This window comes from Melopsittacus undulatus, chromosome 3 (assembly GCF_012275295.1).
Source record: "Melopsittacus undulatus isolate bMelUnd1 chromosome 3, bMelUnd1.mat.Z, whole genome shotgun sequence".
NCBI classification, from domain to species: Eukaryota; Metazoa; Chordata; class Aves; order Psittaciformes; family Psittaculidae; genus Melopsittacus; species Melopsittacus undulatus.
The window spans coordinates 47,095,944-47,384,301 of NC_047529.1; the positions used below are offsets into that span (position 1 = coordinate 47,095,944).

General features: G+C 38.7%; 1 protein-coding gene across 1 annotated transcript; it reads left to right on the forward strand.

The window, feature by feature from the left end:
• Positions 1 to 17,455: 17,455 nt before the first annotated feature.
• Positions 17,456 to 137,544, forward strand: BCKDHB (branched chain keto acid dehydrogenase E1 subunit beta). The gene is made up of 11 exons (XM_034061240.1): positions 17,456 to 17,552; positions 20,197 to 20,274; positions 22,492 to 22,560; positions 43,391 to 43,524; positions 44,163 to 44,318; positions 48,473 to 48,581; positions 57,932 to 58,029; positions 61,470 to 61,580; positions 89,440 to 89,526; positions 132,491 to 132,643; positions 137,207 to 137,544. Exons 2-10 carry the CDS (start codon positions 20,211 to 20,213, stop codon positions 132,629 to 132,631), a joined length of 969 nt encoding a protein of 322 aa, XP_033917131.1. The 5' UTR covers positions 17,456 to 17,552; positions 20,197 to 20,210; the 3' UTR covers positions 132,632 to 132,643; positions 137,207 to 137,544.
• Positions 137,545 to 288,358: the final 150,814 nt, after the last annotated feature.

Genomic DNA, 288,358 nt, shown 5'->3' on the forward strand with positions numbered 1-288,358 from the left:
CACTTGTACAAGTAACAGTGGAGCACAGGCCAGGGCTGCAAAAGCAGGACCCAGCTGGCATGCAGCAGCTTCTGCAATAAGAATGGGTGGAAGATCCATGCTCTGATCTCAGTGCTCCCACTGCTGGTGTGGAGCGAGCAGGGAGGGGAATAAACACCTCCAGTGTAGTGGGAACAGTGAGGAATTCTGGATAGAGGTAAAAAGTACAGAACATATAAAATGAGAACTTGTCATGGGTGGTTAGAGAGAGGAGCAAAAAGGGAGGTCAAAAAAATGGCAGGAAAAGGGGAGAGAAGCAGCTTATTAATAGAGCTAATTTCTGTGTAGTGTCCAGCTTACCTTCATAAGCCAAAGGCTTGCCCAGTGATTCACTAACAACCCGAACCCAGGATGAGGTCTGTGACTCCATAGCCTGAATTTCAAGCTACTGAGAGCACATCAGTCTATGCTCAAAGCTTTACTTCTTATCAAAATCTGCTTCAAGGTCTTTGGCTTTATCTTCAAGATATACAATGGCTTCAATTCAACTTTGAATTGGAAGGCACAGTGCCAACAAGTTCCCATGGCTTGGCTCACCTGGAAGACAATGCTTCATTTGCTGACTACTCTGTGCCTATGCAACCAGCTGTCTGGAAAGAACGCCTAGTGCTCCACAGTGAAGATCATGGTCAGCATGAGTTTTCAAGATGGTGTTATCTTTTACCACAAAGGCAAATACTAGGTTTCAAAGGCAACTCTCCCAAGATCTGATACTCATGGACTTCACCTCATTGTGCTCTGAATGCAAAATTCAGTCCTTCAACAGGCATTTAACAAAACACATCTTTAGTACTTATGGAATTAGAAAAAAAAACAACCACCTTGAGTAAAGCGCTATGTAATCAAACATTCTCTATCTCATAGACATCACAAAGAAAGCATAAATATTAGCAATAATTTGCTTGATATACTGTTTAAAGAGGCTGACATATCATTGCTTTGCTTAGGACAGAGTAAGAATCTGTACCTAATGTAACTAAGCTGCTGCATATGAAGGTGGATGCTGTGAAGATACAAGAGGCAGGCATGAATAGGAGAAGTGAGGGATCATGAGCAGAGGTTAGGAGCAAAAGCAGGAGCTCTCTCTGGAAGGAGGAAAGGTACAGAACAGGACAGCCTTTAGAAGTGGAGGGGAATAATGCATAAGAATGGAGAGGCAGAGAGAAATTAACAGGCAAGAGCAAGATAAGGGAAAATTCTACCGAAAGAACAAGCAAGATTAAAAAACAAGCAGGAGAGAAAGGTTTGTCACCACATAAGGAACTATTACTTTTGCTTCTGGAATGTAAACCACTTTTTCTCCTGCTGTGAAATCCACCAGCAAATCACGTGCATTCACCTCCCCTAGTGCCCAGAAATGACAGTATTGCCACTACATAGAATGGAAGCTTAGCTGATGGAGACCTGCCAAATAAATTACCTAGCACTGCTGATGACCCAGGCAGAGCTTTCACTCAGAGGCAACTCTCTCAGCTGGTGACTGCTGTATGGCAGCATTTTTAAGTTGTCAGAAGAAACTTGCATTTGCAAAATCAAGAATGAAAAAGTAAATTTATTTTGCTTGTGAGACCTTTCTCTAGCCTCCTTTTGAATACTATCGTAAGCTCTTTTAACGATCTGATTACAAACTCCTGTGGTTTCCTCTCAGGACTCCCTATGTTACAGGCGGCAAACAATTGCCTCTGCTGTGGGGTTTTGTTATGACTGTGCAATGGAGGAGGCTGCTGTCTGCTAAGACTCAGCTGCTTTTGTTGCAGCATCAACATTGCAGAACCTGGATTAAAATGCGTCTGCAGTGATAGAAACAATGTCTTTTAAAGTTAAATTGGCTGAATGACACCCTACAGAGCATGGGGCAGCCATTTAAAGTCAAGAGGCATTATTCCAGGCATTCCAGAGTGGTATGTGTTCGAGAATAAATCTGCTACTAACAGTGTTGACTGGAATACAAGCTTTATGTTTTCATCATGGCCAACATGGGGCTGAGGGAAGCATGGTTTGTAGAACTCACAGCTGCAGTCCAGGTTACAGCAAGCTGTGTCTCCCACTTCCAAAATGATACATAGTGCTGCAAGCACTGAAGTCAGTCTGTACACATCCAAAGTGCAGGAAAGCTTTCAATGGTTCTAGTCTTGCTGCTTTGCATTCATTTGTTGTCAAAAGAAATCATAATATTATTGTGATATTCATTTTGTGACACATCTCTGAAGATATTAACCAGTTTTTAAAGAGCTAAAAAATTCTATCTATACCTGAGTACCTAAGAAAATGCCACTTGAAAATGAGTATTTCTGTGTTCTATGCTATATTCAGTATCACACAGTAAAATAATGTGGAAGCCTACACATTACAGGGAAAGGATAAAAAGAGAAGACACTGAAGAAGCACTAAGGCAGCAATCCTCTGGCAAACACAACATACCATTTGCTATGGAGGGATCTACCTTGAAAGTAAGTCGTTCTCTCTGTACAGAATTGACATGAGCATGCTCTGAGGGAGAAAAACCTCCCTTCTCTTAGACACTTGCCTTAGGTTTGGATGGAAGCACTATGACAAAAAAAAGGATCTCATTGAAGCCAGTGTTACTAATTGTACAGATATCCTCAGTCTTTTCCAGTCGATCAGGAGAAGGAGGGTGAGTCAATTCAGTTTTGCTTGGGCTTGTTATCAGTTGTTGTCCTAGGTGAGGTTGTGATTTTGAAAGTACAAGTTGTCATTCTTCCTGTGGGCTTGCTCTGTCTCTGCCTGGGGGGGGTAGCAGAAATGTTGCAAGATGACGCACTCCACATCTCACCTAAGATAAGAACTCCTTCATCAAAGGAAGACATAGCCACAGCTATCTCTATCAGGTAGTCCCAGGAGCCAAGAATACAAAGTTTCCAGTAGCGTGAGAATGGTGTGATTTCAGTCACAGGAGAAACAGTGCAAGCCACACACACTCACTTAAGTCATAGATGTTTACTAGGAGCGTAGAATGGAATTTTAGTGTGGTAGTGACAGTAGTCAGGATGTCAGAAGAGGAATTTGCAAAATAAAGGTCTTGCTTATGGAGGTGACCATGCAGTGAAGGGTCTAACGATCTATCCCCACCAGATCTTATTAGCAAGTAAAAATAACCTGTCATATGCCTAATATATACAAACATTTGTTTCCAAATACCCAAATACCAGTCAGTGCACTGGAGTGTGACCTGATGCAGTAGATGGCTGTGGCCACTGCAGCATGAGCAGTGGGTTGTACATTTGTTGAGGAGTCACATAACTTCTGGGAACATGACAGACAAGGAAGGGATGCTCTAACTAGGAGGAACAGTGGCATCACCTCTGCTGCATAGTGTTGTCTAGGAACTCAGCACAACTGGGAGAGCAATCAAAGATGTAAGTCATCATTACTGGTGACATGTCGTACACAGCGCTGGTGAATCAGACTCACCAATAAATCAAACACCACACTGTCGTACAGACAAGACCAGAAAGATGTTGCATGCACTCCTGAGCATGCCTGTGTGGTACCCTGGATTAGTAGATTTTACTACTATGTCTCTTCTGGGATCTCAAGTCACTTTAGCCCTGATATATCAGCTTGTACAGTCCCTGCACCCTTAATCTAAGTAGATTTCACACTTCTCTGAGGCGCTGAACATAAGCACCCAGCACAGCCCTCTGAGGGTGTATGTATAGGTGTGGACTCCCTCGCCCACACTTCAAGTTAGGCAAAAGTAAGCCAGTTCAGATCTGAAAGTTATGCATTTGCACAGATTTAACAACTTGGATACACCCCTGGGCCACTGCAGCTACACAGATTCCAGATGTGGGTGGCATTCAGTTGGCTTGGAAAGTGAGGCAGATATGTGTCTGTCTGCACCTGTCATGGTCAATAAGTATTAGTCAACAGCATCATTATTAGGAAAATAAGATTAGGGCAGGGACTAGGAAGGTCCTCCTACAACATCCAATCTGGTCTCTCTCACAATGGATATCAATCTTGTATGTAATTACATCCCGAATTTATCAAGCTCCACCTGAAGATAATCTAGGATGTGTCTGCATGCTCTGCTCCTAATGGGATAGTATATAGAGCCTCCTGATCTAATTGTTAGGAACTTTCTAATTCCAATTTAAGATTATTAAAAACTAATATATGCACATCCTTTCTTGTACCAACACTGACATTCAATTCATTCAATTCAAATATCAATTAATTCAGTTCATTCAATTAAAATATCATCACCAAGGTGTTCATCCAAGATACATCACAAATAAAAGACAGACTAGGGACAACATGGGCCCTCTCTGGCAGCTATCAGGAGAACTGGCTACCCTAGATTTGGAAAAGGCTGAGGTTCTGAATGACTTCTTTGTTTTGGTCTTCACTGGCAAAGGCTCTGACCACAACACCCAGATCTTGGAAGGCAGATGCAGGGAATGTGAGAATGATGACCTCAGGCCCACTGTAGGAGAGGATCTGGTTCAAGATCATCATAAGAACCTGGATGTACACAGGTCTATGGGACCTGATGAAATCCATCCGCGGGTCCTGAAGGAGCTGGCGAATGAAGTTGCTAAACCACTGTCCATCATATTTGAAAAATCATGGCAGACAGGTGAAGTTCCTGACAACTGGAAAAAGGGAAATATAACCCCCATTTTCAAGAAGGGGAAAATGGATGACCCAGGGAACTACAGACCAGCCAGTCTCACATCTGTGCTGGGCAAAATCTGGGAGCAGATTCTCCTGGAAGGCATGCTAGGGCACATGAAAAACAACAAGGTGATTGGTGACAGCCAGCATAGCTTTACTAGGGGGGAATCCTGCCTGACCAATTTGGTGGCCTTCTATGAGGGGGTTATGGAAATGATGGATGGGGTAGAGCAGTTGATGTCATCTACCTGGACTTGTGCAAAGCATCTGACACTGTCCCACATGACATCCTTGTCTCTAAATTGGAGAGACATCAGTTTGATAGGTGGAGCACTCGGTGGATAAAGAACTGGCTGGATGGCGGCACACAAAGAGTTGTGGTCAACGGTTCAATGTCCGTCTGGAGACCAGTAACAAGCGGTGTCCCTCAGGGATCGGTGTTGGGACCAGTCTTGTTCAACATCTTTGTTGCTGACATTGACAGTGGGATTGAGTGTGCCCTCAGCAAGTTTGCTGATGACACCAAGCTGTGCGGTTTGGTTGATATGCTAGAGGGAAGGAATGCCATTCAGAGGGACCTTGACACACCTGTGAGGTGGGCTGATGCCAACCTCATGAAGTTTAACCACGACAAGTGCAAGGTCCTACACCTGGGTCAGAGCAATCCCAGGCACAGCTACAGGTTGGGCAAAAAGGAAATTCACGGTAGTCCTGTGGAGAAGGACTTGGGGGTGTTGGTCAATGAGAAAATGAACATGGGCCGGCTTCAGTGTGTGCTCGCAGCTCAGAAAGCCAATCGTATTCTGGGCTGCATCAAAAGGAGCGTGGCCAGCAGGCGAAGGAGGTGATCCTGCCCCTCTACTCTGCTCTCATGAGACCTCACTTGGAGTATTGTGTGCAGTTCTGGTGTCCTCAACATAAAAAGGACATGGAACTGTTAGAACAAGTCCAGAGGAGGGCCACGAGGATGATCAGGAGACTGGAGCACCTCCGGGGTGAAGACAGGCTGAGAAAGTTGGGTCTGTTCAGCCTGGAGAAGAGAAGGCTGCTTGGAGACCTCATAGCAGCCTTCCAGTATCTGAAGGGGGCCTACAGGGATGCTGGAGAGGGGCTATTCATTAGGGACTGTAGTGATAGGACAAGGGGTAATGGGTTCAAATTTAAACAGGGGAAGTTTAGGTTGGATCTAAGGAAGAAATTCTTTACTGTGAGGGTGGTGAGGTACTGGAATGGATTGCCGAGGGAGGTTGTGAATGCTCCATCCCTAGCAGTGTTCAAGGCCAGGTTGAATGAAGCCTTGGATGACATGGTTTAGTGTGAGGTGTCCCTGCCCATGGCAGGGGGTTTGGAACTAGATGATCTTAAGGTCCTTTCCAACCCTATTCTATGGTTCTATGATTCTATGATATTTATAGACAATGATTGTTCCCTATCCATCTGCCTCTGTTAGCCCCTCCTGTAATGCTTACTCTGATATTTTTCAACTTTTGGTCCATATCTCATTCTCTTGGTTTTGGCCTAACATTACGTTCACTTGATCTGCTTGAGTCAGAGGATGAATCTCTGGTAAAGAGGTGAATCTCATCTTTGCTCCCATCTGTTCTGTCCTACACCTGGAGGTTTCTCTGTTTCCTGGTTTATGTCAGTCTAATGTATGTCTTCATTGCTCTCTCTTAGGCTCCACCTCTTTGTTATCTCAATCATAGCTTCCTCTCCTCTGTTGCAACTGTCTTCCCTAATCTTCTCTTTTGCGATTCCATCATCTGCTTGCTTTTTCATATCCTTTTCCTTTATAGGAGATTCATTTCTCACCTGATTCTTCTGTACCAGCGAGTATTTTGTATTTTTGTTTTGCAACTGCATCCTTTTTCTTCTCTTTAGGTTCTCTTCCTAGCCTTAAAGGATGAAAATCCCCAGACCTCCTCCTACAAGTTACTACATAAACCACTCTTTCTTGTTGTTTGTTTTGGGCAGGCAGAACATTGCTTGCAAGAATAGTTTTTCCTTCAGTGTTGTCTGTAACAGCCTTTCACAAGAAGTTGAATGTGTGCAGCTGTATGTAGGCAGTTGCTTTGACAGTATATATGAAACCACCAGTAAGTCTTGTACCACCTCCTGGCACACTTGAAGGAAAACAACCCCAGGCATTCATCTACTGCAATGTAAATCATCCCCGTATCCTGCACAACTGAACAAAACCACCCCTATTTTCTGTCTCGTCCCATTTCAACAGCATGCTAAGAAAAGTGTACTAAGAAAGCATACTTCTCTCTTTCCAGTAATCTCATTTCTGGGTGATGTGAGAAGTCTAGCTGGGAAGGCAGAGTAAGATGGCATAGAGCATGAGTCTTCACAGAGTAATCACATGCCTAGGAAATACACACTGCCCTGCTGCTCTCCAGAATTTTTTGACTTCTCCAGCTTCTGCCGTTGTGCCTGAGAACCCCCTTTCAAAGGAAACTCATTCATTAACTGGAATTAGTTCAGATGAATGGTTTTCCTCCCATCTTATGGTGAAATGTTATCCCTTCTTTGCATTCTGAAATCTGTTTTAGTTTACTGGGGACTTCTCCAAAAAAAAGCACTGGAAAGTACAAATTTACAGTTTATTACTTAGCTCAAGAAAAACAAAACCAACGTTTTGTTTGATGCTCTCTACAAAAGGAGATGAGGCAGAATGGCAACAAAAATTAACATTGGGGTTTGGGTTTTTTTCATTGCTGAAGCAGATAATTTTTCATGTTCTTGTCTTTATTACATTTACCTCAGAAAGCAGATGGAAGATACCAAATCCTGCAAAGGGGGCTGACCTTAGTCCCCTTGGACACAGGTCAGGAGAAATCAAGGAGGTTTGTGGCCATAACTCCTAAGGAGAATGCAGTGAGAATGAACCTTGTTTAGGTCTTTGCATTCTCAAAATATGACAGTATCTCAGAACATGTTTATCCTTTTCTGGGGCAGACTTTCATATCTGATTGTAAAACAATGTAAAAAGACCTTTCCTTTCTGGAAATCAAAGTATTTCATACAACTTCCATGTTTTAAAAATGTAAGGCACAATAAGTGATCACCTTGATCTTTATGATTGTTCCTCCCTTTTCCACAAAGGTAAGTAAATCACCTCTTTCCCAGACCCAGTCAACATCATTAACCAAGGGGCTGTTAGGCACCAAGCTGCTGAGAGCACAGCAGCATCATTAGTATTTACAAGTGGAGATCACTTCATGTGAAAACCAAGACAGAGGCCATAGTTTTGCTGTGGGCTCCAGGGGCAAATTATAAAGTGTACAGAGCTTGCACTATGTATTGTGTTGCATGACACTTAGAAATTCCCAGCAGCCTGTCCTTCCTAGAGCATGACCAGCCCTACTGAACACAGCCCCCACGACAAACACACTTGCCTAGTGACTCCCATTTTTCATCAGATCTTTCAAAGACAGTGATTTTTGGCTGTTGAATGGCTCACTGCACAGTAGAAAAAATATCGCTTGTCTGGTTTCACACAGGGTCCAAGTTCATCCTCCTTACACACTGCAGCTCCTCTCCTATGGGCTACACTGCATCTTTCCTAGACTAGGACAACCCCAATCTAGAGAGTTACTAGGTAGAAAGTAGAAATAGGACAGGGTGATCTATGGATCAACTGTAACACTAATCCACTTGGACTAAGACTACTGTCAGATGCTAAGGCTGACAGCACACTGAATTAGCTTCAATCCATTTGACAGCTTTCTGAAATCTGTGATTTATTTGTGAAGGAAAAAATGGCTGTTGAAGATGACTCCTGTTTTATGCAAACAGCCATGGTGGCCATGGCACTAGGATGTGTAACTATATTCAAGTTAATAGAATTTGTTGCTTAAATTATCTTGTGGTACCAGCATTATTACTGGGCTTGGGATTTTTAATTATTAAAGACTCCTGTTTGTATACACAGTTATCCACAGGATTGTCCCTGTCCAGACTGGGCAGATAAAACACACTGACTGAAACTCAGTGACTGAGATGAAAAATACTGAATCCAAATCCAAGTAGACATGTAGACCTCACAAATACTAAGAGTACAGCTTGTGTGCTTACTGTCAGTGTTCTCAGGGAACACTGGGGGGAACAAAGGACTCCTTTCTTCCAAACCCAATTGCCTGGGACAAAACAGACACACTGTGAGTTGCTGTAACACATTTTTCTGTGAATGATAGATTTCAGTCACTCTACTGCCACTCACTCAGACACATTAAAATTGCATTGAGCTGAATTTCTCTGCATATCAGACTAGTTGACAACAAATCAACAAAATGTCCCTCCTGTGCTTTTCCTCCTCTCAAGTGTTGGCTTAACAAACAGGTATGGTGAACTGCAGCTGTAACATATTTTGTGGAATTGCTACTTCTTTCTTTGGCATGAGTTTGTTACGTAAGCATACCGAGAAATCTGCACTGTGACTTTCCAGTTAAGCACATGTGATAATGTCTGTGGCATGGTTCCTACCACTAGCACTAGAAGATTTTAGGGAATAAGAACAACTCTCTTATGAGAGACTCCTGCCAGGGACTTGATTCTACATCTCTGGGAGATGCTAAGCATAAGCATCCCTAACTCCTACAAAGCCACTAGCTGCAGAATTAACTTTCCATTCATCAGTCATCGAGTGAGTTATCAAGGGACAAGACTTGCTCTGTAATTCTTGCTATCTACCCTCTCACCCTGCAATTCTAAAATCAGCAGAGAAACAAATGGTGCTGGCAGTATAAGTTTGCTGTGTTTTTACACCTACCTGTCTGTCAGCCTACCCCTTAAAACCAGTTTAGAATCAAGATTCCCCCCAAAATAATACAGTTTCTTGCCTCCCACTAATGCCTTCTTGAGTTAGCCTGGCCTAGGAGCTACTTCCAGCAGTCAGATTTAGCCTGACCAGAAGCAGAAGTAGCAGTTAGAAGTGAAGATACAACTGTGGTGAGATTTAATTTTTGCACATCTCCCAGGAGTATGAATTGTCTTTTTCTCTTCTGACAAAAGGATTGCATAGAAATGAAACCTGAAACAGTCTTGCTGTAAGTTGTGAGCCCTGTTGGTAAGTCATTTAATAATTAACTACACAAAGCTCTTGACAGTTCACAGCTGGAAATAATTCTGATTCAAAAAGGGTGGAGAGAACAATCTGACAGATGTGTATTTCAACATACCTATGACATTTCAAGTAAACCTTTATTGTTCCCTGCCACCTAATGGTGTATGTGGAAAATTACAAATCAGTAAGACACTTCTCAAGTTACACTACATTCTAATAGACTGATATTTAAAGAAAGATCAAGGTTATGGATAAAAATGTGAATTACTATCATTATTACTATTACTGGCTTTCAGTGGGATCCTAATTAGTGAGTGTCTTATTTAGTTTAAATTATGGGTGTTAGTGAAGCTGTATTTCTACATTAAATGCCTGTGCTGCCAATGGGTGCCTCTGAAAACCCACTACAAGATATTCTTTTTATCTAAATTACACTTATGCAGAATTTTGTCATATACCTACTTGAAACAATTATTTATATAAAAAGCAGAAAGTATAAATGTACAGCATTGCCACAACTTAGTTGCTCTTTTTTTTGAATGAGGCACAAAAGTGTTGAACTAATCTTAGGTTTCTCCAGAGCCATAAAAATTGCATGAGTGTTAAGCATTCCTGCTTTGAATGGAAAAAAACCCAGAATTAGTAGGGACACTGTAGTGATGAAAACCTGTAGTCATAGCATATAAAAAGATCCACTCTTTTAATGTTTAATTAAAAATACACCTACAAATTTCTTTTTATTGGCATGAAGAAAATGGTAATAATGATAATGGTAATAATGATGATAAATACCACAATCAGCTACTTTATTTAAAGATGGCTGCAGGTGGGTGACTGCATTGGATTCAGACACCAGTGCAGCACTGACTTCAGCATTAGAATCTGAGTATGATCCAATATGTGAAACCTTTGTAATACAATTAGCTTAGGAGAAAAAAAAATACCCAGAACATCCTCTAACTGCAGAGGTGGTCAAACTAAAAGGGTGAGGTACGGAGAAGGAAAAGAATATGCCATTTGGATTAAATTTAGGAGATCTGATAGCTGAGTAAGGGGTTTTGCCTTTATAAAATTAGTAGCACAGGTGTTCCTAGCGTATGATCTAGTTTTGGGGAGTTTTGATTATTCACACCTTGAATACAGTTCTTTTTCAATCTCCTCATGTTTGAGAGAAAGGAAATGTGGGCCTGGATACTGCACTGACTTGTGCAATATTGCCACACTGGCTATTCAACAAATGGGCAACCGATGCATTGAAATTGATGTACTTGATCACTTTAACATTATGGGGTGAGATTTACTATTTTCATAACTGATTACAACTCCCACTCTGATCAGCAGCACAATGTCAGTCTGGCAAGGCAAATGGAATCTCATACACTTATTTAAACCTGTGGAATGTGTTTCTTGGTACATGGTTATCCCTAGAGCAGCACCTGCCAGCAGCAGGCAGAACACTGTGGAAACCTGTAGAGAACCCACGTGATCCCAAAAGTGACTTCTTTAGATCATATGACCATTATTTAAAGCCAACTAAACTGAACAAAACTGTATCTTCTGATAAAAGATAATTCATGGACAGTGGATTTTCCTTTCTTTCTCCTTTAACACACTTCTACCTGCATGTGGTAAGGTTTACAGTTGATTGTTATTTAACTCAGACCCAATGTTATTGGTCTGAATAAAAAAAGCAGATAGTCCTCTTATAAAAATAACAGCAGCAAAAATACAGAATTATGCTTTAGACTTAGGTACAGAAGACAAAATGCTTTATAAAGGTGGCTCAATTGAACAGAGATGTGAATTTCACTGTGCTCTAGGGGAATGACTAACTATGGGAAAACAGCGAGGCTTTGGCTCACTGGGTTCCTGGGACTTACTGATCCATCATACTTTTTTATTCTCCCTTTTTTAACTCCTACTGAACACAACTATACTACAAGCTGGCCAGTATACTGTAGTATATTGCCAAAACATCGGAGAGGCATTCCAGCATGTTTTCTATCCGATCTGTTGCACGGATATATTTTATCACAAGAATTCTGAATATGGGTGTCCTGGGTTCAGCAGTAGCATTAATTTTTTTTTTCTCCTTCTAGTAGGTGGTGCAGTGCTGTGTTTTTTACTTTCACCCTGGGAGCAGCACTGATGTCCTGGGTTCAGCAGTAGCAGTCATGTTTTCTTCTTCTTGGTAGCTGGTGCAGTGCTGTGTTTTGACTTTCGGGCTGGGAATGGTGCTGATAGCAGCGATGTTTTGAGTTACTGCTCAAATGTTTGGTTTGTCCAAGGACTGTCTGAGCCTCATGCTCTGCCAGGGAGGAGGGAGGCCAGGAGGAAGCAGAGACAGGACACCTGACCCAGGCTAGCCAAAGAGGTATTCCATACCATAACATGTCATAGCCAGGATGTAACTTCGAGTTACCCAGAAGGGCCGGGACTCTGGGTTTTGGAGGAGGTATTGGTCAGTGTTTGGTCGGGCAGGGTTGGGTGAGTTATGGGTCGGTGGCTGGTGAGGTGTTGTATTCTCTTCACTTATTTCCTTTATCATTATTATTATTATTATTAGTAGCAGTAGTGATTTGTGTTATACCTTAGTTATTAAACTGTTCTTATCTCAACCCGTGGGGACTACATTCTTTGGATTCTCCTTCCCAACTCTCTGGGAGTTGGGGGAGCGAGGGGGGGGGGGGAGTGAGTGAAAGAGCTGAGTGTGTGGGTTTAAACCACAACAGCTGATAACACCAATGTTTTTAGTTGCTGCTCAGTAATGTTTACTCTGACCAAGGACTTTCTGAGTGTCATGTTCTGCCAGGGAGGAGGGGAAGCCGGGAGGAAGCAGAGACAGGACACCTGACCCAAACTAACCAAAGAGCTATTCCATACCATAGCACGTCATGCCCACTATATAAGCTGGGGGCAGTTACCTGGAAGGTAAGGCAGATCATTTCTCAGTTGGGCTGGGTATTGGTGATGAGTGATTGTATTCTCTTCCCTTGTTATTTTCCTTATCATCATTATTATTGGTGGCAACAGCAGTGGTTTTTGTTATACCTTTGTTACTGGACTGTTTTTACCTCAACCCGTGGGAGTTACATGCTTTCGATTCTTTTCCCCATCCCTCTGGGAGTGGGGGGGAGGAGAGTGAGACAGGGACTGCGTGGCAGACTGAGTTTAAACCATGACAATTGGACTTCTGTGTATTTGCTTTTTGACTACTGTTTATAACATCAGTTGTAAATATATATACACATATGTATATATCTGTGAAGAATTCATCTCACTGCTCATTTCTGAATCTGAGATTTTTTTGCATACTTTCCTAATCAATAAAATGGCAGTTCTTGCTTATTAATGAACAACAACAGATATTTTAGAATTGGAGGTGTTAATATGATTATTTCAGCATGATGTCACCCAGTAGTTTCAGTATCAAGATCATAATTTTGTCCGAGCTACAGTACTTCTTCTACAAAGAAATCTAGCTACTATTTTAAGAACAGAAGTGATGAGAATCCAGCATGTTCTCAGGTAAATTGTTCCTACCTTTAATAATTCTCAAGATAAAAAATATGGTCCTTACTCCATGTACAAACTGGATTTCATTCTGACATTTTTTATTTTTTTTTTATTTTTGTGTTCTAATGATGAACTGTCAGCATTAGAAAGTATTTCCCTGTACAGATATTTCTAGACTGAGTCACAGTCTAGAATATGCTCTGTGGTTTTTCAAAGCAATTAAAACTAATTGAATTAAACTGTGGAGAGTGGGATTCTCTTTCTGTAATTATGAAACACCAAAATGCCTTATAAAAACCAGCTTCATAATGTCTTCGTGGATAGACACCGCTGTTTCTAGCACTGCTTCCCTTAAGTTTAGGAATAACTCATATCATTTAAAAATAGGATTGTCTTTAACTCAAGTGTGATCATTCCGGTGACGCGTTTAAAAATCTAAGAAGCAACTGGGGATGACAGCCACAGTTACTATTCTAGACTGACAGGGAAGCACCGTGGGTGATATGGCAGAAGTAAGTGGATGATTTCTGGTGCTATGTGCAAATGCATACAAAATCACTCTATTAAAGATCCTTTCCCTTTTTTTCTCCTGCTCTCTGCCAGACTACAACTTGGATGGCTCCAGATGCAGTGTCCCTGTTCTGAACTGCTTTTTATCAACAATATCTAAAATAATCATTTCTCTGTTAAACTGCAGAACTGTCCCAGGCATTTATGCTACCTAAGATGAAACCATTCACTTCTAAGTCCCTTTGGTCAAAATCACTGCTGCTCTGCTTTTGTTCAGTTTGTCTTCCTTGTTCCTAGGGGTAAGACTATCCTTTCCCTTAACATGTCTAATCTGTACAGGACTGACAATAAAAGCAGCCAGACCAAAAGCGGCATCTCCTCATTTCCATAGTGTACTTTAGAAAACAGCTCCTCAGTTATACATACCAAAGAAAGAGATGACAGTCTCTAACCAGCAAAATAACCTATTTGCATGAGTGAGGAAGGAGGGACGGGAGAAAACAGATCCAAATTATCGACAAATTACAGAAAATGAAGGATGAAGCAGATCATAATTAGGGTAGGAGAATGACAAAAGATAGCAAACAAAGCAAGAAAACAGCTGCAGCACCAAGACACAGTATCATGACAGAAGTGCTTACTAGGAGATCCTCTAAGAGGGGATGAATCAGCTAATTGACTGTTGGCATGGAGAACATGCTACAGAATTCCTTCAATAAAACACAGAGAGATGAGGAAAACTTACAGCAACACTACAGCATGACAAACAGAATTGATAAGAAAGCAACAGTGAAACTACACTTGAAGAAATGCAGCAGAAATCACCTGGATGCCTTCTCATCTAGAGATGGAATCTAAATAGAGCAACACCTACTGGGAAATGTGGCAAGCTCAGAAGGAGTCTAAGTTTCAGTTGCAAGCTATGTCCAAATTTTGAGAGATTTTGGAGTAGAACAGTAGGCATGGAGCCATATGCTCATGTCAGATTCCAATACTTGCAATTTGCTCTCAATTAGGTTCATGTCAATCAGAGGTAACAGCATGGACTTCAAAGGAGTTACATCTGATTAATGCTGGCATAAACTTGTCAGTAGGGTCTGCAATCATCATCAAATCCTCATTAATTGCTGTGCATGATTATTCAGAAATAATAGTAATGACTGCCAGGGTTTTTTAATGATTGTCAGCAACACTAAGGATGCACATAATGACTAATACACACAGATGGGGAATGTAGCTGATTTCGGCTCTTCAAAGTCTGCTGTATAGAAGTGGCCCTAAGTGACTGAACAATTTCTAAATAAGAAAACTGTCTTGAAAATGTAACTGAAGTTGCTGGAATATGGTAATGTACACCAGGAACAACATGGATATAATTATGACCCCATCAGAGCAGGAAGACATGAATGCTAGGACTCATCCTCACTAACATACTAGTCAGCCAAAATACATCTGGATAAACCTTTCTGATTACCCATTTGTCCTGGGTTCCATTTTTAGTATCAGTGCAAACTCCCAAGGCCATGTGGACAAACTCCTTTTTATGTTCAAAAGTTAATAATAATTTACGTGGCAAGTCTCATCTCCAGACACTTTTTCTCTTTCACCTAGGTTTGATTAGCAACTGAATGGGTGTTACTGAAGGTATTTCTTCTTTCCACCCTTCCACCATGAATGCCATAATGTCTTCTGTAGGATACTGGGCTCCACAACCATTTGTTTGCTTTTCAAGTTTCATGTATCACCAAATGTAGGAGACAGCAGTCACTGAATGAAGACAGCAATGAGAATCCTTTTTCTGCCCATGTTGAAAACTGAAGCGTCTCCTGGAATATCTGACAAAGGTTATGCCCAGATTTTATAAGTAATACAGCATGACAAAACTAACCGTACATAAACCGTACATATTGCATAGTTTACAGTTGGAGTTTAACAATGCTCTTCCTTCATCAGAGAGGCTGCTTTTCTATTGCTTGTATTAATATTCTCATCTCCTTTAGATAGTCATCAGTATTTTGCTTCCATGGAATATACTGAGGCATGTCAGAAAAACTTGTTTGATCCTATCATCTTCGGTGCTTTGTCAGCAGTCTCTAAAGATAAAGGACATGTTAAAGAGCAAGTGACTAGTCTTCCCAGCCAGTAGTAAGATAAAGGCTTTTATCTTGCATAAATCCCAATAATGAATAAATTAAACATTTTCACATAATACATAATGAAACAATGGTCTTCACTGGTCCTGTGGTCATTAAGAGGGATATTCCACAATGCCTTGGAAGTCAGACAGAAAAAAGAATATCTAATCATAATAGTGATATGTATTTCATGCTATATACGAAACCTTATATTCCAGTGTTTAAAACATGATCTTTTGCAGACTGGGTTACACATGAGCCGCCTCATTTGAAAGAGGTGATGCCATGTATACATCATTCTAGTTTCTAGTCTTTTTCTCTCAGGCAAAGTTTTGGAATTAGAGTTCTTGGAGCAGGGTAAAAATGCTATTCAGTATGGTCAGTCCTAGAGATGATATCAAGACAGACAAGAACTGAAAGGGGATTGTCACAATGTGTTGGAGGCTGCATGAAAGGTGTTGATGGAGAAGCATGTGTATGGACAAGATATGAAGCACTGGTAAAAGTGGAAGGATTGATGTAGAGGTGCCTTTCAATAGAGGCAACTGAAAGGTATCAGTGATGGACATATGGAGGAAGAAAGGCTGCAAAGGTAGAGCAAGAACCTTCACCTGGGCAATGGGAGCATCTGGGGAAGGAGTCTGAGGTGGTCACTTTGCTAAGAACGTTAGACAGAATGTTTTATAAAACCTTACAAGGAAAATACACAGGAAACTGTCATTTAAGTTGCTTTAAAAAAATAATGTAATTTTGGTATGAGCAAGAGTGTTTGGGAAAAAAATAAAGACCTTGGACAGGATGAATAATTAAATATGAGGCAGAAGTTGGATGTGCAGTTGAGAGGCGATTTCAGGCCACCTGCTCGGGTAGAATTTAAGGATTCCAGGCATTTGTTCAGTATTTCTCTCTGCTGGGATAGCAATATGAAAATCCCAGTGGAAGAAAAGCATGTTTAAGGGAAAAGTTGAAGCCTCTTGTTTCACCCACGCTTGTGACAGTACTGAGAGGCGATGCCCAGTTTCGCACTGCCCAATGCGCCCAGTGCATGTCACACCGTTACCCTCAACACCATCGGGCCAGGAAAAGCACCCGCTACTCCGCTCTGCGCCTTCTGCTGGGCCGTCCCTCACACAGACCCAAAGGCAACGGCAACGGCAACGGCAACGGCAACGGCAACGGCAACGGCAACGGCAACGCACGCGCGCACAGTTCCCCCCCCTAGCGCGTGCGTCACTCCCCACGTGCCTCAGCCGCGTGCCCAGCACGTAGCCTCACCTCCCTCACCCGCCGCGGCCCTGCCCCGCGGCGCGCCTCCCGCGCAGGCGCACTCAAACCTTCCCCTGCCCTCCCACCCCTCCACCCACCGCAGGACGGCTTCTGATTGGCCCGTCCTCCACCCGCCGCTGGCCAGTGAGGAAGCTCTCCCAGGACCCCGCCTCTGTACAACGCGCGGCGGCTTCTGACAAGGGTGGCGATGGCGGCGGCGGGGCTGGCGCTGGCGCTGCGAGGGGCGCTCCCCTCCGGAGCGGCGGCCGTGACGGTGCGCTGCCGCGGCGGGCTCTGGAGCCGCCTGCCCCCGCCCGCCCCCCGCCGGTCCGCGGCGCACTTCTCTTTCCAGCCGGACCCGGCGCCCACCGAGTACGGTGAGAGCGGGGCTGGGCCGGGGTCCAACCCGAGGCCGGGCTCGCACTCAGAGTGCTGCCGGGTCCGCCCGACCGCCGTCTTCCTGGGGAGGTGCCCGGCCCGGCTGTGGCGGAGGGGAGGGAGAAGGGTGGGCGCTTCCAGCCTCCGCCCCCTCAGGCGGCACTGACCCGGCCGGGAGAGGGGTTGTCACACTCGTCAGCCTTAAAGCTGGGGGAGAGACCCCGGGCGGCGGCGGCGGCGGCCTTGGCCTGGGTGTGTGTCCTTCGCTGTGTCCCCCGCTCTTCTACCTGCGGGTTTCGCGTGAAAAACCCTGGTTTGTAGTGAGAAGGCCCCGGATTACGGCTGGCGGGGGTGCTCCAGGCCTCTTCGGCGGCTCACGGCCCTGATGGAGTGTTTTTGGGCAGGCAGTGCAATAGCTGCAATAAGCCTACCCATCATGAGCTCAGACCTGCAAGCGCCTTCCCTGCCCCTCTTCTGTTTCATTGGTGAAGCTTCTAGTAGTAACTTAATTACTTAATCCCTCCCAGTGTTTTTTTGCATGGTTATCAATGAGGTGATAAACTTGTCGTTAAAAAAGTCTGCTGTATAGTGAAAACTTCGAGGTAATTGCCATGATCGTGTGACTGGGAGTAAACACAGATCAGTTGGAAACTGCCAGTTTAGGATGAAAGTTGGTGTTTTTGTGTCTGAGATGCAACCCTGAAAATGCTTTGTGCTGAGTTCTGGAAGAAGCCTGCCAGCTGCAGAGTAGTGGTTTCTCTCACATGAACCACACAGTCACAGGTACTACTTGACTGGATGCCTTTGGTGTCCCAGCTTGATCATTAGGTCTGACAAAACTCTTGTCAATTTCTGTTAGTCACTGAAGGCTGGAGGAATCCAAGGTGTCAAGGAGTAAAGGACTGTGTCCTGCAGGTCCCTGCTTGAGATCACAGTAAAAGAGCTCCAGTGTGTCAGGCCAGTTTTGTTGCCATATATCAATGGAAAACTATTTATTTCCTTTGAAATTCTGTGAAAAACAGTGAAGGTGAAATAAAGTTAAGTCACTACTCATCCTGATTTGCTAAGATAATGCTTCTCTAACTCCATAGTTGAAATCTGAAGGACACAATTAATTTCTCCTTTCCCAGGAGGCCTTTATTTGTAAGGAAGAACAGCAGATCAGGACAGTCAGTTTGAAGACTTTGTGACAGTTGCTTAAGCATTTATTTATAACAAACAAGCACTTATTTATAACAAATACTGGAAGATTTGTATATTATGGAAAAGATAACATAAATACTAATGTGGATAACTTGGAAAAAAGAAACAACTGCTGTTCCCCAGCTTTCTGTCGCTTGAATTTATAAATGTTGATTATTCGTAACTTTCATATAATTTGAATAGTTTCCCCATAACATGTTATTTTTTACAGTTTCCCCTTCTTAAAGGGCAGTGTAAAGTGTAACAGGTGAAGCTATCAAGTACAGAAACATATAGGAATGCAGCTACTCAGCCCTGGTGTGGCGTGACATAAGTCTTGAAGAAAATTTGCTAATGTTAATTAGCAATATAGGAAGAAGGAAAGCTTGAGAGATAATGTCACTACTGGGAAAAGAATGTTGTTTGCCTGTCTGATTTCTAACACCTGTTCTCATGTTTGTCTGGGATCATCACCTAACTGTTATTGTTTGTTTGTGTGTGGGTTCTTTTTTAATGTTTGTTTGTTTGTTTGTTTGGGATTTTTTTTAAAGTGTTGTGTGTGCTGGTAGGTAGGATTCTCCTGGGCTGCGGCTTCTAGTAATGGCTTAGATAGAGGTTTTTTTGCCAGTTAAAGAGCTACCAAATATCAGCCAGGCAATTTCTTACTCAGTTTCTGGTAAGGTGTTATTTTATTTCCTTGGAGAATCTGAGTTGGTCACAGTAGTGGGAACAGGACTATTGTTTTATTCCATCCTTGCATTCAGCCCTGTTTGTTTTTCCTTGCAGTGCTTGAGTGAAGAAGGGCATTTGGGTCTTGAAGGCTTTCTTTCAATTTGCACTCTGGAAGACTTTAATACGGCAGTCTGGTGCATTTTTTTAACTCTTTTGAGTATAGCTGTTCAGCATCAAGTTGTCTTTCTTTCCAATGTGGATTTGATACTTCTGACACTTTCTGACTGCAGTCCAGAGAGAAGGCTGATCAGAAAACTTCTGATAAGAGTCTGTAAACAGGAAAGGCTGGAACTTAAAAAAAAAAAAAGAAGTAATGAAAGAATGATAAATTAAGCTTAATAAGATCTGGTGAATCTTAGTAGAAGGGATCCTAGTCCTCAAAACAATTAAGCTTTACTATGGTTTCTTCCTTTGAAAGACTGTTTAACAGTCATTGTTCCTAGTGTTTGACTAAGCATTGCAAAGCTGCGTTTGCTCTAGCTAAGAGCATGGTTTTTGCAAAAAGGTTGAATGCAGGGCAGTAGAATTATAGTTCTTGGTATTGCAAAGTATACCATGCTCAATCCCATCCATACCGTAATTTAAATTTACTCAGCAAATGCCTCTTGGGTACTCCTAACAGGGCTCTTGTTTATGACTGTTAATGAAGTTTTTAGCTGTGCTTTGTGTTTTCTAATATACATTGTATTTTGAACCAAATTAAATTGTTAACTAATCACTTTCACACAGGTGAGACGCAGAAGATGAATCTCTTTCAGTCCATAACAAGTGCCTTGGACAATGCTCTAGCCAAAGATCCTACTGCAGGTATACTATACTTGTTAATGTCTTTTGCTTTGTGCAAATTTCCTTTTGTTTTCCCTGTTTATTAAACGTGTTTCTTGTGGCTTTAAAGTTTTCTAGCAAGTTATTTCTACACTTTGATTTCAAAGTGTTGTATTAACAGATTATTAAGGGACAGATGCTGTTGTGTGACATTTTTGGGTGACATGGTTTAGTGGGAGGTGTTCCTGCCCATGGGAGGGGGGTTGGAACTTGATGATCTTATGGTCCTTTCCAGCCCTAACTATTCTATGATTCTATGTGTCTTCTGTGGTAGCTGGGTTAATTTCACTTAAAAGTCGGGACAGAAAGATACATTGCTTAACATGCTTCTGGTATTACTGATGTGAACTGTAGTTAAGGGCAGTTTAGTTAGCTTAGTTAAGGGCACTAGCAGGTAAAGGAGTTCTAAAAATGTAAATCTTAGTTTTTAATTCCTTCAACTCTCTATGCTCAAAGAGGTTTTTAGAGACTATGTCTTCCTCACTCTGTCCATTCTTCCTTCTCTCCTTCCTGCCCTTCCTCTCCCCTACTCCAAAATTCTTTTCCAGGTTTACTGGTTTCTGTTCATCATAGTGCATAGGCAATGTAAGGTTTTTCTAGGCTTTTGCAGTCTGGATAACCTATGACTTTGAAGATGCTGGTTCATCATAGCTTGATTTGAAAGGTTTATTCTGAACTGTTTTGCGCAAAGCTTAAATTTTAATTCTTAAAAGCTCCACTTTTAATTCTTATATGTAACAGGTCTCTTGCTTCTTCTGTTGTAACAAAGTCATGATGATGGCCAGATATCTGAAAGATATGTTTATTGTTTTTTTAGTGTGCTAGTAATACTTTTTGGCACTGCTTGAACCACTGCTCAACCTGAAGTTTGACTAATTATCTCATCTGTTAGGTCAAATTCTGTGTTATCTGTCCAGTACTATGCCTGTATACATTTCCTCTCAGTCTACAGCTGTGTTATTATCACCTTTATTAAATTAAGCTTATATAAGTGTGGGTGTGCCCTTGTTTAAGTGCAGAGAACAGATTTTAGTGCAATTTCTGTAGAATCAGCCATATAAAAATAAGTAGACTGTTAGTCCAGCAGGAATCTAAACTCACGTATAATCTTTAGCCTTTTAGTCACTCTGAGTTTCTGGTCTTGCTCCTCAGCTTTCCTGCGTTAGATCTTTGCAAAGCTCTTTGCAAGACCATGTTGGAGTTCTACAGTCCAGCCTTGTCTTTTGTCAGTATCATGCTGCTTAATGAGTTAATGAGTATTTCATGCAATAGAAAGAATGTTCTTCATATGTTTTTAGTTGCATGGGAATTGAGCAACTGTTGTTTAAGTAGTGGAAATCCTCATATTTGTGTTGATGAGAATGAGAATCTGTCCAGGAAAATATTTTCAGTGGCTGACCAGAATAACTAAATCCAGGCAAATTTGCTGATATCAGCATTAAATGGGATTTTACTTTTTATGTCAGCTGGCTCAAAAGTGAGTAGTCATATGGTCATGGAAAGGTCTTGCAAAGATTTTAAATACATAAACCCTGAAACAAATTAATATTAAAAATTAATTAGATGACCTAGGGGTACACTTCAGTCATATACTCCATGACTGCATTGGTTTTACATCATTATACAAGTTGTTTTTCTTTAAGTGGTGTCATTTACATGATTTTCAGAAATGTGTTTTAGTTCCTTTTAGTGCCTCCAACCAGAAATGTATTTAAACAAAAATACTATTTGAAAGATAAGGAGTCTAACTTACTCTTTTTTTGCTCTTTAGAATATCTAGGGTATCAAGAGATCTGGGGATTATCAGAACTGATCCCAGTTCATGCAAGCTGCTATTTGTAATACTGCTTCTTAAGAGCTTTTAAGCTTACATGCTTAAAAAAATTGAAATGGACAATACTTATTTCCGTGAATCAAATAACAGCACCATATTAAGAAAAATTAAACATCATTATTCCATAAATTCAAAGGAAAAATAAACAAACACAAGATTAGTTGATTTGAAGCTAAATTTTAAGGGCAATTACTTTTAGAGATAATTCTTTACTGGCTACATCACTTGCGCTATAAGGTTAGTGGTTTGAATACTGAGAGTTACCCTGGTCTTATGTTAGTGTCTCAAAAACCTTTGAAAGGAGTTCATTAAAAGTAAGATGCATTGGAGTAACATTAGCCTCCTCTACTGTTCTTATTTTTCAGTAATATTTGGTGAAGATGTGGCCTTTGGTGGAGTCTTCAGGTGTACAGTTGGCTTGCGAGACAAATATGGTAAGTTAACTTTTAAATCTGACATTTTGATATTAGCTTCTCTGTTCTTTTGTACCCCTCTGTGGTTTGTGGGAGAAGAGCATGTGGGAGAGAAGCCCTGTAAATGAACTTACGTTTTCCTTTTTGTCCTTGGAAAGAGAAAATTTTTGAATGTATTGCCAGTTATGTAAGCTTTCAAAGCTTTCAAAACTTGCTGACATAATTTCTGGAGTCTTCTCTTTATTCAACTAACTTTATCAATGTAACTTTGTATTTTTTTTTAACTGCAGTTGGACTGGATATTCATAATGTGGCCCCATTTAATTACTGTAATCAAATTAAAGCCTCTTAGCAATGATACATGGTGATGTTTTTTTGTCCCATCTGTCAAGAAGTGAAAGAATTACATTAAAACAGGTTTTAACTCTGGAGGACATGAGTTACTGTCAGCTTGGAGATCACCATGATCCACATCTTTCTTTTGGAGTGAACCATAAAAGGGAGAGGAGAAAGGCTATACTTTTAAGATGTTTTAAAAACATAGTGTCGTGGTTTAAACCAAGTCCGCACACAGCTCGTTCACTCACTCCCCCCCCTTGCTCCCGCAACTCCCGGAGAGTTAGGAAGGAGAATCCAAAGAATGTAGCCCCCATGGGTTGAGATAAGATCAGTTTAATAACTAAGGTATAACACAAATCACTACTGCTACTACTACTACAAATAATAACGATAAAGCCAATAACAGGTGAAGAGAATACAACACCTCACCAGCCACCGACCCATAACGCACCCCACCCTGCCCGACCGAGCACCAATCGATACCTCATTCATCCCCCCAGAGCTCCAGCCCTTCTGGGTCTCTCCTGGTTACCTCCTGGGTATGACATGCTATGGTACGGAATACCTCTTTGGCTAGCCTGGGTCAGGTGTCCTGTCTCTGCTTCCTCCTGGCCTCCCTCCTCCCTGGCAGAGCATGAGCTCAGAAAAGGCCTTGGACAAACCAAACATTTGAGCAGTAACTCAAAACATGCTTGTTATCAGCAACCGTTCCCAGCCCGAAAGTCAAAACACAGCAATGCACCAGCTACCAAGAAGGAGAAAAATGACTGCTATTGCTCAAACCAGGATACATAGCCACATTGTTGTCTTGTTTTTCTCTCTCAGTTATTATGTGGATGTTTTCTCACACTCTGTTTTATATGCTAATATTCAAATAGTTTAGTTGTGCCTTTTATTAGCAACAATCATTAGTGCTGCATGTTGAGGTTAAGAGTTCTGTAACTCTACTTTAAAAGACAAAAGGAATGAATTTTATGTTGTTAGGCTGTTGGTTTTCTTTGATGTAAGAAAGTAATATAATGGAATGAAGGAAAGACATTATTTAATTCCTTTATATCATTTTATTGGTGGTGTATTCAAAAGTGCTGTTCAAAATCTGTGATAGCCTATGTCCATGCCCCAGTTTGCAGAGGCTACTGTTGGGATAGGCACTGTTGAGGGAGTGCAAAGAGTTATTTACATTGAGTTAGTCAGTATGACAAGCAACAGTTACAGCATATCAGCAGCTTAGCTAGGATCAGGTTTATTTTGTGGGTGTAACAACAAAGGATTTTTATAAGATCTTTTAATAAGATAAGTCATTCATAAAATGACTTTGGGAATATTTGGAAAGAGCTCCTTTAAACTATAAGAGGTAACATAAGAAATTGTGGAAGTACTCAGATGAACACTGAACAATGACTAATGAAAGCTAGTATTGCTATTTGTTCAAAAGGGGTACTGATCTCTTTATTGTAAATAAGAGGATAGATTTGATAAGCAAAAATTAAGAAATGCTGTTGTTTCATGTAACTGTAAAACACAGTGGGTGGGTACATGAAGTGCTGGTAAGATCAAATTAACAAGGTACAGAACTGTCTCTTCATATTCATTCAGAGCATTGCAAAGATTGTATTTGATAGAGGAAAGTGTGTTAACTTTTGATAGAGGAAAGTGTGTTAGCTAGATGAGGAGAAATTTGAAAAGGTTTTGCTGGTTTCTTCCTCAAATAAAAATAAGTTTCTCTTACAGATTCATTACAGAAAGATCCTCCTAAGATCCATTTGTCCTGCAAATTCTGAGATTTAGGTCTGGATGAGAAGTGAACTGAAGATGCTGATAGCGTTTGAGAGAGAAGGGCATGGAGAAGGCATGAAAGAAAATATGGGTTCTTATGCTGCTAATTAGATGGCCAGAAGTAAATGAAAGCAGTTATTTGAAATACAAGTTTTGACAGAAAGAGAACCCTGAAGGTAACCTCAGTTTAAGGGTTATTTATATAACAGTAATTCAGCTTTAAGGTAGGTTAGATGACACAGGTAACTTGGCTTCTTCATGAACAGCAAAATCCCATAGAAAGCTGCAGTGGCTGAAGAGGGGATGGTAAAGCTGAACTAGAGGATGTACTGAAAGTGCAGTTACAATGCTGAAAAGAATCAGGAAAGACAAAATGCAAAAACTGAAGGAATGCAAAGTTTTGAGAGAGGAGTGGCTATCTATCTAAGTGTTGTCCTAGAGATTAAATAAGGTTTGAATGCAACACTTGTTTTATGCAAAAGCTAAGAGTCCATGTAAAATGAGGAGGAATTCCAGAAGGTATAGATTAACAAGCAACATTGTAGATCTTACCTGTATGAGGAAGATAACATATACTTACTGACTCTTCTTTCCTTGTTCCCCTTCTGCATTTACCATCAAAATAATAATAACAGGAGATATAAGTGATATGGAATTGTTTCTGTATGTTCATGTAAAATATGAAGGAATTAATTTTTTTTCGCTTTTCTCCTGGAAGAGGAAGGTTGGTGTTCTGGTCTTTTTTTTCTACTCCCCCCAGGTAATAAATATCACTAGGTGGCAGTCTATGCTTACAAATAAGTTATTTTGATGCAAACGGATAGTTCCTTTTCAAACACTTTTATAGAGGTCAAGGTCTAAATATCACCTAATATTATAGAAGGGAGAATTTAGTAGATTAATACTCAGTAGTAGTAGTAGTACTATACAGATGTTGGTAGCTATCCATACTGTTACTGGGGAGATAGAGAAGAAATTTGCTTTTAGGATACATCTGTCATCACATCTAAACCCTTTTTTTAATTTTTTTTATTATTTTTGTTTTATTTTTTTTTGCCAGGAAGGCAATTTAAGCCCTAGTATAGAGTAATGTTGTAATATAAACACAGGTAGAGGCCTATACTACGAAGTGAAAAAAGTCAGGCACATTGACCTTGTAAGGAAATAATACCTAATATTTGATTGGATTAATTTTTGACATGCTGACTGGATTTTGTTTGAAAATGTTTAATTGAGGATTCATATGTAAACAAGTCAGTATGTGGAAGCTTATTTTGCACAATAGCCATGACTTAGGTTAGTATGTTTCTTCCTATACATCTGGTGTATAGGAAATGGGCAATTCCATTTTCTTCTGGCATTACTTTGCTGCTCATGATCCCTTTGCATTAACTGAATGCTTAGAAATCCATTGCTGTATAATTCTCCATCCTGAAAATGACTAGAGTCCCTGAAGTTTTTATGTGGAGAGTTACTTTTGGATAAGGGATGAAAAATAAGTCTTGTACAGTTTTTTTTCCTTTGTCCCCTCTCTCTGCTCTTGCAAACTGGAAAGCATATTCTTATTTTATTTCTTGTCTCCTTTCCAATACCCCCAGCCACTTTTTTGATTGTCACCATTTTGCAGAGGTTGCATACTCTAACCTGTAAAGTATCCTTATTGAAGTAATGAATGTCTGCCATTCCATAGTCCTGCTGTCTGGAGATGTGTCCTGTGTCTGTAGCAAACATGTAAACTGCAGGATTGATAGACTGCTTCCTTGTCTACTGTACTTTGTAACCTAGTTAATGTGTGCAAACATGTTTTCATGTCTGTGTTTTTTTTTTGTGTTTTTCTCGCCTTTTATTTTTTTTTTTTTTTTTTTTTTTTTAACCACAGGGAAGTACATTATTATTTTTGTCTTTTGAAGAAAATTCTATCTGCATGAAATAGCTTGTACCTTTATCTTTGAGTCTGCAAATGTATTTGAAACAATGATGTTGGAGTGTGAATACATGTCCTATCGCTCTGCCAGAAGTGTGAAATAAAGTTGCAGCATGTAAAGATCAGTATTATCCACATGACAAAAACAGAGAGGAAATTGGCGTTAGGGATTAGATGACAGGTGGTAAAGAAATGGGAGAAAAAACCCAGAGGGTAAGGTAAAAATGGAGAAAGTAGGCAGAAGGAAAGACTGAGAAACAAGAATAGCAGAAATAGTGATTGACAATAAAGGCTACTTGAAAGAACGCCAGGGAAAGTGTGTTTTTTTTTTTTGTTTTGTTTTTTTTTTTGAATGATCTCTCTGACATTCTCCAAACACTTAGACCTTGAGGACTTCCTTACCTATAAGTGCCTCTGTGTAGTCATCTGCCTCAGTCAAGATGTATCTTTAATACTATTCTGGTATATTTTTGAAGGGAGGCTCTAACGTGCACTTACTGCAATGTCAAAAACCTTTTCTTAGTGAACATAAAGATCAAGAGCTTTATGACTATTTCAAAGCTTAATATTCTGAGAATGTGGAATAGGAGCAGTCTTTTCTCAGGACTCTCAGAATCCAACAGGCAGGTCTTTCCCTATAACAGTGTTTTGGGAGACTGAGTTTATCTGTTTGTGCTCACTTTTATAGATGAGATTTGGGTAGGTGATAGAAAACAAACTCAGAATAATTGGAGTAATTGAACGAATTTTAAAAATTGGAATCTTAGATTGTGTTACTGCCCATGCTTGTTATCATGTCAAAAAGTAATACACATCTTTAGTAATTCATGTCTCTGTGCTAACAGTTATTTATGTATAGGCTTTCCAATACTACAGCTGTTTGTAGCTCTTACCAATTACATGCAGATAATATTATAGGTGCACAAATGTGTATGTATGTGTTTGGATAGTGTGTTTCAGTCAAGCTACATTTTACTCAGATGCTGGAAAGTTATTATTCTTGCCAAAACGTTTGCACTATAGAGAGGAAAGTTGACCTAGTAAAGAAACGTGAAGGACTAAAACTTAGTTTTTTATGTTGCTAAGATTCAAGCAAGTTTGAATAGCCAGGGAACCATCAGTTTCCCCTTACAACAGGAATAGTGTTTGAGCCTTATATCTCTTTATATAGGCAGATTGCAGTTTATTTTAGGAACTGTTTTTGTTGGTATATGTGATGTCTAATTAGAGTTCATTAGAGCTTTTCATGTTTCTTACTCCAGTCACTTCTGTAGTCCTGCTGGCTACACTATCTGACACAAGCCAGGATGCCTTTGGCCTTGTCCACCTGGGCACAAGCTGGCTTCTGTTGAACTGGCTGTCAGTCTGCACCCCCAGGTCCTTTGCCACCAGGCAGCTCTCCAGCCACTCTTCCCCAAGCCTGTAGCATTGTACGGGGTTGCTGTGAGCCAAGTGCAGGAATCAACACTTTGTCCTTTTGAACAGGCCCATTGGTCCAGCCTCTCTATATCTCTCTGTAAAGACTTCCTACCCTCAAGGAGATCAACGCTCCCACCCAACTTGGTGTTGCCTGCAAACTTACTGAGTGTGGACTTGATCTCCCACCACATAGCAGCCTGCATTTCTCTTTCATGGCGTGTCTTTCTGTTTGAGACCAAGGGAGTCTAGGTGTCTGCTTAAATTAGATTCCTAGTATTTGGGTGCCTGATTAGATTACTGGGTAAGTTTTTTGAGCTATTGGATTTATTTTTTTTAAATGAGATTTTTGTTTTTTACTTTTCAGTAGAGATGTCTTGGATAATGCCATTTTAGTTCATTTGCAGCTATTTGAAAATATGGCTAGAATGTGAATGCTTTCAATGGAATTCTTTATTTCAAAGATTCTCTCAGTTCCTGGAAGATGCCACTGTGGTGTTTCCCACCAGAAGTAAGTGCTTGCCCAGTGTAGAAGACACTTGTCTTCAGTTCTGTCACTGGGGAGTTTTGAACTTATTCCCAAAAGAGCTGGCTAAGATATCAAAGCTGATCTCTGTAAAGATGCAGCAGAAATAATTTTGACAGCAGTTGGTCTTTTGAAACGTTTTGGAAGGGATTTGTCTTATGCTCATGTGATTCATTTGTCACTGTTTGCAATCTTCTGTGTGATAGCAGAGTGAACAAGAGGAAGATAGCTTTCCTCTTTTCTGCATTAATGTTCCATTACTGGTTGGCCTTTCACTCGTGCTTTTATTTTTGTCTGTTCTGGTTTCTTTCAGCTATCTGTTTGGTCTCTTTTATTGCTGTCCTCCTCTGTTTGTCAGTGCGTACAGACACATACTGCCCACAGCAGCTTATGCTACTCTCATACGAAGTCAATTAGAACAAAATGGTTTTTATAAGGTTTCTGTATAACATTGCTAATATGTTCTGCAGTGATACTTGCTGCCTATATTAGCAGTATGGTGTTAACTGTCCGTTTGTGGCATGCTTTAGTCCCCAAGTCCTTTTCTGTTAACTTCCGTGCAGGCAGTAATTGCCTCTTTTCCAGGTGGACAATTCATAAAGTGAAACTCAGTAAGAGCAAGTGTGTGTCACTCTTATATGTAGGATAAAACAAAATAAATCTCAGTTCATTTCCTTTCAGGTAATTCTGAATGGTTAGAAACATTCATACTTGTGGATAGTAGTAAATGAGGAATAAGCATCTAAAATAGGTGTCCTTTTATGGAGTAGAAAGGGTGCAATAAGTACAAACAAGTAACCTGAAGTTTTATTACTTTCTTGCCCTGTTCTGTTCAAGCATATAGGCTTGTTTTATAAATAATCTTCCTATGCTGTATTATTTTGATGCAGCTAGAAGTGTAGATAAAGTTGGTAGGATTTTTTTGTTTCTTTCAACCCATCTTTTAAACCTCCCCAAAAAAGTGTAAAATAGATGGGGAGCAGATTGTAAACAGTAATTAGTGTCTGTTCACTTTGTCTGGGATATCTTTCAAATTGGAAAATCACAGGGAAAAAAATAAAAAAGAAAATTAAGAAAAGAAATAACACTTGTTTTGGATCCCATGAGGGTGGGAGAAGTTGAGTCTAAGATCCCCCATGTAGAAAATTTCCAACACATCAAAAAGCAAGTGATTGAACTGCAAATGAAACCAAGAAAATAATACCTAATGTCAGAATGACTTAGTCACGTTAGCAATCAGCAATCAGCTGGATGCTTTAAAAATGATTGTATTTATCACTTCCATATTTGTTTTCCTCTACTTTCTGCCTGCCTTAGAGATTAGAGCTCTGAAGCACAGGGCATGGTTTTGAACAGCTGGCAAAGGCTGTTTCTTAGCCTTCAGAGATCAAGATTCTCTGGCTTCCCTACACACACAGTACCACTGGATGATTATTATTATGGTTTGAAGATTTTTTATTACTGGTTAGTTTTCTCTGGACTCTGCTTGCTGCAACTGCAGGATATGGACCATCCAAAACTGGATACTTTGTGTCTTACTGAGTAAATCCCTGTTATTTACAGCTTTCTATTGATACTTCTCACAATAATGCTAGCTTGTTTTGTAGCAGTAATGCTTATTTACAATGTCTAATCCACTATAATCCCTAGTTGTTATTCTGCAGACTTTGTGCCTGAGGTGTAAACACCTGCGTGTTTTCAGGAAACACTTCATTCTCAGTAAATGAGTTATTTGTTTATAGTAAACTAATTCGGGTTTTTTACTTTATTTGGCCAGAAGATGGCTGTACCTAGCCATGCCCAAGAGACATCAGCGTTTCTAAAGTTGCAGTAGTCATTCTTTGAAGAGAAGTACTTACCTGAACACAGTGTTATTTTATGAGCTTCAACTGTAGAAAACTCCTGAAGGCAAGTTTTGTGTTTAAGTGAAAGTGGCTATGGAGGAAAACATGGGTGAGAACATAAGGTTGTCCTCAGGTTGTTATGGCAGTTATTGAAATTTATTGGCTAAGGATTGGATATACTTACAAAAACTGCTTAATGTCCTGATGGCTTTTAGTAGCATGAAATAGTGGGAGAACCAACCTTTTGAAACTCAGCTAATATTGGTAGAAATAATGTGGGTTTTTTTTAGGATTTATTTTTTTTTTTAATTCTAATAATTTGCATCCAAAATCTCTAAAATACTTTAAAATGTTTATATTATAAATCCCTTCTGTTAACAATTCCAGGAAATTGTTTATTGTGGAGACTTCACAGCATGTTACTGTCAAGGGAGCAGAGATCTGTCAGTGGAGGTTCTGGGTCTGTTCTTGTGGTGCCAACATTATAGTGCAAGAAGTATAGGAGCATATTTTGGATGGGTCCTGAAATGCAATGTATTAAGGCAGCGTGTTCTGCCTCCCAGGAGCTATTAGTGGGTTGGCATTAACTTCAACAGGTGGGGAGACACACCATTTTTTTTCTTTGAGATTTTTATCAATAATCGTGGAGTCTTTTGCATGCTTTAGGAACATAGGAATATACTATTATAGGGAGAAGAAACTCAGCCCAAAGCAGCATCAGGAATAAGTGTTAGGGGTTTATTGAATAAAGAGAAAACATTAGCGTAGTGCTTCAGAAGCAGACTGAAAGCTTGTTGGAGAAGCACTGTGCTTCCTCTTCTATGCAGATGCTGGTCCATCATAACATATTGCACATGGTAGAATAAAGTAGCTCAGAATTTTTGACACAGTGGACTTAAGCCGAGGGTGGAACATTTTATTCAGAGTTAAAAATGACTAGTTCTTGTGTGCAGATCGAGGAAAATGTAAGTAGTCTGGAGTTGGATTATCCTTGTTTCTTTGTGGATGGATTTAAGACGGAGAGTTCTGCAGCTTGCTTGCCTGGTTCTTCCAGAGCAATTGGCACGATCTGGATTTTGTTCTGATTTATATGAATGTCTTTGAACATTAACATCTGTAAAACATGTTCCAGACTCATTCCATGATAGAACATTTTGTTCATTTTGATCTTAAATAGCCAATTCTTAAGATTACAGCTAGGAAAAAAAAAGTGAATTTGAGAACTTCATGCAATGTCCTGTTACACTGTTTGTATCTGTGGCATACTGATATAAACCAGTTGGTGTCAAAACTAGATAGATTTTTATTTTTATTTTGGTTTTATTCTTTTATTGTTCTGATAGTGTGCCTAGTATGACAACATTTTGTTTGGGACTAACATTTAGTATGTTTCTTTTTATGTATTGTAAACCTGCTTGAGAGAAAGGGATGTAAGTTTCAATATAGAACTTGATACTCAGTACAGGGCTTGTTCTAACACATTTTTAAGGTATTTCAAGATGCATTGCTGGGCAAAAAAGTATGTGCCACTGAACTTTATAAATGAAATTTTTAACTTCAGAAAATACTTTCAGTGAAACATGTAAAAGTAATATTTTGTAACACAGTGTCAAGGAGGATGAAACTTTATGTATTAAAGGCACAAGATGGAATCGATGAATGTAAACATATTTGCAGTCTGTGTTAATACCAGGTTTGCAAGCACAGGTTGTTTACCTTGTTTTAGATATTAGTCTTTAGGCCTTTACTATTCCTTAGGTAGAATTTAGTGATTCTCAATTTCTTTGGATAGTCCTGTGATCAGTATGCTCTGTTTCATTTGTGCCCATCGTGTCGCACTAATTTAGCATGTCTGCTGCTTTTTCTACCTCTGAGTGTAGTGATACGAGTGTGTTATCATCACTTTGGTTTAAAAAGGTGCTGCAGACTTGATTATAGGGAGTAGAACTCTCAGTTTTCTTTGAAGTAATTTTCTAGAAATATAGAAGGGTCAAAAAAGGCAAGTCTAAGACTACTATCCAAGTCCAGTCAGTTGCCTAAGCAGGTTTGCATCAGAAGCACCCTGAGGAGCTGGTTAAACTTCATTAAACGTGGTTCAGAACCATCTTCCAGTGGCCGTGTTAACATTACATGCTAGTCATTTATCATAAAAAATCTTTTTATTTATTTTTTTCTGATTTGTAGAAACATTAAATCCTCAAAGCTTGGTAAGGTGTTTTCACACTTTATAGAGCACCACGTGTAGATCAATTGATTGATTTTTCTCTTACATGTGCTTTGCATTATTAAGGGATTGGCATGGCTACAAGTGAGATACTTGAAATGCTTTTAATTTCTGCAGATTGCTGCTCATTCAGCACTTTGTTCCTAAGTACTTCTTTAGCACCATTATATCTTTGCTATTGTACTCAGAACAGTTGCTTCACAACTCAGGATAGATCCAGCACGCTTTCAAATTTCCTAGAAAGTATTTCTACACTGCTGATACTGAGTAGTGTGGGAGAGGCTGCCTTGTATTTGACACAGTTTTGCTCATTCCTCGGTTTGTCATCCGAATAGTGTACCCAGCCTATTACAGCAGGGTTTTCATTAACACGTTGTATTATTTAGCTTTGGTAACTGTTACACATATTTTCCTGTTGGATATCTTGTCATGTGTAATGTTGCAAATAGTGTGAAAATACATAGAACTGACCTAAGGCTCTTAACTAAGGCACGATATATCAGCTTTATTTATACCCTTTATATTAGTCTTATTTATCAGCTTTATTTATACTTATAAATATACAAGAGTTTGGTAGATGTTGATTTTAAGGCATATCTTTGCAAGTAAGCATTCTGTCATCTGGTACAGCTTCACATGTCTATAGTCATGCTTTTCTGTAAGTATGCTTCTCACACAGCAGGTTTTTTTTTGTGGTTGAACAAGGAATGTTATTAATCATAGCTGAAGTAACACTTGAATGCCTTGGTGTGGTTAGGCACTGGGATTTTTTTCTTTAGGCTGATACAAGTGGATATATGAGCCAGATGATCAGAAGGAATTCAGTGTGGAGTGAGCTACCTGCATAGTCATCAGTAAAAAGATTCTGGTGAGCAAATCTGCCACTTTGATGTAAGCTGCTTATTGAATACTTTTCTAGCAGTGTGGAGCTGAATCAGCTCTATTTTATCAATGTCATGAAATGCTTCCATCAACAGGACAGGCACAGACATAAAAAAATTTGGGCAGTCAGCATGTAACCCTGCTTAGGACTGTTAATGAGTCATAGAATCATAAGGGTTGGAAGGAAAAGACCTTGAAGGTCATCTGGTCCAAATCAATACCCAACATAGAGCCGGTTCAGGTTGTTTGTGGTCTTGTCCAGATGAGTTATGAGTATGTCCAAAGAAGGAGCATTTGCAACCTCACTGGGCAGCTTGTTCCAGCATTTGACTACTGTCATAATTAGTTTTTTTTTCCTCTTATACATCCTCAGTTTCCCTTTCTGCATCATTCTTTCACTGTGTACCTGAACGGAATCTGATCTTCCCTTGGTTATACTACTGCTTGGCTGCTTTTCATCATGGAAGGATTAAATGACATGCAAGGTTATCAGCATTTGAAGTTATGCCAAAGCTTTGCATCAGCCTTACCTGACCCTTACTGTTCTCACTTCTTTTCTGAGAAAGGGAGATAGTTAAATAATACATTTTAATATTTCTGTTTTTTTTTCTTTACCTTTCAATGGGATGCTAGGTTTTTTACAAATGTCAGGAAATCTGAAGTGGAGGAGAGGGTCAAAAAGCAAGTTTCCCCTATTTGCTTTAGGAAGGTAGAGCTCTTTATAAATAAATTCATGGGTCTTCCCTCATCTAGGAAGTCATAAGCTGGACAGTTGAGTAAATGCTTAATGTTATGTTCATGCTGTGAGCAGCCTTAAGAATTTACTAAGTTTTGCTAGAAAGCAAGTTTCCTTTCTTTCCAAATGCACAATTCAGTAACTGTGCAGATTATATGAACTTGTAGATAGTTGAGGACATTGCTCCCTGGCCATGCTAACGTGTTCTTTATACGTAGCAGTTCTCCTGCCTCTGATATTGTTTAGGGTCTTTGAGAATGGGGATTAAATGAAAGTGCAATAAACATGCTTTTCACCTAAGGCAGTCTTGGAGAAGAGGAGGTGAAAGTGGAGTTTGGATCTGTGGAGTTCTCGGGGAAAAAAATGCACTCTCTTGAGTAAAAGAATGATGTGGTGAGAACACTGTGAGCTAGAACTGTTAGTTCAAGTATGTGTGTCTATTCAAATGTATGAATGCTTTGGAATTAGTAACTGGAGGAGACTTGAAAGGAACAATTGCCCTTCAGCTGTTCTTAATTTCCAATTTACTTGAAGTACTCATCAGAAGTATGGGTTATGTCAGTGGAATAAATTAGAAACCTGTGAGGAATTCTTGTTCTTACCAGTTACCTGTCAGAACAGGTGTCCTTTTTTCAGGGCAATACTGTGGTGATTAGTGCTTCAGAAGGGTGCTTTCTTCTGTGCAAGTGATTTTATTTTTATTTTTTCTTCCCCAAATAAAGCTTTATTAAGACTCCTTTTAGCAAGTGAAACTGAGTAAGAAAGCTTTATCAGTGATTTGACCTTTATAAAACTTCTAGCTAGAAGAAGTTGGGTCATTGATTGCAGAGTAGAGTATGATAGCAAATTTAGCAGCCGCAGCATAGGAAGCAGCTAATTTGGTTTAGTGCATGCAAATCTCTGTGCTGGTCCCATGCTCAGTTGCTCACAGATTTCTGATTAATTAACTAATTTATGTATCTTAATTGCCATAACGTGACTTTCTAGAATATTTAAGGAAAATGTAATGGCAGTCTGCCATAGAATTAGTGGCCAATTAATCAAAATTTGAATGGATTTTTTATTCAAAGTAACTGAATATTGTCATTCTTTTCAAAACATCCACACAATGAATTTTGTGTGTGTGTATATGTGTTTGTCCTACAATCAACACTACTCATTGCACTTGGCTTGAAACTTTTTACATTGACTTCAGTGGGAGTTGAGACCTGCCTGCTTAGCCGTATAGGCTGTTCTGATCTACACCAGAGGAATGGCTGACTCCTTGAAGTCTGCTGTGAGTGTATGGGCATATACAAATGTTCTCAGCTCAGTCTGTACATCTCTTGTAGGGTACAGAATTGGGAAAGAACTGGAAGGGAGTAAAGCTTAATTCTGTAAACTGTGTTATTTTCACACAGTAGGTAAAATTCATCATAAGTTTTAAGCTACTTACAGATGAAATCCTTTTCATTTCATACAATTTTTATCTGTTATGTAGGTGAAATGATCTATTTTAACATTGGGCAGCTCTGGAAAAAGCAGCTTTTTAAATGACATGGGGTGTTAGTGTGCAAGGATTTGAGATTAAGACGTAAACCATCTCTGCGTCTGTGAAACAGAAGCCCTGCTTTGGACTTGTAGGTTTGAAATTTATGTATTAATTTGGAAAGCTAATGTGTTTTTACAGATGCTCACTACAGAGGAACAGTGCCTGTTCCACACCCTTTTTTTTAAAGCTGAAGAACTGCGACTATGTTATCAATTGAAGTGGCAAAACAAGTTGATTAAAATGAATAAGAAATTACTAGAACATTTTAGTGTTCAGCCAGGAGCTGTACAAGAGCTGAGTAGTAGCCAGACTACTTCCTCTGATGCCTGCCCTCTCATATAGTGTTAGAAAAATGAAAGATACTAAGTGTCACCAATTGTGAAACAGGGCTTAAAAGGGATTGTGGGACCAAGGATGTATGAATGCTGGATAGATTGTGTTATGTTAAATGTATTGAATTAGTAGACTGGTGTAGATCACAGAATTATTAGGGTTGGAAGGGACCTCTGGAGATTATCTAATCCAACTCCCCTGCCAACTCAGGGTCACCTACAGCAAGTTACACAGGAACATGTCCAGGTGGGTTTTGAATGCCTTCAGAAAGGGAGACTATGCACATGTGGGAAAGAATCCTAGAGATTCTAGGATTAGAGCAGGTTTTTAAGGTAGGACTGATTCAAAATCAGTGATTTCTGTTTGAATTTTCACAAAGTACTCTGGTGAGTAACAAAGAATGCAGTCTGCTGGGACTTCTGTTTCTTTCCAGTCCTCTGTTTCCTCCACATGCATCCACGTTGTTGCAGTTGAGGACAGAATGTGTTTAGCTTCTTGGACTTTTCTATTGACTTCTTGTGGATGCTTTAAATAGAAATTACAGAAATTATGGGGACAAATAAAATGCTGCCCAGGAATATTGTTAATACAACTCAGTACTGACATCTTCTAAAATGTCTTTTTTAATACAAATGATGTAGAAATGTATAAAAAACAAACTGAAAACCACCTTCCTTTGGCTAAGTCACCACCAGTACTCCTTAAACTACTCAAATTGTTCAATGTGTACTCAAAGTGATGCACAGTTACCCAGAGCTGGAGCCTTGGGTGGTGTGCTAATGTTATAGGTGGTTTGATATTGTTTGGATGTCTCATTTTTGAAGTTAAATTAAGACAGGAACATGATTCATTGCAGATACCAAACTCTGAAATACTTTTTTCCTGATGGCTTGGAACAAGTAAAGATGAAGCAGGCCAAAACCTTAATGCACAATAATCGACTACGTATGTCTGTAAACATGTTCTGTTAGGTTGCTATGAAACTTTTTATTGCTGGCAGGCAAGAAGATGCCTGTAAGGCTGCCTTAAAGCTGTTGCCCCTTAGGCAAAGGGTTAGTGGTGACTTGAATCTTCGTAGGGTACTTAACTCATTGTTCCAAAAGTTGGAGAGATAATTTTTTCTTTTTTTTTTTGTTTAATTAAAAATAGATCAGAGGAGGATGAAGTAATTGTTTAAAAATTGTTTTTAATCAAAACCTGCATTTTTCTTTTAATCTTGTCAGGTTTACCTTATTCAGTAACACCTCTAGTGTATTTACTCTCCTGCTTAATGTGCACGTAATCTTCTCCCTGAGTTACTGGGATGGAAAGATGAGAAGAATCATATTTTTTTGTTTTTTTCACATAGCCCTGTTTGCCACATTGCTTCCCTCGCTGCTTGGAAAAGGGCACCAACCTGTTCAGATGGCTGAAGCTAGGGATGTTGATAAAGCTGGGCAGGTTAATTGAAATGGATACCAGCATAACGTCTTTCTTCAGAGACTGACGCACCTGGTTTCAGATAATGTGGAGGTACTGCTGTCACTTGGAGTGACAAGTCAGCTTGTGGAGTTTGCATTAGCTTGTTTTGAGCTGCTGATGCAAGTAATTGTTTTGGCTGATGCACGTAATAAGAGTACATTTTAGGAAATGTTTCTTCATTGCTACAGAAATATGGAAAGACAATGTATCTCTGGGTTATTTGTCTGCTGCAGTCAGATTTCAGCTGAAATCTGATTCAGATGCTTTGCAAGGGATGATGTGAATGGCTGTTTATCAAAATTGACTTCCTTTTCAGATTTTGAAAAAATGTGAAAAATAAAAACTGTGAAATAAAATAGAAATATATAGGCTTAATGCCTTTAAATGTTCAGTGATTACTGAAACCAAACAAAATATTTAATGTTTTTTCATACTGTATCAATAAAAATAAGATGTTAAAGGCATGCTGTACAATTTTTAATGTTCAGGGGAGTCAATAGATTTGTTTTATCCCAATGATCTATGTATCTTTTTGTCTTAAAGGTCTAGATTTTATGTAGACAACAATATGTCTTGAAACTATCCAAGGCTTGTTTTCCCATCTAGTGAATACTAAAGTGCTTTATGTTTTGCTTTTAAGGGATCAGCATTATTGTTTTAAATGTGCAATCAAGACCATTTATCACTAATAAATCTCATTCAGTCACAATTACTTGGCTCTTCCTTTTACTATTTTAAGCCATAGTACATCAGGATTATGCCTTTAGTTCTGAAAAGTCAAATTAGGTGCTTCAAGCTGATCCTGTTATAGGTGTCATATTGTAATTTATGTTTGCTTTTATTGATTCTCACTTCATTTGCTTCATCGTAGTCCATTGGTAGCAGCATGATGCCTTTAATACCACAATAGTATTTCAGCAGTTTTAGTAGGGTATATTTTATGTTTTGAACCTGAGTGGCACACTACTATGCTTTTAAATTCATTTATCTACCTCAAATTGATACTGAAGAATTGATTTTGGAGTTTTTATTAATTATTAGATAAAATTGGTCATTTTACAGGACTGTTCTAATACATTTAATTTTTTTGTGATGAAGTGAAATTATTTATGGAACCAATCTGTTATGCTATTTCAGTGGACTCTGAAAAACCTTGTTAATAAGGAATAAGGTTAGGTATGCTTAGTATGCTCTGACTTCAGGACACTTCTCAAAAGTCTGAGTTTTTTCTCTGCTAATACAGTAAATTTTGTAGGCTATTCGGTAGAGTCTTAAAGCAGACTTATCTGTATTCAGTAAAGAAGTATGTGTTAAAAATAGAAAACCACATGGATGGAAAAATGGGCCCATTTAGTATTGTTATTTCAATACAAATACTTGACATCATCTACCTGGACTTGTGTAAAGCGTTCGACACTGTCCCACATGACATCTTTGTCCCTAAATTGGAGTGTCATCAATTTGATAGGTGGATAAAGAACTGGCGGGATGGCTGCAAACAAAGAGTTGTGGTCAATGGTTCAATGTCTGGCTGGAGATCAGTAACGAGTGATGTTCCTCAATGATCGGTGTTGGGACCGGTCTTGTTCAATATCTTTGTCGGTGACACGGACAGTGGGATTGAGTGTGCCCTCAGCAAGTTTGCCGATGACACCAAGCTGTGTGCCTCTGTTGATACGCTGGAGGGAAGGAATGCCATTCAGAGGGACCTTGACACACCTGTGAGGTGGGCTGATGCCAACCTCATGAAGTTTAACCATGCCAAGTGAAAAGTCCTACACCTGGGTGGGAGCAATCCCAGGCACAGCTACAGGTTGGGCAAAAAGGAAATTCATGGTAGTCCTGTGGAGAAGGACTTGGGGGTGTTAGTCAATGGGAAAATGAACATGAGCCGGCTTCAGTGTGCACTCGCAGCCCAGAAAGCCAACCGTATCCTGGGCCGCATCAAAAGGAGCGTGACCAGCAGGTCAAAGGAGGTGATCCTGCCCCTCTACTCTGCTCTTGTGAGACCTCACTTGGAGTACTGTGTTCAGTTCTGGTGTCCTCAACATAAAAAGGACATGGAACTGTTAGAACAAGTCCAGAGGAGGGCCACGAGGATGACCAGGGGACTGGAGCACCTCCTGTATGAAGACAGGCTGAGAAAGTTGGGTCTGTTTAGCCTGGAGAAGAGAAGGCTGCATGGAGACCTCATAGCAGCCTTGCAGTATCTGAAGGGGGCCTACAGGGATGCTGGGGATGGACTATTCATTAGGGACTGTAGTGATAGGACAAGGGGTAACGGGTTGAAACTTAAACAGCAGAGGTTTAGATTGGATATAAGGAGGAAATTCTTTACTGTGATGGTGGTGAGGTACTGGAATGGGTTGCCCAGGGAGGTAGTGAATGCTCCATCCCTGGCAGTGTTCAAGACCAGGTTGGATGAAGCCTTGGGTGATATGGTTTAGTGTGAGGTGTCCCTGCCCATGGCAGGGGGGTTGGAACTGGATGATCTTGAGGTCCTTTCCAGTCCTAACTATTCTATGATTCCATGATTCTATCTTTTAAAATTTACTGTGAATTTAAGAGTGGGGGTTTTTTTGTTTGTTTGGTTTGTTTTTTTTTTTAATTCTGTCTCTTCTGTAGTCTTACTTTTTCTCAGCATTTTCTTTGCCGTTTATGTCCTATATAAAAATGTAAGCAAATGAAATGGAATATATTGATCTGCCAATAGACTTTTAAGAAGTAGGAAAGAGCAATGTGTCTTGGTAAGGTTTATACATTTTTAGTTTATTAAAATCTGAGATGTTTTAATTTAAAAAATGCATCAGTGAAAGAGATGAAAAACAAGATGTCTAATTCATGGTACCCTAAATTAAATAAAAAAGAGGGAAGGAGATGTTTGGCAAGTGATCATAGTCTTACAGATGGATACAAGTACAGGGACAGCTCTTGTGGTTGCTTCCTCTTGTGGTTGCAGGGCTTCCTCACCTTCACAGATGCTAAAAAAGCATGGAGCAACTATACATTTGCATAGGCAGTTTATGTTCCTCTTTCCTTAACCATTGTGCCTGTCAATGGAGGGAACGCACCAGAGGACACTGTATAGCTTGGGAACTGAGATTACAGCCATCATTCAAGAATGAAAACAATTTACACAGTATGTATGCTCTCCAGGTTCAAAAATATTGATGTGTTCTCATTGTTACAGAAGTTCTTTCATCTTTGTATGGCATAATTTTCCTTATCCATCCTATGGATTAGTTTACTGGTCTATTTATTCTGTAGAAATGGGACTAAATAGCCCTGAAAGCCAAAGTTTCTTGTTCTGTGTGGAAGACGCATGATACTGATGTGACTGAAATCCCCTTTTGTCTGCTCTTAAGGGAAAAGATGATTCTGTGTGACCCTTTCTGAACCCATTTTTTTTGTGCCTTGGGCTTTAATTAATTGATATCTGTCAGAAGTGATTATAACTTAAGTATAGGATATGAAAACAAGCTCCATCTTCAATAAATATCTTCCCCAGTTCTAGGTTTCCCAGAGCATCCTTTTTCTGCTGCTTTCAATGAAAACCTGTCAGGACTGGGCTGTTTTTATGTAATGACATTTGCAGACGCATTGATAGTACTAGTAAAGAAAGAATAGAAATATGCAAACTAATACTGTTACTGCAGCATCCTGGTAAAGTAAATGCCTAGCAAGAGTAAATGTCAGCACTATGAAGTTACTGGCATTCTTACTTCCTATGCCATCTTCAGTCTGAATAACTTTTGAGTGCGCTATGTGTAGAGATTATTATTTCTCTTCCAAGAGATGGGAAAACAAAGTACAGATCGCCCACATCTAGAAGTTACTGAGATCAGCTTGCTCCTTTACCTGGGAAATGAGAGCTAGCAGATTTTTCTACTTGTAAAATATTCTGTGATCTTCAAGGTGTTTTGCTGTGTTTCAGAGTTGATAGGGGTGTGTTTGACATCCAGACAACAAAATCCTACTTTCTTTCAAAAGCTATTCAATAATTTTATTAATCTGGAACTCAGTTTTAATTACTGAGCTAGCTGTGGTAACGATTCTGTCTTCAGCAGCAATAACAGGACTTCTGTCACGAGAACTTAAAGTTTCTTGAACATTTATTTCTAAACATAAACCAGCCCAGTGTGTGTGTATCTTAAAAATATTGTCTCAGGGATTTTTTCAAACACAGACTTGTAAGAAATGAGTAGAAGTCATAGAAGTTTGGAATGACTGATTTGAGAAAATGGTACTTACCCTCTAAAAGATGATGTTTAAGGTGCTTGAAAAACATTTCCTCTGTCTTGTATGCAAAATCGTAGAGTGTCCTACAGTTATGGACTTGGCTTGGTTTGTGTAGCCTCACTGACACCACCAAGACCGTAGTATCATGTGTTAGCATGTTGTTTTTTTTTTTACTTGCCATAAATGAATGATGTCTTTGTCATGTTCCTGGTGGAGGAGAAAGAGAGTAAGGCAGAAGGAGAATCAAAGACTAATTACTGATGACATCTCAAAAAAAGAAAATCCCCTCCAAACTGAGCAACCAAACAAAACCCCTAAACAAACCCCCCCAAAAAAACCCAAAAAATCCCCAAACCAAAAACCCCAACCTCTCCCAAAACCCCAACCCAAAGCAAAGTAACCCTTGAAACAGGAATCTCAAAACACCGTGTAAAGCCTGTGAACAGGGTACAAACAGTGACAATGCTGTGCTAGGTGATGTGTGAAGATGAAAGAGGTGTACTTCAAAGATTTGTAAAACATGTCCAAGGCCAGGTTGGACGAAGCCTTGGGTAATATGGTTTAGTGTGAGGTGTCCCTGTCCATGGCAGGGGGGTTGGAACTTGATGATCTTAAGGTCCTTTCCACCCTAACTATTCTATGATTCTATGTCTCCCTTAGTGTATTGTAAATACAGCTGTGGGCAGTGGTTCTGCTCTTATCATCCCTTTCTAAAAGCTTTTGTTATCTTCCTTTTCTCTAGTTCGTTAACTTGCAGCTATTGAAAGTAGGAATCTTTATAGTAACAACTTGTATAATTATAAATTAATTAGTTTTTCTTTTTAGTTATTTATTTGGTGGTTATTTAGTTATTATTTAATTTATTTCATAGCCACTGGTGTGCACTGTGATCACTTTTTTCCCATCTGGTTTGAAGTCTTAGTATATTCATGCATAGTGGACTACAAAAGAAACCTCCGGTCTATTTCCCAATATTCTAAATAGAAAATTTAATAGCATAAACTAGGTTCCCCTGTTTATCTGCTGAGGGAGAATGCTGGCAAATATTGTAAACATGTCTTATAGAGGATATTGTAGTTGTGTTTCAGATGGTATTGTTTATGTGGAGTGTGGGGAAGAGACAGTGTACTTTCATACAGATGCTCTTGTAGTTCCATCTGCTTTGAGTATGGACAGTTCATTTTGACTGCCTGAAAAAAGTTGAAGTAATGGTACTGCTTTTTGTTCTAAGCTTATTTTAAATGCTTGTAAGTAGTCTTTATTCCTCCCATATAAGCATGAAGGGTATGCATGCTTATCTCTATATTCATCAGAACAAATTACTTTCCTTGACGTGTTCAGAGCATTTCAAGTTACAGAAGCTGTTCTTATTTTGTTTCTCTTTGTCTTCCTCTGAGCTGTTACTATTAAAATGAAAGTACATTTACCTGTAATGAATGTGTATTGTTCCTACATTCATCTAAAGAGCCGGTCTAAAGAGCCATATGCTTAACTACAGATGACTTGTTTATAACTTGAATATTTCTGGGCTGTGTTTTCAACTTGCTGGCTGAGCTTAAACCCTGACAGTGTGTTAAAGCAATGCTTTTTATTTATTTATTCATTTATTTATTCTAATAGGTAAAGATAGAGTTTTCAACACCCCGTTGTGTGAACAAGGAATTGTTGGCTTCGGTATTGGAATTGCTGTTACGGGTGCTACCGCCATTGCAGAGATTCAGTTTGCAGATTACATTTTTCCAGCATTTGATCAGGTTAGTACTAATAAATTTGAGAGAAGTAAAAAGAGCTCTTGTGACTGTTTAAATTACTTTTCTGTTGGCATTAATACTTGGTTTGAATATGTAACATTTGCAAATATATCCACAGCTGTATTACTAATATTTATGCATGCTTTAAGTAAACAGGAAGGTACCCAAGCCAGTTTGAAGGCTCATTAAATAATGGAAATTAAAAGTGTGGTTTGAAGCAAATGTCTCTTTGTTTTCATTTTTGGTTTTCTGGGTATGTTGGCTTCAACAACCTTAAATTCATCAGCTGTGTCTTCCCAACACCACCTCTTGCTTCTCTATGCTGCTGCAGCTGGCTATGTGTCCACAAAACAAACTACAGTTTTGAAGGAGGCTGATTGACATTGTGGGAATGGGGAAACAACTGGGTTATATGGCAACTCCCGAGGCCTAGGCATCTAACTTGCACACACTGCATTATTGCTTCCTTTGCCTTGGAAATTGTTTGCCTTCCTGTTGTCTTACAGGATTCCTTTGCTTGTAATTTGGTCCTTTGAATCACATGCATGGTGCAAATGGTATAGTTGCATCTCATGTATTGTAGAGGCTTAATAACTAAAGGTATTGGACTGAATATTACATTTGTATATAAATCTTCCCAGATTGTTAATGAAGCAGCAAAATATCGTTACCGCTCTGGAGATCTGTTTAACTGTGGGACCCTCACCATCAGAGCTCCCTGGGGCTGCGTGGGTCATGGTGCACTATATCATTCTCAGAGTCCAGAAGCTTTTTTTGCTCATTGTCCTGGAATAAAGGTACAGTAACTCATATTTTATGAAGACTAACTTTGTTAGTTTTTTAATGGACCTGGCTAACAATGAGTCTGGGTGAAGGCAGGAAGAGTGGAAGTCAGTCCACACCAAAATATCTAAATATGTTAATTAAAAACTCTTTGAGAAGTTTTCAAGTTATAAAATTTAAACTGTGTTGTGTTTGAGAATGTATAGCCATTATTGAAGCAATTTGTAGTAGATTTTAGTAGATGTAGTAGCATTTTGTATTTGTGTGCTTTTTGCTATAAAAGCATGCATTTTTAATCTGTGCCTAGTATAGCACAGAAACTAAAATATAACATTAATAAATAGGACTTTCCTTTTTTTTTCATTTCTACATCTTTCATGTTAAGTGCATTAATAAGTGAATAATCAAATTCATTTATAGGAATGACAGTGACTGGCAGTGGGCACAAACTGAAACACAAGAGATTCTGTCTGAACAATAAGGAAGCACGTTGCGTAGGTTGCTCAGAGAGGTTGTGGTATCTCCGTCTGTGGAGGTATTCAGAAGTTTTCTGGGCAGCTGGCTCTGGGTGACCCTGCTTGAGCAGAAACATTGGACTAGATGACCTCTGGGAGTCCCTGCCAGCATCAACTGTTCTGTGATTCTCTTATAATAAATTTAGGGAGGCTTTCTGTGTGAGATGGTGGCATCCCTTGAAGCTAAGATTCCTGGGAATTAGATGGGTAACTTCGCTAGAGAAGAGGGAGGGGTGGGATCTTATAGTTTCAGATTGAGAGCACTGTTTGCCAGCTCTCCATTTTTCTGGGTAAAATTTTGCCTATGGACTTGAACTTCTGGATTAACTGGCATCCAGTCCATTGAGAAATGACTCACAGATTGATCAAAGTGGAAGTCTTAAGCAAACCCAGTATTTGTATGCTGAAGACACATGTTAATTGTTTATCTGTTTAGACTATTATTTATATATGATTTTGGTACTCTAAAACTCCAGATACTATTAATTTATAGGAAGGCTTATCTTGGCTTATTCATGTTTCATGATATTAGAGAAACGATGATTTTTTGTCTTTGGGTGTTCTTTAGGGTCTCTGAGGTGTTCCTATTTTCATCTTGAAAATATTTCCCGATAGAGACAAAAGCAGTCTAGAATGTCTTTTGCCAGGTATTTGCATCAAATGGTTTCTTGAGCTTATTTAAAAACTAGAGTAGTTTACCATCATATGGAAGCACAATATAACTTATATGATTAAGACACTGATGCCAGGTCTAGCTAAATTACCGTGATCTTGTTGGTCAATCTCAAAGCTTTATGTACTGAGCCAAGTGCTGACATTTAGTGGTACACTCTGGTAAGTTAATTATTTAATCATTTAATTTATCTAATTCATACGAGCTAGTACTACTGTGCTTATTCTTCTAATAAGTTAACAAGCCAGAATTTTATTTAATCACTTAAGGTGATTTAATTTTTTTTTCTCTCATGTCTGATCTTTTGTCTTGTTGATTTTTCACTTTCACTTTTCCTTGGGTGAAGTGCTGAAATAGGTTGCTACCCATAACATCTCATTTAAAGGTAAAGAGTACATTAAATTCTCTGGAACTGATGGAATAATATAGAATCATAGAATAGTTAGGGTTGGAAAGAGCCTTAAGATCATCTAGTTCCAACCCCCCTGCCATGGGTAGGGATGCCTCACACTAGACTGTGTTGCCCAAGGCTCTGTCCAAGCTGGCCTTGAACACTGCCAGGGATGGAGCATTTATATGCTAGTTTTTGATGCACAGAGAAGTATTTCAGACTCTTATCTTTTGAATTTTGTATCTTTGTGGAAATAATGTTGTTGCTTTAATATTTTTTGCCCAGCTGTTCCTTAATACAGTTAATGTTTAAGGCTTTATCTTCAAAGTTGCAGGTCATTTTCTGAATGAATTCAAACCCAGCCCTTTATGTATGAATCCAAAAGTGCAAATGGACTTGTGGTTCAGATGCATTTGCAAAAGTCTCAATCTGTGCATGTTTTCTCTGAACTACAGTAGGAAAGGTCATGTGTTACAAACTGGGAAAGGTAGGATTGACCTTTGGGGAGAGAGGTTTTCAAAAGTGCCCACTTTATTAAACTCTGACCTAAGTATTTTATTTTTTTGCCTTTCCTAAGGTAAAGTTTGGGTATTCCAAGCAAAAGGGAGTTTGTATAACTTTGTGTGCTCAGGGGAAGGACTGTAATCATTAGTACTTAGGACAAGGCTTATCAGGGTGACAAGGACATTGCTAGGTGGTTGTATCTTTTGTTGTGAGGATGTATGTCTTCATGAATCTGACTTCCGGAATCAGTGTATTCACTCTCATCATTCTATTGTTCCAGAATATTTGCTGTCGTGGCTGGAAGCTTTCTTTTAGTTTCCAGCCTAAATTTGTCCCTGACTAACTTGTATATTTAACTTCACTGTCTTTCATCTTCCCGTTTATATACTAAGAGAACGATTGTTTTCCCTTTAGTCTTTGTTTTATTAGACTGAGCAAATCAAAATATCAGAGAGATATTAGCAATTTCTGAAGCTTTATTGGCACGTTTTTCAAATTTTCTTTCAAAACAGTTGATACAGTCATCAAGTATTCCAGCTGAGTTTCTAGTAGTAATTTTTGCAATGGTACTAACAATTCCTTGGCTTTATTATTATGCTTTTTTTAGGGCTGCATGGCATAGCGTCCCAGTCATCCTTTGAGCAGATAATAAATTCAGATATGAATTTTTACTGCTGTGTTCTACATTTATCAGAAAAATGTGGTCCTTGACTGTGTGACTTTTCAGTATGTGTTGTTTATTTTCCCTGTGCTTTCATCAGTCATGTCTTCAGTGTGAACTAGGTCGTTTTGTTACCATCCTCTGTAGTGGCTGTAGTGGTAGTGACTCTCAGCTTTTGAACAGTTTATTTTTTTTGCCGTGCTCTGACTTAATGTCATGAGTGAATACGGTAAATAAAGTCTGTCCTAAAACTGATGCCTAAGGATCTGCACTAGTAACATCCATGGGTAAATTCTCATGTGTCTTGTTACCAAATACTTTGGTGAAATATTAATAGACTGCTTCTATCCCTTGTTTACAAAAATCATGTATCAAGTTAATTTAATGTGATAGCAGATTTAAGTTGTATTTTGACTCTTTTCTATTACTTTCCTGTAATTAAGTGTTCTTACTCTCAAAAAATATTTTGAAGCCTTGGCAACTCCTGGAGGCAGTAAGTTACCGTGTCTAGTTACATGGGTTTATTTACTTTTTTTGCTTTAAACACATGCTACAACTAATGCTTTTAGTCAGAGGGGGTCACTTCTAACTTTGCAGCTATAAAAAAATGTTTGCTAGTAGCCTTTATGCTGTATGTCCCAGCTCTTGAAGATCTCTGAGATGTAAATTAGGTGGACCTTCTGATCTGAGGGAATAGAGCTCTTGGGCTCTATTTTCAGTTAAACTGTGATAATTTGGTAATTTTCTGTTCATAAGCAACATTCTCTTAAATCATTCAACATTAACTCTTCTGTTGGCAAATAAATTGTCATACTTGTCCTTCCAAGTATTCAGATTACATATGGAGGCCTTGCTTAGTTTTCACTTAGTTTGATAATAGTTTAAGGCATTTTTTGGTATTTGTTCATTTCTGAAAATGAACATATTTCAGGCTTCCATCATAAGCAAAGGAAGTCAACTTTAAATAGCTATTTATTTTTTAGTCTTAAAAACTTACTGGACTAAGTCTGAATACTTTTGAGGTCTGTTTTGATGAATCTTTACCCAAGCAACTGAGGATCACTCAGCTGTCTTTATTTTACTAAACTAACAATAATATATATATGTATTTTTAATCTGACCTACTTTCTTCTGTTTCTTCTACCTCAAAATGTGGTGGTTGAGATCCTAGTTCTACCTTATTGGAGGGGAGTCTGTTAGTATTTAAATCATGATGTAGAGGGAACTATTCAAGCCTGATGAATGAATAAAGTAAAATTCAAAATTTTGAGTGTATGTCAGTAACATAGCACTGATGTTACTTCACTTTGCAAGAATTGCTCAATCTATATGTAGGTTTACATAAAGCTTGTTTTTAAATATTAATTAAATGAGCTTGTAGCAGGTTTTCAGTTTAAATAAGCTATTTAAAAATATTTTTGCAGATTGTTATTCCAAGGAGTCCTCTTCAGGCCAAAGGACTGCTTCTGTCATGCATAGAGGACAAAAATCCATGCATATTCTTTGAACCTAAAATACTTTACAGAGCTGCAGGTAAAGATTTATGTGTGTATTTTCCCATAAGCAACACTTTTTCTTATTTTTTGTTTTTCTCACAGCTATATGTTGATAGTCACAGTTAAACCAATACTGTAGCAGAGGTCTTAACTTCCTTTGTTTATAACTATGTTCAGGTGTTGTTTTTTTAAGAGGAATTATGAAAACTGATAAAGATCTCTGCCTCGACAGGTTCCTGTGTGATATACTCTTAAGTTACCCTGCTCTTTTGAGGCCCCTTTCTAAGTTACCCCTGGTCTTTTGAGGCCCCTTCCAACCCTTGGGATTCTGTGATTCTGTAATTTGGCCACAAGGATATATTAATAGTGTGATTCATACTCAGTTAACTTTGGAAGTAGAACACTCTGTCCAGTCTTGGGTTAAAAATAAAAAGAAATAGAACTAAAAGTCATTATTCCTTATGAAACTAATATAAATTTGACAGAAGTTAAACTGCCTTATTTTTTTTAACTTTAGATACTAAAATAAGTTTCTAGATCGGTTTTTAGTTTTCCGAAAGAATTGAACATCTGCATCACCATTTTTGAGAAGTTAAAATTTCTTTAAATGCTTTCTAAAAGTCTTCAAAATCTGCTCTGTTACATTTTAATCTTATGTGGAAGGAAGTGTGATTGCCATTATTTTTTTTCATTTATTTTAGTCATAGTGAACTTTATGGTTCAGAGAAGCTTTAACATCTATGATTACGCATCGTATAAGAATAGAGTAATTTGATGATAATGCTTTAGTTGGTTGTAACAATCGGCTTGTTACTTCTTCGGACTAGAGAAATTGGACTGAGAACAGATAATGGATGAAAACAAGTTTTGCATGTGGAGATAGGCAGAGTGATCTACAGAGCAACTGATAGAATAGAACTTAAACCATCACTTACCTTCAGTGTTTCTATGCCTATACCTCTATATGCCAACTATGCTTGAATCTCTCAATTCAGTTTATAAATTGAGTGAAGCTGAGGAAGGAAAAATGCCTGTATCTTACTTTGAACCTTTTAAGAGTGCTTTTCCATCAATGCATCCATTTTCTTAGTAAATTTATCCTCTTCCTAGAGAAGAGTTCCAGAGAATAGCAAGGGAAAGAAAGCAGACATCAGTTACCTAAAAATAGCAGAATAACTTGGGAGCAAATTGGATACGTACTGGAGAAATTGCTAATTTGCTTTTATATTTTCAAACAAGACCCAGAATTTGTGTTAGCAGTGTATTTTTAAAAGTGCAACTATTTTTAGTGTGGGGTGGTGTGATGTACCCAAAGAGTATTGCATTCCTTAAGTTTTCAGTATGTTTTGAGAGCTTACTGAAATTTAGCAATAAACACATCTGACCCTTCATTTAGATGAGGTACTTGAGAAAATGAACTTGAGTCTTTGAGTCATGTTAAACAAATAAAAAAAATTCAAAATTCTTGTCTTCAAAACAACCCTTTTCCTTTTCCTTTTCCTTTTCCTTTTCCTTTTCCTTTTCCTTTTCCTTTTCCTCCTCCTTCCTCCTCCTTCCTCCTCCTTCCCCCTCCTTCCCCCTCCTTCCCCCTCCTTCCCCCTCCTTCCCCCTCCTTCCCCCTCCTTCCCCCTCCTTCCCCCTCTTTCCCCCTCCTTCCCCCTCCTTCCCCCTCCTTCCCCCTTCTTCCCCCTCCTTTCCCCTCCTTCCCCCTCCTTCCCCCTCCTTCCCCCTCCTTCCCCCTCCTTCCCCCTCCTTCCCCCTCCTTCCCCCTCCTTCCCCCTCCTTCCCCCTCCTTCCCCCTCCTTCCCCCTCCTTCCCCCTCCTTCCCCCTCCTTCCCCCTCCTTCCCCCTCCTTCCCCCTCCTTCCCCCTCCTTCCCTCTCCTTCCCTCTCCTTCCTCCTTCTTTTTTCCTTTAATTTTCTTCTCCCCCTCCCAGCATTTGCAAGTCACAAAACCAGACTGTGGAGTTAATAGAATGCTTGCTTTCATAGTGAAATGAATGACTGTGCATCAGTGTCACACAGCTTTTGAGAATTTTAGGGAGGTTTTTGTGTCTGAAGAAATGACTTGTAAAGCAATTGCTGAAACATCTAGTGAACATGGATATGTCTTATAATTGAAATCTGGAGTAAAGACGTGCTGAAATAGTGGCTAATGTGGTTATGTGCTGGTCAATAACCAACTGCAGCATTGATGTGAGATGATGTTGGTAGTTTCTGAAAGACTGTAATTTCCTCCTGTGTTCCAATGGCCTGATTGTCAGAGACATTATCTGCATTTTTGTCTTAAAATTTCTAAGAACATTAGTTTAGTGATGTAGGCTGAAATTTTTCCTACGTTTGTAGCAACATGTGATAAGGGTTATCATGACAGGTAACTTCTTTTTTGGATATTAATAATATGACATAAAACCCTACCCAAGATCTGGGACCTCATTGTTCCAGGGGAAAAAAAAATAAAAATCATTATTTCCATAATGATGGCTAAGGCACTGAATAATGGAATTATGTTGACCCTACCATAAACTTTCTTATTCTAGCTTCAAGGGAATAGACACATTTGTTACAGAGAACTTTATGACTGATGCTACAGTGGGTGTGTAGGAACTTCATTGAAAAATTAAGGTGTCAGAGATGATAATGGGAAGTAGTTTTTTCTATCTGTAAAATTAATGTAGGCATTTGAGCTTCATCATTCTCCTCTAATGGAATTTTCTTTCTCCCTGTGAGGCCTCTAAATAGCTATCAATGATATTTTGTTCACAGTTGTTAATATCTTTGGAAGTTTAGCTGAAAATAGGCTAAAGCTGGGATAGTCTTAAAAACACAGGATAAGTGTCTTTGTTCATGTGGGTTGAAGTTACTAATGCTCTGTTTAAAACAAATAAAACAAAACAAAACCAAATCAAAACTGACATCGCCCCTCACCACACCCCAGCGAAACAAAAAATGATACCTTCAATTTCTGCCACTAAGTATTGCTGTTATTGTTGAAAGCAGATGCTGGATGCTGGTGATGGAGGACAATATGTGTCTAGCTTAGGAAGTAAGTAACCTGAAGTTACTTTTTGAGAACGTTAAGCAGGGTGCCAGGTCAGGAGCTATGTAGGCTTATCAATTGCTCTCATGTTAAAGTGGGGTTTTTTTGGTGGTAGATTTTTTTCTTGTGGGGTGGTTTTTGTTAAAAATATTTCAGTGTGACTATCACATGGATGTTCTGATAGCTTGCTGTTTTTATTGAATGATGAATTTAGCTGGATATCTTCCAAAATGCATACAGATCTGCTTATTCAGATATGTTATATGCTTATTCAGACATGATGTAAAACTAGCCATGTTATTAAATGAACATTAACTTCTATATGAATATTTGTTATCCAAATGTTCCTTTGCCCCCAGAAGATACAAGAATAAAATTAGGCCTTATACGTTCACCCTAGTCATCCTTGGAAGAAAAGTGGATATCGAAGTAGCATTGCCTCAAGTTCACTGCATTGGCACTGTGATGAATAGAAGAGTAAAGGCAGCTTCTGAAGTGAAAAACAGCTGTGCAAGAACATTTTGAAGGCATTTTCCAGTTCATTCAAAAGTCACTCGTACGTTAAATATGGGAGCTGTGGTAACACCAAAAGGAGGGGGTGGACTTAAAGCTAAAATCTGAAACACTGCCTAGGTGTATGTTAATAGTAACTTTTAAAAGTTACAGAAAAGAACTGTCTATTTTGTTTGAATTAAATGCAGTTGATAAGTTTCATATTCTGCGTTAGCTCTGATGTGCAGCCAGTTTGAAATAGTCCCTATATACAGATATACATGTTTATATGTAGGTATAGGTAGCATGTTATTTATGTGCATATATATGTATATACAGATATATATGTATGCAAGATATACCAGAAAGCAATGGTTAGATTGGAAAGAAAAAAGTATATTTAGCATGTGTAGTTGTAGCTAGTAATTGCAGATTTCTTCTACCTATGCTCTTAAGCAGCACAGTGCTACATCTGTGGCTAAGATACCCAGTGGCAGGACAGCATATTTTTCTTGCACAGTCACCCCCTTTACTGGCAGTTTGTTTAGCAGAGGACTTGCTCTTCCTCAGTGTGCGTGGGCTCTTCGGTGTGCTCATCTGCTCTTTGATTATTTGCTCAGACAGTTATGGCAATGCCACTGCTAGCTTAGTTGTATGTATGTGGATGGGAATGACAGTGTTTCTTCTCCTGGACAGCTCTTGAGTGGAGGATCTTAGCCAGTCTAGCAGTACTGCATGGCTCCCACAGGAGACAAAACAGCCTTTCACTATTCTCATTCCAGTCATTGGTGGTAGCTGTTGTGTGGGATACATGTTATTACTGCCCCTGCAGCTGATGGCCAAGACCCCCACTTGCTCCTGTAGCTCACACCACAGACCCACGTTATCTGCAATCTGCTTTGACTCCTGTTGCTGGCCCAGTGTCTTGTCTTCTCATGCTGGTCTCACCAGCAGCTGGCCTTTAGTCCTTGCAGCACACACCCCTGCACAGGATGGGATTTCAAAAGCAGCTAGTACTGACCACCATGACAAGGCACAGGTCTCAGCCAGACATGCTGACTGGCCCTGTTTTATGTACAACTGGCTCCTTCTACAACCCTTTATTTCCCACCTTTCTCTTCCGTGACCCTCTTCACCTTCATGTTCCTTCATCTGCTGGTATAGTTCCACACAATCCCTTCCAACACCCTGTGCCCTCAAGTTTGTGTGCTTATCAGTTGCAAAGTCCTGGTTTGCTCACAGTTACCTGATAGCTCTTCACTCACTGTTCCTGACCCGTTTGTTTCTTGGTTTTGTCTCTTCATGTTTATCTTCAGATTTGTGTCTCTCAATATTTTGTTTATAGCTTTTCGTTTTTCTTTATTATGACATTTGACAAAGACTTCCATCAGATAATCTTACTGAAAGAAACACTCCCACATTCCCCATACCCTTATCAATAAGTGAGACTGAGCAGGTTTGGTTCTTCTTACTGCCTCCCTCATCGTTTGTTGGCTCAGTTTGTGTCCCTGTGTATTCTTCCTTATGGCTTCTCCCTCCTGCCATTATCCTCTTTTGCACTGAAAAAATCCTTGTCCAGACATGCTTAAAGGAGCAGATGTTCTCTCCTTCCACATAACCTTACAGTCATCATCAGAAGTTTTGTGTATGTTGATTTGCCTTGTATAAAATTAGAAAGGAGAAAAGAAATACAAGTCTTTTCTGGTTAAAAGTCCAGAGGTAAATATACAAGTACTCATATACAGAGAGAATTCTGTTGCTGGTTAACTTATGAGATTATAATGATATTGAAAGTGCTGTGGTGACATCCCCCTAAATGTCAGGGATACTAAGAAAATAGCTGAATTAAAAAGGAAAAGGAGGCTTTGATTTATAAAAAGTAGTTAACAGTGTGCAGTGTCGAGAACACATAATGATTATAAATCAAAGGAGAAGATGAGTCACCTTGACATTATCAGGTTCAGACATCTTGTGGAGAACCTACTCTGATGTTTTTTGACCTTTTCAGTTTCATTTAATTGTACTATATATGACATTGGTGGTGTAGAAATAAATACGGCTTGCATCAGTGGTTGTTATAGAGACAAGACAGGTAAGATGAGAAAATGTGTTTTCTTTCTGCTGTTCAGACCGATCTTTTAGAAAATGCAACAGATGGTGCAGCCTCTTCACTTGTGATGGTCCTTTCTTCTCTGATGATTACAAGGTTTTGTTAATTGCTTTTTTTGAAATCTGTATTTGAAGTGTTTTATTTTAAATATTTTGTTTATATCTTTGCTAATAAATTAGTAGGCTGCTTTGTATATTAACATAGTTCTGGTTTGGTTAATTACAGTAGAAGAATATGCATAGAATAATATTCTACTTTCCATCATTATTATTGGGTTTCGTAAAGTATTTGAATAAAATTCTGCCAAATCTGGATTAAATCAGTGTAATTTTTTTTTAATTTTGCTATTAAAATTATTAGGAATCCTAGGTTAGCTTATCCAGTGGCCATCTTGTTGCAGAATATTTTAGCTATAGTAAGAAATCAGTTAATTGATGTAATTCTATGTTGTATTTAATTTCCATGTGTGGATAAAGCCATGACACAGGGAGGAGCTCTTCTTGTATCATGTACACCTTCCAGTTTTTCCTCTGGAGCATCCCATTGTCACTTCAAAACTTTCCTAGTCATGACAGTTGCCTGTGCTCCCACTCAAATGTCCTTTTTCTCTAGGGTTCAGGTAGATGACCATGAAAAAGACAATTATCCAAGGCCAGTTATTATAGTTGTGGGTTTCATTACTTTCAGAATCACTGCTTTCTTTTGTCTGAGGGTTTTTTGATCTGCAGAAAACCTTAGAAGTCTGGCTTGCTTTGCTGCCAACTAGTAATATGCAGAGAGCAAAGGCTAGATGTACCTTTCCACTCTTTCATTCTCTGACCTATATTTCTTTAGCCACTTGTTATTCAAATAAATTATTACAGGAAGACACTGATATTTTCATAGATAAAAATGCTAGCTTGCAAAGAGATGTGATTTTATGCTATGCTTAAAAGCACCTTGAGTTTAATTTTTTTTTTCTTTTCTTGACATGTGTTGGATTATGCTGGAAAAAAAAAAAGGTTCCTGCTTTGTTTTTAGGAAGGATGATTTAGTTAATATGTACATGTCTGCTGTGTCTGTGCAGGTGAAGTGAGATATCTCTAACAGGCAAAACCTTTTTTACTGTGAGGGTGGTCACACAGGAACAGGTTGTCCAGAGTGGTTGTGGAGCCTCTAGCTGTGGAAGTACTCAAAACCCAACTGGACATGGGCCTGAATGGCCATCTCTAGGTGACCTAAGGAGAGGGCTTATACTAGCTCATTGCCAGAAGTTGCTTCTTAACCTCAGCTATTCTGTGAAATTTGTGGTACTTACGCATCATTGCTGGCAAAAACCAAGCCAACCAACCAAAACTAAATATCTGTAATTACAATTAAAATAAATAAATAAATAGATAAATATCATTACTTGAGTTGTTAGAAAGTTATGTTTGTAATTTGTAAACCAGGAAAAAAACTAGGTCATTTTACTAGTATTGGAACATTCATACCAGTGAACAAAAAATACAAAACACTTAATTTTTCCAGATGGTATCATTCAGTAGGATTTTTTACCATAACTTCAAGAAGCAATTTTGTTCAACAGGAAATCAATAGCTATTTTATGAACTATGAAATATGTTAACAAAAAAAACCCTAAAACAAAACTAAATCCTGCCTTCTTTATAAATTCGTGTTGTGTATTTAGGGAGTTGAGTAAGATTCACATACACTTATCTTTACAACTTAATTTAAAAACTATTGTTTGACTTTCTGGTGCAGAGACAAGTTCACCTTTAGATCAAAATAAGGTTTATTCTAAAATATTATACATGGATGCCTTTTATCACAATTTTAATCATTACATCTGTCCATGTATAGTGCATTGGAGCATTGATTCAAAACTAGCACAACTGGCCTAATGTGTTTCCATCTGAAAACTGATAAATGAGTCTTAAGTTGAGTGGAACCACCTTACTGTCTTTTTAAATACTCTCTCTTGTTGTGATGTTTTTTTGGTGAATACATAGCCTTTTTTTTTCCCCAAAAAACTAAAGTATTCAGAAAAGTTAAAACTGTAATCACAAGTTTTTGATGCCACTTTCTGTGTAGGCACTGAAAACTTTTTCCCTCTATTGAGACGTCAAACCGTGAAGCATCATTCTTTGCAGGTATCAGGAGGGTGCTGGCACAACTTTTTCTTCTCATCTGATTAGTGAAGTACACTTTCTCAAGTCTCTCTTGATGCTTATTAGAATTTGTTGCAGTGATTACCTGAGATTTTTTGATCAATTGTAGTGTTGTCCATCTCCAAATCTGATGCTCATGTTTTGGCTTGGGGCACACCAGGACTTCTATCATTTTGGCTTCACTAAGGGGAAATCCTGCCTGATCAATTTGGTGGCCTTCTGTGGTGGGGCTGCTGAACTGATGGACAGGGGTAGAGTAGTTATCGTCTACCTGGACTTGTGCAAAGCATACGACACTGTCCCACATGACATCCTTGTCTCTGAATTGGAGAGACATCAGTTTGATACGTGGACCACTCAGTGGATAAAGAACTGGCTGGATGGGCGCATGCAAAGAGTTGTGATCAATGGCTCAATGTCCAGCTGGAGACCAGTAATGAGTGGTGTTCCTCAATGTTCGGTGTTGGGACTGGTCTTGTTTAATATCTTTGTCGGTGACATGGACAGTGGGATTGAGTGCGCCCTCAGCAAGTTTGCTGATGACACCAAACTCTGTGGTTCGGTTGATATGCTGGAGGGAAGGAATGCCATCCAGAGGGACCTTGACACACTTGTGAGGTGGGCTGATGCCAACCTCATGAAGTTTAACCATGCCAAGTGCAAGGTCCTACACCTGGGTCGGAGCAATCCCAGGCACAGCTACAGGTTGGGAAGAGAAGAGATTCAGAGCAGCCCTGCAGAGAAGGACTTGGGGGTGTTGGTCGATGAGAAAATGAACATGAACTGGCTTCAGTGTGCACTCGCAGCCCAGAAAGTGAACTGTATCCTGGTGCGTCAAAAGAAGCATGACCAGCAGGTTGAAGGAGATGATCCTGCCCCTCTACTCTGCTTTTGTGAGACCTCACTTGGAGTATTATGTGCAGTTCTGGTGTCCTCAACATAAAAAGGACATGGAACTGTTAGAACAAGTCCAGAGGAGGACCACGAGGGTGATCAGGGGACTGGAGCACATCCTGTATGAAGACAGGCTGAGAAAGTTGGGGCTGTTCAGCCTGGAGAAGAGAAGGCTGCATGGAGACCTCATAGCAGCCTTGCAGTATCTGAAGGGGGCCTACAGGGATGCTGGGGAGGGACTATTCGTTAGGGACTGTAGTGATAGGACAAGGGGTAATGGGTTAAAACTTAAACAGCAGAGGTTTAGATTGGGAATAAGGAGAAAGTTCTTCACTGTAAGGTGATGAGACACTGGAATGGGTTGCCTGGGGAGGTTGTGTATGCTCTATCCTTGGTGGTGTTCAAGGCCAGGTTGGATGAAGCCTTGGGTGACATGGTTTAGTGTGAGGTGTCCCTGCCCATGGCAGGGGTTTTGGAACTAAATGATCTTAAGGTCCTTTGCAGCCCTAACTGTTCTATGACTCTCAATACTTTTAATTACAGCAAAACCTTTGATGTAAAGGCTTATACCCAATGTGATTTTGGCCTACTGTTTAGATGGCATTAACATTGAAGATTTTTTTTATTGTATATTTTTAGGGGATAATATGGAGTAGTGAAATAATCTAATTCTTATTTCTCCCCTTGTTTTATTTTACTCAGTGGAACAAGTTCCTGTGGATCCCTACTACATTCCCCTCTCTCAAGCTGAGGTCCTGCAGACAGGCAGTGACGTGACACTGGTTGCTTGGGGCACTCAGGTCAGTAAGGATCTTAACAAGCTATTTGTCATCCAGCAAAGCCTAGGTTAAGTGTTAGGTGATGTTTGTATAATGTTGTATTTGGTCTCAGGTGCCAGGTAATAAACTGTGTTCATCTTCAATCACTGTATGCTTGAATAAATGATTACCGGTGCTTATATTTATATGAAACCTGCTTTTTATGATGTAAGATTTGACTTGATTTTGGTTGAAGCTGACTCTGGAAATGTGAAAGAGGTACCTGTCCATGAGGTTAATGATTTATCCATGATTCTGAAATTGGTATGTTTAAAATGGGGCAGAGATATGACTCTGCGGAAGGCAGTGGGAGAGTTCAAAGTAGCACGCTGAAAGAAGAGTACAGATTTTTACCATATGATTTAAAACAGTGCAGTCTGGGGTTCCCTTTATATAAAGAGTTAAAATCCACTGAATATTTAATACAAGTAAGGATTGATATAGTTCTGATTCAAACAGTTATATTTGAAAGCCGTTTAAGAAGGACTGGACAGCCCTTGTTCCCCCTTGCCCCCAAATTAAGATGTGGAAATACTGAAAAATCTAGTAAAAAAAAATGCTCTTTTTCAAGAACTGTAGAAAAGAAATTTGGGTCTAGTTTGCAATTAGCAATTTTTTATTGCCTTTAACCAGTAACTAAGAAATTGCTGTTTTTTCTGGCCTAATTATATCTGAGAAGCTTTTAGAGGGGGGAGTATTATAACTTTTCATCATTACAAGGGCATTGAATTGATCACTGGGTTGTGCCTTTTGTTTGTTTTTTTTTCTTCTTGTAATCTATAATTTTCAGTGCTTTTTTGATGACATTTTCCTTGTTCTCACACTACTTGATCTGCTTTGTAATCTTTCATATCTATGATTGTTGCTACTAGTCTTTAGTATTAAATTATGGAGTACCTCAGTATCTTTACTTGTACTCATTTCTCCAGCAGAAAGCAGTTTCTATAGTTCTCTGTGTTCCCTTTTGAAAGTGCGAATTTCTCTACATACAGGTGAATTCTTAATGTTCATAATATTCCCAAAAATTTAATTGGTAAAGTAATGGCTTGAAAGCTGGCTATGGAGATTTAATAATAACCTGAGTTAACCCAGTAGGCAGTAGTGCAGAGAGAACTTGGAGTGACATCCTTCAAAAAGATGGTGTGCTTTGGAGCTTGGAAAATACAGGGCAAATGTTCAAAGAGGCGGTTCTTTTGCTGTGAATAGTAATAGAACAGATGTGCAGCCCTAATCCAAATCTGGGAGCTGACCAAACTGTGGGTGTGGCTGTATAATACAACACAGGGACAGATACTTAGTGCACTTAGTAAACCAGCATATTCTGGATGTGTTGGGCTTCTGCAGATAAAATATGCTCAGTGAGTTTGTGCTGAGGGTGTTCACAGGCTGCGTACCTAAACTTGGAACTATTGCTAAATGTGCAGCCAATCCCCAATCCAGAGTTTATTGTCAATGGTCTTAGTGATTGCAGGTACTCACTGATTACTTCTTGTGTGATTTCAGATGTTAGGTAGTTGCTTGGCAGCTGCTGCTCTGGTGGAGTTGCCTGATGCTTGCTTTTCTGGGTGGTACTAATGAGGGAAGGACAGTAAAGGCTTTTAGTTCTTCTCCAGTTGTGCTCAGTCTTTTATTGTCATTAACTAAACCTTATCCCTGTGAAGTAAGTAAACATTCTCACTTATACATCCAGAGAAAAAGAAAAAATATCTATCCTGTGTGTCATGTTAAAAATTCTCGAATCCTTTTATTACAGCTGCAGAAGTATTAGAAATTTAAACAAAACCACTACTGCAAGCAATATGTCCTTTTATTTTTGCAATGCTTGTATTGATTTACCTTTTAAAATGGCCCTTTGGTGTTTAGTTATTCGTATTTGTGTTTTGTGGATGCATATTTAGATACTTAATCATAGAATGGTTTGGGTTGGAAGGAACCTTAAAGATCATCTGGTTCCAGACCCCTGCCACAGGCAGGGACACCTTCCACTAGATCAGGTTACTCAAAGCCCCAAGCAGCCTGGCCTTGAACAATGCCAGGGATGGGGCAGCCACAACTTCTTTGGGCAACCTGTGCCAGTGCCTCGCCACCCTCACAGTGAAGATTTCTTTGCTAATGACTAATCTAAATCTATCATTTTGCAGCATAAAACTATTCTCCCTTGTCCTAATAATCCTGTTCTAGCATAGATTTTTGCTCTGTGTAGAAATTAACTATGTTCTCTAACCATCAGACACCTGCCACTGACTGTGTCCGTTCTGTTAAAATCTGTTCCCTTTCAGACCAAGATGACCTCCATCCAAACTGCTTTTTGGGGATGGTCTTTGGCCTCCTCGGCCTTATGTATGCATAGAAGTTACTCAATGTAGGTCATCTACCTCAGTCCAAACCTGTATTATTAAATGTTCTAACGCTGAGGAAAATATCAGTTTATTTACAGTATCATCTGGAAAAGTTCTTTTTTACCTCTCTATCTAATGAGCAAATACTTTTTGCAGATATTTTGTTATTTTCCTTGTTACATCATTTGCTTGCTGATGTTTGTTTTAGGGAAGCCAATGTTTACAATATGTTTTGCTTTAAAGTGTATAACATAATGTCAGGATACAATTTTAAATGTAGTTAGTATTGCTTTCTCTTCATATCATCACGTCTTATGAAAAGGGTGTTGATAGATGTGGGTTGTTTTACATCTACATTGATGTGCTTACATATGCTGCTAAATACATTCCTTGACTGACGAATAGTAAACAGCATATATTCTAATTCAGTACAAGCCTCTTGCTAGAGAATACTTTTTTGTTTTAGTAAAATGTTAATTATAATAGATAATGTAGCATTTGTAATGTTGTTGGCCAATAAATTGCCAATATGTTATGATTGTAGAGGTTGTGTCTGGATGTTTACAGCTAATTTTTTTTATGTGGTACTTCCTATCTTTCCTGACTCTTAATAAGATAATGCTTTAGAGATGTTCACTTGGTAATCTATTGCATTTTCAGTAGATTCTAGTAAGCATAGAATGCTTCCTGCAGGATTCCATGCTACTGCTACATAAAAATATGTCGATATATCTGATATAGCTGGGTCTTAGCTTAATTGCAGTCTTAAAAACCCCTTATCCTAAACCCCAGACTGACTAGAAATATAGTGATACTGATGACTGCAATATACTTTTCTAGACAGCAAGTTTTGTTTTCAGTGATTCTTCATTGAAGTTAGTTCTTGAAGTGCTCCAAAAATACTAGAAATAAGGAGTTAATAAGAATGAACTGAATTATAAATGCTTATTAGATTACCAAATAAAAGCAATTGTGCTAAACATGGAGGTATTATGTTAAGTCATTGCTTGTATTCAGTATGCATAACTGAAAAATCTTAAGCAAATTATATGTTTACTTGGTGATAATACATTGCCTTTTCAGGTACATGTGATCAAAGAGGTGGCAGCAATGGCTCAAGAAAAGCTTGGTGTGTCCTGTGAAGTTATTGATCTGAGGACCATCTTACCCTGGGATACAGAGACCATTTGCAAGGTAAGGAAATGATGCATGTTAATTTAAAAACACAACAAACCAAAAGTCCCCATGAATAACAACAATTTAAATGTAAATAATGATGACCCTGTTCTTTAATTTTTTTAAAGGCCTACATTTTGTTCTCTTGTGTATATTGGTGTGTATTTTCTGTTCTGAAGAGTAAGTACACATTACATGGACCAAACATTTGCTTTAGCATTGTGTTTCAGGGTTCAAAATAGTGTTAGAACACATATTCTTTGCATTGAAACAAAAGGTGGGATTTAATCAGTCTTGTGCTTGAAAACTGCATTTCCATGATTTCTGGTTCTTTCTGAAATCTTTGATGTTTTGAATCTGAAGAGATCAAGTGAGATCTTTATCTTTTATTCCCTGATGTTTTATACCAGACCTTTTTCTAGTTTTAGGTCTGTGCTTTAGTTTTGTGTATCCGTATTTCACAAAACCCAACAACAGCAAAACCAGAGTGGAGATCATTAAAGCAAAACCCTGTATTGGGAAAGCTTGATTTCCCCCTTCCTGATTATTGTCTAACTTTTTTTTTTTTCTGTTTTCTTGAATTAGAATTAGATTTTTTTTTTTGGTGCATTTACAAGCCCTATAATCTTCCTCCCCCCCTTAATTTTTCACTTACCCATGTGATGAAGTACTTTTAGCATTATAGATATATGAATAAACTTAGATTTCGGAAAATAAATGTTAGTATTGCTGCTTTGTGACCACTCTTATAGCCAGGTCTTTTCCACAGCTACCTCATGAAAATTAGTTTGAAGTCTCTTCCATGAAAAGACTTTTTACCAAACTGTAGGAGAAAAGAAGCTACCTGTCTGCCATGCAGCAATACAAATGCTAGTGAACGTGCTTTTGGACTGCAGTGCTCCAAAAGGTTCTGCAGGAGTTGTCTCTGATCATCTACAGCAGTAACAATTAGAGATGAGAGCATAGCCAAAGTTTTACTCCTTACTTTGTTAATGGCTCCCTTGCTTTAAGCTTGGACAAGTTGTGTGGGTTAGCAGAATGCTTGCTGCTTCTGATGGAGCTGCAAATTTCCTTAAGCTGGCAAATCCACAATCCTACGGGAGTGCAGCTAACAACTCGTTGTGTCCTAAATCAGTCTCTGTACATGAGCTCATTTTATGCTGCCGATCAAGTCACTTTGAAACTTGAGAGATGTCTGCAGCTTAGTTAATTCAGGCCTAGTAACTTTAGCATACTGAGGAAAAATAACATAGAGAATGGGAAGACCAATGGGCTTGAAAAAGATGTGTGGTTTCATCAAGCACCTTCTGTGCTTGCAGTTTATAATTTAAGACAAAAAGCTATAATACCTACAGCTAAATCGGTTTCTACATATGTTTAAATAGGCCAGACTAGACACACCTTACTGACACTCTCTATGTCGAACATCTTAATCATGTGTTTTGTCATTCTGTAGTTGCTCAGTAAGGGGCTTACTCTTCGTAAGGTAAAGTATAAACAGATTAAGTGTGATAAAGGGAAAGATAAACCATTGGTTTGCTACTCTGTGGTAAGGCTTGTACTTCTCCATGGTATTAGTTTTACTGTTATATTTGTCGGAGGGGCTGCCAGTGGGGCTGGATGGAGCAGGTTATAGGAGGAAAGATCCATGTTGGGCATCCGCTATTGGCAATGTCCTATTGTCCGGTTACGGATGTGTAACAAATTGTGTACTTGCACACATAGCTATGTGTTGCCTCATATAAATCTGATCTTTTCAACTGAAGTGTTTTCAATGTTTGTTTGCAGTGTATTTCACATTACTTGGATGTACTGTCTGTAAAAAATGAAATGTGTTGAGTTGTCATCAATAAGAAGAGAATCTTTGGCAGTATTAAATCCTTTATAATCTGTTATGAAGAAGTAAAGTTATTCCTTTGTTTTTTCCCACTCTCTAAAAATTTGAGTTGACATTCTAGGAAAACAAAATATCTCTTTGAAAGAGCCATTAAGTCTGTTTTGTTGGACTGGACCTGCATTGAAACGCTGTCAGGAAAAAACACAGCTGTGCTTAGGTATTGCAGAGCTTTAGTTATACAATGTTTCGCAAATCTGTGCATAAAAAATAGATACTCTGTAAAGACTTTCAGCTTATGTTCCATCCTGAACCTCTTTTAAGGTAACTGTGGCATAAATAGAATGATGGAACAGGTAGATCTGTTGCCTTAAATCTGCTACTGAGTTTACTATTAAGAATTATAAGAGTTATTTCAAGAGAAATATAGTGCACATGGCTAGGCAGCTGTTCAATAATACCAGATAATGAATGTTTTTAGCATTGTTCTTATGTTAGTATTTCTGCAGGCTGCTCAGTCTGATGGGAAAAAATGTTAAACTATCTGCTTCTGTAGATCTTGTATATTTTCATCAGTTGAAAATAATTGGTGTTTTCCATTTGGTACTATGCAACACTTTTTAACTTAATCTGTCTCCTAGACATTCAGCATAAATAGAAGGATGGAAACTATAGTTATAACTACTTGCTGTAGCCTCATCCCCAGAGGAACCGCTTGGTGTAGCTGTTGCAGGTGACAGTGGCTTACAGGGTCAGCTCTGGTGATGGAACTTGTTATTTTCTTTCTGAGATGCCAGTGTCAAAGACCAAGAGAGCCAAAAGCTGGCCGTGCCAAAGAAAGTCCTCTGCTGTCCATTGGTTTACTTAAGTTCTTTTGGGGCCTCTTAAATGATAATGGGATTGCTTTTACTTTTGTCAAACCAATAAGCAAATCATCAGCTGTTACAGGCTGTCCTTTGCCTTAGATGATTACTTATGTCAGCCATCATAAATCTGAGGACAAGTGTTTATGTTTTTCTTTGTCTTATATATATGTTTGTGATGTATCTATCATCTCTTTATCCTCTGAATGCAGAGGAAAAGGATGGTGTGTGTGATACACTGCAGCCTTATTGCTGTTCTGCTGGTGCTGGGGTGCATGATCCTCTGCTGGTGGGATTCTGTCCTGTGATCTTATCAGAGAGCAGGACTTTGGGTTTTGACCTAAAGATATGTCCCTCAGCTTTGACAACTGTGTTGTAAGCAAGAAGGAGGGTGGGCTGAAATGTTTAGGCCTTTGGAGGTGAGCAGTAACGTCCAAATTTCACTGCAAATCTAACTGCTAAGTCTGCTGTCTGTAGGTGTTGCTATATAGAAAATTATGTCATCAAAATAGGTATTTAGTAAATTTGAGAAGTTATTATTCACAACTGCCACCAGAGGCCTCTTTAGCCAAGTTAAGCAGCTGCTTTGTCTTTGCATTGCTCGTGTGTTTATTAATGTACAGCTTTGAATGAAACATAAATAATAACTATAGTGAATAAAAATTGCTGCCTAATTTTAATAGTATTTTCTTTGCATTTTTTAAGATTTTTGATATTATGTTTAGTTTTGAAATAGCTTAGCATTTGTCATCTGTGAGAGAAGTAGATGAGGGTGCACCTGCTTGTAGCAGACTGCCATGGGCTTTAAATGGATCCCAGGATTAATTGAAAACTTCTCACTGGTACAATTCCTGGGATGGCTAAATGTGCAAACAGGGGCTAGATTTTTCTTTTGTCAGTTTTCAGATATTTAAGAATGAGTACTGAAGTCTGACCTGGTTACAGTAGCTCATAGACTGTCACCTGGGGGTCATTTATCCCTGCTGTTTCAGGAGCCTGTTCTGGGGTGAGATAAATTTGCCTCTGGAAATGCCTTAATTTAAAAAAAAAAAAAAAAAAAAAGAAAAGAAAAAATAGAAAAGAAAAAGTTAAGGGAGTCCTGATTGAGTGCAGTGTAAAGTCAGGTGTGATAAATCACACCTTCATTAAAGGTGACACCTCCTGCTGACAGAAAGGACGTAAGTAGCTGGCCTGCTAAAAATATCTGACACCTCTTTGCTAGAATAAAAAGAAAGAATCTCTATGTGTGTACATTTGTATACTTTTATGTAAGGCTTTATTACTATTTAACTTGGGAAAGCTTGTTGTAAAAAAAAAGACATTGTTCCCTGTTAAAGGCAATAGATACAAACAGTTATTTGCCTCAGAAAATTGATCTAGTCTGTTTCAGGATTCTCTAGCTTCTTTAAAAATTAGCCTGGCTTCCTGGATCAAGATAAATCCCTGATTTCACAGGCTGACAGCTTAAGAAGACATACAGGAAATATTTTAAGCCATTTAAATTAGTTTAGACCTGTATTTTGTGCATTGTTGCTTTTCACAGAAATCCAGCCAGGTAAAAAGGTTGAACTACATAAAGTGTACCATATTTCTTAGTTGTCTATATTCAATCTAAATTTGTCATTTTGAACATATTTCAAACTGCTGAAACTATGACTTCTGTGCATGTTATTTTATAGGCTTGATGTGAAAGCTTGGTATGTGGTGTCTCTTCTGAGATTTAGATTAGAGTTTTCATGTACTTAGAAAAATATCTTCTGAAGTGATTATTTTTCTGAATTTTGTGAAGTGTTTATACCATAGAATTAAATATATATATATATATATATATTTTTTTTTAATCCGTGTTTTTTTGTTATGCTGATGGCAAGGACTGGTTTAGGTTTGAGCTAGGGTGCTTGTATGTCATGATCGCTTAAGCTTGGACTGTTCTTCTCAAAAGATTCAGATCACACTGAAAGTGTCACTAGTTGAATCTGCCAGAATTTGACACCTTTTGAGCTGTAAAGCCTTTTAATAAAACACAGCATTCTGAAGACAAAGATGGGAAGCTAAGACCTTTTGGAGAGTAACCTTAAAGGGGTGATCACATTCCCATTTGTTTTCTCTCTTACTGTGGTTTGGTGCTTATTCTATGTGATTTAGTGTAATAGCAGCAATAGGATATGAGCAGGCTGATCTTCCAATTTATCCTATAATTTGATAACAAGGTCACACCCCTGGGAGATGGAAGATTGGAGTGGAGAGCCCTTGTGCTGACAAGGGATTGAATCCAAGTCTTGCTCCTCTTCAACATGTGCCCTTACTACCATCTCTAATTGAAGAGTTGAGTACCTGATGAGCTTTTGTCCCCAGGGCCATGACACTTTGCTGTCAGGTCAATGGTGGCAGGTTATCAGCATGCTGAAAGCACACTTCAGTCTCTGAAGGATATAATTTATTGTGGTTGCTTAAGCAGTAGGTCCTAAAGGGCTGTGTGTATGAACTGTGTGTTTAGGTTCTTAAGTAAGCCTTAGTTGAGAACCACGGATCTACTTCACACTTGGTGCAATGAGTGTCACATCTTCCTGTCTCTGTGATCTGCTTTCAAGTTGCTTTTTGCTCTCTTCATATAATATTATAATGTAATTTGATGTACTGTGAGATACCTGGGTGGTTACATGTAATTATTTTAGGTTAAATGTAGTTATTTTGACTTCAGCAAGTTTTTTAAACTTTTTTCAGTACATAGTTGCTCAGTCACCATAGCCACTTAGTTCAGCCAAACGGAAGAAATGCAAGATCTTAGTAGTGTAATGCAGATTTCCTTATTTGTAGATCTGTTCCTAAAAGGAAGAAAAATAGTTGTATTTATAATTCCCTTTTCATGATGGATGCTGGAGATTTCCCTTATGGAGGTGGGAGCTAGCCTTTTGCAAGGAAAGTCTATCAGCAGTTTATTTTTACTGAGTGTAGAAATAATTTTATGCACAGACTGATCTGTAATCTTTCTAAAGGCTTTCACAAGAAAAGTGGAATGGGTTGTACAGGTTGTCTGTGCATAGAGCTCTGGTATAGTGTTTCTGAATCACATAATGTGATTCTTTGTGCTTTAACTCTAGAGGATTGAATATAAACCCAACATCAACTCCTAAAATGTAGCTAAATAGATCAGCATAAAAATTGTGTCTTAGGGAAGTGCCATGAGGCTCTTCAAAAACTATGTGTTGCCTCTACTCTCTTCTTAATAAATGTAACAGTGAAGGCTGTCTTTAGATTACTGAGCCTCTTGTTTATATGTACATTCTCAAAGCACTATGTTGTTTCATGGACAAGTGAAAAATTTAGTAACACCCTGGTTTACTTTGACTATGCTGATTTCTGACTAAAGCTCTTTATTCCCTAGGGCTGGAGTATGAGTGATACAGTGGTTGTGATTCAGAGGAGTTAGCTGTCCACAGAGTGGGTTACTTTCTTTTGAGGGAGAGCATGCATGCCCTGTGCTTATTGTAACATCAGCATCCTGCATCTTTGTGTTTTATTCATGTATGAGGGAGCTGAGATCATGAGTGATTTCTCCCCTTTATAACCTTCAGCTGTAATATGTACAGACAACCTGTACACTGAATATGTGAAACTTGTGCTTCTCAGCATATGCTGCTCATAAAGAAACCTCTGCCTTAACCATGCTCTGCTGACTCCTCAGCTGTTGCATGTGGATTCAGATGTCTGCATTTAGTGCAGGCACAGCAAAGGTGTTACCCAGGCAGGTAACATTTTGCTACTATTTGATTGATCAGCTGTGTTTTTACTGGAAGGCTAAGCCAGCAGGAAAGATGCTGCTCAAGAAACTGAAACATGAGATGTACATGAAATATCTATAAAACATTTTACTTTACAACCTACAAAATTGTTTAAAGATGTTTTTTCTCCCCTTGAGAAATCAAGTTTTCAGGCAAAACTTTCTTCCCTTCAACATGCTCAACAGATTTGCTTGGAAGCTTTGGGGAGTTTAGTCTGTGTGGATTTTTCTGGCTATGAACTGTTGGGTGGTGTGGTATTGATTAAAAGCCAATGGAACACTTCCCAGTGCTTCAGTGGTCATATTCAGAGTAAAATTATGTGGTTGTAGTGGTTTTTTATGTTGAAATGCATGTATTACTGGAAGTAGGAAATCTACCTCAGGAATAAGCACTCTTAAAGGATTGTGCAAATTACTGTATTTTATTCACTGTGAATTGAGTTGGGCATGTTATTAAACTTTAAATTGATTAGTATCAATTTGCCATTTTCACTTTTGCAAGGGAAAACTTGCAAATGCACATTTTTGTGCTGTTGTATTATTTAAAAGGCAAGTATTTGCCACCTATAATGATAAAGATTTGCATTTATTACCTAATTAGTCATCTTAACTTTCTGTGATCTGTTGCTACTGTAAGTTTAAAGGAATGCTGAGAACTATTCCTTTGTGACTTCATAATAAAAGCACTGTAAAGTGAACTGCAGCATTAGGGGCTTATGGGTTACTGTGAGTCTGGATAACAGAATTTTGCAGAAAAAGAAAAGAAAAAATATATAGATAGTGGTGTCTCTGCAGAAACATATAATGGGTTGATGTTATCACCAATAGTAATTCTGAGGCTGCTTTGTCAGGAGGCTGTAGCACAGCCCATTGAAGGGGTGTATGTTCTGGGCTCTTGGTGTTGCTTTACTCTTCTGTAGGAAAGGTTCTACAGAGGTCAGAGTAAATGCTCAACAGGCTGAAAAAAATGTCTGCTTTCTCACTGGGAAGAGCAACTGAGCAAAAGAGAAAGCAGCTGCAGTGAGAACTGGTGGGTACTACAGCACTGGGAAGCAGATTAGGGCAAACTCTCTGCCTGTTTTCTATTAACCCTATTTGCAGGGAGCCATTACACACTGTAGAAATTACAGTGTATATTAGAGCTTTCTCCTTAATATACAGGTAGCATTGTTGCCAACTTTTGTCATCAGAGAGGTAGAATAATTGTCAGTAGTAGATCTTTGGTGTCCTATACTTAATTGGCAGCGTGCTTTAGGAGATCAATTGGTCTACCAGCTTGCTGTTCCCATTCTTTTAGGTTTACTTCATCTAATTGGACTGTGAATAAAGGAAAATCAAGATCAGTGAGTCTGATGTGGGTTTTTGTGTATTAACTGCCCTCACCAGACATTGAACTGTACAATTGTAGCGTAGGTATCTTGGAACCATATTTGTGTTTCTTGGCTATCTGTTCTTGATCTTTTGCCATTTTACATATTGCTCCTTGGATTTCTTAGTGAATGGATCACATACCTCTAAAACGTGATTAAAGTTGTACTGCTTGCATGATGACATTTGACTTTGTCACTGTTTCCATAAGAAACTCCTGTCTTTTGGTCTTGTAGTTTCATGTTGCTAGAGCATGCTGTGGACTGTTGCTCGGCTTCCAGAAGCAGAACACTGGAACCGTGCTTGCAGGCAGTAATGTTAAAGTTATGGGAATATATATAACAATTTTAGAAAGCAATTATTCACATCTTTTGCTCTTCTATATTTCAGGAAAGCTTTGAATGGAAGCCTTTTTGTTTGTTCCCATGCATCTTGTTTTAAGGAAGTATTTCAGCACTGAGGCATTTATGTATGTGTAGTTCTTTTTTTTTTCTCCCTCCCTGTATAAAAATAGTTGTCAATCTTTAAATTCCTGTGTCAGGTTTTCACGTGTATATTGGTAAGTGGTACGTGAAAAAGATGCTGACTATTGACAGCCTTGATTAAATAAAAAAGGCATTTCTGTGTAGTTTAACTATGTGTATAGGCCTGATACAGTCTGTGAATTCCTCATAAAACCTTTTCCCCTTTGCCCGCAACCATATTACAAGCTTCAAATTGAAAGACACTTATTCACATAAATGAGTAGTGACATGTAGACTATGGTTACAAGTTATTTTATAGCTCTATAAATATATGATAATAAAAATATGATAAATATATTTTATGGCTCCAATGCATGGGTTGTTTTGTTTCTTTTTTTTCATTGCAAGTGATGTTGATTTAATTCTTATGGTACTTGGGGTAAAGTTTCACAGTGGTGTAATAGTGTAAAGCATTGTATTTATCATATTGTAAGTATTTTTCTTTTCATGGTGAGCTTTCTGTGAAGGCAATCTGAAATTCTTGGAATGTAAACATGGGCTGCAGAGACTGACAAATGGTGGTGTTTGATTTTTTTTTATTTTTTTTTTTAATAATGAGAGCTTTTTTTTTCTTTAGTTTTTGTTGTTGTTGTTCAATTTTTGTGTGTGTGTATATGTGTGTGTGGTGTTTTTTTTTCCTTTTTTAAGATACTTACCAAAGGTCTTAGAGCTGTACCTGGTAGGATGACAGGCTAAGTGCTGACCTAATAGATATATTGATGAGGCTTAGTTTTCATTATGCTTTTACCTTTTCCAGTGCTACTAATATAGAACTGGACAAACCATTTACCTTCCCTCCTATCTTTTTTCTGTGCTAAAGAACCTGGATTTATTGACTGCTTTAATTTCTGGTCTGCCACACAACGTTGCTCACCAAAATTGAAGGGTGATCAATATATTCTATGATAACTTTTTCTGTTAAGCTAATATGGAGTACTCCTAAAATCCCCACAATCTTGAAACTTTTTTTAGCCTGTTTGCCTGTTTCTCTGTGCAAATCTGGTGAGTTGAATTAATGCATGAAATCAACATTGTAGCTTGTGAACTAGAGGTGCTGATGTAATATGGTTGTTTTGCAAGCTTATTTAATTAAAAAAAGTGTAAGATTTTATTTATAAAATTTAGTTACAACAAAGAAGTCTTTTAGAGTGATTAGTTTGGGCTGTTTTCAATGATAGAATATGAAAGATAACATATAAGAAGAAAAGCAGCCAGAAATTGAATTAGTAAAGTATTGAAAAGTTTTCATCTTTAGCAATCTAAAATAACCTTTTTAAGCATTAGAATAATCTTTATCACTTTTTAAAATCAGGTGATGTGAGGGGAATTGATCATTCACCAAGAGACTGCCAGTATTATAAATACTTACAATGATATAATTTTCAGATCATGAAATTCATTCTTTGTTCTGTTTGAACTCTATGTGAGGTATTTATCCACTTGTCTGAGCAATGGTCTGTTTCAACTGTAGTCACATTACTTATATTAGTAGTGCAGTCTGCTGGAAGTTGGGACTGTACTTGAGTTTATGTCTTGTAGCTGAAGACTTGCAATTGTTTACAGACAATGCTAATCAAACTTTCCAGATGAGAAAAACACTAAGTGGTAATTTAAAACCACTTGGTTAGAGTATAATGCTTGTGCTGTAAGTGTGCATGATTTTACCATCCAGCTGTGAAAAAAAGCATATTGCCAGTTTTGTTAAGTTACTTGGTCTGCAAATGACAAAACTGCAAAACCAGTGTTTCGGTGTGTGTTAAAATATTGCCACTATGCACTAATATATATACTACATTATCTCTGGCATTTGTGATGCATTGAGAGACTCAATGCTTTTATAACTGAACATTAGAAATGCAGGAGTATAGAGGAAGAGATTGTGATTTTCATTAGTCTAGTGCCTTACAAGTACTTTTTGGCATGTGCTACTTAGGATATTTGGTTAGATATTTAATCTCTTTGTGCCATGGTCTTACAATTTATAAAATATTTATAAATTTCTCCTTTTTCCTATGTTGTGTAATGCAGATACATAGTTTCATTGTTTTGGGCTTCCAGTATCTTTTAAAGATTTAGATGATTTGTCTAATTTTCTTGAACACACTACAATACAGTCACTTAGTCCCTTTTCCAGTTTTCTGAATTCTGCATGCCAGCTGTTTAATATCTGCTTTACCAATTCCCCTTTGAGGAAAATAAGTGACATCAAAGGCTAGGCAGGAATCTCTCTCTAAAATTATATTTTATTCTAAACAATTTTACCTGAGAAATCTAGATACTGTGATGAGCCGGCTCATGAAAAGCTTTCTGCAAAAACAGAGCTCTAAAGAATATCAAAGAACACGGATTTTGTTACTAAACAGTAAATAGATGAGCTTCTGTGAGTGGGAGTGTATAGTGGTTTTCTGTAAGCAAATGCAAATGTTGCTCAGAGTAGGAAAATGGTAAGAACAGTAATCACATTTTGCTTACCACCTACAATGCTGTATAACTGGTCTTCCCTCTAGACCTTCCACTGCCAAACTAAGCTTTATGAAGATCTGTAACAGTTCGATAGCTCTGCTAAATATTTTTCTTCCGAGTATGTATTGTCACTCTTGTCAATACACTTGACAAGTTTGTGCTTTTTTATTGTTGTGCTCTGAGGTGTACAAGGCTTCTTGGTATTTCAAGGGATCCGTGTGTAGTATTTTTTCTCTCTGCTCCTTGCATATGTAGGGGATTTAAATGGAGAGATCTCTACAGGCATTTCAATGATTACAGTGATACAGAATTAATTTCTGACTCAGTGCTCAAGGCCAGTGTGGATGAGGCATTGAGCAACCTGGTCTGGTGCGAGGTGTCCCCACCCATGGCAAGGGGGTTGGAACTAGATGATCTCAAGATCTTTCCTAACCATTCTATGTTTCTATTCATTAGCACTGTATTAGGAAATCAAAGCTTCAGACAAGAAAGGCTCATGTGCACCATGTATGGTTCTTACACCAACTTCATGGTTTTCTGTTTGCATCATATCTACCATAGAACATAAAGATTTCCTTAGGGATTGGGAGAAAAATCTTCCTGCGACAATTTAATGCTATCTTGTTTCAAAGTGTTTAGAGTAAACACTGTATCTCAGATATGTTAATAATGCATAATGAGCAGAAAGAGGGAACAAAGACTTTATTCAGCAGTATTCAGAACTTCGAAAGAAATGTTTTGCTAGCTTTGACTGTTCTGTCACATACAAATATGACTTCTGTCTTTTAGTTATCAGGCATGTAAAGGGGTCAACATATCTTTTAAGTTGTGTTAAGTGGAAAATTCTATTTTCTGTGTATCGTTGAATACAAGAAATGAGAGTTGGTTCTTTGAGGAGCAGATGTTAAATAGATATGGAATATTATAAACTCTTAATGCTGATAATTTGTTCATACTGCTGGCTTTTTGATGTATGGTGATCAGTAAACTGGAAAAAATGTATATCCGTTAATGGAAGCAGGCTGTTTTTTCTCAGGTTACTTTCACAATTTTTTTCAGCTCGTCGAGAAAGGCTATATAAAAGTAAAATGTTTCCTGATTTATAGATAGACTTTCTTTTGTGTACGTTTTAAAATCACTATAAGTAATGATTCGTGGGCTAGCACTTTAATCTGTTAAAAGACTTAGTGGAGCAATTAAATGTAGCTTTATTGTATGTCAAGGTCTGTCTCAGACATGAGGCTTGATTTGGTGTTTGTCATTGAAGAGGCTTCCATTGACGTCAATAAAAAATGCATACATTTTGTGGCAGCTTCTAAGTCACTTTGTATGTTACTACTTATTGTTCTGTGCTAATTCATCAAATGTCATTGGCTTACTGAAGCTCTTAAGTAGCGTGTTACTTGTGCACAAAGACCATAAAACTTAATGGAAATGGAGAATGGATTTGGTTGAGTATAAATAGAACCAAAAGGCACATGATTAACCTTTTAAATGTCTTTGGCATTGGGAGGAGTTCGTAATGTAATGTAATGTTTTTATTAGTTTTAGCTTGAATATCAAAGTATGTTGATGGGACAGGCTGGATGATTGTAATACTAGCATTTGCCAGAAAACAGATTAATAGGCTATGAAACTCAAGGTTATTTTAAAGGAAATATTGCTGAATCTCAACCTTTGTTTATATCATGAATCAGTCTATATAAATTTGTAGTTTTTACTGAATTGAATGAGATGCTTCAGAAAGATCGAAGTGAAGTTATTGTAGCAGAAGCAACAGTGATGTTACTTAAATAGAAAACAATTATTGTTTCTGTTTCATGGTATTTTAATGGAAATTTAAATTAAATGTTACAGGCATATTACTGAGTGATAGATCTGTGTTAATGATTTAAAAATCGCAACAACATAGTAGAAATGTTCTGTGAAATGGTGTCATGGTTTAAACCAAGTCCCCCAACTCCCAGAGAGTTAGGAAGGAGAATCCAAGGAATGTATCCCTCACAGATTGAGATAAGAACGGTTTAATAGCTAAGGCATAACACAATAATAATGATACAGCCAATAACAAGCGAAAAGAATACAACACCCCACCAGCCACCGACCCATAACTGACTCCACCCTGCCCGGCCGAGCACTGCGTGCTCCCTCCTCCATTTTCCTCTCTCGCTCCCCCCCTCCATCTCTCTCTCTCCCAGTTGCATCCTGGGCATCACGGGCTATGGTATGGAATACCTCATTGGCTAGCCTGGGTCAGGTGTCCTGTCTCTCCTTCCTTCCAGCCTCCCCTCCTCCACCTGGCTGGAAAAAACCTTGAACAAAAACAACCTCAAAACATGCTCGCTATCAAGCAACTGTTTCCAGCCCAGAAGCCAAAACACAGCACTGCACCAGCTACAAGAAGGAGAAAAATGACTGCTACGGCTGAACCCATGACAAATAGAAACCTGAAAAAAACCCCACCAACCAGAGAATTCTCAGATGCAGGTTCCATGGAACAAAAAAATTGAAGGGATTGTAAGACAAAATATAGCACTGAAAGAATGAAAAGGGGAGTTGGTTGTTGCTTTAGAAAAAAATAATTTAAATGGGAAGTAGTGTTCAGAAGAACATTAACAAGGGATACAGTAATTTTAAAAATATAGGTTTATAAGATATTTGCCACAATGTGCTGTAAAACATCTGTATTATTGAAATATTCCTCACATCCATCAGAGACCTGCTAATGCTTATTTTTGAAAGGAGTCAAAAAATGGCACAGGTCTTCTTTTCAGACATCTACTTGACCGTCTTGGTCTACTTCATATTTTTCTTAGATTATGTCATGATTATTTTGTTCAGATTTTTCCATTGTATTGCCTCATGCTTTCCCGTATAATCCATGTTGGTAATTCAGATGCTATATCCAAGGAATCCTCAGCTTCAGTGGGTTCAACAGCTGCAGTGAAACAGATTTATCCGTCGTGTCCTGAGCTGTATGAATTTGTGCTACCAGAGTTGGAGTTAAGTACAGTAAATAAAAAAGACGCGACTGCTGGATGCATAAATGCTGAAGCTCCTGCTTTCTATGGAATTTTAGTGCTTATTCAGATTATAAAATGCACTAGCTTTCCCACTGAACATACATACATGGTCTTCCTTGGTGTGATTCTCTAAGTATTACTTGAAAAAGACAGCTGCTGATATGAAAAGTGTCAACAAAATGGTTCTCCCCCCACACTTGAAAGACATTTTCACAGATGTTTGTTGGTGTCTAGAAGCTTATTGATGTTCCCTTCTTCTATGTTTAAAATATGTAGTGGACATATGGCAACTAGAAAACACTGTGTTAGGTCTGAGTTCATTGTTTTTGCCAAACTCTAGATAAATGAAAGTTTGAAGATCTAGAACAACCTTTTTAAACATCTATGTCTCCTTTTGGTTGAGAAATCTTCTTTTAATCAGGCTAATGGTGGACTTCTGTGGCCTGAACAAGTCTCACTGCTGTCCTGGTCATCTTAGAACTCCAGCATGAACCAGAGTGAAGAACAGACAAGTGCTATGCCACTTTTCTCTGTTCTTTTTACATACCTTCCAGAATCCAGATCTTTTCTGCATCTTGGCATCTCTCTTGCCTTGGCCTTTTCTTTTTTCTTGCTGTTCATTTCTTCATCTACATTTCTGCCCTTCACATTTTCCAGAATTCAGGCTTTTCTTCTGTCTGCTCTGCCTTTAAGGTCTCATATTTTTGTTACAGTTTTTATCTTCATTTACAGCTTTTAAGAAACATCAGTTTCATTTTAATCTTTCTATTTGGAAAACAGAAAGAGTGCCCAGGTGGTAAATGACAGGTTAATTGCAGTAATTTGCAGGTTATCTTGTGTCTGTCTCCTGTTCTAACTGCTGGCTTTCAATCACATCAATCAAACTTGCCATATACTTTTTTCATTACAGTTTTAACGTAATTGCACCTATGACTATTCATAAACACTATGCCCATAATTTCTGAAAGGCGAAAGGAGGGCTAATTAATCTGAGATTTAAATATTAATTTATTAGTAGAATTATAACTTCTGAGAACTACAATAAATGTTAGTTTTGAGCATGAGTATAGAAAAACTGAAGAAGCAAGATAACTTATGAAGAGTATTTTGTATGTTTAATTGGGTAATTAAAAGGGTAAGGGAATAAAAAGCCTCAGAAGAGGACTTAATGGAATGTCAACTGAATGTTGTAATGCCACACAAACTTGAAGGTGGTCTTATATGACCATGATGATTTCTTGGATGAAAAGGATCTCTTTAGTGAAAAGGATCCATTTAGTGCAGCATTGTCTTGCTGTATTTGCCAAGACTTGCTACTTTTGCTTCCATTAACAGGGAATTAAAAAGTAGTTTGGGGGGAAGGGAAGGACAAATTTGTCCATGGTGTATTATTAACTACTGGTCAGAATGGTGAAGTTTGGAAGCTGCTGCTGAAGCTCTTGGTTTCTGAAATCTTTACTATTAACTTTTATGTTTTAGGCTACGCACTCAGAAATTGTTTATATAGATGTATTTAATTGTGGTTAACTAGGCAAATATGGTTCAAAATACTGAGGAATTATGAGTCACCAGTCTAGCAGATTCATGAATATTTTGCATCAATACCGTTGCCTTTATACTTAAAAAGATCATTTAAGGAATCTGGTCGTAATTATTACAGACAACGACTGTGAGATTTAGAGGCATTTGGTCAAAAGAAGCTATTTTTCCTATTCATGTTACACATTTCAGTAGTGTTACCCAGGTTGCATGTGGTGTCCTCAGAAATAAACAGGGAGTCCTTACACCAAATTAAATATTCTCACTGTTAACAAGAGTTTCTGGTGTCAGAAAACAACAGATGTGAAAAAGTGGAGGACAAGAATGCAATAAAAATCATCATAGTTTAATGAAGTGATAAGAAGAGCCAGGTGAGTTTTCTTTTCAAATTTACTATTGACTTCTGAATCAGTTTTCTTTCCCAAACAATTGATTCCAGTGCATATGGAGCAATTTATTGTAAGGCTATTAAGGGGTCATGCTATAAAATTCCAGAAGTAATTTTTCTTTGCCTATATCTTACTGAAGTTGTTTAGTATATTCCTAAATATTTCTAGGTTAAGTAGGAGTATCTATCTGCACAAAACAAAACTTTTCTCTATTGTCTCCACATTCTCTGACCATTATTAGCAGCTAATGTTTCTTACCAATTTACTGCTTTAGAATATGTAGAACGGTGTTATGAAAGTATTACAAATGGTTTTGTAGCAGCTAACCGGGGAAAAGTTCCATCCTGATGTGGAATTCAAATTGGCAAGGTTTAACCAGCATGTTATACAACATCAGCATAATAGCATAAACTATGCAGTCCTGTCCCTTGGCACCACTGAAAGGAGCCTGTCTCTGTCTTGTTTGCACCCTTCCTTTGGGTATGTATGTACACTGGTGAGATCTCTTAATCCCAGTCACTTACAAAAGTAAGTTTACTGCATGACATTAGGAAGTTAGTTACTGGCTAATATCAGTTTAACACTTTTCTATGAAACACTATAACAAACAGTGTTGAGATGCACCCTGCTGTGTGTCATGTCTCTTTTATCTTTCCACAGTCTCAGCTATTTAAATTGAAAGTTGTTCTGGAGAGGAATCTTCTGCTACTCTGTATTTTTATGATGTCTAACACACTGATAATCTGTTCTTGGTTCTTGGCTTTTCAGGAAGCTTATAAATCTCTGTTGAACATCTCCACTATACCCTCACAATGCTGTGTAGGACATAAATGCCATAACTGTTTTATTACCTACTCTCTTCATTGCTTCTTAGGATGTTCTGCCTAGCTCTGTAGCCAACCCTTTTGGCTTTGACTGTAATGTTTTAAACTTTTCAGGCTCGTTTGTATTACTTGTGTGTTTGTTTTCATTTCTTATTATCTCTGCTCCACTATCTTCACACTACAGCATTATGCTTTCAGTGCTATGCAGGAAGAAGCCACGTTAGTATTTCAGAATTATTTTTGGCATTTATAGTGTAAAACGATACATATTGGAATAATAAAATCCTGGTGTGTTGAGGCAGTAAATTTTATGATTGAGCTAACATTTTTCTGCAAGATGTTTTATATGTGCATCCCAGCTGTGGTCAAATTAGTTCTATATGAACTCTTTCTGCCATATGTACATTCTAAACTGGGGAAAAGATCCATCCTGATGTGGGTTTCAAAGTGGTGAGGTTTAACCAGTATGTTATGCAACATTAGCATAAGAGCTGATCTAGAGTACAGCTCTGCTGTATTGAGATAGCTTGGATGCTTTTTACACCAGGTCTTCTCAGTGACAGCACTCAGACTGCTTAAAGATGCATATCTCTTGCTTCAGTGAGCACTCGGTGGCCTTTTTGTGATCAAATTTAGGAAAATTATATAAATTCATAAAATAAATAATACATTTCATAAATGATAATTCATAAAAGAATTACCAGTAAATTCTTTTATGCTGTTTTTCATTGCTAAAACTAGTGTTCTTCATCGAGACTGAAAGTTTCCCATAATTTCTGAACATATCGAGGAGAAGAAAAGGAAAAGTATGATCATACTGAGACTAACTCATGCTCATCCAGTTGATTGCCTTCTGTGATAAAAGTATCTGGATTTGTGATCGGGGGGTGAGCAATGGATAATAGGTACCTTGACTTCAGCAAAGCTTTTGATACTCTCAGAATACTCCTGTATCCAAGTTAGAATGTGCAGCTATCTGGGGAAAATCCTATTTGCATGATTGGGCTTAGAGGGTCATGGTTAATGAAGAGAGTATGGTATACTGCCTGGAGGTCAGTGACAGGCAAATGCTGCAGGAGTCTGTACTAGGACCTCTACTGTTCAAGCATCATTATCAGTCATGTGAAGAGGTGATGGAGCGCACCCTCATCAAGCTTAACAGATGAAATGAAACTCTGGGGACTGATATGCTTGAGGACGAGGCTGCTGTTTGGAGAAATGTAGACAAGCTGGAGAAATGGGTTGATGAGGAATGGGCTGACAGTGACTTTATGAAATCCAACAAGGTCAAATGTCAGGTCCTTCACCTGGGATGGAAAAGCTTGTGACAGCAGAGACTGGGAGTGCCTGGCTGGGGAGCAAGTCAGTGGGCAAAGCCCTTGGGGGCCCTGGTGGACAGTGAGCTCAGCATGAGCCTGCAGTGTCCTTGGCAGTATGAGGGCTGACAGCATCCTGGGCTGTGTTAGCAGGAGCATGGCCTGGTGTTTGAAAGCAGAAATTGTCTCCTTCTGCTCAATGCAAGTCTTAGGGACCCAATTAAAGAAAAATATTGATAAAGTGACAAGGGCCATTGGGATGGCTGGGGGCTGGAGCCATTGCCCTTAGGTAGATGGGCACAGTCTAAAGGATACAAACACTGACGTAAATAAATGGAGCAGGCAGACTGTTACACCAATGCTGTTGTTTTTATTTATAATCCTTCTTATTAACAGGAGTTGTTTGGTCAGATGTGTTGCTTGGAAAATGTGCTCCCATATAGGAGGAAATTGGGATGAAAACCTAACCTGTTGCATGGACCTCCCTTGTGATTAGAAATGGTAAAGGCTCATCTGCTTAATAAAGGACTATATTTCTTCCTGGGAACTGTTTTTATTCTGACATAAGAGGCTGTGTAGGTTTGAACAATAGCACGCTAGTAAATTGCTTAAGGGGAGGTGATAGGAGAACTGGGAATTAGTTGTTGGATGTCTATTTTTAAACAATGCACAAGCTATTTATACTGAGTCTCAGAACACTTGTGAATCATGACACCTGAGCAAAATACTTTTATTGCTTTGGCACACTGAATTTGAGCTATATTTTTTTTTCAGAGGTTTTTATTTGTTTTGTTCTTAAACTTCTGAGACATTGGTGTAATATATACATTTCAGTTGGTAACAAAAGAAATAAATATATAGATATATGCATTTGCATATGGATAATTAGGTAAAAATATTTGTCCTGGGTTCAGCAGTAACAGTCAATTTTTCTCCTTCTTAGTAGCTGGTGCAGTGCTGTGTTTTGGCTTTCAGCCTGGGAACAGAGCTGATAACACCGATGTTTACAATGACCAAGGACTTTGTGAGTCTCATAATCCACCAGGGGGTAGGGGAGGCCGGGAGGAAGCAGAGACAGGACACCTGACCCAAGCTAGCTAAAGATGTATTCCATACCACAGCACGTCATGCCTGGGGAGGTAACTGGGAGTTACCCGGAAGGGCACTCTCTTCTCGGTCGGGCTTGTTTTGGCAGGTGGTATCGTATTCCCTCCCCTTGTTATTTCTCTTATCACTATTATTATTGGTGGTAGCACCAGTGGTTTGTGTTATATCTAGGTTACCGAACTGTTCTTATCTCAACCCATGGGAGTTGGAGAAAGAACCATTCTCCTCCCCATTCCTCTGGGAATGGGGGGGTGGGGGGACAGAAGGAAAGAAAGAGGTGGGGGGAGTAGAAATTGTGTGGCTGACTGGGTTTAAACCATGACAATATTAAAGCAGAAAAAGTGCAGAGAAGTCTCTAAGTAATTTTTTTGAAAGCTTGGTTGGCACTCTAACAATTTATCAACTGAAATGCTTTTGAACTCCCTGTTCATTGTTCACTGTAAGAAAATGAAGCATAAAAAAGAAGAGCAATTCTACCTATTATGCTGATTTTCTCTCTTTCCTGCTTGGTCAGAGTTCTCAGAATATTGTCTGAAAATATTTTTTGAGATTTATTGCAAGCCTATTAACTTGCTTTCTCACTCCATCTAGTAGAAATACAAAGTTATTCTGCAGAATATGCAGGTCGATTTCTTGACCACCAGCTCAAATGTAGCTGAAAACCCTGGAAGTGATTTTTTTCACAGCCTTTCTGACAACAGAACCAAGGCTCACCAACTCCAGCAATAGGTGATGTACATGTATGGGCTTAAGAATGTTTACTGCCTTTGGGTCAGGTGAGTTATGAACATGTATGCACAATGTATACCTATCTATATATACCTAGAATTCTATCAAAGGGTAAACCTTACAAATTTATTATGAATTTCTGCCTTGTTTAACATATCAGTGTGATTTCATTTGAAATCTTAAAGTCTTAAAATTCCTTGGGACACAGAAGCATTCTTATTACGTTGCCTTTACTGTATCATCAATTTTTTTTTCTACAGAGAACATTATTTATAATATGAAATTTTTCTTGATACTTTAAGCTTATTCTTAAACATAATTTTAAAGACATGTCAAAGGTCAGAGCTGTGACAGCTGGCTATAAATGAAAGTATGCCTAATTTTTCTTTTTTTTTTCCTTCCCATCATTCTGTTAGCATCCCCTCTTGCCAGCGTCAAAAACGTGGTCCAGCTTTTCTCTATGTTCCAGATTGTTTGCTCCTTCTCCTTCCTTTGAGCTACCATTGGGATTTTCATCCATCTATATTGCACTTATGCTATAGAGTTGATAAAAGTAATAGCCAGGTGGAAATACAGCAAGACCGACCTATTAGGGAGAACAAATTTGAAGTGGCCATGTAAAATTAAGTCTTTTTTTGATCTTTACTCCTTATTAGAAATTAATATTTGAATGCACAGTAATAACTTTAAAAGAGCTCAATGGGCAGTATGACAGCTGTATCCAACATGCTACACCTTAGTACATGTTTTGATAATTATTTCATGTTTTTTTCAATTTATTGTTTGGTTTCAGGTAAGCAGCTCATTCGGCAGCAAATGCATCTCTAAGATTTAATTTTCCTATGGTTTTCTTCATTACTATGATACTTGGAGTTGTAACGCGTTATACTTTCGTATCTTTATTTTCTCTAATAGCTGGTTTTCTACTCTGATTTCAAATTAGTTGGGTTTTGTTTGTTTGATAAGCTTTGTTTTTGTTTTTAGCTTTTCTGTCAGAGATGGGTTGTGCAGCAGGATGGCCTCTCATCACCCTGATGTGCTAAGGTCATATGCTGTGTTGAGCACTAGTGGAGGGCTGGTCTCTGTTCTTTCCCTTGTCCCTGTTTCTTGTTAGTGTTGTCTCCTTCTATGAACTGCGTTTTGCTTCTCTGTTAGAAACCAGAATCAGTGCCTCTTCATTTCTGTGCTCTTTGCAGCCTGTGAGCCCTAGTGGATCTGCCTATCCTTGCTATAAAATTGGTTATCACAGATCTTTTTGCTTTGGGGAAGGTCATTCTGTGCTTCTGAAGCTGTCAGTAGGTCTAAGCTCTGTCCTGGGCCACAGCCTCCAATAGAAGCTTCAGATGTGCCATCTGCAATCAATGAATTCCAGGCTTGTAGGTCAGAAAGCACAAACCCCAGCTATATCAGCTGAACAAGCAGACAGGGGTGGATTAGAACCTCAAAAGACAAAGATTTGTGCTCTGCTAATATGGATCAGTTAAAATGATTGGCAACTTTTTAGCTATTTGTGTTAAGCTAAAAAGAAATCGGATTTCTTTTTCATTCTCTGCTGTTAATCAGCATACTCATCTACTATAGACTGCCCATGCTTTTTCATTTTATTGTTTGAAAAAATTCTGTTAAAGACTTTTCTCCAATGGACTTCCAAAGTGATGGAATAAGAATGATGTGGTTTCCTTTCCAAGTAGTTTTCTCTTTGATCTACATACATTGTTGCCAACATACTGCTAGGATTCTCTGCTACATTATTGTAGTACTGTGATATACTTACAGTAGCCTTACCAATCTTAGCAGAATGCATGTAATGTCTTATTACCAGCAGTTGTGAAATCATTCATACTTTGAGCTGTTGAGCTGTGTGTGATGAAATAATGGTTTTTCTTGTAATTTGTCTTCGCATCTTGAGTTGACTGATAAATGAGTTTCAACTTTTGGAAGTGTAGTGTAGACATCACAATGTAGTAGATTTTAAGACTAATTCTTCTTCTCTGGGAATTTAGTAGTGTTGAAAACCACGCCAAATGATGTTATTTTATTTTCTTTTAATTCAGATTAATCATTCAATATTTTTTTCTTCAATAGTAAGGGTTATTTTGTTGCTAGATTGGAGCTTTAAAGAGTGCATACTATTCCCAGCTTTTACTGCTTCTAGGAAAAGGTAGTTCATCCGGGCAACTGTGACAGTTGTAATTTGCAAACTAGATCATGATCCTTAGGAAGTTACAGGGCTTTCTCATGTTCCAGTTATTAGGACACTTCCTATTTCTCTTCTATTCCTTCTTTTGGCACCCTAGTAAAAAATATTCTTGAGAATCTATTTGGTTTTCCAGAGATCCCATAACCCCAGTAAGGATCTGGGAAGTCTGGAAACTGGGGATGCAATAACTGCATTTAAGATTGTTAGTATATCACATGCTCAAACAATTCACTGTATCTGGGATGCATCATCCTATGGACCTGTACGCACTACATAAATGTAAACCACAGTGATTCATCTGTCAGGTTATGTTATGTATTTCTCTAGGGAAATTGTTGAGTAGAAATCTGGGATCTTCTATCCCTATGCTTATGGTGTTCAGTACCAAAAATGCTGCTAGGCAATTTCATTTGTTATTGAAACTTTAAAAGGAGAGTAGCCTCCCTAAGGTTTTACAGTTTCCAAGCACAGATTCATCAAAGCTGATTTAAAAATGAAAAAGAAAGAAAAAAGAAAAAGTTTTTTGAGGCATTTGTTGAAACTTTACCAAGTTTTGGTGGGTTTTTTTAAAGCTGCCGTATTCTGATTTGTTTTCAGGAAAGGCACATATCAGTGCTCATTTTTATATAATATTATAGTTGTTTTATACATGCTTAGTGCAAAATGGATATAATACAGAGAGAATTTCAGTGGTTTGCCAGCTTTACAATTATTTTAGAAAGCAAGTTTTTCAGTTATGCAGGATACTTTTACACTCACCAAAAGATACAATGAAAAGTACACAAAAATTTAAATGTGACTGTAAGCATCAAAATATTTCCTTTTCTGTGAGAGATGGAAATCTTTTCTTTCTGAGAAGACTTTCTTCTTAAAACAGGCAATTTGCCATTTTGACACAATGATAGCCATTAATAATAAAATGCTGACTTTGATAATGTCTTTAAAGGCTGTTGCTATGTTAGTGAAGCAGCTGGTTAAGCTGGAAGTGGTGCTGTTGCTACGTGTGGAGAATAATAGTGTAAAATGCAGTTTACCGTCAAACTAATTTTGGTTTACATCTGCTTTCTTCTAAGTTAGGGCATAGTATGTTATTGGTAGTGTCAGCACCTAGATTTCAAAGTGCCTGGAAGTGCCAGACTTGTGTTGTTTTCTTCTGTCATCAGTGCCTGTAGGAGGGGAGAAAGCGGCCAACATGTGAATTGAGAGTTGAACAGAGAAATGGTTATAGAAACTCTTGGATAAAAAGTGTCACCAGGGAGGTTGAAAATAATTTGCTCAGCTGCTTCACTGCAAAAATCCTGGGCTGCAGTTCAGAAAGCCTTCAAAGTGCACTCCGAAAGCACTAGTCTGGCAAAGGCACTAGGTTTTCTTTTACATTTCATTATCGGGGTGATCATGCCACTAGCCTTTTGCTCTGACACAAAATCAGTGGTCGTCCTTGTGGATGACACTGACGTAAAACAGTCCTGACAATGAAACTGAGGTGGAATAGTGCATCCAGTATTGGTTTCTGGTTTTAGGGTTAATTTAGTAGTTGAAAGCCCTAGAGTCTTTTCTCTTAGTGACTTGATATAGCACTGTATATAGCACAGGTGACAGTAGTATACCATGACCTGTGTGTCAGCTGCCTTCTGAAGAGAGGGAGAACTGCTGAAGTTTTTGTGAGCAAATTCTGATTTGCCTTTGATCTCTTAATCTGTCTCTGGGGTAGTGTTTGCTGCTTTGTGCTAACTGTCCACTGCTGCAGGATAAATCCAATTATCTCCTTCAGCTGGCTTACTCCATGGCCCCTTTATTGCTTGAGAAGATGTCAGGGATGAGCTGGGAACAGGAGGTTCTGGGTAGGGTAGGACCTCTGTCTTATGGGAGCAGCCAAAGTTGCATTAGCTGAACTTAGCTGTGAAACTGCAGTGGCAGTGACACAAAGAGGAGCTATGCTCTCTAAATGCCTGGGTGTTACTTTTCACTTTTCTCTATGGTCTGTTATTAAAGATGGCAAAAAAGTTTCCATTTTGATTTAATTTGAAGTAGGTTATACATACAGAATGACTTAGTACCCCCAAAAATATCTCTGGACTTTAAAGATCAGCAAGCAACAACTTCTGATCGTGCATGTAAAGAAGGAACATTTTTATTGATGCCAGTCTCCTAAGCCATACCATATTTTTTTCAGATGCATTTAAAAAAGTATTCTACATGAGCTGCAGAATGTGCATACCAACATTTTAGTCTTTTATTGAGGTAAGAAGAGTGTAAAGACTGGGGTTTTAGTAGAAAGAGTGGGGATATTTGGGAAATGGAGGAGTATCAAGCACTTACAAGAAATGCAACAAGTTGTGAGGGGACAAAATATGCCATTCTTTAAAAAGCCATCCTTTTCTCTAATTAATCCAAATGGAAAAGAAACCCACTCCAACTATCCACCTTTTTAAAAGGTGATAAAATGGTAAGATTCCATGCTGGCGAATTTGTTACACTGATTTACTGTTTTCTCCAGTTTTATGCCACTGCTATTTCCCATAAACTTTGAAGGTTGAGAATACCATTACATAATGTTATTGTGCTGCATTTATTTGGACTGTAAATGCTCTTCTGAATATTGGGCTTCAGTTGGGCTGACTTTAACTGTACGGCACAGAAAGACAGTGTTGGTGAATAGAAATAGTAAAAGTCACAAGGTCCTGCAGAGTTGGACTTTTAACCTGTTTTTTAATATTTCTGTCCAAGATACAAAAACTTTTAAAACCATTACTGATAAAACCACAGAGGTAACAAACAGCTGGAGAAACAGATAAAATAGACAGTTACTGATACACAGGAGATACACTCTTTAACTGAGCTGTGTTCTGGCACACAATGTATTTTTCAACATATCCAAATATAATTTTGTATCTTGAAATAATAAATGCACACTGTATTTCCATCTTTATTCCAGGAAGTAATTATCCTTCAATGTCAAACCCCTCTGTCCCAGGAACAGGGGATTGCAGTCATCAGTTGAAGCTGGACCCAGTGTTGTTCTGCTTTGGCCAAAAGGCTTCATGCATTCAAGAGCTCCAATACTGAGATTATATTGTCTCTGTATTTGGTGGTGGTGTGAAAAAGTCTGGAATGCTGTTTCCAGATGGGTGTACAAGAATGACATTGAAAACTGGAGGTGATTCAGGATATGGTCATAAGAGTGATGAAGGAATTGGAAGTGTGCTGTTTGGTGAAAGATTTAGAGCTCAGTCTGCTTTGTTTAGCAAAAGCGTGGTCGAGAGACCGTTTGATCACAATCTTAATGTATTCATGTAGGAAGCAGATATGTGCTCATAGATAGTTTCTCCATCTAGCAAACAGAAGAAAAAGAACCAACAGCTTGAAATTGAAGTCAGCCAAATTAGTTTGGAAATAAGGTGCATAATTTTAACAGCAAAGGCAGTTAAACACTGAAACAATTTACCAATAGCTGTGATGCATTTGCAAATGTTGGAAATACCATAGCTAAGATTGCATGTGTTTCTGGGAGACTGACTGTCTTTTAGGAACAAGTGTTAATATGAAGCAGAAATTGATGCAGGGGAGCCTGTAATACTCAGGAATTGCAATACTTGTGTCCTTCCTTAAAAGTTCAGGACTGCATTTGCAGTGCAGTGTAGTGGTTAGTTTTTGCTTCTTTTGATTCTGGTTTAACCAGTAGGAGAATTTTTATGGTATTTCTAACTGGCATGATGTGATGCAGGTATCCACGCTGACCCTAAACAAGCTAGGATAGGTACTAAAAACACCAACACTATGCTAGTTTTCCAACAGGAGTGACAAATAGTGCTTTTTAACAGGGCTGAGATGCTTGTATACAATGCTTGATCACAGCTGCTTGCTCATTCTTAACAGATTCCTACAGGTAAGGAATCCTTGAAGCCTTGGGAAGTTATATGTAAAACTAAGGATTTCTCATATAGGAGAAGCAGGTTTCCAAACTGAGATTTTTCTTCTTTTTATTTTTTCCTTTATTGTTTACTTGTGTTCAATTTGAGAACAGGTAAATTAATACAAGAAAAGTTACCAGCTACTTAGAGCAGGAAGCTGTATTGGACTCAGGAAACCTGCGATGTGAAAATAGTTGGAGGCTGAGAAATTGTGAAGGAGCACATTAAAGGCCCTATTTTTACTCTTTCCTAAACATCAGATTATCTCCATTGTGTAGACAGGATACTGGACCACTAGATTACTGGTCTGATCCCGTGTGGGTTTTCTTATATGAGTCCTAACAAAGTGTGTTTCATACTACTAGATTCTGAGAAACTGAATCTGTAACTTTGATGATAGCTTGTAACATTTCAAAGTGTGAACCTCTCACAATAAATACATGCAAAATAATATTTGTTTAAACTAAGAGGATTAAAAAAAATCTTTGAAATTGATTAATTGTATTGTTTTCCCATGGCAACTTAAAACTGATTGTATCAGTTTTATCATATCAAATTAAAACTGGAGTGTACATTTTGTTCGTTTAACTGTCATTTTGACTTATTGGACAGACGTATAGTGCAGTTAATGTCTCTGCTCTTTAGATAGGAGTTTCCAGTGCTGGCAAATGAAATTGAAGAAATGGGCCTACATAACTGTGGGTTACTTTCCAACTGTTGAAATGCCTTTTCCTGTCTTGTTTAGCTCTGAATGTTGTCAAACCACTTCATAGTACAGTATATGGATCATCTTGTTTATAGGCCTGTGACTTGCCAATACATCTGTGGATGAGCTATGTAGAGCCATTGGTTGAGTCATAGCTAGAAAAGCAAAAGAAAAGTACTTGAATCAGAAGGAAAACTGTACAATTAAGGCATTAGCTCTATGAATTCTATTATGGATGCAGCTGCCTGACTGGAAATGTGCTGCTGTAGACATTAAATTGAAGATTGCAGCATTAAAAATGTGTGACCTGATAGCCTAGCACTGTTGTGGGCTTTTGCACTTGATGACTAACCGTGCACCAGCAGTACACTGTGTACTTATCTTAAAAATCAGAGTGTAACTGTTCTTGAAAGATGAACATACACATTATTCTGATTTTTTTTTCTGATAATGTGTCTCTAGAAGTTCATGAAACTTTTCGATGCACCTTCTGCCTATATGTGTATTATGAAATGTGAGATGTTGCTACCATATTTCTGACAATTCTAGGCAATTTAGCATGTAGTTGCAGTAAACTGTAAGATACTAGGTTGTGGTGAAGCTTTATACTCGCATCAGATTAAAAATATTTTTCTTCCATTGTTATGTTTCATAATGAATACTTTTTTAAATTAAAGATACTTAAATCACCTTCTATGTATATTGTGCAATGTGATTATTTATAAAGTAGATCACACGTGAAAACCACACAAATTTTGAGATCTAAAACTAGAAAATGTTGCTTCTAACTGCCATGTAAAACTTAAACAAGTATCATGAATCTATATAATTGTTTTCTTCCTGATTTTTTTATGTAATAATTTTACTTTCTGAATAGTTATGATTCATGACTTTACCTGGGATCTGATTGTGCAGAGATATGTGTCAATAAAGGATTTCTTTACATGTGTTTCAGGATCCAAGTTTTTATCAGTGACTTGTTAAAATCCTTGTTCTCCTTCAGAAATGTTACAGTTTGCATTGATAGGGTGAATTCATAGACAATGGAATAAATTTTTATTCTTGATATTTGCTTAAAATGGAAGATGGAAGCACTGTTATAGGAAATATAAAACCATCCCACTAATTACTCAATCTAGACTTTTGATTTATCTTTCAGTGAAAAATGCAAGAGGGGAAATAGCTGCATTCTAACAGTGTTAATAATGTCATACTTTTCATATATTCCATGCGCAGTACAAGTAATAAATCACAAGAGCTATAATTTGATTACATTTTTGGGATTTGTTTTTCCTTTCAGTCAGTGGTGAAGACTGGGCGGTTGCTGATAAGCCACGAGGCTCCCTTGACAGGAGGATTTGCTTCTGAAATCAGTTCCACAGTTCAGGTACACAGATTATTTGTATGAAAGTGTTCTGAGTGGCTGAATATATTTACTTATAAAAGGAATATTTATTACTACATTAAAAATTGAGGGTTTATTTTTAAGTTATTCTTTTACATTTTTATTAAATTTCAGTTTTGGGGATGTTTGCAATACTTTATCTCAACATCTGAGAAACCATGTACCTACCAGGCACTGTGCATAGCTTCTGCTACAGTAGAAATTTTAACTTTTAGTGAAAAGCAGGGAGGAGGCGCTGTCAGATGCAAAGGGAAAATCTTTATGTATGGTCTGATTTTAACGTACCCTTTTTTACTTTTCTTATATTTTTATCTCTAAAGCTTCTTTAAAATACATTCTAGGAGAATTGAAATCTGACACAGTAAAAGCACCCAAACCCAGTGCAGTGTAATGTGATGTTATGCTTAGTGTTCAAAGATTTAGGAAAGCACTCTGTGGGAGTGGTTCATGCATAGTTATGTAGATGCTCACAGTTGTGGAGAGCTCGTATGCATAGGATGGCTCTGAAAGGCTGAGGCGCAGAACACTAGCAGTTGTTTAGAGCATTAGGCTTTAACTTTTCTGGAAGTCCTTTTGAGCTTTCTGACGTGTTTTATACCTGTACTTGCATACAGATTTTCACCCTAACTCGATTTATTTCCTATGCACATCAGTGATACTGGTCTATAGAAACATCTAAACTAATTGTGTTCATCACCATCTGATTGCCATTTTCTGATTATTCTGTTCTTAGAGTAATTAAATTATAGGTCTAGAGAGAAATGGGATTCTAAATTTCACAAAATATAAACTGTAGTTTATATTTTGTGAAAGTAGTAGTAGTAAAAGTCTGGGAATTAGCCTTTTTGTAGGAAGGAATAGACTTAATTGTTCTGGGAATGTAATTTTGAATTGCACGTGCATAAGGAGTCAGAAATTTATTTCTTGATCTGTAGTACAATTTCTTTTAAAGAGTAATTGTATTAATTTTAGTATAATAAAATGAAGGTCATTATTTGTTTTTTTCTACCAAAATTTTGTCTCTGCTAAGAACCAAATATTTATCATCCTGTTAAGTAATTAGTATTTGACCTCCCTTCTCTTATAGGTAGCCTCTTTGATTAAAAAAGATCTAGGAAAGTCATAAGGTACTGCCAAACGTGTGTTAAAAGTAATGATTTTGCTGAAATTCTTACAAAAATGTGAAATAAACTCAACCAGAAGAACCTGACTTTCAGTGGTCTTGCATTATTAATAACACTGGAGGAGAAAACTATTTTAAGCTATGCAGTAGTCTCATAATTTACTGACATAGCAAAGAAAAGCATATGTGTTGGAGAAAAAAAGTGAGTTGAAAATTGAAAAAGCTCATCAGTAAATATTACTGGAAGAGCGTGAGATGCAAAATGTGTTGCTGAAAATAAAAATGAAGGTTTAATCTTTTCAGACCTCCATTAAGAAGGTTAATTATTTGATCGATCCATCTTGGGGATGTTTCATATCAGAGGTATATCTTGGTAAATCACTCAGAAAACAGCAAAGCTTAAAATGCTTTAGTAAAGAGCCATTTATTTTTGTCTATTGAAAGCAAATATTTGTTTCATGATAGCTCATAATTTTATATTGGTATTTTTTAGGAAATAGGATTTGTATTTTGAGAAATATGAATTAATTTATCACGCATACTACCTCAGAATACATTGGAATAAATTATGGCATTGAATGTATCCATGGGGAGATTCTTTCATATAAATTGCTTGACTTGAATCTGTTATAACCATATTGTCATTACTCTTTATACCCATTCTTGAAGATTTTATCATCTGTACTAAAATTTTGATACCAGTTATTTTTAAGAGTATTCATACTGCAAAAGAGATTAGAATAATATTTGTAAAGCATTACAACATTTAAAGAAGAGTATTGTTTTAGGCATAATAAAGACCTTGCTTTTCTTGTTCAGTTATAACTCTTGATCTCTAAATGATCGAGATAAGTCCATATGTCTAATATTATGGGGCTGTAAAAATGAAAACAAGAACTGAAATTCTTCTGCTGGATACAGTGTGTACTGAGGATGCCAAATATTGGGGATTGCAGTTGGCTTTAGTTTTCTCTTACACATGGAAGTAATAAGACTTCAATAAAGTGTGTCCAGTTGGATTAGATGGTTAGTTTCCATATTGTTATTCATCCTTGCTGTGGGGTCTCTTATCATAGAAATAAGGTGAATAAAATTACATAGGTTATTTTGAAAATTAACTGTCCCAAACACCTCATGGTGGTGTACACTTCAAGGAAAAGAGTACAAATGGAAATAATGGCTTTCAACCATGGACTGGAAGAGAAAACTATATTGAACAGTTTTCTTTTTGCCTATGAGAGATTAAAAGCATTGTTTGGAGTGCATATGAAGTAAGATTTGTTCTGTGTCAAATAAGGAACATTTGAAAGGGGCACATTATTACATTAAGTAGTTATTTACTCTGATTTCTCAAGTACATAAACCAGAACAGGATGAAGTGGTGTAGTTAAAATGCTGTGATATGTAATCTCTATGGGTATTCTGAATTGAGCAACAGATGATTGGATTCAGCACAGGTGAAGTTAATCCTTCGCATTGATTATATTCTGTATAAAAGCTTGCAAACCTGTCAAGCTCAGCAGTGAGGGCATTAAACTTCTGCTTAACGCATATGGTTGGAGCACAGTCTGAGAAGCCTTGGAGAAGGGCCCACTGAGATGTCACTTCCAAAATAATGAGGCATTGGGTGTGGAAATCATCAGTACATTAATCAATATAAAAGAACATAAATCCAGTATTTGTATCCCTGTTTTTTAAAAAAAAAAAGAAAAAAAAGAGAAATATGATGTTTTCAAGGAGAGATGAGAGGGAGGAAAAAGGGAAACAGGAGTAGATTGTTTTGTGTGATAAAAGGCTCTTTTATACACACGTGTGCACGCAAAGGAGCCCAGAGGCATTGCAGCTAGCAGGGGAACCCCAACAACAAACTCCAGGAAATGGAGCCCCTGTTTCAGCTCCTGCCAGGGCTGTCGCACAGCCAGGGCAGGGACACTCTGGTCCCCTCTGCAGACTGAGGGGGATTGCTGCCTGCCAGCATTTGGTACTTAGTATGTGAGTGTTGTAGTTTAAGCTCAGCTGTAAATCATGTAGTCTCTCTCACTCCCCCCATTTCCTTCCCCCAATCCTGGAGGGATGGGGAGGAGAATCGAAAGCATGTAACTCCCACGCGTTGAGATAAGAACAGCCGAGTAACTAAAGTATAACAGAAACCCCTACTGCTACCACCAATAATAGTAATGATAAGGTAAATAACAAGGGAAGAGAATACAACCGCTTACTACCCACTGATACCCAGACCAACCGAGCAGTGAATTAGCCCTTCCGGGTAACTCTCAATTTACATCCTGGGTATGACGTGCTGTGGCATGGAATACCTCTTTAGTTAGTTTGGGTCAGGTGTCCTGTCTCTGCTTCCTCCCGACTTCCCCTCCTCCATGGCAGAGCATGAGGGTCAGAAAGTCCTTGGTCAGACTAAACGTTACTGAGCTACAACTAACAACATCAGTGTTATCAGTGCTTTTCCCAGGCTGAAAGTCAAAAACACAGCACTGCACCAGCTACTAAGAAGGAGAAATATTGACTGCTACTGCTGAACACAGGACAGTGAGGCAGGGAGGAACATGGGTATGGCTGAAAGTTTTATGGCGACCTCAAGGATGCTGTCTATTTCATTAAAAACATTTTGAACTGCACAATTCTGAGAGAAATTTCATGTAAGACTGCAACAAATAGCTTTTGTTTTTAAAACTGAATTTTTAATAGTCACTAGTGTAAAATGCATTTCTTGCCATTTGCTGATTTTATGTAGCTTCTGCGTATTATAGAATGTGTGCAGTGTTTTGGGCATTAGAGGCCTGATTGCATGGCATTGATCTTGCAAATACAGAAAATGTATGTTACAGGAAGGTCTTGCTGGTTTCTGTCAATCCTCTACAAATAATGGCTAAAATATTGAAAAAATAGAAAATGCTTTACTAATTTTGAATGTTTTTATTTAAGGAATTTGACATTCAGTTAAGGAATTTTGATTTTTGTGTACATCAATGACATTGTAGCAGAATACACCATGAAGATGTATGCTGCTATTAAAACACAAGAAATGCAGGTGGTGAAAGGAAGTTGTTAGCTGGCCTGATAAAGACAATTTCTGCCTACAAATTAACAAGCCAGCACAGTGTTATTTTGTAGAGGGTTGCACACATGTAAAAAGGAACATATTTTCTTCATTCTTGCAAGAATGTTTTAAATGTGTTTTTCTGTCTTAGTAGCACAGTTTCTTATTGCCCTGTAACTACTTTGTCCCTGGGCATCTTGTGAGGATCTGGGGAACAGGGGATGTTGGTTCCACTACCAAAGAAATGTACAGTTGAACAGAGCTCAGTCCTCAGGAGTCCTTCCAGAGAGTTCAGTGTGTTTCCTAGAATTATGTACTGGCTTCAGTCTTCCAAAACCTTGATATTAGTCAGAAGATAGATCCCAGCAAATTCAATGGAATAACCTGTTTCTGAGGATTGAGTTACGTGATGTTATTTCCAATTCTTCAGTTCTGTATCTAAAAATTGGATATAATAATATTTGTCTATTTGGATTGGTGGTGCTTTAGGTTTCCTCCTGATGCTGCTAAATAGGGCCTAATCTCCAGTAAGTATTGTAATTTCCTGCTAGTGGCTGACATTAGGAGAAACTATTAGATAAGCTATTTTTGTCAGAAGCATGTCAGGAAAAGGAGGAGAGGATATGTCTAGGAATAAAACGTTCAAAAACGTAAGAGTTTCACAGCAATTTAGTTCTAAAGCAAGTTACCATAGACAGAATGTGCCAAAACAAAAAAAAAAAACCTGAAGAACAGCAGTAACAAAATAATTCAGTGATTTCTGCAGTATGAACATTTAGAGTAAAATGGCCCGAAGGCTGACATTGGACAGGGACTGTCAAACTGTTATTTTACAGAGTCCTAACAACAACAACAACAGAAATAATCCTTCTAACAAAAAGCTTTCACAATGCTTGAACTGAATATTTTTTCACATTATTATGTGTCCTTAGAATCTGAGATGCTGAGATATTCCAAACAGTCCCATTATTTTTGTTCTCTCATGAGCAGAAGTTAAGGTGGAATTTCCCAATGAGCTATGACAGTCCATGGCTTTTTGTGATACTTTGTGGAAACAGTCACAACACAGTACCCCCAAATATTTTTGAGACCAGGTCTGAGATTCAGTTTATGCATCTCTGTCTGTACTTAGTGCAAAAGGGGGCAACCAATAACATGGTCTGTGGGATTTGTATTGAATTTATGGGGAATTATTAAACTATTTAACTTCACCACTTTCACTCTTTTAGCCCATCTAAGCAGGAATTACAAGGTATAAAATCCTGGCTTTATATATCACATCAGTTTCTGTCACTAGGAGTATGAAATAGGAAATGCAGGTAGAGAATATAGAGGAAAGCTGGAATAAATACATGGAAGTAAATTCCAGTTTGGCATAAAGTGGATAGTAATTCCATAAAAAAAGAGCAGTGAACTGAAGGAAAAGAAAATCTAAACATATAGAATAATGAAAAAGAACAATGTTATTTCAGAAGTAAGGAGTTTGGAGTAGTAAGGGAAGTATCATCAACATAAAGTTGCCAGCCAGTAACTTGAGTCAAAGGTGTATGTGAAAGGTGCATGAAGATGTTCCTCATGTTTATAAAATAGGAATATAGGCAGTTCAGGAACCTCCAGTTTATGGTGCAGCATGTAGTAGAAGCAAATTTGCTATGCAAGTCTGAAGTTTTACGTTGTATTGAATGTCACTGGCATATTTTGATAAGCAGTGTAGAAAATAAAAGTAAATAGACAAAATGTTACAAAACCAAGATTTCTCAAAGGAAATAAAATAATATTGATAAAAAAAAGGAATTTTGTATACTATAAAAAATGTTAGAAAAGATTTCCCTGCCCATGGCAGGGGGGTTGGAACTAGATGATCTTAAGGTCCTTTCCAACCCTAACTATTCTATGATTTTATTTACCAATGATGCTGAAAAGTTCAGTAAAATCAGTATAAAAAAGGATCTTTTCGTATTACAAATTTAACTTACTAATTATCAAACTAGCAGTTATACTGTGTCGTAAAGAGCTTGGACACAGCAATAAACACTTGAACTTTTCTGTTTTCTTTTGTAAATAGAAGAACCAGTTTTGTGCCTGTACTTCCCTCTGTGTCCCCGTATAGACCTTTGCCCCTTCTTGCAATAGTGCTTGCACAGTACCTGGGGCTTGGGAGCCTGGCTGTAGGGTGGCTGTGTTTGTCTGGCGAAGGTGGTACCTTTCTGAACCTTTATACTTCTAAAGACAAAACAAATTTGAACAAGGAATACTGGTTCATAGGGTGGTGCCTCTAATTTCTCCACAGTAAATTTCTGAGGCAAAAATTGTTCTTGGTGTTACACCAAAGTCTCATATTATGGTTTGACTCAGTAGGTGGAAGTATCTTTATTTTTACTTCGTTTCATGTTCTGATGCCTATGACCCATATGGAAGTCTTGTTTTATAACTACAAAAAATACAGCACAAGATGGATAGAATTTTAAGAAGTTTTGTGTGATGTTATCATGTCATAAACTCCATTTTACTCATGAGACTTTATTCATGCTTATTTTAGTTTTGGTGGGCATAGGAGAAACAAATTAAAATGCAAATTGGAAAATCATTTTAATAGAGGTATGTGTTATCAGTTCAGGATACAAGCGGGTATTGTATTTCTCTAGGTTGGAATAAATTCAGTCCTGCGAGGAGAAAAATGATTTAATGAATTGCATATAGCTAAATATTAAGCAGGATACACAGTAACCTGTCTGTACTGTGTAAAACTCCCAAATGCATTTCTTAAAACAAGCAAACAATGTGAAATCCTAAAACAACATTCATGTTGGAAAATTAAGTGCTCAAAGATCATGGTGAATTCTTATAAAATCTTCCCCAAAATACGTACTCTAAAGTTGTAAACACAGAGTGTTTACATCCCCAATTAGTCCAGTTCTAGACACAACAAAAATCAAAATGTCTTATTCATCTGCAGCTCAGCTTTGACGTTTCTTCAGCTTCTGTGAAACTCTTCATGGTAAGTTCTATGCAGGAGTGGACACAGGTACTAAGAGATGTCCCAGCCATGGGGTTGCTCATGCACACTCACTCTTGTTTTTGGGGACAGTCTGATGCCCTGCAGGAGGGGGAGCACAGACCCATGTCATGTCTGCTCTGCCTGCAGGCTGTGTTTCAGCCAGCTGCTCGTGGTACATCCATCTGATGGCAAATGATTAGCCCAGTCCTGAATCCCACTGGTGCTGATTTGGATGTGGGTTTCTACACAGTAAGTGTGTGCCCTGCCTATTTAGTTTTGGGTCTGTCCTGTCTGAAAATTATGGGTTAGAGTAAGCTTTTCCCCTGCACAATGAGAGTATCCTTGATGCTGGCAGGAGTGAAAGCTGTTTCTTTTTTTTCATCTAGAAATATAGAGGCAAGAATGAGACAGGAGCTTGGCAGTTCCTATAGGCACTGAAAGGAGAGGGACAGTAAGTGGCGCCTCATTAGGAGTCTTTTATAAGTGTGAGAACAAAGCCACCAGTAAGGTTTTGAAGGGCCATTCCCACTGTATGAGAATGAATGCCTGTTCTTTCGGAGTATATGATACACACCAGCTTTGCTGCTACGGGATCAGAGTTCAGATATAGAAAGGATGGGTAGGATGGCAGGCATGTGCCAGTAAACAGCTGGCAATACATGGAGCAGAGAAAGCTCAAGACAGCAATCAACTTGAACCTGCCTGCTTCTCTAGACAGGCATTTGGGTAGGCATTACCCAACAAGATCAGGCACTTTTTACAAAAGCATTCATAGAGAAACAATATTTTAAAAGCTTGTCATTGACTTGTGTGCTTTCTATAGATTTATTATTTTCAACTAACATATTGAATAAATGCTTTTGGCACAGCGGCAGAATAACTTTCTCCTGTCCCATTTTCAGCTGTGCTGACAGGCAGGGGCAGCATTTCTGCCAGATGCATCAAACCCTATTTGTCTTCTCCTGTTTGAACTGGTTTTCCTGCATTGGTGGGGTATGCAAGTGTGGAGCCAAGTACTCTTTCATTCTTTATGCAAATTCATGAAGAGGCACAAGGAGTTTATCTTAGGACAATACAAAGTGATAAAGTGGCAGAATACACTGAGAGTCACTGTGTTTCAGTGAAATCAAAAGTTCTGGCTACTGAGCAAGTTCAGTGTTGGTTTCAACTTAATCAGTCAAGTGTATAGTGTTACGTATGCTCTTACTGAATTTACTGAGAATGCTTTTTCCGTGTTCTGATATTTAATTTGGCATGCAAATGTTCATATGCCTGGGGCTGAGCTCCAGCATCATTGTCCTGCTGCTGTATCCGTGTTTATTCATATTCATTGTGATTTATAACTTTGAACAATGTGTTTGGCCTTCCATACACTAATACTGAAAAAGACCAAAACCATGAGCACTGAGGCAGAATTAAAATTTTCTTTATTGTGCACCCTTTTCCCACTATGTGCATGTTCATCTTTCTAGCTACTAGAAATTGTCCTTCTAAGAGAAAGAGATGTTTTTTATACTTTATATATATATACTAACTTTTATATTTATATTAAAATATATATAAATAAATAAAACATAATACATAGAATATATATTATATAATAAATAAATAAATAGACTATATATTTACTAACTTTTTATACTTACTCTAAGATGCATTTTACAGTTTAAATTCAAACTGCTTTAATTAAAACCATGTTCTGATTCTAACATTGCATTTCTAATAGCCCATGGAGATGATAGGAATGAGAAGATTTTACTCCAAAGAGTGAGGAAGGCAAAAAACTTTGTGGAGTGCATATCCAATGTTTTCTGGTCTGTGGTATGGTAATATTTTTCCATTTTAATCTCCAATTCCATGTTAGAGTTCAGTAGCATCAGCATTTTAAACTGGTATTTAAATATAACTAATGTTGATTTAGGAGAACATCAAAGCCATGAACTTTCCTACAGCAATTTTGTGTGTTAACGCTGTTACTGAGCAGGCCTTTATATTCTAACACGTCAAATTACCAACTCCTTGCTTGATTCAAATTAATATGAAAAAATCCCTTCCATCTTTAGTAGCTTTTACAGTGCTTTATAAAAATGATCTCAGGCAGGACTCTAGAATAAGGCAACTGCAAAGTAATCGTTAACTCAAGGATATTTAACTTCTGCTTGACAACCTAACAATATCATGTTTAACTTGCTTTATTTTGTTTGGCATTATCTTTTCCTCCATATGAGTTATGAGTCACTTTAGAATGCCAAATGGAGCTCTGGACAACGATTTACAATGGCGTGCCCAGGAGTCCCCCATAAAAGTTTGGTAATGACCTTTCTTCTAATTTAGAGCTATAAAAACCTTGGGTGGTTGAAGTAATTCAGCCTTTCTCATCTTTTCTCAAAACACTTCAGTGAGATGCTATAGAATGCTTTATTAGCCACAGGTATAGCAATTTAATAAGTACTAAGGCATCTTGATAAGTCAGGGTAAAGAGTAATATGGAGTTTTTTAGTTGTGCTGTATGTCAGGTTTACTTCTGTTGTGGTTTAAAACCAAATCCACACAGCTCGTTTACTCACTCCTCCCTTGCTCCCCCAATTCCCGGAGAGTTAGGAAGGAGAATCCAAAGAATGTAGCCCCCACAGGTTGAGATAAGAACAGTTTAATAGCTAAGATATAACACAAATCACTACTGCTACTACTACTACAAATAATAATGATAAAGCAAATAACAAGTGAAGAGAATACAACACCTCACCAGCCACCGACCCATAACTTATCCCACCCTGCCCGACCGAGCATCGACCGATACCTCCTCCATCCCCCCAGAGCTCCAGCCCTTCCGGGTCTCTCCTGGTTACATCCTGGGTATGACGTGCTATGGTATGGAATACCTCTTTGGCTAACCTGGGTCAGGTGTCCTGTCTCTCCTTCCTCCCGGCCTCCCCTCCTCCCTGGCAGAGCATGAGCTCAGAAAAGGCTTTGAACAAACCAAACATTTGAGCAGTAATTCAAAACATACTTGCTATCAGCAACCGTTCCCAGCCTGAAAGTCAAAACACAGCACTGCACCAGCTACCAAGAAGGAGAAAAATGACTGCTACTGCTGAACCCAGGACAACTTCTTTGGTGCAAACACTCAGTAGCTTGTCTTCTTTACTTAAAAGTTTACTTTAATGGGTTGATTTGGTGTTGTAAAGTGTTGACTCATGAAAACATATTTTTTCTGGTCAGGTTTTTTTTTCCCCTTTCCCCCCCCCCCCCGTTTTTTCACAGTATTGTATGGCCACTAGAAATGGTCTGGCTAGACTGTCAGTTTAGAACAGCAGATGCGGTCAGAGTAGTTTAATTGGAGAAGAGTAGTCTGTGTTGTATAAAGATCTATGTAGAGTAGAGTTAAAAATATAGCATGAAACAGAAAAATCTGTGCTTGCATGTTAATGTATCACTGACGTTTTGAAAATACTATACATAAGGAGTATTGCTTTTTTTGTTTTCATACAGGTTTAATTAATACATAAAAGGCCTGTAAAACAGTGTGCATTTATTGATGTTTTATGTATGCATACAAGATCAAATTATTTCATTTCCGTGCTGAATGTGTTCGTATGAGAGGATGTAAAAAGAGCCTCTTGAACTCTTCTGTGCTGCTGTGCCCTTCCAGTGTGCCGTGAATTTTATACTGTTGTTGTTGGCTACGTTAAGGTCTTTAATACCGAAGAGAAGATGGAGGCTGCTGTTTTACTGCCTAAAAAAACAAGTCTAGCAGCTTCTCCTGCATCCTGGAGAAGGGAACTGCCTGCTCTCTCTGGGGACAAATACAGTTTGTCAGTGCCTGAGTGTCACCCTGGCTTAAGGTCTCATATGTTTGCGGGATATGTTATGACAGTGCTGAGTTTCCACATGATAGTTTAGGTAGGCACAGAAGAAATTTTGGAATGGTCTATTTTGTCCAATAGTCCTTTTGAATGTAAATGGACATATGTGTTCATTGCTGTCATATAGGGATGCAGCAGTTTAAAAGCTGTAATTAGAAAGCTACAAAAGAAATTAGAACTGATTAAGAATTCCTGAGTAGCAGTTGTAAACCTGGAATTAGTTCCTGAGAAAAAGAAAATTTCTGTCAGTTACATGAGAAGAATAGCAACACTGGGAGACAGCCCTGCATATTCCGTTTCCTGTGGCCTTATCTGAGACAATGCTTTAGGCTGCTCAAGGAAAGTCTATTATATACTGGTAGCAGCAGCATGAGAGAATGAACCTGAGTTATTCTCCTAGTTGTTGATATGATTCATATGCTGTACATAGGCAGCGCCTGTGGTGCTTTATGTAGTTGTGCTGTGGTTGCTACCACAGTGGGATTTTGAAAGGCAGTTCAAAGGCAGTAGCAGAAGGGGCATCTGTCTACTTCCAACTGGAAATATTTGTTACTGTTACCACGCTTAACCAAGCAGGAAACAAAGTTGCAGGTGCGCATAGCAGGTATCAGGCTAATGACATCACAAGGAGCAAAAACTGATGCGGATTTAATGCTAGATGTGACTGAGTGGAGAAGGAAGGTCTGCTTCCACTGTACCAAACATCGGTGATTTTATAAAATACCCTTCAAAACTGAAAGATTGTACTTAGAGCCAAACCCATCTTTTTATTAATCTATATATGGAAGTTTCTGACTTTGGAAAAGTTGATGTGTATAGCTGGAATAGTTCCTAAGATACATTGGCTTGGAAATAATTCTTTGCTCCCTGTCATCACTGAATAAGTGCCTTTTGTCAGTGTTATGGCCAGTGGAATTCTGATCACCCAGCTGCATTTTGCTAAAGCACAAAGCATGATCAAATGACTAGCACTGCAATAACTTTGATGTTTAAGGAGTATATCTACTTGGATGGAAGTCATAGGTGGGAGGCAGAGATGTTTCACTCTCTCACATAAATTGGTGAAAAAGTACAATTTCTCCTGTATATTTTAAAGAAATTGCTGTTCTACACTTGGGGTAATACAGATTAGGAAGAAATATAGATAAAATGGAGCTTTCTATTCAAGGTAATATTAAATACCAATCTCTTCAGTGGGGAGGCAGTAAGGAATGCAAGCTACAGAGATTTCAGAGGCATTGTCTGGATACTGTATGCTCTCCCTCCCCATGTGTGTCTGGCACTATCAACTTGGCCTCAACTCACACAGGGTGAAAATATAGGTCCAGACGATGAAGTCAGTGGAATTAAGTTTTTATTCTGGATACCTCTTTTTATAATATTCCATGCGGAGAGGATGGTTGGCCCTAAGTGTTACCTGTTAATTTTTTTTTTTAACTGATTGCACATGTGTCAAATTGGAAAGCTCAAGTTCTCTAGAGCAAAGCTGCAGTGCTTTGCTTTTTCATGTATTCTTTTGTTCAACCAAGAACATTAGTTGTACTGTGCACCGACGAATAACCTTGCAGTAAGTAAATCCCTAGAAAGTGCAGGTTTTTTTTTTGAGCAAAGAAAATACCCAGAATATTCTCTAATATTAAAGTGATATGACTAATATTACCAATATATTGTAAAAAAAAAGAATGGCACGAGGTCTTCTAGAAAGGAATTGCTTTCTTTAGTTTTGTGGATTTCAGAAACATTTCAGAATCTTATGTGGCTTTGTACATTATGTTACAAGAAAAAATGAGCTTATAGTATATGAAAAGAGATGCATGAAGCTGTTTAGCAGCTAGCGATTAGAGTAAACTTGTAGCTTGGACACACTTATTTTAAGCTATATTAGTCAAAATGTTACACATTCTTTGAGAAGACTTGGGTTTTCTCAAAACAGTTATTCAGTTCATAGTTGCACCCATGCTGCATCAACAGATAAAAGCAATAGTAAAGAAGGAATCCTCATTATCCATTAGTCCTGAAAAAATGCAAGTTAACTATTAGAAGTGTGTCTTGCCTTGCTGGAAGTTATGAAAGCAATGCAGTGCACTTATGAACATCACACAAGCCTCTGAAATATAGGCCACAGTTACAGTGGGTTTGTGGTGGAGAATCAGGAAAGGTAATTATATTTTTTGTCACCTTTGATCTTAAAAGCTATTTGTGAGACTATAGTTTTCCTTTTATCAGTTCTTCTCTTACACAGCTTTCTTTTTAAAGGAGTCTGTTATTTTTCTTTATATGTTACATGTAGCAAGAAGTCTGTATTTGGTTACCTAAATATATGGCCTGACTTAAGATCTTCCTCTGTCCTGAAGCTTAATGAAACATTCCTGCTGGCTTCTTTCTCTTAGTGCTTCTCATTCATGAAAAAGAGTGATTATCTGTTATATGAAAAAAGTAATCTAGATATCTCCTAGTTCTTCTTTTTAAAGTTAATATCCCATAAATCATCTGCTTCAGAAACAAGGGAAAAAGGATGTAATAGCAGTGATACTTTTTCATAGGAAAGTGCTGAAAGAAAAAGGAAAGAAGCATCATGACTTAATGCCAGTGACATTAGTAATTGGTATTAATCTATCTCAGGTTATCGCTGCGATCAACAAGTTAACTTTGGTAGAACCAGCATTCACCACTCTATAAAGAAGTTTTTCTAGAGCAACAAATCTTAACAAGGTACCTTTTGAGAGAGATCAGGTTTTCATGCAGGAGCTTTGCATTCACAATTGTGTGATTGAAAAGGACTTAGGTTTTGTATGCATATGCCCATTTATTTTCTGGTTTCAGAACATGTTTGAAATTTAGAGTGCTTTAAAAGTAAAATTAGTAACTTGTTTAATAGGTTCTCTTAATATGGATTGTAGTTTTGGGAGTATCTTATTTCTTCTGAGACAGCAGCACTTTCATGGTTTACAAATTAGATGATGAAATTTGTCTTCCCAGGGACAGAGATTGATCCTTAACTTGTACATGAGTCGTGCTAAGAGGTACAGAATTCTGCTATGCTAATACAGAGAGAATTTTTTTTTTAATAACAATATAATTAACATTTGGAATAAAACACATTTAATTTTCTTTTCTCTGATTTATTTCCTCATCTATGGGCTGAACTTGCCTCAGAGTTGTATAATCAGTAGGTGGGATGGCTTGCAAAAAAGGATAGCTGAGAATTATTGCAAACTGTTTCAGGCATCTTTCCATACTAAATTGAGAGTTCTCATATGTCAGGGATGTGTGCCTTTTAATGATTTAACTTGTAGAAAGTTGTCTGACTTCTGTGATTATATGAGTACATAATTCTGGCCCCTGACTGTTGAAAGACTTGCTTTTTCTGGAACTGATTGACTTAATAGATGCAGATGTAATCATCTGTACCATGTACCTAACATTTGTTGGACAGTGGAATATCCACTATGATAAAATATTTTTTTCCCTGTTAAACTGATCATACATTTTACATTTAATGTGTGAGAATAGTCTAATAAAAAGTAAGTAGAAATAATTGAAGCTCTATTCTGATCCCATGGTGAGACTATTAGTCATTGCTTCTTCTGAATATCACAGTTAAATACACTCTAGATGGCATAATCAAATTAGCTGCCTTTAATTTTGAGGAGAATAGCACATACCGTTTTTTAAGTGGAATACAGAATTGCAGTGATACATACTGGAGTTGTCCTAGGAAAACTCTTGAAACTCTTAGGGTCAAGTGACTTTATATTGGAAAAATGAATTTATGGTCTGATTTGGGGTAGTACATGCTACTGTTTGAATTAAAGGAGAAAGAAAGATATGCTTATGAAACTTGGGTTCCAGTGCTAGTAACTGATACTGTGATCAAAATAAAATGTATTTCTAAGCATATAAACATGTATTGCAAAAGAGAATCTCAGTACTAATCTAACTGCAGCCTGGTAGTTAAATAAAATTGCAGAATATCTTAAATAAAACAGTTTTACAGTGTTAAATAAAATGGAGTTTTGGTTTGTTGCTGAAGTCTATGGGCTGCACAGTTTTATAAATACATGGGTGATTTTTCTTTAATCAGCTTTTAGAATATTAATTATTTCTATATTTTGTACTATTAAAAACAATTCCTCACTGACATTTTAAAATATTTTTCTGGGAAAAAAAAAAGGCTGTTTGGCTGAGTATGTTCCAGTGTTTTTACTGTGGGATGTGGTTCTGCGTACTGTTAGCCCTACTCTGAGTCATTAGCTGGGAGCTCTGCTAAAAATACGATGACAATCGTTTGTGCCTGTGGAAGTAATTCAGCTTTATCTGACTTGAAAAGCCCTTTGCAATATTAAAAAAAAATATTTCAAGTGTGAGAAACAGTCCTCTATTTGTGTGCTAACAGGTATTGTGCCAGCTTCAGTGGGGAGCCCAATGCTCTCTGCTATGGGAATTACCTGGCACTTTAAAATATGAGAGGTATGAGTGCTAATTATCAGACCTTGTGTAATGCGAATCTTAGCCCAGTCCTGCTTCTGCAATTGTTAAGATTGGGTAGGACTGAGACACATAAAAATAGTGCCAGTGATTGCAGTGTTTCAAAACAAGGCTGAAGTAAATAATGAAATATATAAGGGTCAACGTATAGGTTACTTCTATTCTTGATTGAACTAGCATCACAGCCAGGATTGCAGTGAGTTAAGTGAGCCTCATCAATTTGCTTGGAAATAGCTGCATTGCACAATAACTTTATTTCTTGCAACTGACAGTTTATGCAAAGGCATAAAGGCAAATTCCTGGCTGTGTTCCAGACAGCCCTGCTGCTTAGATTTCCACATTCATCATTGCTTTGCCCAGTCAGTTTTAAAATTTTCTAATCTGTTCACTTCTAATTTTGTCATAATTTATTAATAGTAGGTATATGTTAAAAACGCAAAGCAGTTGAGGAAGATGGCTAATGTAAAGAGTTTTCAAATTACATTAATTTCGGCTTTATAGCTGAAGAGATGAAAAGCAATACTCTTTTTCTTTTCAATGAAGTGGCAATGTTTGTGCTTTCTAGAACCTTAGGGTACACAAATTAGGTACAGGAAAAAGAATGAAGAAGTATGGCTGCAGATTTTACTGGCAATTTTCAAGTTCAAAAATAAACAGTGAAATAAATATTGTTGTGATGTGCTTTCAAATGGAGAAATTCCTCTTTTTTTTTTTTTTAACTGTAAAAAGATTCCTTAACTTTTTAGGATGGCCTTGTTCTTCCCAAGATTTCAATTGGATGAAGTTAGATGAATTATTGCTGTATAGTTCCTTTAAGGCTGAAAAGGATGTGTTCATGCTACTGTTCTTTTGGGCCTTTTTCCCTGCTTTTTCATGTGTGCTTGGCAATGTGAGCTGCATCTCTCTAGAAGATCATTAACAGATCTTGGGGACATTTTCACAGCCATGGCTGCTCTTCCTTCTGTTTTTCAGTGCCTTGGTGATGGACACAGAAGGCAAATAATAGCTCTTGATTAAACAGAGAAATACATCATCTTGTACCCTGTGTTTATGGGCTTTATATTATATTGAAATTCAAGGATGTTATGTTAGCAGAAGACATGAATGTTTGCTGCTGACATGCAATGCCTGGGACTGTGCCTGCCATACCAAAGAGTGTTAATTAGGGAGCACAGGGCAACAAGGGCTTAGGGCCATCTCAGTTCTCACAGTAAATCCGTATCTGTTATTTTAGAAAGGTTCAGATCATGAAAGCTTTTTGCAAAAGGTTGTCCAGTGTCTAATAACCCTACAATACTGATGTCAGTGACTACGCAAGCAGGCTTTCTAGTTTACTTTGCACTTCCCCATATACAATGCAAACAGATAGCTAATGACTGGGTAAATACAAAGGAAATGTACTTTGTGCACTGTGTGTTCTGAGCTTGAGTGTTTTGGTCTTTATTTGGTTTGCCTATTTTTATATTCTTTCACAAGCACATTTTGTAATGATGGAATATTACAGAGTTCCTAGTACAGTACAGAGGAATAGCACAAGGAATGTATTGTGCTCACTCTTTTAAAATCTGAAATCTTTGCTGATGCCAATTATTTTTGGCTTTCATTCTTTTAAACTAATACAGCATGAACAGGGGTTATGTGTTATGATTCTTTAGCACGAGTGTTCATTCAAAGCAAAAACATCAGACAAAAACATGTCTGTCAGATTATAGTGTATCGTTTTCTTTTCTTACCTTTTCAACTTATTTTTCTTTTAAATGAAAATCCATAAAAAGTTTAAATGTGTGAAAGAAATGACAGTGGGAGCTGAGGAAAAAGTCATTAGCTGAAAACTACTACCAGTTATAGTATTAACCCACAAGGATTACATTTGAGTCATGGGAGCAGTATGATTTATAAAACCACAAAAGACAGACATTGAAAGCAAAGTATTTAAACTCAGGGTAATCTTGGACTAGCTAACACAGCCCAGCACACTGGTCTGTGCTGCTGCTGGAAATGCCTGCTGCTGCCTGGCACACAGCTGCACTGCCTAGCAGGATTCCCAGCTTCTTTTCTGCAGAGCTGCTTTCCATCCGCCTGCACCCAGTGTGCAGTGGTGCACAGGGGCTTCAGAGCCTGGGTGCCGGAGTTGTGCTTCATGAGGTGCCTATCAGTCCTTTTCTCTGGCTGCTGAGGTGCTGCTTAGTAGCTACTCCACATTGCAGCTTATCAATCCTTTCTCCCTAGTTTGGTGTCACCTGCTGTCTTCCTCTGGGAGTGTATGCCATCCTATCATTAAGATTTCTAATAAGGATGTTGATGAATGAGGAACATGTCTGCTGACCTGCTGCTGGCTGGATTTTCTCCTGCTGATCACCAGCCTCTGAGCCTGACTGATCAAGCCAGTTTTCCACCCATGCTCACTTTTTCAAGGTGTGTTTCATCAGTTTGGCCAAAAGTGAGACTATGGGAGGCTGTTGATAGCTTTGCTAAAGTAATGGTAAAATGGTATCTGCTGTTCTCCCTTTGTCCATTATGAAGGCAAAGCATCTTAGAAAGCAATCAGTTTGATCAGGCAAGATTCGCCATTTTTAAATTCATGTTGTCCTTTCCAAAGGTGTATATATGCATGGCCATTTCCAACTAACTTGTGGCCCTTGGTGTTCTTGGACGTGGCACTAAGGATGATTGCTCCGTCTTTTTAGGAACTTGATGTTAAGGCTGACTGGCTTACAGTTGCAGTCACATTTATGCAGATCCTCCTCCTTGCCCTGCATAAAAATGTGAGTTAATTATGTTGCTATGCTTGACTGTCTCTTGTTCCTGAAATCATACTGGATTTGAGGAAGAAATCGCCTATTATAAGTCTCTCTCTGGTACTAGAAAGTCCCTTATGCAAAAAAAAGTCAACCCTGTATCAGCTACTTGATTTAGTTTAAAGGTCGTGCAGGGTTTTGTTTATTCAAAGGCAGTGGCCTGAACAGAAGGGGTTGGCAGAAGTGCATGAGCTAGTCTGTTCTTATGTAACTAATTTTCCAAATTATTTTAGAATATTATGGTGGAAAGACAGGAAAACTAATGATAGCATTTCTGCGGAAAAATCCCACCCCAGTGCCCAGCAGTTATTGTGTCAATATGAAAAGCTGCAGTGACCATGTGAGAGCGGAGTGCTTTTGCCACATATTGTGTTAATATCTTTCTCACTGCCTAAATTACCTGTCATATGTTTGTCAAGCACAGCCATCATCAAACAGGTCAATATGGATTTTGTTGTCTCCTGACATCTTTAAGGTTCAAGCAGTGATGCTTGCAGATAATTGGAAAAGATAAGCTAAATGAATATTTGATTTGTTCTGAGAGAAGGGAGGCATTTATTTTGGAAGTTTTGTAGGAAGTTTTGCATCCTGAAGGGAAGCGTGAGTTTTAGCATTAGATTCCTCTGAGGGTTTTTTGCATTGCAAGCCTTTGCACCAGCTGGAATCAGCCTCAGAAAGTGGACAAATGGAACAGTTCTCCGAAGAAAATTTGGAAAATTTTCTCTCTTAGATTGCTGTTTCGTATGTTCCTGGCTGATTTAGACAAAACTTGAACTACAATTTGGAAAGTTTGGAAGCTTGTGATGTGTTTGTGTGGGAATAATCAGGATCAAAAGCACTGTTGCAGCTTGGGTGTTCTATCTGTTATCTGGGATTACTTGCACATATTTCTACTGATCAGTTCTTTGATGCTGGATGAGCCCTGGCTGCTCTTGACAAAAGCTTTCATATTGTCACTTAGATTTTGGGGTAAGAGAGTTTCTACAGAGATTTAGTGTTTGAATTCATTTTAGGTTTGAGATTGCTGGAAGCTATCTGTGTGAAACATAATTGCTTCTTCTTTGTGGGGCAGTGCACTAGATATTCTGAAGAACACTTCAGATCTCCACACTGTTGAGTTAATATAGCCATGTTAGATAGTTAAAAAGTTGCCTTTGTTTTCTTACTCCCTGTTTTTAATGTACCTTTCTCATTTTAATTTCTGCCTTTTCTCAAATTCAGCACTGTTCACTTCTTTTAGCAGCTCTTTCAAATGTTCTTGGAAGGGAAGCAATCATATGGTCTCATTTACAAGAAAATATTTTGAAATGATCTGAGGAAAACCTGTAATGGTAAACTGATTTGTTTTTAACTCAAGCCATAAAAAAGTAATTAAAGAAGTGTGTTGAAATTCCAGCTAAACCTGTTATTGTCTTAAGATGAATTGCAAAGTAAGCATGTTCCATAAGGAATTTTGCAGAATGCAGCACAAAATGTTTCTGCAAATCATAGAGGTGCTATGACTTAGAATGAAGGATATGTCTCCCAAACCTTGGCAGTGTGAGCAAGCGGATAATTGATCTTACTGAGACTGCTGCATTAGGTGGGTGTTCATGAACAATTACTGTCTAGTTGTATTTAATTCCTGTTTAACTGAGCTTCACTGCTCATCTAATTTACCTCCACTTGGCATCAATGTAATCCAGTAAAAATGTAAATAATTGGAAATAAGTTCTTTAAAATTTCAGTAGTACAAAGTTTGGTAGCTTCACTTACAAATGGTAACATAGGATCCTTGCAGTTCAGCTCAAAGATGGATTGGTGTGATTGGTATATTTGCTCAGTTTGTTACTTAAAAAAATGAAATTAAATTTTTAATAAAATTCAAAGATGTTTGATTATATAAAAATCAATAATATATAGTATATTATAATATATATGCTTCACATATCTGTGCTTGAATGTGAATGTTCTCCAAAGGCAAATGTGCTGCTTCTGTAATTAAATATTAACAAATAGTTTTAAGTTGCATTGTGGATAGTCAGTTTCTTAATACAAACTACTTTGACAGAGGTTTAATCAATTAATGTCAGTTTTGTCTCATCTGATCTTTTTTTTTTAATAGTAGATGAAACAGACTTTTAAGGCTAATAGCTGACCCTTTACTGAAATAGATTGACATATGCAAAGGGTGTGTAATCTCTGCTATGTATGTAGTTCCTATCTAAAGAACTTTGATGCTAGGTTAGTTAAGATGCCTGACTTAAGATGAAGTTAGGCAGTTCCACATTTAGAGGGGAAGATAACAGACAGCTGAAGTAAACACGCAGCACAGAACAAAATGCATTATTCAGAAAAGATGATTTATAAATTCTGTGTCTGGCAGGAATTACATGCTGAAAATGTCAGATGATGAGTAAAATGTGCTGATGTCATCTATTCAGACAGTTCATAAACATTTAAAAGACAGAACGTTGTTTTCAGAAGTATTTTGCTTGGTTTTATTGTTGAAAGGCAACATGGTAATAATAGTAAATTATTTGTAATTAGCACTTGGAGACACTCAGGTTTGTCAATTTAAAGTCAAACAATTTATGTCCAGAATAGACATTTGTTGTCAAATAAAGGAGGACTATTACACTGTTTCAAAGGACAGTTGTACACTTAGGATACTCTCAATATTTTTAATAAGGTAGAGAATGCATTTACAACTGAGATTTACATGCTTATCTCTGCAGGACAGGTGTGGAGGAGATTAGCTTTAAAATTAGAGGCCATTAAGAGTTTTGCGCTGAAGGCAATATCTAATAGGTGTAAGACATGAGTTATAACGTGAGGAACCTATTAATAAACTGCAAACAAAGCAGAAGGAGCAGCTGCCCTTTAAATATATGTGTGTGTGTATATATCTTTTAATATATCTACATACCCCTAGATTTCTATAAAATAAAGACTCTCAGCTATAAATCTCAGTGAGGGAAAATGCTTTCGTGTGAGTAGGCATTTATGGGACCAAAACCCAATCAAAATTACAATTTAATTTACCATAGCTTTTTCAACAAGGTTACACGCTACATTATCTAGCAAGGTCTAGTTTCCTAAGTATCTAGAAACCTTAGTTGTATATGCTAACAGCTTACTGGCTTGTAGGAGCACCTTGCAATGGTATCTATGAAAAGGAAGAATTAAGGGCTAAAGAAACTTTTTTTTTTTTTCTGAAAATGACTGCAAAACCAGCCCCTTACCCGATAATAGCAAATATTAAACATGAAGTTTTTAAGTAAAATTAAATTAAATTTTCAAATGTCAACCTTAAACTATTCTCACAGAAGGGATCGCATACCCTTTAAAACATTACTTGCTTGATGAATGGCAGTTTTGAAATCATTCATAAGGAATAAGCAGTAGTGTTTTACACAATGCAGCTGGAAAATGTGGGGATTACAAGTTTTTGAAAATGAATATTATTCTCTGAGAAATTATAATACAAGAAGTTGTATTATAATAGGTTGTATAGATCTGTCGAAAATGTGACTGATTTAGTATAATGCTATGGACAAAAATACACTTTACCAAATGAAAGTAAGCAATTACTACTTAAAGTCCTTAAATATTAGTAAGAAACAACATCGTGAGTTGACAAGTCTGGTACCTTTGCCAGATGCCTAAATTTTCAGGTATCCTGAAAGAGTGACTTGGAAGTCTGAATTTCTGTGGGAAGCAATTACTCTAATTCTAATTCTTACTAATATTACTGAAAAGATATATAGAGTTGAAAATGGAGTCCAAAGTAGAACTGAGTTTGGGGAATTCAGGAGTGTTTGCAAAGTTCAGAATTCATAATGAGAAAAGGAAGGGACACACAATCAAGACGATAGTCTTGAAAATAACAGATGGCATTAATTCTGGAGGACAAGCATATGAAGCACAGCAAAATAAGTGTGATTGAAGCGATGATATGAAACTGGATCTGCCCTTGATTTATTAGCTTTGGTATACGTGTAGACTAAGAGCATTGTGTACAGAAAAATATTCACAGAATGTATTTAAAGTGGAAGTGGACTGTATCGAGAAAATATATTCTGTTGTTGAGAGGTATTCTTTCATCTTAGGCTTTTTTCACAAATATTTTGTTTGGAGAGTTGTTTCGGTGCTTATAATGGTTAAATTCTGTTGACACTTTTCTGGACTTTCAAAATGTTTTTTTTTCTCGATTGAGAAATAATTTTTGGAGAATAAGATTAAGAATAAAACATACTTAGTTAAAACTGTGAAGACTCTTATTTTTTGCTCAGGTTCATAAGACCAAATTTCTATGCCTGTGCCAGATTTTACAAGTGTTCAACAGTTACAAGTATTCAACAGATTTAAGACTAATCTTTTGTAGCTGATTTTTTTAAAATCAAGGTATTTGCAATAATTTGCTCTGCAAATGCTGTTGGTGCTTTGATTTGATCATGTACTGTAGTGTCTACCTACTTAGTTTGCTGGAAAAGCTGATGCAGACTTAGCAGAACAAAACGTTCAAGCTGTTTGGAATCGCTGACGGTTTCAATTCTATAGCTGGGAAATGGTGAGCAGCCCATTACTCGTCTTTTCCATGCAAGTCTTCACTCTTGAATATTAGGGAGAGAAAATCCCTTCTCAGCTCAGGAGTGCTATATATTTATAGCAAGAGAGTTGAAAACTAGGATTCTTAGCTGCAAAATGTGAGACTTTGATTTAAACAAAATAAGCCAGAGCTGTTAATTCCAGATAGATTTACTTATCTAGACACTGAACGATGGCATAAAATGATCAAGTGCTGGAGCTGGTGTCTGACACTAGAGAAGTAGGAAAAGAGTTGGTCTTTGATATAAACCAAATTAGTTTATGACACTGCTGTGCAGATAAGCATGCTGATAGTCAAGTGTGTTACAGTGGTATAAACTGCTGAACATTTCAATACCACAGGAGTATTTTTATACTTCCCTTTTACGCTTAGCACTTTTTGGCATGTGGGAGTTTTTAGTACTGGTTCCTTGCATTCTTTGGCTGGACAGTTTTTAGCTATTCCTCAGTGGCTCTCTTGATTTAAGACCTGCTTTATAATGACATCTACCAACATGTATTGATTTATTGCTCTGTGTGAAAAATAATTATATCCCTTCACTGTGTAAACAACTGTTGGGATGACCAGGGCTCATGGTAGTTGTGTACGCTCTGTATGTAGTTCTGTGTGTTCTTTATGGCTTGAATAACTTAAGTTTGGTGTTGATAATTTCTTTTATTAAAATAGGGCTTAATTTTTGATATAAGTGTTGGCTGATTGGGCAATTGCCTGGACCAGATTAGCTGAGGGCTTTGAGAAGTTTTACTGCCAGAACTCCCACTGCAATCACAAAGCAGAAGTCTCGGTCATGCAGAGCTCTCAGGGACTGCCTTACCCCTGCAGAGGGGAGCCTGCCTTCTCCCTCAAATTGTGAGGAGGTTTCAGACAACTAGCTTAAACCAGATTCTGGCTCTAAAATAGCCAACTGAGGTTAGAAACTGCCCACTCTAATGGACTGATTTCAGACATTTTATTGATGAAACAGTTTTAAATGAAATATTTTAATGTCCGAAATGCATTTCTAAATTCTTTCAGGTAATACTCAGCTGCATTTGCTGCCATTTCCCTCTGGGTAATACAGTAACACAAATTTATTCAGTGGCTTCTGAGTAACAAAACCTACTTTTAGATGCCTTAAACCTGCCAAACTGGGGGTGCAGTGCTTGCTTTGCAGCTTCAGGGACTGAATTGTGCCACCCCTGGCAGTTTGTTGGAGAGAAGGGGTCTGTCCCCTCTGTGGCAGTGCTCTAAGTTCTTGACATGCCTCCTGAGCAAGGTGGAAGTTTTGGGTCAGGATGTCATTTGCCTGGAGAATTCGTAGAAGGCGTTTGCCACTTGAATTCAGAAATAAATGTGGAGTTGCAAACTTGTGATGAATGGAACACCCTACCATGCCTTTTTCAGGGCCTTACTTCCAGACAAGTGGTCGTAGCAGACTGATTGCTATATTCCAATCAATTCAATTACAATAATATAAAGTGTTAAGCACAAAGCAAAATATTAACTATTATAGTATAAACCAAAATCAGTTATCTTAGCTTTTACAGTTTTTGACCAGATATCACAAAATTAATATCTGACAGTGTGGATGCCTCTTCCTGTATCGCCAAAACACCTGTGGAGCTGGAGTCCTGCTGGAAGACACAAAAAGCAAACCAGAGAGTTGTTTTACAAATGTTTCATGCTTTAAATCCACAGTTTAGTGGGCTGTAACATGTTTGATCGGTAAAATAGGTAAAACCAGGACAGGTTAGTGCATTAACATGTTTTGTACTGTTTCTTTCACAAAAAAACACACCCAACCATCACACCCAACCCTTTGTGCTGTTTATTTATGTGCTCACTTGGAGCAAGCAAGTGGCTGCGTGGCACTTAGTTGCCGGCTGGGATTAAACCACATCAATATGGAAAGGGTTTCATGGTTTGACTATGTACTAGACTTGTTAATCTCTTACATTAACCTTTTTTTTGGCAGTTTTGAGCCAGCTCTTTTGTTTACAAAGTAGGAAGAATTAAGAATGGTCATCAGTGAAAGTAAGAATTAAAGAATTCAGAGTGTCTTTCTACATAAATAGGAGTAACAATTATGAAATATATTCCAAAGGAAATAGATGTTTTTGTTATATTTCTTGGCATAGCGTGACACTAAAAGATAATAAATTACCTCTAATTCTCTTTATGTATACAAGCATATTTGCAAATTATCACCATTTCAAATCAGTATTTTTAAAGCTTTATGTTCTATAAATACAACCTAAGATAACTGCAGTTTGAGTTAATTACTTCCATGTGCTCTGGTTTGTAGTAGCACTTCAGCTTTAAATTCTGAAAGCCATTCGCATGCCTTTTTCATAGCATGAGATTTTACAGTCGATTATGGAACATAAATACAGAACTGAAATACGGGACTATAATTTTAAAATATATTCTTTCTGTGCTAAATTGATCTGTTTATTATTTAGCACTTTTTAACAGATTATTAAAATTAATTCTAAAGCTCAGGAAAGTGTTGAATGTATTAGCATTAGCTGTTCAGAAAAAAAAATGTTTATTTTAGAAAACACCACCGATCAATATGTAATAAACCTGAAATCTGAGTTTTCCATATGTAGAAAGTATGATATTAATTATGGTATTGTACCTGGAACTCTGTAGTTTTAATGTTATTGGTTTTGGTTTTTTTTTTACAATTAAAGTAAAAATTTTCCTTTCTACAGCTGTTCACAGATTTTACAGTCAAGAAAAGTTCTGAATAATACAATGAAAACTTCATGGGCCTGCATTTGTACTTTTGCCAAATACTGTAATTAATCCAGTGCAAAAAAATACATTAGGGTATAAGATAATTACAAAAATACACAAACTGTAAAATGAAGTGCAGTCATCCTATTTTGAAACAATTTGCTGAATGTGAATTGTCTGTTAGCTGAAGCTGAAATGCAAGTCTAGCTCCACGTGCTTTATAATCTGATCTCAGTGTATAAAATCTTTGGAGCAATATAAACGTGTGTAAATGAATTGTTTTAACATTCAGTTTTTGTAATATAATTGCCTTGAATCATGAAACCTCAGAACCAAGATGTTCCGTCAGGAAGGCAGGAATACTAGTAACAGTGAAATCCAAAATGCATACAAGAAGCAGCTTTTGGATTTATGAGTCCAAAGACAACTCACGTGATATTCCTGCAAAAACTTAAGGGGGAAAAAAAACCCCAAACCAGCAGAAAAACCCACTCCTTAAATCCTGCTTTATAATGTGAAAGCTGCATGCTTTTGTTGGACAGCTGAGACGATGAATCCTAAAGTATTTTAAGATTGGCTGCTGCTCTGAATATAGTCAAACTTATACTGTTCAGCATTGTCACACAAAATAAGTTATCTGCAAGCCCAAGTTTTGGTAATTAAATCCTGGAAGGCCCCTTGGGTGGCTAGCACTGACTGGTGTAATTCAAGAGCAACAAGCATCGCATTTCATTTATGGAACACTCGAGTAGAAATATAAAGTGTCTGTCTCTTTTCAGATTTTTTCTTTAAGATGAACTGTAAAAGATGTGCAGACTCTTAGATGTGTCTGTAAGGCATGGCTAGATCCAAGGCAATAACGATAGGCAAAGAAGACACAGAAATTCTGAGGACTATCCAATCCCACTGTTTTGGGGCTGTTGGTATTTAGTCCCTGCAAAGCTATTATTTCAATCAAGCAGGAAGCTAATTACATGCAATGCTTTCATCCTTTAGCAAAAAAGATAAAGTCCTCTATTTTAGGACTGGCTGTGAATTTTTTGACAAAATATTGTTCTGTCAGAAAATGCCAATGTCAAATCATTTTGCAGCTTTACCAGGCAGTTTGTCAAGAAGTAGTTCTGTCTTTCCAGGTGGAATTTGTGACAAACTTGATGTTCTTAATTGAAAATTTGAGTTTCTTCCCTGGGCTGTTTCTCTGTTTTGCATTTGCAGCTAGTGAATAAAATGTATGGGGAGGAACGGGACTTCAGGAGCTGCCATCCCTGGAGTGAGCATCCTGGCCACTGGGCGGAAGTGTCATACTTGTGTTCCTTTCTTTGCTGTTTGGTGACACTGCAGCTTTTGGGGTGCCACACAGAGAAGGCTCCTCTTTCTGCTTTTACCCTCCTGTGTAGCTTGCTATTAGGGTGGTTCTGTATTCATGTGAGTACTTCAGAAATAGTTTTTCTATAGAGAACAGAGTAGTGATTCTTGTTTGCTTGGTCAGATTTTGTTTGCTTGGTCAGATTTTGTTTGCTGCAGAATAGATGCAGCTACTCTCCCTGGGGATTAGATTCCAAACGTCCAATTGTTGCTGGCCTGGTCACCACCTTATATTAGGAATGCTATTTGGCTGGAAATAAGAAATATTGAGTATAAAAAGCTGTGAATATTCTTGTATATGCTGTAATTAAGATCAAGGTTGCAGTATACACATATGTCTGAGGCAATCACAGTACATATTGATGTTGATGGCATTAACATGATTATATGCTAATAAATATATTGATGGGATTATGCTGTATTCAGTCTCAAAGGGCAGAACTGAGAGAAAATGTCTCTGAGATATGAGTTATAATAACCAAATTAGCTATTGTTCCCATTTATTCAGAATGCTTTGGATAAGCACTGTATCTTCAGAATGTATTGAGACTGCTTCAGATGAGCAAGAAACCTAGTAAACAATACAAAAGAAGTAATCCAGTATTATTCAAAACTGAAATTACATCATCAGTATTGCATTTCCAAGATTATTTCAAACACTTCCTTTCAGAGGATCCTGCTTGGTTAAACAAAATCTAAGAAACCTAATCTCCTTGAGGCAGAATGCTCTAATCTTTATGTATTTAATCATTCTCTGTACTGAGAATACTAAGAAAGTGATTTATCATATAAAGAAGCATGACAGGATTAAATTATTAATGTGGATTTTACTATCTTTACAAAAGTTAGTATTTTACTAATCTTTAATGATAGAAGGACTCTGATTTAGCCTTCAGTAGGAAGATCTGAATGTCTTCCATTTTCATTTGGAGTTTCAAGCTATCTGTTTCTAAATATGACATTAACATAATATACACATTTAGAAGTGCAGTGTTATAAGTGTGGGTCAGTGTATTCTGTTAGACATCTTTCCTTATCAGTTTATTTATTTGCATACATTCATTGCTTGTAGGTTAAGAAATATTGTTTAATTGGATTCTTTTCTTAGGAAATTGTAATTTCTATTAGTAGCCTCATTTGAGAAGCCAATAGGTTAATTTAAAACATGTTGAAATAAAGTCAGAGGAGCTATTTCAGAATAGCTTCCACAATAATTCCATTTAACTGTGGGCATTTGTCTCATCTTTGCAACTACCTGTGTAAAGACATCTACTGCAATGAGGTGACATGGATTTGATTTTTCTTCATAATTACGCAGGATTACTCAAAAAATTGCATCTCTAATCCATTCACACTAAGACTCTTTCCTAGTCAGTAAGAACAAACATTTTCAAACGGTGGCACATCTCATTTTAGGGTAAATCTGCCTATGGAAAGATTTGGAACTTTTTAGCAGTGACTGAGCATTAAAGGTCCTGTTGAATGTCTCCTGAAATAACTATCTCCTTACAAGAACATCAATAGTATTGGACATCCATCCTGTAGTTTGTCAGTGCAGATAATATGGCAATTGAGATTATCCACTTTAAATCTGCTCAGCTGTTCTGCAACGTTAGCAGTCTGTCTGCAAGGTACATTGCGATTGTCTTGCAAACTATTCTAAATCACCACAGCATTTATGTACATTTTTTTTGAGGATGAAACTAAAGTTTTCATTTGCTTTTGGGTTTAGTATGATTTTTTTTTTTCAGTTAAATCAGTTCACTTCCCAAGGTACCTACTTCTTTAAGTTCTAAAAAGCTTATTGCTCTGTTGTCCTGTTGTTCAGAGTTATTAGTTGTCCATTACCATATTACTATTCTGCAATTTACTGAATTAAAACCACTCCCACCCTTTGAAATAACCCATCCCGGTTGAAAAGGAAAAGTCTGTCTTAATAGTTTTGTTTCTGTTCTCAGAGAAGCTGAATGAATGACATGTAACAGCATGGAGAAGAGTATTTAAACACTGGTTATAGCTGAGAAATTCAGATTCATATTTCATATTCCCTTTTTTTTGGGGGGGGAGGGGGAGAAATCTTGAAAACAGCTATTTTAATCTGTAAACAGCAATAATTCAGAAAATTTATGCCAAATAAGTAAAAAAACCTTCAAAATATGTTTGGCTACTGCAACCCATTGTATGTAATAAGAAAACTGCAAAGCAGCGGTTTCAATTTCATTGTGCTTTGGTCAACATACTACAGTAAACCTCAGCCATTGCTTTCTTTGGTCAGAGGGTCTTGTAGGCTCAAGTTGTTTATTGACCACGAAAAGCTAAGCTTTTCTTTCTCTGTATTCTTTGTGGTGACCACTAAAATAAGTAGAAATATCTTTAAAAAATTACACAGTGTTCAGAGATAGCTATTTAAACCTCTGGTTTTGTAGAGCATTCAAAATAATATTGATTTTATGATGGATAGGAAACTATGCAGCCAGCAAAACCCATAATTTCTGGAATATCCCTGAATTCATAGCAGATACAAACCATGAAAATAATGTGTTACATGTGAGCATTATTTCTGTGGCTGTTCGTTTTTTACTTTTTACAAACCACAAAAGACATTTGAGAGCATGTTTCTTGTTTTGATCAAGACAAAGTACAATGTCACATACTTAAAGCTGGATGTTCAGTGATATAAACCCATGCATGCAATGTCTGCAGGATTCTTCCTTATATCTGTTAGCACAATTGTTTGACTGTATTTATTCTGGCTGACACACGAAAAATACAAAATTAGTGTAGTCACCAAATACAATGATGAAAGCCCCAATACATCTTCTGTACCACTTCCTTTTTTCTCAACACTGGTTTTCCATCTTCATATCTCTGAATTCCCTCCGAAAAGCATCAAGTACTCATTTTCTTCAGTTATTGTATTCTGATAAAAATTTTTGCCAGGCTTATGTTTTCTGAAACTTAATTTGCTATTGAATTTGCTGGGCTTCATAAAGCAAGTTTGTGTTGTGCCAGATTAACCTGGCAGATTAATCCTAACTTTACAAAATATGGACAGTACAAGAACTAGAAGTTATATAATAAGGAGACTGTAGTATGGTGGGCTCTCAAAAATGTTACCAAGGCTACTGGTAATGTTTCTTCAGACTTGGTTAGATCTTAACACTCTTTTTAGTTTCTTAGTTAGAAGAAATAGAATTTGTGAGTCATAAAGTCACTCTGTTCTTAATATAATAAAAATTAAGAGTCATGTAATGAACCTGAATGATTTTGAGAGTCTCAGGAGCAGGAACAGAGTACAGTCTAACTAGGTAAAGTACAAGGTTACACAACGCTAGGAGCGTTGTACAAGGTTACAACTCTTTTTTTAACATAAACTTATAGTCTATTAATTGGGCAAAAGAGGAAGAGCTGGTGTATCCATTGCTTTCTGCTCCACTGTGTACTACCCCATCATGCAGTTGGATAAAAAGACAAATGTGTTTGGAGAGGCCTTTAGAGTAGAAATACCAAGAACTTACTTTGTTGTAGAAGACACTGTTAGGATCTCCTTTGGAATATTGTATATAATTGTGATCAGCTAGTTTTAAGAAAAAAAAAAACATTGAAACCAGATGATGTGAATGAGGACCTGGTAGGGTAACTGGAAGCTCTGTAGAGCCTGCTGTATAAATATAGCTTAACAGTGCTTCCCTTCTTCCCACTATCAAAATGAAGGCTACAGGAATGTAAGTCCTATTTATAAATTTACGGGGGAAATGAGCAAAGGTAATGAGCAGAAAACGACCTATTTTACTAAAGTAATGCTGGGGAAAATTATAAATTAATGAATTTAAAAAGAAAGGCTTGAAATTAGAAAAAGGGTTTTAAGGTAAACTGTCATAGAGAAGGAGTGTGGATAAAAAATCCCCAGTAACAGCAATATCCCCACAGTACAGAATACACAGTTAAATATAATCAGTTTATGGTAGAAACTATGACCTTCAGGCAGAGACTGGACTTGAATTCTGAGACCTCATCAAGTCTTGTGTCCTTACGCTTTCTCAGAAGATCAGGAAAGAAAAACTTTATCTGGACATGGCCTGGCAGTCACATTTTATTGGTAGGAAATCAGATGCATGGGCTGATGGGCACAGGAATTTCCCTGGCTGGATAACCGTTGTTTAAAAATGTGTTTCGGTTTTGTGGTTGCACAGCTAGAACAGCACATCAGTGTCAGTGTACCTAATCCCTGACTTTCACCATCAGTAGTGACTTTATGTGATGGAAAATCTGATTTCAACAGCAGATTGCTGTTTGGCCACCAGCAATCGAAATGAACCTAAATAAAAGCTCAGGCTTCCACAGAATTTAAATTTTGACTTCTTTCTTAATTCTTCCTCTTTTGTATCATATGTTGCAGACTGTGAATGGAAGTGGCTAGAGTTTATGCTATGGTATAACCACAGTACTGGATACAGGGCAAAACAAGAAGACTGATGTGTTTCAGAGCATATGTTAAATATTGAGAAGAACCAGCAGACATAGAGACCTTTAATTCTTAAATGACCCTGCTTTAATATGATAGCTGTGGATTTTATTTCTTTTTCAGGGAAGGTTGTTTAGGATTGCTGTTTACTAATTAGCTTTCCAGAATCAGAGCTTGTAAATATGAACACAGTCTCTATTTTATATTTGTCATATTAAAAGACATTTGTTACTGGTCTACAATCCTCTCGAATGCAGCTTGTGTGGATAGAATAATCTCAGCATAAATTTTACGTAGTGAATAAAGCGAGAAAAAGCTTCGTAATGTACTTATATGGGGGAAATATTTTAATTTTTACAGTTAGCAGTCACATGGGGGAAAAAAATCTCAGCTTGAACTTTCCTTTTTGCAATATTACCAATAGCTTAGTTTTACATTTCATTCATGGCAGCTGTACTTTAAGGGCTATATGTAATTTAAAAGATGAAAATTATGCCAAGTGCTTCATGGTAATTTAAGCTATCTCTGTAGGTATTTTACTTTTTACTCAGTTTCTTCATTAAGAAGCTCACTATGCAGTTGATAATATAGGTGGAAAAGATAGATTAGGTTCCGTAAAAGATTTATAGTTTTGGATTTAAAGCTGAAAGTTCATTAGTGGTATGAAAATGAAAATTTAATTATTGATTTACTGTAAAAGTACAGTTCACATCACCTAAATCCTTGTAGCCCTATGTCTAAGTTTCTATATTCAGTGAATTACTAATTTAATTTGATATCAATTATACAGTGAAATACTAATTTAATTTGGTATCAATGTAATCATTTAAAGTATAAAAGTTATTTAAGTGGTCAGTTCTGAAACACAGACCAAGTTAAATACTTGGGCTTAATCCAATGAAAACTTCAGTAAGACTCCTAGAACAGACAGTTAACCTCTACCTTTATGTTTCTCTAGTATATAAAATATATTAACTCTGTTAACTATATTTCTGTTCTTAAATGTTGCTGGATATTTCACAGGTCCCATGCATTTGTTTTTATATGTGCAGTTCATTGACTCTTCAAAATGAAGTCAATAATTTTAAATTGTTAATTCTGGGAAAAGATAAATAAAATTTCATAGTCTCTGAAATATATTATTCCTGTTCTTCATTTTGAGACCAGCTTTTCCATTAGCATATGCGATTGTACTGGGTAGATAGTTTCATTAAACAGTTTAAAATGAAAGTACATTATTAGCAGCACATTTCTTGGTCTTTTGTAACAGACTTGCATTAACTTTTAATAGCTGGAAAAATTAATAAAGTGTTAATTTTTTATTACCTTAGACCTTTTGTTTGGTTTTAATTTTTTGTCGTTGTTGCGTTTTGGTTTTTATTGGTTTATTGCACTTTTTCTGTATGATAGAATAGTAATGTAGCTGGTTTGTTTAAAGAGTCATTTAGGAAACACAGTAAAAGGTGATCAAAAGTATATATATAAAAATACATCTCTAGAAGAGAAGCTAATAATTATAAGAAAGTTTGGCATAACCTGGTATAAAAATGTAAAGGTTTGTGATAAAGTAGTTCTTCATGCTTTTTAAGTCAGTCTGTACCCAAAAGCTGAGTCTCCAGTATGGTACATTCAGTGTTTCTGAGTATTTTTTTTTAATAAACCTTTATACTTTCTGTAAATCCTCATTACATTTCCCTCCATTCAATGTTTTTTTCTTTTTCTTCTGTAAAATTTGCTTCTCTGTACTCTCCAGCCAGTGTTTTCTAACAGTTACTTTTGCCTTTAAATGAGAGAATATTTAATATTAGTTAAAGCTTTACACTAGAGCTCTTCTACCTGTGGGTTTGAATCATCAAGCAGCTTCCTATAAACTGAATGCTTAAGTAAAATGGCAGCTTCATTTAAGGAATACACAATAAGATCCTTTCTACAGCTGTTTCAAGTAATCTAATGATTTCCCTCTGCTCCAAGTCCATTTCACAAAGACCATAATGTTAAAAGATGCTGTGGAAAAAACCTAGATAAACCCCAACCTTTTCATGGGTGGACAAAAATATTTCCTTTGTACTTGCCTCTCCCTGGTGCCTGGCCAAGGTGAGGGTTTGTGCTGGGGAAGCATTTGGTGATGGTCAGTCAGAGTGACAGCGTCGTTCTCACTGTGCTTGTCCCAGAGTGCTTTGGTATAAAATGGGAAATATGCTGGTTTAAAATCTTTAATAACAGGAGCTGAAATTGTGTTTCCTTTGAAGTTCATTAGTATGTGTTGAGTGAAGTACTTCTGTGAGGATTTTACTGTGCCAGATACGTATATTGAAAAGGCTGTCTTTGCAGGAATCTCTCAGCTGCCTAAACAGCTGTAAAAATAAAAATACCCCTCATTGCTATTAAAACTCTTAGCAGCAAATCCTTCCTGTCACTGCTGGCATGCTGTGCTTAACCAGGAGATGTTTTTGCAAAATACTTATTTAAGTAAGTAGAGTGGTAGGTGATAAATGATGATCTAGAAGTTTAAATCTGATTATATTGCTAGGATATTTCTAGGTTTGTGATTAAAAGGTGTAGTATGTAATTAGAAGGAGGATAATCCTCACTTTATCATCTTAACAAGTATTTATTCTATTGCTCATTCGTGCAGAAAAATGACTTGTGATCTGCAAACAGTTTCTCATAAGAATAATTTTATGCAGGCACATTAGCTCCATTGTTTTCACTTAGATTATTGTCTGTGTTAATGTATGTGTAACAGTTTGCAGGATCATTAACTGAACAGATGAGTTAGTAATGCCATGTAACAAAATAAAGCAAGTATCTTCAGATATTCATGGGTCTGGGAATTAATTCAAACTGTCTGTGAGGCTTAGGGCATGCTTTTAGAAAACATGTGGGTCCCAGTGCAAACAATCATAACTGATGCTTCAAGAAATTATGGTAAACTTGGAATATCCTACAGAATAACATAATTTGTAGTGAATGTGCTCTAAGGTTGTTTGCTACTCTAAAAAGATAAATAACTTTGAAAATAAAAAGATAAATAACTATTTGAAGATTTTTGTCATATTTTGGGGATATAATGTATAGCATAAATCAGTAGGAAATACCTTGGATAGTTTCAGATATCATGTAGGAATGATTGCTTAGAAAAAAACAGTATTTCTCATACTTGCAGAGAAAAGATGGGAAGTGATCACCTAGTGGATTACAATTAAATATCAAAAACCCTACTTTCCAGAGAGTGTTGTTATGATTTGTTTAAGGCAATTGTGTATTCTAGCAACCTGGAAGTCCTGTTTTATTCCCTGGAGCATATCCATCTTGTGCCAGGTTTGAGTTTTTTGTGGAGAAGAAAGATGCTGGCTGCTGCCCCTCATCCCTAAATAATACAAATGATAAATTTACTGGGAAGAAATTGATTCTGAATTAAATATATTGCAGTTCTGATCCCAGAATTCCACCAGGCTGGATTTAAATTGTGTAAAATTTTCATGGAAAGTTGTTGTAGCCTTTTGAATAAGACATAGGATGAGAGAGAATTAAAATTACTTTTTATTTGTTTGCCTCCTTTTGTGGGAAGCATAAGCTCTTTGACATAAACAGAATGGGGTTTTTGTTTGTTTTTTGCTTTTTTGTTTGTAAGTACCTTGAGGATGCAGTGCTGATTTTTTTTTTGCCACCAAGAAAATTAAGCCACTGACCAAGGCTTTAATCACAACAGTTTCAAGTTAATATTGTTGCTGTGAACGTTTGTTGGTGTAGTTGTGTTATAAGCTTGATGAAGAAATTTGACAAGTCGTATCAGTCTTGCATTGGGTTGTTAAACCCAATGTTTGTGAAGCTGAAATGAAAATTGAAGGCAATCTTCAAACCCATGTATGAATGAGAACTTTTGTTCATTTTTTTATGATACTTATATTTGACTTCATTTATAAATAATTGCTTTATGTGATTTAGTTCTATAAAGACAATAATTACCATTAATTGCTTTTTAGTGGTAACAAGCCATTGGATTACACTTCCCCAAATTGCTTCTTTATTTTTTTGATTGCTGATGCATTTTTAAAGTAAAAATATTATCTGTTTTTGCAACTGCAAGATAAATAGTTTTAGCAGTAAACTATTTCTTTATATTTGACAAGATATGAATTATGCAAGTTCACAGAACTGGTAACAAATAAAATCTCATTATAAGTTGTGCTGAGTTCTAAAGGATTGTTTTAAAGTGATCTTGAAAAGGAGAAAACTCTATGGTAAAAGTTAAACACTTACATCCAACTGGAGAGTTCTCTGAGGAAAAATTGTATCACTATTGTAACTATCAGGAAAAGATTTATAAAAGTATTTTAAAATGAAAATGGCTAAGCTGTTGGAAAAAAATGTTCCCGCTAAATATATATATCTATATATCTATATATCTCAACTTGAAAATATTTCATGGGTGGATAGTACTTAAATAGCTCATAAAAATGACTGTTCGTAGGAATGTAACATGTATATGTTGTCAAAGCAAATTATGTTTAAAATTTGTAGCATTTAGTGCTTGCAGCTGTCCAGGAAAGCACTGTACTACAATTCAGACATGAAAACTGCAGAAGTTTGACTTTTCTCGTATTGAAACTATTCAAACTAGACTTTTGGTTGTTTCTGTAGTCTTTTTTTAAATTTTCTTTTATTTTTTATTTTTTTAACAGAAACCAAAGGAAAAGACCTTTAATCTGTATCTAGTGTCAGGTTTATTGCATGAAATCCACCTTTTATAAAGTGGGAGATGATCAGCTACCTCTTTGGAAAGTTTGTTGTGAGAACAGTTATCTAAGCTTTGGCTTAAAAAATAGTTTTTGTTGTAATGGAGAACGTTATGCTTAGTATTAAGCTATAGTGCATTCACCTCATTCTTGCAATAGTAGGTAATCTACAGTTAAAAATCCACACGGTGAAGTAATACATAACATAAATGTAACAGGGACCTGCAAAGTGATACAGAATAAGTTTGAAGCTCACACTTTAATTTATGACAACATAAATCAGAACAAAGATATCAGAAAGTGAAACTCCAATGTAATAAGAGTTTTCTCTGTGAAAAATTGTTCAAATATATATATAGTTTTTTAAATTTTAGAATCTGTAGATTAAATGGCAAAATTCAAAGTTCAAATTGGCAGAAACCACAATTAAATTAAACCTTTGCAAATAGGCACTAAGTTCCTGGGTTTAAGTTTTGTAGCTATTGTCAGCAGTGAAATAAATGGTCTTGCCTGAAAAATGTTCCTACAGTTTTCCTTGTGTAATGGACCTGATGTTTTGTGGTTTTGTTATAGCAGCTAAAATACCAAAAGATTTAGTAAAATTTTTATCAAACTCTACCTATTCATGTTAGTCTTTAAAATTGACTTTTTGTTTGTCATCTTACAGAAAGTAAGTTCCCGTGCTGAAAAAAAGAAGTTGCAAAATCAGTGTTCTCATGTAGCAGCTCTGAAGTCATATGATATTATTGTAGCTCTGAATTTGTTTGAGAACCTGTAGGGCAGCAAAATAAAAATAGCACAGAATATACCCCTGGGACAAAAAATGTTTCAGGAAGAATTGATTTTTAAAGGAAAGTTTTCTCCCCTTAGGAAGTACTATGCAGAGCAGTAGAATTTAAAAATAAAAACCATTTCATTTTTACTGATTTTAAGCCATGTCAGTCAGAGAGGAAAAATGAAATAGATCCAAAAGATACAGAAATAAATAGAATAAGACCAAAATAAGGGCAAAATACCAGTTAGGTAGTGTCCTTCTTGCTAGCTGCACATTAAATAGTCTCATTTATGGGTACTTACAAAGTGTTTGCATATGGAGGTTTTTTACTGTGAATATAGAATGATAGAGATTATCTTCAGAGGAAGGACAGTCTGGAGGAATAAACTCTCTTTTCTTACTGGCTAGATGCCTAAAAGCACTTCCCCTAAACTGCAGACCAGATTGCTTTATTTTGATACGCGTTGCAGAAGGATGAGTAATGTTTTCTTTCAGTAGTGCCTGGTGGTGGATTTGTTTTCTTATTTTGTCCTTTTTGTACAATTGTGTATCTCTATGAATGCCTGCAATTCTCAGTTGTATTTTTTAAGAGTTTTACACTCAGAACTCTGACGTAGCAATGAGTACCTGAATCTCTGAGTGAATTATACATATAAATAAAGCAAAAATAAACTTGGATAATGTTCTCCATGTTAGCATGCTAGAATATTATAATTCGGGGAAATAGAGGAAGTATACCCAGTACTAGAGGATGCATTTCAAATGCGACCATGCAGTGCTTAAGAAGTCCTTGATTTTTAGCATCTATTCTAAAAATCGAGGCATAAGATTATTTTGAAGTGGTGTGTGTGACTGATTGCTATAAATTTCAAGAACAGATTTTTGGTGGGACTTGTGCTCTTAAGCTGTTTGAAAAGTCTTCCCAAATGTATGTTAAATATCAAACATTTAGGTGAAATAGTGTGACCAATTAAAATGCCTTTATAGAATATAATATTTTCCATGAAGTGTAGAGGGAAACTGAGCCAAATTAAGGTAATTGGCAAAGTTTATATTGAGTAACTGAGGCCAGAATTTGACCTCTTCAGTTAGGAGGCAGTAAGATCAACAATTTAATGCCTTGTTTTGTTTTTTGTTTTATTTTTTTTTAATTAAGACAATTTAGATATATTAGATTATTAACTGTACCTGTTCTTTTCTAAGCATTTTTTTTTCTAACAAAACAGTAATTTTTTTATTTCTGTTGAATTTTGAAAGTTTGTGGATATTCTACTAAATAAGTGTGACTTTTTCATACTGATTTTCAAAACTGAATTTAAAATATTTAGTCTGAATTAGAAATCCCATCCTTACTACTTTAATTTTAAAACCATTTAATTTTCAAGTTTTTTTCCTAGGGCCTTTCCTTGAAAGATGTTAGATTGTTTAAGCATGTAATCTGAAACATACAGGGACTTACTGAAGACTGTAAGCTTCCACTCCTTTATTGTGCAAGAGTGCTTTGGGCCAGTACCAGCCCTTATGTGCCCAAGTAGTATGGAGTAAATCCACTTAAATTGAAATTTTGATTTTTTATCACTCTCTTAAATACTGTGGTAGACTTGTTCTGAAAGTTTGGACAAGGGATGTCTGGCCAATGTCTGTCTTCAGAAGAGCTTGATGTGGTGTGTTTAATATTCTCAGTACTGTTTTTCTACAGTGTAGGTGTACAGGTGTTAAAAATCTGGCACTGCAATGCGTACAGCAGATGTGGCAGTATCGTATTTGGGATGAAGTGGATTCTTGTTACTCCTGCAGTCTTTTAGCAGCAGGTGTGAACAAAAATCTGTGTAAGACAAGCTGTTTGATGAGCTCATCACTTAGCTGCTTTTCAAGCTTAAAAAGGAAAAAAACTTAGAAATACTTCCATAGATTAATATCTTTTTTATGTTAGGGTATAAACCTTATAAAAACATGATTTTTCAAAGTCTAATGCCATCTAATGAAGAGTGTAATCTTGTTTGCTCAGATGATGGTTCTTAATGCCATCAAGCAGGCAGTTTCAAATTCCGTAACTCTGAAAATATGTTTGGTTTGATTTGAAGGACACAACTGACTAAAATGTCCCATAAGCTAAAACTGACACCAGAGTTAAATCAAACCGTCATGAACTGATAAACTTTTTAGTTGTTTTTTAAACAAAATTGGCTCCAAACATAAATGGAGATAGCTTCAAGCAAAGACCTCAGTCCTACAAAAGACTTGCTGCATACTTAGATGCATCCAAAGCATGTCTAGTGAAATAGTAGTATCTTCTATCAGACCACCTTACATGATAAAAAAAAGAAGGATTTCCCTCTGAATCATCTAATTAAGATATTTCTTTAAGTTTGTTTTCTATGTGTTCAAGGCCAGGTTGGACAGAGCCTTAGGTGACATGGTTTAGTGTGAGATGTCCCTGCCCATGGCAGGGGGGTTGGAACTGGATGATCTTCAGTTCCTTTCCAATCCTAACTATTCTATGATTCTATGTCTCCTTATATGTAAAATGTGTGCATTTGTGAATTTTTTTTTTTTTTGTTGAGGACCAAATACTTAGCATGTGGCAGGAGTATCAGTGTGTTTCTGTGAGAAAACAGACCTATCCTACTGTTAGCATGGTGAAAGTCATAAAAACGTTAGCTTTATTATGTTTTGAACAAGAACCAGGATGGCAATGTTAAGAGTTTGCCATGCTCTAGCAAGATCAAGACTTTTTACTTCTATATTATAAAATAAAAATGCCTTTTCTTGATTGTTTTTGAATTATTTTTGCATTATGATTTTATTGCTACTCTATTAAAAACCCCCAAGTCTTAGATGCTTTTATTCTTTGCAATTTGCTCTTATCGATATTCTCACAATTATTTTCAGTAAAACTAAATTTATTGTCAACTGAATCATCTTCATTTTGCTAGGCATGAAGCATTTCTGTTGTTATTGTGGTCATTGAGAGACTTACTCCAATAAGTTCCATAACCAACACACCATCTGACCCAAACCTGCGTTTGTAAATGTATGTGTCAATAATCTCACAATCCTTTGCATAATAGCATATACATTTGTGTAGGATTTATTTATGAATTTAGGTATGGCTGGTAACTTAAAAAATGCATTGTAAGATGATCTTACAATGGTGAGAATAGACTAGATGATTTTGGCAGTCCCTTCTAACCCAAACCATTCTATGATTCTGTGATGGTAGAATCTAAAAATCTAAAACCTGTAAGCAGTTTATTCAGTGTATTGTTATACAAATGTTGTTACTTTGCTAGGAATACTACTTTTTCCATGATAAGCTACTGCAATGTGAAATTCTGTGCGAGACATTATTAGAGTCACCTGGGTATGAATCTCTCTGAAACTCTGTTGACTTCAGTCAGGTAATGTGCAAGCAGAGAGGTATTTGACTGGTGGCTTGGGTCTATTTTTTCTGTCTCTGAAGAATTTGATAATATTTTATAAAAATATAAAAAATATTTATTGCACTCATACAGTGCAATAGCTTAGTTAAAAATCTGCGAACGCACCCCCCCTTATCTCCAAAATGGTAATAGTAAAACAGTTATGTTTGTATATGTACACACAGAGAATAGCTCAGACTGCAGAGGTTTTCCACCTTTATCAGGCTGTCATTCTTGGATGGTGCATGACAACACAACACTGTTCATCCCAGCTTCACTCTCTGACTCCCTCACTGAGGTAAAGGAGTCTACATGACTCCCTGGAATCTGTACAAGTTCCAAAGCAATAGGGGTATGCTTAAAGTGAAAGCTGTTGCTGAGTTTTAAAACCACAGAAGGGTTTGCTTGTAACAGCTGGTTTGTGTTCTTGAGGAGAGAAAAGTATTAAATGGAGCTTTGGAAAGTCTTATGACTCACTTTTTACTCTGAATTAACTATATTAGTAATAGAATTACTAAATATGCGTGCTTGCAACTATTCTATATGTCTTGGGTTTACCAGCTGAGATTTATATTTACAGCCAAGCCTGGGGTCTCATTCAAGGGTGTATAGCACCCCACCTGCCAGTCACGGCTGACATTTCTCTGCTGTTTTGGCTGCTGAAGATGCAGTGCTGCTGTCGGCACAGATGGCCAGTGCATGGGGAATAGTGCAATAAATATTTTCAGTGAAACTAATGAACTTTCTCTCTAAGTGTCATTTGGGATGAGCTTTTATCACAGATCTGGGTATGATGTAAACCAAAGGTCTATCTTAGGCAGTGGTACTGTGTTGGGTGCTCTGAAACAGCAATAGTTGTAAGGCTATGGGTCTAGAATATACTTACATGCTTTGTTGTAATGAAACTTCACAGATGGTCAGGACAGTCAGTTTAGGGATGGTACGAAAACTACTGCTTTGTTTTATTGGGTAGTCACAGCATGGGAACCAAGGATTGATTAGTATGACAAGTATCCTTGCTAGTAGGCTATAGAAGGACATAATGATCTACCTCATGGGCAGGTAAAGAGTTAATGCACTCTACAGCATTTTGCGCTAATGTGAATCTTTCACTTTACAAAGAAAAGCAAAGGAGTACCTGAAAATGGAGCTCAAAAAGTCTTTTGTTTGCTTGTATTTTTACCTCAGACCTATTCAGACTCTCAGGTTTTCCAGGTGAATTAGTTCACAATTAAATGTAATGATACTGTACATAATCACACATCTTCTTGGACTTGCAGGAATCTTGTAGATTTCTGTCTTACAGAAATATGCCACTTTGCAATGCACCAAAGTGGTAGCTGGAGCAAAAGGTTATAATCTCAGTGTGTTATGAGTACCTTCTATGCTGCCAAATACTGTATATAAAGCACAGTAAGTTAGACTTGGGCTGCCATGGACTGCAAGGCACGTGCATTCAAAACAGTTCATCAGTCTGAGAAAATACTTAGCACTTTGCTGCAGAAAAGCATAGCTCTTTGTGGCCCTGGTTTGCCTTGTGGACCGAGTGGAAAAGGACTGGTAGATAATCCTTCACCTTCTGTTTTGCTGAGCCAAGCACAGGGGAAGTTGGCCAGGATGTCTCAGTTGCTGCAGTCCATAAAGGAGAGGCCATGTTTTGCCTCTTCATTTGTCTGCTCTGGAAAGCAAATATGTATGTTAAACATATGGGGAGAAAAGGTGCTTATAATTAGCATCACCATCAGTTTGATCTGGCAAAATTATTTCTGTATCTACTTGCAGATTTTCATGGTCTGTGACTCTAATACTTGACAGTAGGAAGATTGAAAAGTCACTATTTATTTGGTTATTAAAGCTTGTAATATTGCACATGTTTCCGTAGGTTACTTTCAGATTAATATGGCGCATTTGTAATATTTTGTGTCCTACTAGGTCAAGTAATGAAACTCTCACAGTAATTACCAAATCTGATCTCCAAATAGAACACAAATTGAGGGGTTTTGTGCACAGCATGGATTTGACTCAAGGGTGGAGATGCAGAAATCCACTTGAGTTCAAATTCATAATTTCTTAACTGCTTAATGCTTCTCAAACAGTCTCAATAATCTAAGGTTCAAAAAAGTTTGATTCTGATGTTCATGTATCCAAGAAATAATATTTAATCTTAGATAATGTAATTTTTCTGTAAGTTTCAAAGTGGCACAGGAAAGAAACTCTTACTCCTTTGTTCCTAAAATATTTGTTTCTTGGCAGCATGTGTCTGGATGTATAGCAGATGTACTAAATATACCCTGCATATGATTTAATGTAGTGCACATGTAGAAAATGAAAATAACATTAGTACAAGTTGTTATTTTAATATGGACCTTTAGGCAAAAGGAAACGCTGTTCTGGTCTGGACTACTTATGCTGTGATATAAATAGAAGGTTTGAGTTGCCAGGACTGTCAGTCTGGCGAAGTTCATTTGACCTCAATTTGTGATGCAAGACTCCTGAAAATAATGGCCTCTCTAACATTTGTTCTGTGTTTCTGTTAATAGGAGGAATGCTTTTTGAATTTAGAAGCTCCTATTTCAAGAGTATGTGGCTATGACACTCCTTTCCCTCACATCTTTGAGCCTTTCTACATCCCAGACAAATGGAAATGCTATGATGCTATTCTAAAAATGATTAACTACTGAACAGTACTACAGGTGAGAAATAATGTCCTATACTCACAGTTTGCCTGTAAGGGTTCTATCAGAGAGACTGTAAGGTCTGAGGATGACTGTAAGGTCTCGGGATAAAGTGCTACTTTTTTAGTCAGTTATAACAAGAATTGCCTCTTACGTCTTCAGTCTTAAAGGTGTCTGAAAATTTTTATGTAGTGCATTGAAGTCAGTGTTTAAAATTAATTGCCTTGCTTAATCAGTCTGAAAATTAAGTGTCTTGTACCCTGAGATGTGAAAAGAGAGTGGGGTGAAAGTAATGCAGTGAACACCTATTCACCTATAACACAAGACTTACAGTTACTTCATAGGCAAATAATAGTGTTAAATCTTATAATTTTTCACTCTTCAGGGTGGCCTGTAGTCCTGTGGGTTATTAATAAGGCCCACTTTACACCAAATACAGGCACTGCACTGCAAGCATACACAGAGCAATAAAAATACACAAAGTATTGGTAGTATCTTACTGCTCTGTTAAAATAAAATTATAAGGCTTCCATGTGATACTTATTCTAAAAGTATTTTTTCTTTATAATTGTTTCTGTAATTTGATCATGCTTGCAGTTTTCTGTGTGCCGAGCACTTCAGGCACCACTCCTGTGAACTAATACATATTGTTATTACATGACTAACAGTCTGTAACATCGTTTTCCTTTATTTCATTGTAATATAATACTAAGTAGCATTAGACTGTGCCGTGGCCAACTGGGACTTAGTGTTATGCATTGCTGTGGAAGAACTTCTGGTGTCTAATGACCAAGCTTTAACGATTAGGAAATACGTCAATACATTTTATTCTCTACTTCCTTTAATTAAATGAATCAAGTAGCCTAGTTTTTGTGATTGAGCCTTGATGAGTCATGTTTCTCTGAACTAAAAAGACAACGTGAAACCAACAGGCCTGTTTTCCTTTGGAATGAGGAGATCAGGGGGTTTTTAGCTGTTGACACTGAAGATGGGAGATCCAAGGTGGGCCCTGCATTACAGGTGCCCTCTATTTTACCTATACATTAAGCTGTGAACTAAGTTTAAGGCCAGGAATAGAAAGAAGATTGTCAAGTGACAGTTGTTCTTGCCTTTGTGTTGAAGTAAACTCGTTAAACATTTATTTTCTTTTTTTGTTTGGCACCTCTGTAATAAATTCAGTGAAGCTTTCCTAAAGAGAATGGTTTGTATCTGCTCTTTGAGGTGAGTTACTAGGCCTTTCTAGGTAGCCACTGATCTGCCCTTTCCAATGCAAACTGAAGGACCAAATATTCTTACCTCTGTGTAAGAAAGGGGAGCCAAACTGAGGATATTTGGTGGTTCAAAGACCCATTTTAAGTGGGTCCTGGGATTGCATTGAATTTGTACATAGAATCATAGAATAGTTAGGGTTGGAAAGGACCTTAAGATCATCTAGTTCCAACCCCCCTGCCATGGGCAGGGACACCCCACACTAAACCATATCGCCCAAGGCTTCATTCAACCTGGCCTTGAACACTGCCAGGGATAGAGCATTCACAACCTCCCTGGACAACCCATTCCAGTGCCTCACCACCCTAACAGTAAAGAATTTCTTCCTTATATCCAATCTAAACCTCTGCTGTTTAAGTTTCAACCCATTACCCCTTGTCCTATCACTACAGTCCCTAACGAATAGTTCCTCACCAGCATCCCCGTGGCCCCCTTCAAATACAGGAAGGCTGCTATGAGGTCTCCACGCAGCCTTCTCTTCTCCAGGCTGAACAGCCCCAACTGGCCACAGATGCTTTGGGGTGTCCTGCTCCTGCATTGACTTATCCACAGGTCACAGTCCCTTTGACTTGATTCACACTGGAGTTCCAACCTGTCCAGTACAGCATCACAGGAACAGTGGTGATGCCCTGGCCACACAGCAGTACAGCAAGCAGTGAAAATAAAAGGCAGCCACTAACAAGTACTAGATCCCACAGCATGCACAGGAGCCTGCCAATTAATAGCTAAACAGGAGTAACAGCCATAAATTCCATATGACACATTACAATCAAACCTGCCATCTTGAGCTCTTTGAGCCCATGCTGGGCTCCAAAAACGACTGTCATGGTTTAAATCAGTGAGCAACTAAGCATCATGCAGCTGTGTTCACTCACTCTACCCCAGTGGGATGGGAACGGGAATCAGAAGGGTAAAAGTGGGAAAACTCATTAGTTGGGATAAAGATGGTTTAATAAGTAAAGCAAAGGCCATGCACACAAAGCAAACCAAGGAATTCATTCACCACTTCCCATGGGCAGGCTGGTGATCAGCCATCTCCAGGAAAGCAGGGCTTCATCATGCCTAATCTGCCCTCTTCTTTCCTGCTTCCTTCTTCTTCTCTCAACGTTATATGCAGTGATAAGATTCCCTTTCTCCCCTTGTTACTGGATAATACCAAGTTGTATAATGTTTCATGGACTGCCACTGTTTGAACATCCTGTACAGTCCTGGAAACAAGTTCTAGATGCATGGTTATGCTAATTACAAACTTATTTTTGCCAGTTACAATTCTTTAAGTTATTTGTTGTATTGAAATCTTTCTGTCCTTATTCACACAAGTGTTTCTCATTTAATAGAGAATACAGTTGCATCTCCTTTAAAAAAGAAAAGAGTAAAACTCTGGCTGTATGTACAAACATACCTTGTACCCAAAAAGGTTCCTGTCAGGCACCTGAATTAACTTACTGCTTTGCGTCTAAGGTTAATGCGGGGTTTCAAGCTGGATGCTACAGTCAATCATTTCTAAAGTTAGCCTTATTATCTTAATGTGCATCTGGTTTTATTCAATCTGTGTTGACAGTGTCTCACACATGCTTAGTTGCTTGTCTTGAGGCTGACAGTATAAATGAATTTCCTGCTCAAAGACAGTGTTTGACAATGCATACTATACCTCACCAGTGAGACAGGCAAGAGCAGAATCTGTATCTTTCAGCAGCTTCTTAGCTATTAAGATTTACATCTCTGTTAGCTATAAGAGAAATAGCTTCCAGGTAGGCAGCTGTGTTCCGGATACTTCTTTGTAGTTGGAAAAAAAAAATAAGAGAGAAGAAGCAGTGAGATTAGAATGGATATACATGTCCTGGAGAGATGGAACAGTGGCTGTTTATCTGGGGAGGGATGGGGTGAAGATAAATGAAGAAACAGAAGAAAAGAGCCATAACTTTTATAAAATATACTCCTGGGACACAGAAATTTATTGAGGGGTGGCTGTAGCATCAAATATTAAATAGCCAAGTGCTGTCCTGTTACCTTTTACAGCTTTTTCTACCACATTTGCATATTGTGCTTTCCTGTCAAATTCTGAATTCTGGCAGTCCCTGCCAGGTGATGATTTACCTCCATGAGATTGTGTGTGTTTGTAGAGACACCGTTACCATTACAAATTTGGTCTCTAAAAATACAAAGTTATCACATCAAACCTTGTTATGGAACTATTTTACAGAAAGTTTAATCTGGTGCTTAAAGGTTAGGCAATGTTAGGGGATGGTAGGGTGTTGTTTTAAATTGTTTTTTCTTTCCAATAATGTATTTGAAGTTGTATTTCAACATGCTACACAGTTTGCTCAAAACTAGTGTTTCAGTTGGGAGAGACTTGCAAATGACAGCAGTGCTTTCCCTTTCTCAACCAGTAAGTTGTGCTAGGAAATGGGAAGCGACCTGAGAGATAATTTGGTTAATAATTGTTTGTTCTTTACACTCCAAATTACCAAGCATGGCTTTATACAGGTAACTCAAGGTACAGGAAAAACATAATTGTTCTCCCTGTTTGGTAAATAAAATATGAGAGACCGTGCAAGATCATTTGGTTTTAACCCAGCAATCAGGTTTTTTTTCAGCACAGAATCTCAAGCGTGGCAAGCTAGACTGCTTGCCTTTTGCAATGTGCTGTCTGTAACCCAATAGAATAAACAACCTCCCGTGGCTTGAGTAGGACACAGCATTCCTGGTTTATAATGTTTTCCTCCTGGACGGTGAAAATTATGCAAATTGCCAGTGAATCATGTCTTATTCACAAGCAGTGAGTCGTCCAGATATAAGACTCTATTAATGCTACGAATTAGTCTGTTAATATGCCCACTAAAGGTCTGTACTTGTATACAAGCCTTGATGAGAACTCATGCAAGATCAGGAATAATTAAATTAACTTAAAAAAAAGCTCTAAATAGGAAATGTATTGACTATAGGTTTTTTACAAGACCCCTCTTCACTGTAACAGTGGATTGATAGTGTATTTAGTAGAGCTGTAACGAAACAACATAGCAGAGTGGGATGGAAGACATCATCAAGTTTTTGCATAAATGGTGGTAGTTAGAGTTGTCTTCACAGTACAGCATTTGTAATTTCTGTGTGTCTACCCTAGCAGCTTTAAAAATGTAATATAATTTTTAATATATGTAAGTAATTATTTTGTTGTAATTCAAAGACCTTGAGGTTAAGAGAAAATTATAAATGTAAAAAGTAAGATCGGAATGGAGGGCACTGTGTGTTTAAGTTGTGGATATTATTTTCAGCCTTAAGATTTGTCATTTATTTTGTCATCTTCTTCTGCAGAGATGAGACCAACAGGGAAATACAGAAGTTGCCTTCAGAACTCTTGACACTTTACTCAGATCTTTCAGGTTTGGAATTCACATAGCAGACTGTTTTCTCTGAACTCAACTATCCTTAATATTCATCTTGACTATTCTTCAGAAAGTTCAAATCTTCCTTAATTATGAAATCAGTGTTGGGCAGGTGATTGCTCTAAGAAATAGTTTCAGATGTATTTAAAGATATTCCAGATATCATATGAATGTTGCACATTGCCATGTTTCACTAGGTTACATCTCTAGAATTCACTGTGTAAATACTGGAAGCAGGATTTTATTGAATAAAACATATCATGCGCATGTTGTCTCTTGGTTTTGTTACTGTTTTGGAAAACCTGAAGAAGTTATTTAAATGTGACTGTATTTTCAACAAAATAGGCAGCCAGAGCAGCTTGTGTGTCTGGTCTGACAGAAACCTTCTTTAACCACCGTCATTAACTGTGTCTAAGTTGAGTGGCTTCATGTAAAATATCACCAAATACTGATTTTCCTTTCTGCAAGGGAAATGAAAACTCAGTTTGTCTTGCAAAGGGATGAAATATTCTTTTTGCAGTGGTGCTGTTGGTGAGAGCCTCCATTGGTACATCTTTTCTGCAGTATCTTTTTCAAAAGTATGTTTAATCTAGATATAGAATGTGTGCTGCTAAGCAGCTGTGCAAAATGTGCCAGTTTGTTGAGGAAAGGTAACAGTACTATAGCATATGCATGCCAGTTGTGGGAGAAGAGGCAGTGCACATTCATTTTCTGTTGGTGAGGACACAGAAATACAAAATTACCAAAAAGACTCTAATTTAGTGTAAAATTAAACCTGAATGTTTATTTTTCCTGTGCTAATATAAAGGGCACTGAACATCCCTAAGTGCAAAAAGAGGTCCAGCCTTTCAGACTGAAGGTTTCTGACCTCAGGTGAAGTTTGATTGAAGCTTGGTTTTCAGTACTGCCCTTCTTTTCTATATACACACCAAGGACACAGCAAATGCGTTGTGAAAATTATCCTCTCTTGTCCTACATTCCAGCACTGCTCAAAGGGCAGCAGGTCTTCTTCCAGCACAGTAGTTGCAAAGCTTATTACTGAATTCCTTTGGTACCAGCTCTGCTCATTTTTCCACCAACTAAATTAAGTGTGAATTCAGCAGTTCATAGTCTTTTTGTACAGAGAGCAAAGTAACCAAATCAATCTCATGCTGTGTTGCTTCTTACTACATGGCGGAAGGAGTGGAGGGGTGGGAAGATGTATGCCAGTAGCCAGATAACCACACTTCCATTATGATTCAGGGGGATCATTCAAGGAGAAAGAAGGATAACTTTGTACACAAACCTGCTCAGGATAGTTCTCAAGTTGGTGGTTAAAACACGGCAGGGAGGAAACTCAGGAGGATAACTTAGCTCTGAATATCAGTAGGTATTACCCGCATATCCCTCCATCATCTACTTTGATGATTTGTAAGATTGTTAATGAGGTGATCCACTGAAATCCAAGGGAAATATGGCCTTTGATTATGGGTGCCCAAGTGCACACACTTGCTCCTCAAAGTGGTGTGCTTCTTGGGGCTCTGAGGTACTTCGTGTCATGCTCCCAGATCTCGGGAGCAATCCCTGTAGTGTGATTTCAGTGCTTATAACATGGGGCAATTGTGCTCCAGAGAACTAAACTCAAGCAGGACTTGTACAGATGGAAGGTGCTAAATAATCATCTTTTCAGGGCCTGCTACTATTTTATGTAAGACTCTGCCTTCCTAGTTCATACACTCTGTGCAGAATCCCACAATTTGATAATGAAGCTAATTGTTAATGTTTCAAATCAAAGTAAAATGATATTATTAGACATCTGTCTGTAAATCTTCTGTAAATGCCATGTATAGAATTTTATTACTGTTTTTAAAATATAGATGCCAATGTATTTCCAATTTTTTGTGTTGCATGTAAACTTTTAGTTTTATGAAGAAAACTGGTTTAAAAATTATTCCTTCCTTTTATGAAAATCAGTAGATATTTAAATAACTATCTTCTAAAAATGTACTGTTACTGCATTTGAAAGCATATAAAATAGATACAATTATAGTACTGCCATAGTAAAATATGCTTTCATAATTAATAGCCTGAATACTATACACTTTTTATTTGAGGTTTTTAAATGTAAAAGCAGTTTGTAACTTAGTGCAGAGCTTAAGTTCAAGTTGTGTGTATGGAGATAGAGAGTAACATATGTCTTAATAAACATGTAGAAACTATTTGCTCTTAATGTAGACTACTACAGCCTGGTTGAGGGGCTGGTTTTGTATTTCAGTGAGTGGTGATGTGTCATTTTTTAATCGTATGAAGTTTTCCTTTCTTCTCCATTTTGGATGATAGAATATTTTTTCCCTGGCAAAGATACCCGTGTTCTAAAACAGGTGCTGCTCCCAGCAGCCTGACTAGATGGCAGTATCCACTCACGGAACTTGTGCTCTGTAAAGTGCATGTTACAGAAGAATGACATATAGTTCTAAACTGGACAGGAAGGCCTATACTGTTAGACACAAATAACTGTTTCTCATTTATTTCTTAATAATAAAATCCACAGATAAGTCATATTATCCGTTTTTTAACTACCTAGGTCTCTTAATTAGATTATGCAGAAAATATGTGGTAGAATATTCTGATTTAACCTGGACAGTGATTACTTCACTTTAAGTAACACCTTCTAAAGCAAAAATCATGTCAGTACTCCTTGCTGGTCTTCCAGGAAATTAATAATCTCTCTAGTCATGCTGGAAATTGCTGGAAATAATTATGGTGTGTAGTTTAATGCTGGATCCTGATACTGGAATTCAAGAAATACACAGGCTTATTGGGATCCCCGAGTTATTAACTGCAGAGGAAAGACTTGTATACTCTTTGTCTGTCATCTCAGTTAGTGCTGTAACAACTTCATAATAATAAACAGTGCACCAATTAGTGAAAATTGGATTTAAATCATTAGAGGTATTCTCCCTTGTGGAAGTGCATGTGTTTATAAGAGAATCAACCAGTAGTACATTTCTCACTTCAGTAGCCAGGAGCCTTGACAGAGCTTTGACACAATGACCTTCCTCTCCTCTAGTCTGATAATCAATTCTGAGCTCATGAATCTCTTCAGACAGTTCTCTTGCTCCTGTAGTTAAAAAAGCAGTGTTCCCGGTGCACTGGTGTATTGCAGAAGGTCTGTTCTAGCCACATAACTTCAGAGGCAGCAACTGAAAGGAATCCATTCAGCAAGCTGGCAGAGATTGTTATCACATCAGCTCATGGGGTTCAGTGAGCATTATATGTTCATAACAAAATAAGCTGACACAGTCTGCAGGCTCTGCCAGATTTCAGTAGACCTGAAATAAGGATGTAATTCTTTTGTAGCTCTTTTGCTGCTTAGCTGCTCTGCAGAATACGTGTTTGTTAGATATGGGAGACATACATCTGACTTCAGCATAAACAAGATTTTTAGGACTTAATTCGGTTGCTTACACTTTGGCATCAAGTACCATTTGAGACACCCTGGGGTATCCTGCGTGGTCTCCATGTCTCCAGCTGCTGCTTCCATAGGCCCTATGTGATATCTGCCAACCCCATGTGTATCTTGGGTGCCTTAGGGCATCTCAAATGGTACAAGATGCCTGCGTTCAGACATCTAAATGGAGCCCTTTGTTTTCTGAGGCCTGGATACCTGATGTCTGATGATTTTTCTGTGAGCTTGTATAAAATGCTAGCACTAAGATTGGTGCATGCCTCAATTTTCAAAACAAATTGCTCAAATCCCCAGAAAGTACATAAAGTGGGATATATGACATGTTGTGCATATGAAAGAAAGGATTGTCTCCTGGATGACAGGCTGATGCAGAGCTGTTAGTTCCTTGAGCTGAATAATTTGGAGCAAAACTCCAGCCTTATAAATGTCCCATGGCTGGAGTTGGCTGCTGTAACTCACAAGGTTTCTAATGAGTATCTGAAGATAATATGTGGGCAAGACCTGGTTGAAGTTCAGCAAAGCCATGAACAACACTGGTGAATTAACGTGGGATGAGGGTGCTGCAGTCCCCTTGCTTCCTGCAGGAGCTGTGTGTGGGATTCTGCTCAGGATTAAGACACCTAAATGTCGAGATAGAGGTGTGTATGGCTGAGCAAAGCAGGTGAGCTAGCTAGTAAGTGCCTTTAGGGTAATCTGACTCAGTCTGTAGGCTGAAATTAACTCTGCTGCTTGCCTTGGTTGTCTATGCACAGTGCCACATGAGGAGCTGTAAAGTATGCTGCTTGGCTTTCGGTTTGTCTAAGAGTGTTCAGATCTCCCGTTGGTCCTCAAGTCATACCTGCTAGCTCAGGCATATCTTTAATGGAATCACAGAATGGTTTGGTTGGAAGGGACTTTAAAGCCATGGACAGGGACACCTTTCACTAGACCAGGTTGCTCTAACCCCCACCCAACCTGGCCTTGAACACTGCCAGAGATGGGGCACCCACAGCTTCTGCGGGCAACCTGTGCCAGTGCCTCAGCACCTTCACAGTGAAGAACTTCCTATATCTTCCCTCTTTCAGTTTAAAGCCATTCCCCTTGTCCTACACTCCCTTGTAAAAAGCCCCTCTCCAGACTTCCTGTAGGCCCACATTAGGCACTGGAAGCAGCTCTAAGATCTCTCCGGAGCCTTCTCTTCTCCAGGCTGAAAAAGCCCAACTCTCCCAGCCTGTCTCCAGAGCAGAGGTGTGCTGCAGCCCTCTAATCATCTTCACAGCCCTCCTGTGGACTTGCTCCACCAGATCCATGTCCCTCTTGTGTTGGGGACCCTAGCTCATCTTGGGTTTTGTTGCTAGATGCTTGTGTGGGCAACCGGATCTAATTCCCTGATGGCTGTGGCTGTCATGGGATCACAGCCCAAATGTGGGCATTAGATGCTTAACTTTTCATTGCCTATTCCATGCTTCTGACAAGGGAAAGAGAGTGGAGAATGAGCACACAAAGTGTTAGGCAGGTGCTGGGGCCGTGCGCTAGCTGGTGCAAGAAGCTAGGAGATCATCTGTCCCTCAGTTCAACTGCTACAAACATCAATGGCCTAACCCATACTTAACATCACCTTACTCATCCCCAGCCTTCTAACAGAAAGAACTAAGCTTCCTTATCAATAATACTGATTAACTTGTTTTTTTAGCTTATTTCATATTATAAGTGCAAAACTTAACACCAGCTTTGGGGTTATGTTATTTGTTTTGAAATTGTTCAATGGTCTTTGGTTACATTTTTAAACCCTTTTTTGGGGTTAAAAAAAAACAAAAACAATTTTTGTCTGTCTTGGGGGGAAAAAATAAGCCAAAATAATTGAACTACATTAAGAGTAGAAACTAGTGTCTGTTTTTGCTCAAGAAGGTCTGTGGCTAACTGTTCTACAACTGACAGCAATGTGCCACCAGTGTTTGAGAAGGACTCCCTGTTGATTCCTGCATCTAATTAATTACTTTTATATGATAATTAAATCATTCCTGCTTACTTGCACTCCATTTGCTTGCAGCTGAGTACTTGCTGAAAACAGCAATTGTATGAATTTATGTTGCCTGCGTGCTTCTTGCAGAGTTTGTGAGCTCTGCCGTGCCGGAGCCACTGCTGCTTTCAGTTCCGTGTGGTCTTGGGCAGTGTTGAGGTAAGTGACCCAGCCTGCAGGCAGATGGTTTCTTTCCAGTCTTTCCACCACACCTCTTTCTGGTATCCTCCTTAGCCTGGGTGATGAAGCAGCACAAACAAGCACAATTGTTCCCCCTCCAAGAAAAGCCTCTCTGGTTAGATCCCACTATGAATTTGGGCTGCTCACGCCTGACCTAGACTCATCCCGACCTTCCCAGGGGGAAACCTGGAGAACGAGGGAGATGGTGGAAGTGCAGGGCTTCTCCAGTGGCTGGCAGGGAGCTGGCAGGAAGAGGAGTCCCCACAGTCAGCACCAACTGCAGGTCAGTGAGAAACCCCTTCATCAGTGTAGTTTGCTTGGCTTCCCAGGGCTCTGGCATGGGTAGTGGGTAATGAAGCTGATGTACCCTCTTCCCCTCTGCTTCCCTGCCCATTTAGGCTCTGCTGACCACCTCGAGGCAGCCCTTGCCAAGGGTCTGATGGATGGAGGATACCATAGGTTTGCAGAGCAACTCCAGGATCCCAAGTACCTTTTTTGTTGGCCTGGGGTGAGGGCAGGAGCACTGCTACAAACCCTACCTCTGCCCAAGCTGTGGCAGTGGGACCATGGGGGTGACACAGGGACCGTGATATTCAAGGAGCTGGAGAAGCAACTGGTGTGAGGGCAGGTGATGGCAGTGTGGGCAGCGTGGGCAGCAGCTGGCACGCAGACCCAGTGGTGCATCCCTCCAGCATCTGAGTCAGAGCAGCGTGGTACCCGACAGGAGCAGTTTAGTTCACAACAGGCAGGAAATAAGCTGTGACAGGAGACAAATGGAAGAGCTGGCACATCCCCAGAAGCTGGGTCTGGCTGGTCTGGAGCAGCGCATCCCGGTGATAAGTCTCAGTGGTGGTGGCACAAAGGAGATATTAAAGAGATTGTTGTTCAGTGACAGCCTAGGACACAACAGGCACTGTGTGACTCCAAGTCTGCATGCATTTGCAGTGCAGCACCTCGGCTTGCCACAAGCTCAGGTAGCTCAGCCATCTCACGCTCTTTATTTGCTTAATCCAGGGGTTTGCAGGAAGGAGACAACCTAGATATGTTTAAAATTTGGGGTTGGTTTGTGCAGGAGACAGAGGGAAAGTGCCTCCAGCAGGACCCATGGCTGCAATGTATTGCTATAGGCTCTCCTCTGCCACCCAGCCTGATGAAGGGCAGTGCCTCAAGTCAAAGCAGAAGGTGCTTGAGCAGAATGTGTCATACATAGAGTGTTTGTTGGTAATTATTTATCCCATAAACCCCAGGAAGATTGTGTCTGCTGTGATGATAAAGCTGCAATACCTCCTGGCTTGACCTCGGCAATTTTCAAAGATGCCTCTTGAGAGAGCAGTGAGGCAGTGGAGGAACAAAGTGCAGCCTCATCGAAGTGCAGCTCCGGTGGCTTAATCGCATCTCACGCTGTAAGCCACTGGTCCTGTGTGTTATTCACAATACAGACTTTAGCTTGGGAAGGAAAGTGTGAGCCGATTGCCATTCAAATGTTACGTAGAGAACAAAAAGGACTAAGGACAAGGTTAGAGTAACCGTTAACTCTTACTCCTTTCCAATGATTATTTTTCTTGTCATGCCCCCCATCTCTACAGTAGTTTTCCTCCTCCCTTTTTGCCAGCAACCTGGCTAATTTTTCAACTACAGCAATTAAACTTTTAAAATTACTTCTGTCTCTCGTGTAACAAAACCAAGGTATAGGTTATTGAGCTGTCCTCAGTGGTGTTTGTTGCGCTTGAGACGGAGATGGCTGAAGCAAAGGCAAGTGGTTGTTGAACTGCCTTGCAGTGCAGACAGTCTGAACCCCACGCTTCTCCCTCAGTCTGTTGCTTCCTGGCTTTGTCCCATGACACAACCAACCCACAGCTCCCCTGGGTGTGGGGGTCTGGGGCTGAGCTCCTGGAGGTGGTGGAGCAGATACTGCAGCAGCGGCTGCTGCTGCTGCTGCTGGGTGAGAAGAGTGAGGGGGAGAAGAGGTGTGTGGTTGGCACTAGCATTTCATAGCGAAGTCACAGCCCTGTGACCTCAACCAGCGGTCCCAACGTCCCCAGGCTTCCCTTCTCCTGCTAGTCTTAGCGGAGCCAGCCTGGCAGTCACAGTGTGCATGTTTCCTGCCTCCAGTGCCCTGCCTGCTGGCATTGCATACCACCCCTTGCATTCCGTCTTGTTCCTCCCCCAGGGTGGAGGCAGTTTTGGTGACTTGCGGCTCTTCACTGCTCAGAGCCATCAAGATGGTGAAACACCCACTCAGACTGTGATAGGGTTTTGTCATATGCACAGTGTGAGCCTTTGGGAGATGGTGCTTGATCTAATTAGCTTTTAAGAGAGAACCTATGATTCATCTTGTGCTACCAGCAGTGACATTGCTGAGAGTTTCGCTGCTGACTTTGCTAAATGAGCCCTTAGCTACCCTAGTGCTGTGGGTTAAACGAAGCCTGGCAAAAATTTGGTTGGGTTTCTGCTGTTGCCACACCAGCTCAGTCTCCTCAGGCTGATGCTACCTCTGCTCTTGCAAAGCTGTTTTGTGGTGGTGCAGGGACTGCCTGCATTCAGCCTGCTGTTTTTGGGGAGGAGGATGTTCATGTTATTGACATGGTTAAAATGACCTCAGTGAAGCGCAGCTGCAAAAGCAAACTGGTATTTGTGTCTGCATCTGTCTATGCACACTGAAACGGACGAGGCTGCTTGTGAATGAATGTCTCCCTGAGGCTGAAATTTAAAGTATTTTTCCTAATGAATTTGATGAATTTTACTTTTAAGGACAAACAGTCCTTGGTTTTTAGTCATTTCCTTCTGCTGTGTCAGTAACATCTGTCCATATCCATAATGAAAGCTTACGATCCTTCATCTAGGTATGAAATATGGGGACATTTTCTAAGCAGGTTCTTTGAATGTATCTACTTATTTTTCAGCTCTGGGGAATGGTGAAATTCAGGTGGGTTTTGTTCTTTTATTACTTATTTATGAAGCTCTTTAATCCTTTCATTAACCCTGGTGCTATGCTGTGAAATCTGCTAGGGAAGCCTTGCTGCAGTTCCTTCCAGCCAGGTGAGTTATGGCTGCAAGCACTCCCTGTTCACTGCCAGGGAGCTTATGGACCTAATGCTGTATCTGAGAAATAAAGCCACGACTATACTGTTCTGTGCTCCTGGAAACCATCAGTATTTGCCTCTCTGTCACCAGAACCTGGTTGCACCAGCTGAGAAGATGACAGGGCTTGTGCAGGACCAGCCACCCCACAGTGTTTCCCTCTGGCTCTGGGAGGGTGCTGAGGGTGCTGTGTGATGGCAGGAGCACCAGATCAGAAATGTTCCCATGTGCATTCCCATGTGGATAAGTGGTTCAGGTCAGGGCCACCCCTACCAGCTACATGTGGTGCTTACTGAGGCTGAGCAACGTGCTAGCTGCTCTGCTGACGTGCCGTGAGCCCTCACCAGGATGCGGCTGTAGGCTTGCTTTCTGCCCACCAAACCCACGGGATGGCCAGGTTTCAGGCTCCCATTTGCACATACACTCTCTTTTCTTTCCAGGTCTGTTGAGCTGTGTGGGTGGCTTCACCAGCCGCTCATTTCCTCTGCCCACAGTGGAAATGATTAGGTGTCCCTGAGATGGAGGCTCCTTGCTTTGTAATTTGCCAGCCCCACCGTGACAGGAGCAGGCCAAGCCTGGTGGCACAGCACATGGCTCCTGAAGCAGCATCCCAAACTGGTGCTGAACCCTGGAGGCTGCCACTGATGTGGAGCCCAGCTGGACCTGTCTGGGGCTGTTTATTCACTCCTGATTGGTTTGATCAATAAATATTGTCAATGGGGATTGGTGGGATTGTCCCCATCCAGCTGGTGTGGAAGTGTATGAACTTTAGGCTGGTGGAGCCATGACTACTGGCTGGGTGTGCATGTGTTGTATACACACCTTTGGTGAAGAGCATACTTTAGATATTTGAGTATCTTGGAGGAAAATAAAATACAACAAAACATTGCCCATACCTTTTTTGAGAGGCTGTATACAGTATGGCTCTCTAGCTGCATCCCATTATCTGAAATGAGATGTTCAGAAATGTCTCAGTCAAGAAACAAGAAAGTGACAAAATGTGGTGAAGACTATAAATCATAAACTACAAAGCAAGCCCACATCTTGCAACAAAAGCTGCTTTATTCAGGCAAGGAAGTGCACTTAGGCATAACTTTAAATAGCATGCATCAGAAAAACTCTCAAATTCTATATAATTTGACATAATTAAATGTAGGTATTTCATCCTACTACAATTTACTGCCGTGCCCCTTGTGCCTACAATGTTGATATTCAGCATAGACTCGAGCAGTTTATTTCAGTGAAAGCTAACCCACACTTGCAGAGCCCAGTTTATAATTATCCTACTCCAAAGTGCCAGGCACGGTTCCCTGTGTTGCCCATCTGAGTGCTGTCAGATCCAGCCCCAGGCAGGGGCGTTTGCAGCTCAGCGGATGCAGGCACATGCAGACAGATCCCCAGCAAGCTCCCACCTGCCCCACAGCCTATCTTGCTTCTGGACTCCTGTTTTCAAGGCTGCTCTGTTTTCCTCCTGGTTTTTCCTCCCTTCTCCTCATTATAACTGGAGCACTGCCTTTTGACTGCTGAGGTCTGGGATTGTCACATTTCTATGAGAAGAAACAGGATAAACAGGATGAGAAAGTCCTGGAAACATTTTTTGTGCTGGCTGTAATCTTCAAACCAGGGAGAGCCCAGTGATGGCAGCTGTGAGATGCACAGATGGACCATGGCTTCTCCTGGACTGGAGAGCTGTGGGGGTTTGGTGCAGGACTTCGCAGGGCTGGGATATTAAGCATGGAAATACACAGGCCATGGGCATGACACAATGGCACAGGGGCCCCATTTCTGGCATGTACCCAGGAAGAACTTCCAGCCCATGAAAGAGTGAGTGCAAACCTCCCCAAAGGCAGTGGGGATGCTCAGGGGTATGAAGTGCCATGACCAGAGCACCATGAGCTTGCCTGGATTGTGGCTGGCACAGGGGGAGTGTGTTTCAGCAGGGGTGACATGGACATGCCAGTGCCTGCAGCAGCTCTTGTTTGCATGGCTGATGGGCAGGGGCTGGCACTGAGCAGGCAGGCAATGCCATGCTGTGATGCCAAGAGCCCTGTTCTGCCATGTGGCTGTGAACGAGAGGCTGTTACCCAGCCCTAACTGCAGTCACAGGGTTACTTGCTGTTGCTGGTGCAATGCCATTGGAAATGTTGCAGGACATCCAATGAGCAGGATGAGATCCTCACCTACTCCTACAACTGGGGAAGCACAGGTACACCAGGAAACATCTGAGGAGCTTTTCTCCCAGTGCTGTCAGCACAATCACCTTAAAAATTACCTCATCACTTGCATTTCTAGTTCAAGCTTGCCATGGTATTTTCACTAAATGTTGTATACTGACATATGTCTCTATTATATATACTTGGACTGGTATATACTATCTCACTGTTTTTTCCTGGGATGGAGTCTGCACATACTACCAAGGTTCTGCTTAATTTCTTTGTTTCCCCTTTCCTTGCTCATTGTGTTGTTTTTGGAAGGGAAAAAAAAATGACCAAGAGGTTTCCCCAGTGATTTATATGGAGAACATCCAAAAATCTGGCCAGCAATAAACTAAATTAATTCTTTGATGTGGACTTGACACCCAGATCTGTGTTTAAAAGAATGGAGTTGGTTTAAATTGTTCTATATTAGAACTTTGCCTGGCATCTCCTCCTTTGCTTTTTTTCCCCATTACATTTCTTACTTTTGTAAATATTTTGGTTTTTGTTATCTTCCTTTTACTCATGACAGAAAATTTACCTGAAAGAAAAGAACCAAGTTTCTGCCACTGTGTCAGATGCCAGAGATTCACCCAGGTAAATGCATTGGAAGAGAGGGATTAGGCTTTGGTTTATTTGCTGGGATCTGGTTTTATCTCCAGAGACTTTAAGGCAGGGTTTGTAGCAATGGTAGTTAAAAATACTTCCATGCAGATGTAAGATTTCCAAATTGACACAATTTCTTTAACAGAAAAAAATAAATGTTTAAACAAAGCCCTTGGTTTATTTCTTTTTTTGCCATTGCCTCTCAGACTTGGCCACCCTCAGCTTGCAACATAGGTACAGCTAAGGATGATGAAAAACATGCAAGAAAGTGTGATGGGGGTTAGCTTGCTTGTTTAGCCATCCCCTAAGCAGCACTGGCTGGGCTTTCAGGGAGGGATTACCATATCCATACATTTCTATTTTTACATCCCACAACAAACATGTCATTACACTAAACTGAGAAACAAAACTTCAGACATTGCCTCTTGCACATCAGAGGAAACCAGAGTCATGAGCCCCGCCAAGGGGGGTTGCAGCATGTCAGCTCTGGAAGCAGTGGTGGGAATGGGATCCAACAGGAATCCTCGACCCAGGGAAGCTTGCTCCTTGCTTGGCCCTGAGAGAGTCTCAGCCACCTGCTGCCCTGCTTGCAGCTTCTGGTGTGGGAAGGGTGTGAGTGTGAAAATCAGAGCTGGTTCTTTGTTTTCCATGCAGGCCGGTACCTGGACTCAAACCTACTGAAACCTACAGGGCTCTGCAGAGAGGAATAACTTTTATCAAGACCTTTGTAAGCTTTCTGATTTGCAACTAGCATGCAGGCCAGTGGTTTCACTGCACAATTCAGCTTCCATGGTTAAAGTCTTGAGAGTGCTGTTGAGCTTCCAAAATAATAATCATAATTAAACCACTTGCTGGGCTTAAACCACGACACCTCTCCCCCTATTTTTCCCTATTGTATGAACATTCCAAAAGATACAGGAAACCCATGGCAAGATAGCTGGAGTTTTCATTTTGGCAGATCCCATCAGATTAATACGCTTGCTGAAAAGCCCTTTCGCAAGCAGTATTCATGCCAAGCATTCCCTTCTGAAGCTCACAAAACATATAAAAGCATTACAAAAATCCCCGTTCAGCACCTGCATGGCTTCCAGTTCTCATAAAGTCAGCCATGTGGCAGATATGGCTGGGCTGATCTCTTGTAGTGTTCCGGGGTTGTTTGCATGTTTGAAGTGTTCTAATTCAGGTCTCTGTGCCAGAAACATGAAGCAACCTTTTCACTCTGAAAGAGTTTTGAAGCAGTTTTCACCGTGTTCTCCCACAGCCCCACTTCGTGCTTTGAGAAAGGCAGCAAAGGAAAGGTAAAACCGGGCGTGATGCTCACCACAAACGTTTGCTGAGGTGAGCTGTCCTGTACGAAGCATACCAGCTTTCCTCTTGGGATCTCCTTTGGGCAAAATCATGTTTGTGGAAATACAGTGCCAGTTAACAGGAAAACAACAGTGGGTCCCAGAGGAGCATTTTCTGCAGTGGAAAGCACTGTGGCTTGGCCAAGCCAGAGGCACATATGCTAACTGTAGTACTAATAACTCTGAATGTCTCGATTCCATGCTTAATTCCAATGAGATCTCCAACCAGCAAGACAAGCTTGGCTTTATAGGAAAGGACGCTGGCTGCCAATGGGGATAGATGAGAAGGCTTAAGGGATGGGAGGTCATGTATGGAGCAAACACAGATGCTGGCAGAGACTCCAGAAAATGTACTGGAGAGCCAGGGCCAGCCACAAGCTGTACTGCCTTGGCAATGGTCTCCTCACAGTTGTGGTGTTTTGAGAAGAGCTCAGGGAAGGTTATAGCACCTGGGAGATGTCCGAAGAAATAGAAAAACAAAACTACAACTCTACACTAGTGGTGAACATGTGTAAAAGGCCCAAAACCAGCAGGCTGGCTTAAGGTAATGACAGAAATTGGGCAAAGATGATGCCAACTTCTCTTTTTTTGGGTGGGCTAAAGGATGCCTCAGGAAGCAGCATTTAGGTGGTGCTGGCTGATGACGGCAGCCCTAGATGCTCAGGCGAGCAGATGCTGTGCATCACCTACTCCTGGCATGCAGGCAAAGGTGCCAAACAGTGTCAAAACAGAGAGGAGGCCTGGATAAATCTTGCTTGCTTTTCACTGGAGGAGAGCAGCAGATGCAGCTCAACAAGAGAAAGTACAGGTCAGTAATGCTGAGGAATTTTGTTCCCTTGGTGAGCCCATGCTGATATGGCAACAACAGAAAAGCCAGAGGAAAGGCCAAGGAAAGAAGCTGGTGAAAACCCTTCAAAAGGTAAAGCATTGAAACAGTGAAGAACCAACACCACTTTCTTATGGAAATAAATATGAATGGTAAGAGTTAAAACCATTCACTTTGTCTCATAATGTTGACAGAGGTTAAGAGCTGAGAGAGCGTGATGTGTTATGGGTCTGGAAATGTCTGAGAGAGCTGGACCACAACCAGTAAGCTATGGTAGGAAAGCTGGTTAGGCACATAGTGGAAAGCTGGCAGGGTCCTGTGGCCAATATGGGTCCAGAAAATGTTTGAGAAGAAAGGCCATGGATGACCAAGAACATTGTGTCAACAAAACATTAACAAAGATCTAAATGGAGCTGAAGATAGCTGGGAAGAAACAGATGAAAGGGCCAACCGCTGGGGTTTTGGAGGAATCATCTGCTGGGCTTATGAGTCACAGAGACCAAAACCAGACAGGAACAAGAACTAGGCAGTCACAGTTATGGTCCGCTGGTTCTGGGATGAACCACTAATTTATTTTGCATGTGTTGTGTTGCTGATTCCCTCCGTCCCTCCCTAAAAATTAAGGCTTTTTACACCCAGAAAAATGAGCAGCAGTTATGAACTTAATTCATACCACTTGCATCACTGCTTCCATGAATCTGGTGGCCAGCAATCTTAAATGTACATGGGAACCTTGGGCTGTTCCTTTGCTTTCATTTCATCTATTTACCACATCTACGGTGAGACACCCGAAGTGGTGATGAACACTGCATAACCAGGTTGCTTTTGCTGGATCCCACTGCTTTGCGGTTCCAGCTGCTTTCCTTTGCCATGAAGCCAGGGAGTCCTGCATGCTGCAGTGCAGAGCTTTCTGTCCCAGGGCAATAAATAGCTGGAGAGGTGACAGCTGTCACACACTCATGGCCAGATGCGTGCACATGGCTGCATCTGTATCTGTAACAGAATGGGATGCAGCAATTTATGATGAACTGTGTTTTTTCAATGTGCTGGGCTTTCCGGGAGCCTGGCTGAGGACAAGCCTCTTCTGTCACATTCCTGAGTGCCTGGGGCAAGGTTTCTGAAGGCCTTTTATGGGGTGCTACTGAAGGCATCCATGACACAGTAATTTAAGTATGTGACACTGACTGTTTCTCAGTCACTAACAGGCTCATGGTGCCTGGCATAGGGGGATGCCAGCATGACTGATGGATCTGGTGTTTTCCATTAATCCTGATGTTTATTGACTTTAAAGGGGGAGGTCTCCAGTGTGGTTGTGGTTTCCTCTTGTTTGTATAGACAATGGCATATCAAATCTTGTGACTGTAATTTCTAATAACAGCAACAACCACAGTAAACCTATGGTACACATATGAAGAAAGGTGGAAGAAGCAGCACAGTGATCTAGGTGGGTGTAGTTTCAACAGCTCTAGTTGTCATGATTTACCCTCACCGACAGAACAGAAAGTTTTGTCAAAACATCTTTTACCCATTGGAAGAGGTCAGATCTGGTTTTATCCTGAATGAGACCTTGAGTTATGGGATGTTCCTCATTGCTGCAGTCCCAGAAATGTAAGTCACATGGTTCTTTCACAGGTAATTTCAAATAGTTCAGCTGAGCAGAAGTTTGTCTTTTTGCTAGAAAAGGTAGTTCCCTTTTCAGTTGTCATCCAAAGTAACGCTAGGAATGTGGTTGAGCAATGCTATGACATGAAACTTGGACTGACTTCAGAATAAGTTCTAAATGTGTTTTCTGCATAACCATCTCTGCTTAGACATAGACTTTTTTTTCCCCAAAACTCTGATGACAGTTTGGAGACCACAATAACTCTCTTCATAAGTGCAGTAAGCTCCTAGCACACAACTGCCCAGAGTCTGCCCTGTCACTTACTTGCTCAAATCCCATCAAAGATGCCTGTAGCTCACTGAAGAGCTCCATTTTGGTTATATTTCCATAATCGTGCAAGGGGCACAGGATATGTCTCTTCCAAGCACACTTACTTTTCTGCATATCAAAGACACTTGTTCCCTTGTTCATATCAAAGATGATTCTCAGTATTAGAAGTTTCATACTTTAAGAACTAAACTGAACAATTACAACACACTTGCTTGATAGCTCTATCAAACAGTACCTTGGTATGTTCATTGCTTTTCACTTTGTACTCTCTCTACTGTGTTTACTTTCTGTTTGTTTTCTTTTAACCTCAGAAGCACAGTAGGGCTGACACAGCAGCTTTGGTGTTCCTGTTGTAATATAGTTCTTATCTTAGGGGTTTTTTTTGAGTTTCATAAAATGCTTGGGTATGTATTCCAGAAGGTTACGACAGGTATTTAAAACTAGACTATGGGTTCCTACAGATAATTTTATTAAGCTCCAGAGAGGAGCCTTCAGCACTGGAGCTAGGGGAGACACCACGTTCAGGAGCCTCACAAGTTGCACAAGGAAGTTGTGAATGCTCCATCCCTGATAGTGTTTAAGGCCAGGTTGGACAGAGCCTTGGGTGATATGGTTTAGTGTGAGGTGTCCCTGCCCATGGCAGAGGGGTTGGAACTAGATGGTCTTAAGGTCCTTTCCAACTCTAACTATTCTATGAAATAGAGACTATGTGCCCAGTCAGGTGATGGGGAGCTTGAGGGAGCTGTTTCTTACTGCAGTGGGGCATATTCCTTGTAGTAATTGCCTCTATGCCCTAGAAATTGCTCTGAATGACAGATCATATGCACTTTCAAAGTACAAAACTGTTCTTTGCTATTTTCTAATTGGTCAGAAAGCTCTGCTAACAGGGTTAAGGAAAAAAAAAGAGGAATCAAGTGGGGCTCTGCTGTCTTGTTCCTTCTGTGGAACCCAACTAAAATATACAGAGATGGTTTCAGCACCATAGTCCAGTGAATCAACAAGACAAGTGTATATTCTCTCTCAGCACTTTCCTTACCAAGTGAGGACAGGGGAGAGAGGATGGGGTCTCACAGAGCAGCAAAGTAGCTCTGATGTCCTAGAGTCTTCAGAAAATCTTTAGTGACTGGGAGGAAAAGCCTCAGACTTAGCGGAGCTGGTTTTTGAGACTTCATTGTTTTGCACTCCTGATGATAGGCCAAAAGACAGGGTGGTTCTCCCTCTCTTTCCTTCCCATGGTGCCCATGGACACTGTTCATGAAAGACCCCAGTGAGTAAAGTTCCAGAAGTTAATTATGAAGTAGGTGCTGATCACGGGACTGCTACACATGTAAGAAGCAAGGAGAGCCAGACTCCTTGTGCCTCTTGAGCAGTCACAGCAACTGCACCCAGCTGCAGGAGACCTGGAGGCTGCAGATAAAATGTGGTCTAAAGAGATCTGAAGTTTTAGGATGAGACAACATCTTCTCAGAGATATGGAAAGCATTAGCAGTGCGGTGCAAGGCTTTATGTATGATTTTGTTTAGAAAACTATTTCCAGCTCTGATTAGCTGTGTTTTAATAACAGATAAAGTGGAACACATGTGGTGAAAGGCTTTAAGGGTAGTGGAGGCAGTGGAAACTTTATCTTCCATGTGGAGGCTGAGAGTGACTTGTCTTAATGATATGAATAAAGCAGGACCTTCATGAAAAAATGATGAAATCATAGGGAAGGAAAAGAACTATTTAGGTGAAATGATAGTAGAAAAAGATTGTTGTTGAAGTAAATCAGGTCAGAAATGGAAATTGTCTGGTCACCCAAGGAAAGGCATCTATAAGGAGCTTTCTAACAAGATGGAGCAGTGAGGAGTTGAGATGGCTTCAGAAGGACATCGCTATGTGTACAGAATGTGACAGTGGGGATGACCCTTCACATCCCACAGATATCCTTGAACCCTTCTAGTGCAATGACATGCTTCCAGCTGCCCCGTGTGTTACAGTCCCTGCGGGGCGCTGGAAGGACAGTTGCTTGTTCCTGTACAGCCCTGAGCTTCCCTGTGTACTGTAAAAACACCTGGCCTGATGTTGTGTTGCCAGATGCATGTTATATTTCATAATGCTGGTCAGCACAATACCCAAATCTTTCTGTGGCTCTAGCCTTTGGTCTCTGTACTTACTACAAGCCAGAGCTGTTACAGCTGGGGTGCTTAGCAGAGGTGCTGGGAAGATCAATGCGTGGAAGACAGTGAGGTGCTCAGATGCTGCAGTCATGAAGGTCATGGGAGTATGTGTGCAAAGCAAGCAGGCTGGAATTTCAAAAGCTTGGAGGAAACTGCTGAAAGCCAGTGACACCTGTACTCCTGCATCCCTGGGGAACTTGAAAACCCTTCTTTCCAACAGATAAACCCTTCTTTCTGGCACTTTTCTTTTGCAACTGCTGTTCCAAAAGTTTAGTGAGGAGAAGAGAGCAGGGATGCGCTACCTGGTCTGTGGTTAGCATGTTCTGAGCAGTTCTCCCACGTTTCTGTATTCCTCTGCTGTATACTCCAGACCCTCACTCTACCCTTCAGCATCCAACCGTTTCTGCTCAGATTTTCGTGCCTCCATAGATTTGCAGAGCTGCTTGCAGCACGTGGTGCTTAGAAAGCCAACACCTGCCAAACAAATTTGGTTTCTGTCCTTTGCCTTTTGGAAGAGTGCATTAAAACCCCTTCCCATTCCCAGAAAAGGAATCTGAGGCTAAAATTATTATCCTCCAGATGTTCATTCCCTCTGGCTGGAGGTCAGTCTTACAGTAATCAGCTGGTCTAAGTTTATCTGTACAAATGTATACTTTAGTGTAAACAGGAAGGAAAAGTGACACAGCGTTTGTGTTGTTTGGGTATTGTTTGCAGGACTCCTGAGGACTGCTAAAGAACCATAGCAAGTAGGAATGGGATGATGATTGCTTCAATCTGGTGGTGATCTTCAGGATGCCACTTGCATGTTTCTGTCAAGCATCTATGTGAGATTACATTGATCAGAACTTATAGCACCTATGTGAGAATTACATTGATCAGAACTTATATTTGGTGCTGGTTAGGAGATATCAGGAAAGGAAAACAAAGGCTCAAAACTCAATTATTCCCCAATGAAAAACAGAGCAAACAACCTGGGATAGAGCTTCATTGAACTGAAGCAGGCAGTGCTATGCTGCCACTCTCCTATCTCTTGGATGTGAGATGAAGGAGCCTAGAAAGAACATCTCTTCCTCTACCCATGTCCTTGGGCTTTCTGCTTAAGTTTCTGTCTGAGAACTGGTTAATGATTTTCACCTCACTTTTGACAGAAGATACATACCCCACTTGCATGGCTTTGATTCCTGTTTCATTTATCTCTACATGTATTGCATCTGTCACTTTACTGAGGTTATTTCTCATAGTATAGGTCCTGTGGTGCTGTAAATGTTACTCAAACACAGCTCTAAGGATTTAATAGAGAATCCAGTCAATATAACAACAAAAAAAGACCTAATCAGCAGCCTAGTCAGTTTTGTCAGAGCATTACCAGCAATTGCTCTTCTATCAAGACATGTTTGGGCTTAGGGGGTTGTTGTTTGTTGTTTCAGTTATTTCTTTAATCACTTCTGAGAGAAGTACCTGTAGCTTAAATCCTCACTCACTTTGCCTTGGACATGAGCAAAGAACACATCAGCTGCAGAACTCTCCTTCCTTCATTTCCTGGGATCACAACAGCAATGTGAAGTGTGTAATTATTTGCACACACACAGACTGCATGCCATTACTCCCTGCAGAGGGCTTTCAAATGTAAGAACAAGTTGCCTTCTTGCCCCATGAACCCCAGTTATCTGCTGGGAAATATGAGAGCACCTCTCACTTCCCCACAATGACACACACCTCTCCCAAAGCCTTTCCTCAGACCCCACAACTCTGATGTGCTCTTCCGTTGCAGTTGCATCGGATAACATGGATCCGCAATGTGCCATGACAGAGACCAGTGGTCAGACTTCATTCCTGATAGAGCCTCAGGAACAGCAAAAAAATGGGTTCCCTGAAGGAACTGCGAGCTCATATTTCAATAAAACTCCATAAAATGATCAATTTTGAATACCCAGAGAGCAAGTCACACACAAATGATCAATTTTGAATACCCAGAGAGCAAGTCACATCTGCGATGGGTGTCCTGCAGAAGGTACAAGCTGGTCTCAGGCAGCTCTTGCTTCTTTCCCTCTCAGGGCATTCAAGAGCACAAGACTTTTTTGCTTCCTTTTGAGGACATAATTTTTGCACTAATATTTGGAGGAGACAGCTAGTAGGTTCACCTTCTGGGACCCGCTGAACTGGATGGCAAGAATAACAAAGATATGTATTTTTTAAGTCAGAATGTCTGTAGTGTCTGATTAATTATTTTTAATTAGCTATGAGACCCACAGCTAGCTATTTCTTGTCTTGGTTATTGTGTTATTGTCATATTGGTGGATATGACCTTTTAAGTAATAACGACATTATTGTAACACATTGATCAGCATGGTGAGGAAATGCTTAAAGATGTGTAAAAAAGGCAACAAGATATAAAAACGAGTTTAAAGAACTAGGTCTTCAGTGATTGTCCCCAATCTCATTTCTGGACTCTGATACCTTGCTGTTCCTAAGCTGTGTGAAAATAAAGAGGGCAAACAGTGGCACTGATTTTAGCTATAAGAAACATTCATCTCACATCTTGATGTACATTTGAATGTGGCTTTGTAGGGCAGTTGTGTTCTGTTCAGCAATAAGCAACTCTTCAGTAAATCTCATTTAATCTCAGTCTGACAGTCTGCAGTGCCCTCACATGAAACCAGCCCAGCCAAAGATTTCTGAGCACACCTTCACCCTACCCATCTCTTGGTTGCCCAGCATGTTGCTGTCCTTACCCAAGGTTCCTGCCTCTGCCTTCTCATCTGCCTCCCCAGGGTTTCTGGTCTATCTAAACTCTTCCCACATTTCATTTGTACAAGGCTATTACTCTGGACCCTTCCCAGGCCCTGAATTAACCTCTGAGATGGTCCTTGTAAAAATGTAAAATAAAGCCTATGTGGAAGGCTTTTTTCCGCAGGGATTTTTCATCCCATCTTAGCTTGAATGCAGGTAAACTCCAGAGATACAGGCAGGATTTGACATGATTAAAAATAATACTTTTCTGTTACTTTCAGATTGTGACTCTCACCATTTCTATGGTAAATTGCTATTCCATTTATTTTAGCTCATGTTTAATTCCCACAGGACTCTGGGACTCATCTCATCAGGTCCCACAGACTTACATATGTTCAGGTTCCTCAGGTGGTCACAAACCTGATCTTTTTCCTTAGGATGGACAGTCCTAAGACTCCTCCAGTCCCTGTCTTATGGTCCATCCACTCAAGAGGTGTGGGAAGAGAAATAGTCAATGAAGTCTTGAGGCAAAAATGTTGCCTTTGCCACTTCCTTGTCTGTTGTTATGAGTTCACCAGTCTTGATCATCAGCAAAGGTATGCTTTCTTTGACCTCCCTTTTCAGGCTGACATACCCTTAGAAGCCCCCGTTATTCTTTGCATCCCTTGCCAATTTCAGCTTCATCTGTGTCTTGGCCTTCCTGACTCCATCTCTCCATAACCAGGCAGCATTCCTATACTCTTTCTAGGATACCTGTTCCTGTTTCCACTGCCTGTGCATTTCCTTCTTGCCCCTTAGTTTGACCGATAGTTTCAACTCTGCTATGCTGATTTCTTGCCTTTCTTACCCTATTTCTGACACCTGGGATCGTGAGCTCATGTACTCCGTGGAAGGCATCCTTAAGGATCTGCTAGCTCTGTTGTGCTCCCATGTCCCTAAAGGCAGTTTCCCAGGGAGTCCTATTGACTAACTCTTTGAAGAGCTAGGAGTTTAGGAAGTTTACTTTCCCAAAATTTAGGGTCCTGACTTTACTCTTTGCCTGACTCATATCCCTCAGGACTGTTAATTCCACCCCTGCATGAACACTGCAGCCCAGGCAGCCTCCAATCTTGACGTCACCAATCAGATCACTTGTGCTGGTGACCAGCAGGTCCGCTATCACATCCCTTCTGGTAGGGCTGTCTATTACCTTGCTTAAGAAGTTATCCTCAGTGCATTGCAGGAGTGTCCTGGACTGCCTGTAGCAAAATGTGGTACTTTTCCAGCAGATGTCAGGATGGTTGAAGTTCCCCAGCAGGATGAGAACCTAGTTTCTTGTAGGTTTAACTGAAAGGCATATATATATTTTCAAATCACTAAAATCTTCATTTTAGAATTAACTCTGTAGGGACAGAACTGTGTAAGAGGTATTGTCTAAAAATGTAGTTTAGACATGATTTTAATTTAAGAACAACCAGAAAACATTTTATAGCTAAATGAAGAACTGCAAAATGTTGTTTACTCTGTAAATATATTTTTCCTGAGATTTCTACATGTTCATGCAATTATTTGCTCACAGACATAATTTGTAATTTATTATTGAGCTGGGGCATTTTAGAAGATTGTACTCACATGATAATAAAACATACTTTATGTTTCACTTACAGGTATCACCAGAAAATATTAGTGAGCTGAGGATGCTCATAACACACTTATGATTTTCAGCTCCAGGTTCAAGTTGTTGAGGAGATATCAAGTATATGTTTTAAACAAGTCACAATCAGTATCCTGACTACCTTTTCTTTTCCGAAGTCACCCACTGTCTATCTATGAGATTCGATGCTACCTAAATTATGCTAAAGGATGTAATGGTATTGTAAAAGTTGTAACTTTGATGATTTTGCAAAAAGAGTTATGACTTTCTTTTCTGCACGTTTAAAAGGGAAAGTTATAATTACTGTAGGCAGCAAGAGAGATTTATAATTTCTTCATCAACAGGAAACTCAACAGCAATGGAGTCTGTGTGTGCTTCATTAAGTTTACTGTGGTTTCAGTGTGTGCTGAACAGCCAGAGTCAGACAAGCCCCAGCGATGCTTTAGTGCAGTTGTTGCCATCAGAGAAATCTTTCACTTACTAATTTACTCAATAAAAGGTAAGCTTGCTGTGGGAGGTGTCCCTATGGGTTAAATACTGCCGGTATGCTGGAAATGAAACATGTTTCATTCCCTACCCCTATCCCTTGTCCCTCATCCTCCCCCCCTTCTCTGGGGCCACAAAGGAAGAACCAGGATTTGGAGTCTGTCAGTGGGAGGGATGCTGCAAGTGTCACCTCCAGAGCTGCCTTTTTGGGAGGCATTATTCACAGCCAAATTCATTGCATTTTGAAGGGTCTTTGTAAACTAGGACATAGACTCATTACCCTAGTGGGCTTTCTGAAATTTATATTATTTAATTTTGATAAGGGATTATGGAGGTAATTAACCCATTAACTTTTGGTTTATTTCTGTTTAGAAGTGAAAGGTGTTTGCTGGTATCAGTAGACATTTTGTTTGTCAGTAAACAGTTGTGCTGTTTTGGGTACTGAGGGTTAAATCAAGATATCTGTCTGGGCTGGTGCTCTGAGGAGCTGCTGCATGTCTGAGTATTTTTCAGGATGAAGAGAAATTAGAGAGGAGATGGCAAAGTATTGTATGTATGCATCACTGTGCTTACCATGGTAGCATTGTCACCCTGGGCTGATGTCTGGCCCCAGGGGAGACAGTCCGCATTTTAGTGATATCTTTGAGGATTTCAGTTCTGAACTGAGATCTGTGTTTGTATGGTGTCACAAATGGAAACAGACTGGTAATCTCTGCTGAGTCTCTCTTAGGCATTTTTCCAAATCAAGCAGCCAATGGAGATTGAAGCCAATTCAGTCAATTTTTTCCCCTTCTTTAAGCAAGAAAAGAATACCTGAAGTAAATATGTTATAAAATCAGCGCTGGCAACTTTGTGTTGCAAAGTAAAATATCCCATTACTTCCTATTAAACAATCATGACTATGGTGTTGCAAAATGGAAACATCATAACCATGCTGGCTTATTTAATAGAATACAATGAAGGATGTTGTGTTATTTAGTTAATGAAGCATGAACTAAATAGATATCCTTTATAGGCTGCTTTTAGTTAAAGCAAAGCTACTGGATACTTAGGAAAGTCTTTATGGAGCCAAATGTCAAAGCTAATGGCTATATACCTGGTTGTCACTGTTTTATCTACACACACTCACCTATGTAACACTTTTTATCTGTTCCTCTTGCTTGTAAATACATTCCCTTGCTCTGCTGTTTATGAAGCTGGTTGAAAGTGGACCCCTGCATGCAATGTACATGGAGTAACTTAATGAGATCCCAGTTTTTGGAACTATGCCCTGCCACAGCTGGGAGGAACGTGTGTAAAGCCTAACTGCAGACTGTGAGCTTTGGTGGCATTTGGATGTGCAATCTGTGAAACAGCAAGCTGATAAACTTTGATCACATTTATGGGCATTTTGCTGCCGTCAGAGAGATACTCCAGAAATGTCCTTTCTTTCCCCTGATGATTTCATTGTGTTTATTCTTCTTGTCAGCACCTCTGATTTCCTTGGTCTTCAACTATAGAAGTATTTCATGTGTTTGCTTGTACCATACCCAAAGATACCATTACTGCTTAGTTAAATGCATAACAACCAAACATACCTATAAAGCTAGTTTTTATTCTAGGTCTGATGAGTCTGAAACCTAATGAAATTATTTTAGATGTATGCATGTGCATTTATGAGCATACCCCAGACAGTTACCTGATATTAAAAATCTCCATTGGAGGAAATGCTGACTGTACCCCTGTGTCTGGGGCTGCCATGGGCTGCGCTTTGGGGAGGGGCATAGGGATGAGTTTGAAGTCCAGATGGGACAAAGGGCTCATACAACAATTTCCCACTGCTAAAGGATGCAGGGACACCTGCCCATCATCTCTGCCTCTTGATCCAAGGTGGATCCAGTCTCATGGGTCAGCACACTGCTGAGCAGTCCTTGGAGCAGTGCTGCCCCACAGCATAATGAGAGATGTGGAGTTCAGCAAAATGGAAGTAAGGATGGTTCTTGGCTCTCTCTTAAGCTGTTTATTTCCAAAGTGTCTCCATAGCCCTTATCGCTCATCTGAATCCCTGCTATATTTTTAATTGCAGCTGGGAGCATTTTGTGCATGTAACTAGAGAAACAAGAAAAGATTTTAATAAAGAAATTCTGAGAATGCTCATTAATGTAAATGTTTGGACGTGGGCAGTTGCTTAATCCTTTGCAGGGAAATTGGACATTTGTCTTTGATGGCTATCACAGTTTTGCTGAGAAAGAAGCACCAGGCAGAAGTGGGAGACCTGTCAGCAGCTCCTCATCAGTACGTCTCTGTCCAGAAGCAATCTGCAATACCTGGTGTAGCATTCGTGCCTTCAGCAAAAAACACCTGTCCTAAAATATATGTGAGGATTGCAAAACTGTTCGCGTGTATGCATTGTGCAGCAATATCTGAGGGGCAGCGGCCATCAGCACAGGCAGAAGCAGGAGAGAACAGAAGAGGCATTTAGGTATCTGTGAAATATGTGCAAAAAGCTGTACAGCTCCAATTAAATTTCACCTCCCAAATGCACTGCGACACCAGCCCTGCTCAGTGCAGCACTGGTTAAACTAGGAAATGAGGCTCCCTTTGGAAGTGGCAAGCAAATAAAAAAAGCGTTGTCCTGCACACCCAGTCCCATCAGAGCTCCAGTGAGATGCCAGTGATGACAGAGCAAAGGGTGGCTCTGTCACTGCGCAAGAAGGGAAAGAAAGAAACGAAATGCATCAAGGAGCACAGTTTTTTGACACAATGGGAAAGATCTCTCATCAGAAAATAATCAATCATGGCTGTCTGTCTATAAATAATAAAAATAATAAATCAGAGCTATCTGCAAAGTGGCAGATGCTTGTACAAGTGTCAGAGGATGGATGAACTCTGAGCTTTCCAAAACCCAGTGTCAAATGTGCTGCTACTGAGTGGTGAAGACATTTTAATGACAGCAGGGCCAGGGAGCCAGTGAATGTGGGTAGCAACGTGTGCGCCTGGGGACAGGTTTCCTCCTCCTTGTCTCATGCAGTCCCACCATCTGTGCTCAGGGTGTAGGACAGGTGATCATCTTCATGCACAGCAGGAGCAGCAGAAACCCTAAATCACCAAAAGTGTCTGCTCCATACCCTGCCCAAACTGTCTGCAGAGGCTATGCGGTGTTCAGCTGCGCAGCGGCAGGATGTTTACAGTAAGCTGACTCACTCTCCAAGCTCCATCTGTAACGGGATTTCAGGCATCTACTTCACCAGAAGGCACTTAAATTTAGGTGTATTAACCTTGAACTGCATCCTGGACTAAGTGTTTCCTGTAGGAGAAACAACGGCTTCATGCAAGTGATTCTTTCTTCTCTGTCTCTCTAAAATGCCTTTGAGCTCACCCAGGGGTGAAATCCAATAGCAATTAAATAAAGCCCAACAGGAAGAAATAATTGTGATGAACAATGATTTCTAATGACCGCCTGTAACCAAATAATTTAGTCTCTAAGTAAGTGGACCAGCTCCTTTCAAAGTCTCCAGTGTGGCTGTCCAAAGCTCCCTTTGCAAGACGTGAAAACAGAATAAAGGAACCTCTAAACAGAAAATTCAGTGAGGGTATCTAAGCTGCTGCACAGTTGAGGTGAGAAGGGAATGGTGTTTTTCAGGCTGCAAGGAGAAAATGAAGTACTGGATTTCCAGAGGTGCTGAGTACCTGCACTAATTTTGACTGGAACCACATGTGGCTGGAGAGTTTTTGCATGTCTCCAGGGCCATTGTTTCTATGCCATGTGAAGTCCATGAAGTTGGATAGTGGGTAACAGTTGTGTTTGTGTAACCTGTTAGAAGATCGCACTGCGTATTACTAGCGCTGTGGTCCAGAGTGAGTAATGCCACAGCAGCCCTTCTGTTGGAGCACCAGGTCCTGCATCTGTTATCTGTTATATGTTCTGGCTTTTGGTATATATGCATTAGCTATCCATATCTTTATCATTGCATATTTAGGGGTCCTTATACATACAATAACAGCCATAGCCACACATGGCAATAAAACTGAAATGGTGAGCTCTGTTTCTGAAGAGCTTATACTGAAATTTCATATGGCAAGAGCAGAGAAACAGAAGGGATGGGCGAGGAGCATGGGGGTTACAGCAACAAGTTCCTGCAGTTACTTGGTTTGAGCAGGTGTGGAGAGTGTCCTTGTCTCTCTTCCCTGACAGCAATGACTGCTGCTGTGATTAACCCCCTTAAAGGAGAGATCCTCAGCTGCTTATGGCCAATAGCCCACCTCGCTGTGACATCTTGTACCACCCAGACACTTACGCATGTCTAATGTGAGTGTCTGGGTCCTGGCCAGCACTGTGCCATGTGGCTTGTACCTGCCTTTGATTTGTTTTTTATGAGATGTCTTCACTATAGCATTCTGATTAGATGCACCCTATGTTACTACTTTTTTTTTTTCACTAAACCCTGCCTTATAACTATACTTTTTTTGGTATATTTTGTATTTTTTTAATAATCTGCATCTATAAGAAGGGTGGAACTGCAGGGCTGCATGTTAGATCTGTTTATTGCTAGGGAAGCACAGCTCTGATGGGGCAGCACTGGCTCAGCACCCCTGCTCAGTTTGCAGCAGCTAGAGGCTCTGGTGGCATGTATCGAGGCATCATTTCAAACATCTGCCTGGTAAAGCTCAGGCTAAGGCACCCTCATGGATGCAGCCCCACTGTGGTGGTCCTCCCTCACCACCACTTCCTTCATGTGCTGGGTGTAATGGCTCCTCTTCACTGCCTGACCTCACATCCCTCACAGCAGGACAAAACCCAGACAAAAATATCACCTTGTTCGTACATAATAAAAGAGTAATTTTCACCCTAAACCAGGACTACTTTTGCTCTAAAGCTGGCATGCTCTCAATGGAAAATGGGTCTGATACTGCTTTAGCAAAATGTGCAGAAGTGAACCCATTTGTTTATACTGAACTAGGAAAATCCCTTTACTTTGCTGTAGTTACAAATGTTTTTCACACTACTGTTCAGGACTTCTGTTTTTCATGTCTGGCCTAAAAGACAACTCTCTCCATCCATCGAGTACTTGTTAACCCCATTTATGGGAAATGGTTGTACACTGAGTCAGAGGGAAGAATGACACTTATTGAATCACCGGCACCAGTGTCCCATGGGTTTTCCTTGGAGGGCTCTCAACTAAATATTAGCTAGGAAAACACAGGGCCATAGGGACTGCTGCACTGACTGCAGCCAGCGGCTCACCAGTCATCATTCTGTCCACACAGACATGTCTATAGCCGATGGAGCCCAGGCTGTGCTTTGGCATGAGGTCAGGTACCACAGGTTTGCATCCAGAGCTCGCGTCTTACTGCACGTTCATTCTTTCCAAGCAGCAGATGATGTTCTATCCTCAGCAGCAGCCGGTCTGTTGCTCCCTGACAGCAAATCAAAATGTTTTAAGGCAGTGTTTGCTGCCTCACCACCCACCCCAGCTCTGGCTCTGGCAGGGGGTGACAGCACCAACAGATCTTCCCTGCCCCTTGCAGCTCTGAGACCTCAGGGGCACAACTGGTCACATTGGAGGAGTCATTAATTTGTGCACTGAGCTTGGCTTCATGCCTGACAGATCTGAGCAAATCATAGCCAAAAGAGGATTGTGGTGTGTCTTTGAGTCCTTTACATCCTTACTTCTTTCTGATCTTCCAGGAATTCAGGTGCTCAAACTGTTTCAGAGTTCAACCTCTGGCTCATGTTTGGAGTAAGCAAGAAATATTTCCATGGCAAAACAAGCCCTTTCCACCATCAGAATGGCAAAGCTGCCTAGGTGAGATGTGTAATTGCAAAAGTGGGTGCCAAAATGCATATTTATCAATAATTGACAAGAAGAAAATGTTTTCCTTTACCTCAGATCACAAAGCAGTATTAAGTTGATGCGCTAAAGAACTTTTTTATCCTGATTTTTTAGAGTGAAAACATTCTCCCTAAAAAAAAATGCCCTCTTTGCTACTGACTTATTTTCTGCTACATAATAAAATGGGCAGTATTTATTATTCGTCTGTCACACAGATGCCTTTTAAAATTTCTAACATTGAAAAAGCTTGATGGCAGAAGATATTTTATGCAGTCTGGATGCATCTGTTACATAGGAGATGTATTCTGTAGTCTCTTATGTAGGCTTCGCATTCTTTGGTTCACTTGAATATGTTTTAAAGTGCAGATAACAGCATAAAAGACATCCAGGTGAAACAAAGACAGTACTCTTTCACTGCTTGTGTGTTTGAAGATAAGAAATGGAGAAAAGCCATCATTGACAACACTTTGCAGGTGTGAAAACTGCTGAGATCTTTGCCCAGATCCCAGTTGTTCCCAAATTATGCCAAAATCCCACCAATCACACAACTCAGGAGTGCTGAAGGATGTTGTGGGACTGAAAGCTACAATATTCCCATTGGCCAGCAATGAATCAATTCAGCAGCCTCTGTAAATCTCAGCAGGAGATTTCAATGTGTGGTCAATAAATGCCTGATCCAAACCAAGGTCCCTGATGCAGCTGATATGCCTCTTGTCTCCTAGAAGAGTCTTTGGATATGGCTCTGGTTATGTCACTAATTTTCTGGCAAGGCCAGGTGCTTCATGGATGCCCTCTGCCAAATGGAGTTTATCCTGATAGAACACTTTCATGTGCAGACATTAGTGTCTTTCTTCTTTTCCTTTAAAAAGCCATTGCATAGTACTGGCAATCCCAAATGACTTTTCCAGTGCAGCCCAATCCCGGACACACTTCAGTTGTTTGTGAGGCTTCGTAGTATTCTCTCTTATGGGGTCCTGTTCTTAGGTGCCCAAAATTTTGTTAAATGTTAACCATTTGGTCTGACATTTTCCCTTATGGGCATTGGCCTCAAGGTTTTTGATTTGGGTTTGGGTTTGTGGTTTTTTTTTTGTCAGTTATTACAGGAAGGTGAAATAAGAAATGGAAATTTCAGTGATTTGACATGATTCCTGGGCAATCCTTTCCAGGAAGTAAGCTAAAGGGAAATATACTGATTTACCAGAGGGATGTGGGTGGGGAAATCTTGTATCCTTTCCCCTGAATGAGTGTCATACCTTTGGAATGGTGGCATTGGTACAGGCTGGGTGAGAGATGGTACAGGAGGCACAAGAGAGAGCCAGGGGCTGTGAGGATGAGGGTTGGGATCCTTCTCTGTGCTGCCATATGGAACAAGGTCCAAGCACCTTGGCGAACTGTGGTCTCATGGACCCTATGAGGCTGGAAAACATACACTTGTTTTTTTTCTATGAGGACCATGTCCAGTTACACTTCAGAGCTGCTTGTTGTCTGTATTTTAGTCTTTTTCCCCAACCCCAGCTTTGAACAGTATATTCATAGATACTAACCTTTCAAGCCAGCAGCAGTGTTTTCATTGATTTAACATAGCCAAGGTTTAAAGCCATGTCCAAGATGATAAATAAAAGGGTATTTCTCTCAGTTCAACAGGAGCTAAACCATAGCATCTGGAATATTCCCATCCCAGCCTCAATATGTACTGAAGGATTGAGCATATGTTGTGCAAAGTTTAAATCAGACAAACATTATTAAAAAATCTGTTGTGTTGGCTGTTGCTGGAGAATGATAACAAGTCTGGGATATGTAATCCAGGGTGAGAAAGGGTTTGACCTTGGTTTCCAAAATCTGATATGCCTGTGGTCATAATGTTTGCAGCCGTTTATTGCAAGTGGTCAAGCAGTAGCTGTTTCATAGGGCAAACTTTAATAGCACTGAAGAGCAAAGTAGCAGTTTCAGGCCTTCTCTAGCAGGTTAGGGCAGAGCTGTTCTCCAGGAAGCCCTGGTTGTGTTGACATGTTCTCTCTTTTTTGTTTTGTTTTTCTATTTTATGATTCTTCCACTCTGAGACTGCAGCAAATCCCATTGGCTTCGCTGCCTGACTGCTGCATCTCTGTCTTCTCATCACATAAATTTGATGGGACATTTTACCTGCTGGCCTTCTCTTCAGCACATTGGCTGCCATCTTTATGTCCAATGTCTTTATTTTCTACCTCTTTTGTAGCTAAAGGTATAGACAGTGTTAGGATCTGATCTTTTCTGTGATCTGAAATCTGTGGTTTTGCTTTTGTTTATCAATGGCTCCAAGCTTTTTTCCCACTTTCTGCATGCATCTTTCTTACATTTAATTTCTTGAAGAAGGAAATGACTTAGTTGAAGTTTCTGTATTTAATAAAAATACTTGGGTGATTTGTGATTACTTGGATGTACCAGAGATCATACTAAAGTCTCCTTTGGAGATATTTTCAATGAAAGTATCCACACAAAAAGGCTCAGGCCAGCAGGGAAAGGTTGTGTAAGAAGGTAAGAATAACCATATTGGGTCTGACTCTGTTTTCAGGCTAGAAGCCCTGCTGGAGACTGAGTACTGCGCCATGTAGACCCTTGGCCTGGTCCAGCATGGCTGAGCTCACATGTGCTTGCACTCAACATATCGTAGAAGGGACTTCTGCAGGTGAATGACCTGTTGTGCAAATAAATGTTGGCTTTCATTTAGCTTCAGCCTGTGTCTTTCTCCTCTCAGCTGATGGTCCTCAGTTCATATATTGGAAGAGGTGGTGAAAAATTTATCAAGTACAGTAAGAATAATCAGCAACTATTGAAAAGTTTTAAACATAAAAGAGTCATTATCATTCTGTTCTACTAAATTTTTGATAACAATATCAGTTTCAGCAACATTTCCAGAATCATGAACACATCTTAAGAGTTTTCAGGATTCAAAAAATAATTGAGATAACTTCTACCACAGACACACATCTTGGTTATTTTGTTTACAGTCAATGCCTTTTGAATGTCAGTGTGCCTATGGACTGGGGGTCTGCAGGCAGCAAACTTAGCTGTTGTTTAATCCTTTGTCCCCATTTCATCATATATCCTACTGAATGTGCAGAAGAGATACAGAAAGATTTCATTTGGAGTTGAAATTAACTTATTATATTTCATATAATAGCTCATGAGCTCATATGACTACATGAACTCATATGAACGATACTATTTTGTTCAGTTTAAATTGGTATTTTACATTATATTACTTATAGTGGAAAAGTATGCTACTCCACAGGTCTGCCTATTTGCCTTTTTCTGTACAAACTACCCTGGGGAAGTGGTTTGGGAAATATAAGTAAAGGTTAAGCAGCTTATTTCTACATTATGTAACTACTCTAGATCAGTGTTTCTCAAATTTATGTAAAAAGAGCTCTGCATTGCTTTCCTGTCACTCATAAATATCGACAGGTAGTATTTGGCTAAATAAATAATTAGGACAATCAATTTCACTTTGGAAACCAGCTGAAGCTGCTCTGACTAATCTCTCATTAGCTAATAAATATTGGCCAGCTGTGTTTGGCAGTGTCTTAAGAAAACCAGGAATGGGTTTTCTTTTTGATTTAGTGCAGTACAATTCCCTTATTCTGGTTTAGTTGTTAACTTCCCATGCAGATGTTTTCATCAGGTGGTAAGGGAAATGCTTATTCTTTAGTGTTGCTATTTGGAGTATTGTCTGTCATCCAGGGGAGCTGGTTTAAGGAAATGGAGGTGTCTGGGGCAAGGAAAAGAAATGGGTTCCTATGTGCTGCAACAGTGGAGGAAGAGAGAAAAATTTGTCTCTGGTCCATTAGTTCTCTTTTGGGGGTTCCCCTGAGCTGAAGCAATCCATACAGCTCAAGAGACAGAATGTGTGAATTTTGGGAATGTGAGTAAGTTACCCTGGCGTATGGCAATATGGGATTTCCGTGAATATTATTTGCTCTGTAACACCTGTGCATACCTTGCTCCACTTTTAATGTGAAATAACTGACTCATCTTTTCCAGGAAAAATGGTTGGGAACCAGCTTATGAGAAATATCTTGGTGTGTATTCCCCTTTGTGTCCTTATCAAATAATATTCCATCTGTCCTGGATAAATTTAAAATTGCCATAGAATCTTGGAAAAATTAAAGATTTTTTAAATAATAAATAAAACAAATAATCTTGCCAGGCACTTATTCTCACTAATAAAGTCCAAACTCTCTAATCCATTTGTTCTGATTTCAATCACAGCCTTCCTTAACTAAGAGTTCTGGTGTGCAGCTCAGCTCTGAGGAAACACCATTTCGCAGCGTGGCTGCCATCTTCCAGACATAAAAAGTTCCCCTGCTATTTCAAGAAGTAAAGCAAATATGTATCTTTACTGTTTGCACAGCGCAAACTTTCATTTAGCTAGCATAAAAAAAGAACCTGACAAAACCACCTTCCCATTAAAAAAAGAGTACTTAAATTAAAGCCAAAGTAATAGTGCAAGTTATTTCCCCAGTACTTCCATGCTAAAGTCAAATTCTGAAGGACTCAAAACAACATAAAAACATTTTTAAGTCTCTTCTGCTATGGGTAAAACCTCCCGAGGAGCACTGTTTTGTGTTTCAAGGAGTGCAAAATGATATTCTACTTCAGGAATGTATTTATTAAATAAGGAGAGGTTTACTGTGAGTCATTAACCAAATAAAGTTTCTGTTAGAAGAATGGGTTGTGGGTGATAATATCCATTCTAATTTGCACTTAGGTTACCTGAAACCATACTAGAATATAGTCCAATAGTAGCTTCTTCTACTTGCTGGAAAGCTAAAGCTTTGGTAGGATAGAACAGGGCTCAGGTTATTTGGTTCTTTAATTTTTTTGAACAAATCTGAATGGCATGATAAAGGTAAAATAAGTGTCCAAAGAGAAAAAAGGAGGGAATAACTGCCTCTGGTCATTCTATGAGTCTGTCCCATGATGCACTCCAACAAGAGGTAAGAGCAATTACACGGAAAGTCCTGACCAAGCTGCATCCATTCACTATGGAGCATGCTCAGTGAAATACATTTTGGGATAGTTTTGCTGCCAAACACTATCAAATATTTGCATTTGCCTTTTTTGTCTTCAGAGCCGTAGCCAGATGTGGGCAGCTTTTCTTGGGCATATAATTCCTGCCCAGTGTTAGTTCAGTCTATCTGCCAAATTTCAAGCTTTCAATGCAAGAATGAGAGGCAAAACTAGAGATTTTCAAAAATGGACTACATTATCACAGAGTAATTCGGGTATAGATACCATTTCCAAGACATCTGAGTACCCCCAGTGTTTTCCAAATCTTTGTTGTTGTAGTCAACCATAACTTTTTTCATTAAAGTATTCTTTTAGTGCTTAATTACATACATCTGCATCTGAATACACAGTTATATCTGTTCCAATGTTATTTTTTCTATTTTGGAAGAAACTAAACTTGATTACAAGTGTTTTATTTCATTCCCTGTACATTTTTAAAGGCAGTACATGCAGTTCTGCTTGCAGTAAGGTGACAGACGTATATTGTCGCAGACATAAGCACTTTTCAAATGAGTATGAAGGAAAATACTGTCTTCACTGTCAATATAGTGTTGAGACTGATTGTATTTTAATTTGATGTTTGCCACCTGCATGTCTCATAAAAAGCACTTAACACCAAACCAGGAGACAAAGAAAAACAAATCCCTGACTTCTTGCCTTGCCATTATAGAGCCGGAGTTATTTCAGGAACATGCTGGATTGGTTTTCCCTGGGACTTAAAAATATACTAGGGACAGTGGTTTCCAGAAAAGAATTGAATGGAACAAAAAGCCAGCACTGGAAGAAACAGACCCTTCCCAGACTCTGGGTTGTTTTTCACTGGGTTATGCTGGTCTGGACCTCTGGAACATGGTGTTCCACTGACTGTGATAGCTCCCAGCTAGACACAAATCCTCACCTCCCAGGGAGAAAAAAGCCATGGAGACTGAAAAAGATTGTTTCTGAGAGCAGTGTGCTTGTTACAGAAGCACAATATAACAAAGAGGAGCATCCCTGTCATCAGCCATTGCTTACACTGCTTTCCAACAGGAAGGGCTAATAATGATGTATCAAGCAGCACCAGGTCTGCAGCATGGTCTCTTACCTTGAGTGAGTATGAAGAACAAGCTCAGGATGACTACCAGCAGCATAGGGTAGGCTTTCCTGATAGAGTTATTGATAAGCTTTCTTCTGTTAACAAAAATAATAGAAGCTCATTCCTTGAGCTTCATTTGCGTTGCTTGAGTGCTAGATCCTTTGCTTCAGCAAGTTCTCCTCAATTTTTGCTAATTATATGGGCAAAACCTGAGCTTGGGCTCTTCTCCCTTCTCCTGATGTGGGTAAAATGCTGCTGACAGTGAAAATGGTGGTGCTCTATCTGGAGGTTTTAGGGGTTGCTTGTGTTGCCCACATGAAGATGCAAGTCTTATTCCACTGACTCTGCCATTATTTTAGAATCATAGACTCATAGAATAGCTAGGTTTTGGAAGGACCTTAAGATCATCAAGTTCTAACTCCCCTGCCCTCAGCCACTGTCCCAGCTGTCAGCCACCTGAGGTATGCTGACTATCTCCTTTCATCATGGACAAGGTAACAGTAGCAAAAAAGGGGAACCTATGCCTATGTATGGCAAAAACCTTCTAACGCAGACAGCCCTGACATGGATGATGATATTGTATCACACATTTGAGATAATGTTTGCTGAATGCATCAAAACCAGTACAGTGGATCATGCACTCTTTGTGTTCCACAAGAACATAACCAATCTTACAAAGTAAGAGTGTTTATCTCCAAGATAAATTTAGAAGTTTCAGATTATAATCCTTTTGAACCTGGGAAGCCTGTTGCTGACTTGTCTTCATGTTGTTGTGATGCTCAGGACAGCCAGTCATGGGTCTGCATCTCATTTTAATAAGCACTTTATGAATATAGAATAAACAGCTTCTAAGTATGAGGCAATAGATGGATACAGACTGAGCAGGACTTTGAAGGTGGACCTTAGCTTTATAAGCAGTCATAATAGCATTGCCACTTTTTTCTTTTTTGTGTTGGCAAAAGACAGCTTAAGGAAGGATTTGAAGGATGATAATAAAGTAACTATCATTCTGCACTCTAATTACAAGCATGCAACATGAAACCACAGGACTCCTTCATTCTAGTGGTTTGAGTTGTCCAGTGTCTGGAAGAGAAACGTCGTTGTTGTGTCCTGAGCTTTCCTAAAATCAGTGACTCTCTTCCAGACACTGTGGTTAGTAGTCACTCTTTCAGCAGAGGGTTTCCAGACATGAGAGCTCTGACTTTTGCTTATAGGGTGGCTGATAACTGATTCTGTAGTAATTTGTGTTTCAACTAGGCTCAAAGGCCACAGACTGCAATGGATTGGGGCTAGACCCTGATCTCTGCTCTGTTTCCCAAGTCACTGAGTTTGCTCTCAAGTATTACATGGTGTAAAAAGTGTGAGAGGTAAGGGGAAAGATAAGCCAGTCCATTTCTAAGGATAATTTTCCTGAGTACTTAAGAATTCAAAGGAAAATAAAAAAGTTCAAATCTTTTTTTTTTTTGGGGGGGGGGGGAATGCAAAAGTCTTGGGAAAGAAGAGGAGTTTCCATGGGACAGAGAAGACCTCAAAGAAGAAAAACTGTCAGCAATTTTTTTCCTTTATAAGCCCAGTGCTTTTTTTTTATTTTTATTTTTTTTAATCAGATGGACTGCACATGGGCTGGTTTCACTGGAAATAAAATTCCAGAACAAAAAAATAATTATTTAGACTTACTGTTTTGCAGAAGTCAGTAAAAAAATGTCTAAATATCTAATATGCCAGTAAAAGCAGTGCAGTATGAAATATCCAACAGAAAACTCCAAATCTCCAAATCCTGCCTAAATATCCCACGTAATAAAGTTTGCCAAACTGACACAAAACTAATTGTACCTTAGTAATTCAGTGGAAACAATAACAGTGCCCTGTAGAAAGCCTTATTGTGTATCAGGTGCAATGTAGTGGGTATAAAACTGCCTGGTCATGTCTGGTGCATTTGTGGACTTGCTGGATACAGCTATTCCATCAGTTTATTTTGAAGAAGGAAAACTTATTTTTAACTCTTGCAAATATCAAAGGAAGTGAGTTTTTTGGTTGGTTTGTTTTTTAGAAACAATATGTTTCAAAACTGTGCTGATAGGCTTGGTCTGGATGCAACATAAGCTTTCATTCTGAACTGAAACTACTCCAGAACAGCCAGTACAGCTTTATCCTGCATAATATAAGAAAATGGGAGGAATATATCTTCTGCATTGGATCATAAGAAATTCTAGAATCTGGATTAGCAATCCTGCCTCTTTGGCCACAGGGTTGGTTTGTATCCTGACCAATAGACACTGAGGGTTTCATTGCTATTCTGTGTGTCTGCCTGAGCCTGCTCCATAGGGATAACATGTAGATGGAGGAAGATTGAATTTTATCTTCTTGTGCCTTGTTATGATCAGCCAGTTTTGCTGCTGTTACAATTTTGTTGGTGTGGACCAAGTAATACCTTTCCTATGATACATTGTCTTAAATGTGTTAGGATGAAATGTTTCATCATGAATGGCTACTGAGTAGAAATGATGTTTTCTGGCAGCAAAACAACAAAACCCTTGAAGAAGAGAAAACAAAACAACCTTGGTTTAGATTGACTTTAAAAACAAACAAACAAAACAAAACAAACAAAACAAAACCCAGGGTACAAGAAATAATTATTTTTATTTGAAACTTTTGGGGTTTCAATGTTTTTGGATCACACCTTCAACAAATAGAAAATTCTTTATTTCATGAAGAAAGCAACATGTGGTGGATTTTTGATATTACTTTATTGAACTGAATGACTGGCTTGGGTATTCTTATTTTTCAGAATCACTTCTGTGGGAAAATATGCATCAGGAAATAATCTTTTGCAAAGCTGAAGAAACAAACTTGGCCTCCTGCTCTTCTTTTTCCTGATGTGCTTGATTTTGTTTTATCGTTCTCTTCAGCCTCATTTATGTAGTTTTCCTTTTCCATTTCCACCCCTTTCAGATTTCATTGTTCTTGTTTTTTAAAGTGTGTAAACATAGATGGAAGGGCTGGGTTCCACTTGCCAGTTTCATTTATCAAAATGTGTGATGATAGCTGAGGATCCCAAAGGATATGATTGAAATCAAACCTCTGAAATGATTTTAAGGCATTTTAGCTAACTGCTGAACTGAAATATAGGGGGCTGTGTTGGTAGATTTGTGGTGTCAAGTCAATGACACAGTGCCTTAAAGAAGATAAACCCAACTAATAATTTTTTAAATAATAATAATAATAATAATAATAACTTTTCAGAAACAACAGTATTTAATACAATATTGTTTAGAGGTCTTTATATACAAATAATTATCTAATGGATGAGGATCACAACTTCCCCCCTCAACCTGGAATGTAGATTGCCTTGGTCTAACTAAGATTTCTGCCTTGAAAATCTATATAAACAGATACTGATGAGGTAGTGATTCCTAAAATTTCTATGATGCAACAAAAGCCAAATAAATTACAGTTATTTATGAGTATTTTCTGTTCTCATCTAAAATTGAATTTAGAGAAGCACATAAAATACGAAAAATACACCCATTCCACTCTCTTAGCTTAAAGAAGGTATTGTATGTGAAATTCAGACCCTATGCAGAAGAGGTATTGTCATGATTTAAGCCCAGCTGGCAACCCAGAACCAGAATCTTCAATGTTTGGAGGAAAAAACATCATCTCTTTTCAGCAGAGTAGTGGCATCTAGTATTCCTATGCAATAGCTTCCTGCACCATTGCCTCCTTTAGTTTAATTTTTCAGCTTCGTATGTATGCGCATTCCCTGGCTCTTCCTCTTGGCTGATGTTGAAAAACTTGAATGTTTTCCTGAGTGTGGTTGGTGTCACTACAAGGGTAGCAGCATGAAAACTGCTCTTGATAGAAATGATTAATAACCACCCTTTTGTACTATATATGTCTGTAACTCCAATAGAAATGAAGTTATAGATGTTACTCACTGTGAAGGAAGTTTTTTCTTACATCACAATACATTTCTTTATCAGTTATTTTCTTGGCTTCATTTGTTCCATGTTCTCTGCAAAGCAGGCCAGCTTCATCCTCTGGTGCAATTTCACAAAAAATTGAGCTTTCACAGGGGCTGAAGTTGGATGGTGATCAGTCAGGAGATGTTTGATTAATATCCTACTCAAAGGCTTGAATAGATGCAAGACAAGGGAGGAGCTACTAATGGGACCAAGAAGTTTATTCAGTGCTGTTGACAGTTAGGTTAGACTGCCCTGTCTCAGTTTCTCCAACTATGTGAAGTATCCAATATACACTTTAAATGCAACAAAGGTTTATGACAGCACTCAATGGGCCTAGAAGAATGAAAGCACAAACAAATGGTTGGAGTACTGCAAAAGTGGTGAAAAGCACAGTAAGACCACAATGAATTTTTATCTGAAAGATATGGTTCTCTCCAGAGCAAAGTGATCAGGTTGAATCAGCATTGGAAGTGCCAAGAGAAATGTCCTTAGATCTAATGAGAAACAGTTCTTCCAAATGAACAATGTCATCAGCTGTTTCCATCCCTCCTGAAAAGATCTGTGCAAGACTGGGATTTTTATTCTTGTTTTCCCCATCCTCTTCCCCTCCCTTCTCTTTCCTTCTTGGCACACTAGAAAGTTTTCTGAAAGCTCAGAATAATGAACTTCTCTTATATATTAAAGTGTCTGATACTAGACCTTTGCAATATGTTTTTGGTGGCAGGGAGGGAAGGGGTCAGGGTGAAGAATGCAGAGATTATATCACGTTTGCCTAACTCATGGGCCTGTGATCCTTGGAGTCAAATTAAGGACTGTCAGTGAGGAATCCAGACTCCCTATCCATGTTTGGGAAAAAAACATGGAGAAGAGGTGATAGAATAAAAACCTTGTAAAGTGGCATGATGTCCTTAATAATCCTGAAAAACATAGAAGGATGTGAAACTCTGCTTTATTTTCTAGAGGTTATGCATACAAAGCATGGTCTCAGATTTGTCAATCACAGCAGACAATTCCTGAAGCACTCTTCAGTTACTGTAGCTAATGCCACCCTGCTATATATATGACTACAGCATAGCATCAGTGTCCTAATTCAAGAAGGGAAAATGCTGCTGAAGAGCAGGACTCCTTTCTATTATTTCTGTTCAGAAATGTTTCTCGTGATGAAATGTCATCTTGGTTATAAAACGCTGACATGATGGAAGAAAAAGGCTGAGCTTTTGGTGAATGAATAATGTCAGAAACCCACTGCCTGTGGAAGGGCTGTTCAAACTCCAGACTTTGATGCTGTTTGGTGCCCAGATTGGATCTCCTGCATTTTGGATTTCACAAAATTTTACATGAACAAGGAACAACTATGAAAGCCAGATCAGCTCTTCCACATCATTTACCACAAGACATTTACCTACCACCGTCTCTCATAGAAACAGCTCTCATTTGATTACTGTGACTTGTGTTATTCTTCCTATGCATATTACCCTGCTGGTGGGTCTGATGGGGTTAAAGTGTGTTTTGCTCCAAATTGATCTAACTGTTGTATCCCCCGAATTATTTGTGATTTTGCAGAGAGCAAAATTATAAATTTAAACTGTAAACATGATTTTTACATATTCTCTCAGCTTATGTTTAAAGATACTGAGAAAGCGGATGCCGAGACTAGAGCAAGTTATTGCTCATTATCTGGAGTAGTATTCTGTTATGTCTGAGAAGTCTTTTTTTTTAATAGGAAAAAAATATATTTTTTAAACTTTCTGCATTCAGATACCAAGGTGATGACTGATGTAAGGGTTCTGAATAGAATAGCCTAGTATTATGAAATATGCCATGTGGACAATGTTTTTAATAGTCTCAAACTTTGGAAGTTTAAGACATGCTGGTTTATGTAGGAATCATTTCCAGATATTAAAGAAAAGTGTTAGTTTTCTCAGAAATGTTCAAGTAAAGTTGGCTTTTATATAACTGTGAAAAAATGTGCTTCTATGTGCAGAAATCTTTAAGAAAAGTGCCAATTTATATGTCTTTCCCCTAATATTCCTAAAATGGTATTTATTTTCTTAAAGAAAAGAGCCAATATGTCTGCCTTGGCTAGAAACTTTTATTTGAAAGAACATTTTGAAAAGTAAATGTCTTGATTGAATCAATACATAGAATTAGCTGAAGAAATAACAAGTTCAAATGTTAATAATAATGATTGTTATTATGATAACAACAAAACTCCAAACAATATAGCTGTCATTAAAATTTAAACCCTGGTGAAAAGTTAGAGCTTGTCAAATGAGAAAAGACTCTGTGCAAACTGTGAGAAAAAGCAATGCCCTGGGATTAATTTATTTATTATGCTATTCATCATTATTTGGATGTCTACATGCAATGGAATTCACAACTGATGAAAAAGGGAAGATGTTTGCAACATGATTTTTTCATTTGAAGATTCATAATGGAAATGAACTTGTTTTTCATCAGTATCCAGATTTAAGCATTTGTGACTGATTCAGGGATTAGAAACAGTGCCATATGGTTTGAGTGGCCAATCACACAGCACAAATAACAATGAAAGCTGGTCAGAGTGAACATCTGGTGAACATTCTGAATCTGAAGATTATCCTGATTATTCTATGAATATTTATGAGTAAAAATATTAATAATGAACTAGTTCATTAGTCCATAAGCTGTTCATAGTGAAAAGAAATAATTGCATAAGCAATCAATATTATTTCAAGTGAATAATTGAATCAGCTCAAATTTAACATACTTCTGGTTATAACCAGCCTTTTTCTCTGCCGGAATCTCCGTCTCTCTGAATATGAACTCTGCAAGCAGTCTCTGCCAAGAGATTTTAAAGCTTCCTTTAGATTTTGTTACAAATTTTATTCATGAACAGTGCATGGCTAGAATAGAATTAGAAAATTTGTTTCAGTGTGTTTAGAATATACCTCATAGACTCGGGAATGCACCAAACAGAATAGCAAAGCATAATTGTACACATGCTAAAATGTGCAATAAATTATGAAGTTATTGAATTCACATGAACTCAATATTTTGGAAAGCCTGATTAGGCACACTTCTTACAAGATTTCCTTCCGTGCAGAAAACTTGAGAGATTAGAGAGGCTCACTGAGTACTGATAAAAGTTGTTTGATTATAACTTTGATTGATGGACTATCATAGACTTCAAATTCTTTTTAGAGCCACAGAATCTCAGAATGGTTTGGGTTGTAAGAGACCTTAAAGATCATATGGTTCCAAACCCCTGCCATGGGCAGGGACACTTTCCACTAGGCCATTCTGCTCAAAGCCCTGTCCAACCCGGCCTCAAATGTTTCCAGGGATGGGGCATCTACTTCTGGGAAACTTGTTCAAGTATTTTGCCATCTTCATCATAAAACATTTTTTCCTTACATCTAGTCTAAATCTACCCTCTTTCAGTTTAAAGTCATTACCTCCCACCCTATCACTACACATCCTTGTAAAATGTTCCTCTCTAGCTTTCTAGTAGGCCCCTTTTATGTACTGAAAGGCTGCTTTAAGGGGTTCACTGAGTCTTTTCTTCTCTGGGCTGAACCCCCAGCTCTCTCAGCCTGTCTCCATAGGAGAGGTGCTCCAGCCCTCTGATTATCCTGTGGGTCTCATCCAGACTCACTCAAACATGTCCATGTCTTTTTTATGCCAGGAGGTGTGTGGGGGGACACAGAGCTAAACCCAGTACTCTGCATGGAGTCAGGGCCTCACCAGAGATTTTAATTCTTAGTCTGAAACTGGTGAGAAATCCTGCCATTGATTTTACTGGGCTAGGATTTCAGCCTTACTATAGTGCCATCACCATATAGACAATTGTCGTGGTTTAAACCAAATCCATATAGTTCGTTCTCTCACTCCCCCTCTTGCTCCCCCAACTCACGGAGAGTTAGGAAGGAGAATCCAAAGGATGTAGCCCCCACGGATTGAGATAAGAACGGTTTAATAGCTAAGGCATAACATAAATCACTACTGCTACTACTACTACAAACAATAATGATAAAGCAAATAACAAGTGAAGAGAATACAACACCTCACCAGCCACCGAACCATAACTCACCCCACGCTGCCCGACCGAGCACCGACCAATACCTCCTCCATTCCCCCCCAGAGCTCCAGCCCTTCCGGGTCTCTCCCGATTACCTCCTGGGTATGACGTGCTATGGTATGGAATACCTCTTTGGCTAGCCTGGGTCAGGTGTCCTGTCTCTCCTTCCTCCCGGCCTCCCCTCCTCCCTGGCAGAGCATGAGCTCAGAAAAGGCCTTGAACAAACCAAACACCCGAGCAGTAATTCAAAACATACTTGCTATCAGCAACCGTTCTCAGCCCGAAAGTCAAAACACAGCATTGCACCAGCTACCAAGAAGGAGAAAAAATGACTGCTATTGCTCAAACCAGGACACTCTGTAATACATCTTCTTGGGCAAAGCATTTCAGCGAGGGTTAAGTTCTTAATTTCATTTTGTCTCAATTATATATCTTGTGTAGGTCACTCCTCCCTCTGTGTAGTTTGTTTTCCCCATCACCTATCCTTTGTGCTGCTTGCTAATCTCAGACATGAAAGCTTTGGAACAATGTCTCCCTTGCACATTACATTGCCCCGAGGTTTGAAAGAAATTGAAATATTTAGATGCTATTACTATATGAATAATAGCAATTAAAATGCTATTCTTTGGAGAAATCCAAGCTGGCCTGCTGAATGGATTTATCTAATTCTTTATAAGAACAAAGCATATTTTTTTTAGGTATGTTTAATTTTTAACACTGGGTTTCAGCTGTTATTACAAGCCTGTGCAAAAATGTATGTATTCTGAATATCTACAAAAATAAGTTTGTTTTCTTTAAAAATAATGAGTTTATACTAGTTATTTTTGGTTATATTTCAGACCAAAATAACACAATAACTAGCTGCAGAAAGTCTTGTGGCTCACACCACAGCAGGTTTTAAATCTTATGGAGTCAATGGTGCAGTTTTCATTTAGAAAAATAGATGAAAATAAAGAGCTTCCTAGATTTGTTTTTCCAGGCCAGGATAGAGGCTGACCAGCCTAAAGTAGTTTCCGCAGTCAAGCACTTCTTTTGTTAGTAGAATAATGTTGAAATCTATCAAAACCGTAGCATTTTTCTTCAAAAAACGTGCTCTTCCTTTGTTCTGTCTGCAGCAACAATTCCACTTGAAAATTATACCTCTAGAAAAATTAATTGGAGGGAAAAACCCTCCAGTAATTAATTCATATTCTACAAATGCAGTGCCGTCAATAAATTTCAATATGGTAAAATGTTTGAGAAATAAAATGTTTCTGATGCCAGTATTTCCAGAGTAGTCATTGGCTCAGACTTTATTCCATACCTTCTGCCATTCTGGCAAAAAAATAAAAGAGTTAATGTGATCAAGGTGCCACTGAAGTGAATTTTAAATCAAAATACTTCTCTGAGCCGGTAACAACAACTCTGCTCTCTTTTTATTTAGAGGTCTTTAAAAATCCAGACTTTATGATGATCCTCCAAGAAAATGGGAAATACATTTCCTAGTTGTTTAGAAATACTTGGTCTTCTACTCCTTCATGCTGCACAGTAGGTCTCAGGGAACAGCAGTACATAAAGTTCATACTTGATTTTTCCTTCCTGCTGAGTTTCTCTATTCTATTGTCGACAACTTTAGCACGTCACATGTACAACCTGCTGCAGGTGGTAATCTGGCTTTTCTTATCTCTATTTTAAAGCATCTTGCTCCTTCCTGGGCATTGTCAAATAAGCAATAAAAAGTTACAATAATTTTTGTGGGAACAGAACCTTGTTGCTAAAGGAACGCAATGGTGAACTTGTTTCTTCACTTCAAGGACCATTCAGAGCAGGTATTTTTAAGAGCAATGTTCAGATGGACCTCCAGAGAAATGAGATAATTTAAGATTTTAATTGAATCTGAATATCTTGTAGAAGGTAGACTCTATCCCTAGATTTCAGCATCCCCAGAAAGACCAAATTATTCCTAGTTTTAGTAAAAGTCTCATGTAAGGTAATATGAAAGCCTGCCTTTTTAGTTGCGATTTACTCAGACAGCAGGTCAGTGGAAGAAAGATGACCTATGCTGTGTAAGACAGAGAATCTGAATCAGAAAAGCCTGAAATTGTGAACACAAAATTACAGAGGTTTAGACTTCATATCCACCAAGAGAAGAACTGCCTGAATCAGATGTCATTCAAGCTCTTTCTTTGTGCTTAGCATTATGTTGCAGCCTAAGCAACAATAGAAATGGAGGAAAGGACAGAATTAGGGATTCTGGCATCTGCTACTGTTTTTAGCCAAGATCCCTAGCGGTTTCACAAAAAATAATAGAAATTCCAAAAGATTCGTGTCGTCTTCCAAAAGCTAAGGTAGAGGAGAGAACAAGACGTTCCTCTCAACCTGTGTTTATTACACATCAGCAGCCCACACAAGAAAGCAGCATTAGAGCTCTCTGAAACTGGAAATATTTTAATGGAGCGTTTAGGATTGGGGGGCATCAGAAAATTCAGTCCTGAGAAAAGAGAACACAGGGAATGTGTTTGCTAGCACCAGTGCCCAGAGAATTACTTGGTTTTGTTGTATTGCTAACAGTGCCTTGTGATGGCAATTTTAATTTTTGCCTCTGCCTTGGGAACTTCACTTTCAGGTGAGTCCCATTCTTCAGCTGGTCAAAGCAAGCTGCCACATTAATCTCTACAGAGACCAAAAGGATTTCTGGTGATGGCCAAAACACTTTAGGACCTGGAGAGCTCCTAAACACCTTTTTCACAGGATGTGGTGGTTGATAACCACCTGTTGTGTCCCCACTCACAAAATCTGTCATTTCCAGTTAAGCAGATGTGATTTTTCTGGCCAGTGATAGTGACAACAATGAAGGTGATGGCAGGCCAGAAGTTCTACATGAAACCAGTGCTGCTTAGTGCTCCTGGGTAATTTTGAACATGAGGAAAAAAAGAAAGAATAAAAGGAAGCAGGAGTATCCTACCCTACCCATCTTTGGGTGCCTCCAAAGACCAGAGGTCTTGCTTGGCAGGGGGGGCACAGGATGAATCCTCTCCTGGAGAAGATAGTCTGAGGAAAGAAGGTCTTTTCCCATTATGTCCACCAAAAATGAGGTTTGCATGGACAGAAACCATTTATGACGGTGGGCTGAATGTGACAAGTCAACGACTAATAAGATATCTAAGGACAAAAACATTAACATCCTTAAAAGAAAAGAAAAACTTAATTTCTGCTAATAATTTTTCATTTCTTTTTCTAATGTTGGTTTCTGTTTTGATTTAGTTTGAACAAATTTTTTTTAACCTTCTTGGTTCAGCCCCAGATTATAAACTCTATTATTTGCTGAGCTCGACAGAATGGAGTTTATAAAGAGAATCTAAATGAGTTATAGGCCTGTTGGTCCAGAAAAAAATATGTTTACAGCCATTGCAATATTTCACTTGGATAATGTCAAAACTGCAACATAAAAAATGAAACATGCATAGGAATATAATGCTAAAATTACAGTCTAGGAGCTAAAATAAAACAATGGAAAAACTGTTGAAAGGCAAAATTTTGCCATACTAAAATAAATTTCATTGACACTTGAGAAAATTTGGTGCTATTAATTGTTATTGCCTCCAATTATATACTGTAAAAATTAAAAAAACTCCCAAATGTTTCATATTTGATAAAAACAGTTTTTGCTGTAAGATGAAGCATTTTTTAAATACTACTGGAAGTTTATAACTACAATAGCATAATATTGTGATCTGTGACAATCCCAGCTGTATTAAAAATATATTGAAGTGGGATTCATTTTTTTTCTGTGCATCTTAGAAAGGAAGGGGAAATGAATACATATGAATATTTTACAGTGGCAAAAACCATTGGTGAAATTAAATGGAAGCTGGCAACAGGAATATACTCTGAAGCAGATGGCCTGGGGCTGGGAGATTTTAATGCCCTATTACAGGAAAAAGAGTGATTTCCTGCAGCCTTAATCTTCCTGGAGTCACCAACTGCACCTCTCCACACCTCCTCAGAAGATGATGGGAACTGAGTAACTGGGCACTCACCTGTACTTTAAAGTGCTCCATCCACCACCAGACTCTGGTCCAGGACAAAAAAGGTAGGAGATGGGAGGAAGTGGCCTTGAGGATCATGCCCTGTAATAAGTACAGATGTGAGTTATCCCATACCACTTGGTTCAGGGATGAGGGTTTAGCCTATGTGTTGTGGAAACACTTGAGAGAGCTGGGAGCCCCCGTCTTCTGTCCAATTTAACTGAGCTCATCCAGCAGATTCAAATTACTGGGCTGGGAGAGAATAGTCTAGTGGGTCTCTGAACAGAGACATACGTGCACACAGTAAATGCAAGCTGAATGTATAATAAATATAGAGAACAGTTTGTGATCACTTTTTTTCTTTGCTATGTGTTGCAATGACTGTCAACTGACATTGTAAACTTAATGAGGTGTTAAAAGCCTTAAGACATAAACTTGCAACATGGAAATCCCAGACATTTTCCCCTAGCTTTTCTGGGAAAGCAGATGAAGGTGATGAAGGCACTGAGCCCCGCTTCCCACACTTACCCAGGAAACTTAACCATCGGCAGTAGTCATGAAGTATTCAGTGATCTAGAGAAAGAAAAACCACATCTACCCCTGGGATCCCAAGCTTCCAAGCACTGCTTTGCCTTCTTTTCAGGGACTATGTGGCACACAGATGTTAGAAATGACAGGGGAAATAAATCTGAGCTTTTTCTCACAGGGTGTCTGGATGCAGCATGTTCTCTATGACAGCCCACTTAATGTGAGGAGAAGTTGAATCTATCTTTGTGGATATCATGGGTATGACTTCATTGACCAAGGCTGGGAAAGGTTGGACTGGATTGCCAAGAATCATAGTTGGTGCAGAAACATCAATAAAGTTGTGTGGTAAGAGCCTGTCTCTTCCTATGTCAGCTTCAGTCATGTTACTAAGGCAGTGGAGGTAAATAAGATTCACTAAAGACTTAGAAAATAATGCAAAAAAAAAAAAGAGAACAGTTTGTAAATTGCATTTGTCCCTGATCCGTAAAAAACCCAACAACTCTGTGAGCCTACAGAAACAAATATACAGACAAAGGGATTTTGTTGTGCTATCCATGTACAGGAAAGCAGTCACACAATTGCAAGACTAGTAATGGGAGATAGAAATCTGGAAATAAGAAAAGGCAAAAAAAAAAGTGGCTCAGTTTTAATTGCACTGACTTGTTTACAAGACACCAACATATCAAATCACTCATTTGTATTAGATGACATTTAGACAGGAGTCTGGAGGACTAGGCCTCCTCCTTTTTGTTTTGGGAGCAGACCCCAGCCCACTTGCCTTTGTGGATGTGTGGAGGCCCAGAAACTAGGATGCTCCAGGCTCTTAGTGCTCAATGTAGTAAACCCTTGGGTGGCCACATGGGTTCAAACTACCCTTGTTGCACTGTTGCATGTGTGGGGAACAGCATGTGGCACTATGGTGCAGCAGGCAGTCAGGCTTTTGGACCTTGTGTGGTAGTAGGAAGATTGATGTGTATAAAGAGTGTACAGATGATTTTTGTGCAGTCCTTAGTGATGTGAGGAAGGCAATTACTACAGGGGACAGTGCTGGTCAAAGCTCTGCAATGAAACAGTTAGGGCCAGAAGGCCCACATTTGCTACAGTAACATAGGAATGCAAAAGGTTCTTTGACATACCTGATCCTAAATGGTGGGTTTTTCTATCTTCCTCACTTCACTCTTCACTTCTTAAGTGCTGAGGGGAAAGATCATGCTGATTGTATGCCTGTGTTCCATCACAATCGTTTTTGGTCTAGTCTTGCATATGTTTCTATCAGCATAAAGTGCAGTATGCAGCTACATTAAGCCAACCCCATCACTAAGAAGGTGTACCTCCAAAGAAAAGATTTGTATTTTCTCTTGCTTTTCCTGATTATGAAGTTTGCCACTAGTTATAAACAGCTCTGAGCACTAAAAAATTGCTAATTCTATATGGTGACACAGCTGTTTTGACTGATCCCATAGAATCTCCATCAAAGACATCTAGATTCAGAATCACGTAATCATAGAATCATAGAATGCTTAAAGGTGGAAAGGAGCTTAAAGATTACCCAGTTCCAACGCCCCTGCCATGGGCAGGTACACCTCCCACTGGACCAGGTTTCTCAAAGCCCCGTCTAACCTGGCCTTAAGCACTGCCTGGGACGTGGCATCCATGACTTCTCTGGGCAAACTGTTCCTATGTCTCACCACCTTCATAGGGGGTGTGTATATATGCATATATGTGCACTTACGTACACACACACTTACTTGTGATTATCTTTTCAGATAAAGTCTTCCTGCTTACTTTTAATTTGTAACTAAATACTTCTAATTGCTTTTATGAAACACAATTGAAGTTCACAGAACAGTAGCTGGAATTCAGGCATTTCTGCCTTGTATCTGTGGATCCTTACCAACACAAGCTCACAGTATCCTGACACACTCCGTAGCCTGATGTTCTGGGGCAATATTTCCCCGAAAAATAAAATGCAATGCTTGCATTTAGTTGCATGGGCCACCAGAAGCCTGTGTGGAAGAGAGTTTTCCAGTGACTTAACACAACGCTTAAACTCTGAGGTTCCCATGGGAGTTAGTGAGGCACAGCCAACTGGAATTGCTAACAACCTTTGAATAGAATGTCTTAGATGGAACGTATGACTAAATATGAATACCTTTCCATAAAAATAATCATCTTGTCTCAAGCTCAATCTTCTTGCTTTCAGTCATTGCCAAGAAGTGAGATGCTTTGAGACCTCACACTGGCTTTGAAAGAATGCCTTTGACATTTGTTGGATTTGGTTTGATTGGTGATCCTTTTAGTTATGAAAAAAGGAAGAAAGTTAAGAAGTGGAATGTCAAAAGCTCTGGGCAGCAAATGTAACTGAGGGGTTTTCTTAAATGCAGGCTGAAACCCGAAAACAAAGTTGGAATCAACATTTAACCATCAGGGATTAAGTCAAACCATTTCTGTGCCATTTAGCTTCCAACGAGTGTGATTGACACAATCTTTCTGTTTATATTCTTTAGCTGAACTTTTGGGATGCTGATCTTAGAGAAACCACTTAAACCACATTTCTCATCCTCTTGGGTTCTAACCAGCTCCCAGGATTAAATGACAGGCTTGTTTTCTACTAATTGCTCCTTTGCCTGTCATGTAATTTGCCCTATATACAGTACAAGTCCTTCAGTATTTGTCTAGAATCCTGTTTTCCCTCTCTCTGTTAATCTATCTTTTGTTTTTTTTTGTTTTTTTTTTTTCTCACCATTCATTGCTTCAGAATGCATGCCTATTTCTCTGCCTCTGTCTGGTTTATGAGTGTTGCTCATACAGTGCTTTTTTTTTTTAAATACATCTTTTCTCAAAGCCTCTTTATTATGTGATATTTTAAAATGTCATCTTTTGAATACACTTCATTTGTAATATCTTACTTTTTGGCTCTCCTACACTCTTACCTTTTCCATTTGTAGATATTTATTTCCCTTGATTCAGTATTTACAGTTCAGTACATTTTCTATTCCCTGGGCCTTCCTGTATTCCCCTTCCCTGTGCTCATGCTTTTGGTCTCTTTCTTCAGGCATTCTATTTTTGCCTTTAAAGATAATTTCTCAGTAAAGTCTCTTGGTCCTTCTGTCACTAACCTTTTCAGACTCCATTGTATTTAAGAGACCACTATTTTTCTGGTGCATTATAATAACGATGACTTAGTTCATGTTTATTTTGCAGCCACCAAAGAGATATTGTTCGTCATGCAATAGCAAAACTAGAAAAGAAATCTTATAGATTTTATTGCAAAAGAGAAGTAGAACATCAGAAAGATCCTTTCAGCCATGGTTTCAAAGCAGTGTTTAGCCTCTTATCACCATCAGGACATGTACCACCTAATAGCTTTAGTCTGATGTTTCTGTATTTTCTCAATGGTAAAGGCATGGAAAATGCTAAAAGAAAAAGTCTTCCCAGATTCTGTGGTAGGAAGTGAATAAAGAGAGTTTTTATTAATAGCCATCAGGTGCTTGCTTGTCATCTCGTTCTCTGTTCCTTTGCCACAGAGAATAGTGGTGTTTGTCTGGCATATCCACACAGATAAGAGTATTCCTCTGGCTAAAGCATGAAAAGTCTGTCCTGTTGCCAATGAAAATCCTTGGTGATGGTGAAGGCATATTTTTGTGAGCCTACATTCTGCTCTCATTTCAGACAGATAAAACCTGTGTTCCTGCAAGTCAAATTACAGGTAATCTGTGCTTCCACAAGGAGGTTGAATTATGATCCCGCTGTGTTTGCAAGAGTTTTGGGCAAAAATATTTGGGACTAATCCTGGAACAAATCTGCAGAAACCAAACAAGTTGTTAGAGATACACATCAGAACAGGTAAGGAATAGAAACTTCCAATTTTTCCAGATATCAGAAGCAATCTTGCCCTCCTTTGAAATGATATTATACCAATTCTTAGTTGTAAAACTGAATTATATTAAGTTCCTTCCCTAGTTTTGGTTTGGGCTTTCCATTTTTCACATCCTTAGTTTGAAATATTTTTCTAATATATTCATATTTATTTCCAGGCACCCAGCCTACTTTTATTCTGGCTTTTGCATCTTTTTTTCCTTCTCTGTTTTAGTCCAATGTAAATGATTCCCTTTCAGCACACACAGTACCCTGCCATTTATTTAAGATTGAAAGAAGGCAAGCAAACAGTTTTCACATGCAATTTCTAGGACATCTCCAATTTTGTGGCATGTTTTTGCCAGTCCCTAGGTAGAGACCAGTCATGGTCATCAGCAAAGTAAGTTAGTGTGTGTGGCTAATAGAACTTGTCTACAGATTAAAACACTTTGGTCTAATCATAGTCATATTTTAAGAGTTACTTACTAGCAGGTTTTTATGTACTATTTAATTGTATTTGAAAACAAGAGGTGCAATGTTGCATTCAAGTAGTTTTATAGTCAACTTTTACATTACCTAAATTTGCTTTTCTAGGTATGGGGCCAGCCTGGCCCTTTGGAAATCACCAACACAGAAAAAATGCCAAAGAGAGCTCTTTTGATGTTCTTTGTTTCCAAGAAAGAAAAGCATATTGTTGTTTGCTAGAAATGCATGTATTCATTTTCATGGTCAACCTAAGTTTTACAGCCTGGTGTTGGATGCTTCCCTGTTTTTTTTTTTTGGGCGGGGATTTGTCTTTTTGCTTATAAAAATATATAGATGGTTTATTCATTAGGGCAAATTAGCTGCTGCTTTGCAGTGTGAGTAATCACGCTAAAGCCAGTGGGCTTCTCAAGCTTATGTCAGGAAGGATATTAGTTCTGTTTTTATATATCATCCATTACAGTGGGGCCCTGGCCCACAGATATGGTTCCGAGGCTCTGTTATAAAACACAAATATAATAGTTAGTAATGCTCTGGCTCCTTGGGTGCAACATCTGTCTGACCTGCACTGTAACCAAATTCAGCTTTCTTCTTTAGAATAATACCAAGATTGGAGTTTTGTTCCTATTTATTTGTTACAAAAGTAGGTTGTAACCACATATTTCATTGAGGTGTTAAAGCCTTTAGTAACAAGAAAGAATTCTATTTTCAGAGTTCTCTTTATTGTAGTATGTGAAAATAACACATGAAGTTTCTAGGCTCCCAATCTCTCTTTGACCTGGATTTCCAAGGTTGGTATTTAGGTATCTATTCATCTGCAGGGGCTCATAAGTGAAAGCTCGGTATGCCAGCTCTGTCTGAAGTGCTTCAGGGGGATTTTGGCATCCCAGCTGTAATCTGAGCCCACATAAGACAGAACATGTTGTTCTGGCTGGGTAGGAATAAAATGGAAAACACCCCAGTGAAGGAATTATGTTTATACTTTGCCCCTGTGTTTGACATCTTATCCAAGATGTCAGAAAATTGATCTCCTACATGCAGAGTACTTCATGAGTGAGCAGTCACTTCCAAGATGTGGCTGACAGAAGAGGCTGTCTACTGTACATTTGCTAAGCAGGCAAAGCACTCCCTTGGCAGGTAGGAGATCGAAAGGATTCAAAGACGTGGTGACACTCAGAGAGTATGCTGGTCCCAAAGGCAGATCCCAACCTCTCCCTGGAACATCTGGAGTTGTGAGGATGCTCTCACCTCTCCCCTCTTTATGGAACTGGGCCAGTGTTGATGAGGCAGAGCAGGTCCTTATCCCACAAGTTGTGGCATTAGCAGGAGGGTGTGGTAAATTAAATTAATGAAAAGTTAAACAGCATGAACTGACAGTAATGGTAACATCTCTTCCCAGCTCCCTGCTCCCTCCGTCTTGGTATCATACCCTTTGGCTCTATAAATAATGTGCTCATGAAGGACTGAGATGTGGGTTTAGATCCTAGTTACAGATACCTCACAGCTCTAATTAAAGATTAGAAATGTAGTCTTCCTTCTCCCCATGTTGTGTTGGTGCCACTGCCAGACTTGGATCAGCAGGAAGATACTGGTTTGTGATGTTGTCTTGCACTGCTGCATCCTGAAAAGATGCTCAGCATTGCCAGGACAGAGGCACTTCTGGAGACTCTCCAGCACAGGACTCTAAATGCTCAATATATGCTGGTATCAAGAAAATAGAAAAATAGCTATCTACCAGGACCACGAAAAGCAGTGTAATGCTTTTGTGGGTGTATGGTTTTAGCATGAGTACCTAACACGCTAAGTCAGGTCATAGGCCTCCTCCTTAAATCCTTCTGGTCCTGTGCTGATTTTTTTTCCGAAGGGCCTCAAGCCTGGCTCACAGGCTTCTTGGTACCTTGGAAATCTGGCTATGGGTATTTCCTGTGAGTTCCTAACTGTAAGACTCCTACCACATGGATATTTAAATTTTGGAGATTTTTATGAGTCATGTCAAATTTCTCCACTCTTATTTTGGTAGGTAAAGCAATTTTTATACCTGAGGAACTCAAAATGTTTTTGCATCTTTCTTGTGTTATATTTCCTTCTCTAGACTCCACTAGAGCTGCTCAAATGTACTGACAATGTCTGTAGGATTGCTTTTCTCCATTTTAATACGTTTAGCAGACCAAAGATTTTAGCTGTTATGTCAGTTTGCTGTGCCAGTGACTTTAATATTTTTAGCTCCTGGTATAAAGAACGTGTATGACTGAAGATGCTTAAGAAAGTTTGAGGCTCTCTTTGGCAAAAGCACTGAAGACTGAAATTCCTATTACAATATCTTAGCTGAGAAGCAAGATAAACTTAATTCATCTGTATGCGACACCCCTACAACCCTTTCCCCCCAGCAGGCTGGGAATCTAAGGGAGTGTGTACACGTACGTCAGTTTATGCTGGCATAGGGCGGTAACAATTTTCCTGTGTTCATGCTTCCATGCCCCCTTTCTTCTTCCTTCTCCCACCACAGCAGTGTGACAAAGGTGTACTTTAAGAAAGGTAATTCACTTTCCTTTTTTTGCTATTGCTGAGCACAGTGCAACTGAACACCCCTCTGTGCATGGGTCTTGGGTCTTAGGACAAAGCCGTAGTCTAGTCCTTACTGATAGAGCCAAACTCTGTCTGTTTGTTTGTTTTAAAAGCATTTGCTACAGTTTTGTTCATGAAAGTTTGCATAAACAATTCATTGAAAGCAGCATAAACATGATTAATGATCTATTAACAAAGACGGTGGGGAAAGCTGATGGTGGGAGAAAGGCAGTTCAGTTAGTGCTGCAGCTGCATTTAGCGTCTTCCTTAAAACAGCCTGAAAATGAAACTCTTCAATTTTTATCCTAGCAGAGAAGAGCAGTTCATAAGCATCATAGGATAATGCAAGTGTGAACGAATATCAGGAGGTCTCTAGTCCAGCTTCCTGATCAAAACAGAGTCAGCTATAAAATTCTAAAGGTGATGAAAGAAGAATCAAAGATAAAAGAACTGAGTAGAGTTCAGACATTCAGATAAAAGGATCAACTCTCAAAAAAGAAAAAAGTAAATAAAAAATGCAAGGGTATAAACAGGGAAGCAATGAAGTAGTTACTAACATATTGGCACAACAGAGAGTCATAGCTTGCAGAGGCCTTGATCCAAAGTCTGTTACAATCTGCTGAAAGATTTGCAGCAAAGTTACGGAGCTATGGATCTGGTCCACAGATTGATAGTTCATGGAAAGACAAAGGAGTGGCTTGTAGTGCAGTTTGGCAATAAGAGCACATTGGTAAGCTTGGTAGGTTTTCAGCAGCACTGCTGCATGGTAGGGAGAATTTAATTTTGGTTCTCATTATAGGCATGTGGAAGGGCGCAAAGCAGAGGTCTTTCCCCTGTTTGGGAGGCAAAGAGCCAGCTCTGAGTCTCTGTAGCTGTGGTTTGCATCACAGTCATTCTCTTCTAGGGAGTCCAGCAGTTCTCTGAATGTCACAAGATTAGCCCATTCCTCCAGACTGTCTAACTCTGAATGGTAGCCCTGCTCTTGAGCATATTGCCTGGTCCCCCCATGTTGGTGTCAACTGCAGACTTGATGAAATTGGACTCTGTTGCCTCCTTCAGATTACTGATAAGGACGTTAAACGGGACAAGTTCCAGTATAGACCCCTGCAATGCTGGCTTGTCACTGCCCAGTAGGTAGAGTACAACCCATTAACCACCAACCTGTGAAACCAATTGTCAAACCAGTTTTTTACTCACTTGTTTTTCCACCTATTGAGACCTTAATGTTGTAACTCAGAAGATTATTTTGGGAGACTGTTCTGAGTTCAGCAGTAGCAGACATTTTCAGCTGTTGCAGTGCTGTGTTTTTGACTTTCAGCCTGGAAACAGCACTGATAACACTGATACCTTTAGTTGCTGCTCAGTAATGTTTATTCTGACCAAGGACTTTCCGAGTCTCATGCTCTGCCAGGGAAGAGGGGAAGCCAGGAGGGAGCAGAGACAGGACACCTGATACAAACTAACCAAAGAGGTATTCCATACCACAGCATGTCATGCCCAGTATGTAAAGTGGGGGGTTACTTGGAAGGGTTGGATCTCTGCTCAGGTTGGGCTAGGTATCAGTTGGTGGGTGGTGAGTGCTTGTATTCTCTTCCCTTGTTATTCCCTTTATCATTATTATCATTGGTGGTAGCAGTAGTGGGTTTGTGTCATACCTTAGTTACTGGGCTGTTCTTATCTCAACCCTTGGGAGTCACATTCTTTTGATTCTCCTCCCCATCCCTTTGGGAGTGTGGGGGAGGAAGCGGGGGAAGTGAGAAAGCAGCTATGTAGCTGACTGAGTTTAAACCACAACAGAGATAGTGTCAAAAGCCTTGTTGGAGTGAAAGTAAATGACACTCACTACCTTTCTCTCAGCTAGAAATCCAGGAAATTTATCATAGTAGGATAACAGATCAGTCAAGGGTGATTTATTCTGCTAAATCTGTGCTGGCAACCTGCTTTTGCTTCTCCATGTGCCCAGGCCCAGTATTTTGTCTGGATCAAGCTTTTGTCTGTAATCCCTGACTTGGTTCTCGTACTGTCATGTTAGCAGCTCTCCTGTCTGAACTCTTTCACTTAGCACAGAGGCCTGGGAGAAGTTGTTAGGCTATGACATCTTTATACACAAGCAAACAAGGTATTAAGTACATCAGCTTGTCTGCTGTCACTCAGCCACTGCTCTGTTTAGAAGCCGCTTCACATTTACCTTGTTCAGTTTTTTACTACCAATCTTGTCGTAGAAGCTTTTTTTGTTGCCCTTGACATTCCTTGAAAGTCTTGACTCTAGCTAACCTTTGACTTTTGTGACACCGTCTCTGCATGCCCTATGTGGCAATGTATCCAATTTCCTCCTTAATATCCTGGCCCTGTTTTCCTTTTATGTTACTTTTTTTACGTTGGAGCTGCCATGACTTTCCTGCTAAGTCTTATCCTGATAAGTCTGCTTGGTTTCCTGAGGATTGTGGTGAACTGCTCTTTAAAGACCTGTTAGCATCTCTGATCAGCTCATCCTTTTTAATGAACCTGTGAATTACCCTTAGTTGCCCATCTTGTACCTGAAGCAAGAAGTTATCTCTTTCCACAAACCCCACTGTATCATCTTTCCAGCAACTGTCAGGAAGGTTAAATTTCCCTTTGAGATACACTGTCTGTGATCCAGAGATTTCCATACAATTGAATTACTGCAATGATGGAAATACAATGCCGACCAATGAGATGTTAGTGCAGATTGCTTCAGCTATAAAACTGTAAATAATGAAACTTAGGATCATAGGAACATTGAAGTTCAAGTGCAAAAAGACCTCAGGTACCATTGCATCCATCAAGGGCACCTGTGAAATCAGACCAGATTGTTCAGGTCTTTATCAGTATGGGTTTTGGAAACCCCCAAGAGTGAAGTGTGCACAGCATCTCTGGGCAATCTATTCCCATACTTGACTGTCCTCACTTTCTTATGGTTAACAGTGAACAAGCAAAAAAAGAGTTAGAAGAAATGGATATGTTCATAATAATTTTGTGGGTGACAATTTCATGCATCCACTAGCAAATGTTCATAAACCTTTTTTAATAACTAAGAGATCATGAAAGAAATTATAAACCATTCTGTGATATAGCAATTGAAAGACAAGTACAATTGTTTTCAGCAAATTAGTCTTCATTTTCAGATGTCATCAGCAGAATTTTAGTGTGTCAGCAGCTTCTTTTCAGAGGCTCCCTCCATCAGATCTGCAGTGAGTATGGTCATTGCAATACTGCACTGTATAAAAAGTATTAAGACATTTTTAAATTCAGCCTTATTTTGCTCCTATGGTTTGAGGTTACACTGCCACAGACTGAGGGAGGCACAACATTGTAAAACAGAACATTATCTCCTATCCTTTGATAAGGCATACGGCTTACACTTACAGTGTCACCACAGAAATTTTGTAGAGTAACAGAATGATATTGCATTGCCATCATACTAGTACCAGTTGCACACTGACATAATTTTATACCCTCCTTTTCCCACCAGTGTTTCAAGTCTGGTATTGGTATGCAGCAATTTGGGACATACTTTGGTAATGATGTAGGCTTATAAAGACCATAACATAGATGATTCATGCAAAGCTTTTTTTCCTCTTTTTTTTCCTTATTTCTGGATGACTTCTGGCAAAACTTCCCAAACCAACCACTAATATAGCATAAATATAGAGGATACTTTTCTATTTCTAGAGGTAAATGTACTTGAAATGGGGCTTTATTTTAGCACTTTAAGGGCTGCCAGCATACAGTCATGTCCTACCATCTGGAGTCATACTCACTTGGAAAGCAAAGCAGTGTCCATTTGCAATCGTGACTATTTGTGCTAGTTCCTACTTCCCCTCCCCCTCCCCAAAATGTTTTGGTTTTGTTTCTAACAATGGCCATTTTAGCTCCAAGAAAGGTATGCATTTCTAACAGCAATAAGATCCAAGAAGAGACCTCACCCTGAAATGACTGAAAGTGCTCTGTGAAAGAAGCGGCAATCCTCCTCATAATGAGACTTTCTATTAAGACGGGAGGGGTTTGGCAAGTCTGAGGGGCAGGCTGAACAGCTTCCTTTGTGTGAGGAATTCACCCCTTTTAGTAGGGAACAAGTAAACATTCTCCCATGACATACCCCTGCACCACTGAAAAACAATCAGACACGAAGTTCTGACCTGTTCATGAGGATATGCTGTAGCAGAGGAGCTTTCAAAAAGATTCTAGTTATTTTTTCTATGTTCTTCAGCCTGGCCCTACCTCTGGTCCTGAGCTTATCTTTTGGAAAGATGGGCCAACTTGGAGAGGGCAGGTGAGAGAAGGTTACCCTGCTCTTGCAGGGGGGTTGGACTAGATGATCTTTCGAGGTCCATTCCAACCATTGGGATTCTGTGATTCTGGGATTCTGTGATTGCACACTAATCTGAAGAGGTGTGCTGTGCCAGATGCTTTCCCTTGGACAATGTGTACTTAACTGAAGCTGTGCCATTTCTTTGTAAAAGAGAGAAGAGTGTGTAAGATGTGTCAGCTGCATCTGTGGCCACCATTGAAGGGACTGATGGGCAACAAAGGAGCTCAAGAAAGTCTGGCAGAGAACCAGAAACTTTTCCATCCTACAGTCCAGACAGATATCCCAAATATGCTGCTGCTGGTCTCTCTGAGAGGCTGGTGTTTTAGAATTTCTGAACTCTTCATATGGAGAAGTGAACTGTGAAATATTTGAAAGAGGGAGCTCTACCAGGCTCTCCCACATTCCAGCAGATGCCTTTTTTGGTGGGTAGTAAAGGCTTTCGCTCTGTTTCTGTGTGGCTTGTAATTATTTTTTTCACAGATATAAATCAGAAATGCAGTGGCACAAGCTTCCAGGATATTTAAGTTCCTTCTATCAAAAATTAATCAGCACACCGATTCTCAACTATCAGATGCATGCTTTTCCATGTAGACCTTTGTGAATATTGGCTAAAATATGATCTATTCCAATTTAGAGTCTCACAAATAAGTTTTCACTGCAAACCTGGAACTGAGCACAAATCCAGGCCCTGCTCACCAAGCCACTATCTGCTCTTTATTTAAGTTACTTCCAAACCAAATGCTTCTCCCATGTTGCCTGCAGTATGTGAGCTGATTAACATAAGTAAAATAAATCAGTTCGTAAATTTGCAAGTACCATCAGGACATGCCTGTGTAAAACACTCATGAGTACATAGTCCTTCTGACATAAATTTTATTCAGTTTCTTGCTGTCCCTCCCTTTATTTTTCTGTGGCAACTGGCACATCCCACACAACAGAGGTCTACTTTGTCACAAGTGTCAAAGCACTGAACTAGTAATGAGCCACTGCACTTCCAATGAAATGCTTGCGTTTTGCCTGCATCATCCCCTGCAAGCACCCCAAAAGCAAGAGGCAGACTCCCAGAAGGCTATCTAGTTTCTAGGGAAGCTGTCATCTGATAACCCTAATTTTAATGTGAGGTTTTTTAGAGAGTATCTGTGTTGACTTGACTCTTAATTTAGGATCCTTTGGTTAGATGAAATGAACCTGGGCTCTCGATAGGACCTGAGTGTGTAAGACTTTGAGGATTTGAGCCTAATCTCTTTGTACAAGGCAGTCAAATCTTTCCTATTTGCTCTCTAATGCCTGACAAATTTTACTATTTTTAAATAGCAATCTGATAATGCCTCATTTGTAAAAGTTATTACTTGCCGTTAGTTTTCTTCTAACAGAGCTAGAGATAAGAGCAAAACTGGATTATAATATTTTAATAATACAATCTTGGTTTTTATTGGATTTTTTTTAAAGCAAACAAATCCAGAAAGTCTGATGTTCCATTTTAATTTGAAATGCATGTATTAATGGAATTAGGTACAAATCAGAGGATAACATCTTGAAATTATTAACATTTTTGCATTCCTTTTTACTTACTTAAGTGCCTTTTTGGCTAACCATGTAGAACTGAAATGGTGAATTTGTAATTACAGAGACCTGGAGTACGGTACACGTTTGCCCTTTATCAGATAAGAAAACCAAATCCACAGAAAGGGTATAGTTTTTGCAAAGAGATATTTGTTTTTACAGAAATGCCTGTTTTGACCTGCTGGTTTGGCAGATAACCATTCATTTTAAACAAAAAATAGATGAAACAGCTTCTCTTTAATCTTGCTCTAACGTCTAAAACAGCTGTTGCTATGGGAAATGTATTTCCCATGCAACTCAAATGAATATTACGCGGTGATCCTAATCCTTGCCTTATGCACACATTCAGAAAAGAGAAAGGTGATGGGGTTTTGTGTGTCCTTCCCTTCCGCCCTCTGCTGTGTTTGATCTGTTCAGCCTGCAAATGTACTGCTTATTTCCATTACATTTCACTCTATAGAACATGATACATCTTTTAATAAGCCACTTTCTTGCTATCTTATGAATATTCAGATTACATTTGAAATTACTAGGTGAAACGAAAAGCAAGTTAAATACCAGTACCCACTTGGTTAAGCTGTCATTCTATTGTTATATTTCTACAGAAATGCCAGCCAAATTTCCCAGGTGTGCTTTCCACATCTCTCACATGACATCAAAATAAAATCTTTGCATTGAAATAATGCATACAAAAATACTGGTGTTTATCAAGGATAAAAAAACCACACATGTTGTAAGTCCATCCAAAAGAAACTACATTAAAGATCTGGTGTGAGACAGAATTTTGGAAGAGCTGTAAGTAACTTTTCATCAGCATGGTTCTCTGAAGAGAAACAATTTCCAGTGTTGCTCCTCTTTATAAATGAGCTAACTTCAGACGTTACCAAGCACCCAAACAACTGGGCTGTTTCAGACTTGCAGTACATTAATAAATGATGATGTTTATGAAAGATATTGCAGACATTTTCCAGGGCTGCACAAAGCCCAAAAAAAGAGAAATCCAAAAGAAGTCTCTAAGGTCTTTTGTTTTCTGGGGGGTCCAAGGACATACAAGCTTAATGCAGGAAGTCTACTGTGAGTTGAAAAATCACTGCTGACTGCCTGTGATCTTGGTGCTAGAGAAAGGGCAGATGTCCTCAGAGCAAGCACTGAACTGGCAGCCCTGTGTTTGTTTATTTGTTGTGGCAGTTTCTTCAACAGTAGCTCAGCAGAAGGTTGCTAAATGCACATATAATTAGAAAGGTCTGAAAATCCTTCACTGTAGAGCTTAAGCAGCAGAGGGAATGAGTAAGCAGATCCAGAGGAACAGGCTGTGTATCTCTTCAATGGATTCTTATCAGAGAAGGTAATACAAATCCCCTCACCTTTTGTTTAAAGTCTCATTATGCAGCTTTGAGGAAGATTTCAGATCACTCATTATGTTTAATGAATGGGATTGTTTGTGAATGAAGTCATCAAAATATTGTCACACCTCAGTTAATTACTGTAATAGGGCCTCTGTGGTGGAAATTAAGTATGAACGCATGAAGAAATCAAACAGCAGAAAACAGGTATGTGTGCATGCACACGTACTCTCGCGGCACTACCTGTAGTTTTCTGTCTTGCTCAGTGACATCTTTCTTCTGTGTGCTGAGGCTTACTGCCCTCAGTGCCCTCAAGCGTGCAGAGACAGACAAACCCCTAAGGAGCAGGTATGTCTGCAGGTAGTTTTCACACATTTCTGTTGACCACAAAGTGCCTTGGATCTTCCCTGTTACTCTTCCAACAGGGCTGTGTGCTTTGCTGTATGATCAGCAGCAACCATATCACAAGTTTCTCAGGAGATACTTTGATATATAGCCATGTTCTAGCAGGTTCTGATATTGCTCTGACAACCTTTAAGTGGGGATTTCAGAGGGCCTTTAAAGTGGTTTCACAGGACTTTTCATTCTCTCTACATTTCATCTCTACATTTTTGGTAGCTTTGAGTTCTTCCTCAGTGATTCTATGACCAACTGGAAGAAATTAGAGCTAGAGAGGGGGTACACATACCAGCACCATTGCTGTGAAATAGAATATCATAGAATCATAGAATTATAGAATCATAGAATAGTTCGGTTGGAAAAGACCTTAAAATCATCTAGTTCCAACCCCCCTGCCATGGGCAGGGACACCTCACACTAAACCATATCACCCAAGGCTTCATCCAACCTGGTCTTGAACACTGCCAGGGATGGAGCATTCACTACCTCTCTGGGCAACCCATTCCAGTACCTCACCACCCTAACAGTGTCAAACACTCATGCAATGGATGTTCAGAATATAAGTTAAGCAGACATAATGAAGCAGCCCAAGCTGCTGGATTTGCAGTTATGCAGGTTCCAGGAATCTGGGTTATAGAGAGAACCAGTATTCATGTCCTTGCAAGTGGCATCTATTCTAAGTGTTGTACTTGCTCTTCACTCCAATTTTGCAGATGACCAAAGAATGAAGATTTTAAAAGGCAGAAGAGAGAATTTATCATCCATTATATAGCATGTATGAAATACATGTATTTTCAAGTTGTTAACAATTTACATGAAGATCTTTGCTTTACACGTGTTCAGGACATTTTCTGTAGAGTCATTAAAAGAAGAAAAGTTCTAGACTGAGGGATGCGTAAAAAGCATGTAATATAAATTCTTTTCTGGTGTTCACTGTCCAGAAAACAATCCACTCAGTATGCAAGACATATATGTTGAAGAGAAGGGAGAGAAGAAGCAGTGGAAGGAAGCAGTTATCTGTAATCTTGTAAGACAGCAAACACATCACAAGTAACAATTTGTCAATAAGCCTAGATGCAATTAGAGGAAAAAAACATCAAGGCTATCACAATGTCAGAAAACAGAGGGCTAGAGGATACATAGCTTAAAGAAATGCAGTTTATGTAAAATGGTGTCCTGGGTTCAGCAGTAGCAGTCATTTTTTCTCCTTCTTAGTAGCTGGTGCAGTGCTGTGTTTTTGACTTTTGGCCCGGGAACAGAGCTGATAACACTGATGTTTTTAGTTGCTGCTCAGTAACGTTTACTCTGACCAAGGACTTTGTGAGCCTCATGCTTTGCCATGGAGGAGGGGAAGCTGGGAGGAAGCAGAGACAGGACACCTGACCCAAACTAACCAAAGAGGTATTCCATACCACAGCACGTCATGCCTGAAAGGTAACTGTGAGTTACCTGGGAGGCCACTCTCTGCTCAGTCGGGCTTGTTTTGGCGGGTGGTATTGTATTCTCTTCCCTTGTTATTTCCCTTATCATTATTATTGGTGGTAGCAGCAGTGGTTCGTGTTATACCTTAGTTACTGGGCTGTTATCTCAGCCCATGGGATTTGCATTCTTTCGATTCTCCTCCCCATCCCTTCAGGAGCGGGGTCAGGGGGGAGAGTGTGGACTGCGTGGCTGACTTGTCAACAAGCTTTAAACTACGATAAATAGGAAAGTAGAAAACAATTGCCTGAACTGAGACATGTGCTATTTTAACTCTGTTCCTTCTCTTGATACAAATATAAGGCTAAATTAAGCTCTGATGTAACTGCCACAGTCAGTGGAGTTACACTGAGGATAAATTGCTGCCATAAATCACCAAAATCAATCAGAATTGGGTCTTCATGCCAAAAATCAAACTGGTCCATTACAACAATTTTTTTGACACCCAAGCTAAATTTAATTTGTTTTCTATGCCACAAAATAATCTTATGCTTTGATATGTAAAGAAGTGCCTATGTCCTGGCAAACATGCCTCCAAGCCTTAATCTACCAGCTACGTGTATGAATGCGTACAACATCTCCTTTCTGCCATTCATTTTTCCTTCATGTGTGCCTGGTTCCATACCACCTTCCTGCATGTGCTTGGAAGGTAGGGTTTTTGGAGTGCATGGAGGCATGTGTGAGATAAGGAAACATACACGCTGTATTGTGCTTCATACCCTGATCTTGCTTTGTACAAACACATGCACACCCAACACTTGCTGCATCCTTAGAGTGGTCAAAGAAAATGTCTGTTCCTCTGCATAATAACACTGTAGGAGGGTGTATGAATGGCGGAAGGGAATGGGATTAAAAGAAAGGAATTTTGTGTGCTGTCTCAGATTTCTTATGACAAATAAGCTAACATGAAACAAACCAACCCAGCTGAAGCAGGGAGCCTTTACATTTCATCCAAGTGTTTTAATGGGTAGCTTACTATGACATGCTCTTGGACCTTGCCTCATTTTGTTGCCATGGGATCTTCCTCATAAACAAAAGCATAGACCATTCCTGCACATGAGCATAGTGGGAGATACCAGATGGACAGAACTGGAGATGAGAGTCACTTCTTTATGTGGGGAACAGGATGTGAAAAGTTTTCTCATACTTGCTTCACAAATTTGACTTAGAGACCTTTGTGAAGAATCAAGGGTGGCACAGTTCTTATTTTTCTAGTGTGCACAGTGAAGAAATGGGTATGCTCTCTATTCCCATTCTCTCCCTATTCTGCTTTGCAGAGGGAACTTATGTATTTTCATATCTTGTTCTGGACAAATTTTCCCTTGTTGGAAGAGATGGGTATATTAAGAGCTAATTATTAATTTCATACTCTAGGTAATCTAGTATTCACCAAACACTTGCACTGTAATATGCCCTGAAGTGCAACTACCTCCACTAGCGTTACCCCTTCTGCAAAGAGGGATTGACCTTAGTGACTGCAGTCTCCAGGTTCTCAAATGATTTAGTACCAACTCCAAAATTATACCTTAGAAGAATGATTCTTAAACTCTCTGACTGGGACTCAAATTCCAGATAGAACAGTCACTTCTCTCACTATGCCACCCCAAATAACCATATTAATGATTGTGTTTGTCAGGCTTGCAGCTTCAGTTGTAGCTGCTATGACCTTAATGGGAGCCAGCTATCTCAAAGTGGGGGAGTGATTACTCTTTTGCTCACAATAGTAAGAGAAAATTCTACTCAAGTGGCTGTGTTGCTCCCAGCTCCTCTGGTGAGCCAGTAATGGCTGGGGATCTGATTTCCATTTGTGGATTAGAAAACTGCCTTCACATAGCATACACCCGGCAGCTCACCCCTTAGATTGCAAACTACTGGTACGGTGCTGGCATTGTCTACTTTATGAGTAACTTTGAAAAACAAAAGTATTATTTTGGCAGCACAACAAACAGTATTTGATGTAGCCTTTGTCTTTTATGAAAAACAATAGCAGAGGCAAACTGAGATAATGTAGTTACCTGATTTTTGTGTGCATGTGTAAGATTCCAGATTAATTCATTCTGTTTCTATTAAAAACTCTGCTAGCTTGAAAGGCTTCATTTACATTCCAACTAAAGTGAAAGTTTTATTTCTAGCATGAATCTCACCATTAATCAGAGCTAGATGCAATTTACACAACCTTCAAAGAGCCTGTAAAAAGATAAAGAAAAAATGTTAATCAAATGGCAAAATCCACTGGGAAAAATTAGACTCAGAAATAAATTGTTTCAGCATGCATGACTTCTGTGGCATTGCCAATGTAAATCTATGCAGTAGGTCACCACAGTGGAGTCCATAGTGGCTAAGTCTGAGGTTTTGCTTTAAAGATGTTTTTATAAAAGCATGGCTATCTAGCTGCAGAGTGTTCAGGGGGAACTAAAATGTGTCTTTAATACAGTATATGCAAAAGAAGCTGGATTTCTTTGCTGCCATTACTGAGATGTACATAATGAAACCATACACAGAACTTCTCTAATTTACTCCATTGTGCAGCTCTTTAAAATCTCATTATGATCTTTGTTTGTCATGGCCTCTGTTCACTTGCTAGGCAGCCTGTCTTCACAATGATTAAGACAATGAAAGCAACATTATAGGTCAGGCTTTCTAAGGACAGCTGAGTTTTACAGGATATTGATTATGTTAGGATTAGATAGATATATCTTAAAAATTCTGCATATGTTTTAAATTACATAGATACAAAATTTAGAATAAAATTTTAAAAATGAGTTTATTTTTATTATTTATAACCATTTCAACCCACATTTCTATAGTCTTCAACAGTGCACAATCTAACCTGCTTCAGGTTCAAATTTTTATGGCGGATTTCCTATAGGAAAGAATCTGTGAGATCTAAATATTGAAATGCAAATCAATTGAGAGACAGCTCATCTAAAAAAAAAAAAAACCAAAACAAAACCCAACAAACAAACCAAAACCCAATTGCTATGTTTAACAAACAACCAAAGCATTTCCTTGTATGCCCAGGTTTTGCAGAAAGCCTATGGGCCTGCAGCAGCTGTAAGCCATTCCTGTGCTGGCAGACCAGGAGCTTGCTGAGGTGCAGCAATGTATGGAGTCACTCAGAGCATGCTCAGACTTCCTCTAATTTACAGCGGCTGTGGGCAGTTCTTGGATCCACACATGCTCCACACTTCTCTTTATCTTAAATATGGGACAAGGAAGGCTGACTGGCAGCAGTGAGTAACTCCCCAGTGTTTACTGCTAATTTAAATTCAAAGAACTTCAACCAGATTGACTAGAAAGAGGGTGCTTCAAATAAAGGCTTATAAATACCCCTGTGAGCACAAGTGTCCTTACTGACCTGGATTTTTTTGTAGTTAGGTGTGTTCAACCTTTAGAAGAATTAACTTATCTGAGATGCTGAACGTATTCCGAATATCAGGACAGCGCTCTATTTAATAGTACTGCAGCATGCAAAATATTACATTATATGTACTCTGATGTCATTATCCCATTGACTCGGGAGATTAAAACTATGATGTGGAAGTGACAGTATTTGCACACAGGTGCATTTTATTTCCCTGGGAGTAGGAAATTTGGATGCATATAGGGGTTTTCTCAGCATTTTTTCCCCCAAATTTCTTCCGAAAATGCATGCATTGTTGCCATCATAGCTCACGTTTTTAATAACTGGAAGCATCAAACCATTCAAAATAAGCTGCAAAATAAGCACTCCTAGGTTGTGTCTCTATAAACCATCAGAGAGAACTGCAAGCCTCAAAGATGAAACAAAAATGTCCTGTTATTTATTATATATGTTAATGACATTAACCCCCAAATGTAAAAATGTGATGGTCTTGTATTGAAAATTATTTTTAATGTGTTGCTTAGAAAGGGTGAAACATTTTTAAAAAAGCGGAACCTTTAAAATGCCAGTTTTAGGTATTTATATGACAATAATAATAGCACCTATTGGATGCTGGAAAAAGTCAGGGGCTAAATTAATAAATTATGTGGTTTGTAACTGTTTTGACATTAACTTGCAAATTTGCCTTTGGGTGAAGATGTCCCCGGTGTATGCAGTCTTTGCAACTCACTCTTCCTAGTAGAGAAACAAAACCAAAATGTGAACACTTATATCTGAAAGCAAATGTTTTGAAGAGTCTCGGTCTTTTGAGGTCATTGATGTGGTTTGGAGGCCTTACTTTTTTTCCTGTATGATGCAGCTCTAGCAACCCTGGTTTTGTTGGGCTCCCCTGAACTCCCATATAATGACCACTGTGGGTTGTATGACAGACCTGGAACAGCTGCTGCCAGCCGAAGCACTGTGGAGCACTGATACTACAAACTGATTTCACCCTTCTTGCAAGATGGTGATCTAAGGCAGCCTGGGTACCCAGAGGGGCAGATGATCTGTAACAAAATGTGGTGTTCACCAGTTGGAGCCGAAAATCCCATCTGTTGGTGAAGGACAGAAATGGAACACCAAAATTTCCTACGCTGCAATGTGAGGTTGTTTGGGGGTTTTTTTTGCACTTTCATGCACATTTTTCTAATCTGAATTCAAGCCTGATGTCATTTGCCTTCCCTTTCTCAGTGCATATGTGGGTTTTCACACACGCTCATCACTCCAAGGACAAAAACACCAGGGAGTGGATCCAAATGGCTCATCCATTCTGGCAAAGTTGATTTATCACCAGGATCAAAGCAAGTCTCTGCTTCAAGATGTTTTCCCTGCTGCTTCCCCAGCTTCCCAGGGACTTGTTTCTCCTCTCCGTGCTTCTGGGGAGGTGTACCCTACACCCTCTATTCCTGGTTCTGTGGTATCTTGGTTTCCTCGCTGCAGCTGTGGTGGGTATGGCCTGAAGCCCAGGATCTTGGTGGGACTGTTCCACCACTGGAGTTTTCTTTGTCCTGTCTGGGACAGTTTCCCTGGGTTTCTAAACTTCTTTTTGTCTTTTCTCCTAATATTAGTATCACTCGTGAGTGTCATGTCAGTATTTTGAGAGAAAAAGTTTCTTTTGCAGAGATTGTATGGGCCTGCAGCAGCTGGCAGTATACACATCCCCTCATGTGTATACTGAAGTAAGACCTACGAAATTCTGCCATGTATTGGCTAAGTAAAGGTGCTTTTCACAGAAGCAAGCACATGAGTCTGCAAGGCCAACCTATGTATCCTAGTGCAGTAACATGCAGACTCTGCATTAGGTTGACCTTTGCCCTGCACAACTTCTTAAAACCTAACCTCTCTTTGCTCCACAGAGATATTTTTATACATGCCATTTGTGGAAATTAATGAAGCTGTGTTGCAATGATGAGTTACATTTCCTAACTAGCACACAGTAGCTATGTGACTGGCTGGACTGGTTTGGCTGGGTCTTCGTCCATGTGGAGGTTTACTTTTCACTGGTAGAGCTGGGAACTCACTATGCAGTGAATGGGCACTGGCCACTTTTAGTGCAACCACTTCGCAGTAAGCTGTAGTCCCTACATAGCTCACTGTGTGCCCTTTAAGCAGTTCCTAAATGGTCTCCTGGGAAAGGTTAACACAGAAAGATCCTGGGATATGCGTATATCCCTCCTAAGGAGAAGACAGGACTGTTACTCCCCAAAATTCAGACCACCTGCTGCAATTTCTGTGCACACTTTCATTTTGGAGGTATGAAGTCATCTCGTAAATTCCAACAGCAGAGGTTTTGGGTCTGCAAACAGAAGCTTTGCACATAACTGCTTGGCATGTGTAAAGTTCTTCTCTGCAGACTATAGAGGTGCTTTTGAAAATGTTCTTGAGGTTCACCTCAAAATGCCATTCAATAATCATTTGAGTCCAGGTTAAAATGCTTTTGTATTACCATTTTCATTCTCTCACTGCATTTATCAATTTTAGAGGGAGAGAACTGACAGCCAGTGTATACTTTTGAGTAAATACAGCAGACGATGTTGAAAATGAAAGGATAGGAGAGCTACCACAAGAACTAGTGAGAAAAGCTTATGACTTTTATCATTCCTTGAAACTTTTGGAGAATATTTTCAAGCTATTTTATCATCTGTAGCACCATGGTGTACTTGATACTGAAACAGGAAACCACAGTATCACACACCTTTGGGAGACAATTTGTGGCAAGCATACAAATCTGAATGTTGGCACAACATCACTGATGAGTTGGACTGCACTGTCTATTGACAGGTGTCCATATAATGTTTGTAGTTGCCTATGTAGGTTACTGGGGAATTGCCACAGGCAGGCAGGCTGAACCCAGGACAAGGAATTAGTACAGCAAAGATGCTTACCACTTCTAACAGCTATGTCACTGTTGCAAATAAGTGCTAGCTATCATTCTGCTCATGTATCTTAGAGCTAGGAAAATTTTTCTCTGAGTGTGTAAAGATGTCATTTAGATTTCCCAGTCAAGTACAGGTGAATAGGGCAGCACAGTCTGCAGTGGTGGGGGAAGGAGTTCAGTCACTGATAACACTGTCTGTGCTGCTACTCAGGGAGCAAAAATGAAGTTCCTCCACTCCAGAGGGAAAAATAGAGTTTCTCCAGACTTCAGGCATTTGTAGCAGCCAAAGGTGGACTGCCTCTGCAAGTATACTTGCCAGTGGAACACAAGTGAAGATGCTTCTATTGAATCCAGTGCATAAATATTAAGAAACATTTTTGTTCATTCACAGAAGGAGAGATGGAGAAACATGGGAAAACTCCTTTTTAATCAAAAAGGAGACCATTTTAAGTTATTGTATGTAAGTCACTTGATGTAAGAATAAATACCAGAATTTTCTGGTCTTAGAGTAGTTTTATTCCTATAGCTTAGTGTTCCTACTACAGTTCCTGTAGTCCTATTTTACAGTGGAGTATTTAGCTGACAAACAAACACTAGTATTTTGTCTTTTGTCTTTATTCTGGTTATTACAGAAACATTAATATAGCTTGTATCCCCAAAGAAAAAATTAGTGTGATCAATGTGTCAAAAGCAAGTGCTGTGTTCTTTAAAAGAAGAGAGAAATGAACAGAAACTGTTGCTTTGATAAAAGTGCTAGAAGAATTTAAATGAAGGTATCTAAATTACTGTTATACTGAAAACAGAGAATTAAGTGGATAGTTAAATGGGCATTCCCTGGCACTCACCTATCTTATTAAACAATGATTTGAGTAGACACACAAAAATGTTCACTCTGTAATGGCGCTATGTAGTATTTTCCTCTACCTCTAATTTATTTTGTCATGTTCCATGGTATGAACAAATTAAATACCACACATATCTCAAATGTCTCAAATAATTAGATTTGTCTTGGTTAATCTTGCTAACTGTCTGTTCTTCTGTCTGACAATATCAGGTGAAGAAGTGAGAAGGCTGTGAGAAGTGGCATGGAGTGGGAGTACCATGAGCTAAACAGATCTTACAGAAATGGAGTTGAGGTGTCCCTTGAAGCTGTTGTGGATTTTCAAGAGGGAAAACCAGCTTCAGAAACAGTGACAGTTTGGGAAGTTCTGTTGAGGCTGCAAGGACACAAGCAGGTCAGACAAGGCGTTTGATGCCTGGAACAAAATCACGTGCAAGTTTTTTCAGACCTGGAAGGACACCACTGTGCTAACCCTAGAGCACTGCCAGAGGCAGCCTTCCAGATGTGGTGTCAGTATGTGTTGCTATCAGTGAAATTTTTTTACCATTATGTGCAGGGATAATCCCTCCTGGAACTATCTTCCTGCTTAATCCCTTGTTAGCCTGGAATTTCAGTGCAAACCAGCAATGTGGCCCAGATACTATAACTCATTCTCTGAGACAGAATGATCACCATAAACCAAGGTAATAGCTATGTTCTTACATAAAAGCACTTTGTTTTGTTTTAGTTAGATCAGCTCTGCATGGGTGCTGGCCAGTGGTTGATTATTGTCTGTTTCTCTCTGCAGAGTGTATTGGCAAGACCCTGAGACATGCAGGCACACCAGATTCAGACAGAAATCTTGCTAGTACTTGAAAAGTATGAGCCATGAGTGGCTGTGTGGTGCCACCATGCTGGGTACCCAAGAGAACCGTTGTACAGCCAGCAAGTAAGCACCATGCAGCTGTTCACGCTGTCGTCTCCCCATCCTGTGGGATGGGAAAGAGAATTAGAAAAGTGAGACCTCATTTGGAGTATTGTGTGCAGTTCTGGTGTTCTCAACATAAAAAGGACATGGAACTGTTGGTACAAGTCCAGAGGAGGGTCATGAGTATGATCAGGGGACTGGAGCACCTCCCATATGAAGACAGGCTGAGAAAGTTGGATCGGTTCAGCCTGGAGAAGGCTGCGTGGAGACCTCATAGCAGCCTTCCAGTATCTGAAGGGGGCCTACAGGGATGCTGGAGAGGGACTATTCATTAGGGACTGTAGTGACAGGACAAGGGGTAATGGGTTCAAACTTAAACAGCAGAGGTTTAGATTGGATATAAGGAAGAAATTCTTTACTGTTAGGGTGGTGAGGTACTGGAATGGGTTGCCCAGGGAGGTAGTGAATGCTCCATCCCTGGCAGTGTTCAAGACCAGGTTGGATGAAGCCTTGGGTGGTATGGTTTAGTGTGAGGTGTCCCTGCCCATGTCAGGGGGGTTGGAACTAGATGATCTTAAGGTCCTTTCCAACCCTAACTATTCTATGATTCTATGGGTTGAGATAAAGGCAGTTTAACAGGTAAAGCAAAAGCTGCTTGCACAAGCAAAGCAAAACAAGGAATTAGTTCGCCACTTCCCATAGGCAGGCAAGTGTTCCACCATCTCCAGGAAAACAGGACTCCATCATGTGTAATGGTGACTTGGGAAGACAAACACCATCATTCCAAACAACTTGCCTACCTCCTTCTTCTTCCCCAGCTTTATATGCTGAGCATGTCACACATGGTCTGGAATATACTTTGAGTCAGTTGGGGTCAGCTGTCCAGGCTGTGTTCCCTCCCAGCTTCTTGTGTAACCCCAGCCTATTAGCTGTTGAGGTGGTGTGAGAAGCAGAAAAGGCCTTGATGCTGTGTAAACACTGCTCAGCAGTAATTAAAAGATCCATGAACTATCAACACTGTTTTCAGAACAAATCCAAAACTTTGTCCCATAGAAAAAACAACACAACTTTCCCAGCCAAAACCAGGCGGTTCTGGGCCAGGGCTTCAGGGAGTACTGTGGGATTGCCTCTGTCTCATAGCACAAGTTATCCCTTGAAAGCCGAACAGATGCTACACATTACTGTATGGGACCAGGAGCTGTGTTACCAGCACATAGATGTTCAAGGTGGGCTGGCTGCTCAAACCAGGGCAACTGCTCCAGGAGGAATGGTGCTGGCTAGCAGTCCTGATGCTTCCCAATGTCCTACAGATGGGTCTGAAGGCTGCTGTGCAGACAGCAAAGTGTGAACCCTACAGCTTCAGTGTCTGCATACAACTTCAAGAAGCTATTTTTATTCCTACAGCCAACAGTGTTGTTCTGAAAGGTCAGTAAACACCAGCCTTGGCTCAGTGCCAGTAAAGTCAGCAGGGATCCAAATAAAATGAGACAGGTTTTGAACAAGATACTGTACTTTTTTGCTGTGTAATGATCCATAGTTGCATTCATACAGACAGCATGGGTTGTCAGCCAGCTTCATGCATGTCTCATTACCAGCTCTGAAAATATAGACTGCTGCCTGGTGAGGTGCTCTGGTCATCTGGGCAGCAGCAAAGTTATTGGGCAGGGGTAAAAATGAGCACTGGCCAGCAATGTATACAGCTGGAGAATCAAAGAATCATAGAAACACGGAATGGTTTGGGTTGGAAAGGACCTTAAGACCACCTAGTTCCAGTTCCCCTGCCATGGGCAGGGACACCTTCCACTAGACCAGGTTGCTCAAGGCCCCATTCAACCTGGCCTTGAACACTGCCAGGGATGGGGCAACAACTTCTCTGAGCAACCTGTGCCAGTGCCTCACCACCCTCACAGAGAAGAATTTCATCTTCATGTCTAATCTAAATCTACCCTTTCAATTTAAAGCCATTCCCCCTAATGTCCTCTCCAGCTTTCTTGTAAGCTCCTTTAGATACCAGAAGATGCTCTAAGGTCTTCCATGGGTCTTCTCTTCTCCAGTCTGAACAACCCCAACTCTCTCAGGTGGTCTTCATAGAAGAGGTACCCCAGCCCTCTGACTATCTTTGTGACCTTCCTCTGGACTCACTCCATTAGGTTCAGGTCCTTCTTATTTTGGGGCCTCAGAGCTGGATGTAGTAGTGCAGGTGGGGTCTCACAAGAGCAGAGTAGAGGGGGAGAATCACCTCCCTCAACCTGCTGGTCACGCTTCTTCTGGTGCAGCCTAGCACACAGTTGGCTTTCTGGGCTGCCAACACGTGTTGTCAGGTCATATTGAGCTGCTTGTCAATGAACATCCTCATGTACTTCCCATCAAGCCTGTTTCAATGCGTTCTCTGCCCACCCAGCAACTACCATGACTCATAGAAGTTTGTTTTCAAGAAATTCAAGAAGGACCCATAGATCTAGATCCAGCTCATAGACCTGCAGCAGATTTTCTGCTACATTTCAGACATCTGCTCCCTTGTACCTTAGTTCTCCATTTCTGCACAAAAAGGGACCAATAAAACCTTTTGTTTTGCACTTAGCTTAACTTTTTTTTGTTTTGTTTAAATTTATGATTTTTTTAACTCATCAGAATATTGTAAAAAGTTTAGAAATAAAATCGTGCTCTATTCCTAGCAATTGGAATTTAGTCAATAATTTTACTACTGAGATAAGGTACTTATCCTGAACAGAAAGATCACCAAAACTACCACTCAGGATGAAACTCTGAAGCAGACCAGTACTATATCTATCCAGACATTAACTCCAAAACAGCAGCTGAGTTCACCAACTCAGTCCCTGTTTATGAAGGAGCTGCAGAACAGCACATTATCACAGACAAGATGAGCTAAGAGAAAAATCTGAATTTAGAAGAAGAAAAAGAAACTGAAAGATCAACTTAAACTAAATTAGGAGGAAATGGGAAATATGACGGTAAAATATAGAAATTTAAAAATGCTCACTTTAAAAACCAGAGTATATGGGCAGTATATCATGTGCACCACATTTTCCACCTGTCATTCAGGATAAATGGAGGAGGGGGAATAATATTCAGAGCTTCAGGTAGATGAAATAAGAAGAGAGAGTTTCAGAGGTGCAGGAGCAATCCAAGACAAGTCAGAGATGGGGTCAGAGGGAACATAATGCAAAGATAGTTTGTGATTTTTTCTGTTGGAGGAAATGAAAAAGTGTGTGCACATGTGTTAACAACAGAAGCAGACAGGGATCAAAGAGTTGGAAGCAATCTGAAAGCCAGTTATCTGTGCTGGAGGGAGACCAATAACTGTAAATAGTGATTGCCTCCTCCTTTTTGATTCCTGCTATGTTCAGGGAAACCAGACTTTGTGCATTTATTTTTCCAGTAGCATAGCATCATAGAAGAATCTAATCGCATCAATTAATTAATGATAACATATTTTTCAGAACATCCTCACTGATACCTTTCCAAAGCTCCTGACAATTGTAGACACACAGCATCTGACAATCAATATTTTGTTATACATGACATTTAGGGAGAAAAAAGTGATCTCATTATGTCAAGGTGGAGAGTATCAGTGGGTGGGTACTTGGAAAAATATTATTCTAATCTTAGTTTTAAAAATCAGCACATTGGCAGTGCAAGTTGTTAGACCGTGAAGATGAGGTTGTGTGGAACAGGATGCTAATTCCAACATGGCCTGATGAAATAATATTTTAAAGTAAAATTTTACTTTATTTTTAAGGCTTATTTCAACTTTATTTTCAGTAATGCACTCAATTTAAAACATAAAGTTGAGAAGTAGCACTGAAGAGTCAAAGCATCCCTTGGCTTATGAAAACATAAAGGTAAGACTTTCTATTAAACTTATTTTTTACATTATTTATTTGTCTGTAGTGTAAAACTATATGCTGCCTATGATTTCATGGATAATCAAAGCTGCTGTTGCAGAAAGCCTATACTCTAAGTATACTCAAGATATTCAGCAGTGAGAAGGTGAAGACAGGCAGCCTTAGGTTTTAAAGAGGAATTTGAAGGCAAAGGGAGCATTTGACAGGTGAATAAAAGTGTGTTTAAAATGTACTGGAAAGCATGAAAAGAGGGTGAAACTGCCAGTGGAGAAGGCACTTTCTAAAGACAAGAATATGAAGCTACTGTATTTGAATAAGACAAAAAAGCAGAGGTATACTAGGGTTAGGTCCTTGCTGGAAGAGAAGAGGAGAAAATGAATTCAAGGATATGGATTCAAGGAACACTGAAATCTGAAGGGCTCTGCAGTGATGAAGGTCCAACCCCCTATATTTGGGCTGCAGTGAGCATTGGTAGATAGAAAGGGGATAGGAAAATGTATTCAGGAAATAAAAGTAAAGGGTGACTAAGGAGTGGATATCAATCCAAAGAAAGGATGTTTCAAGCTCATGTTTTTGATGTTCTCAACTTCAGTGTCTATTAGCTGGCTGTTCCTATCTATCTATCTATCTATCTATCTCTCTAATGGTGTTTTATCTGTCACAGATTGTTCCTCAGCTGTTGGCTTTTGGGTGTAGTGTTGGCTTTTGAGGAAAATAACAAGTGTAACCTCATTCTGAGCTCCTGCTCAAGTCTTACACACCAATGAAATTCTGCTTAAATCCCATTTTGAAGACTTCAGTATTTCACAAGTCTTAAATTCCTTAAGATCAAGAGCCTGCTATTTGCTGTTTGCTTGTGCTTTCTGACTGACAGCTCAAGCCATAAAGTATGCTTAAATGAGTTCCCTGACCCACATCATATTTATAGGCATATTTGCGGGATTCTCTGTTTCTGTTAACAAAACTGCATTCCCACTGGTGCTCACCAGCTGTGCACAGAGAGGGCGGTACTCCTGCTAACCTGGATCCATGTGAATTTACGATAACTGCCTGCCCCTTCTTGGCATGTTTGTTTTCTCACGGTACAGTGCAGTTCTGGTGGACGAGCACAGTGCAGTGGGGCCTGGCCACTGCCTCCCAGTGAGACAGCTGGGCTGAATGGTTTCTGACAGAGTGATCATGGTTACGTTTTATTTTAATCCTGGAAAAATCCTCTCCTTGCCCCGCGCTCAATGCTGTGAGTCCATCCTTGAAAATGAAGCCTGTGTACAAACAGTGACTCTTCAAAGCGCCTGTCGCTACAATTTCAGACACACACAGCAATTTAGACTTTAGGTGGACTCTGGTGAGGCCCACTTAGCTTAAAAATTATATGAGTAATGCTGCTTATCTTTAGCCAATAGCTGATTGACCGGATAGACTGGCAAGACTGTGGTGTAAGAACAGGATAAATGCAAAGTCTATAAGCGTCTGCTATGATGTGTTTAATCTCTCCTTAAAAAGCATGTGTGGTATGTGCACCCTGTGTACAGTTATTCTACTTTTAGCTATGGCTTTCTGCTTCAAGTTAGCAGTCTCTGTGTTCTCTAATTTTCTCTCCGCTGTTTTCTTTTCCTTTTCCTGAGTGCTCTCTCCAGAAGTTACATTTCTCCTGCAACTTGTGTAGTTTCACAGTTTAGGGATTAATGAATTGTGTTACATTGAAGCCTTGACTCTTGTACTGGAATTACATTACAAATCAGCAAGTGCCTTATGAATGGACACAGTCTTGTTGTGAGAGCATCTAGGGTCACAGGAGAGAGAGGTCTCCAATTTATATGTAAAAAAACAATAAGGTTTGTGCTTCCCCTCCCTCCCCCCAAAATGCAATCACTAATGAGGAAGAGGGGCTAATAAATTAATTTGCTAGATATGTTCATATCAAAGTCTCATAAAACGGTTTATTTCACCAGAAAGCCTTTTTTTTTCCTTTCCCAGTAAAGTGAAGTGGGCTGCAATGCATTTGCCAAATCACTCATCCACTGCTAGTAGGAATGAGCATGGAGTTAAATCAAAGAAACAGATGTGGCTGGGTAAGGCAGGTTCCCTTTTATGTGTCAAAAAATAGGAGCATGTTCATCTGTTTTATAATTTGTTGATAGTGTTTTGCTTGGCTCACTGGAAAATAGCAGCCAGACAAGCACCCTTCATACAACATTTGTACTTCATGCCACCAATCCAGTGCAGGTCTTGGTTCCTTAGAGCCCACATGCATATTTGACTATCCAACCTCCAGATTTTGTCCACTACTAGCATGTCTGAAGGTCAACAGCATCCTTTCTGGCTTGCTTGGATTATGCAAAGGAGTTTCCAGCAGCTCCACAAAATACTAATCTGCATAACTGTACAGCAAGGAGGTGATAACATACCAAAGGCAAGATTAAAGGGCAAAGAACTCAACCATACCTGTTTCTGCTGTCTCTGTTCACCTTTTCCTGAAAACACTGTGCAGCTGGGATTTTTGAAATAACAATAATAGAAAGTTGGGATTGTTGAAACTGGATGTACATCAAGGGAAACCCATCTGACCAATATTTATATATGACGGCTGTCTTACTAAAATGTACACCCCCCCATTTTTGTTGGGTTTAATTCAGAATTGGCTAGGCTGGCTTCTCCTCATGGAACCACAGAGCCTGCCTGTTGAATTCCTCTGAACCCTCCAAAACAAAGATACAGTAAATCACCTTTTCTTTTTCTTGGGAGTATAAATCCAGCTGTTTTCTGCAGCATTTCTTTTTAAAAGGCTCAGTTTCTTCTTATAAAAAGAACAATGGACCAATTTTGTTGATGCAAGTGTTGAATCAGGACATTATAACATGCTCACAGCCCTTTTAATTCTTATGTGTCACCAATAACAGTGCCAACATGTCTCCCCCAGAAACTCTTAAAATGCATTCTTAAATAGATTTCAGACTAGGGGTTTTAAGGAAAAATTCTTTAGCTTGTTTTTGCTTCTCATCCAACAAATCTAACCCTACACCCTAAATCCATTATTCAGGAGAGGATGTCAACATTGTATTAGCTTATCTTTTCCTAGATCCTGTCCAAAAGACTGAAGAAGGGTGTGTATATCCTGGACATCTCATGGAATGCATGTTAGCTATGACATGGCTTGGCTATACTCTGTTTCTTGTGTTATGAAGTTTTGAGGATGGATCGTCATCTCCTAAATGGAGATCTCTCCTCAGGAGAGTTGATGGGAATGAGTTAGGATTTTTTTGATGAGTCACTAATTCAATTCAACTTTCTGTAGGTTATAGGAAAGAGAATGAAAGAGTTAAACCCCCTCACTTACCTCCAGCTGTCTTTGGCCAGCAAATAAGAACCAACTTGATTTCACACTTCAAAAACTATAAAATACAAGATACTCTCCAAATACTCATTTTAATACTTTAGTAATTTAATTTTAGAGTTTTAGTTTATCCATGGGGCTGCAGCCAAACACAAAGTTCTTGTCTTTACATATTTTCAATACAATCCAAACCCTTTTACTTCCACAACATAAAAAAGTTCTCAGCAGAACAGTAGTCCTATTCAGAACAAAGTGGTTGTTTTCAAAGTCTGCATGCATAGTTTAAATTGTTAAATATACTTACAATTTTCCAGTCCAGTAAGCATGGGAGTGCTCCTCCTTGTCCTGCCTGTTAAATTTAGTTAGATGCTCTGAAAAGAGGAGCAGATTGTTCACCACTGGAAGGTAAAATCAGGAAATAAAAATATTGACTCAAGACTTTTGTAGGACAATTAAACAGCTAATGAAAGGACTGAAGTTCCTGAAACCACAGTGAACAGGAAAGAAGGATGATTTGTCTCAGTTTGGCACTCCTCTGGGTCCTGCTTCTGATACCAACATGCTTTGGCTGTGGAGACTATGAAGTTATTGTGGCAAAGCACCATGAGTAACAGGCAAATGCTTCCTGAAGCATCTCTCAACCAAAACAGACATTTTATTCCCTATTCTATTCTTTCAGAGAGGATGTTAACATTGCTTTACCTTTCCTTTGAACAACTGATGGCAGTGAAGCTGTGGCAAAGAAACCAAACACTGACTGATGCAGACAAAGCCCAGTCCTCCTGGGCAGCTGCTTCCCTGACTGAAAACCAACTCTTCTGAGGCAAATATGGGAAGGACTCTACATACCAGGAGCAGGAGTACCTGTCCTAAGAGCCTGCTGGAAAACAATAGCTCTTCATTATCATAATTTTTCCAAACCAGCCAAAATAAGCAAGTTTGTTTCTGAAATCCTGATCTGTCCCATAAACTGTGATTAGGAGTGGGAGAAGTAGAGTCACAGTGTCCCTTCTGGGCTGCTTTGGGCCCCAGCATGTGCAGAAACATGTGCCTGCTAGCAGGAGAGAATAGCAAGGGGAAAGGGTCTTCTATGCCACTTGTGAAAACATCAACCAGCTTAGCTCACTCTGACCCCACCTGTGTGGTTACTAACTCCCCGAGTTATGCGTTAGTCCTAGGAGCTCAGGATTTTCTGATGGACAAATTGAGCTCCAAAACTCCAAAGATAATGTTTTACAGCTATAGCCTGGCAAGGGTTTTCATTTAGCTGAAAAATATTATGCTTATTAATATCTGCCAGCTAAGTTCAGCCAGGATCCAGATTTTAGGTTTTAAAGTGACAGGCTGAATTTGAAGCATCTATACATGTGTAAGTAGAGGTGTGGGGAGAAAAGAAAGGGAAATAGGCATGAAGGAGGATAAAAATGCATGTTCTTAAATCCAAAATGTCACTACATTTCCTCAAAGGATGAAAGGACTATTTTATTTTATTTTTTTAATGCTTTTTGTCACATTGGTGAGAGACTCAGATAATATAGGCAATGCTTAGAGTTGTAGAGAATTAGGAGGAACAAGGGAACTTCAAGGCAACTAAATTCATATCCAAAGATTCCGGGTTTCTGTTTTTCTTGGGAGTGCCAGATGTAGGGACATGTGCTTCTGGGCTCCATGATTCTGTAGCATGCACTAATTTCCCAAACTAATTCATCCTTATCATAAACCCCCTGTATTTTAGGAGAACTAGAAGAAGATATAATCATTTAAGGGTCATCTAGTATCCATATTCCAATAACTCTGTAAAGACAGGGGTGGTACCACCTGCTGAAGAACAGCAAATATGGAAAGGCAAATAGACATGTCTTTAAGAAAGCTGAACACTGAGCTGGACAAGAAGTGATTCGGTTAATCCCATGAATGGAACTGCCAGAGCTTGCCTTGTTCAGCAAAGGCTAACAGGGGATAAGTCTGTCCTGTGTAAATATATCAGGAGGATAAACATCAGGAAGGGAAAAGAGCTGGTTAAGCTAAAGGACAATATTGGCTCAGGAGGAAATGGTTATAAACTAGTCATGAATAAATTGAAAGTGGAAGCCAGAAACAATTTTCTCACCATCACAAAGAGGCTCTGGAGCAGCCTGCTGGTAGAAGTAGACATGAACTATTTCTTTCAAAACAGAGCCCAGGGAAGGGAATATATGACATAACAGCCTGTGGTAGCAGACATTGGGGTTGATGTGTTCCTAAGTGACAAGGAACAATCACTAGAAAGAGCCCACTGCCATTTCCTGTGAATGTTAATGTCATGTTTACCAGGGTTATCTCCTGGACTAAAGCTGCAACTCCCTCCTGCTGCCATTGCTACACGCTGCTAACTCTGCCTTGCAGCATGGCACAAGGCTGCCCTAGCAGAAGCTGACCTAGACAGAGAGACTGAATCACAAGGGTGTTAAGACTTATTTCTGGCAGAAACTGAGTGCTCAGTGTTTTATGTGTCTGGGAACCAAGAAGGAGAATATTTCTGAGCTGATCATACCCACTGCACTCTGGATAGTTACATGTTTGCCCAGAATAGTGCTAACGCCCTTGTCTCGAAAGAGACAGAAGTTTGGTGACCTGGCAGAAGGCTGAGCCTAATATGACATTATTCACCAGGTTTTCTCTCTCTTTGTGCTGCAGGGGAGCCTTAGCAGTCTGGTGGGACTTGTTCTCCTGCTGCACAAAAAGGAGCAATGCCTTGTGTGTTGCACTGGCTTACAGTGAGGCTTCCCCCACTTTTGTTGCTTGAATTGGAATGGCTTAGCCAGACGTTTCCTACTAACACAGGAAGAACACCTTATTCAGAAATATCTATTTGGCAAAGGATTTATTTGATAGGAGGACCTTGCATATAATTTTATATCAGGCATATTTAGAGTAGGGGTTTGTTGCAACTGTTAGCCCTCAAAAGGCAGTTTTCAGAGGGCTCCTTCTCACACAGATAGTAAAGAGTTAACATGAGTATTGGTGACTATCAGAATATGTGTGTTTGCATACAGACAAGAACTTTGTAAGAGTGCTTAAAGACAGGGATAGCCTTTCTTATACCAGAGCATTTCAAGTGGTTGCTCTAATTCCCACTTTCTGTCACCTGTTGTTACAGGGGGCTGTAAAACTCCCTGTTGTGGCTGATTTATTTTGTCCTACTGTTAATCTTCACATTGTGTGTAAGGAAGCATGCTGGTGATGGTTCTATGCCTGGAAACACGAAGTCTGATCACATTTGTAAATTGTTCTTGTTACTGTGCAACTGCTGACTGCAGATATTTTTGCTGGGTTTTCCTTTTTAATTGAGCAGCATGGCAAGGAGGGTGAGTAGAAGTAGCCCAAAGTAACAGCCCAGTGTTTATTTGCACTGACATCTGAGATTGTCTTAAAATGGTTTTGGATATTTTGTCAAGAAATTGGGAGTCTTTGAATCTTTTATCACTTTTTTTTTCTGGGTGTAATTTTTACGATATCAAGCAGAGAGACAACTTTTATTGTTGAAAATTACTTTACTGATGACCCACATATAACTGATTTTGTGTAGCTATCCACTTCTTTCTGGAAATAAAAATAATTTGTTTTCCTTTGGTTTGGATTATATTTTCTCTGAGATCATGGAAGAGAAATAAAAATATTATGCTTTATCCATAATGACATGTAATATGTTTTATAAGGGGGAAAATGAATAGTATGACTACTAATAATGAATGAAAAGACAAAGATGCCTTCAGAAAAATGTTTGAACTTACTGTAGCATTGAGACTTTAGTTGCTTCATATTTTAATTCTAGAAGAGAACCTTCATGCATCATTCATAGCAAGCATGAGTTTCTGTTCAGTATGCTGCTTCTTCACATATTACCTTCATTCTTTGTCAGTCATACATGACTCAACTCATTCATATAGTTCAGGAAAAGCAAAGAACTACTCTTTTGTACTGCAAATAAATGAGAAAAATAACTTAAAATGCTAAGGAAATAGTTTACAATGGTAAGCAGGTCAACTGAGCTCAATGAGAGTGTTATAATAAAGTAGTTTTACCAAATTTATCTTCTAAAAATACACTTCTGCAACATTCTCCTTCAAGCAGAAATTTCCTTTCACTGTAGGTTCATGTATATGATGTATTTAACCACATGGGGTCACTTACAAAACAGTCTGGGTCTCATGCTGTTTTCCATATCCTACACTTTTTTTGATCATTTTCTGGCCCCTCCATTTGTCCCTGAGAGTCTGACAATGTAAGAGTCTGAACTTTGAAACCTGTTTCTGTTTGAATTAGAGTTGATGGGCAGAAGTCACATAAAAGAACCCTAGCCATGTGATGAATAAGTGGAAAAGCTGGTTTGGTAGAGTTGCCAAAAAGTAGGCCATATGCAAAGAATCTGCAGATGCCCGATTTAGCACAAAAACTAGGTTTGATCAATGAGTGCTCACCTTCCAGAGGTGCTAGCCCTGCTCCCTTATGGGGACAAAGGAAAGAAGCAGGCACAGTGGTCATTCATATCTTGTAAGCTGGCTGACTTCAGCTACAGTCACCCACATCTTTATGGTCTCTATTTTTAATTTGACCTTTCAGATCTAATTGAGCCCCTTCAGGTTTTGGCTAGTGTTTCTAACTTATTAAACCTAAGTCAGGAAGTCCTAATTAGTGTTTACACAAATTAAAGTTACACTAAGGTCAAAGAATGAGTAAGAAAATAAAGTTTTCAGAATTAGGCTGGTGGAAAGCATCTGCATTCATTGTGGTGTTAAACGAGTTTTTTTCAGTCATGTATCAGTATCAGCTACATGGTACATGTATCATGTCTCAGTTTCAGTTTTGCCTGAGCTCTTATAGGATTTCTATGTCTTACAGCTCCACAATCAGAAAAGACTGTGAGACTTGCCTCTTGTTCATGAACAGTTATGAAATCATATTATTTTGTCACATGCTACTGTAAGGAAAATATGCTTTCATGATACAGGGGTTTCTGTACTAGAGATTAGTTCTATTCTCCACAATTACTGATCTGAAAGCAAACTGGTTTGGCAGGTAACAGTGAGGTCATTCTCCTGCACTCTTTTCATAGTGATATTTAACAAAAAATAAAAAAGTCAAGCAAGTTACCATAATAATGACTGTTTCTCATCCTTGACTTCAAGAATTTGGGTTTTGGCGCTTCTGTTTTCCTTCATCTTACCTTCATGATGAAAAAAAAAATTCAGGCCTAAATGAAAACATGGCCTGTCCCAAGAAATGCAAAGCACAACAAAATAAATATTTTCCTTTTTTCTGCCTTTCCTTCCAATAACAGCCCCCTTCGAAGGATGATTTGCCATCGGTTATACTTCAGAGTGTTATTCAGTTATGAAAGGGATCTCAGTATCTTAAAATAGATTAAAAATTTTAATTGAAAAAACCTTTATGGACACTTATTATCTTTTCTATTTGTTTTAGTTCATTTTTAATTCAGGCAGTACGGTAAAGTTCAGTTCACCTGACATGAAAAGTTCCTAAAGCCAGTATGTAATAAATGTAACAAATACTTCTTTGACACATGGATATTTAATATTTCCAAAAGACATAAACCAACATTTTGTGATGTTGTACACTGATGTATTTCTATTACACTACTCCAATATCTCACCCTACCCTAATTATAGAATTAATTTTGATATAGTAAAATAACTTCTGAATTTTATTGTCTGGCAAAATTGCTTTATTTACAGATTGCTGTGAGCCCTCAAGCTAAACAAAATGCCCATTAGCAACTATGAAATATGTGCATCAAACTCCTTAATCACTTCCACATGCATTTAAAGTTAGTGGCTTCTAAAGCTGTTGTTTCCACTATAGGAAGAAGAATTTTTGCTTTTGTAAAGTCATACCAAATTAGATTATGCACCGTGTTTCAACATCCATTTATATAACCTAATACAGAATGTTAAACAACCTTTTTGCACAACACACAATGGGGAGATTGGTAACAATTAATTTAAACCAAGCTTTTTGACTATAACATTTTTATTTACATGGAATGAAGTGAATCTAACAAAGAAAAATTGCTTACTTCATAATTTCTCAGAACATATGGTAAAATTTGCGGTTTAAATTGAAAGAGTATTTTTTGCAGGACATGTTGTCTTTTGGCAACAAAAGAAATAACTGCAGAAGTTGCTTTTTAGTTAGATGAACAGTGTAGAAAAAACATCTGGAAACAAAGACCTGTTGGCTGTTTGCATATTTCTCTAAGATAATATCTTATTAGAATTTATTTTATTCCACTTGTAGCTGGAAATGAATTGTGGCCTCCTGTAGGTGGGCAGAACTTCAACATAGTGTCTTCTACATGGTGAATGAAAACAGCATTTAGCAGGGTGATAACACTCCCTATTTTAAGATTAAATGAATGATCCTATTAGAAATATCCATATTTCTCTTCTGATCATCAGTAAAACCTTATGGTGTGGTTTTCTGTAATCTGGTAGTTATTTAAGTTAAAAAAAAAGGAAAGTCCCTCTATATGAAAGTGAAGTGGGGGTCAGGCTGCCTCTCATCTGACTGCATTAACCTAGAGCTGCAACTTTGCAGCAACACCAGAACTGTCCATACAGGAGCAGTAGGAAGTCCAGCATCATGTGTACATTGTCTCTAAGCCACATACATTCTTCCTGACCTGTCCTGAGCTGTTTGGCAGGGACCTCTGGGCTGTGGTATGAAGCCTCTGGTGCTCGTTGTGGGGCATCTCTTCACCAGGGCTCGCTGGAGCCAGAAACATCCATCTGACCCTGCAAAAGAGTTTCCTATTCATGTCATCTCTTAGCATCTAACCTCTATTTTCTAAGTGCTATCTCTGGCAATTGTAATATATGCTTTTTCTAGCGATCTTTTTTTTGGAGCATGTTTCTTTTCCAACATTGTGGTAGTATATGTTAATTTACCATTATAATTTGCCCTCCTGTCCTGTACCAATAGCCTTTCTCTAATCAACATATTGCTTCTTTCCATGGCCTTTCAGTCACTAAACTGTTTGAACATGCTGAGCGAGTAATATTTTATATTGAAATGGGGTTCAATCAGAAAGTTAGGTCATAGCTAGATCAAAAGCACCAGAAAAGCCTCTTTCTCTTCTAATGTGTATTCCTGTGAACTGGGTGCGTATCCTCAGAATTATCCCATTTGAAAGAAGTGGAGTAAAATAAAAGGGGCATGGTGTGTTGCAAATGGTTATTTGCCAGATTCTGTAGTAAGAAGACACAGCAAGTAAGAATGAATTGAAAAGTTTGACTAAAACTCAGAACAAAACACAAGAACAGAAGATTAGTTCTAATCAGTTGGAGTGAATGCCTCAGTATTCTCTTTCTGACAATGGCCAGTACATGAAAACCAGTGAAATATAGAAACCCCAAAATATGTACTGGTTCATCAGCATCAGCCCTTCTTAATCAATTTGGACAATATTTCTTTAAAGAAATAATGAGTTATCTTTTTTTTTCCCTTACTGTAGTTAGCAGTAAGATCCCATAGTTTTAGATACTTTGAAGAGGAAGGGTGTTAGGCAAACAGGGTAGACTGGTCTCCTTGAATATGCTATTTTGCAATGAGCAGCTTTGAAGAATTCTTCCATTTTAGGTGAGTGACCACAGATTTTTGGGGAAAAAATCCTTCATTCTGTAACATCTGCTTTAGTGGAGGCAGAGGCATGTACTTGCTGGAAGTCATTTAGTAATTATATCAGCCAATTCAAGCAACAGCATAAAATCTTTATTCAGAGGATTTAACTGAAAGTATCTCTGTAATGGCTCTAGCAGGACTTGGCCATAGATCAGACAGTACAACTAGAAGACAAGGCTGAAGACTTTAAAATAATAAATTTCTTATTTAGTATAGCTGTCTACATTACAATTAAGAAGAAAAGCAAGGGGAAAGGTTTAGTTAATCTGAAAACCTCTTTCTCCCAGTTCACAAAAATGTACAGCTTCAAACAGTACATGGCAACAGAACATTCTTGGGCACAAGCAAATAAATGTCATTCTGTATTAGAGGATGGTTTGGGTTTTGAGCAGCCAAGTTATGCAGTGATTGCTGTTGTATTTGAACATGGAAAAAATCCACTTCCTTTTGGAGACAGAATAATGGATTTGCGCAATACGTCTTGTTGATGGAGTGACAGAAACAGCCATCAGTGTTGTTTTATATCTTCTGAATTTTTCCTCAATAGCCTTTACAGTAGCTGCTTATTTCTTAATGGTGACATTTTACACTCCACACTAGCTTAACACAGGTATGAGTGTGAAGCCAATTACCAGACTGGGGAAATAAGCCCCTTAACCTGTCCTACAAACCGTTGTTTCTTTTACAAATATAAGAGATACATCTGTCCTGAAACCTCATAAAATGCTTATTTTGACAGGATTACAGAGTCAAGAAAGCAAGTGCTTGACTGCTGTATATTTCCTTGAAATGCAGCTACAATAGAACATAAGTGCAGTCTAAAGGTTTTCCAGGCTTTGGCAAGAGGAAATAATTGCAAAGCTAAGAAGGAAGATGGGAAAGGAGAAAGGCTGTTTGAATTTTGTCTGATCTCTACTTTTTTGTAGAGCTGAAAAGTCTCTAAAATTTATTAACTTTGTAAATTGCTAATATTTTTGTACATTATAACACAGAAATTTATGTATTACTGCAGTGGAGCTATGTTGATATTCAGAAGAGAAGAAAATCTAGAGAAGAAAAGTCTAATAATTTCATCTGCCATTGTGATAGCATCCATCTCAAATTAAATGAACGTAGATACATGCAAATAAATAAACACCCATATATACAGAAATATATTCTAATCATTGAGTACTCTCTCCTTATATAGCCAGTGATTTGCATGCAAAGATACTGCAAAACATTCACAGATCATCATAATGCCAGATTTACATCTATTTTGATCTGTGAAAAGCAGGCAAGGATCATGTTTTAAAAGTTGTGTTGGGTTTACAAGTTAAAATTTCATATTTTTCCAACTACCAGTACTACAAAGTCAATTGAAGAAATGGGATCAAAGCAAATGAGCTTCTTACCATCTCCAGTGGTGATGATAAATAACCTGTAACGAGAACTTTGACTGAATTTTTTTTCAGTAATACATGACGGTGAATAACATAACAATCACTCATTCTTGAGCATATTGGATTTGCATTATTAATAGTGATAATATTGTTTTTATCTGCAAGAGTCAGGTGGGTTGGGTGAAAGCAAATATGAATTCAAACCAGTATTTTTCCTTAGTGCATATATGTTTATAGAGGGTGAAATCAGAAAGGCCAATGCATTTGCACTAGTGTGACTAGTACAAATCAAATTGGTATTAGAGCCAGGAAATCGACATGTTGAGGTAAAGTCCAATGTTGTGGCCAAATAAAGGCAGTGAAGCTGGTGAAGGGTCTAGAACACAAGTCTTACAGTATGTCCTTATATAAGACAAGCAAATGATATCACCCATATAAGTAGAAAACAGAAAACTGGACAGAGTTATAGAAAAGCAGTTACCAAATAAAGTAAACAAAAAATTAATGGGTCACAGGATGGATAATTAATCTTTATGATTTTTTTTGAGATGAAGATTTTTATGAGGTTATTACAAGTTACACTGAAACAGCAGTGGATAAGTATGCTTAAAATGTAAGATCATTTTTTAGCTTGATTAGTTAGGTGATCCTCTCACTGCTGGAATAATTCATGCTCTCTTATTTCATTCCAGTTTGAAGGGAAATTTTGGTTTAAAATTTAGGATATATCAAAGTACACCACAAATGGAGATAGAAAGCATGAAGCAGTTTTAGCAGCTTATCTTGTGGGTGGTAACTTAAACTTCCATATTCAGTCACAGCTGGGTACTAGAACCTAATGGAGACTCCTGTAAGATGTTTAATTTAGCCACAAATGATATTCTTACCAAAAGCTTAGCAACAGATAAAATGAATTAAAATCTGTTCAAAATGGAATTGCAAAGGGGGCATTTGTTTCTTTACAGGTTTGGATCTCATGAGCTCCTCTGACAAATATGTATTTTTAAGTAGTTCCAAAGCATGGAAAGGCAGATGGCTCAAAGTGAAGGTCAGAGCAGCATTAGAAGATGGCAGACAAATAGCAGCAGTGGTGCTACTGTATCAGTTAACAGCAAAGAGCTCCCTGCTCTGCAACACTCAATGGAGCTGCTCTTTTAATGCCATCTCAGTTCTTTTATCAGGTAACTATCACTGCAGGGCAGTTAGTCTAGAACTGCCTCCAGTGCCTTCTGTTAAACAACCTACTGCAACCACATGGCTGACCATTGGGTGTTATTCTTGGCATGTGCCTAAATGTATCTTATTCCTCATGGGTATGTTTGGAGACTGATTTAGCAATGTAGCAGCGCACAGTGATATCTGAAAACATACTGTTCTTCAGTGTTGTTTGATTGTATCTCAAGGTTACATGGGTTTCATGTGAAGACACCTGTGTTAACCTCATTCTGTGGTAGACTATATTCCTAGAAGATAGCTCAGAGCACACCTGCTAATAGTAAATGTCAAACATGGCAAGAGATGGCATCACAGTGGCATCCTTAGTGTTCTGAGAATCTCTGTGGGAGCTTATGGGAGGAGTGAAATCCTGCCAGTGTGCATAACAGATAGTGAGAGGGGATAAAATATCTTGTGTCTGCCATGACAACAGTGTTCCTGTGCAATGCCTGTGCAGCTTATTGTGAGCCTATCATGAGCTGTGTGCTTTTCTGTGTGCCCTTCTGCAAGGCAGAGGTAGCCTTGCAGGACACTGTCATCCCTGCGTGACATGCTGCACTACTGCATGCCATATGCTGTTTCCCAGTTAGGAACAGACTGTCACTTTCCTCGTCTCTGCTCCTGTAAGTGCACTGCTGGCTGGAGTGCCTGGTGCAGAAGTTTGTCTGCACCATCTGTCCTGAGTGCTCCATACCCAGCCCACCACGGAAGAAGTGATCAAAGAAAGAGTGAAAGTCCCGAGAAGTCCTGAGGGTGGTAAGTGGAAGAGACACCTTCCATGATCCTTGTATCTAGAGGCTGCCCTGCAAAAGCAAGTTCAGGGGTGCAGCTTAATTCCTCCCAATTTCTGTGATGACTGTACCTGCTATGCTGTACCCTCTGATGTGGGCAGGGGAAGCACCTCCTGGGCTATGAGTGGACGTTTGCTGAGACTGGATGGTGAAAGTGGTTCTTCACTGTGGTGGTGAAGGGAAAGTGTACATAAGTAGTAGAGGGTAGGGGTTAAAATCAGGCTCACTGAGCCACTGCTGTTTCTGTGCTTGTGCAGGGAGAGTATATTTTTTTGTGTATCTGGTGCGGTTTTGACAGTGGTAACATGTTATTTAACCCATTCAACTGGTATGTGATGCGCTACATATGCAAATGCAGCTGTTTCAAGGTGCAACTCAGGCTTTTATCTTACTGGTATAGTTTCCATGATGTGTTTTGGTGAGCAGAATGCTGGGTGTTGGTTGGTTTCACTACCGACATTGACCAGAATGGTAATTTCTGTTGTGTCTCACACTGTCACTTGCAGCTGTGCAGAATTCTTTTTTATTCAGAGTTTGAATCTCTGGCAACATAAAGATTACTTCATAGCCCAAGCGTCTTTCGCTCTGATACTGTACTGCAGAGGGGCACTCTTCTCAAACAGCAGCACGGTGTGATGTTTTGATGTTTTAGTGTGTGATCCTGCTTGTGGTCCTGGGGTTGTGCTGGAGGACTGTCTCAAGTAGAAGTAGTAAAATCTAGCTAAGTCTGCAACTGTGCTGCTCGTAGGCTACTCAGTCTGGACAAAGCTGTGCCCTTTGCTTTATTCTAGCTTCCCTGGAAACAGAAGTTTGCAGTTACCTGCAAATCACAGGGCACGAACGAGCTAATGTGTTCGGTGCCAAGCTCGAGGGACCAGAGTTCCACAGTGAAATAGGGTCTGAACCAAAATGAAGGTACAGGTATAAAAGTCATGCTACTGTGGTGTCTACCCTTCATAAAAGATCTAGAGACATTAGGCAAGGTACAGAGAATAGACCCTAAGTTATTAGAGTTTGGAAAATACACTTGGATGTTAAAGCTCCTAAGAAGCTGCCTGTTTCTTCTAAAAAGCCATAAGGAGTAATATGAGAACAATTTCAAAACAGATACACAGAAAAGTATTTTCTGATAATAGGAGAATATTGACTTCCACAGTAGAAGGCTTAACATGATCCATAGCCTATAGACTGAAGGTGTATTGGAAGTGCAGGTGATCAAATTCTGGAATAAAATTGTACCTTGAAACGTAATGGATTCTCTACATTTAAATCAAGATATTTGTGTTGACTTAAATAGAGAAATCTCTCATTGATTTAAAGTTATGATATAGTTGAAAGAGAAATAGTAGGGCCTTTGCAATGATAGTTGAGTTAGGTTCTTTGTTAGATGGGAGATGAGATTAGTTGTTAATTGCATTGTTTCTTTTGGTCCTCACAGTAAAAGTATTTGTGAACTTGAGGGAATGATCAAGACCCTTCTGCTTTCACATGCACTTGTAGGAGTATTTTTCCGCTGAATGCTTTTTAATAGATAATAGAAACAGAAAAAACAACATTCTATTATCATTATGCATCAAACATAAATGCTGATGTGATTTAGAGATCTGAAGAGCTTTATGTATGTAAATGTGGAGATGATTAAGAAGCCTATATAAAATAGGGGATGAAAAAAGACATGCAAACTGGTCTTGAGTATCTTTAGGATAATTTTAAATAATTCATGCAATTTTTAAATAAAATATGCAGTTGGTAAACAAGTACTGGTGCTTTCAAGGATTACAATAGAGAAGGAGCCTGGTATGAAAGGAGCAGCAAAATCATAGCAAGAATCATTTGGCATTTGATTTGGATGGAAAAAAAAAAAAAGAAGATTGTTTGCATAAGTCTGGGGTTTTTCCTCAGATGAGGGGTTCAGAACTGTGTGGGCAACAGCAAAAATCCTTATGAATGTTATAAGCTTGCAAATTTGACATGGTGTTCTGTCCAGAGAAAATATTACTGAGATCTCAAGGAAGCAGAAACAGAAAGAGGAGATATTTTCACAAGTTCACTCAGTTCAGGAGACATTCCTGAGGACTGGTCACAAGAGCGGCATAACCTTCGAAAAGCATGGGAATGTATGAAATACGATAGGGACTAGCTGATATATAAGAAACGTGCAAGGAAATGTGTTAAGGAGCCTGAATGGAGGAACATTTGTAAAATCAGTGTTTGAAGGGGTATTCCCTACTTCATTTTCAGAAAGAGAAGACTATGTTTCATTAGTTTGACAGAACCATTTCAAACTCATTCTAAATAAGATAGGGGAAAAAGTGAGAACATGATCTCTGTCAAAGATTTTCAGTAGAAAGACTACCCTCTAACGCACCTGGGGTTAGCTTATGACATATAAAGCTGTAGAAAAGAAAACACATTAAAACAAGCTTGACATTTAACAATAATAGAGGATGGCTTCACACAGACTGACTTCACTTCGAGATTTACTTTTTTTTCATAAAAGCCCCCAACATTTCATCCACTCAGAAAATCAGAAAATGACCAGAGTAAGTGAAGTTGGAACCCAATAATGTGAAAAATGAAAACCACCACTTATTCTAAGAAGCCTATTTAAGAGGAAGATCAAATAAGGTAACAGTTCTGATCTTTGTAGTGTTTCACTGGAAACATGGGAGGTTCACATTAGATGTCTGAGACTGGCAAATAAGTAGCTACTAAGAGTGGAATACATATACCATAGCAGCTGAGGCTGTCAAAGTGCTGTAATTAGCCTTGGATCGGGACTATGAGATTCTGCTTGTGGAGTTAAAAGTTGTTATAAATATGAGCCTTGATCATTACCTGTCCAGAAGCCTAGCTGTGGTTCAGCATTGGAAAAGTAATTTCACCAGATTAAAAAAGCACTTGAAATGTACATCTCCTGAGAATGCATAGATTTTGGGAACTTAAAACAGCCACAGTGCATTGCTGTGTGTCACCCTTCTCTGTCATTTCTCCTCCCAGGAATACTCTAGTCAAATTCCTTTCTTGTATATGTCTAACATCTTCTCCAATGAAACTCAAGACTCATTTTACTCTGTTCAGCTTTAGCAGTCGCTACCAACTCCAGAGAAAATTTGGGAGCAACAGTCTGTTGCACATGCTGTTGGCTCAGGATGTTTTATTATTTGCTGTTCTGGCAAAATTATGAAACAAATCCCCCAGATTCCTGTTTCACCTCTATTACCCATCTGGCATCCAGACATACATGTGATGGTCTGGAAAGGTGGAAAAAAACAGGCTTAAACAGATCTGAGCCCCTTAAAAATTTGGCTAAATATTGTAGAACAAAATGTCAGTCTGCTGTACACCAAATTCTCACACTCTTTTCCTTAAAACCTCAGACATATAATGAATTGGTTATATGGCTTACTAGAAAACGTGGTATGGATAAATACACTTATAATTTGATTTGTCTGGCTGTATATAGTAAGCACTGTAATAATATAGCATTATCCGGTATTATACAGCTTGCTCTCAACTGCACCCAGGGAGATCCACCCTGGGTGGAGATCATGGAGCCTGGCTGAACACAGTGGTTTTCAAAAATGAAGTAACATACGCTTGGGACCTTAGGTTTATCAGTAACCAAAAGTCACAAAACCAAATGCCTCTTAACATCTCAGTGAATGAAGTTGTCCTGAGTGCATTTCTGGATCAGAATGGATTTCTACCAGGACAGGATTGATGCTGGGACATTTCTGTTCTCTGTTTAGAGTTAGGAGTTAATTAGATACCATCCTTGTATAGCCTTCTCTTGTATGTTATTTTGGCTAAGCTTTCTTTTGCAAAATATTTTTCATAAGCCTGGTGGCGGTGGAAAGATATATTTATTTTCATGTTGAAAGAAAAAAATAACTTTGTTTCTGTACTAGCTCTTCTTCCTCCGGTCTAGGAGCAATTAAAATATAATATGTCATGGGAAGAGCTATATGTTGTGCATTTGCATTTACTTTTACAAAACTCAAAGCAGTGCAGCACGGTGTCTTCTGGTTGACAAAATAAGAGAGCAGGGAGGTTAGGGGTGGTTTGGTTTTTTTTGTTGTTGGTTCTTTTCTTTTCCACTGGGATCAACCATTAGCCAATTTGCTTTACTTTGGAACTTTCATGCCATATTTGCAAGGCAGTTGTAGAGGGAAGCAAATTAAACTAGCAGAGGTGGAGCTTCCAAATGTCCAGTTCAAATAAAGTCAGCACTGATCTAAATTTGACACAGTGTCAATATGCCACAGCAGACGTAAATAGCACGTACCTATTAAACAAAGGAAACAAGCTTTTGGGGACTTATTTTCAGATGTAAAAAAACAAAGCTAAATTATATAACTTTTGTATTTGTTCTCCCTTAAGAAAATTATGTGCAGTTCTTGCTGTGCTAGCAGAATCCAGCTAAGTTAGTTTATGTAGACATGCTTTTTGTTTGTATTTTTTTTCTTTGTATGACAGGAACATCCTAATGGTTGGAGGAGTATTACAGATTAACTGTGTGAGGGACCTGCAGGTGGTCGGAGGCAACCATGGTCTTATGACAGACCCAGGCTGGAAAGGTGGGAGTGGATTGAGGACTTTTGTGGGGCTCCTGTGCTCTAATATGAATTCAGAGTGGCAAGAAAGCTACCCTTGACTTCTATGTATTTCTTTGTTTCCTTGTTCCTTGAAAATCAACAATCAACAATAGCAGACCTTTATGGGTGATGAAGGGACAAGACATGCTCGTTGTTTTCATGAATTCAGACTGGAGAAGTAATTTGTGGCATAGCTTTTTCCACAGAAAAGCAAGGAAAGAAATATTCCTCTTCCAGTCCACACCAGTATTCTATGTTGTTTTCTTGCTGAGATGATAACATACCCTGCTCATCAGAATGCCTTCCTGAGATGTTGTGGTTTAAGCTCACCTGGTGACTCAGAACCATGCAGCCATTCACTCACCCTCCCTTCCCATCCCTTTCCACCTCACTCTGGGTGGATGGGGTGGAGAATCAAAAGAATGCAAACCCCATGTAAGAGCTAAGAACAGTCCAATAACTAAGGTATAATCTAAAACTACTGCTACAACCAATAATAGCAATGATAAGAGAAATAACAAGGGGAGAGAATATAAAACTAAAAGGAAAAAGAGCGATAAACACAAGTGGTGCCCAATATAATTGCTCACCACCCACCAACTGATATGCAGCCCGACCCAAGTAACTTTTTACTATATTTCTCATTTTACCTTTCTTCTCCACAATTTTCCTTACCTTCCCTTGTATTTTAATCTACCAATGTGAAAAATGCAAATGACAAGAAGCATAAACTTTCAGCAGAGTCCTAGTATAAACGGCAAATGTCCTACTCATGTCAGGACTAAACGTATTTCAGAAACTAAGATACTGGGGCAGTAGCTGAAGAATTCTGGTATTAGTACTATCCTCCTTACTATGCTTTTATTTTGTTCACTTCTGACATTACACTTCCATGTTTTCCTGTATGATGTAAACCAAGAGAGCTAGCCTTGAGCCCTGGACTTGAAGAGCTGCACTTTTCCACATAGGAAACAGTTTGTGTTTTCCAAAGCCCACTCAACAAAACTCATCTAAGATGCTACAAAACCAACAACCCCCCCTTCAAGACTATCAGGTTTTCTCTTTGTATATCCCAACTGGTTTGGAAAAGAACTCTACCAGGATAGAAACAAACAGGGTAACATACTTTAGGGAACTGAAATGGCCTGAAAAAAAAAAGTCTTCCATAATTATTAATTTCCAGTGTCATAATGTACAAATAAAGCCAACTATGTTCATTAACTTTCCTTCATTTTCTTAAGCTGTCCTTTATTTTTCTTTTGGGAAGGTCAGGGAGCAGAAAAAGATGTGTCATGCTGGCTGTTGAGAAGGCTATTTTAAAAATCTGAAGTGGTCTTATGTGGGAAAAAATCCATATAGAATCCGTATGAATTCACTTCACATGGGATATGTAATGTAGCCTACATAAATCTCAGGTGAGTTCACGTTCTCATGAATGAAAATGAAGCAGGAAGCCACAACTCTTTTCCTCTAAGCTTGTCTATGCTTATTGTCACCAAGTGAATAATGAAAATAGGGAGGTTTACTGTCCAAAGATAAAATAAGAAATGAAATTTTAATCAAGAGAGTTCAGGGCATAATAAATATAATTGCATTTTTTTCATGCTGAAGCCATTATCTTTTAAAAACAGATTAGATTCTATCTTAAATCGATAAGTATAAAATACTGCCTGAATCATGGGATTGTCAGCACCAATTTGTCTTGTAAATTCATTCAGCCTGTTACTAAGTAATTACTTCTAATTCCAATTCAGGCACCACAATCCTTGATAAATACATAACTAAATATCTGCCAGACTGTTGCAGCATTCAGTCAACAACTAATACATGGGCACACTTGGTTCTGTACCGCAAAGGTTCATATTTGCACACACATGTACATACTAAAATCTGGGTTAATAAAGTCCATTCTGTGGGAACATAAGACTTCCTGATAGGCACCAAATGACAAATGAAATTAAAGACTTGAAAGATATTAAAAAATATGGTGGTACTGACAAACAGCTCCTTTCCATTTTTTTTCTTTACTTCAGCTGTTTTGATCCCTCTTCTTGTGCACTCAGATAAGTGACTTCTGTATGGAAAAGAACCCTACAAGATTTCTCTACAGAAATGAGAGAACACTTTTGCTTTTATATATCTGATTGTGACCTTTAATTATGCCTTAGTCATACTCCAAAGCAAAAAAAATAGTACAGTAAAAGAGGTAAGGATTTTCAGACTTTCCCCCACTTTCCTCATTTATAAAAATTCAGGAATCACAGAACTGCCTAAGCCAGAGTCTGTACTGTTGGGATTTATAAATGAGGGGGCTCACAGGCATGAGTGAGACAAGGGAGAGTGTATCCTAGACTAGCTGATTATTTATTTTTGTTTTATGTCAGAAGATATTACATCTCTTGATAAGCTTTGCTTATTGAAAACTGAAAAGAAATGGACAGACTGATATTCCACTGAACACTTATTTTAGAAGAATAAACCTTGCCGATAAAACTACCAGTGATGGAGCCAAAGTGTTTCCTTAAAAAACAATGCTGCCTTTCTTGATGAGGCATTAATTTATATTTTGCTATTTATTCTGGTGGGAAATGGTAACATTTAAGAGGACCACAGGGCTATGGAAAGAGAAATGGGAGGAGCAGCTCAAGCCCTGTGCCGTTGTTCAGCCTGTGCCCCTGCTAGAGGGAGCGGGTGAGGGCAGAAACTGTGAGCACAAGTTGGGTCCCCCAAAACCCCCTGTTTCCAGCCACTCCAATCCTCTGCGGGCCTTTGCCATGGCAATAGGAAAGAGGGATTACAGGTATATCTGTATCTGGCAGGGGTTATCAGAGTAGCTATAGCTCCTCAGCAGGGCAGAGATAAAGCTAGACCTCTGCCTATCTGCCCACAGTCCTTTTTACTCAGAGAACAGCAAACAATGACAAACTGCAGATGGGGGTGGTCTGCACAGCCTTTCACTTTTCTTGGGTCTGAAAACCTCCTTAGGGTAATGAATATTACAAATAAAATGAACATAAAAGTTGGTGTTTTTTGGTCTTTCCCTAGGTTAGGCTTTACTGGAGCCTAAAACTGAGACCTTTTGGTACAGAAAACTCTATAAAGGATCTTAGGTTTTGGCCCAGAATTTTGTGGGGACTTTCACTCTCTATCTCTCTAATCACATTTTTATATTTTGTCATGATATTGTGATTGACCACACAAAGCCTGATTTACTTCATTTTCACTGCTCAAGATATTTCACTTGTAGGTTAGTGCAGGCTTGGGTGACATTGAAGTACTTCAAATTTCCACAGATATTTCCTTGCCTATCAACAACAGATAATTTTGCAGGAAATCACAGTTAAGCAAAAGTAGGGATGCTATCCTTCATATATCCATCTGTCATGACATACTCTTTTGTTATGTTCTTTACTATGGAATTATCTCACTTCTTCCATTTCTCTTTTCTCTGCCTATAATCCTGGTTACCTTAGCTTTCTCTTTAGAGACATAATAACAGACTGAGATTTATCCCATTGCTGCTTGTATTATTGAAAAACATGTTCTGAGCAAAAGTGGTGCTAACATACAGTGGTCTAACTGCTGGGGCAAATTCCAGAGCTATACTTTTCTGTTTTGTTGGGAGAAATCTAAATGAGGCTTAAGGAAACTCAGTTGCAGAACGTTATCAGCTTATAACAGGACTCAAGTTCACCCAGTGTGCTTAAGTTTCTGGAAAAACAACCCAAAGCAAACCTAACAGTGCCCTTCATTCCAAAATTCTGTGAACAATGCCTCAGGGTACAGTTGATGTGCTTGCACAGTGTCTCATTTAAGTGGGCTGCTGTTTGGGAAATGCTCTAGCAGATGTTTTGTTGCAGATAGGTATTGCTGTTGCCATGCTGTGCTAATACCTGCAGCTGCTGTGTCTTACACTAAAATGATATATTTCCCAAAACAATGTATTACCTAATTATTCACTCAAAGAAAAAAAAAACAAACCCAAACAAAACATTAAGAAATAAAGATCTTGAACAAAATTACATCAGAGGTGATGCTGGGGGTATGATATGAATGGAGAGAATCTCGAAAGTATGGAGGTACCTGAATTATGTGGGTACTTTTCTTGTGATGCAGTACAGCTCACTTCAGCTGAAGCAGAATGAACTGGTATCAAGGACTGGAGCTACTTGCTTGGACCATTTTCAGTGATACTAAAATGGAAGCCTGATTAAGAGACAGAGCTGGTCACATTTTCCAATCTGATAAATCAGTTATGGTTCAGATTTTTAAATGGGAAATCCGAATGATTTTATTTGATAATTTTCTTCCAATCCAGTTTGTTCTATAGTTCTTAATATTTTGAATCTCCACAGCAACTGGAGAACTATTTATACAGCTTACTGGATATTCCAAAACTCTCCAGTTTGCTCAGCCAGCTCCAGTAAATAACATGACGGCACAGAGGACTGTCACATCTTGTGGTTTCCTTAAAGTCCCATTGGAAATACGCATTGTAAATAACAGCTTTGTACACAGCTACAGATTATTAATGACTTAATGTGGGAGACTTGTAACCACAGTTGCCAGGTTATCATAGATAAGGATGCACTGCTCTTACAAGCTTTTCACAAAATAAGACTGCATATTTTGTAAGATCGTTAATCATCCCACAGCCATACTGATAGGCTGTTATTTCTGAAATAGGCTGTTTTCCGTGAAAGCTCTCATTTAGCTTTTTCTATCTTATAGGGATCCTAAATGGTTATCCTAACTGAAAATAAGCGTAAAGGAAAAGACTTGCTTTTCAGTACTTCAAAACGTAACCTGGTAAAACTAAAGCTCCAACATTTTCAGAAACTTTTGTAAAATAAGAAGGAACCCAGCACTCTTGGTCTTCAGAGCATCCAGATGTGTACTCAATGTGTCCATTTGAGTACACAGCTGCACTCCTCACTGCTTACCAGTTTTCCTTCTTGTAAGAGCAAGAACGCATCAAAGGAAGAAAGTTCACTCAGATCTTGTCCTGACACCAAGTCAATATCTAATATGGGTTGTAGAGCTGTGAGTATTTTACAATTGCATGTTTTAGATCCACTTCAGGAACCACCCTGTATTGTAGGACTCAGCTGACTGTTAGAGCTTGGGCTAGTATAGAGCTATTAACTGCAGAAACAGCACTGCCAGTTCCTTCACTTTTGCTTTATTTTTAGCTCAGAAAGGAGACAATTTATGGTTGTTGATAAACTTGGAATTTTATTTCACTAAGCATTTTAAGGACATGAATGATGCAAGACAGAAGCCTCTCCTTTTTAAGCCTACTGAGTGAAATAAAGCATTTATGTTCAAAGACTAATTAAAATTTGGTTTCAGCCCATTGTCCAAAGCATCTCTGACAGTTTTAAGAAAAACAGATTAAAGAAAACAGAGCGATATTGCACGTGGAAGAATAGTTAATAGTCAAGACAACCATATAAAATACTTCTCGAGTCATTTCCATAAATAAGCAAAAACCACATGAGATGAGAAACCCCTGGGAACCCCCATAGACTCTCAGGTGACATCTTATGCTATAAACATGAAAAGCTTTTTGGTCTTGTGAAGATTTGACTAAGTTGAAGATTTAAGATCATCTTTCACTAACTTCTTAGGATCAATAGCAATCCTTAAAAGCAAGAAAATAATTTCAAGAAATCTAACAAATTATTGACTTTGTGGAAGCACCAACATTTCTGTGGTGCATCCTCTTTTCAGCTCTTCAGCATCTCAGCTATTTTATCTGCCAAAAGGCATTTAAAGAAAAAGCATTTCATAGCTTTAAGATATATCTTTAACAGAAGGCTTTCAATTGTTTTACTGTAGTTTGCCCTGATGTTGTTGACACTAGTATAGGAAGAATGGAGAACATTTAACCAACATATCTACCACCTATTTTCAAATGAGTTCTTTTGTTTTACTCCATTCCTTCTTTTCTATTTCATGGCATGTGATTTATACTTTCAAATCCCTGTGCAATCAACAGGTGCTGTCAGATGGTCAGTGGTGCTGTGACAGTCACTTGCCTGTGTTTGGGAGGAGCTCTCAATCAAACGTGTGTATTTCTTTTTTTATTAAATATTTCCTTAAACACCTCTTTTGTCATAATGCTTGTAAATCACTGTTCTTTGTCAGCAGGTAGAATAATGACCACTATTACTAGTAAGACCAAGAAATACCTGAATTTAAAAAATATGTCTTTCTCTTCTTTCATCAGATGGTCTAATTACAGACTGAACATAGCCTGTGGCTGACTGTTTCTGTTACTTGCAAAGAAGGATATACTTAATATTTATGTGGCAACTATGTGATTCTGCCCAGAAGATATCATATAAATAACTTATCCATGAATGTCAATTTATAGGACCATATATTCTATGGCTGATTTTGACCCAGATCTTCCAACAGTGATTGAACTTCCCAGTACTAGGATGAAAGTGGTTTAAGGAAGCTTTAAGCATAGAATCTTTGGGGGAAAAGACCTGGATTTTTTCTGTATGTAGCTTCTACCTATCTGTGTTAGATTAAATTAATTCAGCCATACTACCATTGTGCTTTCCAAGCTTCCAGCCTATAGATTTCATGTTCCATTGCAAAAGAGAAATTAATAATTTTAATAATATCAATAAGAATAGTTTTCATATTAGAAGTCAATACCATCTTATGTTTTTTGCATGTTAAATGGCATATATTCCCCATGTAAACATGATGGATTTTATTCCCACCAATGCAATTACTACCTAACATTTTATGGTGGAGGGAAAATACAGTATTTCTCAACTACTCAACAGGCAGGCCATTTGTAATGAAATGAAAACATCCCATGTGGAGCTAAAAGCATTTGCTTTATTAATTAATCTGAATGTTTTTGCCTCAAAGTACATGCAGGTCTGTTTGAGAAAGTAGTCTACTAAGTTATACTGGATTACATGCTCATATCCATTTTAAATTACATTTGGAAGAAACTTGATAACAGCAAGAGGAAAAATAACACAGCTTGATTATGTGACTTAGCCAGAGTTTGGCCACCTCCTCTAGAATAGCTAACTTTTATATGGTTTAGTTTGGAAAGGGTCAGGGCCATGTGACATACTAAAAAAAATATAAATTATTACTATCTTTAATCCTGCCTAAATGTGTTATGTTTGGTATTAAAGAAAGCAGGAATCAATGTTCAAAGAAGTGCCAAGCATGAATTAAAGGAATTTGTGAATAGCCTGTGAGAAAAAGAAAAGACAGAGACCTAGATGAGACACAGTTATATACTGTTTTTCATTCAGCTTTTTAGTGGCTGCAATTATTTTTCATGTAAATTAAGAGGGTCTGTATTTTTTCAGTTGCCAAACTTCTCCCAGTATGCTGAACTCTCTGCATTCCTTTATTATAAGTGAATATTATTGCCTGTCACAACTCCAAATTAGTTGGAGGCAAACTTCAGTTTACTTAGAAAATAGTGGTATCAGCAATGAACCTTTTTATTACCCCACCAGTGTATTCCTACAATTTGATGATGATGATGTCCTTAATGAGAACTATGAGTTTGATTTACCTTGTCCGGGTACACAGAAGAGGTATGGAGGGACTATACTAACAAAGAGAAGCAGACTTGCATTTCAACACCCATTCAGCTTCCTGTGTGCCCCCAAAAACTGTCCAAAATCATATAACCATAGAATCATAGAACAGTTAGGGTTGGAAAGGACCTCAAGATCATCTAGTTCCAACCCCCCTGCCATAGACAGGGACACCTCACACTAAACCTTATCACGCAAGGCTTCATCCAACCTGGTCTTGAACACTGCCAGGGATGGAGCATTCACTACCTCCCTGGGCAACCCATTCCAGTACCTCACAAACTTAACAGCTGTAGTTATGGTCCCTCTGGTGGAGATTATTATCCATGAAGAGTCTTCTAGAGAGAACTTTTTTTTCCATATGAACAGCCAAAGAGGCAAGTTCTAGTCCCCAGGGGTCTGAGCCAGGTTTGAATATATATATTAATAACAGAAGACCTATGTCCAAATACTGATTGCCCTAGCGAAACATGATTTCTCTCATTTCTATTCTGGTTGCAAAAACCAAGTTTGTTGGTTTTTCATTTTCCTGAGTGAAGGGAAAATAGGCAGTAAACAAATATGCCTCGATTAAAGTCTCAAGTCTCTGTTCTTTATTTTCCTTTGTTTTTAAATGTGCATTAACCAAAGTTCCTGTTAATTTCTAATCCTTTTGCCCTGCACATTGACACTAAAGCCCTGATGCTGACTTGGATAGTCTGCTCTGTGGTTTGTTCCTCTGTGGAAAAGAGATGTCCTCCCTAGTCTGCTTGTGAACTGTGGCACTGTGCACCAGCCTTGCCTGAGGCAATGCTTTTGATCAATTCACTAGATGGGTCTTAGAGGATATTGGCAAGGGATTTCTTGCAGTGGGAGCACAGACCTCTTCTAATTTCTCATGGCACCTGAAAGGCAAATAAAATGGCACTTTATGTTACTAGTCAGGAGGTAACAACTTTATTATCAACAGCTATACATTACACTAATTCAGCATCTGCTATAAACTAGCAAACCTAGACATAAGCAAAATTGTGTTAGCTCTCATGTGTGTCACTAGAGCAGGGCACAGGTCCCCATACTGTTCCTAGATGGTTGGAACTAGATGATCTTGAGGTCCTTTCCAATCCTAACTATTCTATGATTCTATGTTGTGGAGTCAGGGGTTTTTTTTGTGCTTTTTCTCTGCTCTGCTTTTTCACAGTCAGTCTTTCCAGTATCCTAGGTGCTACACAAAGCTGCTCTCTTCCACCCCCTCAAGGATAAAAACACTCACCACAGGCAGCTGACCCTCATTTTACATGTTCTTCTACTTCATGTTCTTCTACTTGCTGTGGTCTTCTAACACCTGAAAGTAGTAGCATATATTATCATGGAGTTTGGTTAACAAGTAAGTAACCTGTTCTCTTCTACAGGTGAGCTTTTTCTTTAGTTCATCACCTGAAAACTCTCTGACCCATATTGCTGTATGGGCAGCAATGCCTCACACTCTTTATACAAAGAATGTTCCAATGGATACGCTGCAAAAGGTTTGGAAGTCTCACTATATAAAGAGACTTAAATGGTACTTTTGTGTAGAGGGAAGTACCTATGCTATGCAATGAAGTGGAGAGATCTTCAGGTTAATGATAAATCAGCTGGACTTGGAACTGGAAGTGGTGAAGATGCAAAATCCAAGTAAGGCCACACCATGTGTATGTCATTGACATTGACAGCAAACTGTCTGACTGCACATCTGTTTCTTTTCATTGACTTGAAGGGGCAGCATGTTTTTTTTAAGGTCTGGGTAGCATTGTGCAGAATTATTCATTTCACTCGAACTCAGATGACGCAACAGACAGAATTTGTTGAAGTACCACAGTAAGTAGTTTGGATATTTTTCTGTATGTGTTTGGCCCAGAAACCTACTGGCTGTCATACGAACTGGACCCTTGTCATGATAATGAGAATTAATGAGCATTTGTTCTCTGGTTCATATCTGGAAAAGTAATTTTTCCCATAGTGTCATAGTTTTCAAAGGCTTTATTAGGCAATTCTGTAGTAGCACTGAAGTCCTCTATGCATGTAACCAGAAGGTTATGTCCCTGGGACTGCCTAGTACTTCGGCCTTGCATGACTTCTTTAAGATTTTTAACAGGAGATTTTGAATAAAACCAGTTTTGTTTTGTCCATAATTTTAGAGTCTTACCAAATCAACAATATATATGTTTTATGACCTGCATACCTGTCTTTCATGCATCCCTTGTGTGCCTTTTGGTGTTGTGTTACAACAGTGACTTTTATTCCCCAGTTTCTGTCATCCCCATCCCATCCCCTTTCATATTCTGTATCTGCTGTTCAAGGTATTCAGTTTCATTGCCTGGGCTCATTCACTTTGTCATATAAATGTACTGTTTGTTCCTGGGGGCAGGGTTACATTTGTGTAACTTCAGCCATTTAAAACTTAGGTATCTGGGCTGGCAGGGGTCTTCTGTATTTCCTCTGCTCATGATTGAGAGAAATAGGACAAATCCAGAGGTGGATTTCTCCCAGCTGTTTTAGGCACTTAATTTAAAATAGATTAAATTATCTGCTGAATGCATTTTATGTCTCTACAATGACTATAAGGGGAGGTAATTGACTAAAATAGACCAGATACACAGATGTAAGATAACCCACGTTAGGCGAATTGAATCTGGATCCTAGACCAACCTCATTTTTCAGGTTCCCTCAATAGTACAGAAATATAAGTACTGCCAGCACACACTTGTTTTCATGTGTATTTGGATGGCATGAATTGCTGTTTGGAGTGTCTCTAGAAATTAGGGTAGAAGTGTAGACTAACTTAAACCAATTTCTGATAGCTAAAAGCAAGAGACATACATGTCACTCAAACTGTGACACCATACAAACACTACTGTCATCAATAATGTTTTCTTTCTCCTTGAAAAACACACTTTAACATACTGCTAATCCTTCGTTAGGTATGACAACTTTGTGGATGTGATTTTTCACTGCTTATGGGCTAAAAATAACCATAACCATCATGCAAACATATCCCAGAATTTTTTTCCACATCACTGTAAATAAATGACATTTTTCTTTAACTGTCCCATCTGAATGCTATAGAAATTGTGTGCACCCAAGCAATCACACATAAAAACACACGCCTCTCTTTACCAGCCGCAAAGATGGTAATAATTTTGTTTCATTCTCTTGTTTTGAAATCTTATATTTAATAAGCTGCAATGTACTATCAAAAAAAGAAGTAGAGTATGAGTTAAGAATAGAAAGTGAACACAGAATTCTTGGGTGTAAAAATGAGCAACCCAAATACCATGAATCAGTTTTAAAGCATAGTTTGTAAACTAAAACGATCTGTTCTCAGTCAAACATGGTTAATCGGGCACTAGGGAAGGGCAAGTGTGATAATTTCTTGAATGAAAACCAGTCTCTGAGACGTCAGTTTTTTTGAGAGGACCATCACAACTGGTTTAACATGAATGCTTGTCCTCAATGATTTAAAAAAGCCTTGCAAGTTGTTCACTGAGAAATTGAAAAAAACAGTTGTTATACTCACAATGTCCCTTATTTATATTCTTATTGCCAACAAGAAAAGAAGCTAGATGTCATTGGATGTCAACCCAGTTTAATCAGAATGGTTGCACCCTGAAAATACTGATAAAGTCCATAGGTGCTGTGGAGAGTCAATGTTTTTGAAAACAAAGCTCATATAATCACTTCTGGCATTCAATTTTAAAACTTCACTCTCCAGCTTGTTGTATTATAGGACCCCAATTTATGCAGCAGTACAATTGCAAGATGATAGTTCACTACAGGTCTTACGATCTTTACATCATGCGTTTATCGTATAAGAAATTTTGTGGATACACCACTGGCTTTGTTGCTTCATAAACAAAATGTCTACAGTTCTCGTTGTAGCCCTACTTTTCATTCTGAACCCATTACTCACTGAAATGAGCTGGAACAAACTTATGGACCTGAATGATAACAGGCTCGCAGAAAAAGCTATGTAGACTTTGTTGACAGATTATTCATGCGTTTGATCAAAACTTTAGACTTTCACTTTGTTTTTAGACCAAAACAAAGACTTAGTTTGTTAGCTGTCAAACAAATTAATTATAATCATATTCCTTAGTTCAAAGAGAAGACAAATGAAAATGGTGTTGCAGAAGGACAAGTAGTATCTCCCGGCATTAGCATGCAGAATCCAGATGGGTCTAAAGAGGTTTTCAAACCTGTATGAAGACATCATCTACCTTAGCAGTCTACTTTGCTCAGTGAGAAGCTGTGAATTGTATGGGTTTAAACGAATATATTAATCTCTCTAGGTCTCAAGACCAGGTTGGATGAAGCCTTGGGTGATATGGTTTAGTGTGAGGTGTCCCTGCCCATGGGAGGGGGGTTGGAACTAGATGATCTTAAGGTCCTTTCCAACCCTAACTATTCTATGATTCTATGATTATTATTATATGCTGTTGTTTTAAAACATAAAAAGTTATAGTAATTAGGTCTGTCCTTGCATGATTTTTACCTGTGTGAAAATAGAGTAATTTCTCAGTCTTCCTGATGGAAGCAGGTCTCAAGGAGGGAAATGAATGAGGAGGTAGCTTTGACTTGCAAGCAATTTAAGGAAAAGCACATTGTCCATCAAATTAAAGGGTGTTAATGGAGAACAATATGGCTGTAGAAATCATACAGTACAGCATCAACCTTAACACCGATTTAGTAGAGAAATCACTATTGTGGCAAGGAACAAAGCTAGATAAGAGAAGGAAGGACTTGTGTGGGTGCTTGAGTAAGCAGATGTGAAATTCAGATTTAATGCAGCAGTGAAATGGGCAACAATTATCAACTATGTTCTTCTACTTAAAATAATTCATTCTTTGAAGCAAAGCTTCAAGGCTTTGTCCCTTTTGCCTGGTGCAATGAAGTAGGGTATATGTCACAGTGACTTTGCTTATGAAGTGAGTAAAACTAGGAACTCTCTTGGATTATTTCTTGGCCTAATTATAAGGACTAAAGATTTAATTGGGCCGTACATATTTGTTAAATCTGATTTTCTATGTTATTATTAAATATGTCTCTATATAACCAATGTAACATCACATTTGCTCAAGTGTGGGATTATATTTTTTTGAAACAAGGATTCCCTGAGTTTTTTATATGCTATAGATCTGTTAGTGAGACTATGTATTGCAAAGTGTTGTTCACTGAAATGGTGGCAAATCTCAACCTGTGTGCCAAATACAGTCACTGGGACATTTCATGCAAGTCTCAGATATAAGTTTCAAGTCTGCCCTATTTGCCCTACTTGACAGAGCCTTGACAGAGACAGCCTCTTGAGGGTTTCCTAGTCCAGTGTTTGTGAGTTTGTGTTTCCCACAGAGATTGGCCTCATGCTGGATCATACTGTGAGGTCACATCTGCCTGCAGGATGCACGTTTGCTATGTGATAAGGCTTGTTCCTGGCTGAGCAAATTGACCATTTCACTACCTTCCAGATTGCACTCTAAATCCTCTTCTGGGTGGAGGGAAGGATTTCTGTCTTGCCTGTTTCTTCATTAAGAGTGTGCTTTAGTAACTTGGCTGTTGTTGTTACTTGCTTCTCACATTGGATGCTGGCGAGCTCCACTGAGTGTTATGGAGCACCACTGATATTAAGAGATTCTCCTGAGGTCCCTTGTGTCACTGTGTATGAGAACTAGGATTTTTCCTATCTTTTATGTTTTTCTTCAGTGATCTATGTCTCGCACAGTGGTGAATTATTTCTTTTTCTTCACTTTCTCCTCCCTGCTCCCCCTGACACTGTGGGTTGTACTACCTAAAAGTCATCTGTTGAGGCTGAAGATCTTCCTGTATTACAGAGCCTTTTGAAATTCCTGCTCTTTTTTTCTGTTTTGGTTTGGAGAACAAATGGTGAACCAAAATCCTGTTTACTAAGCCTAAGTATAACCTTTCCCCATTTTCCTGGTATTACTGGAAAACTGCAAAACTGTCATACATTTTAAATGATGTATCACAATGAAGTGCTAAAACAGAGTCCCAATTTACCCTGGCTTGTAATTTTCTGACAGATGCCAAGAAGAGGGAGGGAGCTCCTTTTGACTAAACTGGAAAAAATTCCACAGAAGACCAGTCTACCTCACTTTTTATTTATCACTTCCGTAAGCTAGTCTGCCTCTTCAGTCAACATCATAAATATTGAGGGCAAACAGTAAATGTCTATAGTTTGACGCATCTGCATAGGAGACTGCCAGTGGATTCCCATGCTTTTAAAGGGCTGTTCCTGTCTCAGTAATGGCTATAGTGCATTGCAGGTGCTGGAAGATGGAGGCTGTGCTGCCAACATAGCAGAGAGATTTCAGTCCCTGAATTTCACTGAATTTCAGGGGCTGCCTCTGCTTAGCACAATGGGACATCCCCTCTGACCTTATCATACTCACAGACAGCAGATTAACACAGTCCACAATGTATATTCTAAATGCTAGATTCAAGAATATTTTCAGAGTTTTGCTGTCAAAGTAAGTTTTAACTGTGGGCAATCTTTCAGTGACTTTGCAAGATACAAAGTAGAAGAATCTCACCTCTAATTTTGTACATCCTACAAGTCTAGAACTGGTCTTGAAACGTAGAATTCATATTTGAAAAAATAGAGCTCCTGATCAGCGCTGAGAAAATGGAGAGACTAAGAGCTTAAAGTCAAACATATTAATCTTTAACAGACCTATGCTATAACACAATCTGGGCTAAGATAGCAGACCATTATCAAAGTGAAATGAGAATGCAGTTCACAGGAATCTAGAAAACAGTTTTGTAACCTTCTAAAACCTCTTCAGGATATTAAAGGAATGGTTATTAAAAGCATGAGACAGTATTCTTATGTCACTTGGATTTCAGTAAAAGTGAAATACAAAAGAACTGGAAATCTGTGGCAAAATTCTCATTGCCCTTTGCAGAACTGCAACTCTTCCTACTTCCATTCTGTTTTCACATATTTTCATAGCTTTTTTAGGCTTTTCTGTGATTTTATAGAGATTTCTTCAAGATGTATGCTTGTGAACTTCTGCTGTCTTTCACATATTCAGGGTGTTAAATTATTATTTCATGAAATATTTTTCTTTTCTTCTCAGATAACAAATACACAACATAGGGACTGATTCCAAGCTTGTTTGTCAGTACAGGTATTTTCCATTTACAAAAGATTTGGGGTTCAGGCTCTTCAATATCACAAAAAAAACTAATGTTGAAATTCCTTAAGCAGTGATGTAGGTTAGATGAATGGGGGTTTTGACTGAACAAGATGTTCAGTTGCTAAGAAGACAGGTGGTAAAATGATGCCTTGTCCCTCTTGTTTGTGGAAGTTACAAATGGCTTAGTTTGAAACACTCTCTTGGTAGCGATTGCTTCTACCGTGCTGACTGTCGAGCAAGCTCTGCCCATACTCAGGCAGCAGCAAGGTTCAGGCCAGCAGCCATGCTGTGTTGGGTCAAGAAAATATCAGTGACAATGGATCGATTCACAGAACTCTTGTGAGCTGTCATATCTGCAGCAGACCCCTTCATGCAGCGCAGTCAGAGCAGGGATATTTCTGGTGAATAGGCAGTTGCATTCTGCCACTTGGGGACATTGGGGAAAGCCACCATAGGTTCTCGCTGTCCCACCATGTCTCTGCCAGCACCCGGGACAGTGCTCCAGTGTGGAGCATGTTTTTCTCACAGTGTGTGGAATGATATATGATGATGCACTGTGGTGAGGTACTTGAATGGGCTGCCCAGGGAAGCTGTGAGTGCTCCATCCCTGGTGGTGTTCAAGGCCAGGTTGGACAGAGCCTTGGGTGACATGGTTTAGTGTGAGGTGTCCCTGACCATGGCAGGGGGGTTGGAACTAGATGATCTTGAGGTCCTTTCCAACTCTAGCTATTCTATGATTCTATGAGAATATAATTTTACACAAAATACAAGGGAAACACTATTTTATCTATATTATGTGAAAGGAAATGTTTTTTACCCCATTGACTGTGCTCACCTATCTTTAGATACATGTCTGAGACATTTTCTAGGAGATCCCTCAATAAGGAGTGGAGCCAAGCAGGAATTTTGAGGGTGTGATTTGTCAGTCCATTCTAGACATCTGTCAGATGAGATTATCTGTATTCTAGAAATGTCTATTCATCCATTAGCTGCAAAGAGCTCAGGAAAAGGTTAGCTATGTTGGTACGAAGTATCCAGCTGCTTTGGGGGTTGTATTGCTAATGTGACATTTACCAAATCCTGTGAAAAGCATGTGGTAGAGGAAGAAGTTTGATGGCAGTCTTTGACAGACACTCTACAGAATGGACCATTCTAATCTCCATTAATATTTACTTTTTAAAAAATATCACCAAACTCTGTAATGCAATTAAGTGTAATTGATGTTTTTTACTCTAGATTTTGTCCTGAGCTGTAAAAGCAGAGGGATGCTCCAGATAAGGATAATAATTTATTGGCAGAGTTGTGTGTGGGCAGGGAATGTTTAAACAGCACCTGTCCATGCTAAACAGGATTCAGGTCAATGCCACGAGAACAGGATATTGTGTGATAAATTATTAATGAAATGAATGACGAAAGAGATATGTCAGCCCAGAGGGAAAAAAGCAAACTACATTTTTTTTTCTTCTGCACCTGCAGGGGACAATTTTACTCTGAATGTTAGAAACACAGCACTTACAGCGAAGACATTTCACTTCCAGCAAAGACAGCACTGCCAGCAAAGGCAGTTTCAGGGAGAGCTGTTTACATGTTAATACACATGGTTAATGAACACTTCATTATGTTGTCATTGCTAGTGGAAAAAAATACATTGGTGAATAAATATTAAATCTGTCATGTATTTTTTTTTAACTTTGTATTGTAAAATAACCACTTAAAAAGGGATTTAAGATGAACATCCTCAGGAGAAAACCTACAGGTTCAGGATTTTAACAATTAGCACGACATCCTACTGTCAAACTTTCATGTTTTCCACTGATTGAATACATGATTCCTCAGGTGTGTAAGGAGTAGTCAGAAGGATCTAATGGGACTTCAGTTGTATGAATAGGGTCCAAGATAGGGCTCTGAAGATTTTATCGTGTGAAATTAATCCAGAGTTCTTCCAGTTTCACTCTTATATGATAAGCATAATCTGCTGGAACAAAGATAAAGGATGATGATGGCTGTGAAACATGGCATATTGACTAAGTTGAAGATTTCTTAAGTTGCATGAGGAAGAGCAGCATGTTGTCTGCAATGATCTGCTGTAAGTACTAGGGCGAGTGTGTGGTAATTCCTGCAGAGGCTGGGAAAGGAGGAGACTAAATTGTCAAATGAATAATTTATTCCCTTCCCAAGCATGTATTTTTTTTCCCATTTTCCAATAGCTAGAGAATGCTGCTGTTGCTGTTGACTCTGCTCTCTAGTAAGAGAACAGTCTTCCTTTCCAGACCACTAGTATTTGCTTGCAGCTGAAATCTGTTTGGAGCCTTGTTCTGGAAATACTGCTTGGGAGAGATGAGAGTAGAGGTTGGTATTCCCTGGGAGAAAACTGTGGTCTGGCAGTCTGTCTGGAGCACAAATACGTGACTGCATCATGCTAGGGATTAGTTTCTTTTCTTCAGAACAAGATAGGAGTTGGGCTATGGAAGGTCCTTACAACATGGGGAATTTGAAGCTGCATGATGTTAACTCCTCTGCTAGACACATGTTCAGGTTAGATCTAAGGTAGAAGTTCCTTACTGTGAGGGTGCTGAGGCACTGCAATGGGTTGCCCAAAGAAGTGGTAAATGCTCCATCCCTGTCAATGTTCAAGGCCAGGTTGGACAGAGCCTTGGGTGACATGGTTTCATGTGAGGTGTCCCTGTCCATGTCAGGGGGTTGGAACTAGGTGGTCTTAAGGTCCTTTCCAACCCTAACCAGTCTATGATTTTATGGTTCTATGATTCCTCTGTTCCAGCATCTAACTCTGAAGATTGCTCAATAGTAGATTTGTAATGGATTCCTCCAGGACACTGCTTGCTCAATAGTAGATTTGTAATGGATTCCTCCAGGACACTGCTTCGTTTGCCCTGACAGTTTCATAATGTGTTACTGATGCATGTTCTTTAAGCTTCACTCACGACAAGCTCCTTTATAGTGATTCTATCTAGTCAGCATCTCCCCAAGTTATTTATGTGCCCCACCAGTCGATGTCCACTTTATTGCGGCAGTTATAGTTATCCTAGTTGGCATCCTGGCTAATTATCCTGTCAAGAAAGGATTAAGTTGGTAAAACTTGTTCTTGAGATACCCATGTTGGCCATTTTATTATATTGTCACTCTTTCAAAGAGTTTCTAGTACATGTCTCCTTATCAAAGCTAGACTTATTCCCGTATTCCCATTTGTCTTTTCCCCACAACAAGAAATATTACTCATTCATCTCCAGTCTTTGGGATGCCATTTCTCCTCTGTGATTTCACAGTAGTGTCCATCTGTTTAATAATTAACTAGTTTTGTTCTGTAAGTTTTAACTACTTCAGGGTAAATTTTATCAGGTCATGATACTAGTTTATCTAAATATTCTTTGAGCTTTTGTGTCCCTATTCTTCCTGTGTTTCCATGTCTACCAGGTCATTTACACTACATATGGTCAAAAGTATCCGTTTGTTTATGTGTGTTTCAGCACCAGTTTTTGTTTTTACGAGACCATGTAAGTGTTTTGGAACTAATGTTAAATGTGTCTATCAAACTGTGGAGTATCCAGGACATGAGCTCTTGTATATGTATCTTTTGTTCATTTGGTCTATCCTCTTCCTCTGGACTTCAGTGAGGTTTTTTCTTCCACTACCTAGTATAATGCACTCCTTTTTGCTCTGTCTGGTGACATAATTGTTTTTAAAGCTGAGGAAACAACTTGAGGCTAGGAAAACCTGGTGTGAGTATAATAAAAGTCGCTGTGCATCTTGAAGAGCACACTATGTTAGTGTTCCTGGTATGACAAACTAAATAATAATAATAACAATAATGTAAATCTCTGCTTTTCTTGAGAATACTTGAATATTTGTGGACCCAGTTAAGTATGGCTCCTCGTGTGCACAGAGAGGCACTTCAGGGGTTTCCTGAGCTTGTCTTTAACGTATCCCTCTCCTGCCTTCAAGCTTCCTCCTATGCCCTTAGCTACATTTTACTTGTGATTTGCATGTATCACATGCTCTGTAGGAGCCTGAACCTACAGACATGCAGTTGTGTCACTGGAATGCCTGCCCCGATGAAGTGTTGTTAGAGAAATTATGATACATGTAACATCAGTCCAGTTCATGCAAACAGGCTGTGGCTGCCATTCGTGACTTCAGCTGAAGACGAACCCAGAGAGGATGCTTGCCTAGAATAAGCTTTCCAATGGATAGTATCTGTCAGAAAGCTGACTCAGTCATAGCTGAACACTATGACCAGTTCACCTACTGCCACATAATGGGAAAAACAAAGAATGAGCTACAGTTTCATTATTTTTAATTATTATTGTTTTATTTATTTATTTATTTATTTTTGGTGTATGGGGAGAATTATTTTTTTTTTTTATTTTTTTTAATCTCCAACAGAGTCAGAAGACCTGGGTAAAAAATGGTTGCTGGTTTCTTTTGAATGGGTATCATAAAAAGCAGTAGCTCTTCCAGTGTCTTCTTTAGAAAAATCAGAGGATGAAAAAAGCAAAGAAAAAGCTAAGAAAAAACTGAGCCAAATTACGCATCCAAATTACGCATCCAAATCTGTTCTATATTCAGATTTATAACAAGCATGGTATTCAAAAACTTTAATTGTGGACCAATGACAAGGATCAGTGCATAATCATCTTCTTTCAGCCTAGAGATCATTCACCTTTCTCTGCTGCCAATGCACATGAGCTGTGTCCATGCGAAAGGTGAGGAGTGTAGGGGCTATGGCAGATTCTAGCTTTAGTGGGGCTCCTGGTGTGGGAGGCAGAAGTGCTCAGCCACTGCCCGGACCTGGTGAACCCTGGGTTATAACATCCAGCCACAGGCGTGTTCTGTCAGCAATGAAATCCCTTCTCGCTTTCATTTCTCTTGGTCCATGAAACATTCATGAAAAAAAAATTACTTCCTACTGAGTATCCATTAGCCACCGATGCTGATGTTAATGAGCAAACTGCAAATGCACTAAAGAGCAAATTGAAATGAGTCACAAAATACACTTAGGATGTGCTTCCTGCCAGTATTGGTGCGTCATTGGGAAAATGCTGGTTCCTTAACAACAGGAGTATAAAGAGCAGAAATAGACCTGATAAAAAAAGGTGTTATTTAAAGGAGTTCCATTAAAAAAGATTAACTGATTTATGTGCAAATGAATCATATCTGCACATTAGCCCTTTATTTGTCATCCCAACTTGCTTTCTATTACATTAAAGCAGTTTTAAATTAAAACATAATACTAAATTAAATTAAGGTCTGCTAAGAAAAAAAGATGTATTTCAAAGCAGATATAATTTAATTACAGTTAGCCTGTCTAAATAATTGTAAATAATTAAGTTGTGACAGTAGAACAGTGTCATCTTGCATGCTTTGTGCAATTAAACAGACATATTAGGGCCTAGAAGTACAGTACTTTGTTGTCTTTATTAATTCCTTTCAATTTTATACCTTTCTGAATATTTAATAGAAAGCAGGCAGTTAAAAACATGTTGACATGCATCATTCAGCTGGATGGGAGGAAATTCTTGCTGCATTGCATGGGATGACAGCTAACACTGATTGTAATTTCAGGTGAGAAGTCAAGTCTTAAAAAAAGGCAAGCACAACCCCCACTCCCACCCTCTCCAAAGTGTAATCTGTGTTCTGGCCAGCTCCTCTGCTGTCACCCACAGAAAGGAAGGGACGTGTCTACTTACATTAAAACTGGCCACTGCCTGTGTCGAAGTGGTATGGCCACAATTGTGCGCTTGGGGACAGCATGGTGTTGCCTATAGTGATCGCACACAGACTTCAGACACCTGCTTTGTAAACAGCTTCTCTCTGTGATGGTAGTGAAGTGCCATTCCTTAGGGCAGGAAAACACAGCTTGGAGTCATTCACAGGGCTGGGGTGAACTGGCAGGCAGGAGAAGGGGGTATAGGAAGCCGGAGGGACAGAATGGAAAGAAAGACTTTTGAGGCTGCAGCTGGGTGCCGAGGAGATGGTTGAGGCCTCTTTGGGATTTTCTCACTTTTCCTCCCACACAAATGGGGTGAAGGAGCCCAGGCTATTCCTGGGCAAATTCAGATTCTAATATCTGAATAGAGAAGAGTCTAATGCAAAGGAGAAACAACTGGCAATTTAGGTATGTATACAGGATGTGAAAAAGTAGAGATTGAGGATGTAAAGACTTTGAGAAAATCCCCCAAGAAAACATGCATGACTTCCTTAGGTTTTACAGTGTTCACTGGAACTAGACTCATACACTCTAGTTTAATTCCCACTGAAGTCTATGAAAAAACTCCAGCTGAGTGCAGGGAAAGTTGAAATTTGTGTAGAATGGGCATATTACTTGTGGTCAGTTGAAAAGCTCCTAAGGAAATCTCCACTTCAACCATTCTTTGATATAACCAGTTTTGCTTTTGAAGAACTTTCATAAACCTATTTGTATGAATGTTTGTGAAATTAAATTAAACTTCTGAGCAAGCATCTGCTAATCCAGAAATCAGAGCTAGTTCATGAACAAAATAAATTAGTTCTGGGCAGAGATGGAAGTAGTTTATTTATTAAAAAAAAGATTTTCGGCCATCTGTCAGGAAACTCAAACTAAACAATCTGCTCAGTTCTCAACAGGCATAAATTTGTAAAGCTCTGTGGATTCTGACTGACCAATAGCACAGCTCAGGTGGATGCAAAACAATTACTGACAGTTTGTTCACTATCGATAGGCTGAAATTTGATCACAAAATTATTTGTCTAAAAGGTACTCTAAGCTAGCAAGCAAAAAGCACAGTTAGAAAATTAGATTAAATCTGCTATGTTTTCCAACCATGTATTTAATTTATCATCATCATATCTGTCTTGCTGCAATAGTCCAGGGTGTTTCCATTGGAAGACTTTTGTTCTTCTCTTGGCATTTGAAGATTTATCTCACATAACTGAGTAGTCCAATTCCATGAGCAGCCTTGCTAAATATAAACACCGCTATCACAGGGTGGTGCTAAGGAATTGTCTTCACAGAGATCATACTGGCAGAAATCACAGTCTCGTCATTAAGCAGTCTAGAGCAGGCGATAGTGCTAGGTTTACAGCAGACTTTCTGCTCTTGAGCAGTGCTTTTTAACTTCATTCCTTCTAAGGGATACAGCAAAGAGAAAAAATTCAAGAAGATTGATGCATTTGGCGATGTTTGATGTACCTTAGAGATGGTGCACTTGGTGGTAGTTAGGTTGTAGCTTTCAGCACAGGGATGAACACGAAGAATTACAAAAGCCTGGAACTTCTGAATATTGTGGAAGTCAGTGAATAAATCTCTGGGCTGAAGTTTTGCTCCAGATCTCCTGAAATAACTCCAGTCCTACACCACTGTTCATAACACATGTCAAGCTAGCATGTTAGAAACACAGCTCTGAGTTTCATAACAGAGCTCTGTTTTCATTTTGAAAAAATTAGGTCAGTTTTGTCAGCCAATTATGGCAGTGCTATCAGTTACTGGTATCAGCTCTGGGGTCATAACAGTATGTAAACACAGCAAAAATCCAGTGCTTTTTCTGACATGAATCCGTATGTGTCCAAGCTCTGAAATTAGTACAGCATGTCTGTAATTCATGGATAAAAAAATTAGGAGGATCTCTTTGTATGATTGTTTGGTGCATTTGTTTCTGCTAATTAGTCATATTTTATGCAATTTCAAATTTGTATATTCCAGAATCTTAATGTTTGCTCCAAACCATGCTATGAACTAAATTTGCAGAAAAAAGCAAACCAGAGAAATGACTGGAGGTGGGAGGAGAAAAACTAAATTTTTAATGCCTCATAATTACCAAAGTTGGAATGAAAGTGTATTTTATGATTATTTTGCCCATCTGTCTCTTCCTAATCTTTGGTTCTGCCTTTACAGACCGTGGCGATGTTGGTGGCATAGAGAGATGCCTGGCAAACTCCATCTCCAGTAAACCACCTTGCAGCCACCAATTGTTTTTTCTGCCTGGATCCCCTGAGCTGGGTCAGGTCAGGTCACAGAGAGGAGGGAGAGGCTGGCTGGCTGGGTGAGCTGTCAATGTGCTACTGCTTTCTTTGGGCCTGAATTTGCAGCCACTCCCTTTTGAGAATTTCTGTTGAAGGCAATGGCAATTCCAAATCTGAGCAGCTGCAAAACTGAGCCCTAAATCAGTGCTACATCTCTCCTTGTCTACATTATGCTACTGCTTCTTACAGCATTGACAGAGAGTTTTGTGTATCCATGGTACTTTTGTTCAGGTCATGGGAAGGAGGAGGAAAATGAATACAAGTGCTGATTGAGCAGGTGCTGGGGAACATGGGGAAGGCGGAAGAAATTCCTGCTGAGTTTTTGGCTTTTTCAAGTTTCCAGAAATTCTCAGTACAAGATTTAATGATGACCTGAAATATATGAATCTTCACAGAGCAGCAGCAGCTACAAGCTCTTTGGAAGGGATTTCTGACTTTTATCCCCCCATCAGGCCTTTCATGTAGAATAAAACAGTGCAGAGTGGAAATCGAGAATTTAATCCTTCTAAGTAGGAATGCAAATGGATTGGGAAGAAGGATCTCTCAGAAACCTTTGACAAGGCAGCTGGTGCCAAGCAGTATCTCCCAGCACCAGCAAAGGTGGAAAAAAGCCAAATTGAATTATATATATCAATTCTCAACCTGGGCTGGCATTTCTGTCCTTTTAAAATGTTACAGTCATAGATCTGTCAGCAGCAGTCTTCTCCTTTTAAGGGTTTTCAAGGCAGTGGAGTTGAAGGGAAAACGTTAAATAATCCACATTTTTGCTGGCATTGCATTTCTTTCATTTAGCAAGCAACAAGACCAGTCTTTCTGTAGAAACAGTAGCACAGCTGTCTGTTCCCAGGGGAGCTTAATTACAATATTAGATTACAAACATTCAGGAACGCAGATCATGAATATATTAAATTCTTCTTCTAGTCCAAAGATTAAAGATATGACTCAGAGATGTTGGTGATGGGTCTGTCCATTTTGAACTGAGGGGCTAGGCTTGCCTCCTGTGGGTAAACAGCATAAATTTTCTTTCACAAAATTCAAGATCTTGCTCTTCTAATTGTGTCAGGACAGTGGGGAATGCCTGGTCCTGGGTGAGCCAGGCAGTGGGATGAGTAACAGAGGCAATGGCACCACAGGTCTCAGCTTTGTACTCAGAGCTTGCCTGTATCTCCAGGTGTGTCTCCTCCTCCCCAGAAGTGGAGGAGGCAGTGGGGCCCTTACTTCCAAAAGGGCTGTCAGCAACCTGGGAGGGGAGAGTGAGACACATGGGCAGCAGAACTAGGGTGTATGCATTGAGCTATCATGACTTCTCAACCAATGCCCCTGCTAGTGAAGTGGTGTCTTTGGCTTCTGTTGTTTCCTCAGGTTGAAAAGATTCATGCCCATGTCTCCCAGGAGAGACATTTTTATTCTCTGAAATCTTGGATCTAAACTAGATGTGAACTCTCAGACTGTAATCCCATTTAATAGATTTCACTGATGTATGCTTGCTGTTTAATGAACTTTTAGTCCATCCAAGAATGTCTTTGCTGAAAGCAAAGCACATTCTATCACGAGCAGGAAAAAAAAAGTCTAATGCAGTATTAATAAACCTCATATTAAGCAGCAGGTTCTGTTCCAACATCTCTAAGCATTCAGACAGGTACATTTTTAATCAGCTGCTGATTCTTATTGAAAAATGTACAAATACAGCTTTCAAGAGAGGATTACACAACAAGCTTCAACTTGTTTTATTAATTACTTTTTTTCCAAAGGAACAGCAGAAAATTGCTGGCAGGGATCCTTGGTGAACCATGTCCATGGACCATTAAGAGTGGATTAAATTTATATTTATAACCTCACTGATTCAAGACTTTTTATTTCTTTCTTTTCTGAGGCAAGTTGACTTGGAAATGTTATTCAGAAATTGTTCTTTTCCTGAAATGAAAGTGCTAAAAAGAATGAACACATTATTGGATTTTGTTGTTCTTTAATACTGAAAATGACAGAGGGAAAGAAAAACTAAGCTCATGTATTACATGCCATCAGGCACAACACCTGTAGTTATCCTTTTGTCTGGTAATGAATAAATTCTACTGCCACTTGCTTTGGCCATTTTTATTAGCATTTAATAAAAGGAGAGCAGTTAAAATGAACTATGTGACCAGATTATAGTGTCCTATAGCAGGAGTCCTGCTGAGGTATTTAGAGAAATGTTGACTACATAAACCTACCTTATTTCAAAAACGTGAAAAATATTTCCCTCTTGAAGTCTCAGTTGCTTCAAGTTTTCTGCAACCACGCTGTAGGCAAAATCATGAGTCAGGTTGTACGGCTCCTTGCAGAAATTAACAGTACCACTCACATGTTTATAAAAGTAATGCAGGTCTGATAGCCTAATATGGGTTTTGTCACTCTTCCAATTTGTTGTTGGAATGCATGATATAGTTTGGAGGTAAAAGAGTATAGTTTAAGTTTTCATCCAGCAATTAATTAAATCCAACCTTTTTACCAAAATTCATGTGTAGTCCCACTGAGCTGTTACCTTGCTTGCATTCAAATCATTGTAGCGTGTAAGCATGCATCTACTATTAAATAAATGCATTGCCTTTTGTATAAATGGATTTATTTACATGATTAAAATTGTGCTCACGTTTATACATGTTTCAGGATGACAGCTAGTCCCAGGGATATTTCTGAGTTACTTAATTTTCTTGTGGTTGTATCTGGAAGCATACTCTAATGCAAAGGGAGCATTTTTCCAGATTTCAAAGAAGTTAGTGGGATCCTGCAGCCTTGTACTATGTGTATGTTTGTGTCTACTGAAGCAACTGAATTCCTATTCTTCTCATACACTTGAAGTTCAGGTTAACTCCTTCGGAATCCCTTGGTCCTACTGACAAGCCAATGTTTTCACTCGGAGGCACTGTAAATTAAAACACACAGTGATATCTAAAAGTGCCTTTTTGGCATGTCATTGAAAACGTTGACTTTAAATATTAACCCTTAAGCCATATAGTCCAATATTCTTTTTAGTGGTAGGAATAGTTTTGGCTTATGTCAGAAAAGTGCTTGGCAAAGAACAATGTGATATAAGTGCAAAATGTGACCATAATTTACAGTTTGAAGAACGCATGACATTAACTGACCTAACAGAATTTAAGATTGCAGTAGTAGTACTGTGAGAATATAAAATACAGTAAATTTATTTCAATGGAAATGATTATGTGGTGCAATGGATATTTCATTTTCAAGCGCAGAAGGAACAAGAAAATCCAATTGTAGTTTTCCATTTTCATATTTTAATGATATTGACACAATTCTTAAGGCAGATGATAAAACATTATTAATCAAATACAAAATAATATTCATTAGAAAAACTGCATTAGAAATGTAGGGTGGGTGAAAATTACATTCACATGAACAATAGAGCTAAAAAACAATGTAACAAACTGTACTGTTGAATAAATAATTTTGTCATGGGGAAAGGGTTTTGTTTAAAAATGAAAGCTGCAATAAAAGTTACCCTCTTTGTTTACAGTCTTTCCTGAATGCATATTTACATGTTCTTTGTTGTTATATCCTGTTACTTTTCTGAGTTGCTCAGGCACATTGAACATAAGGCTGTAAAGACTGCCTTCTTGGATCACACTAAAGATCGGTCTAGCCTGAAAGCCTAAGCTCTGTCAGGGAAAGAGAATAAAATCTGCGACAAGACTGAGTAATAGTCCCCCTAGCATTCTTTCCATTCCTTTTGTTCCCCTTTTCTCTTGCTGCACAATAATTTCAGTGAACAATCACTGGGCCAGATATGACCATGATAAATAATGAATCATCATTCCCTGATCACCCCTCTTCATTCCCTTCATGACTTTATATAGCATCACACTCCTTCTCTGCCCCAGTTTTTGCTCTTCCAGTCTGAGTCCTAAACTATGTTATATCTCTTTGGATAGAAGCTGCTTTATTCCTCGGACAATTTTTGTTGCTGTTCTTCCTACCTTTCTTTTGTATTTGTCTCCTTTTGAAACTGGATGATTATCACTTCATGCATTACTTAGAGGGTGGGGAGACCATGGATATGTAGAGTGAAATACTGGTGTCCTTTGCTTTATTCTCCATTCCTTCCTCAGTAATCCTGCTCTTCTTTTTACCTTTCTGATCACTAATAAGCCAATGTATTCAGAGAGTTATCAATGGTGTCTCATAAATCCTAGTACTGGTTAGAAGTTGTTAGCTAAGAGTCCATCGATGTGAATGTAACCTGAGGGGACTTTTCCCCCCTGTTAGTGACTTCACATGCATTAACTGTGAATTTTATCTTCTATCTATTGTTCAGATCCTCAATGTTATTATACGTTTTCATCAAAATGCCTCAGGTTTAACAGCCGCAATTAAGTGTGTTTCACCAGCAGTATTTGAACCTTGCTATACTCACAAGTATTGTCCTCAAGGATACATCTGCAGATCTGCCTGAGACTTATGAATAGAATCATAGAATGGTTTGGATCGAAAGGGACTTCAGAGATCGTATAGTTCCAACCCTTTTTTCCATCTTGGATCCACCTCAGCCATTATCCAATGGCAATTGCATCAACTTAGTAGTTTCGTCAAGAATCCTCATGGGTATTTTTATGAACATCCAAGTGGCTTTACCAACAGAGTTATGGTCTTGGCTTCTTCAAAGGTGTCCTACGAGGTATTATTTCTCTTCACAAGGTTAAGCCTGAATAGGCCATATTTATCTATTGTTTCTACTAATTATTGCTTTAATTTTGTTTTAAACAGCTTACCTGGTTTAGATGACAGGCTGGCTCATAGTTTCCATTATCATACCTGAATTATTTGAAGAAATGTTTTCACTGTTGCTACCTTGATCCTTCTGATGATTTAGGCTACAGATTACATGCTGTGGTTAGCAGTTCAACAGTTCCATATAAGAGGTCTTTTCCTGAATTCTTGGATAAATACTATCAGGTATCTCAGTTTGATACCTTTCACTTTATTGCTCCACTCTAAAGTCTCTTTTATTAGGTCATTCCTTCTTTACCTTCACCTTTCATAGTGCTACCTGCAGGGCCTTGTCCTGATACAATTTCTTGCTTAGTATTGTGTGCCCTATTCCATTTAACCTCCATGAATTCAGACCCTCACAATATAAAATTATTCAATTGCTTGCAGTGTGAATTTTTACACAGGCTCAATGTAACAAATAAATGTTACTCCAGGCTAGTTGAATATTTTGCTGAATGTCCACAGGATTCTTCTGTGAATCAGACACATTTTACTTGTACTGCCTTTTTAACAGCTTAATGATTACATTTTTGAGTCAAATGTATTAAAAAGTCACAAGCAGACATATGGCTTGAGGAAAACTGAATACTTTTGCTTTCCAGCTGGTAAATAATGCCCCTACCATTACTCAGTCAGCTTCTTGTGACATGACCCATATTTTGGTACTCAAATAATTTCGCATGTGCATTTTAACCATCTTTCTCAGTGAAACTTGTATTTCTCAATTGAATGTTGCTTTAACTTGAGTATCGAGCAGTTGGAACTCTGAAGAGCTAATATATTAAACCAGAAACTAATTACACACAGCTGTAGGTATTAAAAAGCACTAAGAGTTTTTATAGTTCTGGATTTGTATTGACAGAAAGAGACACAAAGGGAAAAAAATTCAGAAGTCTTAGCTGTACCTCCCTCAGATTAAATTTTGCAGCTGGGGGTTTTGTAGCAAAACATGTAGTGCTCTAGCCTGGCACATTTGGAAAGACCTGTGTTCTCTGCAAACCTGACTCTCCCGAAGGATCTTATTGACATATCATTGCAGAGTTGAAGAAACAGGAAAAAGAGCAAACCTAATAACTGTAACCCCAACTGCAATAATGAAGTGTTACTTTTGGATACTGTTGTTATGTGGTTACACATATTTCAGTTTACTCTGATTCACTGTATTGCCTTGCCTTCTTTTTCTTTTAGGAATCTGTCATAGATTGTGCTCTCTTTTAAATCATCATTAAATCTATGTCATAGATTGTGCTCTCTTTTAAATCATCATCACTGGGTTAAAAAATAGGGATGTGTTAATCAGTATAGCTTCACTTACTTTCTCTGATTTATGCAAACTGAGGATGTGACTCAGTGTGTTGAACTTGTTGATCAGTTAAGGTAAGCAGAAATAGTACTATGTTTTTCCTCTATGAGATTTAATTGCTCACAGGGTCTAAACTGGTATTTTCCTGGCACATGCAGTGTGTATTTTTTGGAGGAAAAAAGCTCCTGTGTTTCCATAGCTAGATCTACATACAGCTCCCCTTCTGTAAGACTTTTTTGTGCAGAATGTGCAGCATGAGCCACACATCCCAACCCCACCAGTGCAGATGCAAGCAAGGTAGTCTACAAAGGAAGAAATCTTTGTAGGCCTTTTACTCCTTCCAAGCACTGCAGTTTGTGATGTAATACAGTACAACATCCTCCTCCAGAAGTTCTACTGCAAAACAAAGTTCCTTCAGATGTCTGTCCTTGGCAGATGAAGCTCTGCTTAGGCAAAAGGATGCCTTGCTCTTGAATACTGACTGGCTTAGGACGTAGGTGCTAAGCTGCTCACATCTAGGCAGATCAGAGCACAGGTATGACCAAAGTGCTTGCTGTAAAAGGGAAGGACAGCTATGAAATGTATGCATCTAAAAGCCTGGGATAGTTAGTAGAACTACTTCTCAAGCAGTATTTTTTAGGATAGTGGTTTGGGATTCAGATCACTAAACACTGTCCAAGTCCCAGTTTTGGACCTTTTTTTTAAACCTAAAACATTGTTGTAGTTGTCAAGTTCAGTAGGTTACAAATATGTATATATATATAAAGGAGTATATTCAGTACATAGTTCACACCTTCATTTATTGTTTGAAGGTTTAAGTCTGTAGTGATGATACAAGCTCAGTGACTATAGTGTAGTTTCTAATACATGTAGAACCACCCTGGGTCATGTAGATCTAATAACAAGAGCATCATATATGATGTGAAAGGCGGGATCATTATTGTATAATATATGCATTCACTCAAAGGGTATGAGAATCATCTGAACAGCAGAGAAATTATTATTTTTTCCAAGAGTCTATAACACCCATTTTAGGCTACAGAAACTACAATGCAAACCTGGAATGCAAGGTATAATGGTACAGTGAATCCTGCTGTGGCAGATGTGTATGTGTGAGCAGTCTGCGCATTTGAAAAGCAAGAAAAGGAAGTAATGATTTGGTAAGAAGGCATGTGACCATTTGACAAATTTAGCTCTGATTTACCCAGGGGAAATTTGTTATTTTCAGAATGGAACTAAGTAGCCTTCAGTGTTTACAATCATTTGTCTGAGGCTATTTATAATCACATCAGCTTGATACTGCTTGACAAGTTAATCAGGTCCACGGTCTCAGTGAGACTTTAATAATCAGAAAGCAAAACAAAGCAACTTTATTTTGATTCCAGCAATTGAAAAACCAGGCAGACAGATGTCAGTGGCTTTTGAAGTTAATGAGTCAGTGCGGACAGTAGCAGCTTGAGAGAGGTTGAAAGGACCATTTCTCATTCCTATGCCCTACAGGCCTTCATATGTGATTGGGCCACGTGGTTCAACACAGAAATAATTGAAAGTTAGATAACAATATTTGGGCCCAACCTCTTTCATATTTGAGCTTTAGAAAGTGTAAGGTATTCTTTTTATCCATCTACATTTGGTGATCTTCACTGAAGATCACAGGTGTTAAGAATATTGGACATTATTTGGAGGTCAGTTTTTCAGTTTCAAATATCAAACAGTTACTTATTATTTGTACTAAGTGGTATGGATTAGAATTTCTGTAGAACTTGTTTCTAAGAATCAATGGAAATAAGTATTTAAAGAATCAGACCTTCAGAATCTGTTTAAAGAACAGAATTATTCTTCTTAATCTTGTGAAATTTGCTCTGTGTACTGGTTAGATTTAAAGAGGTAGTTAATGCCAACTAATTTATTCATACATTCATTAAAAAATACAGCAACAGCAAATCTTACATTTCTGGAGCTTAGTTCTACACATCATGATATATTTTAAAGATTATTTCACACCTTGAAATCTAGATTTTTGGAAAATGCATAAATTAGTTTTGAAAATATTGTGAAATTACTACATATTAATATACATAGTGTTATTCAGAGACCTGTATGATAAAATTAGCAGTTCCATGATGATTCAGTAAATGTACAGGCAGCCCAGTATATATCTCCAGCAGCAGACTCCAGCTGTGCATGGAGAGGATAAGAAGAGTACAAACTAGTCCTGTGCTAGGTTTCAGCTATTTTTGGTTCAGGGCATATCCCGAGTTATATGTGGGTTTTGGAGATCTGGTGACTGTCAGAAAATGTCTTTTCCATCTGTTTGCCCAGCCTGTCCTTAGCTGTTCATAAACTTTGCACCCACAGCATCCTTTGGCAAGGAGTTCTGATGGCCAGGTGTCTGGTGTCGGACATTTTGGTTTTTTGAATCTCACTTCTTTTCTTTGCTATCCTGTACTGTTTTGTACTGGGATAAAGAATGAACAGTCAAGCCCTGTCCATCCTGCCCAAGCCACTGTAATTTTGCAAACTTCTTTTCCCTGAGTACCTCCCCAGCTCTCACTTTTCTAGACTGAATCCAGTTTACTCAGTCATTCAGACACATAGAAAGCATTTTATTCATTTAGCAGAACTGAAAATTAGAATGATCATAAGTATTCACAAAAAGATTGTTAGTACATTTTGTATTAAAACCAGTCTTTGGGATGTAGAAGATAATACAATGAAAAATATTTTGGAAGATAATGACAAATGTGCCCCCATTAGCTACATTTCAACTCCATCTGTCTCAGAATTTGCCTCTGCCGCTGGTTTAGAGAGGGATTCTTCCCAGGCTCACCCTCTTCGAAACAATAATTTTTTCATTTTGAAAAATGGGAAGAGGGATGCTGCTTTCCATGCCTTTTTTATTAACAATTCTAATATAGTTAAAACATGATGAGTATTTAGGGTAATACTATATCTGAGTAGTAAAAACATATATTTCCTTTTTTCTTTCTAAGTACTGCAACCACTGCACAGTAAAAATGAGAACAGAAATAAAAATAATGTTCTTTTTGGGACTAAATGGTGGAAGAATATTAAACTCCTTTTTTTCTTTTTTTTTTTTTTTTTTCCTAGGAGAGATCCAGTTGCCGGTGGTTTTCTCTGTGATTTTAAAAATAGTAGAAACAAGACCTGGTCTGATGCCAAATAAAAATGACTATGGCACTGAACTAACATTCAGACTTGCAGAAATCCCCTGCCTAAATTTGAGATGTCAATCTGGATTTAAGGTTTTATTGTTAAAAAATAACTGTTTAAACAAGAGTTTATATCAAGCTTCTATTTCAGTTAAATGAAAGAGTGAGTCCTTCTAGCTGACATTTATCTAATGTTCCTAGATATCTATATTGCACAGGGAAGTATAGCTGGGTTTTAATAGACCATATTCCATACTCAGAAGGAGAAGTGAATAATAATTCTAAAGATTAACTGTTTCTAAAGAATTTGGCTTTGTTTTATGCTCAGAGAACATCTGTTAACAGATCAATTTCTCTCTAAATTAATTGTAATTCAAGTCTATTCTATAACAATCCCTGAATACTCTATTGATGGACCAGAACTTTACAAATTGAAGGTTACATGACATATGGTACTTGTCCTGTTCCCTGGTTAGATGAGCATGCAGACTTCCAATCTCAGTGTCTTCCCACCTTATATTTAAATTTGTTATTTGAAATTACTTATGAATGTAACTTTGAAATTCAATTTCCATGAAAGACAATCACTTCCATATTCACAGAAAGTAAATCCGAAAGGAGCATTAACATAACTAAAGCTAATTAAATCAATCTTTTAAAATGTCAGTAGAAAATCTCTGGTATTATTTGACAGGCTTCTAGTTGAAAAAGTAGAGGGATTTTATGTAAATATTATTGAAAGTTGATATCCTCTTTTTTTTTTTTACAGCATAGACACTATGCTCATTGTGTCCTGATCCAGCTGCTGAGGTGTTCCACATTTCTGTTGCAATTTCTATATGGGAAAAAAATATGTTTTTCACTCTTGGGTTACCTGCTTAAGCATACATCCCTAAAGATTAACAACCACTCAGAATTATATGTAGAACTCTGCCATATTTTCATTAAAAAATGCATTTGTACAGAAGTGAGCAAAACTTGATTCAGGCTCCTAAAGACTGGAATTTTTTAGCATTTGAGCAGAGTGGGGTTTTTGTACAAACCCATGCATAGTTTTGAAGTTAAAGATCATGCAGGATTGGCCCCTCTCCCCCTTTTCACTCTGAGCTAGAATTTCACCTCTTACTTCTCAACGTAGTAACTATCAGGAATTGGTGGCCTTTATGTCTGCTAACTCTGTACTTGGGGAAAGTGCAAATAGTCCAACACCTTAGGGAGAATTCTTGGGTGATTGAAAGAGTGCTTTCCTGGAAGCCTTCTGTTTTGTGACTATGGACTGAAGACCACAACTCAACTTTGGAAGAGACATTGTTCCTCTGTTGTGTACCTGAGTAGAGACTAGCCCTGCTTAATTCACTCAGGAAACCTATGACACTCCAAATCCTAGGTTTAACAGAGGCCATGCACTGAAGCCAGTGATGTGGAAGAAGTGAAAGACTCGTGTATTCCAAAATACAGCAGCCTGGCTGCAGCAGTCTGTTAAGCAGACGGCAAGGGGCCAGAGACGACTGGCGAGAAGACAGAGGTTGCAATTCATTTCAGGAGTAAAGGGGTAGAAAAAAACTGCTTGAAAGCTGGGAATGAATTTGCTTTCTGTGTCCATGAGATCAGTTTGAATGCCCTTCAGGCTTTCTTGGCTTGGTGTTGCACATAGGGTCTAAAAGGGCAGAAAAACCTCTGTGCCTCCAAAGCCTTTTTGCATTATTTATGGGTGTGTGACAGTAACAGTGAGTGACAGTGAAGGGTGTCTGTGCAGAAATATGGTCATGGAGCAGGGACACTGTGTACCACACAGAAAGTATGCATGCCCCAAGCAGAGCCACAACAAAACCAACCTGCATTATGTCCACGTCTGTACAGAGCATATATAATTCTTGGGGCAGGTCCTACATCTCTAGAGTGCTGTCCATTGATTTTAGCAAATAATTAGCAAATAATTCAGGGCAGCTGAATAATGCAGTTTGGGAGAGCATATAATTACACTTTGGATGCTTAATTTATGGCAGAGGAAACCCAACCTTAGGGAGAGCAAATCCATCTTTTGCCTTAACATTTTGTTTGAATGACTTTGTTACTGATCCCATTTAAAATCTATGATGTCATATACACCTGCTCTACCCTGATCAAAGATGTTCATTCTCCTAAACTCCCACAGATCCATCTTTTGCTGCAGAATTATATCTGAATAAACTCTGATATTTAATGCTACCAGGGTCTTTTTTCCTCTTTCTAAGTGCTTTACATAAACTATTGACTGTTTCATAGCACTGTGGTGCTAGGATTCTTCTATGTTAATGACTGTTTCATTATAATTCCTGCCCATGTCACTGATTTGCAAATTGAATCAAAGAAGAACATTTAAGATGCACATTTTGTAATAGATAACTTCAGTGCTTTTTCACCTTCTGAATATAAATATTTTGGATATCATTTTCATAGATGCTTAGCACCCACTGACCCACTAACTTCAGTAGGGATTGTAGATGGTACTAAGGAAAATTAAACCCAGTTCACAAAAGTGTGTACAAATGTGAAACACCCAAAATGAAAAGTGAAGTATTAAAATGTAATAGTACAGTGCAGTAAGATATCTACAATGAAAAAATTCCTTTGGAAAAGTCAGTCTGGTTTGCCACATGCTCATTGTAGAGCTGATGTAATTTTTACAACCAGGTGAACTCAAGAAAAGTGCTAAGAAGAGAATAAAAAAAAAAAAAATCCCAGTGGTGTCTATTCAGTTTGGGATTTCTTTGACAAATTCCCCAAATAATTTATTATTATCTCAAATGTATGATTCAGCTCCATAAGACATCTAGGATAGCTGCTGGCAAATGGAGTGCCTAAACTCCCATGAAAGTCAATAACTTTGCTCTATTGGTGGCCTCTCAAGAAGCTTGCGGCAGACCAGCTGTCAGAGGCAAGAATTCAGGTACCTCAGCTTACACATCTAGCGCTATTTTAAGCATTTGATGGTATTTGAGGCATCTGCAAACAGCTTAGAAATGTCACCAAAAGGAAATAATTTTCTGGAGGCTCAGTGGGATTTCTTATGAGATAATTTTCACGTGGTACTCAATACTTACATTTACACAACAAAGCTGACGAACAATAAGATTTTTTCAATCAGATTTATAAAATAGTTTAAATTAATTTGCTCCATTAAGAACTAAAGAGTCCTAAATCTGTTTGATGATTCTATTGTTTAATATGATGTTTGTTATATAGAAGTACACAGAACATCCTTATACGGACGACATCCTTATACACTATAGAGCATCCTTATACGGATGACAAGCTTAGGATGTCAATTCCAAAATAAACAATTTGGACCATCTGGATTTTTTTCACTACTTTTTAGCTTTTATGACAGAAATACATTCAGATTGTCTTCCATATTCAGATTTAGAAATGCTGTATTGGAAATAATTCTACATTTCTTATGACTATTATTATATAAAGAAAATTAACCTTCAGGCATTTCAGTGAAGCATTAAGGTATCATAAATGTCCAGACAGAACCAGTGACAATAAAGCCAAGAGGGAAAATGAATCAATACCATTTAATGCAGCTTCCAGTAGGTTTTTTAGTTGTGTTTGACAGTGTTTCAATAATAATAATAATAATAATAATAATAATAATAATAATAATAATAATAATTTTAAAAGTCTTCAAGCACTTTCTCTCATACATTAGAAACCACAGAAATTGTGATTTCTAATATGCATGATAAGACTTTATTTCATATCCACAAGTTACACAGTTAATTACTGCACTTTTAATTTTAAGAATAACTGAAAAGTCCTCTTTCCAAGATTTAAAAACCTGAAAGCAGCATAGGCAATGCCATGCAGACTTGGCAAGAAGCGACTAGTCCAATAAAAGATCAGTTAGTCAGCTATTCACAGAAGCTCGTTTCTGCCTTTTTTCTGTTGTAGCAAATATGTCTTCAGCCTTTTCCAACCCCCTCCACCAAACAGATTTATTTTTTCTGTAGCAGCCTTGGAAGGTCCACAAACTCAGGCTATTTTGGACTGAGGGAAGGAGTAAACTCCAAGTCTTGGAGTGTTCACAGAGAAAGCTGTGCCAGACACAACCTCCTTCTTTGTACAGAAAAGGATCGATCTCAAGCACCCTGCTGACCACTTGCTGGGAAATCTGACACAGGAAGAGGATTCCCCCTGGAGAAAGCCAGCACTGGAAATTTAAGGCTGTGTGTGTTACAATCAACATTAAAACAACTGGGCTAAATAAAACCATGTTTCTGAGTTCCCACATGGGGTAATTAATAGTGGATTTATTTGCAATAAAATATAATGCTGATAAGACTATGCTTGATACAAGTTTAAAATGTGCTGGATACATTTATGGGCCAAATCTATACTTTGTAAAAATCAGCACAGAGCCACCAGGAGACATGAGTCAAGCTGATTTCCATGAGATATAATGGTCTCACCCAAAACTTCCTAATTCCTGATTTGCTGTGAGTTTGAAGTTTTACATTTTTCACACCTTTTCTGTCTTCTTTTTCTTTTTTTTTCTTTTCAGTGTGTAGAAATAAAAAGCCTCTCTTGAGGAAAATGATGACACAAAAACCTATTTTGTTTTATTATTTCTCAGGAAAGGTTGAGCATATTTTTAACCTCTTATGTTTTATTAGGTGGACATAGTAGAGAATGGTCTCAGTAAACACAGTTTTTGCTTCTGAGCCATGGTCTTGAATCATCTTGTCATGGCTAGGGCATACAGCTTTATAAAAAAAAGGTTTTCATTTGCTGCATTGCTATGAATAGATGAAACTTTGTTAAGTTTACAGATGCTGAAGTAAATTGTTTCATTTTTTAACTTGCTTGTTGAGACATGACCATGTAACAAAGGTGGCCAGAAACACTTTAAAGTGTTGCCAACTTTCTTTCCCTTTTATAGATTACCAAGTATTTGCAAAGAATTTAAGGAAGGAGAATAAATAATATTATTTCTACACAGCACTAGGTCACTCATTCTATTTTACACCAGACTTTGGGAAACTCTTGATTGAATGCCATTAAAGTAATTTAGACCAGAAACTGTAATCTCTGCCAATGGAACAAATATGGTATTTTATTAGAAATGCTGAGATCTGTTTAGTGTATTTCTAATTGATATTTCCAGATCTTTCCATACACACTGTGCCTATGTTGTCAGAGGTTGCCTGTGGAAAAGAATACTTCACATCCAGAAAAGCTAACGAACTGGGCCATTTCAGGTTACCTTATAATCATTTTTGTCAAACTTTCTTGGCAGAATCACTACAGCATTAAAAATCTGCTAATGCAAAAGGGAAAAGTTGACATTTGGGGCTAGATTCTTCCAATCCAAACAAATAATTAATTAGAACCATGAAAGCTAGTCAGGAACTAGATAGCAAACAATTGGCTTCAGAAGGCAGAGATGATCCCTTTTGCTTATTAATTACATGTGATATAAAAAAATTAATTATGATAGGACTTTTTCCTTCTTCTCTCCTTCTTTTTGCTTTTTATTCTCATTCCCTGACAATTTATGATATATGTCCAGCAATCCACAAGTCAGGATATAGCTGGACCATGAGCTCTCCTGCCTGGAAAGTCTAAAGAGAGTTTAAATTTAAAAAATATTCTGTGTTTCTTTAGACTTTTGTTGTTTCTGTTGCAAGGCTCTAAAATCTGAAAAATACTCAACCATAGTAAAAACTGGCCAGAATATTCAGTTGATAGATGAAAATCCAGCAGCATTTTGAATTATCATGGAATGAATAGTGCAGGTAAGCTGCCATGTTCCTAAATGCCTATAGGTATGTCAATTTCTGTCTGAATGTAATTTGGGCTATTTTTGGAAAGAGTAGTTGCTCAATAGTTTAAGTCCACAGTTACACTGGGGATTCATTAAAGAAATACTAGGATCAGGAGATCATATACATCTGTCTCCACAGCCCCACATTGTGAAATTCTCTAGAAAGCACTTTCATATAGTTTATATTAAAATCAGTATCTGAGTGAAGCAGAAATGAAAACACAAATACTTCTGTTGTTTCAATTAGCTTATATAGTGCTTTAAGGTAAACCTGAAATTACATCAGAGTAAGGTGAACATATTTCTTTTGTCATCCTGATAAAATCATGCCATCGTATTTGTCACCTGAATAAATCCATGAAGTACCTCCTTGCAAAGCCAGAGTGCTCTTTGCTGTAGTATAGTAAATAACATTCTAAAAATCGAAATCATCTGAGATGAAGGTCAGTGCTTGCTGCTAATACAAACCTGGTGTTTTTCGATGGAATTGGGATTTGTCTATTGCTCATAACATGAGTTTTAAGTTCTGTAAGCCAACAGAAGGAAAAATGAAAATAAGGCAAATCCAGCTCTTTCAGTAGATGTGCTTCTTGAATCTCAGCCTGAAACATCCCCTCATTTGTATGCATTTCAGTGAAGCTCGTGTGTGTGCGCACAAATGCTTTAGATTTGAGAGGAAGCACAAACGCTGCTACAAAGTGGGTTTTTTGCACTTGAAAAACACCAAACCAAACAAAACCCACAAATGTTTTGATGAGTGATTTACTGGGCAAATAATAATATCACTTTTTTATATCACTGGGTCAAGAGGATCTAGCTCTTTCAAAACTGCAGGCGGGATGCTAATTCTGGCAGTCACTTGCTAGTCTTGTGACAGTGAGTCACGCATCACCTGCAGATACCGTGGTAGCACGTGGGGCTGAGTACCACAAATCCCCAGCTTGATCCACTCCAAGGGCAAGGCTGGAGACCTGCTTTGCTCATCTCTCTTTAAAAGGTGCCTTCCCTTGCTTCCCTGCACTGCTAGGATGAGTTTAATAGGGAAAATAAGTTGTTGAAATTAAGGCTAGCAGGCATTTCTGTATAATAGCCCCAGTATTTCATACAGGAATTGCACACCCACTTAAATTTTGTGAGTAAAGTTACACTACGTGCTGCAGAATTACGCTTTTAAAGCTATGACTCATTGCAGAGTAGTAGCAGATGCTCATGCAGCTCAGGAAAAACAAAAGGAAAAGAAAAAGAAAATTGTCCCCTTACACTCCTAATTTTCACCCCACCTCATCACAAACTGAGATACAAGGCACTTCTCTAACACTTCAAGTGAATCACTCCATGCAATATGAATAACTATAGGCAAATACAAGTATCACATGACACTCAACTGTGCAGGCAGAGTCAAGAGTTTGGAGACTTTCTCCTGGAACCAAAGATTGATATTTTAGATAAATGACCCCATGCACTGCTGGGTCAAATACAACTGGTCCAATTTGCTGGGTGTATGAAAAAGGAATAGAAATACTTGTTCAAGCACCATAATCTTCCCTGTGAACACATTAGTAAGATGCTGGGAGTCTGGTCCTGGTGACTGGTCTTGTTGAAGGATGTGAACTACTTCAGAGTTCAGGAAAGGGCTACAAAGTAATCAAGAGTCTGGGAGAAAACCCCTTCTGCTGTAAAGCTTAAGTAATTTAAGGTGCTTCTTTCCAGTTTAATCAAACAGAATGTTGAGAGGCAAAGCAGTCACTGGCAGGTAGAAAACAAGTCTTATGTCTTTTCAGTCTACTTTGCAAAACCTTCCACAACTTGGTGTCTGAGAGCTGACTTTTGGCAAGTTTACTGTAAGGTAAGTTTCCTACTGATAAGGATAGGAAAACCTTGAAACAGCTCCCTGGGTTGACAGTTGAAGGATACTGTTTGAATTCTTTACAGCTAAATTTGATCTTTGTAAACATTTGATTTAATACCGACAGTATCTGAATGGCTGATGTTGGTTTACTTTGAGACAAAACCTGTAGCTCTTTCCCTTTCTTCAGGCTCAGCTTCACTCACTATTCCTGATATCTATAATTCCCCTTCCCTGGGCTGTGCTGGGAAATGAAGAGTGAGGTTTGTGGTCAGTCCATAACAGCTCCTCTCTGCTGCTCCTTCCTCCTCACACTTTTCCTTTGCTATAGTGTGGGTTTTTCGCAGAGTCACCTCTGAATCCTGACAGAAAACCTGTCCGTGTGTGGGCTCCTAACCACAGGCTGCAGTTCCTGCCAGTAGCCTGATCCTGAGTGGGAGCTCCATAGGCTGCATCTTCCTCCAGAGCACATCCACCTGTTCCAATGTGGGGTCCTTCATGAGTTCCTGTGTGGCTATCTGCTGCACTGTGCTCCTTCAGGGGGACAAACTGTGCCACTGTGTCTTCTCCAGGATTTGCAGCACCTGGAACACCTCCTCTTCCTCCTTTTCCTTTGATTGTGAAGTCTGTAAGACTGTTTCTCTCATGTTTTTCTTCACACTCCTTTACCAAACAGCATTTTGCCCTTTCCTAAGTGCACTTTCCTCAAAGTAACACTATCTTGACTGGTAGGCTCAGCTGTGCTTTGTGGTGGGTCTGGACCACTGAACTCAGTATGAGGATAATGAACTGCAATGAAATCACCTGTGAAAAAGAGGAGGTCAGCGTAGATCTGCTATTGGTCTCTACTGGCCTTAAGCTCCATAAAAAAGAGTAAAGTGGTTTCATGGTCAGCCAGGCACAAGTGCTGTCAGAATGATATCAGGCAGCATGATGTTTTCACATCACATCATTAAAACTATGTGACAGCACACAATTAATCTTATACAATCCAATGAGTGCCAACAGCTACTTATTTTGTTTGCTACTAATTTATGTTGCATTCAGAATGGGGCCTTGGAGGCAAAAAGCTTTTTATCATAATGCCAACATGTGTCTGAGATCAGGCTACTAAGGGTGAAAAAATATCACGGTGGCTTATATGTGCAAATTTGATAGCATGATTGCTTTCGAGTCATCCGCAATATACCGGTCTTGCTCCATAATGCAGTGCCCTACAACCCTCCCAACAGGCACATAATCCAGTGTGCATTGAAGTAAAGATGAATTCTTATATCCAGTATATAAAGCTGTTTACATTACATCATACATCACATCATTGTGACTCCCAAAGGAATCTTTCCAAACACTCTGAAAGGCACTTGTTATCCTAAACAAGTCAAAAGAGAGAAAAATATTTAGAATGTTTTCAAACTACAGTAAGAAAAAACCGAGGAACACTTTGAAAATATCTTTGACAAGAAAAATGTAGAAACGTGTCTCAAAGCCGTCTGTAACATAAATAGAGCAATACCAATTTACAGCTGCAGATAAACTCATTTCTAAACTTTAAATCACTACCCAAAAAATTTCCTTGACCTGAAACAATCCTCAGCCCTGCTGATGTTTAGGTATATCGTGTAACTGCAGGGGCACAGGTTCTCTTAGAGGCAATGAGGAAGTGAGTTGAAATCAAACCATTAAAACAGATACACACAACCAAAGAACTTGAGCTTGCTAATGACCCCTTGAGATTTCAGAGAATAAAATGCATAATGAAATTGTACAAATCATGGTTAACTGTTGTAGAGGAGGCCAAAAATACATAAAATAAGTGGAAACAAGCAAAAAAAAAAAAAGTTGATTTGTGACTGGTGTTGACTCTTTGCCTGTGGACATCTGCCTATAGAAGTCCCTGTCCTCAGGAAGGAAGGAAGGAATGCTGAGGAAGGCTGTGGGGAGAGAGGAGGGGAGATGTCAGAGGACAACCTCTCCTCTGCACACACTTTTCCTGGTTTCTCTTTCATAGCACTGGTTATCACATTGTTTTCTGCCACACAGTCCTCTGAGCTGGTACATCCATCCTCACATCATTGTGACAGGATAGCTCTAAAGCAGTTTCTTCAAACACTGTAGACTGGATATATGAAAAAGCTGTGCAAGGGTCAGATGGTGACAACTGATCACTGAAATATGTTTCATTGAAAGCATGCATTTCTGTTTGCTCTGATAAATTCAGAGGGATTTCAAATATCAAGAATGTTGAATGATTCAAGCAGAAAAGAAATAATTTATAAGTTTTATTATGTACAGGATGTTTACAAGTGTTTTACCACTACTCTAAAACTTTGAGACTGGCACTGACTGGATTTTTTGTTTTCTTATTGATTTTATTTTTATTTATGAACCTCACTTTTCATGCCTCTAATATTAACATATGGTTTGAAATAATTAGTCCATTCATACAGTTCACTGCAGAAAACAAATACATTTAAGATGATCCTCTTCAAAGGAAGAAAGGAGAGAAACCATCCCAGTCTTATTTTTCTCCTTTGAGTGTAAAGGGAGTCTCAAAATATAGCTCTGTCACAAATTCTTGCATCCTGCAGATATCCAGCGTCAGGTCTGTATCACCATCCTAGACACACTGGAGAGCCTGGAGCTCTCCAGGGCTGAACATCTCCTAATGTCTCCCATTTGCAACACACAGTGAGATTTCATTTAAATTGAAAACTTCAACTCAATTTTACTCAACTTTATAGAACAACAACAACAAAAAAATGGGTTCTTGATTCAAAATTTTTTTTTTTTTTTAAATATGTTAGAAATCCGGGAGTCTTTATGTTATTCCATTTTAGAATGGGATTTCCAGAGAAATAATGAACAGTGATAATAAGACCCAAAACCCTCAGGACTAAACTGTACATCTTCAGCCAGTCTGTGCTTCCTCTATGCTCTTGCACATATTTTACTTTAAAAGTGATACAGACAAAAGCAAACAAAACTCTTGCAGGAGTCCTATGTCTGATGAGGAAGGTACCAAAAACTTAGTTATCTGATGCAACAGGGTTGGTTTGGTTATGAGGAGGATAGATAATCTTTAGGTGTTGTGTCTGAGTGTTAACATGTCCTAAAAACCAGCATGAACTATCTGTCACTTCTTTTTCAGTGGCTATGCTGAAAATTAAATAGGAAAGGAAAAATGACTGAGAAGTTTTGGTACTGCAGGGTCACAAGCTTCAAGCTTATCGCTGCAGTGACTAATTTGATATAATAGTTAAAATGAATTAAGAGGATATTGCCTGAGCAGAATACACAAGGTAAAAAGTAAATTGTATTTGCTCTAATTAGGTAAATAGTATTTTATTATGGTGGTGTTTGGGTAGGCATTATAAAACTGAACTGTGAAAAATTAATCTTCGGCATTTCCTAGTTCTGTGTTAGCAATTTTACATGAAAATATACTTTTCCTCCTTCTTTGTCATCTCAAAAGGTATATCCTTCAATAATAGTATATAATCAAAGGTATAGACAGGCTCTGTTTCAAAAAAACACAGATTTCTTAATTATTTTTTTTCCTGCATTCATGTACACAAAATTATTTTGCCTTTGACTTAAAAGATTTTGTCTAAAATTTTATTTTATTTCAAACCCTGAATATAAAAGGCTCATCTTGGAATGAACTTTAAGAGAAATAATTTTACACAGTTCATTTTGGGAACACCTTCTGGCACTTTAAGGCAATTGACAGTTATTGCTTATTAGAATACCACAAGAGTTGCTAATCCCTTATCCACCAACACTGTAACCTCATCATAGAAGGACAACAATTTTGCTCTTAGTGAAGCCATGTTGTCTGTTACCAGTCACTTCCTTTATTTTCACGTACCTTAGTACAGTTTTCAGGAGGATCTGTTCCATGGTCTTGGCGAGCACCAGTGTGAAACTGACTGGCCTGCAGTTCCTGGATCTTTCATTAGGTTTTTTAAAATGGGGGTTATGTTTCCACTTTTCCAGTCAGTGGGAGCGTCACTGGACAGCCATGACTTCTAAAATGTGATGGACAGTGGCTTAGCCACTTCCTCTGGCAGTTCCCTCAGGACCTGCGGATGTATCTCATTGGGTTCCATGGACTTGTGCACCTTCAGGTTTCTTAGATGATGCATCAAAATGATGGGAACGGGATGAACTGAGTTCCCCTCCCCTGACAGCTTTAAAGCCCTCTTCACCAACTTGTCAAGCCTACGACCTGTACGTGCACAATACTTACACTGCATCACAGCAGCATCAATCTTGTTACTGCAGCTTTGCAGAATCACTTTGTGTTTGTACAGATCAATACAGGTGCAGTAAGTCCCACATAGCCAGTGTCTGAACAGAAGTTCTGGTGATTTTGGAAAATTAGGGTCCAAGTCCTATCCTTGAAAGAGGCACTGCAAAATGGGAATGGGATTCTTGTTATGTCAACGCTTACTTCTTTCTGAGAAGCTTTTTTAAACATAAGAAGCTCTTAAACAGTGTATCATAAATCATTTAACAGTTGTCATTGTCAGCCTGTGTCTGAACTGTTAGAATGTTCATTATAAAAGTGACTAGAATTAAAGAGAATCAGAAGATGTGTCAATTAAAGGCAGGGAAAGGCCAAGTGGAATCTCTCTGTTTAGTAAATGCTCCTTCTTCCTTAGTAAGTTGCAAAAGAGATCGATTTTATGGGATTTTCCTTTTTTTTCTAAGTACAGCCCTGATTTCAGACTATTTCACCTGTGTGTATGAGCTGAGCAGCAACTGGGGCAGACAGGTTTTTGCTTTAGAAAAAGTGAAAGAAGTTTAAAAAATCTAACATTTAGCAAATGTCAAAACATACTCTGAGCCAGGTTCTCACTTGGTGCTGCTAGGGGTTAGCAGGCGTTGACGTCAATGGAATGGTTCCCATGTCCAGCAGGTGTACTTCCAGCCCACTAGCCCGATGTTTGCACCATGTACACCATAGAGGAGATAATGGAAGACTGTGAGAGCTTTATCTATTTACCTAAAGTAAAAAAGCTGGTTTTCATGGGTGAGTGCTATAAACTTGCTGGTTGAGTGCATGTGCTTAAATAAAAGGCTACATTGTTTGTTCAGTATAGTCTGTTGGATTATCAGAGCTGCTTGCTGTTTATCACAAATACAGTAGGCTTTGTACTTACTCTGACCTTTGGTTCAGAATTCACCCTTTGAAGTGCTCATGTGTTCTCTAGGTCAGACTGAATACATTTTTTTGTGTATGAACCGGCCAAAATTCTTGCTTCAAGTATTGTTTGATGGTCATAATATGGGAAGTTTTCTGGCAGCAACAGATGCATTGGCAAAGTTTATGTCCTTGAATGAAGAGAACTTATATCTACATGGTTACTTCTCAAGGCATCCCCAAGGCCCACATAGTGCTACAGTTGTGGCAGTATGGGGCTCAAAGAGGCTGATGTGCTTTCTTTATTTGTCTTCGGTAATCGTATATTTAGGAAGATTAAATGCAATAAAATGCCTCAAGTGATTCAGGTGACTTTCTGATGACAAATCTAAGGAAGTAAACTTCACTCCTCTGTGTATTTCTGTAATATACAACCTTCTTGACTTGTGTGTCTCTCTTCACCCTTCTCCACCTCATAAAATAGTTAATGAAATATTCCTCTTCTGCTACTGTCAAAGCCTAGACCATTTTCTCTTCTGAAACTCTTCTCTGATATTCTCTTATCCTTTAGTTCTTGCTATTTTTTGTGCTCTATCCATGCAGACCTCAGCTTCTGAGTGATCTTGTTTCTTCCTATGACTTTTGCTCAGTGTTAACTTAGTCATTCATACCTTAATACGGGATCCTAATGACATGATATGACACAGTTCTGTTAGCACACTGATCTTCATCAGGACTGTGCTCATAAACAACCCTTTGAATTTGCTGTTTCATCTTTGTAAGTCAGCACCTAGTTACCATAGTTGTGTGTGCAGTGGCAATGAGGAGTTAAATAATTGACATTGTGGAACATTGCTTCCAACTGTTTACATCCTTTGAAATACCAATAGTTAAATGTGAGACATATTTTGATTCAGATAGTTGAGGCTGCTTTATTCCAACTGCTTCTTTGGTATCTTCCACGGAGACGGAAAAGCATCTTTTACCAAAAAGCTTTCCAGTGGTAACCTATTCCTTGCTCTACTGATTTCTATGTGTTTTAACCCTGGCTTAGTACTTAGATAAATAAACCCTTTGTTTTAAAGAGTCTCAGAAGTTTGGTTGGTGTTTCTACAGCCAGGTGAATGACCAGCAGAAAGAAACAGTTCTTTATGATCCTTGGAAACTTTCAAGGAGGCTCAGAACTGCTTAAGTCCCTTGGTGTTAAACAGAAAGTAAGAACAAGAACTTCTGTAGGAGTAAAGCTCTTTCAGTGTGTGTGTGTCAAGTGGCTTAACTTGTTTTCCAGACTTTTAAACCTTTAAAAACATTCTGCTCTGATAATGTTTCTGTATTTACAAAGTCTTCAGTTTGCTACTGCTTACTGCTGAATTTAAAAGCTTGAAGAAATTGCAACAACCATTCTCTAGAGTATCTTTCTACATCCTTCTCTTTGACGTGAGTTCAGCTGGAATAAATATTTTATTTCCTAGTAGCTGGTATAGTGCTGTGTTCTGGTTTTCTGGTGAGATTAATGCTGATAACACACTGATGTTTCAGTTGTTGCTGAGCAGTGCTCACACTAAGCCAAGGACTTTTCAGCTTCTCACACCACACTGCCAGGGAGGTGGCTGGAGGTTCACAAGAAGTTAGGAGGGGACACAGTAGGGACAGCTGACCCCAGCTGACCAAAGGGATATTCCATAACATATGATGTTCTGAACAAAAAAATTGGGGGGAGTTGGCTTGGAGGTGGCAGCCTGCTGCTTGGGGGCTGGCTGGGCGTCCATCACTGAGTGGTGAGAAATTGTATTGTGCATCATTTGTTTTTATGTTCTTTTATCATTATATTATTATTATTGTTGTTGTTATTATTATTATTTTTTTCTTCTTTTTCCATGCTATTAAATTGTCTTCTTCTCAGCCCATGGGTTTTACTGTTTTTCTGATTCTCTCTCATCCTGCTGTGGGGGTAGTGAGTGCCTGTGTGGTGTTAAGCTGCTTGCTGGGTTAAATCACAACAGTCCTAGGTGCCCACTGTAGGGCTCAGAGGGTTGAGAATATGACAGATCTGATGAGAACATGTTAAACCAAATTTGTTAAAAACATTCATTATATTAGTTTAATACTTGCTGACCACACTGTTGCTCTTGGTATATATAAGTTTAATACTTGCTGGTCACAATGTTGTTCTCAGGGTTGAACCATGCAATCTTTTACAGTGAATGTTCCCTATTGCTTTGTTTATCACCTTCGGGGCATGGGTTAAGATTATAATTTTTACTGTGTAACACTGGCTAATGATATGATAAAATTACTGGTTGTGAGACTAATCCACTATTTGTACTCAGCACTTCTGTCATCTCCGTACTTCAGGAACCATCTTTTTGAAACTATTAATAATTACACTTTTTAACTTTTCTCCTTGGAGACTCAATCCATAGGGGAGACACCCCCATTGTTTTCCTCTTCTCTTCCAATATAATTACAATTACAGAATGCTCTCTTGAGAATTTTGAATATCCATGGGAAGTTCAAACCAGCATGTTCCTATTGATATGTCTCCTGAATGTGTTTCAGGGCTTGTTTAAGGCTAAAGAGTTATTTAAGAATACCATACAGAGATCTGCCCCAAGACTGGATGCTTATGAGTGGTAGGGTGTGTGGGATAATATGGACAAGGGCCTAGGACAGTGGACACCTCCCAGTGTTATGGAACTTCACCCCTGAACAATTGCAAAATCCAGAAAACTAGTAAAATATTTGGGAAAAGTATGCTGTTACCCTAGAAATGCTATAGAGAGGCACTGCAACATCCTGGGGCCTGACCCATGCCTACTGGGCCCTGCTCAACAATGTTCAGTACCCTCAAGGGGAAAAGAAGATCTCTGGACCTGATGGCAAACAAAATACACTGGAGCTACTCCAACTCCTGTGACAGGCACTGCAACTGAAGCAGAGAACCAGTCCATGCCAGTAACAGTTGCCCCTATAAAAAAGGAGAAATATTGAAAGTAAAAGCTCAGTTAGTAACAGAAGAAGGTCTTACTAAGAATGGGAATGAGAAAGAAGTGGAAAAGGCAGGCTACTCCAAAGCAGGACCATAATGAGAAGAGGAAGAGGCAGAACTCATAAATGACATGACAATGACCCAATAGCTATCTGTGAGTGAGCTGCAAGATATGTGACTAGATTTCATCTTTCATCCAGGTGAGCACATTGTTATCTGGTTGCTCTGATGCTGGGACAATGAGGCCAACAGCTTAGAATTAGAAGGTAAGGAAGCCAAGCAGCTGGGAAGGGTGCATTGAGAAAGTGAGTGGTAAAGGGGCACAAGCCCTCAGTCTCTAGAGGCAGCTCCTGTCAGGTGTCAAAGAAAAGTATCTTTTCAAGGAAGATGCTATATGTCACCCATGAAAGTGTACCTCCATGGAGAATGGTACCCAGTACCTGAGGGAATCAGCCATGCTTGAGGTGATGTATGACGTCCTGGACAATGAGCAGTTATCCAAAGATCCGGATGAAGTTGAGTGTATACCACCCATGTAAAAAGTTTGTATGGAGCACACAATCACTGTATGACAACTCATTGGCAGTCATGACCTTGCAAGGTGGAGAAGAAAAAATAGTGGATGGGTTGGCTGGCCAACTCCAATAATATGAAGATAATCTCTCTTCCTCCCTAGGGGCCTGTGTCTCGACTGTGGAGAAACTGTTCTGGGAGTTCCAGCAATTCAAAGAGGGTATGTCGTACTCTCCACCTGTACAGTCCAATATTTCAGCTATTAGAAGTAAGCCTTCTTCTGTTCAAGATGGAGGATATAGTGGGTACGTACTAAAGGCCACCTTGTGATCTTACATGAGCAACCACAGAGAGGAAATGAGGAAGCAGGCTGGAAAATCAACCTTGACCCTAGGGCAGAGTTATGAGAATTTCAAGGTCAAATAATCAGAGAAAAGGGGGTTCTTCCGAAAAATCTGCTTCCCTAGTATCCAGTGGGCAGCTCCCCAGACAGAGTAGAAGGGCTAATGTTACTTCTGATCTTAGTAAAGAGACTTCTAATTTGTATTTATAAGAAGTGAGTAACAAATTCTATGACTGGGACTAGAGGGGCCCTGCTTCCAGCCAGGTGGAGGAAGGGGACAACTAGGTTTATTGAACTGCGTAGATCAGATATCCTGGCACATCAGACCCACAGGAGTATAAGGCTGCGGTGGACACTAGTGCACAGTGTATCCTGATTCCACCAAGCTCTACGGGGGCAGAGTCCATTTGTATTTCTGGGATAACAGGAAGAACATTCTGCTTCACCATTCTACATTCATTCCTGAAGATGTTAAATAATATTGACCCCTGAGGAATGCCACCTGTGACAAATCTCACAGTGCCAGTGCTCATCTGTGTGGTGTCAGACACACTGTGCAGCACCATGGGGTTTGACATAGACATATTTATCTATCAATAAAGTGATTTAATTTGCTATTGCTTAGGTAAGATCTGAATCATCTTTTAATTTGCAGTTATTCAATAGAACATGTCTGGCCATTCTAAGCTTCACCGAGCTTGCAGATCAAGAACAAGGCTTGGTCAGAATTCATTTTCACCAATGAGAAAGCAAAGTTTTTAATGTAACTGAATCCAGTATAAGGAAATAGTTTTAAAATATCATATTTCCCATCTAGAGCACATATTTACATTGTGGTCTTCTGACCACTTGGGCACATTAAGAAGTTTTTCCAGGTTCCAGGGCTGTTCATTCCAGTAAGCTATTTTTCCACTTAAAAATACAAAAAAAATGTTTTTCTTTTATATAAATCTTAGCATACCAGAAAAAGTAGCTTTTTCTTTTTATATAAAATACTTCTGGAATCTCTCAGAAATTATATTCACTACATGTGATGCTATATATAGTTTTGAATCTATAATGGCCACATTGCACTTACGTATTCCACTTCTCTTCCTCCCAGCACAGGAGCAATTTCCACATCTTTCAGAAGTACCTAATGATTATTATGGGGCAAATCTATTTTTTCTTGCTGACAAGATCTATTGACACACTAGTCCTCACTTTTGAGATTTTTATTTTCTCTTTTTTCACTTTTAAATAAGAAATAGATATTCTGTGAGCTTTTCATAGCACATTTTCTGATTTCAACAAATGGAAAATGATTACAAAATGATACTGTTTCCTAACAGGCTACAGTGGGTATAGTCAAATGACTGGACTAAACAAATCTATTCCTATTCTCTTCTGTTTCCAGCAGCCTAAAGCACTCATCAATTATCCCTCTTAAGATAAACTACTTTCTGCCTTACTCCAGTCTTTTGCCAGTCCGAGACCACCTCAGGAACTTCTTTCAGATCCATTTTTTACTTTCAAGAACTTTTCTCAACTTTCCTGGGGATGGGAATGCGATGAGAGAAGGTGGAGAAAAAGTAGTAATGAAGGTTGACTTTATTTCGCTTTGTTTTTCCACAGTACTGATAAAATAACTGTTTCTTATCTCATCACTTCTTACATGTGGGCAGCTGCTCCTTGAGGCTTACCCAGCCTTAGCACTGGACAGACTGTAGCATTTGTTAATGATGTATTGCCTTTTGCTAGGTAGGAGTGAATGTTGCCTATGGCAGAGTTCTTGCTCTGGAGTATGTGACCTTTTTTTTCCAGGATATTAATTTCCAGAGAAGAGCTCTGTCCGGCTCTTTTTCTAATGTTGTGATCTTATGCTTTGAGGCTAAGGACAAGGTCAAGAACAAATATGCTTGAATATTTCTAATTTAATTAAATCTTAATTCTAATTCTTAGGGAAATGTAATTTTATTTTCACAGTTCTGGACATGCGAAAATGTCAGTTTTACTCATTTTTCAGATTTTTTATATCTGAGTGGGAGGTTGATGCAATGTCTGATCTGTTTCTAAATAGAAGTCATAAATGTGTCTGACAAATCACCTCTCATCACCTAAATAACTGGAGTACGTATTTAGAGCATGATAGAACAATTTGGGTTGGAAGGAACCTTAAAACTCAGGCACTGGAATGGATTTCCCAGGGGAGGCTGTGAATGCTCCATCTCTGGCAGTGTCCAAGGCCAGGTTGGACAAAGCCTTGGGTGACATGGTTTAGTGTGAGGTGTCTCTGCCTATGTCAGGGGGGTTGGAACTGGATGATCTTAAGGTCCTTTCCAAACCAAACTGTTCTATGATTCCATGATTCTGTATGCATATTTTAAAAGTCCAAGAATCATTGACTAATGTAAGCTATCATTGCTCCATTAAAAAACATTTTAATTTGTATTCCCTGCTCAAGACTTCTCCAGTAAATACAATGCACATTTAGCAAACTATTTTAATATTTCAGCTTAGCTTATTTTACATCAAGAAACAGACACGCTCATATGGTTTGAACTCCACTGAAGATGGAGCTAGAGTAAAGGCAATTCCAATTGCATTGCATCTCATGCAAATGATCTCGAAGGATAAGCATTCCTGGGCTTGCCCTGTGCTTGGATAAAAGACCATCTGGAAGTCCCAGATACACTAGGCACAAGCCAAGAAGTCATGGCTGAACACTGTACCACAGAAAGTGAATGAATTAGAAGGCTACGTTTTCCCCCTCATCACTGGTGGGTGAGTCAGAGATCTAAAGTTACCAATACTGTTTTCATTCCATCAGTGAGAAATGTCCCAGAAAAATATTGCAAATTAAAAACGTTAAAATTAGAAAGTGAAGTTGTATGAAACTTAAGCTTCACAGGAACCTTTAACCAGGGTTGAGAAATCCTACCCTCTATGATGCCTGTGCTTCTGGAAAATCTTACAAACTTACCAAAACTTGGATGAGTTTCTATATTGGGAATCAACACAGGGCAAGGAAATGGGTGTTCTGCTGCTGCTGCTGCTCTTGCCTATCAATCAGGCAAGGCCTGGGTGCTTGTGGCCCCCGTTGTAGCAGAGAAAGTGAAAAACCTCTGCTTCTGAAAGGAAACTCCTGCAGCCATTCAAGGAATAGTAGGATGGGGAAGGTAGTAGCTCCATGCAGTACAGTAACCAGCATTTTTTCAAAGTAAAAACCTTCTGTGGGAGATTTGGTAGTGTAAGAAGAGCGCTTCTTTGTGTAAGGAGAACTGGAGCATATGGAGCACCAAGAAAACGCAGCAAGGATGGGGGAAAGGGCAAAGGGAAAAGGGGATATGAGAAAATAATCACCAAGGGGAAAAAAAAGAGGTTAAACTATTAATTGTTGATTTTAGATTAAATTTTCAGTTCCCTCTTTGCAATGAAACAACACTACAAAGAATGAAATCTATATCATTTCTGTCAAAGATCATTAGTTCCAAAATAAGATAATAGAATTTAAACACATTTAAAATATGTGAAGCTAAAATTTAATATTTGGGCTGATAATAGCAAGGCTTAAAGCTGTTTTTATGGTAACTTCGAAGATATGCAATTTTTAAGATGACTGGTTGGATCATACAAAACCAGAAGAGTAAAGTCCAGATGAAAAGCTATGATAAACATTAGTCTCACTACTTCCCACCACCCAAATTCTGAACATGGAAGTTGTTCCAGCTTTGCGTTGTAGAATTTCTCTTCACTGAGTAGCTCTTTTCACTCTTTCATTCCCTCCTCCTTTTCTGGCAATGAAGCACATTTTCTTTCCCTGTAATGTAATTATATACAAACTCACAAACATAGCTGTATTGCCATGATCTAGCATCACCCACAATTTGGCAGATGCCACTGACTGAAAACACAGCTCTACTTTAAAGTAAGTCATAACACTGTTTCTATATTTAAAAACACAGTTTCCATGGCATGACAGCACTGTCTGTACATACTGGGGATAGACACCGAAGCTTCTTTGTGTGGTGATTCGGTGTCCAGCTCTCTGAAGCAGCGTTAATTCAGACAATGATTCTTATTTAAAGAAGTTCTGAATTTTGAAATTATTTTGAAATTACAGTACTTGTTACTTCAATATCTTTGCCAGTTAGATTGCCTGATACAGCAATTGTGTGCATAATTTTAAACAGCTGTTTACTTTACTTTAATAATTATTTAGTAATTATTATTATTATTTTTCTTAGTAAAATAATACCTTACAAAAGGAAGCAGGGTAAAATCTCCCACTCATTAAATGAATCCTTTGATTCCCATATATTTATATTGACATAAAAAGCACAATATATGTATAGATTCTTCTCTCTGATACAGTGGATTTATTGTATTCCAGTGTGAGCTGTTGCAACTCCAGTGAAGTTGATTGGATTATAATGCCTAAGACTTATGTAATGCCGAATGAGCTTGAGACCTTGTGCTTCATATCAAAGTACAACTAACTTTGCCCTAATATGAGTTACAGAGAGGGCACAGGAATGACAATTATATTTTAATTATTTGAAATTCCTCTCTTTTTTCCTTGTTTGCTACTGATGAAATCTGAAACATTGTCCTATAAATCAGTTTAAAGATGTGTGCTGTATCCTTACTATTTTCCTACAATTTAACAAAGGTGTAAAAACAGACAAAACCCTAACCCATCATTGCTCGAAGTTTTCAAAGGTAGAAAGCTGGATCTCAGTGTATGAATCATCTAATTTCACCTAAGCTTTATTTCAGCTAGCTGCTGCAAAGACGTTCCCAGTGTCCCTGTCATTCTCTGAGATACCTAATTTCTTTGCACCATTTGTAGACAAGCAGGAGTTATGGAAAATGGAAGGTTACACAAGTGTTATAAAAAGAGCTGTGAAGTTGTGAAGTCGCCTAATTGAAATGGTAAAGTATGAATTAATTTTATACAAAAAAAAAATCATACTGTGGAAGAGTAAATTACAGTATTTTAATATTGAAGAACCAAAGTATGAGGAAAAGGGGGGAGCATTTAGCAGTCTTTTCAATCTCAAATTTTACATATTTCTCTAGGCAGGGTTTCTTAGCAATAAACTCATGAAGACCCATCTTTGAATGGTGTTCTGAAAGCGCTGTCAATAATATGTGTTTACATATGAGGAAATATTTTGATTTAAGGTCTGATGAATCTTGCTTGCTTTGAATCGTAGTTCATCACAGTAATTTATGAATAAGCAAATGTAAAATTATTGACTAATTCTCCTGGAACCAAACACTGCAATCAGATTTCCACATAAAGTTTTCATTCAAGTGGGTTTTTTAAAAAGCCATGCTAATGAAGATCAAGAATCTTAAATCTGAACTAGATCATCCTTTTTTCCTTCCTGCTTTCCTCCTCCATCAATGCCGGGGATAGATGGTTTCAGAAGAAAGCTTGTTACATTACATTCTTATTCCAGTAACTCATTAAACCTGTCCAAGAACTAAAGTTAACATTCCAACATTGTTTCAGTTTTGTTTTGACACCTCACCAATGGCTTGCCAAAAGCTTTGGGACACTATAATCTATACTACAAAGTTACTTCCTTTTGCAAATACACTGTATCTTCCTTTGCTTTCTTCTTTCTTTGATGGTCTGGTTGCTGCTTGCTTCCAGAAATTAATAGGATGGGCTGCAGTGAGCGATATAAAGTCAGGGATGTGAGCCAAGAGGCAGACAGTGGTGCTTAAGAGACAGGCAGAGGTGCTTACACAAAGTCATTCATCCAGCGACTTCACTAAAAGTGAGAGATGAATTTCTCATTGAAGGAAAATATTTGCCTTTTAACTTAACTGCTTTTATACTTTCACACCATAAGGTACATAAGTGCTACTGGGAACACAGAGAAAATGAAATGAAAAACCACAGTATCTATGAAAGTAATTCTAGAAATCCTGTCTATATTGCTGTAAGTTGTTAAAAGAAAAAACATTTTGTGTCCTTGGTTCTGTCAAAATATTGGGAAGCCATAAGGACTAAGTTTCAGTTTTATTCCTTGATAACTAGACAGAAGCAGGAGGAAATGCTTTGTACCATCTTGCCACTGATGACAAGCAGCATATGTCTTGTAAAAGAGGCTGTGCAGCTATGGATCATCTAAAAGTTAGTGAATTACCCATCCCCTTGAATGTGCATCACTCAAGGTTTGCCCACAAACTCCAGCTTTGTCAGCATGTTGGCCTGTTAGGCTTTAACCTTCCACTTGCTTCTGGATAAAATTCAAAATATGAGCCCTACCTAAACTCCCAGACCTTCTCTTGTTCTTTTGTTTTGATTTTGTTTTCTTTTTCTTTTAGTTGTTTGTTAGGGTTTTTTTTATTTGTTGTTGTTGTTTGGGTTTTTTTGTCTGCATTTGTTTGTTTGTTTAGGGCTGTGGTCTATATCCTGAAAGTATCAAAACATCAAAACACACCTCACACACAGATGACACCCCAAATTGTGATTACAGTAAATTCCCAAACTCTTCACAATTTTAGAATTCCTTTCATGTTTCACAGTTTAGTTTCAAGGTAAGAACTCAAAGGCTTATTACCTATTTGATGTGCTGCGAATTGTTTAGCTCAATTAGAAACCGAAAAAAAGGAAGTGGTATTTGATCCATGGAGTCACACATCAGCAGAATCAATGCAATACTGAATACATTTGTAAGAGTGTTGCAAAATTTTTCTGTTTATGTTTAATGTTTAAAATATTTATGTTGTCAAAGTTATATTTAGAAGACAGACTATTAGGGCAGTAAATGCAGCACAAATCTTTCAAGGACAATGATCCGTTGTCTCTGGTGGAGTTATAAAAGGTGGGATTTTGCCTGTGGGCACCTCTAAAATGTGACTGAGATTTTTTGTATTAATGTTGTAGGGAAAGGTGAGTGAGCGTCATTACTTCTATAGTACTGGTCAAGATCTTAACAGTACTGGGATCTGAAGTTATTTTGTGTCTTATTTAGTGTATATGTTTGAACTTGTGTTTGTAAATATTTTTGTATGTATGTGATGGCACATTGACACCATTTATCTGTGGATAAAACCCTTAAAACACAGTAATACAAGTCTAGACAGAGGAGGAACAGGAAAAAAAGGAAAGATGGATTGATTAATCTAGTGGCAGAGTTTAAGAACTGATAACAACCTTCTGACATATTAAAAATTACTTTGGGGAAGATTTATGGCATTTACTTTTTAAGACTGGAATATTAATAACTGTAAAAGCTAAGGAAAGGTTGTCACTGACAGTAATAGTTCTTTTATAGTGTTAGAAGATTAATGTTGTATTTCTTCTGTAAAGAAATACATTATTTTTTGAAAAAAAAAAAATCACAAGGAGCCATGTTGCTGGACACAACCAGTCATGCTTTCTTCAGCCCAGGACAAAGGAAAGTATGAAAGAGGTGAAGCTGGTTTCCAGGAATGCAAAGATGGTACCCATATTATGGTCCTTTCTGGCATAGAAACTTGATATAGTCTACAGGTCCATTGCCTGAAAGTGCTGAGAAGAGCTGGAATTCTGTAATTTACTTCCTGTCAGGAGATGGATAAAGCAAGACCTAGTATCACACTTTGAGTAAGATTGGCTGTCAAGGTTAGTGATGCTGAGTGGAAGCTAGATAGGAAGTAAGCAGGATTTAAAGAGACACCTGAATGTGGAAGGAGGTTGTTGATGTGAGATGTGGCATGAGAACAGACATTATTTCAAGGTTTTATTAGCGAGTGGTCTGACAGAGAACATAAAGACAAGACTGGGAGAAAAAGTTGGTAACATAAAAGGACCTGGACTGACAGCTTTACAGAAAACAGCGTAGGAAGAGATGCAGTGACAACCAAGCCTCTGTAGAGGTGAGGCCTTTGTATTTGGAGCATAGGATGTAGAAAATCAGTTGCTGCAGATGACAGGAATTTGAAAGTAGGTACTTATCTTCTGCAAATAGTCTTTATCTTTTTGCCCTTGCCCCTTCTATTAAGTGAGACTATCATAGTGGCACTTGATTAGATAGGAGTATTAAGAGCTGTAAAAACTAAGTGACAGCTGCTCCTGAGTAACTTTTCTTTCCTGATTTGTAGGCCAGTATTTCCTAATCAAATGTGCCCTGATTGAAGATTTTCACCTCTATATTTAGAAAGTGTGAAAACTTGTTCTAGCAATGAACTACATAGAAAGCGTATTCTGTATTCAACATCTGAAAAACAACAAATGCCATAATCATCGTCATCATAGTCATTGTTGTCATCATCATCATTGGCCAAGCTTGGGGAATAACCTGAATCTGAAGAATATAAGTGAAAATATAATTCACATTGCATATTTGCCTGCTAATTCCAGCAGTCTGAAGACTTGTTAAGCAAAAAGGCAAAATAAT

Excerpts from the sequence above, each read along its gene's own strand:
- BCKDHB (XM_034061240.1), top strand. The coding sequence starts at position 20,211 with ATGAATCTCTTTCAGTCCATAACAAGTGCCTTGGACAATGCTCTAGCC. Across the intron at positions 58,030-61,469 it reads TGGTTGCTTGGGGCACTCAG|GTACATGTGATCAAAGAGGT; the intron begins GTCAGTAAGGAT and ends TTGCCTTTTCAG. Across the intron at positions 89,527-132,490 it reads AAATCAGTTCCACAGTTCAG|GAGGAATGCTTTTTGAATTT; the intron begins GTACACAGATTA and ends TTCTGTTAATAG.